This window comes from Cyrtonyx montezumae, unplaced genomic scaffold (genome assembly GCF_038088225.1).
Source record: "Cyrtonyx montezumae isolate F1298 unplaced genomic scaffold, pur_monq_1.0 scaffold_41, whole genome shotgun sequence".
In the NCBI taxonomy this organism is placed as follows: domain Eukaryota; kingdom Metazoa; phylum Chordata; class Aves; order Galliformes; family Odontophoridae; genus Cyrtonyx; species Cyrtonyx montezumae.
The window spans coordinates 1,941,879-2,230,236 of record NW_027072047.1 but is presented as its reverse complement, the minus strand read 5'-3'; the positions used below and the strand labels follow the sequence as shown (position 1 = coordinate 2,230,236).

Sequence of the window (288,358 nt, the reverse complement as noted above, 5' to 3'; positions counted from 1 at the left end):
TAAAATTGAACAACTGAGAGAGAAATGAAGTTTCCAAACCAAAAGCTGTGGGCAGGGGAAGCACACGTGCTGAACCTCCACGGCAGCCCAGAGCAACGCGCCCAGGCAGAGCGCCGCCTGCATCCGGTGCGGAGCTCCGCCCCTCTGCTGCTCCCACAGCGTTAACTCCTTCACTGCTGCGTGATGCTCTGGTGTGGAATACCGGCATCAAAACCACAAAACCACAACATTCCACCCCTTATTCCACATCATCACATCATGCTTAACAACATCTATACAGAACCAAAACAGTAATAACATAAATTACATACAAACATATGTATATACATATATGTATATATACATGGAATTAAAGACTGCAGTCCCCCAGCATCAAATTCCCTCGTGGGACACACTGGACGTCCCCATTTTTATCCATCACCCACCCAGGTCCCTGCGCAAAAACAGTTCCACGGAGGGGTTTGCCCTTCCCAGAGGCTGGAAGGACCCACACCGCTTTTCCCAACATGCTCCTCACATGTACCACAGGGACCTTATCTCCCTCTATGGTCTGTAGGGAGCTGGACTGTGTAGGACCCTCTCGGTTGACTGATCCCCTAGTGTTGACCAGCCAGGTGGCTTCTGCCAGATGCTTCTCCCAGTGCTTGAATGTCCCACCACCCATTGCTCTCAACGTGGTTTTTAACAACCCGTTGTAGCGCTCGATCTTACCAGCAGCTGGTGCATGGTAGGGGATATGGCAGATCCATTCAATGTCGTGTTCTCTGGCCCAGATATCCACAAGAGAATTTTTGAAATGAATCCAATTATCGGATTCAATTCTTTCTGGAGTGCCATGTTGCCATAGGACTCGTTTCTCAAGCCCTAAGATGGTGTTTCGGGCGGTAGCATGGGGTACTGCGTTTGTCTCAAGCCACCCAGTGGTCGCCTCCACCATGGTGAGCACATAATGCTTACCACTGCAAGTTCGTGGCAAGGTGATATAATCAACCTGCCACGCCTCCCCATATTTATACTTTTCCCATCGCCCTTCCTGCCAGAGAGGTTTCATCCTCTTGGCCTGTTTAATTATGGCACATGTGTCACAGTCATGGATAACCTGTGCAACGGCATCCATAGTTAAGTCCACCCCTCGGTCTCTAGCCCACTTATAGGTCGCATCCCTTCCTTGATGGCCAGAGGCCTCATGGGCTCACCAAGCTAAAAATAGCTCTCCTTTGTTCTGCCAGTCCAAGTCTATCTGAGACACCTCTATTGGTTACCTGCAGTGACGGGAGCAATTTCGTTGGTGGCTGATCTCTGCTGTAGTTCTCTCACCCGTGCTCACAGTGCAGGAGTGGGTTTTTTATGCCACTTCCTCATGTCCTCTCCGTTTTCTCGTAAGAAGCTCCACATGGCCACACGTGACATGATGTTACTGTTGTCATTTGCTTGAGCAGAGAGGTGGTTGCCTTTGGTGGCCGAGACTTTCATCAGTTTCATCAATTGCTTCATCAGATTCTTTGGGTCATGCTCGTTTTCATCAGGTGTTTCCAATACTGACACAGGTTCATCCCTATTAATCAGTAAAGACAGTTCCTCCAGTATAGTTTTCTGTGTCTTCTTCATCTCACCTATTTCTTCTGCTACTGCTGACACAGCTGCAATGGAAGCACGTGATGGCAGAAACTGTTGTTCAAAGTTTTGGAGTGTAATAATCAATTCATAAACTGGGAGTCTTCTGTCTTAGCCCTGGTATCTATGGAACATTGCTACCAGCGTACTCGTGTACCTTTCTGGTGCTGTTTTTGAGAGCTTACGATATACATCAGGTGTACACCTTACTTTCTGAGGATCACAGTCCTAGTGTGGATTATTAGGGATGAAACTGGGATCATACAGCATCTCTACTATGGCTGTTTCTCTCAGAAATTGGATGCCTTTCTCCACAGTATTCCATCTTTCCACCTTAGACTCCAGATCGTCTTTGTAAGGGTATCTATCCTTTACAGCCACTAGTACTTGTTCCCAGAGGGTAGCGACTCCATTCAGACATCTGCCAATTCCTCTGTCGATAGCTGGGTCTCAGGCAATGCTTGCCAGTTGGCGGGCTTCACTGCCATCTAGGGACATGCTGCTGGCACCGCTGTCCCAACACCGCAGCAACCAGGTGACAATAGATTCACCCAAGCGCCGTACAAACTCCTTTCTCGAACCTTGTATTTCAGTCATCTTTAGGGGCCGACAAATAGTGGTAACAGTGATTTCTTCATCATCACTGTCCTCTCCATGTCTCTCACTTTTCTTAGTGGCCTTTCTAGGTGGTGGTGGTGGTGCTGAGGAGGGTCCCTCACCTGGATCTTCCTCTTCTTTCTCTGCTTCTTCTTCTTTCTGTTCTAGGCGCGAGGACGGCCGTGTCCATTTCTGGCCTTCCACAGGGGCAACCGACACTGATGCCGGTGCTTCCTGTGATTGGTCAGGTCTAACTTCGAGGTTTTCACTTTTGCTTTGGACCTTGGTTTGGAACCATTTCTCTCCAGAATATCACTTATAGCTCGATAAGCACAAGCCAGACCCCAAACAATACATTCCTTCTCAGATCTTCCTGAGTCCCATGACTCCTTACCTAAACACTCACTGAATTTCTCAGGGTCCCACAGGTGCTCAAGATCAAATTCGCATAACACCGGGGATCCCCACGCTTCTAATTTCTTTCCTAATTTTTTCCACCTTCCCTGCCATTCAACACTCTCTGGTTTTGAGGAAAGCTTCCTCCATATGATATAAATTACTGTTGCTGAGAGTGCATTCAGAAAAACAGATAACACAGTTGCCAGGCTGGCATCCTGAATATAGGTAAAGACCTGAAAAGAGTACCTGAAAACCAATCCAAATGCCGTATAACCTGTCACGTTAGCCAGGGTGTTTAGGCAGGAGATATGTAACCCCCTCAGCACACTAAAGTAGCTGTATGCACACATTACTCCGGTGCTGAACATGAGGAGCTTAAGAAGACACCAGCATGCTCTAAGGTACATGAAAACCCTTAGTCCACTTAGCACCAGTTTTACAATGGAGTACAAATACTGCTCTGCCCACGTACTCCACCAATAATTGTCACGGTGTTATCCGTGACAGTGACCCAAGGGAAACTGAGAAGGGACAGAGAATGGGAAAGGAAAAAAAAACTACACCGTCAGTGGCCATGCGGCCACCCGAGCAGAGCCATGCGCTCCGGGGGGAGGGGAAAACAGTGGGAAGAGATGGGTCTACAAAGAAAACAAACAAACAAACAAGCAAAAAAAACAACGGCACGATCTGAGAAGGAACGGTAACTTTACTAAATCTAATAAAATTGAACAATTGAGAGAGACAAAGTTTCCAACCCAAAACTGAGAGCTTACGTTAGGGAAGAACTGCAAGGGAAGCACACGTGCTGAATCTCTGCAGCAGCCCAGAGCGCCGCCTGCATCCGGTGCGGAGCTCCACCCCTCTGCTGCTCCCACAGCATTAACTCCTTCACTGCTGCGTGATGCTCTGATGTGGAATACCGGCATCAACACCACAAAACCACAACAAGGTGAAAAAAGCCAGATTTTAGGTGGACAGCAATACCAACAAAGTAGGCAGTGCTGTAGAGCAACAGCTCAAGCTCTTACATGCATGCTGGTAGAGCCCTTAAACACTGGCTAGTACATGGGCACAAAGCAGGTGAGATCAGGCTGCTCCCATTCAGCACTCCATGCAACAAAATGGTTAATTTAAATGAACCTTGCCACTTGCTAATATGCTTGCATAAAGCAATGAAACAGACTAAATATGCTATCAGCTTCCACTGGAATTCAATGGAATTGGAGCAGAGTTCCATTAATTTCTTAGAAAACCCTCTCCTTGTTACATAAAGAAACCTAACTGAAGATCTTTATGATGCAGCATTCCCTGTAGTTCAATCATCCTGTAATTAGGTCCTGCAGGACCTGTTGCACAGCATCTTGTCCTCAGCTACAGGAACAAGAGGATGTTAAATTAGTTGAACTGCCAGTTGGAATTGGTAAAGCAATTCCTGCTTAGAAAGCATCTGTTTTTTCCTAGAAAGGCACTGATGAAGAAGTCCTAGGAAGCTCAGCATATGTGTCCCTGGCTGAGATACACCAGATTCAGCTTCAAGGCATGAGCTGCACAGCTGTGTAAGTGATCCTGTGTAAGTAATCCTTTGTCTAGGATAATCACTTTTCTTCTTCAGAAACAGCAATAAGGCAGAATCACACCAAGGTGGCAACAAATTTTCCAGTATCTCGCTAACCTTCAGCCTGTTCAGGAAGAGGATGCAGAAAATGTGAATGTGTGTACCTGCTATTGCTTCCCAGTAATGTCAAGAATCTGCCCAAAGAGGACATACCATGGCTGTACCTCTCCTACATCTGAGTAATTTGGCCTCAGGTCAGCTAAAAGAGGTTACAGCTCCACACCTTCACTATGAGCCTGCAACAGAAGCAATTAAGAGTTTGAAACTAATTACCTTCAAGTATCTTACATGACAATGCATTCTGTAAATAGCTCTTGAATTGCTTCATTAAAGTTTTTAATGCACATTCCGCATAGGTAATGTTAGAGCATTTAATCTTTACCTCCTTACTCCTAAGAAAAGTGGACTATGAATTAATGCCATTATTTATTTGACCCACCCACTTCACATATTCCTCCATCTTAATTCTCATTTCTAGTCTCTCTAAAATAAAATGTACCCGTAACAAATGATGTTTTGAATACAACGATTTAAAAAATAAAATCATGGACAGTTTGAAGAGGTCTGGAAGAAAAATAGCAAATGCTCTGTGTCACCCATCTCTGAAAGAAATGGAGTGGTGTCCATTCACTTTAATCTACATCTGCCTCCCATTTCTCAAGGAGCCATTTAATAAGGATAAATATAATAAGTAAATAAATATAAGCAATGAGTTGGCCCTCCAGGCCAGTGTTTGAGTGCAGTAATTACCTGGTATTTCATAATAAGGGCTGTTCCTGAGGTAACATGCACATTCTTATTAAACACAAGAGGGAGGAAGATACGTATTTAAAGTTAATTTCAGAAAGCATTATCAATACGGTACTAATCTTATTCTACATGCCTTCTGCCAGTTGGGTGTGTGTTTCATTAAGCTGGATGTGATTTTATAGCTCATTCTGAAGCAGCAGTGTTGTGGAGAGTTTGCGTTGCTGTGTTTTGGTTTTAAGAACTGCATCAGTGTAAAATCTTAAGTGTATCTGGTCCTGCAGATATCTGTGTTTGCCAGTAAAGCACTGATGAGCTAATATTTGTACTAACTGGAAAAACGGGATGGATCAATATCTTACATGATCCAAGAGAGACCAATTTTAAGAGAAAACTGAACTGTGATTGTTCAAGTGTTAGAGGATCAGAAATAAGTATCCGTTCACTATCACGCTACAGGGACAGCAGCACACTGCATGGAGTTTCTTTACAAGCACTTCATAGCAAACTGTCACAGATAGATCTGCTGGGCCCAAAACTGAAGCAATTCACTCCGATTTTTCCATGACTTCAGCAGATAGAAATGCAAAATTGAGTTTCTAAAGCACAAGGAGAATTCCAACAGAGCTGTGTGTCTGACCTTCATGCCCTCAGGCTGTAAAGGAGAACCAAGTGAAAGAAAATGTAGTTCTGTGAATCAAGATCGTGCTGCCCTGGGTTTTTCCACTACACCAGGCTGATGCTGCCCTGATGCACCTTGGTAGAGGCTCTGTGGAACTGGCTCCTCATTCCTACGGGCTGATGTTCCTTCAGCCCCACGATCCCCTTGCCCTGAATCTTGACTGAAGGAACTGCTCCCTGTTTCTGTCTCCTTCATGCAACCTTCAGCCTTTGAGGCTCCCAGTCTTGTCTCATCCAGACTCGGATTGCTGCCTCCTGGCTCCAGCTGGACATAACAGTTTCGGCACTAAGGTAGGCAAGGTAACAGCAGCAATAAAAGCAACCTAAACCTAGTACTAAAGTAAAGGAACTGACCATTCAGTTTCCTCTACTGGCCGTGTCTGCTTGACAATAAACACTTCGCCCTCACTGCTGTAAATGATCATGCACTTGAATGACCTCATGCAAAGAATTCCTGCTACCTACACAACTCATCCACAACTCAGGTGAACTCAAGCTCTGACCTAAACTGCATCGAACTGAAAATCTCACTGACTTCAGTGAACTTGGCATCCAAATCCACAGTACGATACCACATGGAAAAATTTAGTCTGAACTGAGAATGGAAAGCTCATCACTAACCCACAAAACTGTTTGCTGCAATGCACTAAGACAGACTCCTTGAACTGCACTGCTGTAAGACACAGGTACCACTTTTTTATAAAACAAATTGAATTGTTCAAATAAAGGTTTTAGACAGACAGACAACCACACATGACCAATTGCGCATCAAGTTCTCTACCAAGCATTGCTCTTCCTGGCAGCATGAACTATTTTATTACTTTTTATCAGGCTGTAAAAATGTTTGTGAACATCATCTGAGGGAGAGAATTCTAGTTTGGGAACCAACAGTTCAATGCCTCATGAAAACAGTAGAAGCACACCTCAAAATCTGAAAAGACTCTACTTTTCTAAACTAAATGTCTTCAATCTACCTAACTTCCACAAGTTATTATTTGCCTTTTAAAGCCTCTGTATGACAACAGTTCCTCTGCTCAACCTTGAAACATTATTTTTGCTTCTTACCTGCTTAAGAGAGGTAACCCTAGAATCTTGGAAAATACACAGATTTTGCATACTATTAATTGTTTTATTTTTATAAGACCCACCATTGTTTCAAGCACATCTAATATTTGCAAGATGCCACCTTAGCCATAATTTAGAAGTCAATTTCATAGCTCCCTTCCCTACAAGCAGTAGCATGGGAAAGTTGTTCAGTTCCACTTCTGCCCACCTGTCAGTTGTTTTCATTTAATTGGAAAAGCTCTGGGATGCAACAAGAACCCCCAGCTGTCTTTCTGCTGACCTGAGGACACAGCATTTCCACGTTTCACTTTCAGTCAACTTTAGCATGTTATCTCACATCTAGCTGCTTTCAGTAAAAATTTCACCTTGTTCAACTCAGCTGGCTTGCTGACTGAACCTGCAAGTAAGAGCAGAGCAATGACTTCACCTTGCAGTAAGTACACCTTTAAAATGAAATGTGGGTTGGTACTCGCTGGACCAATAAATCAAGACTCTTCTCTGATTTTAACAGCTAATGAGTTTTCAAGACAGAGGAGATGGTGAAAGCTAAAAATAAGAACCTGGATCAGAGGAGATAACTTGGAAGAAATACTGGAATATCTGTCATTCTTTCCATCCCGAAGAAACTTCAGTAATGGGTGAACAAGTTTACAATTAAGAGCTTCTGGATTTTACTGAAAAGAACTATGTAGAGAATGACAAAAATAATCAGCAAAAGAGACAGATGAAATACAAGTAAGAATAAAGAATAATAATGATGGAACTTACATTAATTATCTGCAAAAGCACAACTGCATTAAAAAAATAAACAACAAACCAACGTAACTTCGTATTTTAGGCTTAGCTCACATTTTTGTAATTAAATATTCATTTACCTTTCCATGCTCTTTCCTCATGTGGGAGATGTAAACGTCTCTCTGAGTGAAGAACCTATCACAATCCCAACATGTCCAGCCACGACTCGTGACTTTTTTAGGCTCTCCTTTCTTTATAGGAGAAGGAGACTTCTTCTCTAACTTTTCTGTTCCGTTGATGGATTTTGTGTCCTCTTTGTTGTGACTGGATGAGTTCTGATTTGTAGGTTTCGTACTCAGCGGTAAATTTATCCCCAGGTTTGGTGGCCCTTCAACACTTTTCAAAGTTCCGTGCATTGACTACAACAAAATACATTTAAAAAGGTAAACAATTAACACAGGTGTATGCAATTGTACTGACAAAATGCTGAATAACCTCTGAATCAAAAGTGTTTATCTACTTCTTTGTCATTATCAGATCACATTTGTAACTTAAAAAACAATGATGAAATAAAAGTCGTGTCTAGCATGAGCAGAAACTAGCTAATAACACTGACTGACTCCAGACATACCTAAAGAGCAGTTCACCAATAAAATGAGTCTGTGAAGGTTAAGTTGCTGTTGAACAGGGAGAAAAAGGGTTCAAGAAGTGAATTAGGTTAAATTTAGTTTCTTGCTTTACTTACCCAGCATAGTTAATTAACATCCTCATTTCAAACTATGTGTCTAAAGAGAGATTTCCAAGAAGGCAGGGTTTTACTGATAAGTTTTCTTTTGGATGATCAGTAAATAAGACAAGAAAAGGTAACTCTGGAAAGATCAGGCTATTGTGCTTTTTAGGATATATTAATATTTTATGTTAAGCCTGTGCTAAGCTCTGTCTCACTGCTTGCTCGGGTTCTGAGGGCTTAGGGCTACAGTGCTAACAGTCCTTGGAACCAAGGGTACGCAGGGCTGGAAGGGACAGCTAAGAGGTGCTTGACAAGCTGCTCAGCACTTTGCAGCTCTCATGAAGTGACCCTCGCTCAACCAATTCATTCCAGAATCTAGCCCAGTAGCTAGACCCACTAGCAAGGGTTCCTTCCCATCCCACAGGCTGGCCATTTACAATGGCAGCTCTCCAATACATTTTACATACTGCATGTATGCATTATAATTGCATTATAACTACCCTCGGTGATGTATCTGGCCACCCTAAACATGCAGGCAACTTCAGAAACAAAAAGCAACTATCATCTTCTTGATTTTGAGACTCTAAGAATACCCATATGCTACTCCAGTCTAACACTTCAGTACTGAGCTCTTCTGAGGTCCTTGAGACTGCCTCCTGGTTCAACTGCAAATGTCAACCTGACCTGCAGAACATATTCTTCTACTGAACAGCTGCTTGGAAAGGAAAGCCAGCACTTTTTAAAGCTGAAACATTATTAAATAGCCAACTCCACTGAACTGACTGACAGGTGCTGAGAGCAAAGACAAACTGTGCAGTAAATGAAGAGGTTGCCTGGAGTATCCTATTGCATGAGAACACGGAGGATGAGCCTGGGGTAGGAAGGAAGGCATGTCCTGCAGCTTCAGGATTCTTGTAATTAAATATTCATTTAACTCTACTCAGATGAAGACTGATCTGGAGATTCTGTCCCAGCGTTAACTTGTGAGCGTGTAAGATGTTGGTGCTCAACTTTCTATGTTTTAAATACAATACCTGAAAATTAACTCATTAATTCAAAACAAAACAAAACCAAAACCAAACAAACAAAAAAACAAAAAAAGCACTAAGGCATAACATTGCGTCACAGTAGCTGCTGCACATATCATCAGCAGAACCGAGCATTTTACACCTCCAGTCCAGACCTCTGCTCCCTGTTCTCATCAGCTCATAGACATTTTCTTCTCATGAGCCATTAGCGGAAAACAAGATACACATTTTGCCAACAATAAACATTCCCATCAGCAGAAATTATTTTAGATTTTTTTGGTAGCTTTAGGTAACCTCATTCAGAGCTTCTTTCTGTCTCCTTTTCCGTTCTATTTTCATGCACATGGTCTCTGCCTTACTTCATGTCTACTTTATGGCTTAGGTCTAGCCATACCAAGAGCAGCTGTGCTGAGCTCTGCTCCTGTCCAGCAGTCTTCCCCTCTCTGTATTCTTTTCTGCTTTTATCTGTACCCTGTTTCTTTCTTTCTCTTTCCTCCTTAAGTCTCAGCTGCTGTCCCTACTACTGTACACACCTCCTAAATGTGAAAGTGTAAGCCACTCTGAATAAAAGCAGTAGTACTGTCACTGAATGCCTATGTTCTAATGCTCTAGATTTGTTCTGAGAAAGGTCTGAATCATTTATAATGAAACATGCTAAAAGTATACTGCTCATCAGTTCAAATTCTGGCACAGAAAACTGTAGCCAGAAGAGTTATAAATCCCCAAATCTTAAGTAAAAGAGTAATTTTACAGTGAGATCTGAGCAGTCGCAGCCCATAGGAACAGTTCCTGGCTCTGACTATAGTCGGATCATGCGGTAACATAACATAATGGTTTTCAGATCTTATAGAAAAAAGTATGTGCAGAGGTAATGGTGCTTCTCTGGGATAAGACAAAGACGATTCTTACAGTAAACCCTAACTGGCTCAGAATCAAAGAAAACATAGTCACTGTATTTCTGAACAGCTTGGTCAGCCCTTCCCTATCTCCAGCTCAAGCTGAAAACTGGCTTTAAGACCAACTATTTCTCCAAGACTTCTGACCTTGTTTTCCTTACAATGTCAGTGATTTCTGGGGGTTAAAGGTACCACAGTTGAAGCTAAAACACAAAGTGATAGTTTTAGTAGACAAGAAAGATGTCTTACTTTCCACTTCAGCAGCTATCAGGCACCACATCCTGCAATAAGCTATAAGAAACTTCAGCACTGCCAATAGCTTATTTAAAATGTACAGCTAACAGCTTAGAGCCAGGGGGCTGCTGATTCCTAATAAAACGGTTTGAAGGATGACAGTAAATCATCTTGAGTAAATTATTTCATGCAGTTATAGGGATATTGATAAGAAAATCCATTTAAAGTTCATTTTTGCTTCCTGAAAGTGTTCGTGTGTGTATGTCAGTGCGTGTGCATGCACAGACACACATAGTCTACATCTCTTCAAGAAACAGTGGTTCCCACCAGTGAGTTCTGAACATCAGAGACTTGGCTTTGTCATTTACTCAGCATTCTCAGCTACCAACAACTGGAAAAACTCTTCAGTACTCTAAATAAGGCTCAACAGTAGCTAGGACTGGACCAGCTTACTTCAGTAGCCCCGTTATAATTCTGATAAAATGACATACTGAATGCAACGCACTGAGATATTCCTGCAATATCAAAATCAACATCCACAGAGAAAAACCAAGTAAGTGGTTACAGTGCAGCTGCTGAAATGGAAGACTTTAGCATTTGTGATTTGTTAATTCGCAGATCACTCTTGGAACTGTTAACATTTCTTTCAGCAGCCTTCTTGGAACTGTGAGCCTTTCGACAGTATTTTCTCAAATGATATATTGCATGACAAATAGCATCTAAGAATAAAACAAGAGATGCCTACACACCTTGATATGATCCATCATAAGCTGTTTCTGTGCATACAGAAGAGAACAGTCTGGACACTTGAAAACAGACACCTTCTGGTTTTCAATGTGCTGATCAAAGTGGCGATAGAGCAAAGGTTGTAGAGTAAACACAGTGTCACACATAGAGCATTTATATATTATTCTAAAAACAGAAGTACAATAAACAGTGTCAGTCATGTTGATGATCTACCCACAAGAATCATAATGTTAACTTTTTTTTTCTCAGCAGAGACAAGATCTGACACGTTTAAGCAATCATTTCACACTGCCTGAAAAAAGGTAAGTGGCAACTCATTCAAAACAACCTCCAAAGTCAAAGTAAAGCAGCAGCAGAAAAATAGAAGAAAAAATTAAAATCCATTAAGCCAGAAAACAACAGCATATGCCAGTTACATCAACTCCTGTTTAAGATACTCTGAAATTAAGACATCTTCAGTTCCTGAACTCATGCAATAACTGGAGGATAAAGAATATACCTCTTTCAGGTTGCAGAGGCAATGGATTTTCAGGGAATCACTGATTTGACCATAACCAGTAAAGTACTCCAAGATAAACTTATTTTTACCTCTTTATATGGCTTTGAGGTCCTAAATGCTATGTCTGGAACCTGTTAATGCTCTGAAACTGAAACTTCCCAGGGTGACAGTTCCCTGGTTCACCATTACCAGCTGTTAGGAACCCACCCATGAAAGCAATGCACAGACACCACCAAAACCGCAGCTTCCTCTGTCAAGGCATATCAGTTTTTTATTTTGAAAATGAATGGAAGAAAAGTAACCCAGAAATTTGCCATTGATGGTCAGATGAGTAAGAAACACAATCCACTGGCCATCCATAGTGGCACTTCCAAGATACTGCAGAGGAGCTGAGCACAAGGATGGCTGCAGCCTTCCCACCCCACCAGCCTGACACAGATCTCTGTCCTAGAGAATGACTTTCCATTAAGAAGACACCAACCACAAACCTTGTTAGCACACTACATTTCCTTATTACCCACATAAATTACCCAAAGTCCTTTCTATTTCCTCCCAAGCAGTTTTCTCCAACAGCACACTGTCCAAAGGAGCTCTAAAGACCACTCTGCACTGCATTATGAGATGACAAGAACAAGGACATGGCTTCAAAGTCCAACCTGTTCAGTGAGACCAGATATCTAAAATAATGAAAAACACTACATGAACATATGAAGAAATTATTTCTGCACTCTATCAAGCATTCTCTTTCTCGTGGCCGTGTTTTTCTTTCTCTGCTTCTCACATGTGCCAAGAGACCGTTATTATATCTGTTATTTGCACTGCATCCCCTCAGGACCTGTACTGCGTTGCTTTCTGCAGTGACCCTTTGCAGCACAGCAGCACTGTCAGCTGCACCTGCCCTGACTGCTGGGCACAAATGCTCCTCAGGCATCATTTCAGTTTGCCATACTCCTCCTGATGTCTACTCCTCAGAATTCTGCCTGCTTAGATAAGTCCTGCAAGAAAGGCGTTACAGTGCTTGCCAGAAATAGGGGATGCTTCTTGATGTTAAGTGGAAAGGAAAAGAAAACAACAAACAGATTTTTAAAATGCTGTTTCACCTCACATACCTCATATCCATGTAAATGCCACACAGCCTACTAACAGATTTAACTGAGATCCCAAGAGACCACTTCTGGGAAGCGGATGGATCACTGCCCAGCAGATCGGCTGCCATGAATGCAAGAGGAGAAGGCTGTCCAGGCACAGTGCCATTGCAGCCACAGCACTCTGCAGGAGGCACTGCTGGAGCTCTAAGAGCCAAAGCACTCATTGTTCGGTGGATCCCCTCCCTTGGCTGCCGCACACAGCTGCTGAGCATCCATGCACACTCTACCCCAGCACAGCAGCTCAGGGTAACCTGAGGCAGTGCTTTTTCTGCTAGCTGCAGAGAGTACTGCAGTTCTGTAGGGTGAACACACAGCACTGGTACCAACTGCACATATTCCCTAACTCTGGGGTGTCGGACACTTTTCTTCTGCCCCCTAAGGCCTGTCTTATAATGCTGTCTGCATCTCTGCTGGCAATGTCAGAGCTGACTGCTCAGTAACCTGCAAACACCAGAGGCATCCTGAGCTGCTGCTGCATAGCCCTGAACAACCACTGCCCTGAGCCATGCAGCACTCACTGACACAGCAGCTGTCCATCTGCTATACATGATATGGCATGTCTGACAACTTGCCACTTTCAGTAAAATACAGTACTTGTGGAATAATACACTTTGTACCACGAGTACAGTATATATTCATAATCTCGCTATGTAAGCAAGAGTTCTTCCAATATTCAAAAAGAGATCAGCCATGGAAAACACCTGAATGCTGCTCGCAGTCTACTGGAGAAGTAAAATCACATATAAGCTTTGGTTGCACATGAAAGCATCTCGGGGATGCTACAGGAGAGAGCTGACAAGGCTAAAGGTTGAAAGCCATTCACTGCTCCATATTAAAATGATCTCATTTCAACCATTTGAGATTCACTGCAGACAGACTTAAAATATATGTCTATATGTAACAAAAAGGCATATTCATCAAATGTGGATGTATTTCTTCTAAAACAACACATAGCACTACAAATAAAAACAGAATTTGTGCTACAAACGCTGACGCTTGGCCAAGAACTATCCTCAGGAACCAATTAAAGAAAATAAATTCACTTTTCAGTTGATAGTGAGCAGCGCAAATACCTTTAGTTAATCCTGAGGAAAACCACAATAGATGAGACAGACCTCGTTAAGGCTGGGCAGTATCAATGCAGGCATCCTGAGCCCCTGTAGTGACACTGCACTCCTACACACCTGTGAGGATGGAGCATAGAACTACAGACACTGCAGGGATTGGGAAAGCCCTACACCACCGTGATAAAACTGGATGATTTCATGAACCCATCTCTTACACGTGGAAAGGAAATGAATTCAAAATACTTAATTCACCAGGTTTATGAGCTCGGCAGATCCGAGCAAAGGTCAGAAAACCTTCTGGACTTTTCACTAGGGGAATATCTCACACTGCTGGCGGCCTCAGTCCTTCCATGCTCTCTAATGAATATCAAGGGAACCCGAACCAAGTTCCAGGTTAAGTGTTGGTGCTTCAGAGCCTCTCATAGGATACTCCCTTGAGTTAAAACAAGGCCACTTGTGCAGGTTCCTCAATTTAGTGTCAGATGCAGAAATTTTGTTGCTATTTTGCCAAATAAATAAAATATCGCCTTCTCATAGGCAAGGAGAAGAAGAGGCAAGAAGTATTTCTGTTAAATCTAATTCTTACAATGTGTGATGCACTGTTTCTCACACCTGCCTTCTATTTTCCTGAGCCTACTGGTTGTGATAAGGCTCTGCAGTGCTCACAGTGCACTCTGTGCTCCTCAGAGAAACAGAATGGAGTTACATAGTGGGGCATTCACTCTCAGCACCACACTCATACCAGCACAGCAGGAAGGCAGAAAGAAAGGCTGTGACTGAAAGCACAGGGCTGAGATGTCTGAAGTTCACATGTGCTGCACATGCAGCTCTCACCAACTGAACATCCAACAACTGAGATCTGAATCTCACTTCCTCATTATGCCCCTTGATGCCTTCAGTAAAGCACTCGCTGATGTGATGTGCAACCTTTCCAGCTGCAGGACAGAAACTGTTTGTCCTTAATGTAAAAAACAGAGCCTATATATCAGAAAAAGCTTACACAGTACAGCTCAGTGATAATATTTTTATTCTGAACTGGTGGGCAGCCCTGCGCAAGGGGCATAGCCAGCAGCTCTCACTTAGCCTGGGCTTGACAGAAAGCCACAGTGGAGCTAGAATCCAGTGCCTACAGCTTGCACGAAGCACTGTGCAGCCCAAGGAAAGCACTGCCCAGCCAGCAGCAGTGCCTGCCCCAAGGAACCCTGCAGCTCTGCTGCCCAGAGGTCCCCGCACCAACACACCCCAACTTCCCAAGCTCTGCAGGCACCAAAGGAACCAACCTTCTGAATTCATCTACCAGACCGCCGTCTGTAAGTGTGATAGAAAAAAAGTACACACTCACTTTTTCTGAACTTTTCAACCAGATGTTATGAAAATCACTGCAGAAGTGCTGATGAGCCTCAGCAGCTCTCCTTGGAATCACACTTTCTTAGCTTGGCGTAAAAACACAGATAAGCAAACTAAAAACCAAGGATCATCAACACACCAGCAGGATGTCTGAAATACTTCTGCAGTTCAGAGAAGGATCACAGCATGGTTGGGTTGGAAGAGGCCACACAGCCCTCCCAGACGTGTGCTGGCTGCCCCCACAGCTCAGGCTGCCCATGGCGCTAGGCACAAGCAGGGATGTGGCACCACAGCTCTGGGCAGTGCTGAGGCCTCACTGCCCTCTGGGTAAAGAATTTCCTCCTTACATCTGACCTAACTCTGCTCTCTTTTACTTTCCTGTACTGCTGTGCTTAAAGAACTGACACTGCCATTGTAAATGGAAATTTAACTTTTGCCAAAATCCTAGCTAAAAACTTAGAAATATATATCACAAGAACACAACACATTACCAAATGGATGACAAACTGTCGGTTGTATGGTACTTAATACTGTAAGCACAGGACAGAATGCAATATCACAAGTTATTAAAATGCAGGCAAGTACAGTAAAAGATTAATTTCGCTTACTTTGGTTCGCCTATCTTGATACCCGGGTGTTGTGTATAGGCATGGGAATGTGTGCTGGGAGCAGATTTAAATGCCATGGGACAGATAGGACATTTGTAAAAGACTTCACAATGAGAACCTTGAATGTGAGACTTGAGTGCCGCCACATCAGAGTATACAACATTGCAATGCACGCAGCTGCAAAAAGAGTGGAGAAGAGTCAGTTCAGCCTAGCAAAAAGCAGTACTGCACAACACGGAATCATCACTGGTTTTCAAGCAAGTGGGAGAGGTAAGCATATATATTACACAACCAGGTAATACTGCAATATTCTGTCAATTTAAAAGTATAAACGACAGAGTAGGAATCAATGCAAGCAGAGATTTGCATATTAAAAATGAGAAAAAAAGAAATTTGCCGAATTTAACTTTGTAAATCTAAGAGATACGAATTCAGAACATTTTATGGGATTACAACAGGACAGACAGAAGGGTGAACAGAGAAATATTCCATGATTGTAAAAAGAATGCTTAAAACCTCTGTCAATTGATAACATTTTTTTCTCTTTTCACATGCAGTAGACTGTGCAAGGTACACCGCTACCACCAGAATGGAAAACCAGTAAGCAAAACATTCATACCGTTCCTCTTGTTTAGATTTAATGAAGACATAATGGTAATGATTTTCTGAACTGGTAATTCAATCAACTCTTGGATTAAAAAAAAAAAAAAAAAGTAAATTTAAGTTCAGGGCAACTGAACTGAATCTCAGCAATCACAACAACACATCAGATTGGCATTCTGAAACTGTTTTTCAAAAACATACTTTTGCAATGTCGAAAATTTGTGACCTTTCCGCATCTATTCTAAAATAAAATGATTAAAAAACGAAATTAAAATTAGCACACAAGCATTTCTACACACAGTGGCTCCTTTTAGTTTCATGCACCTCATGCACTAAGTGCTACCCAGTAAGTATACAAGAATATGCTGCAATAAACTGCGACAACACCATCTCTCAAACCAACCAATTTCTCACTGACTGTTATTTTGCAGTAAGGGTTTTACAGTTTAAACCTAGAAGACTGACAAAGTAATAATTTTTGCACCTATCATGCATGATTTCTGTGAAAACATCACATAATTTTCCGACAGTTTTGGTGATAGCAATAAAGCAGGAAATAGCAAAAAACTGCACTCAATTGTTTTTCTTTTCAAATGTCTCACCCTTTGAATGTTATGAAATATCACTCTTTCTTTTTTAAGCACTTGGTACACCTTCCTTATGACTTCAGTTTGCCTCTCTTTGGGCTCCACTTCCCTGGGCATTTTCTAAAGTGAATGGCCTTCATCTTTCCCAGTCTGTCAGCTCTGCTCTGCTCACCCAGATGAACCATCCTTTGTGGCCCTCTCTTCACAGTGAGTCCTCACTGCCCCACTGCCTGCTGCAGTGTCCCTCAGCAGCACTGGGTCCTGTCCAATCCCTCCATGCCCCATTGTCTGGCTGTTACTCTCTAGGGATGCAAATAAACAGTCCTCAGCATCTTCTACTGTATGGCAAAGTAGCTCCTAAGGCCCAAACCTTCCTTTCCTGGAGTGCTGTGCCACCTTTGATCTCTGCCTGTAAGGATGCAGCTCGGCTTAGGGCTGAGATGCTCAGCTGCTTCATAGGTCCTTTGGAAATGCAGGACAGGCTGTGCTTCCCAATGAAAGGTCCCAGTGGCAAGGAGTGCAGCAAGGAAGGCCTTACACTATCCTGGGTACTGCTTCTCCTCACCTGGACATTTTTGGTTTACTGTCCTCAAAGAAAGCAATTCTGACTTAGTGCGACATGAAATGTTAACGGTAAATCTCGAGAAGCTCATTAACGCTGTCATGATTCACCAGGAAGGACTTAATGATTTCCTGGTGCTGCTGATGCAGGCCAGCCGTCCCTCAAGACAATGCCAAGGGAAAGAGCAGAAGAGTAGAGGAGAGTAAGAAGTATGTAATAAAAAAGACTGCTGTGCTTGGGAGACGAGAACAAAGAAATCAAAGAAACATGAGGAGCTGAGAGCCACATCAGGCCATGGATTCAGACTGAGGGATGACTGCTGCAGCAGCTGGCCTGATGCAGGAAAAAGGCTTCCTTCCCAAGTGGGGATGCCTGAGGACTGTGGGTTGCTCCATCCCTCGCTGCGCTGCCTGCTAGCCAGCCAGGAACCTTCCAAGATAACACAGCTCTCAAACCTTTCAGAAACTCAGTACTTCCACAAAATGCCTCTGGTCCCTGAGTTGCCATCACAGGAGAACAAAAGAATAGAAGGAAAACCGAAGAGTAATGAGGAGGAACCAGAAGAGCAGGCTGCTGGGGTGAGAAAGGTAATCTTCAAGTGGTGTAAAGCAGAGGAATCTTCCCTTCCCAAAGCAAGTAGATTAAAAGGGACTTGACAAAGCTGTTTCTAGCTATGCTACCAGGCAGGTGCACTATGCCCATTCAGAGCCTGACAATAAATTCTGGCAGAAAATAAGAAAATGATTATTCTACCAGAAAGAACAGCCTAAAATTCAATGTTCTGAAAAAAAAAAAAGAAAAAAAAAAGAAGGCCATTATGAACCTGAAATTAAGAAAATACATCTGAATTTTCCAGACCTTAGAAACTGTGAAGGCCTGAATCTGACATTTTATGGCTGGATGAGATTAGCTAATATTCCGATTTAATAACGTACAAGAGCGGATGCTCAAAACAAAGCTGAATTCTAATGCAGTATTTACTCAAAAATTTGTAGTACTAATAGAATTGTTGCCATGACAACCTTAAACCCATGAAGCTCTATTCTACAAACAATGCTTATGAAAATGGAAAATTACTTTTGAAAACATAAATTACATATAAATTGACAACAAAAGTAATCATAATACTGACCGAAAACCAACTCTTCGAGTATAATGCAGGCAGTTCTTAGTGACATGAGTCTGGAAGTGGACAGATCTGCAGATTGCTCCACATTCAGGACACGTGTATGGAGATTTATGCTGATGAATTCTCTGGTGTGATGCAAAACTGCACTGGTTAGGAAGCAGCATCTGGCAGATATTGCATGTCTTCTAAACAATAAACCAAAATAGATGAAACAAAAGGTTGGGTTCAGCTATACAGAATTTCTCATGTCAAACACTGTAATACAAATAAAAGGTTAAATGTTATGACTGTGATGTGAGCTAAAAGAAGTAGGCAAGGTCTAAATTCAGATTCTACTGACTAACCTCACAGGGCCGATGTTATCCCTACTGGCACTAGATACACGGGCATTCTGGGACAGATTCTGACGTAACAAAGCTCTTTCATTCACCACTGACCAAAGATGATGTATGTTAATTTATTTAAATTTAATTTAGGTGCCTCAGGAGGTTGCCTTCCAAGTGCAAGGGGTCTAAGTGAACTTTGGGAAACAAACGTGATAGTTTTAACCACGGGGAATTAAAACAAATGAACAAACAACAAAACACACAGGGAAAAAATAAAACAAACAAAACAAACAAACACCACCAAGTCCATTATCCCCATTTTCTTTGATCCCTTCTCCCAATGAATTCTACTGGGAATAACCTCAATATCTAAAAGTACTGTCAGTCACAAAGTCTGTAGATAATTTCAAAGTGCATTTCTCAGGCTAAACTCCAGCATCTGCACTGTCAAATATCTAACTATAGTCCATCTAGAACTACAGGCATCTAACACATTTACGCAGTCTTTGTAAGGGCAGTTTTTCTAAGTGCAGGAGTTACTTCCAACCCTAAGTCTTTTCTTGTACTTAGTTACACATAAGTAATTTTTTACAAAAGTCTTCAACGATGCGATGCACTTTGTGCCGCTCCTGGGATAAAGTGCAAACGATGCAGTGGAGCTGTCAACAGGGTTCACTTCTGCTCACAGCTGCTTTCCATCCCTGGAGGGCACAAAGAACAGAACCTGTAAATCCAGTGGTGAAACCGTTCCACTTACAGCAATATTCTCTGATCACTAAGCAGTGGCTGACAGTCTGTACGGAGCAATGCTTCTGCTTAATTCTTATCAGGGATGTTGCTCCACTGACTCCAACAGAAACTCCAGCAGAACAATGAATTTAACCTCCTAAGGCCTTACTCTGTAAGGCGTTTTAAATTAGTATGACTTGGGAATTATGACTTTCACCATGGAATTAATTAAGATTTAAAAGCAAAACTAAGACTCCTTCATGACACGGGTACTTTTGAACAGGAGCTCAGCATATTGCTAGCAGCATTATCTGTAAGAGTCTTGCAGATGGATGTGTACGTTTCTCAAGATTATAGACAAGATCTCCAGAGTTGTATTAAAAATGACTTGCTAACCTACAGATAAATGTATCTTCAAATAATTAAGAAAATCCTTCTCCTCACATTAAAACCGTTACTTACTGGGCTTCACCAAGAGTCACCCCCTTCTTCCAATTCAGGCCACTTTCCTTTAAGGCTCTTAGAAATGTTAAGAGTCAGTGCACACAGCAGCAGCATCAAGGCTACTGCTGTAGACTATAGAGGAAATACTACAGTGCTGCAAACACATTTCATGAAATTCTCTCCTACTAGTATTGGCGACTTTGCTAGCACATAAAAATCACTTGCTCTCTTTCACTCAACAAGGCAGATCCTAACTGCAATGACTAAAGAGCAATAGCTGTTCAAGTTATTTGTTTTTATACCAAATAGAACCCTGTTCATTACTGAGCTCTAAAGTAATTTCTTAATTGCTTCATATATTGACAATATTACTGATAATCTAAGAACAAGAGTATTTTTGTTCTGGGACCTGCAAACTCTTCCTTTTTTTTTCTTTTTCATTTAAATGCCTTTTTTTGAGGCTGCATACAATAGTTGTGAATTATTTTTTAAGCATCAACTTTAGGGAGAAATGTTAACATGAAATACCTGGGGGTCACACACTCTGAAGTGGATGTGTTCTTCTGTATGGTTCACTTTACTCTGATAACTGCACAGTGTGTCTGAACACAGACTCCAACCAAAGACAGTTCTTAAATGACCCGATGAGAGAAAGATGGCAAAATGCACAACTTTAAAACAGAGGAAGTTAATCAAAGAAAATCTACTGTTCTTTAAATTCAGGTTGAATATCAGCACTGCTACCAGCCTAAATTACTAGATACCCTCGCAGAAAGCTTTGTCTGAGATGGATGATCTGCAGCCATCTTGCACCATTCACTCTGATTAGAACCTCCACAACATGGGAAGGCTGAAATGGTGCTCAAACACAAGCAGATATCCACTGTAACTGCAGTGTTTGTCCTCAGCAGAGCAACAGACAGAGTCTGAGCCAGTCTCCTGTCTTCCAACACTGCACAGAACTGCTCTGGGATGCCAACTTCATCTTCAGCTCAGGCTCACAGGTGCCCAAAACCTGACTACGTTTGGCTTACCACGTGTCTGCTGCATTTACTGCGATTCAGTACCATTCCTAATAAGCGGCAACGTGATGCTGGAGAGCCTGGAGCGTTATATTAAGTAAGAAAACAGCATAGAAGAGCTTCTTAAAATAGAGGCCTTTCATAGTCCTCCCAAAACACTATGAAAAGAAATCTGGATGCTATGCTACTTCACAGATATTCAACAACCATCCCCTAAATAAGGGTGTCCCAGACTCTGATTCTGCTAGCAGCAGTCTGCAAGATCCAGTAATACAGGCCAACACAAAATGCAGGCAGCACTATCCGTTAGGGCTACTGGTTTGCTAGTCTGAAAAGCACCATGAAATTTTTAATTGAAACTGATTAGAGTAGAAGAATCTACTGTGAAATTCTGAAATTCACTTTTGCTTACTGTTTTATTCTGGGCTTAAGGTGGCATTAAATTCCAGTTCTCTCACTCCAACCCACATAAAAAGAAACAAAACAACAGAGTCTCTGAAAACCATCACCTGCCTGCCTTTGAAGTCAAAGTTTCAGAAAAAAAAAAAAGTTAAAAGAAAAAATTGTAGAGGTGGAAAATAAAGGTAGACAAGAACTATGAGTATGAAGACAAACTGGCTATTCAGCACCCACAAGAACAACACATAGCTGTGAATAAGATGAGTATCAAACATGAACTAGCCCAGGCTTGCTGCTTTGTCACCCTGGTAAGCTGGTGAGGGCTTTGCTCAGCCATGAAACACATCACTGAGTGCTCTCATTTTTCTTAACAGGACTGCTAACAGAACTGAGGGATTACAGAAAGGTAGCAATGTTACAGGGAACATTATTTAACTTTTAAGGATGTTTTACTACTTTTTTATTCAAAAATAAACATACCGCCTTTATAACAAGAGTTGAAAAAGAAGTAACAGCTCCTTCCTATTTATACCCATGTAACACATACAACAGCGTGCAATTTCTGTTTCAAGAGTAGGTGGGCACTAAGAACACATCGATGAGCTGTAAAATCCAAGTATTTTTACCTTCCTTCCTTCCCAAGTGAAAATACATTATCTAGCTTTCCTGTTTCCTTCTGCTGAAACAATCACCCTTTCACAACAAAAACTCAGCGCCAAGCATGAAGAAAACAAGAAATCAGAGCATTTCTTTTTCAAGTTTTTAGAGGGGTAATGTATCACGGAGACATACTAACTTTTGTCATAAACCTATACAAAGACTTTCTTCAGCAAGCACTACTCTTGCAGATGTGTATGCCAGCTGAGGAGGGGATGAAAAGAGTTCTCACTAAAGTGGCCCTTCAGCTGAATGGCTTCCATGATGTATCTGTACACCTACACCACACAGCATGCAGCAAAACACAACTTAAATAAATGTAATGAAAACTGCTGATCGATATATCAAAATGACTAAGAAAAATATAGATAGTTCAACCAACTCTTAAAACTATGTTTATTAGAGGTGTTCTTTTAAAATGGAATGACATGAAAAGTGCTTTTTCCTTCTGAAATCTGGAAATCCACTACTAAGCAGGAATTAAGGCCTTGTTCATACCTCAGTCCTCTTAAGACAGTGAGTTTCCAACAAAGAGATACAAGCACACCGGTGGGCAATGCTATCTCCTGTACCTTCATGAGCCTTCCTCTGCTCCTCTGCAGCAATGGGGCAAAAAACATGGGGAAGAGGCAGCAAGAAAGGACAACGGTGTTTGTACAAAAATGGATCCCTGACTGTACCAAAACAGGCCCCACAGAAAGCAAGTACAGAGCTCTTTATTATTTAAACTTTGTTGCTCTTTTTTCCACGTTATTCTTGCCTCATCTTCCCAGCCTATTTCCACTGGATTTGTTGGTCTGACCCATTTGGTTTGTTATGCTTCTGCACTGCCTTAATTCCTTGTTTGTGTAGTACCAAGCACTACAGGGGTTTCCCAAGGTTTACTGGATCTTAATACACATCAAATGATAGTTTATGGACCTATGATGGAGAAAAATATTGACATGCACCAGCAGGGTAGTTACCTTCCTAACCTAAGGACTTATCCTACACACTGCTATGAGATCCCAAGAATGTTCCTGGCTTGATGGGTCAGAGCAGGGACAGAGCTCTTTACTGATGTCCAGCAACAAGCTGCTGCATCAAGTTTAACTGAATGCTTTGAAACAAAACAGAATCCCTTTTAATTGGCACACCATCATTTAATTAATGATCGGAATTCTTACAGGGTTATAAAATACATTGCACACTGATTAATAGTTTTATTGAATGATGTGTTTCTTTCACATCAGGCCACATATAAACCACTTTAAAGTTCTTTGCTAATGTAAGTTTAACTCAATAGCAATTGCAAGAGGAAATGAAAGTCAACACAGCAAGACACGTATGCTACTGAATACCACTATCCGGTTAAAAAAGACCTGAAAACAACAACATGCATATCCTTTATGCAGAATCAATTACTAGCTGTTTCTCCCTGTAGGTAACAGGGAATGCCAGACTCACTGCTATTGCTACATGAAAATAATAAAAAACAAGGAGAAATAAAGAATGAATCACTTAAAAACTACTACTCAGATTAAATAGGTGTGCTGCTAATGAGGGTGCCAATTAAGTGGATTCCACAGGACAATCTCATTTCAAAGCACAGCAATAATCATTTAAAAAAATCTCAGAGACCATTATGAATTTCAGTGTTATAATACTCAGCTGCAACAAAGCTTATGCTAAATTTCAGTGAAAATACACACTGGATCAGACTTCAGGGCCTAAAAAACTCTACAAAAACTCCTTATTTTAAAATGTCGACATTCACTATAAAACTGCTTGCAAGTTTTTTGTTGTTTTAGTTTGCATTTTTAATCATGGAGGTTCAGATAATTAACACCTAAATGAAAGAAAAGCATTTCCAAAGTCTCCTAGGCTTATAGGCGAAACATGGGAATTTAAACACATGATACTCTACTTGTCCACTTGTGTCTGCAGCCTGCTGGAAATGTGTAGCAAGCGATGTCTCATCTTGGAAAACTTCACTGCACTCCAAACACTTTAGACCATGCCTACAGAGTTTTGATGGATCTTCGTCTAGCGGCATGGCTGGAACGATGGGGGTACTTGCTGGGGCTGATATGACTGTTCCCGTGATGCCAGACTGTATCTTAGTTACAGTGTGTGAACCAGCTCCTACTGGGCTCTGAAGCACAGGTGTAGCAGTATTGCTTGAAGGAGATGCTATCATCTGATCTGCTGGGACTGGTTTTAAAATCAGGTGCGAACACTGCATTACAACTCCTTTTTCCTTGTGTCCACGAGCATGGGAAAGAAGACTACATTTGTTGTAGAAAACTAAATTCTTTGTACAGTGATTACAAGTCACTTCAATTCTTACGCTCCTCCTGTCATAATGCTGGGTCAGGCTCTTCTCAAGAGCAAAGGAGTCACCACACTCCAAACATTTGTAACCCCGTGTCGGCAACATTATTCCAGCACTGGCAGGGGGACTAAGGTTGGGGATGTAAACTGGGACAGGGTTGACGCTACTCAGCACCTTATTGAACGCTTCCACTACAGAACTCTGTAGAGATGACACCACCTGGACTCGAGACACCTTTTTAGAAGGCTGTGAGGTTGCTGCAGAAATTATTGCCTGCTTTATTTGTTGCTGAGGTTTCGTTAGCACTTGTCGGAGTTCAGAGGTGGTTTGAGCACCCTGAGGCAGAAGATTAAGGTTGGCGAGATGGACCGTCTTTGGCACAAGTTTAGCACTGGCAAGGCTTGATGCTGGCACCACAACAGTCTGCTGCTGTATCGCATTGGCAGCTTTTATAATGGCGCTACTGGCACTCTGCACGGAAGCAGCAGATATTACAGTGGCTTTCACTGTAGTATTGTTAGCAAGCTTCAAATTAATAACTTGTGAACCTGCTGTTTTAACTGCTGAAACTGGGAGGAAGGCAGTAGCCACAGGTTTAATAGTGACCTGCTTTGGTGCGAGTTCTGCAGATGCAACTGCATTGCTAACGACTGCAGACTGGAGAGGAGCTCTAGGAGGAGAGGAGAGAACAGCAGAAGAAGTTGGTGAGGACAGGAGGGATGTCATGGATGTTACCATAGAAGCAGTCTGCTCAGTTTTTTTACTCGAGTCTAAGTCAACTTCTGGCAACACTCTAGTAACAGTTCTCTTGATCTCCCCAGAGGAAGTCTTGATGGTTTTTATGCGAACTTTAGGAATTGCTGGTGTGGACCCTGCAGGAGAAGATGGAGATCCTTTGCTACTGTTTTCGCTTGATACACTTCTGGGACTGTCAGAAGGTTTAACAGATGGCTTTTTAGCACCATCAATAAGACTCTGAGACTCAGGTGATTTTTCAATAGCCCGGGGACTCTCACTCATATCTTTTGGTAAAGGAGAAGACTCTCCTGAATTAGACTGTAAATCCTTACTGGTATCTGTAGCTGCCTTTTTAGCACTCAGTGCTGCAATTGCAGCAATGCACGAAGAAAGCTTTGCTGATGACTTTGCTTTGGACTGTGAAATGCTCGCAAGAGTCATTTCACTTTTTTCAGTACCCAGCTTTCCATCAAGTAATCTGTTGTCAAGAAGCTTCTCTGAACTGTCTTTCAGCAATTTGTCTTCTGCTTTGCGAGCTTTGAAAGGCTCATAGATACTTAAATTCACAGAGTTTGCCTCCATCTCTCGCTTGGCAACTTTATTTTTATCTATACTACTTGAAATTGTGATACCAGATTTAATCAAATTCTCTCCCCCAAGTGCCTTTAGTTTGTCATATTCCTGCTGAGAAACAGAACCCGTCAGGATATTTGTTCTGAAATTTACACACATCTCTTCTTTGTCTGGAGGGTCATCTACCTCAATTTTTTCATCATCATCAAATTCTTCAGCACTTGAAATTGGGCTAAACTGGTTGAAAGCCGAATCCTTCAGTGTTGTCTCAGACACTGACCCATCATCTTTAAATGACTTCCCTTCATCTTTACTGTAACTGTCAAGAGCTGAGGACGTTAGGAAGCCGTTATGCAAGCCATTGCCTGTGGAATGGTGGCCATCCTTGTCTACTCCTTCAGAAGAATCAATAGTACGTACATTTTTCACAATGACACTCACACCAACATCAGATGACGTTGGCGTATGAGAATCTTCATCTGTGTGTGCATTCTGTTTTATCTGGCTTTCATGGTCATCATGTCCAGATTCAATAGCTGCTTTTGGGTCAACCATGTCTGGTATGTCAAAGGCTGCAAGAAGATCGTCAAAATCCGGGGTCTTCATATCCCCCATGGTCATGTATTTGATTGTAGGCAAATCTGTAAAACAAGCAGAAGATCCTCATCTCAGTACTTTAAGCTCTAATAGCACACTCTTAAACAAATAAGCACATGCTCTCACATGCCATGCAAGAAAGTTTAATTTCACTTCTCAAGTCATATTTTCAGAGATTACGTATTACAAATAGTATCCTAGTACAGGTATGCAATGTACAGTTGAATTACAACACCAAGAGCTACAGTAATCCATCAAATTCATAGACTGCATCCTAGTAATTTTATTCCTGGTACAGACCTTCTCATCAAATCACTTTATTCCAGATCACCCTCCTACACTTTCTGCTACCCTCTCCCACCCACACCATGACAACAGCAAGATGCTTCTCTCAGAAAAACACAAGGAATCTGTATATCCTCCTAAGTTTAGATTTTCCTTGGTATTTGCACAGTCAACCCGATAAGCCTTCTTGAAGACAGTAAAACAAATATGTTTCTACTAGCAGTTCAAGACTATTGCCTTGTTTTCTGAAAATTAAACCACTTCATCTGAATTATGGAATATTTGTTCCCCCATGTCCACTGTGTTTTTTCAGCAGCTCCAACGAAGGATCTGCTGTATCTATGCTACCCCTAACAGATGTCTCACCTACATTAAAGACCTTGCATTCTACAACCTCTATTGCAATATATTCCAGTCATTCACCATTTTCACAATTTTGTGTCCCTCACTGCCTAACCTGAATGTCTCCTGATGCAACCTGAATGAACTACATGCAGTTCTATTCACCTACCCTTTCGACAACGGCCCTTATGCTAATACCGTTATCTCCCTTCAGTCTTATTTTTAAGCTGTCTTTAGTTCAGCTTATATCTTTGACCAGATCTTTAGTTTTATTTCTTCTCCTCACAGGTTTCCAGATCCCATTCCTTCCATTTACCGCTGGCCTCTAATATTTTTGTTTTTTTTCTTCCTATTCCAATGTGCAGTAGATAACTCAAAACTGAACCCTTATAAATGCTGTGTAAAAAGGAAAAAATAATACTTTTGAGCATACTTTCAGATTATAAATCCCACCATGGTGTTGGCCCTTTTCTACGCACTTCAAGAATATGCAAAATTGTGCACCATGAACCACCTGCATCTAAGAAATCAGATCTAAGAAATCAGTTATGGAAAGCACAGTCTGCCATTTTCTTTTATAACTATGCACAGGTATAATCTGCACTGTTATGACAGAGCTGTCTTTAATACACTTCAATTGTTTGGTACTTATCATGCAAAATTCAGCATTCAATCTGAAAAAGTGTTTAACCAAATCAGCGTTAATGTTAAGAGGACACCCAGTTAGGCCACATCCCACCTGCCCTTCTGCCTTTGAATCAGCACTGAAAGACAGAAAAACATTCCTTTAATACAGCTCAATACGCTACCTCCAGCACTGATTAGCATTGGCCATCAGTGTGTGATTAAACCACAGCAGTGCCTCTGAGTTCAAGCTAAGTCCGGTAAGTGAGAAGCTACTAGACTATATTCCATTGCAAATGGTCTGCTGGAACCCACTTGCCAATAGAGATGTATCCCAACAACTTCAGCAGATCATCTTCTACTCTTCCTGGTTTATCTTGGGATAATTTTTGGAGAGAAACTACCTGCAGGCTGGTAAAATCCAGCTGTAACAACACCAAGAACCATTAGCCAAAAGGCAGATGCTAGCGTTAAATGTGCATTTTTATGCCTATCGTTATCAAGATGGACAGAACTCTAACTGTTCTGCATACAGATGTGGTTTATTTGGAAGGCGTAATTTCTCCACTTGAAATCTGTTAAGATTTGTCTATGCATCAATGCTGGTCAACAGGAAGCCATTATGGACTCTGAGGAAGGCTACTGAGGAAAATCTGTCAAGGAAAAGACAAGAATCTGGAATACATGCTGCCACTTCATTTGCTACCTAAAATAAATACAACATAGTTTACATGATCTGTTGAATGGTTATGCTGCTTTGTCTATCTTACTAAGCCCTTTTAATTATATCAAGTTCTGTGGAGATTATTTCTTTATTTGATTTTTAGAAAATATGGCTGTATTATCGCAATTAATGAATCTACCTTCCTTAATTAACTCAGAATTTCTTTACTTACTGGAAAACACATAAAAGAGTATCATGGTAAATGCTCATTATTAAGATTTCACTTTTGTAACTCAAATAATAGAATCACAGATTCACCAAGGTTGGAAAAGACCTAAAAGATCATCCAGTTCAATCATTCACCTATCACCAACAGCTCTAAAACAGCTCACTAAACCACGTCCCTCAACACAACATCCAAATCCTATTTATGGTTACAAACTGTATTTATTGGACATAAGATTGCTTCACAGCGCTGGTAATCCTGCTGTTATTATTTAATTTTAAAATTTAACAATACAGCAAATTTCTGTCCCTCTCCATTTAAAACTCATAATGGCGATAACTGAGGAAAGCAGTCAGTACAGCTCAGCTCTCTTCCAGCATCACCAGAAGCTAACTCATAGCATTCAGTACATAACACAGCCACCTTCAGCAGCCACCTTCCTATATCAAAGATTATTCTGATTATCATATTTATCTACAATGCTGGTGACTGGGACTTTAGCCTAACCTCTGCCCAGAGGATTTCCAAGTCCTGTGAGAAGGACACAGTGACAAAGGCAGCTACCTAATAACTGTAACGTGTCACCAGCACTATGAGAGATAGTATTGGCTGTGGTGTAGACATGACTGGATTTTTAATTCACTTCTGGACCTGTATTAACAAGAAAAGCAAAATACTGCAGAAAATTCAACAAATATACAAAATGAGAACTTCGTGAACACAATAAACCTCCTGTAAGCAAGAATCACAACCTCAGAAAATACAGAGCTGGCCAAGATGATCATTCACTTCACGTGAGCAAGGGCATTAACAGAAAGAAAACTGAAACTGAAACCCCTTCCAGAATGCCTTAATTGTTTAATAAAGTATGATAATGGAAAAAATTCCTCCCTGCACTGATATCTCCATGGTGTGAGTCAGCCTGAAGGTGCAGTCCTGACCACTTTGTACCTGGGACAAAACACTACTTGGTTTAAAAACGGCTGATGTGTCTGTGCAGCACTGTGCCATCAGCCCTACCAGCAGTGCATTCCAGGTCAGTTACATTAAGCTGAATTTAGGAGTGACTTGTGAAGAAAAGAACTGCCAGACAGGTGTAGCCCACAGTCCAGCAAAGCAGACAAGAACAGAAGACCACCTAGAACTACCAGACTGGTGTTCAGCCCTTGTTTCCAACCAGATGCATAACTTGTGCATAAACGAAGCACAAATTAAGGAAACACACTGAATGCACTATCGTGAATATAATCTGAAATACAAACATCTAAAGCATCCTTTTACTTGCTCCAGCCATGTCTTATTTGCCATGTAAATAGTCAGAACTGTGGTAATGTAACACATGCAGAGGAACAATGCTGAGCTAAAGCTGATACCTAGACTGATTAAAAAGAGACAGTGGTATTTATGTAATGGTTCACTGTGACTGAATTACAACTTTAATGCTCTGGTTACAAGTTCCTGAGCAGAGATTGCTGGGTTGCAAGCTTTTAACATCCTTTTGTTGTTTACAATAATTGAATACACACATAATATTAACATTACAAAGAAAGTTCTTACAAGAATTAAATGGAAAAGGTTCTTGAGTCCAAAGCCAGAAAGCCTTAACTGACAGCTTTTCATGGTTCAATACACGGCAGTGCTCTCCCACTATGTATCCAACCATGGATGGCTTCTCTGCAGCTACTGAACACACTCAAAAAGAGCTACAAACACCCCTGGTCTGAAACTTCCTCCAAGTGCTGCAGTCATTAACATTTAGTATCGGCTGTGAATTAAGAAAAGGCAACTTTACTTAACCACATATCTTTAAGAGCAGAACTACGTAACAGAGAAGAGACACTCTTGTTCTTTACTAAGAAACTTCCTTGAGGCTAATTCCTAAAAGGAAAAGTATCCCCGAAGAATGTAGAGGTCTTCAGCTTTATGCTAAGATCTTAAATACATCCAGAGAGCACAGTGCACAAAGCCACAGCTATCTCATGCATACACAGACCAACTCCTGCACTTCCTGGAGCACGAGTACAGAGTGCTTTCTTCTACACGGGGCACCTGAACTACTGCTGCTCTTAACAGAGGATCTCACCCATTCTGCAAATCTCTAAAGCAATCCAAATCAAACAAGAAGGGAGAAGAGACCTGGTGTGTCTCACTAAACAAGTAAGCAAAGTCGTAACCTTCATGTTTTATTTCTCTCTTACTTGCTATTGTAGACTAAAGGTGTAACATGGTTGCATAAACTAGTTTCCATCACAATGCCAGGATTCCCAAGCCACATTTCTCCCTTTTTTACCCAAACACCTTCCCATAACCCTTTCTCTTAAAAGACAAAACTCTGCCTTCTACCCAATACTGAAACCAACTGAGGCCTTGGCTCCCACACAAGCTGTTGGCGTGTCCCTGCTCTGTGCCAACACGAAGGCGGCAAGTACTGTGAACAGAACATGAGACAAGTCCCTGACTCCCTAGGGAACTGTGATTTTCCAGGAACTGGAACTTCTTTGAGAACTGCTTTCTTTGAAAAGTAATGAGATTAAAACCCAATGTCACCAAGCGATATAGAAGCCAGTAAAACAAACAAACAAACAAACAAACAAATAAATAAAATCCCATCAGAAGGCTGCCATCAAAATTATCAGTTTTACTGATAATGACTTTCAAGGGTACTTTGCAAATGCAGGTTTTCATAATTAAACAAAGAAACAGCCCAAAATATGCGTAACCGAGCATATATTCCTCAGACCTGACAAACAAAACAGACTGACAATCTGCAAGACCCCACCTCCTCAAACATAGCTGTCTGAAATACTCATTTTTTAATTTCTAAGTGATAGAGGAAAAAATTAACTTCAACACACCAGACTGGCAACTGGAAGCATATTCTACAAAACACACCAGATCGATTACAACTTTAATTAAGCATCCCTAATTCTGGGGGTACATATAAAGAGTCGGTTCTTAGATATGCTGGTTCTGCCCAAGTACCACCTCATTTTTAAATGATGGTGGTCTTTGTAATGCTCCTTTTGCTTCCTGCCTCTCCACGTCACTGTCCATTGATGTTTACCAGGAGAATGTCATAGAAAAGACTGTCACTTCTGACAGAAGATATGAAATACTTTATAAGTTATTTAAAAATTCAAGCATTGCTTTACAGATTATTCAGTGATTGCAGAGAGTAAGGCCAACACAAATTGTACAACCAGAAAGCTACAGTGCAGGTAGGAATGATGCTTCTGGGTTCAGTTTTTTTATGGGCTCTGGTTTTTTGATGGTGGATGACTAGGCTTGTGGTGAGACCCCTAGTGAGCCCAAAGACCTATGGACCAGGCTCTGGGACAGGTAAGAACATCCTTAATTCATGGTTTCCATCTACCTCTTTGGCTTTGCGTGCATCAGCATGTTACTGAAATGCAGGGTCTGAAATAAATTCTGGAGAAGAAACCAAGATAATTTTATTTCTCTGTTCAAAGTGTGCTGTTATGACTGCACACATTTTTCTTTCTTTGGAAATGTACCTCTTGAATAAGGACTTCTATGAGCAGCACAGAGAACATGGACCTGGTGCCAGCCAAAGGAAGACACAGCTTCACTCCGCGTTCTCCCCGTTTGCCTTTTCACTCCAGTTCATCTGATAAGAAATTCCTATGAAGCACTCACTCAGACAATTACGTACAAACAAGAACCCATCTGTGAGAACACTCTACTGTCAGCGAGACAGCAAGCAAGCAGGAGAGGAATGTGATGAGAAATAGTAGCATTCCTGTAAGCCTTATGGGCTTTCATATCCTGGCTGGTAAGATGGAAAAACCACAGAGGCACTCAAAGGTTTTCAAAGGCACTTTCCAGAAAAAGAAGAGAACACATGCAAAGGAGAGCGAGCTTGGGAGCTTCTACTCTACTGCTTCAGATTGATGAGACTATTCTAAAGTACAGCTTTCCTGCAGTGATGCTTTGTGTAGGTGTGAGGAAGGCTCAAATATGAGATGGAGTAAACAGCAACCGGAGAAACACCAGAGCTTAGAAGCAAACAGCTGCTTCTGAAGGATGGCAGGCAGTTTAAGCTTTACTGTAAGGAACTTTAGTCAGGCTCTGTATCCAAGCTGATTCCAGGTCCCAGATACCTTCCCCCTCTGCCAAGGAGGAAAAATGCATACAGAAGAAAACATTTTGTCCTCACTTTCTGAATACGATGCATCCTGTAACTTGGGCTTCAGCACAGCTGCAGATGGGGCACATTACTCTCCACAAGGAAAGCCAAGCTGCCTACAAATTGCTGCTGAAATTAAAAGGTGCTTTTTGGTGTAAACACTCAAATGAGCCGAACCAGTATGAAAATACATATTTTTTATTTCTCTATTGTTATGCCAAGAAATTTCATCATGTAGAGAAAACTTAAGTGATTCAATAAGAATTACAGCAATATCTCCTAAGCCAAGGCACATGTCAGCATGACACACAGCCTGTAAGCAGCTCATTAGTTATGCAACACATAAGAGCAATGACGATGGACTAACATTTTCTATTATTTACTCTGAAAGCTAAGTATCTAAGGAGAGACAAAAGCAATATGCTAGCTCAACCACCAAAACTTTGTCAGGAAATGAAAACCACATCTCAAATCATGACTCAGTGTGGTTTGAAATACTCAGCAGGCAAGTAGGATATGCAAGAGGCCACTTAAACCACAATCAACAGTGCTGATCGTACTCACATACAATACAGGCCTTTTGGCTTATCAAGGTTCCCACGACCTGTTACTGTCACAAAAATCAGACAGATACTTGCCTCCACAAATGTAACTTTCTTTACGGGCTGCTGCTGTGCCAGTCCTTGTTTTTTTAAGCATCTTTTTGAAGTACTGGTATGTTTTACAGTTAGAATTTATAACAAGCACTCTGCTATTTCAACACTATACATGGGAGTCCCCTTACAAAATGAAAATCAGATTTGTCTCCACATACACCCTTAAAGTCAGAGAAACTTGAATTTGCCTTTCTGGGTTTCTATGAGAACTTTTTACCAATTTTATCCCTCTTTTCTCTTAAAAAAAGTTTAGGGAGGGAAGTATTATCAGAATATTTCTAATGCTAAAATGTCTAGATTTTTGCCATTCGATGTAGCCATGTCACCATCAATAGTTTCAGAAGAATTTCATGGTTCATTCCTTACTAGCTCAGAAGTTTCCAACAGACATTTCACTGAATCAGGAAATAAGATTGAACTGCAGTTTCTTGGCCCTAAGCAAGATCAACCACAACAGGATGCTTGGGATCCAGTCAGGTTTTGAGCATCTCTGGAGATGGAGGCTCCAAAACCTCTCAGGGCAACAGGCTCAAGTGTCTGACAACCTTCAACACAGAAAAGTTTAAAACCAGTAACCAGCACTTAGACCAACCCATACTCACAAAGTACAGCCAGTTTCAACATCTAAATGCTCCATCAAATGGAAGCTTATTAAGACACTGCCCACAAATTTTGGACCTGGGGCACAATCCCAGCTCCCATCACCATTAAGTACAACATTTTGGAATTGTGATTTAGGAGGCTGGCACTGCACAGAGCACACTGCTCTCACCTTGTAAAATACAACCATCCAAGTACATGTCCGCTGGTCAAAGACATAACTTTGCTATGGTAGAGTTACTAAATGAAGTTTTTTGGTTTTCAGCAGAAGTTATTTCCACCAGCTTATACAAATGTAGACTTTACCATACAGTAACAAAAACATACCAACAAAAGCAGATGGCACAACTGGGTACATACAACTGCTTTGTTTAGTTTTCTGAGACTAGAACTAGCTACACACAGACAGGTCCTACACAAAACAGATGTAGAAAATATCCACATCCCCTTCCCAAATCCAAGAACAGCTATGCTGTACCAAGCAGAACCCAGCGCCGGCTATATTGAAGTCTCGCTCAGCAGCAACAGAGCTAGTTCAGGCTTCAAGTTCACAAACCAAAGGCATAATCTGTAAATGTAAAATGTGTAACAGGAGAAACTCACATTCAGTGTTTTTTAAAACAAAGTTCTGAAATTTTGAATAGGAGAAAGAAAATGCCTCCACAAACAGGCAGGACCAGTTTACATCCTACTGGATGTCTTCTCATGCAAGCTGAACAATAAAGATGCTTTAAAAAACCCGGATGCCTCAAGGAGGAAAAGAACTAGAACATCAGCCTTTCTCTATCATATCATGCCAAAATTCTGGGCCTTGTAGCTTCCTGAACCTTAGCTTAAAAGATGATTTAATGAAAAGCTGCTAAGCCCCCACATCATTCTTTTGCATGCTATTTTTAAATAGTTTGATTTTGTACTGAGCCAGCACAGCAACATCAGTAATTTGCACGTACAACGAGAAGGTGAACACTGGGATTTCCAACTTAGAAGCACAGAATTATCTAATTCTGGACAGATGCTGAAACTGGAAAATCCTTTGAGACCATCAAGTCCAAACCATCAACCTGACCTTCTGAGTCCTACAGCTAAATCACGTCACTCAATGCAACTCTGAACCACACACTAAATGACACTTGCTTCCTCCCTATTTCCCGTAATTTTTTTAAAGTGGATGGCAATTCTTGCTGGAGAGCAGCATGACGCTGCTCCAGACAGCCTCACTGAGAGCTCCAGGTCAGGCATGGCCTGCAGGGAAATGCCAGCAACACACAGGCCAGTGAGAGGCAAAGCATTTTGGACACACAAACCCAGCAATCTGTGTGCGTGTCTGCATTTTACCACCCATTCTTATTTTGAAGAATAAAAATTAGTTGATTAATTGAAAGGAGACTTGGCACTTGATAAATCATTGTCCTTGTTCTCGGAATCCAACACTCAAGGCAAGCCTCAATGGAAGATGAGCTCATGATTGCTGAGGCAGAGGACCAACCCCCACACGTTCAGCGGCATTTTCTGCAGGGAAGCAGGCCTATGTGCAAAAGCACCCAGTGAAAAGTATCTACAAATCTTCCAGTTCTAAACAAAACAAAAAAAAAAAAAAACAACAATCCAAAACCAACACAAAAACCCGCCAACTCACTAAGAATACTGCAGACTCCAGCATCTATCCAGGTTTCTTATCTTACAGCCCACAAAAAAGCCCAGCAAATTCAGAACTTCCTGTGCTAAAAATAAGAATTCATAGTGCAGAGCTTGTTCAAAAACCCAAATGAAACAGATGCAATGATTTTTGTGGCCATTCAAGTACTTTAAACTTCAGAGCACCTTACTAGTCTGGTTGAGAGGAAAAAAAAAATCCCAAGGTGCTCTCACATTACACACATTTTAGCTGGCCCTTGGAAAAGAGCATGCAGTAACAGCAGCAATAGGTACAATTCCTATCAAGCAAAAAGAACTCACGCTTGTAAAGCATAATTTTGCTACAGATGCATAATCAAATACAGAACCTCTGCATTGGAATTACACAGAAGATGGAAATAGATCAGCTTTAGTGATGTTAGGTATTTTGCTCCACCACACAAGCTACCTACTGCCCTATTGATTCTGAGAAACAATACATTGCAGCTGCAGCAAAACCCACGGAAATACAATTTCAAGCGAAACACTGGCATGCTATTTTCACTTTCCTACAATTAATACCTAAGTACCTTATGCAATCTGTTGCAATCAGAAATAAAAAGGTTCCCCTGTATTTGTCACACTCTGATGCGATGCAGGCGCTCTGCCTATCATCAGCCACCATAAAACTTACCCGAATCCCAGTCTTTCAGGGCTTTCAAGACTGTCTACTTTATTCTGCTGAGCACAGAGGGAAGGACCCTCATTTCACACCAGAACAGAAGGTTTTCACCATTTTGCCTCCATATTTATCTTGATTGCAGATTACCAAAGCAGCTAACGCAGCCAAAACTGGTAGGATTTTTTTTTCTTAAATCATACCGCATAAGATTCTAGAGTTGCTGATTTCCTGTTAAAGGAAGTAACAGTTCTGGCAAAAGAATCCCCAAGGCAAAATGTTCAGTGTTCCAATGTGCAAGCTCTAACAGCCTTTGTTCTTCCCTTTGCTACATTCATTACAGCTTTCTTGCCTCTCCCCCTCTCCCTCTGAATCCTCCAGCTTTCTCCACAAGATGCAAATGCCTGCTCACATCTAAGAACACATTTATTTGTCAGAAAAGAAAATTAACAGAAAACAAAAAAAAAGAACCCTATCCATTACCCACTGCTTCGAGTTAGAAGTGGTCATCGCCCAGAAGCTGAAGCTACTGCTCATCAGGTTTCCTATTCTTATTTCATTACTGCACAAAATTATAATTCATGCAACTAATAATCCGCTGGAGCTCCATCAGACCTCTGAAATGCATCTCTCCTCTTGGCTGCTGCACAATTCTCCCCAGGTTACAGTAGTCTAAGCAACACCATCCTTATTTTGCATGTTTTCCTACGCAGGATATATTAAGCACAGGTTTAACAGCGAAGACCTGAATTCAGAAACAAACATCGGGTTACTCACATACGGCCAAACAAGCAATCTTTGCACAATCAGACAGCAAATTCTGGACGTGCACTGCTGCAACACAGCTCCAACAGCTCGCTGCCATGTGGTCCGCAATTTACGATTGCCACTCAGAGGCCTATCCTTTATCAGCGGCTTGTGAAACGGCGTACACCCGGATGCAAGGCATTGCAAACGAGAACGCCGTATTTGGTGCAGGTATCAGTACGCCTTTACAAACAGCAGCTTTAATCCTATTAAACCTGGAGGTTAATAGTATTTCCTCACCAACACTCACACCGTCGTCTCTCTTGCGAACGTGCCAAGTGTGCCATGGCTCGCCTTTCACACGCGTGCACTACTGCCACAGTCACACTCACACACCCGTCTCACCTTTGTGAACCTTGACCTCTGAAAGATTTTTTTGCCAGCGCTCAGTTACTGCCACAGATGGATCACCTCTGCAAAAGGAAAGGGTTAAAGGCAGCCCCAGTCAATAGGCCTACAAGGAGAAAAAAAAAGGAGAAACAAGTATGCCTTGCAGCATCTTTGCAACGCTTTACACACAATTCCACAATAACACTGCTTCCTTTTGGCCTTTCAGAAAGGCACAGACCCCCACCCCCCACCCCCCAACATCTCCTAAAGAAGAAAACCATAAGACAGTGCCCTGTAAATAACACAGCATGCAAAGCAGCATCCTTCAGTTACAAGCACAGCTACAATTACAAATCATTCAATCCGTTTTATTTAGTTTAGTTTTAAAATAGACTCCACAACCGGTGTCCCACCCTTGCAAAGCAAAAATATTTTAATAAGGGTCATAAATCTCAGCTCTTGCCCACTCCTTAAGCATAAAAAAGGCACAAAAAGCCCAAGTCATCTCAGTTACTGCAAATATGTACATTTACATACAGAACCCTTTAGGACTACGTAGCCACATACCAGTGCTGTGTGTCTAAGTGTGCATTCACATACTGTTAAGGGATGGTATCTTTCTGCAAGCTCCTCTGCTTTTGGCTGCCATGGAGGGAGGAAGCTATCCCACTGTAGCAGCTCAGTGACTGCATTGTGTTCAGGAGCTGATCCGCCTCAAACCAGTTCCAGCCGGTTCTGGTCACCCTACATAAAAGCTATGGCAACCCTGGCGGAGCTGCCAACGCGTCCCTGGGAAGCGCGGCGCTCCGCTCCTCTGTGCGGGGCCGACTGCGCCTCAAGCCCGAGCCCGTCCGCCACCCCGAGCCCCCCGCTGCCCTCCTCTCCTCCCCCACTTACCTCCCACAACCTGGCTGCGAGCCGCGTGCGTGCCTGGCAGCAGCGAACAAAGAGACCGCAATACAAATCCTCGCCTGGTCTCTGTGGCAGCGCCAGGCAAGCTCGGCCGCAGCGCGGGGCCGCCGCCCGACCCGCGGGGAGCGGCGTCACCTCTTGCCCTCGTGCCCACGGCCGTGGGGCGGCCGCGCGGGGTCAGCTCTCGCCCGCCCTCCCATCCCAGCGCTCCCACGTGTGGGGGGAGCAGGGGGGCCGGCGCCGTGCGGAGCGGAGCGGAGCAGGCCGCGCTCCGCAGGGCCGAGAGGAGGCGAACCCTCAACCGCATGCAACCTCCGCCCCCGCGCGCACACACCTGCTGCGGCCCGGGCCCGGCCGGGCTCAGGCGGGCACGGCCGCGCTCCGAGCCGCCCCGGCCGCCCGCCCGCCGCGGGGCCCGGCCACGAGACGGCGGAGCATAATGGCAGCGGCTCTGCGGGGCTGCGGGAGGCGGCGGCGGCGAGGGGCGGAGGGGGGGGGAGGGCCGCGGCTCGCACGGATCGGGGAGACGCTCCGTGCGATTCCCTGCGGAGCGGCTCTGGGAGCGAGCCGGGGGCGTGGGGGGGGGACGCGCGGACACTGCGCTCCGCCGGGAATCGGGGACGGGATGCGGAGGGGAAGGCGATGCCGGGTGGGTCGAGGCCTCGCAGCGTTAGGGACGGGGCAGGCTCCGGCGTGCGGCCTGGCTCTGCCCGACGCGCCGAGCTGTGGCGGCGCGGCCCTCCCGAGCGCCGATGGGGAACGGCGCGGCCCCGCGGCCGCTCGCTGACTGACAGCGCTCAGCCCCTCCGGGCTGCGGGCATCGCGTCGTTTCCAGCGGGTGTTTCTTCTTGGATCCTGGAACCTGAAGCTCCGCTATGAGCAGGCTGCGGCTAAGCAGCTCGCTGCTCAGCTTGTACAGACAGATCCCGACATGGAGAGGATGCAGCCATGATGGGCAGGCTGCTGCTGTGCTCTGTCAGCCTGAACACAGAGAAGTTCCTTCACATGTTGTTGTGGAACTGTCTACGCTCCATCTTACTGCCACTTCAGCATCTTCATCACTGACCTCGATGAGGGGATGGAGGCCACCCTCAGCAGTTTGCTGATTGTACGAAGCTGGCAGGAATGGCTGACATGCTGCAAGGCTGTGCTGCCAGTCGGCGGAACCTGGACAGGCTGGAGAGCTGGGCAGAGAGGAACCTGATGACGATGAATAAGAGCAAGTGTAGAGCCTTGTACCTAGGGAGGAATAACTGCACGCACCAGTACGAGTTTTGGGATGAGCTGCTGTAGTGGAGCTCTGATGAGAGGCACCTGTGTGTCGTGTGGATGACAGGTTGGCCATGAGCAGTGTGCCCTGGTGGCCAAGAAGGACAATGGGATCCTTGGGTGCGTTAAGGAGAGTGTGGCCAGAAGGTCAAGGGAGGTGATCCTCCCCCTCTACTCTGCTCTGGCAAGGAGTATTGTGTCCAGTTCTGGGCTCCCTGGTACAAAAAGACAGGGATCTCCTGGAAAGAGTCCAGCAGAGGGCCACAAGAGAGTGAAATACCTCCTGCATGAGGAAAGGCTGAGAGACCTGGGTCTGTTCAGCCTTGAGAAAATAAGACTCAGAGAGGATCTGATCCACATCTATAAATATCTAAGGAGTGGGAGGCAAAGGGATGAGGCCAGACTCTTCTCAGCAGTGTGTGGTGATAGGACGAGGGGAAATAGCCACAAACTGAAGCATAGGAAGTTCCACACAAATGTGCATGGGAACTTCTTCACAGTGCAGTGACGGAGCACTGGAACTGCACACAGAGGTGGTGGAGTCTCCTTTTCTGGAGATGTCCAAGACCCACCTGGATGCCTACCTGTGCAAACTGGGCTGGGAGCTGCTTGGCAGGGAGCTGGACTCAGTGATCTCTGGAGGTCCCTTCCAACCCCTACAGTCCTGTGATGCTGTGATTTTGGTCATATGTGGTTGTACACATTTGCTGTATAGCACCCGTACTGAATTAATGATGCAGGTTTTTACACACAATACCCAGCAGGAACACGCTGCATGGGGGCTGCATTGCCACCACCTGCATTCGTTTGCAGCCTCTGCCAAAAGCCCCACACATACAGTACTGACTGCAGCAGCTGCTGAGTCCAAGGGGTCTGCAGTGTTTGAATGCATTAAAGACAAATGGATTTGCACTGCACTGGCATCTAGCAGGGGCCCCTATCCCACAGTACCCAGGGCTTGTCCTGCGGCTGCCCCTGGGAACCAGGCTGCTGGGCCTCCAACACTCAATTTTTCCCCTGGTTAACCATGAAACCTGGTTAACCATGAAGCTGCTGTCTGTTGTGCTGGGTGTATGAGGTTTGCTGCCATAGCAGTGTCTGTGGCTGCTGCTGCTGCTGCTTTTGCATCACAGCTTACACGTGACATAGAGGTCCCTGTGCCTTTAGGACATATTTGGTTTTTTCTCCTGACCACATGTTTCTGTAATCCCTGTGGAAGAAAACAGCTGTTCACCCCAAAAATTTAACTCAAATAGTAAAGTGAAGAGAATTGGAAGTACTGTTTATGAGTGGAGCTGTGCAGACCGCCCTTCTGCAGTAGCTTTTTCCTTCAGACACAAAGAATGTGAGACTGCTGCAGTGCAGCTGTCCCTGCAACGTCACTGCTGCTCAGTGAGGCCCCAGCCGGTTCTCAGCACATTCCGTCCCTCGGGGCTGCAGCTGTGTGTGGGTCACTGCTGTGAGCTCTCCTTCCTGCCCCAGCTGCTGGGTCTGCGCAGGACAGCCCCAGGCAGGTGATGGATGGGGAGAGGTTTGGATCCTATAACCTCCAAACTTGTGCCTGGAAGATCCCACCTGAATGGTTCCTTCCCCTCGCCCTGTTCCCATGGCTGTGGCTGCAGGCAGCAGGAGCAGCCAGCACACAGCAGCACCGCTGTTCTGCACTGGTGGGTGTGCAGACAGAGCACAGGCTCCATTTGCCATCCCTGCAGATGTGATGCCATACCGTCCTTTGAACCTACGGGGGAAGAAATTACCATTTCCTGACATTATTCCACTTGTGATGCTGCAGTGAACGCTGATTGCTTCTTAATTATTTAACTTTGTAAAGACGCTGGGGCTCTGGAAATCTACTACTGCAAAACCTGCTGTGTTATTTCCATTTCCTGTATTGGAATCAGTTTTAATTTTATCAAATACAAGTAGCTTCAAACAAAGCTTTTGCTCACCGCAGCTGTGCTGGGTCGAAAGATGATTTCGTAGGTGAATTTACACAATCAGAAATGAATTTGTGTTTAATTTTTTACATCAGAATAAATGAAGATGAAGGAAATCTAAGGGTAAAGGGAGCAGGGCAGTCCCAGTCCCAGGTTTTCCCTGCCACCAGCCCCAATCCTCCACCTGCATCACCAGCTAATTACATAAAGGGACCACATGCAAATGACACAATGCAAGGCTAATGGGTTTTCCTGAGAGCACCTGTTAGTTCGGTCTACACCTTCCAGCGCTGGGCCTGAAACCCCTCTGTCAGCATTCTCCTCAGGCATCAACCACCTGCGTGATTAACATCCCGATAACGAAGCTCATCAGCGGAGGACATTGAAAAATGTCTGTTGTGTTCCCTCAACGTGCCATATGTACGGGGGTTTTACTTCCCTTCTGATATTTATTCAAGTACACGAGGATTATTTCTGAATTATTCATCATACAATATCTGATTAGGCTGTGGCTCTGCAGGCTCCCACTGCTTAATGAATGAGCCATTAGCCCTTCACAGATGGTGCCATCAGCAGCTACTGGAGTGCTGTGTACTCACCTGCAAGGAGCAGAGCGCCTGTGCTGCTCCATGCCCTCCTCAGGAGAAGCTTTTGCTCTGCCCTTTCTGATGCTGCATGCACCTTCTCTCAAAGCTGAAATCCTCTGTGCCGGACAAGAAGGAGAGAGAGTAATTTTGCAACACTTTCTGTTTTAAACCAACCAAAGGTGTGTCAGAACAGCAAAGCCTGCAGCCATCACCTGGGCGTGGGTAAAGGAATGCTGTGGGTTTGCAGAGTGTCACTGCAGGATGGCATGAACAGCTCAGAGAGTTTCTTGCACCGCCAGCAGCGAGCGCGGGGCATGCCATGCAGCACGGCTCCTTGGCTTGAGCAGTGCTTGCTGTCCTGGCCATGGCTGCCCCAGCAGTGCCGAATGCACACGGCCAGGGGAGGGAGTGGGGGTGGTTCTGTGCCTGGTGAGCATCGTGCACCCCACAGCACCCAACCACAAGCAGAGTGAAACGCATCTGTGGTAGGGGAACGTGTCTGCCCCTGTATCATGTCCCCATGAGTCATGTTGCACCTCTCTCTTGCTGTGTCAGGCCCTGTATTCACATCCCTCTCGTCGGGCATAACGGGGCAGAAGATGCAGACAACCCAAACGCCAGGGGAGGAGATGAGCTGGCACAGGTCCTGCCCTGAGGGCTTCAACACCCAGGGTGCCCACGCTCCTCACTTTATCGGCCTGCTCTGCCCCAGACCAGCACCCCATCCTTTGTACAGAGGGCAGGTGGTGGGGCCCTGCTTGGTTTCGCACAAAGGAACAGACGGACGCAGTTATTGCAGTTATCTCACTGCAGGGGCCCCAGGTGATGGTGTGACCCCGAGGGACACTGAGGGCCATCAGCGAAGCACAACAGCCAATACTGCTGCTGGGGCATTCATCGCTGTCACTGTGACAATGCTCGGTCCAACCACACCTGCCATGAGATTGTGCTTAATGTCAGCCTGTGCAGGGAGATTAGGAGCAGGACGTGGGCCTGCACACATTGTCTGCAGGGCCAATCCTCTGCTGCAGGTCCACAGCAGCCTTTGTCCTCTCTCCTGTCAGAAGAGTCCATGCGGCCGCCATTCCCCAGCACTGCCAGGGCCTTCACCCAGCGCTGCCTCCTCACCCTCAGGTGTCCTCTTGGGGCCTGGCCCCTAAAAAAACCTCAAAGACTGAATAGCTTATACATAAAGCAATCTCTCCAGGCTTCCTTCATGGCAAGAAGTGCCATTTGCTCTGTCTGAGCTATTGCACTATGTTCTTGTACAGCATTACCCACAGCGTTTCTGCATCAGCAGAAGAAACAACAGCCAGCATCACGGGCAGGAGCTGGATGAGGAGCCCCATGCACAGGCAGCCAGGCTCATGCAGTGCAGTCAGCCTGACTCTGGAAATTGGGATGACAAGGGGTTTGGGGAGGGCAGAACCCATGGATGGCATCAGCACATTAACAGCAAAGCAAAGGAGGCCGGAGCCATACAACCCTTCTGTCTCTGCCTGCAGAAAGCCACTTGCATCCACACTCAGCATGGGACAAAGAGAAGTGGCAGGAGTTGGTTGCAGAAAGTCTCTTTTACATGAGACAGGATTCAAACCTGTTCTTCTGTTCGTATCACTCCTCTCCCTCAAAGGTGCCAAGACAGGCTGAGCTGTCTCAGGAGCAGGCTGGTAGATCCCAAGACAAGGAGAGGATGGCCCCAGCAGCAGGAGACAGGGTAAAGGGAACAGAATGTAACAGAGGCAGAGCCAGAGCTGCCCAGGATCCCATCCCTGAGCTGAGCCTCACACTCGTGTTCTGGGGATGCACAAAGCGGAGCACCTGTGCCATGGTGTGGGACTACAGTGTCCCAGCTCTGGGGAGAGGAGCCCGAAGCTCACAGCAGAGTGGGGCTGAAGCCGTCTGTGTGAGGTGAGGAGACAGCAGTGCATGGTGGCTGTGAGGCCCACTGCACAACCGCTCGCCCTAAAGGAAGAGAAAATAACCTCACACCCTTACTGTTACCCATCTGTCCACCAAAGATGGGTGAGGATTATTCTGCTGGTGAGTTACTGAATTGTGGTAACAATAGAGCGGTGAACAGCAAAACCTGAGTTAAGCCCTGCGTGGTCTGTCAGCCCAACAAGTTCATGCGCCTCGGTGTAATCTCTGCAAGCAGAGAAATTGGTCGGACCCCTGCTGAAAGCCTTTCTCTACCACCCTTCTGTGGGAACAGTACAAATAATTACACAGGCCTGGTGTGCAAGGAATGGCTTAGCTTCAGATAAGGCAAAAATCTGCATTTTGTACCACATGCATGAGAATAATAATCCCAGCAGCAAAGTCAACTGCCTGGAGCTCTCCAAAAATGTCCATCTTACATAAATAAAATCAATTCCAGTTTGTGATACGTTGGAATTCTAATTATCCCTTTTGTGCCTTATATCCCCCGTAGCTCAGACACCTTCAAATCTAGGAGGCAGATGGAGTTTAACAGGAAATATGACATCAACAGATGCCACTACCTGGCTATCTTTGTTCAGTCTGGGAATAAATTGCGGGGTAAGGTATGAAAGCATGTTTTCTTATAGGGCCGCCATCTGCTAACTTGAGAAGTCGCTGTCACTGATGACTCAGTAGCATTTGTATTTGCAGAAGTCTACTAATGTAATTCTCGAGATAGCTGTTATATATTAACTTCACTAACACAACTGACTAGCACTGAGATAACTGCAGTAAGAAAATATTGCAATAAGAAAAACTAATGAGTCTAAAAGGAAAATTACTTGGAACAGAATTAATTGAGAAAGGGCAATTACTTCTAGCAGCAATCTTCGGAAAAACAATCTGATTTTTTCTCCTTTTCTATACAATTCTGTTTAGAAAGAAAAACATTTTTTGCTTGACAATAGATACTGCTTTGCAGTTTTGGAAGCAGCCCTCACAAAACAAACAACTTAATAAAGGCATTTGGTCCTAAGAAAGGGAAAAGGAGGGCTGCTTGCGGCCGCACTGAGGTGTGGGTATGGCTGGTGGTGACAGCAGAGGGCAGAGCCCACACGGCATTACTGCTGCATGCCTTCTCACTGAGAATTGCCTCCCAGAGCCTCACGTTTAATCTTTTCAGATACTTGGAGTAAAACATTGCCCAGTTTTGGGGATCTTAAGGGCAAGTTCATATAGTTCCACGGTTCACAACCGCTGTCACTGCTGGTTTGCAGTAAAATCAGTGTTTCCAATGGCTGTCACCCGATATTCTGGGGCACATGCAGTAACGTGGAATGGCAGCATGAACACACCCTGGTCCTCCAAGCCTGGCGTATCTCTGGCCTTTTCAGCAACACAAGTGATGCTGGTACCTTCAACATCACTCAGCAATTTGGATTCCTGCTGAGCACTAGGGGACAATAACAACAGCTCAGTTTTAAATATTTAATAGGACACAGAAAGGATTTCTTTTCAATTTAGTTTAACACCAATTGCCAGTGCTTTGGGTATTACCTGTCAGGACAAGCAGTGCCTCAGGGAGCAGTATGCAGCTCTGTAACTCAGCCTTTGTGGTCTTCCTGCAGGTTCCCATGCCTGAACTCTTCTGCACAGCCCCTTCTTCCCAGTGCAGTGACGGAGCAGTGGCACAGCTGCACAGAGAGGTGGTGGAGTCTCCTTCTCTGCAGATGTCCAAGACCCGCCTGGACGCCTACCTGTGCAACCTGGGCTGGGAGCTGCTTTGGCAGGGGGGTTGGCCTCGATGATCTCTGGAGGTGCCTTCCAACCCCTACAGTTCTGTCGTTCTGTGATTCTCCTTTAGCTGTTTGACAGAGCCAAAGCTATGCTGCATCGATCAGCTCTGCATCACAGAGAACTCCAGCTCTGCTCTCCTCACCCTGCTGCTGTACAGCAGCCATGTCCCCAGGAGAGGCAGCACAGCACCATCTCTGCACAGGGTACTGCTAACTGAGAGGCTCTAAGCAGCTTTTTTCTAGACAGCATCGCCAACAACAGTGAAAGCAACTGCTCACCTTCTTGCAGCCAATACACTGATAGCACACAACTGAGTGCAGCCCTGATCCCACTCAAGGACACACACCCACCTCCAAGCACATCACTGTATGGTGCACAGAGAGGAGCAGTGAGTTCAGGTGTGCTGCCACAAGCACAAGCCCGAGGCCACAGTCCCAACCCAAGCTGCACAGCTCTGTGCCTGCTTTTCAGGACTCTGCAGGAGATAGAAAAAAGATTATTTTTTTAATTGTCAGAAATCTTCACTCCTTACACAACAGCCACATCTCCCCTGCAAGATCTTAGCAGTGATTATTCATCCTAGAGTGCATGGCTGGCTGCGTACACAGAGTGCAGGGCTCAACCAGAAGTACTGCTTCATGTTTCTTAGACACACTGCAAAGAGGACCCCCTCATCTCTGAGGGCAAAGTAGAGGGGGAGGATCACCTCTCTCGTCCTGCTGGCCACTCTTCTTAATGCATCCCAGGATCCTGTTGTCCTTCTTGGCAGTGCTAACTCAGTGCTATGGATTCAGAAACAAGAGTGAGCAGCCTGCTTTCATACACCATGTCAGAGGAAAGTGTGTTTCAATACGTTGGGGGCTGCTGTGTTGTGACTGGGATTATGGCAGTGAAGATGGTACGACAGAAATGTCTTCTGCAGTAGTGTACAATGAGAGCTGTTCCTCTGCTGCCAAACCCATCTTGCCTTCAAAAACCAAATCAGAAATGTAACTGCCATGTAGTGTGCAGATAGCTACTGTTCTGTGCCTGTCAGGACAGGTAAGTGGCTTGGCATGAAGCGCAGCTATTTTCTGATCAAATGAACCCATTACTTCAATTACAGCCAGGCATGACAATCTAGTGAGTATTTCATTAAACTGCCTAATGTGTGCAGTGATGAAATAAAGCCTCACCACCAAGCTACGTCATCAGAGAGCCCAGGAAACATGTCTGGGTTGTTTGATCTCATGCTGTCCTGCACTGCGGAGACTTTCCACCCTAATTTCAAGTTACTTTGAAAAACAAAAGCAACTGAAGTTATTTATATCTGAAAAAGCGGATGAGGCAGCCCTGGTCTTTTACTCCTGCCCCTGCTGCAACACCTCTGAGTGATGGAGGGACACAGGGGGTATTGCTGTGGCAGTGCACAAACCATGGGCTCATGCTCTCAGTGAAGGGAAAAGTTCTTATCAGCTGCTAAAATAAGCCTGGTATGACTAAATTGCAGCAGTGATGCCTTAGAAATTTAATAAGCACTCAGTTTTTGTAACATGAGTGTGTTCTTACTCCATTCCTAGACAACTGCAATTACTGCAACTACCTAGAAACAAACAAACAAAAACGAAAGTAAAGAAACAAGCAGATTCCCAACCCCCTCCCACACCTGGCACCCTAAGCATATCCCCAGCAGGTAGGAAACACTCCGCAGGTCCCAATGTAGCACTCCTAACAATGAGCAGATCTCAGTGAATCGGGATTCTGAGTGAGGAGGGAGGAACCAAGCCAAGTATTTCCCCGATGGCTGTGAAACGGCATCAGGATGAGTGCAGCCCTGAGGCTGAATGGATGTCAGAGCTGCCGAAGTATTAATTAGCTGACACGAAGACAAAACAGTTGATGCGTAAACAAAAGCAGCACCTACACACTGCAAAACTTGCCGTGGCAGGGGAGCGTCATGCAGTGCAGATGTCTTTTATGGCCAAAATGAGACAATTTAAAGATGCTGATGCACTAATTTTTCTGAGGTGGTAGCTAGTAGGTCTCTGTCAACATCTTCACAGTTTTACAGCTCTGTCCCGAAGGAGAAACACTCTGCCCTGCAGAACTCACACAATGTGAGGAAGAGGGAAAAAAAAGCAGATGGACAGAGAACGGTGCTCTGCTGCTTGCAGCAATGCTGCTGAGCCCTGGCACAGCGTGGTGTGCCAGCACTGCCTCCTGCAGTCACAGCCCCCACGGGGCTCCAACACTGAACCACAGACATTAATTTTGGAGAGCACCCTTCACCGAGCTCTCCTGCCCCTGCTTCTCTCAGGTGATGGAAGCAGAAGTTTGGAGCTTCAGTAACAACGGCTTCTTGCACTTGAATTAGTTTCTCTTGGCGCAGAGTTGGGCGGGGAAAACAGAAAAAGAGCATCGGCCTTTCCAAAGAGCATCAACTTTCCCTTTGCTACATACCTGAGGCTGGCTCGCACCCTTTCGGCCCGAGTGCATCCTAAGTGTGGTGACACCACAAGGAAATGCCTTTCAATCACCACTCCCCTCTTGAGGGCTCCAATGATAAGAGATCTCCCCTGCAGACCACAGCCACATGCTGAGCTTTGTCAGACAGCTCGCAGAGATCTCCTTCCCATCCCTACGGTGACTTCTATTTACAGTCTTCTAGCAGTTACATGGCAAGCTCTGTAGGCACCACTTGCTTCCTGCACAGGGGCACGGGGCAGCACCAGATCACACAGTGGCTTTAATAGTTGGATAGTAGGAGCTTTATTCCTTGTGTTTGGGCATGCTGGAATCACCACCTTGGGCCCTCTGCTTAGACTTCTCCTTTAACCCTGCTCCAAGCAGTATGAATTCTTTCAGCCTGGAAAACAACTAACAGGTTGTTTGGTTTCTGTTTGCTTGTTTCAATCACCAGAAGAAAGCAATGGCTTCTGTCCAGGAATGCAATTCCTGTTAACTTCAGCCTGAAGAACCCCAAAGCTCTCATTGCTCTCACCCATTCATTTTTACCTCTCAGCACATTTTGCTGTTTGATGACTTATGCAATACTTTGCTTGCTAGGAACTGGCACTTTGTCACCTCACATTTAGTGTTCTTCCAGACAGGAAAAGACCACCCTTCCAGAGATGCCATCAGCAAAAATCTCATGGGACACGGTGCACCATGGTATGAGTGTGTGACTTTCTCTCCCTCTGGCTATTTATAAACTAGAAACCTAAGACAAAAGAAATTACATTTGTTAGCTCAGTTCCTCTCCCCATCCTTATTTTTGTTTTCCTTGCACAGCCTGACATCATCTGCAGGACACTGGACACCTGACCAGAGAGAACACAGAATGCACAACAGTTGATGATGAGCTAGATCCAAAAGACTGAAGTGTGGGTGACCGATCCTAACACATACATGAGGAAGAAAAGAAACTAAAGCTTGAAGGAGACAGTTCTTCACACCAGAATATCAAAACACCACACTTTCACTTCTGTAAAAGCTCTGCCTTTGTTTACTCTGTGTGTCATCTCATACATTCAGCAGGAGGTTGTTCTAACACAAAACCTTGTCCTAACACAGTACATAAAAAAAGCCCCTGGATAATAAACAACTGAGTCCAAAGGGAAAAATATTATTTATCATTTTGGGGCTAATAATTTTTTTTTTTAAATCACATTAAACCATAGAGAAAATAGAAATTCATTTTCCTTCTTAAGTCTGTCACCATGTTTTTCCTCTGACAGCTAGGCACAGTTTTTTGTTTTATTTGCACAGAACAAATATTTCCTCTCTAAAAATGGACTACTTATTTACAAAGCAGTCATTTACACTAGATCTTATAACTCCAGTGGGTACTGGAGAAGCAGCAGCTGGGAAGATCCAAGGCTCTACTATCAAGAGAAACTCTGGCAGCAGAACCCAGCTTCTATTCTAACAGACACAGGAAGGTTCCTCCCAGGGACTCCAGACTGTCTGTGTTCTTTACCTTCTTGACTGCTGGATTGTGGAATAGGAATCTGAGGAGTTTTGTTTTTTTTTCTCCCCATATTTCAAACCTTTAATGATGGGACAAAACCCCCAGATTATGCCTTTTCATTCCTAAATCTATCAGTCCAGTTTTGTTTCCTTGGATCTGGAAAATTTTCCCTGAGAGCAATACGAACCAACCCAAGTCACAGCCTCATCCCCAGTACCAACTCTACACTCCCCAGTCCCTTTATCCCCAAGTCTCCAAAATCCAGAAGATAAATAAGCAGCACAGAGGATCTCCTGCTCAGAACGGACAAGAATATCTTTGTTGAAGACATCACAGCTACTGCTGCTTCGATAACCTGAGGCTGTTGGACAGCAGGAATTCGAGTTCAACAGTATCATCAGTGGTCTCTACTGGTACGTTACTCTTTTCTGCAGGGAATGAGTAATTCTGTACTTCTTGTCTTGAAGCTAACATTCTTGAGGTCCCATTGCAAGAACATGCCTCCAGTTGTATAGTGCTGCCTGGACAAGTACAGTTTGGATGGTAAGCCCCTGGACAGGAATTTGCTTGGCAACGACTAGGGAAGTAGTATTTAGTTACCACGGGACTTGATTCTGCTTGACTACAAAAAAGATTATTAGCCACACAACAGGTCTGGAGACAGTTGTTTTTGAATCCATGATGGAGGCCTAATTTAGCAATGAGGGGCTTCCCAATATTAACTTCTTTTCTTTCATCCATTGTATCTTCTATTCCTGGATACTCATAGTGCAAGCAAACAGTGAAGATCAAGTGTTCCTACAAAAAATAAAAGAAGAGGAAAAAAGGTTATACTTCTTCCCCAGATAAACAAGACAGGAAACATTTTGAGAGGCACAGCCTACTACAGCAGAAGACTAACCTCTTTTAGGAGCTGAAGCCATAATGTATTAGGCAAGCCTGGTAATCACATCAGCTAATAGTGAAAGGTGGAGGCCCCAGACTGGTGCTGTTAATATCATTAAGAACTCAGTGGGACTGCAAAAATCCCACTCATATAAAACTCTTTCTGCAAACTCTTCCACCCACAGAAACTGTGAGACATACTCAGAGATCTCCTACCCACTTTTCTTAGTCTTTTTAATACTGTTATCCTCATTTTCCTCTTTGACCCACATGAAAGGCATCAGCTGCTGCTGTCATACAACACTGTTTTCATTGTTCTAAGGGCTAATCACCAGAGTTACAAAGGAGCCATACATTCAGTTTCCCTATATTGCTTCAAATTCCACTAACAACTCAGGTGAACCGAATTAATCTGCTCCTGCATGGGACATGCAAGTAGGATTTCTGAGTCATGTTGGAGTCTGGGTGCCAGAGACATCAAGCAAGCGAGCTATTCTCATTTTCCATGGCTGCGGGCAAGCACAGCAGCAAAACAACCTCCCCTCCTGCCCCCTCCAAACACTTCTGAGAACAGAGTAAAATTACCTTTCTGTCCTCTTTACTGCCTAACAACACCTCAGAATTTTACTGTGGACCTCCTCATTTGATTAATACTTGCTCATCTGCAAGTTTTTATTTCTAGAAGCAATTTTATTACACCACCTGCCAAAAGCACTTGAGATGCCAAGCAATGTTCAGCTAAGATATTCATGATGCAAAGATACAGAAATAAACTTAATGATGGCTACCATAAGCTGAAGTGACAGCCTTTCAAAATCTACATGTCCAAGAGTACAGCTTGGAATCAAAGTATGTAACATTTTCATCTCCTTCTAAAGACACTGTGAGATGCTGCTGTGTTTCAGGTCACATTCTTACTGTACCTCTCCATAATGTGCATGAGATGATGTTCACAAAAATAACCACCTTGTCAAAGCTCAGTGTACACCTAGAAAACACGAAGTGGCTTGCACAATGCTATCGGGTCTGCATATACACTGATTCCCTTCTATTTTACTGCTAAGATACTGAAGTCCCTAAGATGTTGCTATTAATCATCTTTCCTTTTAAGAACCTAGGATTTAAATGTGATAATAAATTCTGTACATCTCCAGAACATGTTTCTTATCATGCAAACAACACACAGCAATTTCAGCAGAACTGCAAAGTAACACAATTAATTTATCCTATCGTAAGGAACAATTTATACTAACCTTCAGCTTTTGCAGGGAACTTAGCCTGGTGTAGAGGCAGTGTTTGGGAAGGTCCTTCAATACTAAATAGCTTCCAGTTTCCTCAGGAGTTCCTTTGTTGGCCTCCTTAGGATCCACATCCAGGTCCTATTACAAGAAAGAGATGAGAACTCAGATGAAGGTACAGAATTTGCAGACAATTAAGCAGTAAGGACTAAAGTGGTTTGGTTTTTTGTTTGCTTTTGTTTTTAATAAAAGTAAGCACTTACACCTCAAAAGGAAATAAAACACCAATACTGGATTACTTGCAAAAGCTGCTGAAACTGCTGTTAGTCACACAAATCACCTGTCTAGGTTAGTCTCCCTCTGCTGACAATTCATTTGGACTCTGCTGCAGCACTGTAACACCAATCCTGTGGGCTATGGAGCTGTGTATTTATCATGCACATTAATAATGAAATACTTGAATTAAAAGAGTCTTGTTTTACAAATATCAAAAGGATTTTCTGCTCCTAAGGAACGTTCAGTTTCACTCTTATCCTCTGCCTTACTACAAAGAGATAAGTGACTCTGATGGGACCAGGAAGATCACTCAGGTGCAAATAACTGAAAAAATAAATTCTAGGAAGTCCTGTACTGTAAAACAGATGTGCCCTACATCCAAAAAAGAGCTACTTTCGTTAAATAGAACCACTTAATACTAAACAAAGCCTCCTTTTCTTCTCACTGAAGGTCACACAGCCACATTTTCATGTGTTTTTGTATATGTACAGACACCCTCAGGACAGCATATGGTTTTAATAACTTAGAATCATTTTATTACAAAAGGTGCATTTTATAGAGACAGTTTTCAGCTTCGGTGGAGGGAGATGTTTGAATCACCCAAGCAAGCACTTACGAGAGCGAAGTCTGTAACGTAGGCTCTGCAAACGACTATTTCAGGAGGTTTCTTTACTATTCGTGTGTAGATGATCATGACATTGGAGAACTCGGCTGCAAACCCCAGCTGAATCTGAACGCCACATCTGAATTCAAGATACATGCTTTCTGGAAGCTCTGCAACAAAATAACACATTATATTCTCAATAAAATTACAGATATTTTTATTTATTATTCTTTTTTTTTAATATTACAAAATTTTCTAAGTTATAGATACCCCCTTCCTCCTGCATTCCCTCTACTTATCACTCACATCATTATACTGAAGCAGCTCTTAGAAGCTAAGCAAGCAGCAGCTGTTTGCTAGGTGCACTATCAGAAAGAAACAGACACTGCCATAGAGAACTGAGTTTTCAAGTTACGCTATACAGGTTTCATTGTAATCTTTGTGCAACTAGCAAGGAAAAACAAAGCTATGGCACAGCTTAAGGACCTGAGGATTTGTTTTTATATATATTCTATCAAACTAGGAAAGTCAGTACAGTATCCTGTATACATAAGGCACAGCTGTAAGAAAGTCTGAATGTGACAGCAGTACACATTCCAAATTAACAACACAAGTTTCCAAAATCTGAGAGCACTAATGAAAATTAAGATATGAGTGTGCATTTCTTCAATTTCTATTCTGAACTGCAGCTTAGGGAAAAGAGACAACTGAGGACATACATTCCCTTATTTCTGAAGGAGCCATTTATTTCAAGTGATCCAACACTCTAAAACACAATTCCTATGATTCAAGCAGTTTCTCCTAAAGGTAGATCATACTGTACCATGAGCTTTGGCCCACTGTAGGTTCCTTGCCATGGACTCTGCAGAAGATATGGTTTGCTGAATGGGATCAGATAATGCCCTTTTCTCAGACAAACTGCTGCGGATCTCCAAAGCTTGCTTGCCTTTGGTGAGGTGACATTTGCCCATATCTGAGAACAAGATATAATATTTCTCTCAAAATTGCTGCTGCTGAAATTTTATCTAAATTAACTGCACCACTGCAGTGTTGCGTAGCTGTTATGATAGTGTGAGAACTTCCATGCTGTTTCAGAAGTTTTCATTTCTCAGTTTTTCATTTGTAAGGTGTTGTGGGTTAACCCCAGCAAGTAGCTAAGCACCACACAGCCCCTATATCCTCAGCGACACAGGACAAGGAAGGGTAGAGGAAAAGGAAGAAAATTTGAGAGTCAGGATTAAAAATATGTTTAATAGAGAAAGGAGAAGTGGAAAAAGGAAGAAAAACAAAACAAGTGAAAAAAAGGCACTCAGTCATCACCACCCCTGGGTAGACCAACACTCAGCCAGCTCTTGAGAAAAAGACAGCTAATCTTCCTAAAGATCTTTGTATTCCCAAGCATGATTGTGTATGGTATTGTGGAGTATCTCTGGCTAGCTTGGGTCATCTGCCTGGTTGTGCTCCCTTCCAACTTCTCACACACCTCCAAATCTAATCACTGTCAGGCAGAACTAGAAACAAAAGGCCTTGATGCTGTGCACTGTTCAGCACGTACATACAGAACTTCTAATGTCAGCAATCCTTTGGAACTTTTCTACTACATGCACACCAGTGTACCCACTATCTGCTGATATCTGCTGACACTCACAGCCACTGTCCTGTTGCCAGATGTAATACTCCTTCACACTGCCAAACACACACTCACAAGCTGACTGAAACAACCAAGGCAGACACTCTTCTTATGATGACGTAGAACTCTCAAGCAGCTGGAGCACTACACGCTGTGCCTGTATTTTGCTATTTGTGTATGCTTTCAGATCTGTTACAAACTTCCAATTCCATTTAATTGGGAAATATCTGCCTTCTGTATTATCTCTCTCCTTACCTCCTGTCACACTGTTAGGACAGACTTCCACTCCGTTCAACAGAACCTGCCTTCACCTCTCCCCTGTGAGGGATCAATCCTTCTCTCCACTCTGAGTTCAAGAATGAGGTAAGTAACAGGTCACAAGTCAGGATATCTACAGCACGTGACATTAACCTGACAGTACAGTACAGGCTATGCAGTAAGAGACACAACATTTAGGAAAAATGGGTGCAGGCAGAATTGTGTGTCATATTCTAATGCAAAAGGAGCGAGCACAAATTAAAAGAAAAAAAACACAACAAAGGAATCACAAAGAATGCCAGCGCACTTAAGAAAACCCAAAAGCAATGCCAAAAACTATGACAGAAGTTTGAGGGTGAGGAGTTAAGTATAGGTATTTGTTCACTGTACAATTTGTAAGCTTTTTATCCCTGCTGAAGTACTCACTGGTCTGTGGCCATTACAAAATGTAAGTGGGTGCCTGTTCTACACTTTAATTCTGAGGTTCACAATAGGAGAACGTGGGATAAAAATCAGAGAGCACGTTTATGTTTCAATGGGTGGATTATGGGTTTCTTCTTTCCCCTAAAAACATTAAAAGTCAGAGTATCCCTAGACATAAGAAAGATGCAGGAAAGTAAAAATATTGGCATCTGATTCAAAACAATGACTTTCAGGACTCATTGTGGTAGTCTGGCAAATCTGAGCCTAAATGCAGCAGCTAGTGAGCAACCAACAGGAAAAGCATTACTGGTGTTGTTCTCACAGATATATTCACAGCTCCATGCAGAAGACTCTGAACAAAGAATCTAGAAAGCAGAATATAGAATTGATTTGTCACCATATTAAAGAAGCTCAAATCCCTGTATAATATAATGATCTTTGGTAGCACTTCAGTTGCTTGATAAAGCCATTATTCTAACAAAATGAAACATGAAATAGCTTAAAGAAGAGCAACACATCTGCCATGAGAAGAATCATAGTTTGAACAAAGTTTTCAGTAAGACAGGATAAGATGGTTTGTGCAGTAAGCTGCAATTCACCTTCAGCAACCTCATCAAGCAGCACTGTGATCTTCTTGTCTTCCAGCAGACGCTCCTTCAAGAACTTCATGAAAATCCCATTGGCCAATCCTGACTGCTGAATTTCAAAAGCTTCTGCTCCTTGGCAGCTGAAATCACCGAATGAGACAATGAAAAATACAACTACTGCAGCAGCTTTATGATTAAGATCAACACAAGGACAAAAGGAGTAAAATTACATTTGGGAATGGGGAAAGAAACCCTCTCACTTGAAAACCATCTTGTGTCTAAGGAGAACTTGCTCTTCATTTTCATCTGCAAACAACCCATCCTGGGAAGATTTCACTCATAACCACATCACAGACCAAAGGTGATAGAGAACTGTTTGAGTGAAAAGCTTAAATTTCTAGGAGACTTCACTAAAGCTCTTGACTTTTTCTGTTCAATTGTTTTTGCACATGACTTGAAAACTAATAAGAAAGGTAATACAGATGTTTGTATGAGTAACCTCTTCCAATAGTTTTAATCCAAGTGTAACTGTTCTTTATATCTAGAAGGGAAGCAAGAAAAGCACGGGACAATATGCATGCTACTCTTTCAAAACCTCTCTGATGATATTCCATAACTTTAACTAAATGCTACTTAGAAGAGATTCTTACATTTTTACAAGCAGAAATGTAACTGTCCAGCAGTTTCAGTTTTGCTGAATGCAGTTTTCTCACTGGAATTACCTTATACCTGAATGAGAACAATAAATATGGGGATGCAAACCCACATCAGACTGTGGAATGATTTGTAGAATTAAGTGAAAGTCTGAGGATACCAATATAAATTACCGGTCTCTTAATACAATAGTCATTAATTTGCATAAAAGATTAGCTATACAGTCACAATAGCCTCCTTCTGACTTCAAATTCGCTGTGGCACAGCAGAGGAAAAACTTCCTTACGTGGCATATCCAAAAACAATGTTGGCGGTAACCTTCAGAGCATCTAAGATGAGCACTGTATCATCGTATTCATTTCTGCAATAAAATACACACACACACAAAAAAAGGAATGATCTGAGAATTAACACAATAGTAACCAACACTGCGGTTGTTCAAAATATTACAACAGTACAGTTCAGAAACAGTACCCCTTTTCTCCTATAATTTGGGAATGAATCCTGACAGCTAATGACAAAAATCAGGACCATGAACATTTTTCATAAAGACAGTGTAAAGAGGCATCACCCATCAGCAAGACGAGGGCAGGATGCATTAAGCAGTATCAAGTTTAGCTACGATCTTTCAAAAAACAGCATTTTATATATCATTTTACGTTACAAACAAAACTACACTTATTCCCTTTTTTAGAAATACATCTGTAGAGCTAATGAGAGGCTTATGTAGCAGATTTTCACGCTTCACAGCAGACTGTGAATCTGAACTGGGTCACTGGCATTTCATCAGCAGGGAAGTTTAGAGGCGCTACAAACATTAAAGCACTAGCAATCTTCAATTATGAAACATCCCACAGAGATCAATTTTCAGAAGTGCTGACTGAAAAGCTAATTTCAAGTGTAAGTTTACTGGGGCATAGAATTCTCTTGACATGTTTGGTTTGGAAAAAAAAGGAAGAAAAACTATTAGTTGATATTTAAATCCTAAAATAAAGATAAAACATTCTAGCACAAGAAACATGCCTCTCGAGAGTCCTAAAATAACTACTCCACTTGAGGCCTTCTGTCCAATTAACAGAATCACAGAATGGCTTGGGATGGAAGGGGACTCCAAATATCATCAAGTCCCAGCCACATGCTTTTGGTCGTGGATTCTCCTTCCTTCCTATGATGATAAAGGTTAATGACACAGGGGGAAGAGGGCATTTTTCTTCTTTAAGATACCTAATTCCATTTTTATTTAGTAACTGCTGACACAAAAAAAAATTAAACTACAGTGGAAAGAAAGGAAAAAAATAATTTCATTCACATCAAGAGGCAAGAATCTACACAATGGAAATGGAATCTCTAATCACCAGCTTCTGGTATCAGTCCAAGGCCAAAGGCAAAGTAATCTCTTGACTTCAAAAGGGCTCAGGTGCAGGCTGTGACTTTTCAGAACAATGAATGATCAAAAGCAGTGATTAAAGACTCCTCTCCAGCTCAAAGCCCAGTGTTCCCTCAAGATCATCATACCTTTTCCGACACATATCCAATAGGAACACATTGAGTCCCGTCTCTTTTTCCTGCATTAGTTTGAGGATGTTCTGTACACACAGACAGTTTGCAGATCGGTATGGATTTGGAGCATCAATAGGAACCATGAAACTGTTTCCATAGTTTTCATAGCCATGGCCAGCATAGTACAGCAAACCTGAGACAGCAAATCAGAAGTGGCTGAGAACTCCAGCTCAAGAGTACACCGGAATATTCTCATCAATCTTAACACAGTCATAACCTTCATGCTCTGTCCCCACATAAAGTGTCTGTGGAAGCTTGAGATCCTTCAAGCTACTTTAAGTAGTGTTTCTGGTACTGATACGCTTCTGTTAAGGCAGGAAAGAAGTGAAGGAGAGGAAGAAAAAAAAAAAAGGGCAAAGTCAACTTCACAACTTCACAGTATGCAGACAATAATTAAAGTATCTGCACTCATGAAACAGAATCAATTATAAATTTATATCAAGTCACACACCAAGACAGCTAAATACTCAAGTGCTTCAAGTAGAGTTATGACCTCTAACAGAAATAATGTTATCTGCTATATATAACTCTCAGATAGACACGAGGAACTGTGCCAACTGTAAACAGCTTCTCCACATGTGCAACTACAAAGCTATGAATAAGAATTAGTGCACACAGAGAAAGATAACCCTGAAGAGTTCAGCTGTTCTTTTTTTTTTTTTTCAATTCTGTAAAAGATGATGTCCCTTTTAAAACATTTTTTTTTTTAAATCTCAGTATTACCGTTGCCAATTTTTAAGATTAAATTAATTGGGAAAAAAAAACAACAACAAAGAATAAACCAATAGAAAAACACCTCTCTTACACTATAACAGCATTTTGCACATTTTCAGTAGGGGCAGTGACAAAAAAGGCTTATTTAGTGGGGAAAGAAAATATTATTCCATGATGACATTTGGTATGATTCCAAAGTACATCAGTGTTACTGCACTACCAACAGCTCATTTTTAGTCGATGACATTCTCTCTCTTTACAGTTGCTAGTAAAAAAATTCTTTGTGCACTTACCTAAACACAACAAAATACCCTATGTGTTAACTTACTAAGATGACTGCAAGTCTACGGTAGCTTAAGATTTACAATCTTCAAAAAGCATACAATAATGCTACACAGAGAATTTATCAGAGAACTGAAGAAAAGCTTTTCTTAATTCTGAAAATGGGACTACAATCTGGGGCTCAGATTTTACATATATGAACTAAAATGTCAAATACTAATGCTGCATCAACTTGTAGTAAGATTAGAGAATCTCAGCATTAACAGTGTCTTCTGCCAACTATTACCAGAAGCTTGAAGATTTGAAAGAATTCTCCTATGGTCTGCTCCCAGTGCTTCTTTTGCTTAATAATGGCAAGTTTTATTTTCTAAGGCTTTTTATTTACCTATAGAAAGTAGTCCATGGGTCAGAGCTTCAACTAATGTACAGCGCTACAGCTGAACCCATGTCAGCAGAAACAGCACTTTAACTGGAGTCATGGTCTTCTTATGCCTCTATTCTTACTAAAAGCAGCAATAAAACTTAATATCCAGTAAAAACAAGCTCTGCCCTAACATACTAAAAATATTCATGAGCCTGTGCAGATAGAAATGCTACATGCTTTCCTCTGCCATTACAGGTAGCTACAGCAAAAGAAAGTACTTGTGTCATGCAGCCCTGTTCATTCTGTAAAGGAACACCATCAGAAAACTCTATCCCTTCAAACTGAGCCTTAGGTTCTCTTCTACTTGTAAGCTCTCAAGTCATTAGCAACTATGCCAAGACCTTGCTAACTGCTCCATTCAGTCAGCAGTGCTCAATTTCTTTTTATGGGAAACATACATAGTCAAGATAAACAGTCAGCAAGTGCATACAAGGTAAGCTCCAGGGCTAGGGGCTTCACTTCAAAAGCCTTGCGGTTATTCATCTTGCAGGATCTTGGAAAATGACAACAGCTTACTTCAATTAGAAGGTAAACATCTAAAAAGCAAAGAATTTTAAGTGTGTAACTAAAATCTAAACAAATGATAAAGGTGTTACTAGATTATTTACACCATTCTTAATGATTTGTTTCAGAAGAGTTAAAAATGAAGTGCCAAGGGCGTCATTCTGGGTCAGATCTGAAGCAAAGGGAAACTCCTAAATTTCACTTCCACAGAATTTGGATCTTGACCTTGAGGTAATCCTCAAGACTACATAACTGAGTGTAAGTTAAGTACATAATCAGACTGACTGAAAGAGATCTCACTTTTCACAAGGCTGGGCTGATGAAACTATGTTAAGGCAGAAAGAGGCAGAAAAAAAATGAAGACAACACCTTTGAAGTCCTTTAAGTTTTTCAAGCCCAAATCAAGCCCAAATTAATGAGTTAGAACTATGTTAAACCAGAATACCTGCTCACACTCCCACTGCCCTTCACTGGATCACTTTTCTTCCCTTCTCTTTCAATGGAGATATCAACCTGCTTTCTTTTGATGGATCAATCAGTTCAAAAGTGACATCACGGGTATAGAATATTTTAAGACACTATGCAGGAAGCAATGAAGTCCAGGTGCTCACCTGAAAGCATCATTCCTCACAACTGTTACCTTTTTCAGCATTCCCCTGAGATTATGCTAAATGAGGGCAAAACTGAAGTGCATTGTCCTGCCACCAGGACACGCCGCTATAGTGTGAAGGGAAATGACAGTGCACATAAGCCAGCCGCCAGAAAAATGAAATGTCTGGTAAAGGAGAACCATCTCCAGCTCTGTCCAACTGAACGGTTGTAGTTGGACTCAAGACACCTTGTGGGAGCATCAGCCAAAGCTCTGCCACGGAGCACCCACACAGCCACTGCCCCGACTGCTCAGCTCCAACTGCCCTCAGCCTTTTGTCAGTTCTCAGTGACTCTGCATTGCAGCAGTCCTGGCTCCATCCCCATGGGCCCTATGCTAGGAATACGGACACGGGGGGAACAAAGATGAGCACCCAGACCTACAAGACACCTCTATAAAGCACCTCAGATTAATGCCATTTACGTTGCCAGTTTTCAGACAGCTGTCCTCAACGCCATTGGCACAGAGGAGACTGTTTGGTGCTACTCAGACACAAAGTCAGGTAAGCAGGAGTGCCACGACCTTCATCCTGCTGCAGCATGAACTGAACACACAGAGTTACACGCTGCCTTTTTGCTGTAGGAGAAGCAGTGGAAGGGCAGGAACATAATTTGTCAGTGCATTTCCTCAGTGAATATAAATATTCCAGAAATAACTACTTTTCTTTTCATCCACAAGTAGCTGGTTGCATTGAACTTTTTTTGCTAAGTACCTGCAACAGTTAATACGTTGAGCACAAGATCATAAATAAATCTTTGCACACATAAACATAGTTGGAGGGCCTCATTAGACACTTGGGCACAACAATTTTAAGTAGGCTCAGGTTCCTCAGACGTCAGCATTTAAGTGGTACCAGCAGCGTTTTTTTTTTGTTTGAAGAAAAAAGTCAAACTATTTTTAGCCTGTGAAACACACAGGTCTATGCCTTTATCCCTTGTGGAACAGAACACTAATTGCATGTCACATTTAACACAACGTAAACTAAAACACGAGAGGAGACCATCACCATCACGTTGTTTACAAGTCCTGCTCTCAAGGAGCAATGTCTGAAATGCCACTTTCCTGGCAGTAAGCAGCAATTACACAATGTCACATTAGGCATCAGAAGTATGTGTAACAAGGACTAAACAGCAGTTGCTGCTATGCCTCCGTTTGGAGCTATGCCCACTGAAAATGCAATAAATCATTATCTATTTGTGACTGGCTGCATCTTTTATATGCTTTTAAGACATTAATAGACACTATCCAGAAAGAATAAAGCGACCATTTAAATTGAAGTACCTACTGCCAAACATTACTGGAAGAATGCTCTACATTCCTTTTTGAAATATCAGCTTGGAAAAAATTCAAAAATGACTTGTAAGAGCTTTCGTATCGTGCTGGTGAGAAACTCGTTCGCGTCTTTCAGTACTTTACCTTCTCAGTGTATGTCAGCGACTAGAGAAAACAAGTGAAAAGATGCAAGAACCTATAAACTTACACAGGTAGACGAGCACGTGAACAAACCAGAGAACAAACCAAGAAAACGACTAACAGAAAGTCCACTGAACCTTACTGCCATAATTAGTCTTCACGTCATGCGAGTTTTGGCTCTGAGATAAATGCCCAAATGTCAGATCAGCCAGTTTTCCACAGAGCATCAGGTAACACACCATTTAAAAAGTCAGAAATAATCTGACCTTGTGTTCTAAGAAAGAATTGAACATTTTCTTGGCTGAACATTACTACAGAAAATCCTACAATTTAAACGACCATTGGGTGAGCTTCCTGATCTCTGTTCTAAAGGACTTTAGCAGCCATTTACGCAGTCAGCTTTCAAAAAAATAATGGCTAAGACAGAGGGAGTCAGCAGCAAGCTCCTCAAAGCAAAATAACATTATTTTTAGTTTTATTTTTTTAACTCTCCAAGTGAGGCCCATTCTTGGCCTTTTCCACCTGAGACAAAGGTGTTTTGCTCAGTGGATCAATTCCATCATACGCTCCCAGAGCCAGTCACCAGGTTCTGTTTCTCAAAGTCAAGAGAAATAAACTTTCTTGCTAAAGAAAAACCTTCTTCTACTTGCTTTTGAAGAAGAAATTCAGGTTAGCAGAGCTTTTTCATGCCCTGTCAAAGACTTAACAAAAAAATCTATGATTGTCAGGCCATTATCATGCCATCTGAAAGGAACTGCAATTCTAAACAACAATTTCTACTTAACCTGAACACTTGGCAGAAAAAGAAGAGAGCAAGAGATGCTTTCCCTCCCCACCCTCTCTACCCCAACACACCTGGTATCAGAATGCAGCTTACTGTCAAGGCAGAGAAAAGCACACCTCTTCCTCTGTTCTTTAAAGATCTTGTGAGCGAGGACTAAGAGCATAGCAGCCCCTCCCAAAGAGCTTCAGAAGGATGGAAATCCATAAGGAAAGAGTTTTCTGCAGACATCATGTAGAAAGACAGGAAATGAACAGAAGAGTTCCGAAAGTAAGCTCAGAACATACTGCATGCTCTACTTAAGTTTGCTCCCCATCTTCCCAAGGCAAAAGGAGTCTGAGTATAACAAATGGGTGGGTTAACCTTAATGGAAAAAGCAACTTGCAGACACAGGAGAGCAGGAAGGAAGACAGAGAAAACACATAAAAAGGTGTTTCAGAGGTGTCTTGAGAGTACCATGGACTACATTAGTATATTATAATTACACATTTGCAAGTACTCTTCTATGAGATCTTTGCCCTAACACTCTAATAATAGAAGTCACAACAGACAACTCTTGCTTAAAAGATTACTAAAGCAGTACTAGTGACTTACTATAACATGCACTTTCTGCACAGCATATCATCAAATAAGCTCAGCAGATGCAGCAGCAGTTAGCAGATAAACACAACAGTAGTTTTAGGTGTGGTTAAAGTTAAAAGATCAAAGATTTAATCTTTCCAATAATAGAGTAACAATAATGTTTTTAACCAAAATCAAAGGAAATGCTTGTGTTTAGCATGTAAGTAGAGTGTGAACAGTTATGCACAATGAAGCTTGTTTTGTTATTGTTACAGATTTGGAACTGGCAGAAGTAGACACCTAACGTTTGCGTACTTGACATCACAAAATTGAAGTACAGGTTCTCACCGTATACCCCTCTGTCTAGTAGAAGTAAAAATTCATCCACTGCATTTCGCATCTCAGACTCAGTAAGATCCAGCAAGGAAACAACTTTGAAGTCCAGCTGTCTTAGCAAATTGGTCAATTCATAGACATCCACCATTGGGGCCTTGAGTTGGGGGTGATTCCAGTAGCTCATATTTCCTATTAACAGAGCTACCTTGTCTGTTGCTGTAAAAAAAAAAAAAAAAAAGAAAAAAAAGAAAAACAGTAAAACTGGAGCGCATTTATTTTATTCTCTGGGTTCAACACCTTTAAATTTAATTTCTTCCAAAGTGAAAATAACATCTAGTCGCATTTGAGGTACAGTATTTTTTGAAAGTCATCCTGTGTCAGCAATACAGCCAAACTCATGCCCAGCCAAAAACCAAACAAACATTCCAGCGTGTTCTGACAGCCTACACATCTGAGCTGCGACACATCGAAGACTGGGCCATCTGTCAAGACATGGGTCGAGTCACTAAGGCTGTATGACATTGCTTTCATGTTTCATGACAGCCCAGTTACTGAAGCCCCTCCTACAAGAATATGATGAACACGAACGTTTTTGTGGCAAGTTGCTAAAGCTATGACTACTTATACTTCCCAACCTTCAAAATAAATTTTGTGTTTCTCAAAAAAACAAAAACAAAACCACAAAAGAAAACACCACACCCAAAAAAGACCACTTTCAGATCTCCATCTCCTGTATTTGCATCTCTCTAAAATATCCTATATGTTAGTGTTCTATTTACTTAAACAGAAACTTTAAGCTTTACTTAGGTCAAACATCAGTCCTTTTTCTGTTTGTTAATGCTTGTCTAAGGTCCTTCCTTTGATTTTAGTAAAGTCAGAAGCACTAGAAGGGCAGGTTTTCTAAATCATTTGAAAAAGGTGACTAGGCAGCAGGGAGCACTTACACTCCCTCTCACACTACTAAGAGTGAAGTTTGTGGCACAGACCTGCAGCCTTTCCACCAGTTTAGCGCCAACAAGACAACATGCCTGGTCACAGTCAAGTCTACCATGCAAAGTTCAGAATGGGAATAAAAACCCAGCAGGTATACTTCAAATCACACATCTGCTATCCATCTACCTCAACGAGCTGCAGCTCAAGGTCTCTGTGCACAGCTAGAGCTGAGCCTGAAGGGACAGCATAGCTTTAGTAGGCAGACTACCATCATCAAAATGCCACTATCTCCAAGTGCTGAAGCATTCAAAGAAATGGTGTAACTTGTTAAGGTCACAGACAAAGGATTTTAACGGTAACCTGAAACTGACCAGAAGTTGTACACACTCCACCAAGTTGCCAAAAAAACTGGTGCTCCCATCATGGCTTACTACTGAAAGAGCAACTAAGCATTACAAAGGGCTACAACACATACAGACATCTCCCCCCTCACAGTTATCTCTCAAGTTATTTCACAAGCAATGGCAAAAACCACAACCACAAAAGCACTTACCAAAAGGTCTGTCACTGAATTGTTCTTGTAGGTCTGCTTGAAAGAGATTACAACAGATCATCAGTAGTAGAGTCACAGCTGTCAGCATCAGCAAATGAACTGCACGTTCCAACAACACTCCGCCTCTTCTGCTTTGCTTACTAAGTAACTCCTTCAGTATTTTCTCTTATTTACCTGATATCGTCCAGCTAGTCTAGCAGGCCACGAATAGCTAGTTCTCTACGTTGAAAGATAATAGATACTTAGGGAATAATTTTGACTCTTACACCATGAATCAGCACTTTTAGTAACATCCAGAACGGTTCATCCTCTCCCAGCGAAATGCAGAAATGAAAGATAGGGGAATGCTTTGTAGGGACGACAATTCAATATATGAAAACTTGTTTATTTTGTATGTCACCAAGGGATGGGAAGGCCCAATGCCTCACATGTATCATGTGTCATGGCATGTATTGTAATAATGCTACTGATTGAACTTTTAGTGACTAACTTCGGGCTAAAGTAAACTTTGATGCCTAACCCAGGAAACTATGTGATTTGAAATTTTAAGGACAACTGTTGCAGGGGTAATCCCTCACAGAGTACTAATCCAGACCTATGTTTCTATAATAAATATCAAACAAGCTTCAAGTCACATTATCTCACACCAGTGTACACGAAGAGTCCATCAAAGTCACTGACAAGAAAACAAAAGAAACCCTTCTGTATTTGCAGAAGTAAACACAGTAAGTATGCAAACAGTGTAAAAGAGAGGATTTGTGTGACTCTGTAGAGCTAATAGCAACCCTTTGGTTCACTGCATCTTCAAGTTAGTATACTGAAACAAGAAAGTAGTACTGCTCTTAACAGGGTAAGAGCAGTGCCACTATTAAATCTCCAGTTGTAAATAAATCTCCAGTTGTAAATACATCCAAGTAATGTAAACTAAGCATTATGACCGTCAGGCTTCAGCAATTGTGACCTGTAACATGAAATGAAGATGTGAAATTAAAGTGTTTCAAACAAATCACCTACCTGTTTTTTGAAGATCACTTAGCTCTTCTGTGGAGACATACACCAATAAAATTAAGTTCAAACAAGTAGGAAAATAAATACGTATTTAATTAATATATATATAATTGTCATGTCATTATGTACAGAAATTATGTACAGAAGCCAAAAGCTAGAAAAAAAAACCTCAAATACTTTCGGCTTCACATTTCTGTAAATCTAACTTTTGTATATTTATTCCACATGCACAAAAGAGAACTACACTAACCACATATACAAGACACAGCACTGCAATATAGGAAAAACAAAAGGAGAAATATACCATGCCTCAGTCCCACAGGCATGCAAGCAGCTTTAATGAATAAGGAACAAGAAAGACATCAGAATCACTCACATGAAAAAGAGATTTGAGGACTGCTAAAAAAGCAACATCCTGAACAAGAAGACTTTCTTCATAAAGCCATATGTATTCAGGGGGGTATAATTTACAGATACAATTTTCAAACACTTTAAACTACCACAGGTTTCAGTTAACTACTTTCAGAATACTGGAAACTACAGAAAAGCTAAGTGTTTTATGTGAGGCCCCTCAGAGCACGCCTGCTCCATGCAGTGGAGCACAAGGCAGGTCTCTCAACCAGCAAAAGCAGGCGCATAAGCCTAGGTAAACTGAAGTGAAAAAAAGCAATGGTTTTAATGTAACCTAGTAGCAGAACGAACCTGCATCCAAAAAAACCCTAGTTTGGGTTCAGATCCCAGCACTTCTAGTGATTATATTCTGCTTCAAGGGCTGGTTGAATTGGAGTGAGCAAGAAGGACACAGCATAGCATCCACAATTTCCTGCAGACACTTTCCCAACCCAGAAAGGATGTTAAGGCTTGAGGAGATTACCGGTTATAGAAGCTGATCTGTGGAAGTGGCTGATACTGAAATTTGTGCTACTTGTACCCTGTAGAACACAGTACCCTCACAATGTCAAACCTTCAGCAAAGGGGCTAAAGTGTACACTGGCTGCTGTTAAAAGTTTGAGCAAGAAAGGTTACACAGCACTTTGATTCCGAGAAAACGAAGAGCAGACAGGCACGTATAGTGCCTTGACAATGCAATTGATTTTTTCACTGTTGACAGAGAAGCCTGGGGTAGGGTGCTGCTGCAAGCAGCCTTACATCTTTCCATATCATTCCCCCACTGTGTAAATTGTACAGACTTAAAAGAGATTCTCAATAATCAAATGACAGCATAGCAGAGAAGCAGAGCAAAGAAACAAACCTAATAAAGTTGCTGGAAAAACATCTTACAGACACAGAGTTGACCAGAATGAGCTCTATCCAACTCTTTAAGGTCATTCAGACTCCTAAACATTCCTAAATTTTCTTGCAGGGATGTTGCTTCCTGAGCCCAGACAAAGAAATCTCACAAAGATCAAACTCAGTACATAAAAACAGCGTAGCATTCAACACTGAATACTACAGAAGAAAGTAGCTAGATATCAAGTCAAAAAAGAGAAAGCACATGCAGAAGGAAATGTCCCATCACTGTTTTAAAGCACAGTGAAGTTCATAACCCATGCATGCTTTTCAGCAACACACAACAATCCATCATCCCCATCATTAGTTTTTTAAAAGTGATTCACAACTAAAGAATTACTTTACCTTCTGTGCACTCCACTGCCATAGCTTTCCTTCCTTGTGTTTTAAGGGAGGGGAAGGGGGAGAATTGGAAGACAATTTCTCTCAGTTATGAGAGTTAGAACACAAAGTGGAAGACAAAATTCACTTCCAATCTGGCTCAGTTTACAGCAGTATAAATCTTTCATCATTGGCTATGATATTTATAGTAATTGTTAATACAATTCTGGAGCACTATAATATTTCTCAACAAGAACTTTTCATATGAATAGTAATATTCTCAGATAAAACTGGAAGCTATACAGATATTTTCCTGTTTAGTTTACTGCAAATACCTGCTCACGCACTAATCAGTGTTACACCCATTTATTCCACTTGCTATGAATAATCTCACCTGCCCTGATAGCTGAAGAACTCCACCTAACAGTTCGTATCACTAACAAGATCTTAATGAAACCTCAAGGTTTAAGCTGTTGATCAGCTGTCAAAAAACATGAAGATGAAGAAATGAGCTCTCCATCTGTTGATAAGCCATATTCCTAGTAGCAATGCCGTAAAGTGTTAGCCATGTCTACGTTAGCTACCACAAAAACCCAAAACACTTCACAATTCACAGAGCTATAAAACTGCCTTTGCTGCCAGCAAGCACAGCAATTTTAAAAAACAGATAAACTAAAAACACAGACAGCTAAATGCTTGGCTTAATACTACAAGTCTGAGAAATAAATTCTAATATTAGGGAAGAAACAGATAAATCAGCTGATCTACATTCCATACCTATAATGACTTCTATCTTCTCACTGTCTTGGTCTTCCTGGTCATTGAATACACGGCACCAGTATGTTCCCCCATGTTCCACGTCCACACAAGATACCTATGTGAGCACAATAAAAGTCATCCCACCAGCCCCCAGAAGAATGTGTATCAGTTTCATTTAAAACCACCCCCCTCCAAAAAAAAAAAAAAAAAAAAAAGCCCCACTAAAAATTAAAAGCAAAGCCTAAACAAATCCAACAGCTGCTGATACTCTGATACCCTTTATTCTACATTAAGTGTTCTAGAAATGCTTTCAAGAATTGAAGAAAGAACAAAAATCTGCCCAACAAGCTTGAGACGTGATATGTACTAAAAATAATTGATCTTACAGAGAGCTTTAGAGTTGGGGATAGGATGAGATGCTTTTAACTTTTACTGGTACTTAATCTTTGTGTTATGTCAATAACCCACAATATACCGTAACTGTAGATTTCCACTCCATGACTACCATCTCAAACAGATTCAGGATTATAATTCTGCACCCTGGAGCCTCAGAATAGCACTGGCTCTTGAGTAACAGAGCAAGAGAGCTGTACACTTGTATACATGTTATAAAGGCCATGAAGAAGTTATTTTCTTCATGGAAGTATTAAGTGGTAAGCTAAAGGTGGCAGTATATTAATCTCCCAAGGATGGTACTGTGAGGTAACTTACCATGTAGACATTTTTGCTCCCATTTGCCAAGGGGAATCCATTTCTGAACCACTGGTATTGAGGAATTGGGTTTCCAACAGCTCCACATTCTAACACCAAAGCATCTCCCACAGTCAGGTTTTGTGGCTGAGGCTGAATACAAATGCACAGCTTCTTTTCAGGCAAACCAATTAAGCTCCCTTCAAAAAATAAAGAAAAAAATGAGGGGAAAGAAAGAGAGATAAATAATGTATGGGCACATCTCTCTGAAAGTAGAACAGTCTGTTCTAACAGCAATGAAATTAATTTACTTGTCTGCCAGGAGTATGCTAATAATGAATCACGACTGCATTCCCATTTTTCAGCTGAAAAATAAAACAGGAATGCACAAAAAACACACCTCAGAAGCTCCTACACATCATTTATTCCTGCAAGTAGTATTACAAATGCACACAGCTGCAAAACAAAAAAATACTATAGAAAGGATTCAGAGAAAAGAGCAAATATAAAGGTGGCTGCCAAGGGACAGAGTGAGGATGTGTGCAGGTGTGCACACAGGAAGGAGAATTTCATTACACAGTTTTGTTTGCTTCACTGTAGAGAAGTCAATGTAAAAATCTCGTAATTAGAACAAAATTAGAGGGAAAGTTTAATGATAGGAAATTCTGTTCAGACAGCAGAAGTGTAAAAAAGCCAAACAACTTTTTTCATGAGTAGCGTATGTACTTAAAGGCAGAGAAAGTTCCCCCTTTTCAGCTAGAGCACTAATAATGCAGAAAGCAAAATTTCCCATTTCTAGAAAGGTGGAAAAAAAACCAAAAACCTCTTTATTAACTGATATCTGTAACATGAACAGCAACAGATTCAAATCAGGGGCTCCTGGTTTCAGTAACTACAACAGCTATCCTATTACTCGAGGGTTAAAAGTCAAGCCTCCTTGCTGGCCAACTGAGGGGAGAATAGGACTGTGGGCAGAAAGCATTTTGTGATAATTGCCAGGATAATCAGCTGCCAAGCACAAACACTGTTTTTAAACGATAACACCTACAACATTTTGATTCTAATTACACTGTCATGCACATCCTGCAAAGGCAGCCAGTAAACAAAAAAAAGGCTGCCATAAAATTTAATATAAACCACATAATCATAGAAAACATTTTCATCTAGTCCATTAACTGTATCTTGTCTGATATATGCAGATATGCACTTGTTGGAGATCCTGTGGTCTATCTACTTAACTCATTTCAGTGTTCAATTACAAGGCACATATGCCTGTCATGAGAAAGTATTTTCCAGTGTCTAGACAAACTGTCCTGCTGAAATATAGACACTTTACTTCATGCCTATGACTTTAAGACAGCCCATTCCTCTTTGCAGCTACTTTGTAGATAGAAATGTTTTGAAGACATTTTCTGCTTGGCATCAGCATTCCATCCACAGATTTCAAAGAACACTGAAATAGCTTTTCATCCTCTCCTGGAAGATCACTTCTCTTTGTTTTCTGACACCTTTATATGCAGGATGCAAGTGGGAAACACCACTGACTTGTGACACAACACAACACAGGCAGTCTTCACAGTGAAGATATGTGCAGAAATCAGCTGCACTCTTTAGCTGTTTTTCTCACTCACATTTAGGCCAGGCTATTTAAATAAATAATTTAGTTTAGTTTTTTGTCTGTTTTAAAAGATAGACTTAGCACACAATCTGTCCTTATTTAAAATTACTGACTCTTCTATAAAAAATATACAAAAAGCAAACCCACACATAACCAAAAACAAGAGAACACCATTTCAACAACCTCAAAACCTCAGAAGTTAGTGCACAGTATTAACAAACTAAGAAGCAGATTTCTAAGATTTACTTTATGGTCACAGGTTCATAGAATGCTTGGTATTGGAAGGGACCTCAAAGAGCACCTTGTTCCAACCCCCTTAATGCCAACAGGGTTGCCAACCTCTAAATCAAGCACTAGATCAGCCAATTAACAATAAACTCCAGTACTGGCTAGATACTGTTAAGTGGACAGCTATATAATCCCACTGGTTTTCTGCTATTTCTCCATCCTTTCCACTCTTCTTCCACTTCCATCCTTTCATTATATATGCTACAGATGGACATTATCCCATCAGTGAAGTAAACCTATCTTTAAGCCAGTGCCATGATCCATAAGGACTTACACAGGCGCATCTGAATAACTATGACTTTTTTAATGCAGCTTTTTAATGCATTCACTTAACCCACAGAGATGCAATTCACACCAAAGAGATCCAGTGTAACTCACGTGTTAAAAAGCTTTAAAGGTGCAATTTTCACGGAAGTTTCCCACTGTAAATAAAAAGCTCCTGCCACTCACCATAAGCTGTACCCTGGAGATCACAGACTTCCAGTCGTGCCCACCGACTGAAAGTAAATGAAGATTCACTGTTCACTCGACAGATGTAAAAGCCAGCATCATTCACTTTCACTGGATTCAGAACCAGTTCTGGAGAATTACCATAGGGAACCTGAGTGAGACACATGAACCAAGAAATACTTAAACTCAGATTAAGGTATCTAAACCAGGATCAAACATCAGAATATTTATTCTGTCCATAACACCAGCTTCAATTACTTCGTTTATGATTTTTGGATAAGAAAGTTTTGTTCCACATATTTAGTAGCTTAGAGATGGATTTTCTTCCAGGAATGAATCATATGCGTCTATTTTAGACAGCTGAGATTTTAAGCTGGCTGAAAAAAATCTTCCTGAAATTAAGTCATTGTAGGAAGACAACCAGACAAGAAACATGGGCAAAAGCACTACCACTTGAACTTCATAGACAATGCATCACATACATTCCAGTACTTCACTGAAGAAGTCTGTAACACCACCGAGTTCAGGTCTTCAATTGCTCAGTTTTATGGACCAGTTTTCATCTGTCAAAAACAATGGTGATCGGTATTCCTTTCAGCATGGAAGTTTCTGAGTAGCTTGTGTGAAATTTCATGGCAGACTTAGACAAGTGAACTTAGTATTCAAGATTAGCATCCAAGGATAGAGTGCTTTGAACACACTGAACTACCTTACTATTTTAGCATATTGATAGGATCATCATGTAGCAGCTATTCAACTTCTATTTTTATTAGTAGATGAAGAAAAACTTTATTTAACTGAGAGCAATTGCTTTCAAATACATTTTGGAGATAAATTCCATTTCAACAGTAGGAGTATCACAGATTTGCCTGGGGATTTGCCACTTACTGATTTCCATCAGATAAAAAAAAAATATATATATATACTATTTACATATATATTCTCTTATTGACTATTACCTCTTTTTCCTGCTTGAACCATTGATAATGTACAAATGGGTGTCCTGTTGCCCAACAACACAGCTTGACAACCTGGCCACAGAGCACTGCTTGGGAATCTGGCTGTACAACAATCTTTATGCCTTTAAAAGAGAATTTACATGTAGGAATGTAATTAAGAAATACAACTGAAAATTCAAATTTACATTTAAATTGTCCTCTAAGCAAAGAAAGTTTCAGCCACTAAATATACTTGAAAATAATCTGGGTTTTCTGTGTGTATATATAGCTTCATTTAGTCAAATAACTTTAAGACATTCATAATTGTATTTCATTACACAAATCTGTGCTTGAACCACAGAATTGCAGGGGTTAGAAGGGATTTCTGGGGAACAGTCCCACCCACACCAAAGTGTTCTAACTTCAGGAAACCTCATTATCTCCTGCTCCCTACACACTAAAGCGAACAGCACTTTCAGCGTCATCATGTATTCTTCCTGGGAAAGGTAATCCCACAGTGCACATTTTGGAGCTTTGCTCACTTCAGATAATTTAAACTGCTAAGCTTTAGCTACGAGAGCAGCACAGCCCGAGGGAGGGTTCAAAACAGTAAGAGCTGGTTGAACTACAACATAACACATTTTTCAACTATTGCTCATGCAACTTATTAGACAACATCAGCTTCCTTTATGGCTTTTGCTCCTGTAGAGTACAGGGCGGGGGTTTTCTTTTTACCAATGTGCAAGGTAAAATTTTCCACTTCAGATTTTAACTGCCAGGAAATAGTGTGAGTGAAATTCTGATAGCAGTCTGATATGATCCAGTTGTTTTCTTAACCTAGACCAGAACAGAGATCTAATTACAGCACAACCCCCACAACAGATCTGCTGTTATAACCAAGGTCATAGGAAGAAGAAGGGCGAGGGGGGAGAAAAAAAAAAAGGCATCTGCAGAACAGAAAGTTTAACCTCATGATGCTGACAAAGAACGTGTGTGCCTCTGGGCAAGGAGTTCAGCAGTGCTGGGGTGACAACGCTTCAGTTTAATAATTTTTTTTCCTTATTATGGATGGTGCATGCACACAACAAATACAGTGGGACCATAAGTAATAAGCACATGCTAGTGATGAGTTGCTGCAACACTGGTTATAGGAAAACATAGAAACAGTGAATGACACAAAACCACTTCAGTACTGTCTGAAATTAAGAATCACATACAAAATAGGCATTCATACTAGATTTCATTTTGTTTAGAGTTGGTCTCTCTCCCTGTTGTGGGAGAAAGCAGGTTCCTTCATTAGCATTTAATGGATGTGCTCTGCAGAAGCTGAAAGCATAGCCTGGTACAGCAGCAGCATTCCAGTTTACTGGGCGAATAATCTTTCAGAATAATGTGCAGTAAACAGAAACTGCATGCAAAAATAGCTCCTAAGAGATCACAAACATCCCAGTTCAGGACTGTAATCCCCTCCTTGCCTTCTTACTGCGCCACGCCAGGAATATTCGTTGCTTCCCCCCTCTCTCCTATTTAGCAGTTTAGTTGCACATCAGAATTTTGCCCTTACAGAAAGTGCTTGAGGAATAAGATTTGATCAACAGGTTAAAGCTTAAGCAGAAACACATGCGATCAACAGACTGAAACTATTATGGCGTATGGAAATTGCATGGTCTTAGTCTAGCCGGGAAGTGGGCTCTGTTAGCTTCTTTCATATACAACCTGATTCTGAAATGGGCTACTCCAGCCTAGGTACAGGATTTGAAACTTCCTTGCCTATCTTCTCCTGAAAATACTTCTCCACAGCCTAGCTCTGAAAATTGATACTTCCTCTGCTGTTTTTCTGAGTTAAAGGGAACATTTTAACATTGGTGATTGTGATGCTCAAAGCTACCTAAACAAGGCAAACAGAAAGTTTATAATGCCAATTCAAGGGACAGAAGATTTGCACTTCTATTTGTTATAATCTCTCCTGATTTGCATCATCGACATCTCTTGAAAAAATAGTTCAGAAAAACAAATCTGGAAGATAAGCATTATGTACTCCTTGGAGGTGTTACAACCAAGTTCTAAGAAAACTGACTCATAACTTCTTCGGTGTTTCATCTATTTTCCTGCCATTCATCCAGTATTACATAGCTACTTCCCGTGAACACTAAAAATGTAATGCTTAAAAAGAAAAGCCTCTGACTCAATTTTCTGAATGATAAAAAAGATAAACAGACCCTCGTTTAATTTTCCTTGGGCTACGAGAAGCTCAAGTCCCACCCTCAGTGATGGCAAACTGACTATACCTTGCAACATGCAGTGTAAATCAAGTACTCCGAACATTAAGTATAATCCAGCTGTTATGTTCTTAGTTCAGGTGTTAGTAAGCATTTTCAATCATTTCTGGAAACTCTGCCTCAGTTACCCGCACTCAGACTGGAGTTACTACACCTCTGCAGTGAGAGGTCAGTTTGGAGAGGAAAAGTATTTCTTTGTTCTCCTTTCAATCACCACAGCACGCAAAGATGAGGCATTAATATCACAAATTGCACATTATTCCTTTTCCCTTCTGAGACTGGGGAAAAAAAATATCTCTGAATTGCATTAATTTCCCACAAGTTTAGAAATCAAGTAAGGGAAAGGGACAGAGATGACCCAAGGAATAGGATGCTTTCTCATTATCAAAAATAGGTTCAAAAGTTATTACAATTTTGCATTTTAAGAGGAAGAACATCTTCTAGAGTTAATACAAGGCAGCAGATAAGTCTGTAAACTTGGAGAGATTAAGAAATAAGTTCTGGGTCTTGGCTGTGAGAGTCCATGACTCTTTGAGGACCCTTTATAGCTGCAAAACAATGTCTCAGCTTATGACAATACATCTGTGCCATAAAAGCGCTGACAGATCAGCATTAAAACAGCATGCTCAAAAGCTCATAAATACTTGGGTCTTTAATTGCATAAACTAAGTTGCTAGAAAATGGTCTAAAAACCAGTACGACAGCCACAAAGGTCTTTATTAAACAATCCTATCCTAAAGCAATGTTCAAGATTCGTTTGGTTTACTAGAACAAATGAGCAGTTATGAACATGCACTTAGATTTCAATTGTATCACACCCTGAATATTTAAGCAAAGTCACTGCAACTGTTAAGGGCTATTACTTCTTTTTGAATAAAAAAAAGTATTTGAATTAAACTCTCTTCATTCAAATACCTTTCTCTTTGCTTTCTCCTCATTACAACTTCTCTTTCTCTCTCTCAAAGTTACCCATCCCTCCCTAAAGCAGGCACAGTTCATTCCATCATGCCTTATAGAGATTAACTTACAGCCAAGACAGACGGTCTCTGCCTTTCAAAGAGGTTTTGGCAAAAGTCTCCTTATTGGTTTGCTCTCCATACAAGGTACTTTAGCTATCTGTGTAGTAACAGCCAGAATATGACATGACAGACAGCTACACAAAGATCTGCGAACTCAACCGTGGAGAGATTACAGGTCAAGCAAGCACAATGTTTTGGCTCACTGCAAGCACAGTTTATTACAAACCTGAGTCAGTAATATTCTTTGCTTTTAGTTCTCCTCCATCAACTACCACATACTACTGCTGCACATCCCCACAGACAAACTCTTGCCTCTTAGGAGCACAAACAACCAGTGAGATGACACCAACTCCCCTCCTCCCTGCCAAGCCTACTCTGGTATAGTTTAGGTGTGCAAAATTATCATGTAGCACAATCTCAAAGCAGTTGCCTTAAAACTGGATGAAACGGCAACAAAGCACTGCTATAGTTGATCTGAAAAATTCCATCGCTGTTTTAATGATAATTCTCAGTTCATGACTTCTTTCCTCATGCTATCCAAAGAAAAGGACAGCTATCAGTATGTCAGACAGCTTCCTAGTCTCACCCTCATTCACAGAGTCACAGAACTGTAGAGACTGCAAGTGACCTCCAGAGATCAGCCCTGCCAAGCAGGCTCCCTCCAGCAGGCTGCACAGGTAGGTGTCCAGGCAGACCTTGAATATCTCCAGATAACAAGAATCCACAGCGTCCCTGAGCAGCCTGCTCCTGTGCTCCATCACATCACTGTGAAGAAGTTCCTTGACATATTGGTGTGGAACTTCCTGTACTCCTCTTTATGGCCACTTCCCCTCATCCTGTCCCTGCAGACCACTGAAAAGAGTTTGCCCATGTCCTTTTGATTCTCACACTTACGACAATATTTATAAATATTAATAAAATCCCCTGAGTCTTATTTTCTCAAGGTTGAACAGACCCAGGTCTCTCAGCCTTTCCTCATGCAGGAGGTGTTCCATGCCCTTTATCATCTTCGTAGCCTTCTGTTGGACTCTTTCCAGGAGATCCCTGTCTTTTTCATACCAGGGAGCCCAGAACTGGACACAATACTCCAGGTGAGGCCTCACCAGGGCAGAGTGGAGGGGGAGGATCACCCCCTTTGACCTGCTGTCCATGCTCTTCTTAATGCACCCCAGGATCCCATTGTCCTTGGCCACCAGGGCACTGCTCATGGCTAACCTGTCATTCACCAGGACACCCAGGTCCTCCTCCTCAGAACTCCTCTCCAGCAGATCATCCCCCAGCCTGTACTGATACCTGCAGTTATACATCCCCAGGTGCAAGACTCTACACTTGCATATTCCTACTCCTCATTTTCAAGAGAACCTTTTATAACTTCCTAGTGATTTAATTTCACCATATCCTGAAGGGTGACATAAAAAAGGGGCACAGACTTGAATCAGAGCAAGAAGTATCTGGTCTGCATTCCTACTGTGCATGTCCTTGCATTGCCCACACTTCTAAATTTTCATGAAGAAGCAAGCTAAATGTGATAGACAGTGGAAAGTAATCTCTTTACTACTTTGTTTCGCTGTCCAAGTAGCAAGCTGGAATGGATTCAAGGTGCACTAGAACTGGTGCTAATTGAACCCTTCCCTTTCAATTATGGTAAGCTATGAAACAGTTCACAAAACCTGCAGCCTGAACAAATGGCTGGCAAAGCTACTGGTCTTTCAAACCCAACTACTTCTGTTCCATAAATATCTCCCAAAGGCAGAGCTGAATACAGAACACAAGTTAGCAGAGAGAACCACAGCACCTGTCATATCCATGCAGCCAAGTCCAAGTCTACAACAATACTGCATTAAGCCTGCTTATCTACTTGACCTACTTTTAATCTCAGCATCATAAACTAATATCAGCTGCCAGAATTCAAATGCTGAAGGTGCTTTTACTGTAAAAATGAATACTTCAGTATTGCCAGTGCAAAACGCATTGTTGCAGTGGAAGCATAAACCAGAGCTGACCTGAATAGCTGAGACACTGGAGAGCCTCTGTGTGCTCCAAGGCCTGCAAGAACTCCACCAGCTCCACTACTGTGCAACCCCTATCACCCAGCAGCTTCAAGAGGCTCCAGCTTGGGCTTCCTTCTGGCTCCAGCACTTTGAGGGAACACTGTTCTAGATCCAGAGGGCTGCAAAACAAAACAACATAAGGCACAGTGTAGAATTTAATACTCTTTCTGATGAAACAGAGCTGAGATAAAAAATCAGTTGTAGATTAAAAAAGAAAAAATATAGAGAGAAGGGAATATCTTCACTGATTTGAACATATTCACAGTATTTCCTTCAAGTTTCAGGAGTCCAGACAATATAAACCAGAGCTTTCACAGACAGAAATTAGTATTAATGAGCTGCAAGCTATAGAAACAAGAGATACTTGAACCAAGGAATTCCTTCCAAGGGTACTGAGAAATCTAATTTTCACATTTCAGTGTCTCAGTAGAAAAACAAGCACAGCACCTTTCATTCTCACCTCCCTGGTCCAGGAGCAGGAAGGACTGAGCTGACAAGCCCAAGGAAGGCTGAGATGCTCAGAGCAACAGTCAGCATCAACTGCTGCAGCCACCTAACAGTTCCAGTGCGTTTATCTCCAGGTACAAACTTTCACACTTCTAAGCTTCAGCTTTAAGACCTCATGTGCTATCAATCACAACAGATTAAAGTAACACAGACAGCAAGGGTGTGGGCAGCACTGCGGATCCATCTCACAGAGCTGCAGGCAAGGTGCTTATACTGACCACATAGAATAGCACTGTACCTCAGTGGATAACACAGGTAAATATCTACAGCCGGAGCCCTACAAAGGACCTCAGACTCTGCTTCCCTGCGTTAACCAGCCCCGCCGTCAGAGGGGACACAGCACGCCCTGTTACTGCTCTGGCAGCGCCTTTCCTTGCGGACAACGCTCCCTGGGCGAGAACCGGAGAAGGCACAGAAAGAAAAGTGAGCAGAAAGTACAGAAAGCGACTTATGAAGGAGAAGACGACTGCGTTCAGACGGCGGGCCCAGCAGGGCCGGCCGCACGGCTGCACGCCTCCTCGGCCAACGAGGCCCCGGGACGGCGCCAGGCCCGCACCCAACCCATCCCAACCACCCTCACCTCAGCCGGACGCGGCCTCGGTTCCCTGCGCGCTGCGCCAGCTCCCGCCAGCCCTTGCCGGGCGCCGCGCGGTCCAGCAGCTCGCTCAGCCTCCGCAGCAGCGGCTCCGCTAGGCGGCTGACGGGCAGGGAGCCCGGCGGGCTGCGCGGCGGCTCCGACATCCCCTCCGCTATCGCCCCGCCGCCGCCAGCCACGGCACGCCCGGGGCGGTGCTCCCGCCCGGAAGGACGCGGCCGGCGCAGCCGCGCGGGGGCTCCGCGGGCGGAGCGGAGTGGTGCGGCGCCTGCGGTCGGGGCTGCAGCCGGGCTGGGGTTGGGGTGCATGGGGGAGCGCTCTGCGGCCCTGCGCGGCTCGAGGGGAATCCGCGTACCGAGGTCCCTTCCGAACCAAGCTGTTTGTGGTGCCATGTGACCTGCCCGTGCTGCTGCTGGTATGTGCCCGTGTGGCACCCTTGGGCTGGGAGCTGGCTCGCTCTGCCTGCTGCCCAGCCTGAGCCAGGACGCTGCTGAGGGGCAGGTGACTGCAAGCGTCTGCTGTGGGCATCAGGCGCTCAGCATCTCTGAAGACCAAGCTGTGCAGTTACGCATGGAGGAACTGCACTAAGTGGTGTTGTCTTGTAGGGTCAACCAAGTGTTTCTCCCAAATTAGATGCAAAAAACACTATGTATACTGCACAGATATAGGTAGGATAGTGGATTTGGCTCCCTGATGATGATGTGTGCCACACCTGCCTCCCACCCACCCTGGGCCACACGCTGTTCTTGCTGTGCATCTCTGCACGGTGACAAGCAGTATAATGATCTCAGCTGGAAGTCAGTCCCAAATCCTCACTGCTCATTTATTTGGGGATTATTTTGACGATTAGACCATGAAATAACAAAATAAATCACAGATGTCCATGCTGCTCTCTGGAGGAGGGTGGCTGTATGTGCTCTGGATTTTGCTGAACAGTTTTCTGGCCAGCACTCTCAATCTGTAGAGCACCAGGAGGGAAAAGTGTTCAGCAGTTGTGTTCAGCACTCATCATTTCAGCTGTGCTTTCAGCAAAACAGTCAGGAAAGAACATGGCACTGAACTAGTTGTTCAGATATTTGTGCACTCCTTCAGCTCAGAGCCCTGTGAGAAGTTCCTATGCATTCCTCATTTATGAGCATTGGCTTCTCGGCATGGGGTCACTTTTTTTACTTCACAGTTCATTTACGTATGCATTAGATAATCCTTGTCTTTGAGAAACGTGAATTGTTAGGTGATTTTTTGGCGTGTTTTAAAAGTTCAGTGTTCACTTTGGCTCCCTCAGCCTATCTGCTGGGGATAGTTGTTCAGATTTTCTCAGTATTTGGCAGAATATTTGTTTGCTCAGCCTCAAGCAGGTCAGAGATTTCAGCCGTGCTTAGCAAAGCAGTTAAGTACTCTGAAGCATGTGCTTTAAAAGAGCCCAGGGCCTTATTGTGAAAACCTGAGTCCAGCACTTCCTCCCTCCCAGGGCCGTGAGGAAATGCTGGTCGCCCTCTGTGAAGCAGGATCTGCCCTCCTCGCTGCCAGCTCGCGCTCTGCCTCTGGCAGAGGTTTTCCCAGGAAGAGCCATCTGCTATGTGTAATGAAATAGTCTCTCCTAAAAGACAAACTGCAGTGATCAGACTCACTATGCTAAGGTCACGCTAGCAAAGCAACACTGAAGCTTTCGTCTAGCTTCTCAGCTCGGCAACGAAATGATTGAACTAAATGTATTTTATCTTGTAGTGCAGTGTCAAACCGCAGACCAGGTCCACTGCTAAGACCCGAAGAGAGCGCACAAGAGTAAGTACATGTTTGTGGTTTGAGAGGTCAGATTGCTTGTAGTTTTAGAATAACTTGGCTACTTATTTTCCCCAGTGTGCAAATAGAAAAAATATTGGAGAAAATAGAAAACTGATAATAAAAGATAAATTAGTGAAGAGCAAGTTACTTTTCTTCTTAATGTTCTACACAAAAACAGTGATTTAGTATGAGTTCATTTGGTTGGTTTGTTTTGCAACACTTGGTTTTGATAACGTTTGATAACATGTTGCATGTAAAATTCTGCTAAATGTTTCTGAAATTACATTCTCGTGATATTTACATTAAGTTTCAGCAAGAAACTTAATGTAAATTTCTTGCACGAGGCAACTTCCTTCTCTGAAGAAGATGTAAGAGGTGCCAGGCATCCAGAAATGCACATTTCATTCTTTCTGAATATGTACTGCATGGCCTACTACTTGCTAGTTAAGAATTTCTTCCATTCCTCGAAAAAAACTGGTCACTTAGTAGCATGCACAAATTGCTCATGCTGGCAGTGTCAGATGCTTGACAAACGTTAAAAATAGATTAAGACAGATCAGTGTTAAGAGCTGTGCTGTGATTGCTTTTTTTAATTACTCTATATTAAGCTCTTCGTTAGGCAAACACAGAGTAGTTGCTTGCTCTTCTTATGTTTTGCCAAGGAATTATAGCTGTGGTGTTTTCCTTATACTGTGGTGCTGTTTTCAATAGGTAGTGCTCTATTGTAAGAAGTTTTCAAAACATCTCTGATGTCAGAAGTTAAGGAAGCATGCTATATCACAGTGTATTTGCCAAGGGCACATTTCGCAGGCGCCTGTTTTCTGAACAGCCAAAACTTCACTAATGTTTTTCTCATCCAGTGCTTGTTAATACAATAGGTATGCAATAATTGGTTTGGATTGTGCTGTATTTTGCTAGTTTGATTTCCGACATTGTAGGCGTTTTGACAGGCATACTGCTCTAAATATTTGATTTAATCACAGTGTCTTGAAGTATTTTTAAAAGGATAGTATAATTATAGTTGTTATTTGTATTTCAGCATTAGAGATTAATTCAGAACTGAGTCAGAATTTCAGTACTATGAGATACAGAAACAGAGAACACAGTTGTTGTAAACCCTTGTGTGCATGGTTCTCACTATTACTCCACTGAATATTAGACTCAGCAGTGAGCAAACAGCTCTGCAAATGCTTACCATGCTAATATGCCAAGTTATAATTAAATTTTAGAATTGTGGATTTTGTCACCTTGGTAATTTTAACTTTTGAAAGGTAGAAACATTGAAGCATGTGGGCATGACTACAGCATTCTTGGAAAGGAACAAATTTTTTGGAACATGTTTTTATAGCTGTGTTGCTAAAGCACTTTGGAAAGCTTCTGTCACCCAAGGGAAGGGAAGAGCAGATCAGGAATTTCACATGGAATTTCGTTCCATCAGTACTCATGGGTGCACTGAAAAATGCCTCAGAAGCATGCTGACATTAGTGAAACTTTTAAAAGAAAACTTTTGATGAAATATACACTGTATGAAAATTTTTTTTAAAATAACTTGAGAATAATATTTAAATAGTGAAAAACATGCATGGCAAACTTTTTGGGAAAAGGAAGTTTCCAAAAATTCAACTTTCCAAAGAAAGTTTCATAAATATAAACGCAGTGGGTGGACTTTACTACAGAAAATGTAATACCCCATGAAAAAAAAAAATCTAAATTGGAATCTAATGTTTGTTTCTACTGTAGATCTTTTCTTCAGCAGGAAAATTGTGTTATGTTTTCTTTTGTCTCATGAGGAGAAAAATGCTACATTTAGAGGATTTTGTACGAGGAGAAAATCCTCTTTTGAGAGACAGTTTGGATGGGGAAGAGAAAAACCGCACGTATTCCTAAATGCACAAGGTTTGTCAGTCTGGGAACACAAGTGGATGGAATTTGGGGTTTTAGAGGAATGTTACAGCTGTGCAAACTGCATGCAGACTCTTTGCAAGTAAGTTAAGACACATTTAATGAAACTTTCCAGGGAGAATATAGAGTGAGTTATTGTAGAATTGTAGAACCACCAAGGTTGGAAAAGACCTCCAAAACCATCCAGTGCAACCATCTGTATACTACCAATATTTCCTACTAAACCATGTCCCCCAGTACTACATCTTAATGTTCCTTTAACGCCTCCACGAACGGTGACTCCACCACCTCCCTGGGCAGTCTGTTCCAGTGCCTGACTACTCTTTCAGAGAAGAAATTTCTCCTAAGGTCCAACCTGCATCTCCCCTGGAGCAACATGAAGCCTTTCCCTCTCATTCTATTGCTGGTTACACAGGAGAAGAGACCGACCCCCTCTCACCACAACCTCCTTTAGGGTAATTGTAAAGAGCGATGAGGTCTCCCCTGAGCCTTCTCTTCTCCAGATTAAAATATCCCAGTTTTTCTCAGCTGTTCCTCATAAGACTTGTGCTCCAGGCCCTACAGAGCATTGTTGCTATTCTCCCCCTGGACACAGTTCAGGACCTCAGTGTCTTTCTTGTAGCAAGGGGCATTAACCTTGAAACATGTTTACATTTGAGGAAAAGCCTTGGATTTCACAGATGGGTGGATGGCAGCTTGGATACTGTACTTGTGGTGCCATAGTTGTGGAAAGGACATGTGAGGTTTGACAGATTAGGCCTGTGCTGTCTTTCTGCAAACCAAGATTTGCAGTGATAAAATAGCAATCAACCCAAGAGTCATGGTCATAAAAGTGCAAGCTTTATAAATAGTGGCATTTCATTTTATGTTGCTTTTGCAACTGCATTTTATTTGCTATATTGCAAGGTATTGCTGTAACTGTTTATGTTATTCCTCTATTTATTTATTTATTTTTGCTTACTCATCCTAAGAATCTCCATGACAATGGTATATGGCTTTTCATGCCTATTCTTTAAACTCTTCAGTCCAATTTACTGACACTCCTTTGTGTCCCGCATGTTTGTTCTGTGCCTGAGCAAAGCAGGACCGATGCTGTGTCCTCCTTCCTTTTATGAAATCCTACTGTCCACACCAAATAGATTACTGATTGAATCTGTGTAGCATATGACCACTTCTACTCATCATAAAGGAAGGTTCTGTGGTTATTGGTGGGATTTTTTTTTTAATTTTTTACATATATACCTTATTTGAAGTCAGGTTATACTAGCCAGGTTTCTTTGTGGTAAGCTATCTGCCAAGAGAACACATTTAGAAAGGAATATATGCATATGTGTATAGTATGTCATGGACAAGGAGCTGCTGGAGCATGAAGTTTAAATGAATAGTCTAGGGGATTGTTTTTCAAATGAAAAAGTTCAGATCCCAGGCTTTAGCCTCCAGAGTGGAGGTAATATTAGAAAACTGATAGCATTTGGGGAATTTGTTCTTTCAGCCCAAGTATCTCAGGATGAACAGCAAAGCAGATAAGATACTGACTTTCTAAACATGATCTGTCTGATACAGAAGTGTTAACAGAATAGGCATGCATATATTGACATCTTCCTCACATACAGATACATAAACAGGGGAAAGATTATACTTCCTGTATGTTCTTGTATTTCTGTGTGCTCATTTAGGATTCTGTAGTTTTGTTTTCCAGTCAGTGATGACATTCAGCTTACCGAAAAAGCCAAACAAAACAAAAAATCAATAAAGATCTCAATCCTGGTAAGGGAGAAGCTCCCTCCGCTCTTCACAACTTCTGTCAGCCCCAGCTGTGAAACATGTAATTTAAATCTGTCTGATTTAAATTAGTGTTTGTAACATTAATAGAAATAAGAACATTAAAAGTCATATCCAGCACATTTGGCTGGAATTCTGCAATTATTTCATTCTTACATTTCATGTATGGAGCTCTGAATTAATCTGTGAAGTTGTGTAGCATTAACACTCATTCATCAGAAATATTGCTACCAGCAAGAGCAAAGAAGTGATCTGTACCCAGCTCTGATGAGGCCACACCTCAATTACTGTGTTCAGTTTTGAGTCCCTCACTACAAGAAGGACTTTGAGGCCCTGGAGTGTGTTCAGAGAAGGGCAGCAGAGCTGTGAAGGTTCTGGAGCACAAGTGTTACGGTGAGTGGCTAAGGGAACGGGGATTATTTAGCCTGGGGAAGAGGAGGCTCAGGAGAAATCTCATCACTCTCTACAATTACCTGAAAGGAGGTTGTGGTGGGGTGGTGGTCTGCCTTTTACTCCATGTAATTAGTGATAGGACTAGAGAGAATGGCCTCAAGTTGCACAAGGAGAGGTTGGACATCAGGAAAATATTCTCCAAGAGAGTGGTCACGAGCTGGAATGGGCTGCCTGGGGAGGTGGTGGAGTAACTCTCTCTGGAGGTGTTCAAGGAATGTTTAGATGTTGTACTGAAAGACATGGTTTAGTAGGAAATAACTCATGGTTGGTATATGGTTGCACTGGATGATCTTGGAGGTCTTTTCCAACCTTGATGGTTCTATGATTCTGTTGTTTATATTTTCATAAGAGTGCATAAGATTGCCACTCCTGGGAAGTGCACCTGCATGTCAAATCTCCTCATCGTCCGGTTGCCAGGTCTCTGTTTTTACACAGAACTTAAGAAAAAAGGGTAGCATCACGGTGGAAAAAAAGTTAAAAAAGTGAGAACTTGAGAATTTCAGAGAATTATTGAGAAGATCTGTGCAGAAGTCTTTCCTTGAAATCAGCACAGGAAGTCTTGAAGAGCACAAATCTGTTCTGAATTGCACTTCCTGAATTGCTGGACTAAATCTGATGTGTCTGAGAGAGTTTCCACTTCACCTGTCATCAAGCTGTGCTCAAATACTTCATCGGGACTGAGATCAGTCATGAGCTGTGGCTTGAAAAGCATGTAGTTCGCGAAAATAGAAATGAATATACCTCTAGTTTCCTTTTGATTTTAGTGCTTTTGCTTTTCGTCACTTCAGGGTTTCTCCTTTTAGTGGTGGCCAGTGGTTTAATGTTTTATTTTTCTGGAAACTGAAAACTAAGATTCTCATAGATATGACTGATTCACAGAGCCTTCAAAAATGGGATTATTGATTAACAAAGGAGTGCAGACTAAAAAAATGAGTAGGAAATAATGATTAAACTACAAATTTCATATTAGTCATGACAAGGGACAGTAAAAAAACTACATGCCTGTTGCAGTTGGACTTGCACATCTGTAGGCTTGTGTACAGAAATGCAATCAAAGATTGACCAGTTAAATGAGGGGGGTTAACCAGATGTTGTGAGGCCCAGCATGTGTGGACACTGGCAGCTAATTTACAAAAGATACAATTTATGGAGGTTACAAGCACTCACTATTTATTTATCTAACCACTTTTATTGAATTATCAGGTATCCCAGACCCAGTGTCAACCTGGAATATGAAAGCCAAAATACCAGCTGGGGGAGGAATATTTCTTATCAAGAGATAATTGAGGGTTGTCAGTTCCATTCCTTCCATATGTTGAGTTAAGATAACCCTGCGTGGGCCAGGACAGGTTCTTCTTTCTCAGTCCTTTGTGCTGAGTGGGCGTGAAGCTGTGCATGTGTAGGATGCACACAGCTGTACTCACGTGGAGATTTTGATGTACCTAGGCAATGCTTTTGTTGTCAAAGCATGTTTGCATTGGTCATTAAACTGTGGTACCGTGTGAGATACAGACACCGACCACGTGCCCATTGTGCATATGCAGAATGGTCCCTGGCACAAGAACTGGTGTCCTGTGATAAGAGGGGAGGCAATCTGTGGGCATGGGCAGGTGCTGCAGGCATGGCACAGGCAGGTGCACCTGAGTGATAGGATGCAGTGAGTGTGGGCAGTCACTGAGAATAGATTACATGGAGAACAGGTGGAAAACAAGGAAAAACAAAAACAAAAAACTTCAGAGAGATATCAGCAGGAGTTTTTTTTCCATTGTCTCCAGAAGCAATGAACACAAAGACACAAATTCTCATAAATTTATAACACCCATGATCTTTCTGTAAAAATACCCCTGTGAATGTAGAACTGCTCTAAAAGGATGAAATCCCTTTTGCTAATAATGAAATAAAGTAAGAAAAAACTGTGATAGAGGAAAGGAAAACTAGCCTCTACTGTTTAACTAGATACATGTATATTTTTATCACTTATAAAACTTTGCCAACATTTGAGCAAAGCCTACAGTTCCTTAGGGAGTCATGAGCAGGAGCTTTGTGTCCAAGACCATCTGCAAAATTCCTGAAAATGAACAGCAGTTAAAACACCGTTTTTCTCATATTAAAAGGTAATTTTCCCAAGATATGCTTGTCTCAATTGGAATAAAAAATCAAATAATAAAAATTAAAGTTTCAAAACGAGATTCAAATTGGAACAAAAGTTGATGGCTTAATGAAAATTAGATTGAAAAATTCATTTTTTAGAATTTTAAATTGGAATTTCATACCAAGTTTTCCCTTTAAATGAGTTATTAAAAAACAGTATGAATTGTAACACAGCATCAATTTTAAATGAAAAAACTTGTTTTTTGTGTGTGAAAAATGTAGTTGAATTTGTTTTAGTATGTTTTCATTAGGGAAATGTTGACCGACTGTTTTAGTCATTTTGATGCTTTTTACCAGTCATTCTTTTGTGTAATGTATTACTTTATGGCCTGTTACTGACAGATTTCCATCAGTCCTGTGTTTGCCCGAAGTCCTGTCCATCCACATTTTGTATTTCTCAAGCTGCTATTTCCATGTTGATGCTTGAATTTCCTTACCCTGATTCTTAGGACAGTATGCTCAGTAGCATCCTGACCAAGATGCAGAGAAATACACCTAGAATCTCCAGGTTGCCAGGCAGAGGCAACTGCCCTGTGCAAGGTTCACCCATTTGTTGTATGCTTCCTTTCTCTGGGAGATTGCAGGTGGTTGTAAAGCACTATGTAAGGCATGATCTGCATGAGGTGGAGACAACTCTGATGGGTGGAGGAAGGGGAAAGGGAAAGCCAACTTGTCCAGGTATAACCTCTACTTTTCTCTGTAACGGAAAGACAATGGCAACTCATTAGAAAATCAAAACAGAATCACAGAACTGTAGGGGTTGGAAGGGACCTCTAGAGATCATCTAGTCCAACCCCTCTGCCAAAGCAGTTCCCAGCCCAGGCTGCACAGGTAGGCATCCAAGCAGGTCTTGGATGTCTGCAGAGAAGAAGACTCCATCCACCACCTCTCTGTGCAGCTCCAGAGCTCTGTCACTGCACTGTGAAGAAGTTCCTGTGAAAAGAACATTTGTGCAGAAATTCCTATGCTTCATTTTGTGGCCATTTCCCCTAATCCTATCACCACACACTGCTGAGAAGAGTCCAGCCTCGTCCCTTTGCCTCCTGCTCCTTAGATACTTATAGACGTGGATCAGATCCCCTCTAAGTCTTCTTTCTCAAGGCTTAACAGACCCAGCTCTCTCAGCTTTTCCTCATGCAGGAGGTGTTCCACATCCTTTATCATCTTAGTAGCCCTCCATTGGATCTTTCCAGGAGATCCCTGTCTTTTTCGTACCAGGGAGCCCAGAACTGGACACAATACTCCAGGTGAGGCCTTACCAGGGCAGAGTGGAGGGGGAGGATCACCTTCCTTGACCTGCTGGCCACGCTGTTCTTAATGCATCCCAGGATCCCATTGGCCTTCTTTAAGCCAGTGAGGAAACGAGAGCTTTCTTTCCATTTGCTTCTCAGACCTTAATTTCCCCTCCAAAGCTCTGCTTCACTGCTCTCCTCTCATTATCATGTACCTGACTCAGCAGGTAGTGTCACTGGTGTCCAGAACAAGCCCTGAATTGAGCAACCAAAGCACCCTTATGCCTTGACTACTTTCTTGCCTTTCTATCAGAGCTTCAAAGCCTAGTTGATGAGGATTTGAGCTTATTTTCAGGTCATTAGCTAATTGCTGATGGTAAACTGTCATGATCTCCTGTTTTTCTTTCCTTGGTGAATTTTGTTTTGTTTTTTCTGTGACAAGTTTTCTTGAAGAGCAGAGAGAGTATCATACTAACAGCTCTTTTTACAGTTTCTGTCTAAATTCAGTAATTGAAGAGTTATATCTAATGTCTTCTATTTTCTCTCCAAATTAAAAAAGAAAAATAAATAATGTTTTCATCTTCAGTGAAAAGCATAATTTATGGCCATTTTCCTCGTGGAATATTATTTTACTTTAATTTCCATTGTTGGATCTGACAAAATGCACAGCAATCTAATATAATTTTCAAATCAATAAATCTGACAGCTCTTTTTCCCTCTTAATGTCAAAATGCAGCTGAACTAAGATAACGATAATTGTGTAGTACAATTGCTTTGGTAAAAAGTATTCATGAGTCAATCCACATTAAAAATTGTTGCCAAGGCTCTTTTCATCTGGGAAAATTACTTTTAAAATAATTTATACCCTCCAAAAAAAAAAAAAAAAAAAAAAAGAGGAAGGAGGCATCTGGTCTTCAAAAAAGCAAAGATGAACGCAGATTAGAAAGAATGCACCAGGGAACATCAGGCAAATTTGTATTTCAGAGGCGATGCATGTGTGCAGGAGGTTAGTTCATGGCACTGTAATCAAATAGTGATGGAAAGATTAATCCCTACTGCTCCATCTTTTCCTGTTAAATATTTCTCAGAGTTGAAATGGAGAGCAAAATGTGATCAAAGATCAGAGGGGTTGATGATAATGGAATCCAATGCCTTTTTTCTCCAGCCTCTGGCTGCACATGGGCTCTAGACTGATGTTCAAATGCTGGCATGAAGCAAGCGTGGAGTATTGGCCCAGGGCCCAGTCAGCAGGTGCCCACATTATTTGAAACCACCACAATATGCATGGATTGTTTTCTTCTTGCCATCTGAGGCAAGGAGGTCCCTATTGCAATGGATCTTGATCCGGATTGCTTCTTGGGCTCCAAGGTGGCAGTCTGAGAGGCCTGAACCTCAACTGCCTAGCCTGTGATCCCACAGGGATCACCTGAGCCAGCTGCATAGCTTCTCCTCCCTGTCACCCCCTCACCCCCCTCCTTCCTCTCCTTCTCCCCACACTCTTCTCCTTCCCCATCACAGGACACTGTCCCATATCCTTCCCTTTAACCTTCTACTCATCCTGTTTTTCCCCATCTAGGAACTCTCTGGAAAAGATTTATATGTCAGGGTTTCCCTGAAGGGAATGAAAATAAACCCAGCTGCACTATGCTGTTTACAAGAGGCAGATTCCAAGTAAGCCTTGTGAGCACCTTGGTCTTTGGCCATTAACTCCCCTCATGTTTTCTTGCTGACTTTGATGAATGTCTGCAATGAGCTGTGGCATGTTGCATCAGTGAGAGGTAGCAGGAAAGGGCTGGGAAGGAAAGGGAGGATGAGCAGAGGTGTCTTTATGCTGAGTTATCAGACAAGCAGAACAGCAGAGAAGGTTTTCCTGCTGTTCCTTCTATCTTACAAGTTCTGTGACTAAAAACAGGACATTATCTTTCAGAATGTTTAGTTTGGCATCCTGCCTGATATCAAGTGGCTTACTCTGGTGGAGGAATTCCTAGGCTGTGGAAAACACTGCAGTGAACTTCTTGCAGTACACAGAAGCATCTGAAGTATCTAAAATCCTAAGATTTAAAAATACTGAGATCCTAAGATCTTAAAAAATAAAAGGTTGGTTGTTTTTGCAAGAAAAGAGAGATGTTCGCATAATACATTCACATAGTTATCTGTTGGGAGACCTTTGATGTATTTCACTTTGTTTTTACCTAAGTTCTGTTTTGCTGTATCATTTTGCTACTGCACAACTGTGTGAAAGTAAGATTTAATCAGGAAATTGGAGCTGAGCAGCCTCGTTTCATTATTCTCTCACCACAGAAATGGAAACCATCGAACCACAGAATTGCTCTCAGCACAAGTAGCCCAATAAAATATAAGCAGGCTGGATTTTCCAGGTATCACTACAAACACATTTTAGAATTCAGAATCATAGAGTCATATAGATTGGAAAAGACATGCAAGGTCACTGAACCTGACCATCAACCTGACCTAATGAGTCCCATCACTAAATCATACAATTTACTGCAACTTTGAATCACATTCTAAGTGATACTTACTTCCCACCTATTTCTTTTTACACGTCTCTACAGTGCCAGTATGACTATCAGAATAGCAGCTACCTGGTACCTGTAGAAGTCATGCTTGTGTCAATATTTGCATTGGTCTGGATATTTCTGTTAGCATTTAGAATCTAAATGACATGCACTAAAGCATACTTCATACTGCTATGTGCATGTGCTGGCATGCTGAAGGATTTTTCTTCCTAGCACAAATCACTTTGGACAGCTGCAATGTCTCCCCTCTAAGTGGCTCTGCACAGCTAACTGGATTATAGTTACTGCTGTTAACATTTGATCTTGATTTTTATATCATGGTGACTCCTTTTTCTGGAAATACTTGAAACTGTGTGGCAGTTTGCCATCTTTCAGAATGTATGTATACGCATTTTTAAAATCGTTTTAAACTTAAGATCTCTTTTATTTGCAGGTGCACAGAGCAAGATGCTACTCTTAATTGGACAGTATCTGGGAACTGTTTGACAGCTAGACTGACCTTCTATTCAACTCTAGTAGAGTGGAAATGATGTACAAAAATCACAGCTTCCCAGAATTAATTGCTGACCTAAATGACAATGAGGGAGACTTCAGATTAAAATGAGCAGAGTGAGGAACATTTTTCACAACATGAGAGTTATGCCTGTGAGGGCAACTCCATGTTAATTTCAACAAATTCTTCAAACATCAGGTTTTTTTTTTATTACACAAGAAGCTCAAAAGTATTGCTTCCATGGGAAGATTCCCACAAACACTTGCCTAACATGGAAGACAACATGGATGTAAAAAACATATTTGAAACACAGGAAAATACTTGCTGTGTAAGGGATGTATCACAGAACGGCGATGACCTAATTAATTTTAACAGTATGTTGTATGTCAATGCTAGAAAAACAGAGAAAAATTGCAGCAGACAGGTGTGTTCCCACCCTACTGATCTATTCACTGATTGTACGGACAACTGTTGCCTTCGCATGGAAGACTTTGTTTCTGATCAGCCTCTGGCAGATTTCCAGGCATGTGAAAAGCCTGAGCTCTGTAGGTCTCTACCCAGAAATACCCTGTTGAGTGAGCGGGCAGACAGTCCCATCATAAATCTCAGTTATTTTGTAAAAGATGATTCTGAAAATTCTGATAGAGTACTAGAGATTTATCCAAGTATAAGTGATGACTTTTATGATGACGGCCTCGAGTATTTAGAATGTTCTGATCTGCTGACAGTGCGTGAAAATGAAATCTGGGAAAAGAAATTGCAATTTTTATTAGAAAGCGATGATGAAGATGATTTAAAGCTGAGTAAGGATTGTGATGGGTGTGCTTACTTCCTCAGTGAAATGCCATGCCTGTTTCAAGTGTCAGATAACACTACGCCTATGGATACCACCATTGGCCTCTGTGGTCATCACTCAAAATTCAAAGGAGTAAATGTAAGGAGAGACCCCTCTACTTACAGCCAGTCCACTCTGCAGACGGAGATGACTCTAACTGTTGGGCACCACCGAGAGAAAACTACCAGTTTGAAAGACAAAGAGAACTGTAAAGTGCCAGTTGCACCTGCAGCCCTTGAAAATGACTATCTTAAAATGGAAGATAAAAATAATGGAAGCGTCCACTCAGCTGCAGATTTCTCATCCGACAAACCACAGAATGGGGACAATGCACGTGCAATGACAGACTCCTCTACTAGTGGCACAGGTGCTGCTTTGACAAATCTGACTTCAGAAACAGTGACAGAAGGCAATATAGATGCAGATTTGGTGGATGAAAGCTCATTGCCGCCAGAAGAAGGGAGAAGAAATTCGATGGAAGAAAATGCGAGGCATGCTGTCTGTACCTTAACAGAAAGTCTAAGAAGAAACCTTTTAAAGTTGTTGAATCCTAAAGAGCTTTGCAGATATGTAAGTAATATAGGTCAATCTTTTCAGACTACAGCAGAAATTGAATCCAGTGCTTTGTTTCCAAGTCAGGAAGGTATCCTTTCAACACAAATCCGTGAGGAGACAGAAAGCTTGCAAATGGAGACTGGTTTGTGTCATACAGAAGAGGCAGATAAAGGCTCTCACTGGGAACAAAAAAGGACTTCGGGCTTGTCTGAGCAAAATCAGGTGCCATATGAAAACGTCTCACCCAGGGTAAGTAAAGTGTTTATCATTTGCTAGAAAGAGCTGTTCTACTGATTTCAATGGTTTTCATTCCCGTTTGTCACAAAATAATGCAAATTTAAATTACTTTGAAAGATACTATTCATGCACTTCTGAATGACAGCTACGTCTGGGAAGGAAATCTGGTTTTGAAAAAGGCCCAAATAAACCATAAGCTGTTCTAATTATAGAGTGAGACTGATAATAGTAAGAGGCACTAATGGGACTCTGGACAGCTGGATAGGGAAATCTGATATTTTGGCTATCTCACAGGTCTTATCAAAGTAATGTTTCTTTCAGCCAGAAAGTTTCTCACATCTCTTTTGTGAGCAGAGAACAGTTTGATTTACTTTAGCTTATATCCAGAGAATAAAATTGTCTCTGTTTGTGGTGCTGGAAGCTTAAAACAAATCAACAAAGGTTTGCTCTGAATTTATATCAAGTAGGGAAATATAATCTAGAGGATTAATGTTATGGAGATAAATTGAGCTTTGCTTTTTAAGAGTAAAGCAATGAGAGGTTTAAACATTCCAGTGGAATTGTAAAAAGCAATGATGCTTCAGACCCCAAATTGATACTCTCCAAGGATGTACGTATTTTATGCTGTTGGCAGGAAACTGACATAGAAAATCATCACACTGACAGTACTGTACTGAATGATATGATGCTCCACCAACTCTAGTAAGTGGGAGAATTAGATCACGCTTTTTATTTCAGATAGTAAAGTCTGAAGATTTATATTTATGAGCATTAAATCATTTTATATGGTTTATTATTTATTACTCAACTGATTTTAAAGTGCATAGCCAAATGCTCAGGAAAAAAAAGCTATAACAAATAAACACAAGCAGTTTCCAGTTCCTCAAATCTGCCTCATTTATATTCTTTAAGAAATGTCTCTTGGCTGAGAATTAGAAATTTACTGTAGTCTGACCACTTGACTGTCTTAAGGAATCAAAAATCACTAAATTGTTATGCCTGAAAAGCATCCATAAGTTTCTCTGTTTTTGTGGTATATAAAATTCCCATCATGTTTTAGCAATATGTAATATACTTGTGATGGAGATTGAAACTGACCTACTAATTGACCTACTCAGAATTTCCTGATGTTACATGTTGCTGTGGTTTGCATAAAGCATTTTTTCATTTTTTCCCAACAGTACTGTAACTTAAATACCAGAACTAGCAAAGAGCAACTTACACTGGCGTAAGTTCCATGGCCAGGTTTCAGATTGGCTGGTTAAGATTCTTTCTACCTGCAGTCAATAAATTATTTGGGCATCCATGACTAAAACAAGGAACCAAAAAGTCTATCCCATCTAGAATCTACTGTTCATGACACAATAAATAGGTGGGTAGTTTCTCAAAAGATCCATATAGAAAGCCAGGAACACCAGCAGTCTGCTACTGTACCCTAACAAAGGCTAGGGAGAATCAACTTCCAAATGGAGAAACCCTTGCTTTCTGTATTGTGGAGCAACTGCTGTCCTGGGTGACCTCCTTCTCCATTAGATAGATGATGTGGGAAGCTCCTGACTCCTCTCATGTCTTCATGATCTAGTGCCAGGTGAAATTCTGTATTTATTTAATGCTGTAAAGCAGCTTAATAATACATCATAGAAAACAACTGCATAAGCTGTATCATATTACATGAAAGAGAGCCAGGAAGCTTCAAGCCTGCAAAGTTTTCATTTAAGAGGCCATCTCTACCTAGTGTTCAGCCAGCACCTTCAGCACAAGGTACTCATGAATTTCAGAACCTGCATCATGTGGCCTACCTAATGTCAGCGATTTTCATAGAATAATTAAGGTTGGTAAAGACCTTTAAGATCATATAGTCCAACCATCCACCTACCTCCAGTATTTCCCACTAAAACAGGTCCCTTTGTACTACATCTACCCTTTCCTTAAACATCTACAGGGATGCTGACCCTGGGCAACATGTTCCAGAACCTGATCTCTTTTTCTGAGAAGTTCTTAATATGCAGTCAGAACCTCCTTGATGCAACAAGAGTACATTTCCTCTTATCCTCTTTGCTGATACCTGGGAGTAGAGGCCAACACCCACCTTGCAACACCCTTGTCTCAAGGAGCTGGAGCGGGCAATACAGTCTGCCCTGAGCCTCCTCTTCTCCAGATCAAGCAATCCCAGTTCCCTCAGCTGCTCCTTTTATGACTTGTGGTTTAAATCCTAATGGAACTGGGAAGTTCAGAGGGATTCCTTGGCATAAGCAAAATTTTTACTGTCTATGCTGTTAGCTCAGGAAGAACAGTTTGTTGTGTTAGCATATTTATCGTGTATTTTTTTCCTCCTGATTATATCCTCTGTTCGTCCTGCCAGGGATTCTCTTTTGCCCATTATTCTGTTCTCTCTCAAGTCAGAACAGCTTGTTCTCATAAAATTGGAGTTGAAACTCAGTTTGATCATCCTTACGTAAATTTACATCACTTCTAGATATTTCTAAATTTCATTACAGCAAAGCTGGAAAGAAGGACTGGCACAAATCATCCCTGTAATTGGGTAGTTTGGCAGTGAGCAAGAGGATTTTGTCAGATTTTGGGGAAACCAAGACTGCAAGAATTGCATAGGCCAGTGAAACTGTCTGCTGTGCAACTGGCAACCATCTGCTGCTTTGTGTGATATCTTAGAAGCTGCCATGTGTGATGGAAAACTGCAGTTCTGAGTATTTTGTTGAAGGGGCACTGCTAAGCTTAGGGAGTGCAGAAATGCAGTTGAGCATTGTGCTCCAGCGCTGTCATGAAGGAGGGGATGTGTGCTGGGAGCAGCAAGCAGAAATGTGGGAATAAGTAAGGGAAGGAAGGAACTGGGTTATCCGTCACAAGAACAAAAGGAAATTGAAAGGGTGTCTACATCTGAGAGAGGAATCTGTTCACAAGGAATCAGACTGAAATCCAGCACATGGTTTCATGGATGCCAGTAAACAGCTGTCAAATAGGAACAGGTTTAATGGCAAGTAGTGAATACAAAGGGGTGAGGACTTAGGCCCCTGTACATGTCAGGGTCCTGTAAGGAAGATGGAGGGGGACTTTATCAGGTAATGTAGTGATAGAATGAGAGGTAACAGATTTAAACTAAAAAGAGGAGATTTATGAAGGCGGTGAGGCCCTGGAACAGATTGCTCTGAGAAGCTGTTGAGTGCCTATCCCTAGTGGTGCTCTTGGCCTGGCTGGATGGGGCCCTGGGCACTCTGATCTGATGGGGGACAAGCTACAATGCATAAACTGTAGATGCTGACAAATATAAAAACATAATCAACAACAACAACAAAATAAATAGGAGCATTTCAATTCAGGACTCAAGTTCGGGTCTGTGTCAAGCAGCAATACTAATTTTTAATTCCATCATGTTTCTTCTTTCTTTCTTTTTTGTAGAATCAAGGCGACAGTCTTAAAATCTGTGCCCAAAATTGTGATAGACAATGTATGGAGCCTGAAACAGAAAAGGAAAGAATCTTCATGACTTGCAAGAGTGTGGGAGTCACCCATTCAGCTTCACAAGCACTCTGTACTGAGAAGACATTACAAAATGCAAATTTACAGACCTATTCTCAGCATGATGTTCCTTGTGATAAGGGAGAAAGTTGTCACCAACAAGTCTTCTGGGAACAAGGATTGGGTATTAATAGTAGTGAAAACAAACGTAAAAATGACACTTCATCTTTTCCTTTATGGGATACAGACTCTGTTCCTGATAAACAAGAATGTTTATGTGCTGTTCTGTCTTCTGCAAAGCTGTGTGATGAGCCAAGGGAGAGAGGGCAAAGGTATGATTTTGACTCACATGACAGCAATGACACAGATACTCTCTGCAGTATATCATGTGATGCATCTCTGTTTGAAGCTAATCCCCAGTCAGTTCTGGAATCTGGAGAATCTGGGTGCAAAGGAGATGCCGATTTAGCTGCAGTGCATGACAAACTGTGGAAACTTTTTCATGAAGATGACTCAGACTGTCAAATCCCATTTGAAAACTGTGGAATCACAAGTTTAGAAATGAGGCCCACAGATACCAGAGTCACAGAACTGAACCTTGTGCAAGAGACCTGTTCTGATCATCCTTTGCCTCAAAATGTGACGGAACAGCAGGAACCTGTTACACAAGCACCTACTAGAAAAAGAACAGAGAAAGAAGTCTGCAGTGTTCCTAATACCCTACTGAAAACAGATGTAGCAGGTAATAGTGTATCTGGTGGAAACATTTTCCTTAAGCAAGCAGATGGTACGTGTCTAAGTTCTAGCAGTGAAAATAAAGCAGAAACACTATCTGTTTGTGCTTCAAAAGATGTCTTAAACACAGAGGGGTGCTTGGAGCAGAAGCCTAATCAAACAGAAATTGGCAGTGATGGATGCATTCGAATGACCATTTCTTGGAAAGGAAAGCTTACTGTTAAGAATGCTTTCCAAACACGTGATGTGGAATCTCCTCAAGTATTAAAAAGTGCTCAGAGTAGTAACTTAGCAAGTGACAATGAAAATTCAACTTATGTGTTAGATAAGTCACACTGGACAACTGGACAATTACTTCATATGGAGCAGAACATACCATTGGTAAATAAGATTCTGACTAAGAGCACAGATGAAGATGAGTGTCATTTTAAAGACTGCTATCCAGCAAGAAATAATCTGACGTATTTCCCTGAAAGGAAATCTGTTCTTGACAGTAATTTCTCTGGTGAAAATACCCACCAATTTACACATGGAAAACACGCTTCCGTTAACGCCATACATAAAAGTTGTGAAGATGATTTGCATGAGAAGAGAGATCACTCAGACTTGAATGCACAAAATAGCACTAATTCTGGCAGTCATCATCTTTTGAATAATTATGACTGTCAAGATGTTTCAATTGTTTCTAATACACAGAAGTACAGTTACCTAATGAATTTGCCCGATTTAATTAAGACTCCTGAAAACATAACGTGTAAGAATCTACCTCACAATACATACCAACTGATGGAATTACAAAAACAAGAAGTAGTATTCACTCCCTCTTCTGAGAATCCCTTTTTAACAGATCCCTTTGTAGAAGTGCCCAAATATGAACCAAGTAAAACAGGAAGAGAACAGGGAGGCATTTGCTTAGGTGATGAACAAAGGGCTGAAACTTCCTGCAGCTTTGGAGTTAGAGACATTTCAGAGAGTCAGTCTGCAGCTTCCCCTCCCAACATGTCAGAACAACAGGTGTTTTTTCTTGGTGACACCTTTAAGTCTGATGAAGAGTTAAAACCAGATTCTTCAAATAATTACACACATGCCTCTGGGAATGTAACATCGGCATCATTTAGTACCCCACTGCCAAGAACAGTAGAAAATGAGTACAGCAGCATAGCAGATGATGATTCCAGAGATGTCAGTAATCAGATGGATATCCAACAAATAACCGTAGGAGAAACATCACAATTCTTCCTTCCTGTAAACCAGTCAAAGGGCTCTTGTAACAGTGTATCAGCAATGGTTTCTTCTGGTGAAGGAAGTCAACCACAAGCAGAATGCACACAAATTGCTGTCAAAGTAGATGAAAAATCGAGTAGGTTGGAAACTTTCTGCAAAGCATTGCAGGATGAGTTTCATAAAGTACCTGAAGCAAACAAGGAGAGAGCAGTCCTGTGTGAAAATAAACAAAAGATTCAAAGAACTACTGAGGTCAACCCAGATGATGCTGAAATGAAGTTTCCTTTGAACACTTCAATTAGCTCAAATGCTCAGAGACAGATTAGCAATAAAATCACTAAGCAGTCTTCTCCTGACTGGATCTCTTCCAGTAAGCTAACTGAGTTTGACTGTTCAGTTGAGCCTACTCATTGTCATAAAGATGGAGAAGTCATGACATCAGAGACTGCAGTAAGTGGTTTAGTTGGCTTGCCACCAGCTGATCTGAGGGGTAACCTCTATTTTCAAAGGCAACCTACTTCCAGTAGTACGCAGCCATACTCTTTAGCGTTGAGCACATATGATCCATTCCCTGTTGGTGCAAAAATGGTGGGGAGTCAAGAAAGGTCAAAGTCTGACCAGACCTCACCAACTGTTGCTGAGCTTGAGCCTGTCAAATGTAAACAGCACATAGCAAGGGGTGGGAATGTAGCTACTGAAGCAAAGAAGAAACTACCTCCAGCAACACTATCAAAGAAGCCCCGACTGGCAGAGAGAGGAAATGTCAGCAAAGATCCTAGCTGTGTTAAAAGTGAGGCCAACATGATCTACAAAGAAAACAAAAAAGAGCAAAGGAAGCTAATTTTAAAAAAGGATAGCAAAGGTAAGAGAAAACTGATTTTTGTTTCTGTCCATTCCTATCATTCATACTTCAATGGGAAGTTCATAATGGTTAAGTGCTCTGCAAGTCAAGATCACATCAATCAAAAGTGCCCTGTCCTCACTGATGATAATTTCCTGTTGTGATAACTTAAGTACTTGTATCCATGTACCACAGAGCTGATACCTCCCTAGAATCCTTTTCCTACCTGTAAAATACTTTTTTTATCCTTTTTGAATTCGCTACTTCTTTTTTTTGTCTCCTCAAGTCAGTTTTTAGGGGTAGGTAGCATAGTGGTGGCACATAACGGTACAGTACAGCAGCTGCTAACCCAGTACTAGCACGTCATTATGTTCCTATGGGCAGCGTTCCCAGTTATGCTCCTACATGGTAGCTCCCAAATGCAATTATGCTATCTTGGTTACCAAATGGTTTTATTGCTAGCAAAGTATTATTGTTACTAGCAGAGTGCCACTGATAAACAATGTTTTGCAGTTCTATCTGAAGAATGATGGCAGGTTCTGCATTCCTTTTCACTACTATTGCTCAAAAATGACACTGATGAAATTAGCATTTTTAAACTGACATAAAAAAACCCAAAACACAGAACTGAAATGAGAATAAGGTTGCTTATCAGGGCCTCTAGGATACTGCTAATGGATAAAACAAAATGCAGATGGGAGCAGCAGTGTAACAGCTAGACAGATTATGCATTTGTGGTTTCTATGGATACTTTGCAAGGATCAAGGTCTTACTTTCACCTTTTAATGTTGCCTTTTATATCCTGAAATAATTTTAAAGATCAGAGCAAGACTGAACAGGGACTCGAGGTAAGCTGAAAAACTGTGAAGCTTTTCAGAGTACTAATTACAGTGCAGTCTGATCAGACTTCAGTTGCACTTTAAAAAGCAACTTTATTCAGAGATGTGTCCTTTGCAAGTGTGTTTATCTACAAGAAATGACTGTGAAAGGGAATGATGGGAGATGAGATACAGTGAGCAAGAAAAAAGGCTAGACATGGTGGGAATTTGCTATAGGGAGGTCTGCTATACACCTGCTGGCCCAAAAGGGATAACTGAGAGCACAGAGCTCTATCAGAAATTACCAGAGAACCTAGTGTATGGGAGAAGCAGAGATACATTCCTTCAAAGTATAACAAGGAAATAGCAAGTACTGAAAAGTACTGAGAAAAGCCTAGCTTTACTTGCTGTCTGAACCTGGATTTGAAGAATGTTTTAAACATACAGATTTTCATTGTAGATCTGAGTTTTCTGCTTCTGATCTACCGCAGTCCAGGCTGAAATCAGTGTGTGTTTATACTTGAGAGCATTTGCATAGACTTTTTCCCAGTGCTATGGGGAGGTTGGTATGGTTAGCATGGTATTCTCTTTTGCATTATTTTCACCTCCAGGAGAGATTGCTTTGTGTCCAGGGCAGGAAAACTGGAGCCTTTCATTCTATTTCCAGTGCTGTCACATACTCTCTGCGCCATTTCAGACCTGATTCATCAAGGTTCTTAGGCCTAAGGACTTAAGTGGTTACAAGGCAAACATAGCAGTGAATCCCAGGTGCCTGACCCCTTGGGTCGGATTCAGCATTCCTTGGGCATTAGAAGGGGAAAGTTAGGCCACTGGCATGGGATTCCTGAGAGAGAAGTGTCATGCCAGCTCATTCAGTGTACAGCAGAATTAACACGGTAGGAAACACGACACCCAGCATGTTGCATCCCTTTCGTCTGGCAGGGATGTCTCACTTGAGTGCAGAGATGTGTCATGATCCCCAAACCTCTCCCTAAGCATATGTCCATTCCCTCTCATAATAAAAGTAAGCAGAACCCATTTCTTAACTTCTTTTCTCAAGGCAAAGGGTGACTCTCCCCACTTCTCTCAGGCTTTGTGACCGGCACCATTGCCCAGGCCACATCACATAGGCCCCAGCCTCAGCTGGCACTGTGAGCCCTGGGTTCCCACTGCCAGAGCTGGCCCGTGAGCCAGCAATGTGCCTGAGTGAGGAACTGGGCCATCAGCACCTTCCCTGAGCTGGGCAGGATGCTCTCCATCTGGAAACTCCATAAGCCATTGGTTTTCTCTGCACAATGGTCCATCGTTAGAAAAAGTACCAAGTTCCATAACTGCAAGACTTGCTCTAATGGCAGCACTAAGGCCATTGCCAAGTGCCCTTGCTATTGGTAGAGCCAATATCTAACCACTGATTGTAAGTTCCTCCTTCTAGCTGTGTTTAAAGGAAATGGGACCATCACTGCACTTTACAATAAAACCCTCTCCTGTCAGATTGCATTAGGTGTGTTCCAAGAACCTCCTGCAGACTGGGCACCTCATGGAAACTGGATTCATCTCTCTTAAAGGCTTTGAGTGGGTTAAAAAATGCACCAGTAACAAGTATTCATCTAGTGTGAATTCTAATGGTGTAACCCTGCTGTATGCTGGACCCTTGTGGTGTCTCTTGTACTAATAAAAAAGTGAAAATGCATTCTGAGTAAGCAGTAAAACGTCCATATTTTAAAGCCTTGGGTTTCTGTATCGTAAAAAAAAAAAAAAAAAAAAAAGTGATCATTTTCCAGTATTGTTGGATTCATGATATTAGCATGTAAAAAACATTCTGGAGTTCTCTTTAAAATGCCAAAACACTCTCATAATCTTCCAGTCCTAAACTATGACTCTTCTATTTCAAGCTCCCAAGCTGCTGAAGAAAATCCAAGCAGAGTTGTTCCCTGACCGCTCTGGAAATATTAAGCTGTGCTGTCAGTTTGGAGATATTCATGGAGACTCCACCATTACATGGACTAAGGACTCCAAGTTACTAGCTCAACTACAGAGAAGGTAAGTGGATGTTTCTGTCAGGCTGATAGTGTCTGAATAGCTATTGTGAAAATACTATATTTTCTAGTGTTTAAATGTGTTATCAGCATCACTATGATTGTTGAAAAAAAATAAATTAAACAGAGTCATTAAAAAGTGTATCTTCACACAGTGCATTAATTTGTTCTAGTTTGCATTCCATCACTCGTAATTCCTCTCAGCTCATTCATAACCAGTCTCATCGAACTTTCAAGTGCAGCAAAGGACCATATGAAGTTTCAGTCTCAGCACCCAGGCCAAGCGATATAAACACGCCTGGTTAATGTGGCAGGCTGGCAGTCCTTGTGTGTTGGAAATGAATTGCTGAAACAACTAACATGCAGTGTAGAGCCTGAAGTGATCACTCCTTTGAACTTTATATTCTGTATCAAATGGAGCTTGAAGCTGATTGGACTAAAGTTGGAGATGTATTTCAGGAAAATGATCTCTTCCATCAACCCAGACAGTTAATCTGACACCAAATGACTAGAGGCAGTGCAATCAGAAGGGTGGAAAATAAGAGCTTCTTAAGGTCTTTATCAGGATCTTTTCCAGCTTATCCTAAAACTACATTTTTGTGAAATATATTATTTTCTTCCACAATGCAGTAATTTTTTTTTTGTAAAACATAGCTCTTAAAATCTGTTTATGTTTCAAAAAATCAAAACTAACATTACTCAAGGCAAAAAAAAAAGAAAAGATATTTCCATCAGAAGGCTTGATTATGCAAAATCTAGGATTTTTATAGTCTGCTAAGATGCTATTTTAAGCGGAGAGAAAACGTAAAGTTGTAAGACTTCCCATGTCATTCTGATGCATGTCATTTTATCTACACTGATTTTGATTATTGTATTATCATATTTATTATGGATATTACCATATAGTATTATCTGCTAAGTAATTTTGCTGCATTTTAATGAAGAAAGAGTGCAGTGATAAGAAATGTATTGGTTTTGCATTGATAAATAATACATGTGATAAAAATTCACAAGAGACTGCTAGTTACCATTTTTATTTCAAAATGTTCAGTAGAGTTCTGTGAAAGTTACTTGGTGTAGGGAACCTGCTTTGGCAGGGGGGTTGGACTCGATGATCTCTTGAGGTCCCTTCCAACCCCTATGATTCTATGAAAGTCTCCATTTAATCAAAGCTGAAATCCAACTAGTAGTTCTGATAATTTTGTTTGAACCCAAGCACTGCTTGTTCCATTGGAGATATATACAAATCTTCATAAATACATTGTCTGGATCATGTACATCTTAACTTTTTCTTCCAATAGTAGGTAATAGCAAGAAATTGTACAACAAATCTTTAAAATTTTATTACCTGTTAATACATTGAAAAATGTCTTGAAAAATACATATTGATAGTGACATTAATATATGCTGAGTTGGTTCATTTAAAAACTAGTGTTGGGTAAAATTAGTTCTTCACTGTTCCAAAGTATCATGAAATTTCATGCTGGCAAAATACCAGCAAAACTGTTTATGCCTTCATTAATTCACTTCACAAAAGCTTTAAAACATGGTAGCCAGGTCTTCATAATCCCTGGGTGGATTATTTGTGTTTGCTGAGAAGAAATTCCATGGACTTCCAATGTGGTCCATTTGAAGATCTTTATGGTTTAAAAGGAAAGCATTTCACTAGACACAGCACTGTTTCAGTGCAGTTTTATTGCTTTCAGAGTGAGCTCGCATCTGTAAGTACTGCAACTGCATGCCCATTGCACGCCTGCCAATAACATCTGGTTGTGGTCCATTATTGAAGTTCCATACACAGATGTCAGGCAGCAAATGTTTACCTTGAAAAATCAAAGCGAGAGAGTGGGAAATACTGAGTGAGGAATTACAAAGATGGAATGAGGTGGGACACAGAAGAAAAGAGAATACAAAGCAAAGAAGTGGGAAAAATTGCGGGAAATTTGTAAATGCAGGGAAAGCAGACTAGGTATTTCTAAAACTGACACTAGCTGAGAACAAAAAAACCCAAAAAATTGTTAAGCACATTGGATCCAAAGTGCAGCAGGGTAATAAATACATGCTTAATTAAACATCTTCTTAACTAACCCAGATTGAATTCAGTCAGCAAGATTTAATACTCATTTCTGCACAAGATATAGAATCATAGAATCACAGAATCACAAGGTTGGAAACAACCTACAAGATCATCCAGTCCAACTGTCCTCCCAAAACCATTGCTACCACAAGCAATAAACCATATCTCGCAGCTCCTCATCTAGACACCTCTTGAACACTGCCAGGGATGGTGACTCCACCACCTCCCTGTACAAGCCATCACAGTTCCTGGCCACTTACTGAAAAAAGTTTTTCCTTATACCTAACCTAAACCTGCTCTGGTACAACTTGTGGCCATTTCCTCAGGTCCGGTTTGTTGCCTGGGAGAAGAGGCCAAACCCCTCCTCATCACAACCCTTCAGGAAGCTGTAGAGTGTAATGAGGTCTCCTCTGAGCCTCCTCTTCTCCAGACTAAACAACCCCAGCTCCCTCAGTTGCTCCTTGTATGACTTGTGCTCCAGACCCCTCACCATTTTTGTTGCCCTTCTTTGGACACATTCCAGGGCTTCGATATCTTTCTTGTAGTGAATATTGATGCATATGCTGAAACTTGATCACACAGTCAGTTAAACCAAAACTTTGATGACTTGTACAAAGCCAAGATCAGGCTTGGATTTTAGTCAGCACCATCTATATTGCTTCCAGTCACATCAGTTCTCCCTCTCACTGCTGAGTGTTTCCAATATTCCGATGCAGAAGCTTCTGAATATTGTATATATCATCAGGAAGATGTCCTTTTTATTTTCTTGTGGCACTACCATGCTTTATATATGCCATGATATGGGAATATTAGAATGCCTTTTGGTGTGATTTAGTTCTTTGAATGCAGATTCAGTTGAGCTATGTTTCTCTCAGTATATAGTAGGAAAATCTCTTTAGAAACACTTAATAGAATTAATGCTTCTAAGAGAGTGAAATAAAATATTTTATCTACTTGCACCTGATTTGAATAATTCTTTGCAGTCATAGACAGAAATTCCAGAGGCAGATGCATGAAAATATCTTTCAGAAATATTCACATGAAAAATTAACATATTCTGTTCTAGTGCCCAGGATGACTCTCCTGTCTCTTTGGCAATAGCAAAAGCCAGTAACAAAGACCAAGGAATGTATTATTGCTGCTTGAATAACATATATGGAAAGGTGACTGCTGAGTTTAATCTGACTTCTGAAGGTAAATGCCAGTTTATAGTTCATTTAGTAATAATGACGATGGCAGTTTCCATTCATATTTTTTGAAAATCTCTTCCTTTGTTTCCTTGCAGTCTTGGAACATCTCTCAAATTTTCAGAATTTCGAAGGTAAGTATACACATTTGGTAGATTGTGTGTTTAAATCTTTGTTCCTTCTTATTTCCAAATATAAAAAAGGACGAACAAATATAACAAAAATAATGAGTAGCATTTTCATCCAAGATGTGTAGGCTTTTGATTTTGTTGTACAAACTGTTCTCAAATCTTTTTACCACTCAGTTGAACTGTGTTTAAGTAATATTATCTAGGAGGTTACTAAGTAACTAGGAAGCTGCATTGTCTCAGTGGATTTGGCCGCAGATATAATGATAGAATGAGCTCTGAGGAAAATTTCTGACTCTGAACCCTCTGAATAAGGAAATGGGTAGACATGCTTAGATGGTTACAGTGAACTGTAGTTAGTTAGTAAAATGGCTAGAGTGCAGTAGTGTAATCACTTTCAGTTGAGTCACCTAGTTTGCACTACATCATAATTCTGGTTTTTCTCTCTCACCCATTTGTAGGACTGTATTGTAATTCAGGTTGGAAGGAAACCCAGAGGGTCATCTGCTCAAAGCAGTTAGCTATGGGGTGAGACCCAGACTGCTTACGGCTTCATCCAATGAGTTCTTACTATTTTGGGGAATTATGTGATTACAGCTGTTTAGACCTCGGTCTTGAATTCTTTTGAGGAAAGTGCATTTTTGAAGGTACAGAGCCCTGTGTAAATTGGAAAGCCTGTGCATAATATTGTCCAGGTGAAAGTCCATTGGAAATTTGAGGAATACTTGGAATTCAGACATGTAGTTGGATTTTAAGTTTCTTTACATCATAGAGATGCAAAGCTTTGGGCTTCAGCTGTAGTATATGATCTCTTTAAATTTTCAGGCTTAAATGGAATGATCAAAACACCTCTCAGATTTCACTGGTCTGCAGACACACCACCTGTGACATTTTAACAGTTATCCCACGGTAAACTATGGAAAGCACAAGTTTTTGCTAAAAATCTTTCCTTTTTTTTTGTATTCAACTTTGCTGTATCATCAAGAATACATTCCACTTGAATTCATGGGAGTTTTGCTGATGAAATACCTTCATATAGGGTATAGATATATATATATATCCTTCATATAGGATATAGTGCAGGGGGTTGGAGTACATACCATGGCAAACTGTTCAGTTGAACTTGACTGTCTGTGTAATTTGTCACTAATGTCATGCACCAGCACTTCACATTTAGTAAACAGTGAAACAGCAATGCATTATGGGACACAATACAGAGTACACAGAGACAGAGATGCACACAGCATACTGAAAGCTGTTCTGGCAGAAAAGCTGTTTGAACTCTGCAAGTTACTTGCTGTGTAACTTTACTCCAAGAAAGAGGCAGGCATTATGATTTGGAATGCTTTCCCCATATGTTGTCTTGTGTTTAATCACACTTGACATATGTCTTGCTGTGCTGCAGCTAAAAATAGGCAGTGCATTGTAAATTGGTTTATCATTCCTGAACATACTGTACTAGTGAAAAAGTTCTTTCAGCCAATTGTCTGGGTTTTTTGTTTGTCTTTTTTTTTTTTTAGTTTTTCTTGAAGAATAAAATGAAACATCTAGTTCCTTGTTAAAATAAAGACAGGACTTCTCATGTAGCAAAACTGCTTCTTAAAGGAAGGGGGACCCAGGCCCATAATAATGCAAGTGGGGCCATGTATTCTGTCTACTCAAATCTCTGTGGAGAAAAACATTCATCCTCCCATGCCTACCCCCTTCCCTGTGACTGCAGAAAGATGTGCAGAACAAAGTGGTATTGTGTTTTAGGTGTGGAAGAAATTGAATTCATGCAACTCATGTTCAGAGAAGATTTCATCAGTGACAGTTATTTTGGTGGGAACCTGCATGGAATATTAGCTACAGAAGAGCTTCACTTTGGTGAAGGCATGCACCGGAAAGCTTTCCGAAGTAAAGTGATGCAAGGCCTTGTGCCAGTTTTCAGTCCTGGCCACCCTTGTGTTCTCAAAGTGCACAATGCTATCACATATGGGACCAAAAGTAAGGATGATCTAGTTCAAAGGAACTACAAACTAGCGCTGCAGGTAAGGTTTCCCAGCCCTTGCATGTGAAAATTGTGGAGAAAAGCTGTCTGGGAAGTATTCAAACAGCTGACCTGTCAAATGTTTTCCATAATATTCTTTAGGAGTGCTACGTACAAAATACTGCAAGAGAGTATGCGAAGATATATGCAGCTGAAGCTGAACCTTTGGAAGGTTTTGGAGAAGCACCAGAGTGAGTACCATATAAATATGGATAGATTTTATGTCTTAACCAAGCAGCAGCTAAGTGCCACACACCATTTGTTTACTCCCAGTGTGAAGGGGGAGAGTGAACTGGGAAAAAAAAGCAGAACTTGTAGATTACTAAGATGAAAAAGAGGAAGAGAAATAATAGCAATGATAATTATATGTGCTCTTATATTATATATATATATATACACACACACACACATATATATATCTATGTACAAAATAGTGGTGTACTAAATTGCTCACCATCTACCAACCAGTCCCTAGACAGACCCTGAGCAGTGTCTGTCCAATGCCCAACTCCCCTCAGGTTTTTTTGTTGGTTTTTTTTTTACATCATGTGATTTGTAATCCTTTTGTCCAGTTTAGGTCAGCTGTCCTAATTCCGTGTCCCCCCAGTCCCTCACTGTCAGGACAGTATGAGAAGATGAAAGATCCTTGTCTCTGTGCAACAGTGCTCAGACACAGCAAAAACATCAGTGTGTTATCAACAGCGTTTTCCTCCCAAAGCCAAAACATAGTATCATACCAGGCAGTATGAGAAAAAACAACTCTGTCCTAGCTGAAACCAGGACAATTGACCTGTGTGTTCCACACCTGCCCACTGTCTGCTGAGTGTGATTTCTAAAGAAGAAAGAGAATAGTTTCTTTTATATCAGGGATTTTTAATTTCCCCAATAAGTGTAAATCAGTCTAACCACTCAGTATGTACTCATTCTGCCGCTAAGGCTGGGAGATGACACACTGACAATTTGGCAATAGATCTCATCTGAAGGATTTGCTGTTCCAGTCTCAAGATACTACGTAGGGTTGAGTTTGCAATGGATGGTTGAAATTCCATCTGCCTTGCTTCTACGTTCTTGACAGCAGACTAAATCTCCATCTCCTTTTAGACGATACAAGATTTGCTTATGTGCACTATTTTACTGAAAAAAAATGTAGAGCTGTGTTCTCAGCAGTGTCCATAAAAAATTCAAGTTGATTGGCCTGAAGGTCCTATCCACAGACAATATATAAAACATTTGAATGCTCTGACTCAAACTGCAGTCAAGGTTAGTGTGTGGTTTAGTACCTCAGCATATCTTCCTCTCTTTACTTATTAGCAGAATTCATATTTTCATCGTCCACAGCGGCAGCCATTTCAAATAGCTCCAGACGGGAACAGGAAGGCTGGACCAATTCCATCTGGGTACTTCATGTGCAGTGTGCATGCACAACATGGCTGCATTATTTTCTTTGTAGCTCTTAAATTAAACTGTCAGGGTGGTGAAGTGGCAGTGGGATAGGTCAGGAAAGAAAACAACAGACCAGAATAAAAAATGAAGTTGTTATATAAGGATTATAAAGGAAACTATATTCTCAGAACTATGTTTCACAGGTTTTTTGTTTTTCTGTAATTATGCAGTAAAGCATGAGCAAATGCATTGTCACTGCAACTGCAACTGCTTCTACTCAGATACGAAGGTTTCTCCAAAAAGATTATTTCAACTCTACATAAAAAGCAACTTCTAGAAAGGTTCCTTACAGCGTTAGAAAAGTTGTCAAGATAGCCCTGAAATCTTTCAGGGAAGACATTTGCACTAATCAGCCTTCATTTGGAGACATAATGTTCTTTATAAAATTTCTGTTCAAGAAATTTCTGTAGGTGTGGGATATAATTTTAATTTGAGAGAGAGAGCAGGTATTCTACAAAAACTAGAAGTCTGGTGTAAATAGTAGGCGTGTGAAGGGTTCAGATCTGGTTGCTTTGTTCTAAATAATTGGCTAGAAGACAGCAGGAGGGGAAAGAGGTAATCTGCATTTTGCTTTTCTGTTCTTCTCAAAATGTCAAGGCTTGATCCTCTTTTTCTAGCCAACCCTTGTCAAAGCAGAATTGTTTTTAAAGGAATATTTTATAAGGAAAACAGAGCAAAAGAAAAATCATCTCTATTCTCCAGAGTTGTCTTTACAGTTACAGCTTTAACCTATCCATGCACAATCAGCTATAATAGAAAACTGAGAAAGAACAGAGAAAGCAGTACCCTATAATAATCAGTGGACTGGCATCTAGGCACTTATAAAGGGTCAGGAAGGAAAAGAGAGATTCTGTGGTCTTAAGGTTCCTTAAGACTTAAGTGGAGTTCTACTAACACTTCAATTATCCCTTGATCTATTCCTTTCCTTTCAGTGTTCAATAATACTAAACTACTCAGAGCCTTCTGTGCTTGACTGTGGATTGGGACTAGAATCACAGAATAATAGAATCATTCAGGTTGGAAAAGACCCCAAAGATCATTGAGTCCAACCATGACCTAACCATACTACCCTCACTCTAACAACCCTCTGCTAAATCATGGCCCTGAGCACCACATCCAAACTGTTATAAACACATCTAGGGATAGTGACTCCACCACCTGCCTACAGAACCTATTCCAGTGCTGAACAGCCCTTTCTGTCAAGAACTGTTTCCTGATATCCAACCTAAACTTACCCTGGTGCAACTTAAGGCCATTTCCCCTCATCCTGTTACTGTCATCAGTGAGAAGAGCTGAGAAGAGCCCAACCCCACTCTCTCTGTAAGCACCTTTCAGATATTGGAAGACTTATACAGAAGTACTGTTTTCATATGGTCCTGTGACCCATGATTGATCCTTTTAGGTCTCCTTTCAGTGTATATAGAGCACCTCCCTGCATTCATAACCCTAACATTTTCACAACCTAGTAAAAGTGTGTCTGGAAGTAACTACTACCCCTTTGGCAACGCTGCTCTATGAGATAAGACTGTAAGAAACCAAGTAATTGGAAACATTTTTTGGTAAAACTAATGACAGACGATTCTCCTTAAAGACCCCCAGATTCACCCCTACTGTGGGCTGATTTCCCCCTACCAGATCAGTATGCTCAGGATCCCATTTAGGTTGGCCTTGAATCCCTCCAGAGATGGAGTTCCCACACTCCTGGGAATCAGTGCCAGGGATCACTGCCCGCTGAGTAAAGAATTTACACCTAGGAACTGACCTAAATGTCCCCTCCTTTTGTTTAAAATTATTCCTCCTTGTTCTATCACTATCTGTCTCCTACTTATAAGCTCCTTTTAAATACTGGAAGGCCACAATGATGTCTCCCTAGAGCCTCCTCTTCTAGAAGTTAAACAAGCCCAACTCTCTCAACCATTCTTCATAGGAAAGGTGTTCCAGTCCTCTGAACATTGTCATTGTCCTCCACTGGACCCACTCCAACAGCTCTGTATCCTTCTTTTGCTGGGGACACCTGGCCTGGACACAGTACTCCAAATATGGCCTCACAAGGGCAGAATAGAGAGGGACAATCCCCTTTCCTGCCTGCTGCCTCCCCTCTGTTGATGCAGCCCATGATACTGTTGGCCTTTCAGGCTGCAAGTGTGCACTGCTGGCTCATGTACAGCATTTTGCTTATCAGGACCCCAAAGTCCTTCTCCACAGTGCTGATCTTGAGTTATTCTCCTGCTCATATCTGGGATAGCCAAGTGCAGCACCTTGGTCTTGGCCTTGTTGAACCTTTTTTTGTTTGTGTGGACCCACTTCTCAAGCTTGTCACACCACTGAGCTTGGTGCCATCAGCAAACTTGCAAGGGATACACTTGGTCCCACTATCTATATCATTAATAAAGATGTTGAAAAACACCAGTCCTAAGATGGACCCCAGGGGACAACACTCATCAGTCCCTCCACCTGCACACAGAGCCACTGACCACAGCCTCTGGCTGTGACCATTCAACCAATTCCTTATCTACTGGACAGTCCACGCTTCAAATCTATCCAGTTTAGATATGAATATTGTCAAGCTCTCTCCTGTCTTGGTTTAAACTTGGCAGTTATTCCTTCACTCTCTAAGATCACTGGCTAATTTTCTTATGTCTTGATGTTTCAGTGACTGAGCTCAGTGTATTTTATTCTCCTTGATTTCAGGATCATTCCTATTTTTCTTGTTCATCGTCCTGCTAATAACATCCCCTATGCAACAGTGGAGGAGGAGCTGGTTGGGGAATTTGTGAAATACTCTGTCAAGGATGGCAAGGAGATCAATTTCCTGAGGAGAGACTCAGAGGCTGGCCAGAAGTGTTGCACCTTCCAGCACTGGGTGTATGAGAAAACCAATGGGAACTTGCTTGTCACTGACCTGCAAGGTGAGTTGTCTGAGCAGGACAATCAAATGATTATAGTCACAGTCAAACTGCATAGCTGCCAAATTTCCAGGGACCTACTTCTGAGTGATGTTATTCCTGACATTCTGTGGCTCCTTCAGTAACCATGTAATGGGCAAAGCCTTCTCCTGATGGGCCTATCACTGGTGATACAATCAGGGCATCTCTGCATGTAGGTGGGGACACTGAGCTGACTTTGCTTGGGAGACTCAGAAATACACTACAGGGTTACCTTACATGGGTTGTATGCATAAGCAGTATTCCTATGTTCTTGTCATTCATCTTGTGTACAATTGACAAATATGGTTTTTTTTGTTTGTTTTTGTTTTTTTTTTGCTATTCAGAGTATATGTAAGTCTTGAGCCTGTTCATTTGGCAACTCTGGACCATGCCAATAATGTGCATTTTATTGCTCAGCCTCCTGTGCAGGGATCTCTTACACTCTTAAATCAAATACATTAAGGAATTACGAAAAAGTCTTAAGTACTGTAACCTTCCACAGCCCTTATTATCCTAGTTTGTGCATAATTGGAGACGTATGCCACTCTGTTAATTCTCTCTCCCTTGTCATGTTGCAATTTGAATCATTTAGTAGCAAGAGGCTGGAAGCAGTGCTCAAATCTGAATCTGCTATGCAAATAGAAAAGTCTCATACCTGGAATTTTCAATGAATCTGTTGCCACAGTAAAAAGATAGAGTTGTGTGTGAGCTCAGAGGCATCACAGCAATGCAATCACATAAAAAGAACTACAAGATATGGAAACCATCCCTTGAGTATAAAAATAAAGTGATATTCAAAATGTTTTATTATTCTTAAAACTCTAGTTTAAATTATTGTAGTGCCTAGGAGAAAAATTAATAAATGGGAACATTGGATGTATTTTTACCAAGATCTTTTTCAGTACCATGTAGGCACTGAGATTTCCTTTTTGCAAGAGCTTTTGGGAAAGTAAATGGAGAAGTAATACAAATATGGATTTTTCAGACAGTTCAAATAATATGCGCTCTTTTCATATAGCATCTCTTGCAGGTCAGAATAAAGGACACAAGAGAGAGAGCTAGGATACTTTCTTTTCTAGCTTTTTAGAGCACTGTACTTATCTGTGTGTGTGTTACCCTAGAGAACAGGGAGAAATCACACGCATGAATTCCCTACTGTGGTAGCAGCAGCAAACGTGTATTGTGCAGAACTGTGACATTTATTGAATCAGCAGAGAAAGTTAATTTTAACATAGCTTATATTCCTGTGAAAAACAGTTTGGAGAAGGAAAAAAATTCTTATACTCTTATTAAAGAGTTGTCTTTCCACACATCCTTTCAGTAGATCAGAACACTCAGTATGAGTCATTTGGTTTGTTATGCCATCTCCCAGATGTTAATGAAATGCTTTTAGGATTAAAGATTTCAGGTTTTAATAACATCCTACCGGTGCACTCTTTCTTCTATTTAAATACTTACTGTTGGCTCCTCACTCAGGTCCTGACTAGGCTTATAAAAACAGACTCCTTCAAAAAAAGGAATGGGGGACTTAATGCAGCCCTTATTCTGAGGCTGTACTCAACACAACATGAACATATGCATTTGAAACAGAGAAAGGCAGGCCCTTACTCAAGGACAACAAAGAAAGGTGGAATCTTAAACCTTTTCCCATACTGTTTAATGTGAGAAGGCAGGAAAATCAGGAATATCTAGACAAGATGGCCCTTTAAATAATTGAAAGGGGAACGAAAAAAAATAGTCTAAAGGAAGCAAAACAGCAGAAATGGTATCTGAACCCTTTGCAAGATTATTGCAACAAAGGACAACATACCTGCTGTTGATGAAAAGAAACTGAAAAGAAACAGCCTTGCTCTCTGGCCATCTTGTCAGCTGAGTATTTGGCAGCATTTTTTCAGGCATAGCAATAGAGATTTATAGGAGTATTCTCCAACAAAAAACATCATTTTATTGTACTGTAAAAATGCGCACTACAGAACTGGATTCTGCCTATAAACAAGTCAACAAAGGGACTTATTAAGGGAAAAAATGAGGTTTCAGGAACACTGAGGGATAAAGGGATTTTGGTTCTTACTCAGAAAGTAAAATCAAGACTGGCTGACCAAGTTGATCAGCGAAGCAGATGAGGTATTCTTACTGATAAACATAGTGGCACAAGCTTACAAAGCACCAAAACTACAACCATAAGCATAGTCACCCCATGGTATGTGCACAAGGAAAGATCTTGGGTATTTCTTAAAGTACACTCATGAAAGTGTATCCCTCCCTGCCAGTGACTGTCCAGCACAGGAAACATATTATGCTCTCTTTACCACTTTGCTGTCTGCAAATTACTGTAATGAGATTGACATTTAAAAATACCTAGTGATACAGAACATAAATATCCTATTTTTAATTGTTGCATTCAAAATGTTGAAAAAAAAAAAAGGTGACAAATACTTAAAGCAATAATATGGAATCAGTAAAGAATATTGAAGGCTTCTATATCTGTCTCTCTTGACTCTGAAAATATTCCTAGAAATTCTAGTGTAATGCTAGCTTTCTGTTTCCTTGATGTCTTGTAGGTGTAGGAATGAAATTAACTGACGTTGGCATAGCAACACTGGCCAAAGGGTGAGTGAAAATTTCCTTCTCAACAGCATGGTTTTGCTTTAAGCATTAAACTCTTCACAGTGTGAATATTTTGCAAGAAAGTGCAGTGGAATTTATCCTTGCTTTAACTTTGGAATAAAGAAATCCTTGTCTGATGTTTTTAACACCTTTTTGTTCAGGTTTATGGGAATTCTTCTATCAGGGAAACATAGCTGTTTTATTCTAAAGGGATGAATCTACACTGTAGATTGACCTTGGGTTTTGCTCTATGACTCCCTTAAAATAGGCTTATTCACAGTGTTTTTCAGGTGGCTTACAAAGAGGCTACTTTGCACATCAGCTGGAGGACTGAAAAAAGCAGGGCCAACAATGGCTCCAGACGGGGTTACAGTGGAAGGCTTGGTGTTAGTGCTCTCCAGGGCTTCTGACCATAGAGGAAATAGCTCTGAATCCAGTATGCTCTCAGAGACACAGCTCCAGTTGGGCTTGCAACAAGCACCTGACCCAGCCAATGCAAATACAAATTCTTAAATACATCCCATCCTACTACTGGATTCTGCTGCCAATAGCTCAGGTGACTCTTCTTCCCTTTAACTCTTTCACGGGAAAAAGAGAGGAAATCTAACACTGGACTGGAGGTTCTAGGGAAGGAGATACCCTAAGCAGGCTCAAGGTTTGTACTGTCCTTTTTCACAAGAAATTTAAAGGGATGATAGTGGGATTACATGAAGGAACTCAGCTAAAATCCCCCTTACAGCTAGCAAAATTGCCAAAGCTTTAGAATTCATATTTCCAAGAGAAGCTTTTATAAAGGGTTGGGTTTTTTTTTCTTTTTTTCTCAGTTTGGAATTCTTCAGGGAAGTTTTTCTGCCTTTAGCAGAACAGAACAGAATATCCTGAGTTGCAAGGTACTCAAAATGATTATCGACTCCATATTAGGCAGTGACATTAACTTTTCTTGAGCCTATTCTATATAACTATTCTTGTCAGCTGCATGGGTGGAAGGAAGATGTCTGTTTAGCTTTGTATATATGCTTATCTGATGAAAAGAGGAAGTGTGTTAAGAGATTTGATGGTATCTCTTGCCCTTCTCTCTCAAAGGCAGCAGTTCTGAACTGTAACAAAAGATCTTTTCATAACACATAAGGAGACTCATTTCAGAGTATTTTTACAATGGCTTCAGACGTTTTGGGAAAATTTAAGCACAGGTATAATGATATAGGCTTTCAGTGTTCTAATATTTTTCTGCTTCTGATTGTATCACAGTACCACTGATAGAAGTAGGCAGTGAAGGCAGCCATTCAGATCAGCTGTCTGCTGAAAAGGGAAAGTAAGTGAGGGGTAGAAGGTAACCAAACAGCCCTGGTCGAATCTCTGTCATCTGCACAGCTGCACAGCTGCTTGAAATGCCAGGTCAGGGGCTGCTCGTCCCAGTACAGAGCACAGCAACATTTATCACTGTGCAGCAAGAATTGTCACCACTATCTTTCCCATTCCTAAGTCACAACAAGCGTCTGCACAAGTTTGCCTGCCTCCTAAAGCTTGCCCGTTCCCCTAATCTCCTTCTTGGGAGAAGATAAAGAGTATAGAAAAACACTCCAGTTGCTATTTTTTTATTCAGAGGTCTACTTTTCACTTGAAACATGTTATGTTGTGTCTTTCCATTGATAAGGTGACATCCAGGGATTTAATGCATCACCTAATGATTTTCTTTGTGTTATTTTTGAATTCATTATGAAATATTCCTTGACTCAAGCCTTTATTCATAGTGGCTACAAAATTTTTCATTAGAAAAATATACTTCCACTATGAATTTCTGTAAGCACTTTTTTTCTATTGACAATATATTATTCTTCCCCATGCACACACAGACCTTCTCCCTGTTGCACATACTGCAGACTACAACAGCTCAAATGGTTTGAATTTAGCTTACAAGTCCTGCCAAGTTATAACAGGACTGCAGTCGGTATGCCTGTGCAGAACAAATGACGCAGTCTGGAAGCACACAAGGAAAGATGTATGGAAGCAGTGACTAACAAACAACAGACAGCTGGGAGATCTCAACTGCAAACCTTTGGTTTCACCTCTCTAGTTTTAATGTGGTCTGCAACAAGAGCTGGAGCTGTTTGGAGGCTGCAGAGCCAAGCTAGGCTTGATGGTGACTCTCAGCTTCCCTCTTCTGCCACTTCTCATTAACCAGTTTTCTTCACATCTTAATGGCCAGTTTGAATAATTGTGAGTTAGTGTTTCTCAAAGCAGTATGAGTGGAAGAGACTTGCTTAGTATTTTCGAGTTGCTTATCTGTCAGCAGTCTTACTCTGTCTCCCCTGTGCTGAAAATGAGTCTTGAAATCCAATTTGGCTTTGTTTTTCTCTTTGTTGCTACAGATACAAAGGATTTAAAGGCAACTGCTCTATTTCCTTCATTGAGCAGTTCAGAGCCCTCCACCAGTGCAATAAGTACTGTGAGATGCTGGGCCTAAAATCCCTTCGATCCACTCATCAAAAGCAGAGGAAACCAACATCCATGAAAAGCAAAACTCTACCAAACTCACCAACTATTAAGAAAAGAGTGTCCAAGAAAGCAAGAGAACCTAGAGACTTTACATCTTCAGAGAACTGAGTAGTGCTGTCCAATCATGTGAAAACTCTTCTTGGGGATATGTAGTAGTGCTAAGCCAATGTTCTTACAGGAGAATAACGTTAGTCTTCCGGCTGAGGATACTGTTATGAAGTCATCCTGATGCCAGCAACAAAGAAAGGAGATGATTCTTTGATGTAGATACCAGAGACTTAACATGAGAGCGAGGTTTTGAAGATAAACTAAGCCACCTGCCTGGATTATTTTACAACTGTTCTATGCATTGGTATCTGTATATTTTGAGTCTTGAATGTACCACGAGTCTCTGGAGAACATCTTCCTGTCTGTTTGTGCGTGTCTGTGAACCTGTGATTCGGCTGCATTGTAAACAACAAAATGTTTAAGATGCCATCTAGTAAAAATTTTGCACAGTATTGTTGTTCAGGCTGCTTTGGGAAAGTTGTTTTCTCTCCTAGATCTTTGCATGTTGTAGTATAACAAGTACTATTTTTGTAATAATATTTTTTTTCCCACTTATGCATCTTTCAATACAAGAAAAAGCTATTCATGACTGGACATTTGGTTTTCTCTCCCACAAGAAGATAGGTAGGATCTTTAAGGTTCTCACAGTGTGAGACTATACCTAAACTTCTCACACCTTCTCATCAGCTTAAAAATGGGCAGTGTGTGTGATTCTCCATAGAATTCCATGCTTCCCAAGAAAGCTTCCTTGTCTCTACAGTTATCCCTGTGGCAAAATAGTGCTGCTCAGAGTCTGCACGTTGCCAAGCAGCTAGGATCTGAAATAAGAGGAAATCCATCTCCAGATGGAGGGTATTTCAATACCTTGCAACATACAGAATAAGTCAAAAGCCTTTTCTGTGTAGTGTAGAGTTGTTTTTAAAGGAACATGAGAGGTATCTTGGGACAGTATACATCTTGGGACTGCTTTAAGAGTTTTGATTTATCTATTATACCATTTATCCAGCATACTGACCAAAGGTATGCCTTCAGATTTGGCAGATTTGCTGCCAAAAGATGGAACTATGCTTGTAGCTGCAGCAAGTCTCCTGGATGTTGCCAGTTGAAAACCCAACCTCCAGCCCTGAACACCCAGAATACAAACACTGAAAACATCAGACTTCTTATCCCTGTGTGATTACTAAGTAACAGGTGGTTCAAGGAACCCAACATTTGAGTGGAAGTTTGGAGAGCAAGAAAGATCAGTGCTGAGGAAGATAAAAGCAGTTCTGGGCTATGTTCTGTTTTATATTGATGAGCAGTGGGTGGTGTCAAGTAGGCAACAAACTGCTGGGGACTAATTAACACTAGGAAAAGAAACTTCTCTGACTGCAGTTTAGATGTAAACATCTACGGTTGTTGTCCTCCTGAGATATTACGCTTGAAGTGAAGCTACACATGCAATTACACTGAAATAATTATACATCAATAGCTGCAAAAAATAGATAACAACACTTACCTCAGGTTAAAGCCAGCTTAAATTTTAAAGCCTTGCTCTATTGTGGTTCTCAAAGGTCATTGCTCTTAAGTGTCTCTGATGTAGAGCACTGTCTTTGCCTTTTTTTTTTTTTTTCTGTTTCACAAAATCACAGAATTCTGGGGGTTGGAAAGGACCTCAAGATACCATTGTACCTCTCTGGACAGCCTGTTCTCTGTCACTCTGACAGTAAGGGATTTCTTCCTTGTATTAGTATAGAACTCCCTGTTCCATATTTCTGCCCATTGCCCCTTGTTATACTGTTGCTTGCCATTTACTTGACCCTTCACTTTAGATATTTTTAAACAGTTATGAGATCCCCTCTCAGCCATGTCTTCTCCAGGCTGAACAGCCCCAGGTCTCTCAGCCTTTTCTCATAAGGAAGATGCACAGTTGCCCTGTGCTTCACTCCGGCTAGGAGATCCCTGTCTTTTAAACCAAGGGGCCCAGAACTGAACACAGTATTCTAGTTGTGACCTCACTAGGGCAGAGTAGAGGGGGAGGATTGCCTCTCTTGACCTGCTGGCCACATTCTTTTTAGTGCACCACAAAGTACCACTGGCTTTCTTGGCCTCAAGGTCGCACTGCTGGCTCACACTGCTGTTCCCTTGTTGCCCCATCCTATTTCATGCTTGCTTTGCTGTCTGCTCTGCCCTCCAGTCTGTCTTGTTTGTCTTGCAAGTTGGACATCTGTGGCAGGAGCATCTTGTTATGCTGGTTCCACTTAACAATTCCTTACTGACATTTCTGAGTCACAGTATGAACAGTTCAGGTAGTCCTACAGTGACAAGGGGCAAACTCCAGCATGCACATGAGAATTCGGTGGGAAATAGTGCTTGATAGACAGCTGTCTGCCTGACTTTCTATGTCAGATCCATGAGGGGAAAAAAAGAATGTTAATAATTGCTGTCCTTTGTAGACTGATAATTAGACACTCTACCCACCTTACTCCGGCTGTTGCAGAATACACAAATATATCCCTTTATCATGTATCACTGAGCATTTGAAAAAACTGTTTGAAAAAGAATTAAAGCTGGGAATCTGTTCTCAATTTCATGCAAAGATCTGGACCATGACCATGACGGCTGGTTTATTTATGTCTGAATGGCAAAGGAAAGACTGCCCTGATAGAACTACGATCTTACCTTGGTGTACCTGTGTTACCAATATGCATCAGCTGGATCTGCACAAAATTACAAGCAAAATTACTATCAGTAGGATAAACAATATTCTCATTGTGCTTTAGGCTTATCTGCTTACTGAGTTGAATGCGAAAAAGAGCTAGCTGTTTCACACAGCCTTTAAATCTGAACCAGATTCTGCTTTTTTCCTTTTACACAAAGAAACCAAAGTACTGTTTGGTATGAAAGTCCAATAAAATTGTTTTCTAAGCCAAGCAAAGCAGAAAGCAGAACCTGTTTTACAAGTGTACCTTTATAGGTTAAATCTCGTCACTAGCAGTTGCATTACTATATGTATAGGGATTACATGCACACAGAATGGATAAATTACACTGTGTCCTGATTCTGATTTTAAAACATTTTGCTCTTCATAGAACAGTACTGGAGTTTATAATGAAGAGTTAGTGCTTTATGATTTAAATTCTGTTGTATAAATGTTGATAAAACATGCAAGAATGGAGCACCTACAAAGCTTCTACCGGTTGTCTCTTCTTGAAAAACAGTTAATTGCATGAATGTCATGTAGGCAGTGATGTTTTAGAGATATGTGTTTCTATAGATAAACTGATAATTTCACCTGATCTTTCCCAGTTTGAAGCAGATCAAAAATAGCCAAGCTCCAAAGGAGATATTTTCAACACCAAATGGATATTGGAGCATAGATCCATGTCTGCAAAACACTAGGCATGTCAGCTGATCTTTTTGCAGAAGGTGTGTGATACACTTAGTACCTTATCACCCACTGGAAATTGTCTGCTTCAGTTCCTTCTGAAATTGAACTTTGAGATATTTGAACATTCCTTCCCAATGGTCACAAGGGTTCAAAGGCAGCAAGTTTCAATTGCAGGATTTGTGCCTAGTAATTTCTTGGATGTATGTATCGCTGCAGCCCTTTGTTGTGTAGTCTTAGCCCTTATTCACACATCAGCTTCATAAATTGCTTGGCCCCAGGTCTCCGGGGGATGCAGTTTTGGAAGGCAGCTGTGTCATTTCAAATCTTGTGCCTTGAATTCTTACCCACTTGATGCAGATGCAGAATTGGAAGACACCATTAGAAAAGACAGTGTGTTTCCCACTCCATTCCTTATAAACCATGTAGTAATAGAAAATTGCATACAATTTGTAGCGGGGGAGTTTTTCGGAATAACTCCTGCAGCTCGATCTCACATAATCTAACAGTGAACTGTAGGAATGCATCTACATTATGTCTTCATTTTTTTTCTCTCTTAAAGAAAGTTCAGTGTATCTAATACTTGTGTGTGGGTGTTGTAAAAATCATGTTGCTCTGCAATAAAAGGCTCAGTGGTGGGTTTTTTGTTTTTGTTTTTGTTTTAATTTCAAGACCATAGTATTAACAATAGGGAGAGAGGATCAATCTGTACTGCTATCCTACCGCAGAATACTAGGGGAAGGTTTTGAACTGTTTGCACACATCAGTGTTTGATTAAACACTTTAAGTGGATTTTCTTAGTAATATTAAAAGTGGAACCTTGGGAACCTGTACTGCCATCCCAACAGTGAAGTACCAGTGGTGGTGTCTGATATTTTGCATTAAGCTGTGGTGTCACTGCAAATTGTAGAGCTAGCCCAAAATGACAGACTTAATCTACTGCCCTTTCTGTTGACGTGATATGGATAATGTTCTTAGGCAAATAACAGATGAGGTTCACTGAGTGGGAGAAGAGAAAGAACATAAAATGTTCTTCAAGAAAAACTGCAATATCAGTAATCAGGAGAAGGGCGAGCAAGACTGGCACGAGCTCCCTAGAGTCTGCAGGCATAATGAGGGTGGGAAGAGATTGTCTTCATTTCCTTCTCAATCATAAGACAAGTTGCTGCTGTGAAAATGTTACCCAGAGGGTTGTGCAGACAAGGTCACTTCTACTTTCCTTTGTCAGAGCCAGAGAAAGGAGAGGGAGGTTCTGCTCTCTTGACCTCCCCAAACTCACGCGCACAAATATTGTTGCAGCTAGCAGGTAATTGCCTGCAAAGGCCTTGTGAAAAATCAGCCATAGCTATCATCAGCTCTGCTGATTTCGTTACGATTCTGCCATAAAATTTTGTGGGTGTGAAATTACTGTGATTTTGTGAGTCCTGGACAGCAGAATACTGGCTCTGAGGGCCATTTTTTTGCTGCTGGATTCTAGCTATGTCAATGGATGATGGAGGCTGTTTTGTAGCAGTGACAGAACAATGTACCTCGTTAGTATTAATGCCCAGTGGTCTAACAAATTATCTGTTCTGTGTTTGTGACGGATGTTTTGGTGTGGCCCACTGTGTTCTATTCTTCACCTCCTCCTTTCAGAGAACAACTTTATGCTAGGTGGCACTCCAGCCCATACCTTGTTTTTGGCAAAGAACCCTTTTGTATGTCTAAAATCTCATTTATTGCACAGTCTGTGTTGTTGCCCTGAACTCACAGTAGGATATGCTATTGGTCTTGTGGCAGTGGTGCAAACAGAATCAGATGGTAAGAGCTGCATGACTGCTCTAGCCAGATTTGTATGTAGCACAGATTGTTTATACCTGCAGTTTTCTTATTTCACAGGCCCTTAGCAGGTGGTGTAACAGGGATGGACTTGTCAGCAGAAAGCCTTCATGGCATACATCAAAAAGCTATCAGTGCTTCTACAGAAGTGTATTTGAATGGACATACTCTGTGATGCAGGAAACCCCAGAAGAGAGGAATAAAACCAGAATATTTCTGTCAATTCATGCTTAATTTAGTAGCCAAAATTACAATGTATTGTTCCTGACAGTAAAACTGCACCAGGGAAAAAACCAACAGGCACAATACAGACTGAAAGTGTGTTGTCATGCAAGTGGGATAACAGTGCATAGGCATCATCTACCACAATGATGAAAAAAAATGGAGAAAGTGGGGAAGTGCACTAACAAACCTGCATTTTTATGGATGCTTGCGCAGCTGAAGGCAGTTGGGACAATGAAACTGAAACAAGAAAACATAGGAGAAAAATTTAGACATTTAAAAATGTTGTAAGAAGTGGCAGAACCAACTACATTGAAGAACTCCTTGAGAACAGCCTTGTGGAGGACCTGGGGGTCGTGATGGATGAAAAACTGGACATGATCCAGCAGTGTGTGCTTGCAGCCCAGAAGGCCAACAGTATCCTGGGCTGCTCCAACAAAGGGGTGGCCAACAGAGGCAGGGAGGTGATAGTCTCCCTCTACTCTGCCCTTCTGAGGCCCCATATGGAGTTCTGGGTCCAAACCCTGGATCCCAGGACATGGAGGATGTGAAGCTGTTGGAGTGGGTCCAGAGGAGACCATGAAGATGATGAAAGGGCTGGAGCACCTCCCTGTGAAGAGAGGCTGAGGGAGTTGGGCTTTTTTAGCTTAGAGAAGGCTCCAGAGAGACCTCATTGTGGCTTTTCAATACTTGAAGGGAGCTCATAAAGCAGGAGGGGGATCAAGTTTTATGTGATTTAAAAATAGGGCAAGGGGAATGCCTTTAAACTAAAAAATGGAGATTTAGGTGAGATCTTAGGAAGAAATCTTTCTTCTGATAAAGATGTGCCCTTTAGCAGCAATCCAGCATTTAAGAATGGCTACCAAGATCAGTTATTAGGGGCATTAGGAAACAAGTTTCAGGATTCAATAACAACGTGGCTCCCCACACAAATGAAGCTTTCCCTTCCTTACCTGTCCATGAGAGCCAAAGAGTGCAGGTAAGTCACATCAGCTGGTGATGCCAGCTCTTTTCTAATGAGGCCTGTTTTACAAGTTTTCTTTTTTACATCTTCCACTTGTATTTCAGCTCCAGAGTAACTCAGAAGAGCCATGTCTTTCTTTCAGACGCTGACAGAAATGGATAAGTGTTCTTTGCTTTGTGTACCAAAAACCATAGTTACTACCAGTGGTAGTTCTGCAAGGCCCCAAAGCAATACATATATATTTTTTTTTCAAAAGGGTGAGTGCAACAAGCACTGTTCCTCTGTGAAGAGCAGATGTTGTCTGAAGTGGTGAAAATTCTTCTGAAGATACCAAGAACACAATTTACCTGGAGTAGGGAAGTCGCTTTGGCAGGGAGTTGGACTCAATGATCTTTTGAGGTCCCTTCCAACCCCTATGAGTCTATGATTCTATGATTCTATGAATTGAATTTTACTACATAGTACTGTAGTTCTTCCATTAGTTTTCAGCAGTATTCATTGCCAGTGACTTCTCCACAGTGATAACTCACGGGGAGGAAACAATGTTCAGGGAATACAATTAAATAACCTATTGAAGATGTTGTGTGTAATGAAATTGTCTGCAAATAGAAACACAGAATGGTCTATGAAGGAGACCCTTGTCTTCCAGCAGCACTCTGAGCAATACTGAAGCACGGCCATAGGAAGCATCCTCTTTATTATGTATGCCTCATTACTCAGCACTAGAAGTGCTGGTGAACCATGAACACACTGAATAAAGGTTACAACTCCCCTTGCAAATTATCAGAAAGCAGTATTCTGTGAGCCTAAATCTTGGATTATTCAATGGGATTTAGGCTTCCCAGTGCAGCGCTGTTGCCAGGCCTTCATAATTTGTTTGGAAGTTCCCACTGCTGACTCCTGTTCTTCACAAGAGTTTTCAGAAGGATTTCCACAAGGAAATTGTGAGCCTCCGCAAACTCAAATTGTAGTATAGCATTGTAAAAGAGAAGGGAACAAAGCTGAAAGCATTTGAAACCTGAGTAGATTATGTTCCCAGTTAGATGTAATAGCTTTCTGTCAGAATTTTGAAAGGCGCTCTGTTTAAAAATCAAAATAATCTCAACCAATTATTGTTTGAAACATACGCATTTTACTTCGGTGCAAAAATAAGAACCAGGGTTTGACTTCATCAGGTAATCAACTTCAGTACTCTACAGTTATGGTCAATCCAACAGGAAGAGGAAAATCTCAGGACAACCTTGTTTTCCAGAGACAATCATGGCTGCACTGACTCCAATGAAATCAACATTCCTGACACTGGTGTTACGATTCCTTTAGATGATGTTCTGCAGTGCGAATCTGGAGAGACACATGGCAGATCATGTTTTTCCCATGTGCTATTGTGGGTTCACTTACAAAAGAAAGAGTCATCCTGACATGAAGAAGCTTATTTATTCCTCAGTACTGTGAGTAAACGTATTGTTATAATTCACATACTTTTCTGACTTGATGTCTTATCTGCTAGTAGCTATTTAGTGTGATAATGGCGTTTGATAGATTGGACACAAACACCATTGTCACACTCCACAGCTCTGGCAGCAGACTTAGTCCATGGAAGAAGTAATAGGCACACACGCAGACTTCACCATGGAGACTTCAAAGATCTGCAAAACACAGAGAAAGACAATGTATGCACACTTAATATGTAGTACCTCAGTGTTCTCAGCAATGAGGACATGAGAAATAGGACTCAGCATTTTCATGTTGAGTAGCTGCAGTCGTCTAAAAGATAAGTAGCTTTAAGTGTGCATTTATAGGCAAAGGAAATGGACAAGTGCCTCGAGAAAATCATCAGTTTGGTCTTAAGAGATTTTCGAGAGGGAGATGAATCATTCTCTGCAGGGACTGGTGCCTTTCTTACTGACGGAGTCAACTCAGAAAAAGTGCTTTACTGTCATAGAGCTTTGTTAGTTCAGATGATCAAGATCCTAAAGACTCTGTTTGTTTTCCATTTCGTTTTTAAAGCCAGCTCGCTTAGAGGACAGCAAGGTGGTCTTTGCTTCTCCCCCTCATTCAGATCCAGCACTGAAGTATGCAGTGTAACTAAGATGCACAACTGCTGTTTGTTTGACAGGACAGAGTGCTTTTCCCCATTGAATCTGCAAGTCACATAACATTTCTGTGTATCCCAAGAAAGCATATTTAAAACAGACAAATCACAACTGTAGAAGAGCATATTCACAAACACTGATCTAAGAGTGCAAATAGCTGAGTGTCACCTTGTGCACAGTGATTTGCTAAACCAACTCAGCTGTGTGTCATTAGCACATCTGAATATTGCAAGACGGAAGAGAGAAAGAGAAGCACAGGAAAGAGAGATTATAAAATAGAGCCTGGGTAGCCCTTGTATCTTGCTGCTCTCTGTATCCATTTTCTCTCCGGTCTATGAAGGGTGTCACCTAGCGTGATCCTCTTTGCAGGAACGTTCTGGTTATTAACTGGAGGAAACAGTGACCTATGCAGATGGAAAGGAGCTTTGTGAACATGCAAGCTAGGTAGTGAATGTACATTACCAGCAATTACAAAATATTATTAATTGCTAACAGTAATTAACTGTTAACTTCAAGAAAAGGAAGAGAATCAAAGTGGACTTCCTGTACTCCTCTAGAATTGGTTAAAAAAATATTAAAGGAAAACAGAGTAAGTTAAATATTAATTTTCAATTTTGCATGAATTTGGGCATTTGCATGAATTTGTGGAGTGAGGCAGTGGTTTCTGGTAGCTGCATAAAGCTCAAACCTACAAACTCAGAAAAGAATGCTGTGTGAAGTGGTGAGAAGCACAGAGAGGCGATGGGGCTGTGTTTTTGTGCCAGCAGAGGAAAACAGAACATATTGCTGTAATGCAAATCCACCTCATTCTTTAATGCTTAGTGAATGCATTCACACGTCTGACAGATCTGAAGCATTTGCTGCCCATATGTAAGAAAACTCTTCTAATAGACTTCTGGATCAGGTATTATTTTAGGGAAAACAAACAAACAAACCCAAAACTGTCCAAGTAAAGGAGAGTGGACTTCTCAGATACTCCTAGAGCTCATGCCCGGGGCTTAGCCTTCCTAATAGTATCATTTTTTATCTTTTTACCCAACTCACTCCCCTGATGCTGTGTCATTCTCGCACAGTAACAGCTGTAGCACCTCTGCTTTATTCCCAGTCCTATGTTAGCACTCCCATCACGCCTTCCATCTGAGAAACAAAAGGAAGAGGTACATGCCTCTATCACTGACTCTTCTATAAAATCTAAATATTTGACAGAACTGGGTCATATTGTCTGAATGCAGTACAGCTATGGAGGGAAATCACATTTCTTTCCTCATCCAGAGCAAGTGGTCATGGTTCTAAATTTCAGATTCTGGAAGAATTGGGAGAGGCATTCCCTAGCATGAATCAGGGCATGCTGAAGTCAGTGAGAAGTGAAGGTCTGTGTGTCTCAAAAGAAGAGATTGCGTATAGGCATCTACCACCAAGTCCACTGAAGCATTGGAGCTGGTGGGGAGGAGGATGTGGCTCTGAAGGAAAAGGATCAGCACAAGAACCTGCTCTCCAGATGACACAGATTGAGTGCTACCGCAGAAACAGCAGCCCTGGTTTGAGAAAGTAAAATGGAGTGCAACATCAAATAGTAAGGTTAATGGCCCAGGGCTTCCAAATGCTGATTTCCATATGCAAATCTTCAGGTAGGGAAGCTTAGCTTGCTCCATTCTACAGCAACCACCTGCACGCTCCACACAGTGTAACAAGTACTTTTTCTTTAATCCTAACCTTTGGATGCATCTTTATGTTGTGATTATCTTTTTTGTTTCTCATTGTTTTTTGTTTTCTTTTTTTTCCTGGAAACTTTCTCATAAATGCAATCTAGTTCAGTCTGAGTGGATATGCCCATGCAGACTGACAGTCTGCAGAGCCCTGGACCAGTTGAACCACTGATTTACAAATGCATTTAATCAAACCTGTGAGTAAACGTGACTTGGCAGCAGGAGCTGAGTTCTGAGCGACCTGTGGCTGACAAATAGCAAAGCTATGAACAGTTGTGAGCTGCTTACCATGTCAGATTGCTTTGGTTTTCAAACATGATTGTTACAACTACTCTGCTATCCCCACCTCTGTCAAGGAATTTCACCAGTAGGTGCTTGAGCAGGCCTGAAGCCTTCCCAAGTGCTTCTCACCTTGAGCTGACTTTGAGTCTGTATGTGCAGTGGGGGAAATGCATACAGAGTGGCGGGGCAGATTTGCAGACCCACCCACAGGTCGCACCACCAGGAAATCACTGCTACAAAGGAGCCTCGTCCAAAGGAGGGAAACAGATCTGCACCACATCCTGCGCATCAGAATGGGAGTTCATTGAATTAATGATGGGAAATGCACAGTTGCACTCAGAACACTCGATATCCAGTCTGGATGCTGCTTGCATCTGCATACTTGAGGTCCATGAGGGTATTTTTAATGAATGTGTCTCTGCTTTTTCTCAAAGCTTTCCAGTCAAAAGTGAGACTGTCACAGGCACATCCAGAGCCAACAGCAGCAGGGCCCTGGCAGAGGGCTTTGCTGTGAAATATAGATGACAGCCAGATAAATAATGACACTGCAGCAGGCAGCTTCATAGTTCCACAGCTACATGGAAACAGGAATACTTCCAAGAACAAAAGGTAGTGAAAGAAAGAAACAGTGCAGCTTTTAGTACTTCAGTGGAGCAAGAAAACACAAAGCAACAAGGGATCTGCAGGTCAGTACAGGGAGGAAGCAGAAAATACACACAGTCAGAAAAAATTGTACTTTTTGCTTCTCTTCTGTTACCAGAATGTTCCAGTCAAGAAGATATTTGAAAACAACAGAATTTATAAAGAAGTAACTGAGTGTGGACCACAAAATTTGTTCTCATACCTTCAGGCTTGGAAGCATCCCTGAATGCCCAGTGAAGTCTGGCCACATTTACTACCAGCTGTATTTCCTTCCTAAGACACCCTAATCCTTTTAATAGAATGTGAGCTGAGATCACCATGTGCATGACATTAAATCCTGCTAAATTACACAGGCCATTTGCAGGCACTTTGTTATTCCAAAGTGCTTCTTATTCAAAAGTCACTTGCACTATTTTCTTTTTGTTAGTCCATTTTAATATTCCTTTTCATCACGTGAATCAAGCACGGGAAGGTACTTACCATCACAGACAATTGCCAAGGGGTCCGGTGTTGTGCCACTGGGATCTGTCAGACCTAAGATGCTGCTGTGTGACATTTTGCTGAATATCACTGTGCCCGGATAGCTGGAGAACCTGGTTTCCTTTTACGAGTTCATAGCAGTGGTCAGCTGTTCAAGGCCTCTGTTTCCAAGGGACACCTTTGCCTCACCCTTTATGGGATCCCGAGGTTTTAAAGTAAACAATTTGTTCTCTTTCTGATAAGTCATATTAAAATATTGATCTGGGGGGAGGGAGATGGCTCTCACTGCACAGAGCCGGGCTCACCTTTATTCAAATGGAGTAAAGAAGAGTAAAGAAGAGGGTAAAAAGACACTGAAAGTTCAATTTTCTCTCCCTTCAAAGAGGTCACATGTAGGTAGGGACAAGTGAAAAAGATCACTTTCTTTGTCAAGGATGCTTGTTAACAGTGAGATGGAGAAGGTTTGCTAGGACTTTATATTAATAACTTCTAGCAAGAGTGACTTCATCAGTTCCTTAGATCATAGTGCTAATCTTACTCTTCACTGCTGGAACATACCAATTGATTTATGCATTTGTTTTGATTTACTATGTTTTCTGAACAGGAATGTTCATAACACTCAAGGGACCTGATACATTTTTAATGTGGGTTTCCTTTTCCAGCATTCATATGACATGGGGAAAAGCCTGACTTCAGATTAGAACAGTAACAGCAAAGTCATTATTTATACACAGGTTCCAGGACCACATCCAGATAATGAACAGCCAGACCACTGCATAAACCTCCACATTTAAGGTGTGGTAAATTGCATGTTTTTGGTGTAGGCTACTGTGGGATCTGAACCTGAGAGCTCTCTAAAGGTAAATTAAGGTCCCACTTTCAGTACAGTAAATTTCCTGAGAGTTAACTAGCTTGTACTTCACTGTTAATTTTGATTGATATGCTTCTATTCCACTAGAATATAAATATTTTGTAGCAGATTTAGGGAAAACTGATGATAAAAAAAAAAAAGAATTTTCACTGTAAGTAAAATAAGAAAATGAGAATTTTCACATAAGCAAAGAATCAGGTTATCTGACTTGCTGAGGACAGATATGTCCATTTGGCAGATGAAAAACACAGGAAAATCAAACATGGAAGAAATTCTTTATCTTGCATTCTTCTTGCATTCCAGCTTTGGTATCAATAGACCTCAAATGGAGCACACATACATTTTCTGTCCTTCTTAATGGTGCCTTACCTTAACACTGCCAGAATAAGATTAAACTACCCAGTGCACATAAACTGCAAGAATCGGAGCTCTCCTATCATGAGCTTAACAGATTCAAACACATAATATGTCTTTTTTCCTTTCAGTGGACTGTAAGTTTGTCATACGAAGCACTGTCTCCTACTGTTTCCTAAAATGCTGCCTAATCAGTCTCAGATACACGAATAACACAATTAATAATGGCAGAAGGCGTGGACTGAGTGTTCAGTGCCATGAGGGACCTACATTTAGAGGCTTTTGGGAGACTTACCACTGCATTTATAATTCAAGAGTATTTTTTTCCGTCATAAAAAGCTGCAGAGTGTATCATTACTGGTGATACCACAACACATTTTTCTAACCTTAGCTGTAAAGGCAGTGTTGTTACCTAATGCATATGATATGACTGCATTGCTGTACCATTTCCAATTTTGATAAAGATTTTAATTAACTTGAAACACAAGTGAGTAAGCAGAACAGGTGACAGAAAAGTGAAGAATGAGTGAGACCAGAAAAGAAAGCGCATGCTTCATCCTCCGTGCTATGTGTTGAGGTGTTGGAGAAAGGTACTGAGTTAAGGGTGTTGCAAGAATGCAATCCTAGATTGCTTGTTTTTAGTGAAAACAATCTCATCGGGGACACATACAGAGAAGATGGAATTAACAGTAGTAACAGCAGCAGTAGTAGTAGCGGTAGTTCATGGTTTGCTTAAATAGTAGAACAGGATATGAGGAAAATACTTATTTAAAAATTACTGGTCTAATTGTACCAAAATCCCATGTGCAAACAACACATGTCGTTCTGACAATACAGGGATGCATCTACACCAGGTGTCTGTCAACACGCTTATTGAAAACGAGACAGAAAGAACTCCTTAACGAAAAATGAAACAAAAAGCCACCATGTTCTCCAAAGACAGCAGAGAACACCAAGCACAGAAACAGTTTAACAAACAGTAAAGGAACTGAAGTTTGGATCTTCAATACATTAATTATGAAATTCTTCAGTGAAGCAAAGCATTTTTGTCAAAGAGGGGTTAAATATGCTGTTCACAGCACAAAAATCTCATCGGTGTATTGGGAGAATTCTTCCATTTGGTTTAAAAATGATACAGGACTACAAGGGTTTGTGAGTGGCATAATCTCCTTGGCAGAGTAAGGCCGCTTTGCAGCTAATTCTGAGCAAAATCTCATTACAGTTTCAGCAAAGCTCATTCTGAAAGCCTACTTGAAAGGGCTTAAAGGGCACAATTACTTTGTCTACCTGGAATGGATATTTTAAAGCATGCTTTAGCTCAAACTGGACATGTTCAAATAAGGGTTCCTATACATGTCCTGAAAGGGGCTTCCCTGAGTCAGTTTTTCTTCTTTTTATTCAATGCTCAAAATCAGAATAGTATAAAGTTTCCATGAGAAAAAAAAAATAGCAAAGAGAAGGACCATGCTGTGCATGAAGAATAGGTGTGGAGAGCAGTGTGGGAAGAGCTTTCTCTTCCGTGCTGGGATGGCCAAACCCCTCATGCTATCCATCTAACTTGCCAAAAGCCTCAAGTCAAAGCCAGCCGCAGTGCTGAGTGAGATGGGCATCTGGGGCTTCAGCGTGGAAGGGACTCAGTGAGAAAGATATTGACCTGAAAAATGTGATGCTGTAAAATACAGAGATGTAAAAGGGAACAACAGAAACACCAGTCCAAGGAGACTCCCATTCTGTTCCTGTGGAAAAGATATGTAGAAATTCTCTTTCCTCAGATTCCAGACTCAGAACCTAACTGCTGCAGTGTCCATCATTCACATATGAGAATCTGAGCTGTATCTTTATGGATTTTCACATCAGTTCTATCTTTAATGAGCACAGAATCAATGCTCTCAGTTTTATGCTGACGTAGAGTTGGCTAATTCATCTGTAGAAAATTTCACCAGCTTCCAGCCATGGGCATAGCTTGGCTTAAAACTTTCAGACTAATCAGAGTTAAAGTTTTACATCAGGTGCTTTGATGTTGAAAACTGACATGTACTGAACGATGCCTCTGAGCCTTTGCTATAAGCTATTCACTTCAGCAAAGCTATGATGAGCATGCTGTCATTTTCGGATATGGCTACAGGAATTCTTGGTTTAAAATCGAGTAAAAATGGTATTTATTTATCTTTCTATCTGAAATTCTTACAGTATTCAAAGGGCAACAAACTTCATGAATATTTAAGGATGTACATTTTACTAGCATCGCTGCTAAGTATAACAGACCAAAGTGAAATACATGGACTACTAAGGCAACTTATATCAGAGCAGTGAAAATGATGTGACTCTTCTTACTCAATGGTAAGGGTTAAAGATTACCTACTCTGGTCATTCTGACTACTAGAAAGAGAAAGATTAACTCAAAGCAGTATGAAGTAGAGCAAAGGTATTTAACCTGGAAGCCATGATCTTTCCTGATTATTTCTTGGTCTCAGTAAACGAAATTGATTTGAATTTCCCAATCATCAAATTTATTACATCAGTTGTAGATCATCCTGGCATTCCCCATTAAATTCACCACCTGCCAGGTCAGACACTGATATGTAAGGCTAAGGATTATCTTCAGGTCAAAGGTGTAAATTCTGAAGAACCATGTACCATCCACAAAATTTGTATGCTTCCCCAGCAGAATGGCTGTGGATAGAACTAAAATAATTTGTGTGTGCAAATCCTCTCTCCCTCCCTGGATGGTCCCAGTGGTCCATAAACCTCCTTCTCTACACACCACCAGCTGCAAGCTCCTAACTTATATCTTTTCTGAACTTGGTATAGGTTCATTGTCCTGCTGTACAATGATTTCTTTTGGTCTTGTGGTCATTAAGAGCATAGAATTTAGTCAAAGTGCCTTGAGGTCTTCCCACTCTCTCTACCACCCCTCTCTTGTCCACAGTTTCAACTCTCTCCACAGCACATTAGGAACTGACATATTGGACGTGTTGGATGCAGAAAGTTTAATCTTAGATCTGTAAGTACGAGATAATTATTTCAGAACTACAGTTCTGAGTCATTTACAAGTCCAAATCCCAGGAGTATTTAATCTTCAGGATTTCACAGAATAAGCCAAACTTTTGCTCAGCAAAAGAGGCCAATGCCACCTATGTAAGAAAGAGGGAAAGAAACAATGATACAATAGACAACAAATACTAATGGCTGAAAACGCTTAACACATGCCACTTCCTCTGCACCTGTTATTTGCTCTTACTTTTCCATGAGTGGTGAAATATATTCTGGGTGTGAACAGTCACAGTGTGCTGTGCTTCAGGTGAAACGTTTTTTGCTAATACATTTTAAAAAGAATGTGGTGTAGGCTTTGACATAATTTTCTTTATTTCTAACTTTCAATGAAGAACAATTTCAGGCTTAGAAACTGGCTAAAAAATCATGAGGGCAATGATTTTGCATTTCTGTGCTGAAAAGATGAAGAATTATTTTGTTGTCCGTTCAGCCATGCTGCAGCCAAATGATGATGGGAAGAAGGAGCTGGGCTGCACCAGGACTGCATTGAACCAAGGGGTAGCCAGGCAAAGGATACTGAGATACAGCTTAGGAGTTGCTTTTTCCTCTCTTATTTATTCATTTCTATCTGTCCTAATTAGCAGAAGCAATGCTATACTATCGACCCTTGGAAGACAAAAAGTCGTCTAATTTTTTGGCAAAATCAAAAAGTCTTATTATTTCACATGAAAATTGCAGACAACTCACTAGCTAAATGCAAACATTCCACAGACATCACATTTAGTCTTATTGTGTAATATTGATCCTTCAGGTTACAAACTCATTTACTGTCCTGTTCAGCATGAAGTTGAGCTTCACGTGGCTTTTTTAGGCCTAGATGCCATAGCTCTGCTGAATCACACAGAATCACAGAACTGTAGTGGTTGGAAGGGACCTCCAGAGATCATTGAGTCCAACCCCCTGCCAAAGCAGCTCCCAGCCCAGGTCGCACAGGTAGGCATCCAGGTGGGTCTCGGATGTCTCTGGGGAAGGAGACTCTACCACCTCTCTGGGCAACCTGTTCCTGAGCTGAAACAGTTATCACAAAGTCCTGATTTCAAGACCACAGAAAAATAATCCATTGTACTTTTTGCTAGTCTGTCTCTTTGGGCAGCTGCATTTTCATTAGAGTACGACTGTAAGGGGAGGGTACAAGAGTTCTGGGTGCATCTGATTATGATTGCTCAGACTAATGCAGGTGATGGCAGCCAAACATAGTGACTTCTCTTTGTGTGCTAAGAGATTTCTACCAGGAAAAGAGAAAGAGGACTAAAGCAAGTCCTGTAAAAAAGGTTGAAGAGTTCTTTCAAAAAGACATGATGGTTGCTTTAGTAACGGGTGAATGCTGTGGGAAGGATTTTCTTTAAGAAGGAAAAAGTCAGTTTTCAGTCTGAATCCTCAGGCTGTTGAAAATGGATTTAGGATTTATACAGCTGTTGAGACAAAGGGAAAATGATTTTCTTCTGTATTAGAAGGTGTAGAAGGCTCAAGGATCTTTCTAGAAGCCTCAGTCCTTGGATTCAAGGTGGATAGGTCTTCACAACTATCAGTGTTAAATGGAGAAGATTATGTCCTGCACTGGGTACTAGATTTGCTGGAACATCCCAACACCAGACTCCTTGAGTCTGCTCTCTGGACTGACTCTGGTTGAGGAAGCTTGCAATTGATGAAGCAGGAAAGATATGTTCTAGGTTTCGATTGTGATGTGATCTCTCACTGGTGTCAGTACTCAGCAATTACAATTACAAGAGATATTGTTCCATTCCCTTGTATCAGATTCAATAGCTGTTTATAGAATGGACATACATAGACAGTAGAAAATGAGCTGATTTGAGGCAAATCACCAGAAAACTTGATTCCTTCATCTTAATGCCTGGAAATTTACTTAAAATTGCTGAGGGTGGAAAAATAAGTAAGTGTGCTATTAAGTGAGCCAGAGTTGGTCCTGCATTGCCTGAGCAGGTGAGATAGGCTGGATACTGCCCTTTATGCATTTTCTGTTGTTAGTTCATAGGTTCATAGGTTCATAAGGTTGGAAAGGACCTACAAGATCATCTAGTCCAACCATCATAGTATTGGAGGGAGGCTTTCCTGGCAAGGATATTCAGGGCAGAATAGTGCAACTTCCTTGAGATCAGCTCATGGCAATCTGTGTTTGCAGACCACTGACAGAGCAGCATGGCATGGAGTTCCCAAAGCACTCGGCTGAGGTGTAATTCCAAAGGCAGTGCTGATCAACAAGGCTTATGCATTCATGTTCCAGTAGTGCAGAAGGTCCAGGAGGTCTAGGCTTTGCTAAGGACCCATTTGGCATTGATGACATCATTTGCAGCATGTGCACTGGTAAAAGTACTTCACTGTTCTTGAAACAGGAATATTGACCTAGAGCCTCGGTAGTTGAAACAAGAGGTGATCACCTCCGCTGTTTGTGAGTCCTCCTTGACTGGAAATCTCTTCCCAAAGTGTTAGAGGACAGCTGTAGGGTGTCAGACCTCTAATGCAGGCATTGCCTGTGTGAAAGCAATCTGGCTTGTGGTGAAGCTGAGGAAGGAGCTGGATTCAGATGAATTTTGCAGAGGAGCTCTTACAGTCTGTACAGTGTTTTGAAGACCACTCTGAACCAGATGACTGAGTTCGTCACCCTCTGACATGGATTAAGAACAAATAACAGACGTGTCCTGCTATGCTACAGCTAATGGAACTTGCCTGGTAGGACAGCATTTGTGCTAGGTCTGCTGACAGCTTTGCAGAGCTTGTGTTCTGTACAAGGCTCTAAAGTAACTTGTAGAGAAGTGTGCACTCAGTACACTGTGGAGTGCGCTGTGTCCTCTGCAATGCGAGGACTGGCACTGTTAGAAATGCCCACAAACCAATTGTTTGGAAGAACTACATCTGGAGAGCAGAAAACTTGGCATTTCAGGTGCTGAAACAGAGAGAGGGAGATGATATAATTGAAGCACTGCATGATGTAAGGTGTGGACCAGTTATGTTGCACCCAGCACCTGATTGTATGTCAGATCTTTTATTGAGTGATGTGTTTAAATCTCAAAAGTGAAGCTTGTTGTATATAATTTCCAAGGATGTACATGAATGAAACACCAGAATATTTCCTGGTGACTGATCAGCCCTCTGGAAGGGGCTGACCATGGAGGTGTGTCACCATCCTTGGAGGTATTCAAGTAACATACGGGGATTCTGCTAAGGGACATGATTTAGTGGGGAAGTATTGGTGGTAGGTGGATGGTTGGACTGGATGATAGCGGAAGTCCTTTCCAACCTTGGTGATTCTCTGATTCGACGATCTGTCCTGGGTTTAAATGGGTTTCATAAGGGCAGATTACATTAGTATTGGGTTCTCAGGAAATGATGGCTCTTTTCTGCCCTATGGACCACATTTAACCACTTCCTGTTACGCTGCAGTGGATGGCAGCCTATGGTAATGCTTCTTGATATCTAGCATAGGTCCTCTGTAGAGCCCTACAGCACCAGAGTCCAAAAAACAGCACCTCTTTAAAAAATTATTTTTTACTCTTTTAGTGGGTGTGCTTTTGCTGTTGTTTGACAACATCATACCCTGTCCCACACTGGAAATATTTGCCATGAAAACAAAAACATGCAGTATCGTGGCCTTCCTTGTGTGTTTTCACATACACCATTGATCTGCTGTGTGCAAACGTAGGCTTGTTTTTGGGAGAGACAGCTTGATGTAAAAAGGGAAGGGTTTCTCACCTCTTCTTGGTGTGGGAGTGTGGTGGGTACACTGAGTGTGTGCACTCTTGTAGAAGACACCAGCTTGATTTAAAGCTATTGGGAATTAAGGGCAGATAGTGGGAATTGGATGCCTTTCCTGTCGCACAGCGTTTCATATGGCCAGAACTTTAAATTGATTGTTATAACTGCACTGGTATCCCAGCTCATACAACACTGTGATCAGAATATGCTTGAAAGACAAATGAATTTGTAACTACTTCCTTTTTTTTTTTCCCCCGTGTGCTTCATTTCTTAATATCTCATTCCTTTGGTATCAGTGGTCAAAAGGGAACTGAGTTTTACCAGCAAACTAGTTTTTAAACTGATGGAGGTAGGGGAGTGGAGAAGAAAAATGGTCTGCAATAAATGTCCACTTGAAATATCTACATATTGAAAAGAAAATATATGTATTTTGAAACTCAACTTAGTTACAGTAATCTTTTCTTAAAACAGAATTATTTTATAGTTGTTTGTATAGAGATTGTATTTCATATCTGCAGCACAGCCCCACAATGCAGTACGACACTGCTCCTTGGCTGAGGTACTGATCCCATCTTGCTTTTGTTTCTTGGAACAAAATGCATGCATCTAAGCTACAGTTTTCTTTAAGTTGTAAACCTTTCGAAGCACACTGAATCTTAGAGGACTCACTGTGAGCAGAAGCAGCTTGAATTTTTTGACTTTTATTTTAAAAGCTAAAACTTTCGACTGGTGCAAAATGCAAGAACAAGTTTCACTCTCTTGTTATTTTCCTGTTGTACTGGAAATCAATTCAACACATGCAACTGTTGTTTTAGTAATAACAATAGATTGAACTTTTGAAAATAGAAGATAGATAGATTTGAGTTTATATAAAGACCGAGTAGTTAGCCTTGTGTTGAATGGGAGTTTGGAACTCTGCAATTTGCAGTAATTTCAGTGCTCACTTTCATGGCTTATTCAGGGATTCAGAGATTGAGAATCAGTCTGCAAGCAGAAAGACTATATTTTTGATTCTATACTTGCAGAGTACATTTTGTATGAAATGAAACTTGCAACTCACCTGCTGTTCCTAGAATACTCTTCAAAACTTGCTTTTCTTCTGAGGAAGTTTATTACGACTGGAAGCGAACAACCATGCCACACGTGCAAAGCCTAGTTTTATCCCCAGTGCAGAGCAGGTTATTTCCTCCTGACCTTAGCTGATGTTTTTTTCAGCTTACTTTCAGGCAGTATCCTCTGCAGCTGTCTTTAAACTGCATGGCACTGTACAAAGGTGGCACATGTAGCTGCTCTGCCAAAAGAATCGACTCTGTGCTGCTTCAGGGTCAGAATGGACCCTTTCTCTGGAGTTTGTTAAAGATTACTCAGTCTGAAATGTATCAAGAGCAAGACTTCTCTTTCATTTGATCATTACTGCGAGTGTTACATCTGCAAGACTTAGCTCTGGTCTGTTGTTTACTCGTGTGAGATGCCTCCATCTCACAGTGGCATTTGATGATGTCTGTCCTCTAGAAAACCTCAGTGCAGCTTCAGAGCCCGTGAGGTACTCAGTTGCAGGGGTTATGTCATCCTGTTTTGCCTGTTGCATTTTATGGGCACTGCACTGTTTTTTGTGCCTCTTAAATGAAATTGCTTCTAACTGCAGTGCTTGGACTCGCCGCAGGCTGACAAGGCGCTGAGCACTTTGCTATGCACTAATGCAACATGGTCCATCAGTGCAGGGGGAAACGCATATTGCAATGCTGTGAAATGTGCCTTCTGGTGGGGAAAATAGCACAACTGAATTAAACTACAGCATTCTCATGGATATCTTGTTTAAGCCATTTCACATATGCAAACTTGGGAATGTTAAATATTAATCGTTCTTATCGGCCCTCTGTAAGCAGCAAGTCAGAGCCTTGTTTTAACTCTGGGTAAATGAACAAATGAACTAGGCTGATTTGTGAAGCTAAGTGATGTATGTAGCAAGATTCAGTATGTTTCACAATTCTTAAATGCTAGTGGAACATGAAGGTCTCCTTTAATTTAGGGCTGGTGAGTAACTCAGCCAGACACAAGTAAAATGCTTGTGCACAAGCTACCCTGGCTGCGTGTTGGCACGTTAGGTGTATCACACATACATAGTACACTAAGTAAGGAGAAGATGGGATTGTGTCAGTGTGATCTTGAGAATACAAACTCTGATGAGAATTGCACTGAAAAATTCAAGCAGAGGGTGTTATCTCTGATAACCACGTGTAATTTCCTTCTGAATAAACAATGAGAAAATAGCATTGCTCTAAGAGCTGATAAGATTAGTGAGGAATAGCTGCACTGAGATCGCATGATCTAACAATTCTTCATCTTGGAAGGGATGCCAGCATCTGTTGAACAACAAAACTGTTGAATGTTTTGAGTTGGAAAGGACCCTTAAAGGCCACATGGTCCCACTCCCTGCAGTGCACAGGGACACCCAGAGCTCCACCAGGAGCTCACAGCCCAGTCCAGCCTGACCTCAGACGTCTGTAGGGACGGGGCACCACCACCTCCCTGAGCAGCCTGTGCCAGTGCCTCACCACCCTTAGTGTAAACCTTAAATCCATCTACATCTCCCCTCTTTTAGTCTGAAAACACTTATCCTATCACAACAGACCTTGCTAAAGAGTCTATCCTCTTCTTTCTTGCCTGGAAGGCCAACTATAGCCTAGGCTGCACTGATAGAGGGGTGGCCAGCAGGGAGATGGAGGTGATTGTCCTCCTCTACTCTGCACTTCTAAGGCCCCATCCAAAGTACTGAATCCAGGCCAGGGGCCCCCAGCAGAGGAAGGATGTGCAGCTGGGAGAGTGGGTCCAGAGGAAACCACAAAGATGATCAAAGGGCTGGAGCACCTCCCCTGTGAAGAAAGGCTGAGGGAGTTGGACTTTTTCAGCCTGGGGAAGAGAAGGGAGACCTCCCTGCTGCCCTCCAGTACTTTGGGAGACCTTATAAGCAGGAGAGGAACTGCCTTTTTACATAGTATAATAGTGATAGGACAAAAGGGAACAGGTTGCTCAGAGAAGCCGTGTGTGTCCCATCTCTGTGTTGTGGTTTTGTGGTGTTGATGCCGGTACTCCACACCAGAGCATCACGCAGCAGTGAAGGAGTTAACGCTGTGGGAGCAGCAGAGGGGCGGAGCTCCGCACCGGATGCAGGCGGCGCTCTGCCTGGGCGCGTTGCTCTGGGCTGCCGCGGAGGTTCAGCACGTGTGCTTCCCCTGCCATTCCTCCTTAACGTAAGCTCACGGCTTTGGGTTTGGAAACTTCATTCCTCTCTCAATTGTTCAATTTTATTTGATTTAGTAAAGTTACCGTTCCTTCTCAGATCGTGCCGTTGTTTTTGTAGACCCATCTCTTCCCGCTGTTTCCCCTCCCCCGGAGCGCGGCTCTGCTCGGGCGGCCGCGTGGCCACTGACGCAGTTTTGTTTTGTTTTTTTTTTCTTTTTCTCTTCTCTCTTCTCTCTCTCTCTTCGGTTTTCCCTTGGCTCACTGTCACAGATAACACCGTGACATTCTGGAAATGCCCAGGGCCATAGGTGGGACCCTGGAAAGCCTAAGCTGTTGGGAGCAGCCTGCCCAAAACAGGGGGTTGAAACTTGGTGGTCTTTAAGGTCCCCTTCAAATCAAGCCATTTTGATTTTTACAGCCCCTGTAGATACTGAAGGCTGCTTTCACCCCCCCCCCCCCCCCCACCCCCCAGAGCCTTCTGCATGCTGCACAACCCCAGCTCTCAGCCTGTTCTCTTAGCATGGGTGTTCCATCCCTGGGATCATTTCTGTGGCCCTCTTCTGGATGTGCTCTAAGAGGTTTACCTCTCACCTCTCTTAAGGGCTCCACATCTGCACGCAGCACCCCAGGTGAGGTATCACAGCACAGAGGAGAGGGCAGGATCACAGAATCACAGAGTTGCAGGGGTTGGAAGGGACCTCTAGAGATCATGCATGCCCCTTGCTAAAGCAGATCCCCTACAGCTGACTGCACAGGTAGGCATCCAGGTGGGTCACTCTCTTGCCCTGCTGGCCATGCTTCCTCTGATGCAGCCCAAGGTAATTTTGGCTTTCTGGGATGCTGCTGGCTGATGTCCAATGGCCACCCACCAGTGCTCTTTTTGTCAGGGCTGTGCTCCATCCTTACATCCCCCAGCTTGTACTGATAGCGGATTAGGGATTGCCATGACCCCGGTGCACACCTTGCACTTGGCTCTGTAGAACCTTGTGCAGTTCCTGTGGGTGCACAGCTCAGATGTCTAGGTCTCTCTGAATGGCAGAAGGACAGGAACATTGAACACTGAACATGGAACATACAACACAGAACATAAAAGAGCACAAGTTGAAAGGATCCTCACGTTCCCCTGCTGTGGGCTGCCCCCACCCCAGCTCAGGCTGTCCAGGGCCCATCCACAGCTTTGGGCACCTCCAGGGATGGAGCACCACAGCTCTGGGCAGCAGTGCCCTTGGGCACCCAGAGGTGTGAAATGCTTTGTGTACTTGGTTTTGTGGTGTGTGGTGGAATATAATCCATGAGAGAAGTTTGGGAGTGTGGGGATGAACTCTGGTACCCAAAGAAGTTGGAATGTTCTCTTTTTGTAAGGAAAAAAACCTGTGCACCTCAAATCAGAGGGATGTCATGCAGGGACGTTAAATCTCCTTGTTAGATGGTTATTTTTACTATTTGGATTTGGATTTGCAAGGCATGTGACAAACTCTTGAAGAACTGGGGCTGGTGTGAGATGAAGGGGAAATTCTTCATATAACCTATTCTCCTCCTATAGGAGAGAAAACGGAGGTGGTCGTCAGTTTTGGCTCCACAGATCTATAGGAGTCTTCCAGCGTACTTTATAACATCATTGCAAAATGATTCAGGATTTTGCCACATCCCTGGTTTGAGGTTTTGGATGCTTTTGGCCCTACCTTGTTCTGCCAACAGCAGCCAGCAGCCAAGGACAAGCAGACCATCTGGCAGGGACCAGTGGGGCTGAGCACTGACCGTGTGGCCATCACACCCCTGCCCCTGTGTGTGGATAGCTCAAACACAGCTATTTAAACAGATGGCTGTGGCACAGATAAAAGGTGGTATGGAGGTGTGTGTGTATGTGTTGACCCTTAGCGGCCCCAGAAAAAGGCATTTTCTTGTCAGTGGCTGTCCAAGTGGAAAGCCTGATCACTTATTTCTGTAGGTTAATTTTAAGGATATGCAGCAGTCAGTCTAGATTTCTGTTAAATATCACACATGCTGTTTTTGGATGTTAAGTCTTGAAATATTCTGATTTTCTAAGGTCATTCTCATTTGTGCTTGTCGGAGGAAATACCTCTGTCTCCCTGAAGACTGTATTTGTTTCCCGTGCAACTATGGCTTGATGTGAACTGCAGCTTACACTAGCAGTCCTCCCAGCGATGCCTTTACACCTGAGCCCTGAATTTTCCAGTTCGTACTCACCTGGTGAAGCCAAACTGCCCACATAGAGATGAAATTGTGATTTTGACTGCATACTTTTTTCAAGCCAAAACCACAGTCTGGTCTGAGATGAGGAAATGCTTCCGAAACTTCTGTTCACATAATGACTAAATAATGTGTGCTTATTATTATTAAATATCTGCATGCTTGACTAGGAAGGAGAGCTGCTCAAAAAACTTGGCAATTTTCTTGTGATTTTTCACAGAAATAATTCACTGGAATATAGGAAGTGAGTGGGATGGTAGAAGACAGAGTCTGCTCTGGGAGGAAGGAGATGGCTGGATTAGCACGAAATGTTAACCTCCAGCTATTTCAAAGTGGTGTTATTTTTTTTCTTTTTTCTTTTTTGCTTTGTGTAAAGAAACCTTTAAACCTAAAGATACGTTCTGCATTGGCGTACTGAAAGACCTACAGCATCTGTCCGCTGCATGAGACTAATATTTGTCTGCTATCGATCTGGTGTCCATCTCTGTTACTCTTTAACTTCAGGCCAAGGTTCAGAGTTTTGCTTTTAGTTTAAAAACTGAATTCAAGAGGAGGTCACATCCTCTGCCTAATCCAGAAGTGACAGGATAAACACAGAGTGACCTGGAGGGCAGCTCAGTACCCCGTTCTGAAAGCCTCATAGGCATGTCACATGCCTGTGTCCACCCACACTGCAGTTCATAGCCTGAAAAGGTGACAAAATGGGGCAAGTAATTAGTCCAAATTAGCAGAACAAGCAGGTGCCCCAGGTTTTTCCCACCAGTTTTTGCGCATAGCAAAAATGAATTTGTGGTTATAACCTGTGCACTTGTCTGCACTAGCATGATCTGGCAAGGTGAGATAGTACTGTGCTGCTGGAAACCACAGAACAAGTGTTGCCTTCATATCTTTGCTATTTGCAAACTTTACTGTGCCTTTGCCTTGGCATTGTTACTAGCATTTGTTTAAGGCTGTTACTTTGCTGTGTAAATATATGGTACAGAGAAATTTTTCATGGCCCAGTGTGAGTGCACCCAGGTCAAGCTCACTGTATTCAAGTCCAAAGGAAAATTTCAATTCAGTCTTTGCCCAGGCTCAATCTGGGCAAAGATTAAATCTGATGTTTCATGGTTAACCTGATTGCACTCCAGGTTAATATATATCCTGTCCTATGGGATGTTTAGAGAGCCTTATTTTAGGGACCTAGCTCAGTGACAGGCTTCTGCAATGGCAGTGGCAGTGGAGGTGTTCCTCTGAAGGCTGATTAGGGGCAATGGAGTACACAGAGGCTATCAAGAGGAGCTGTGTCTTCTGGGTGTCAGTGGGGAACCTAGCTGTGTTTCACTCGTAGCCACTTATCAGACACCATGCATCATGTAGGAACTTCTTTGCGAAGTCCTCAGCTTGCTGTCTGATCACAGTACAGCAAAGCAAAGTGCATCACTGAATGTCCCAACATGCCAACCTCCTCATCTGCCTCCTGTTCGGCTCTTGTAACCCTCAGAGCTGGATAACTGCATACCCCAGTGGTCTGAACTTAGATAGTGGAAAACTCAGCTACAAGAAAGGTGGCTATCATCTTCCACTGTCCTTTCATGGAGCACCTTACTGACAATGGCAGACTGCCTCCTCCAGCATCCTTGTAGTGGGGCTTAGGAAGTGTGGGGGAGATGGGTGTACAGTGAGGTGGATTGAGAACTGTGGACTGGCAGAGCTCAGAGGTCAGTGGTGCAGTCCGGTTGGAGGCTGTCAATAGCATTGTTCTCCAGTGCTCCAGGTCAGTGTTGGGTCCGGTCCTGACCAGCATCTTCATCAGGAGCTCATCACTGTCCCCAGAGTGCAGGAGGTAAATGGATGGGGCCAGGCTCTTTTCAGTGGTGCGTACAGTGACAGGACAAGGGGCAACAGGTACAAACTGCAACACAGGAAGTTTCATATGACTGCAGTGTGTGTTTGCAGCCTGGAAAGCCAATGGTATCCTGGGTTCCATTGGCACAGGGGTGGACAGCAGGGCCAGGGAGGGGATTGTCCACCTCTGTTCTGCCCTCATGAATGCTCACATGGAGTACTGTGTCCATGCCTGGGGCCTCCAACAAAAGAGGGATGTGGAGCTCTTGCAATGGGTTCAGAGGAGGGCTGTGAAGACGACCCAAGGGCTGGAACTCCTCTCCTATGAAGACAAACTGAAGGAGCTGGCCTTGTTCAGCTGCGGGGAGACCTCATTGTGGCCTTCCTAGGTTTAAAAGGAGCTTATGAACATGAGGGAAATCAACTTTTTACATGGGTAGTGGGAAGGACCCCCACCATAATGGTGTGGGGTAGTGGTCGGCTGCAGTACAGGCAGTGCTGAACAGTGGTGGGACATGCCTGCTCTACACCATGACTGCAAGTTTTCACAGCTTGTTTGCTGTAAGGCTCTGCATGAGCCAAGAAGTAATGGCTCAGGAAGTAATAAATTGCCATTTATTAGCATGGGGCTAGATAGAAGGTTTTAAATTTGAGTCGTTTTGTGGTGAATGAGCCAAAGTGTGCTTAGTGTACACCAAGCTGGGGTAGTAAAGTAAGGCTGTGTGCAGTGGAAGGACTGGGCTGAGCAGTTCCCTTCAGCTTATTTTACATGTAGCGACGCTCATTTGCAATGTGAATCTGTATTATTTCTGGACTTCAAGAGGAGGAGAGGTTCACTTTGAGGTGAGGGGAGTTGCCATGCTCCAAATTGGCACCTGTCAAGGTGAAACGAGGCTTTGTGTGCTAACAGCGTAGCTCATGAGGACAGCAAGTACGGGCTGGCTTCCCCTTACAGTCAACTGGGCAGTTAGGACCAATTTTGCCAATGAAGTGTTGAACAAACCCATTTCTTGAACAAAAGTGACCTCTTCCGTGATGTGAGAGGTGCTGTGGGAGCCGTGACTGCTGTTTTTTTGGGCACGAGAGGCACAAATGGCACTTTTTAGCTATTTGCATTAAGCACTAGGAGCAAAAACAGCACACATTTCAGCATGAGCTGCACGAGGCTGAGGGCACTGCACACTGGGCTTCAGAAAGGCCTACTCTGACACAGCGCATTAGAAATAATTAAGCTAAGTCATCTCCAGTTTGCATACAGAAGAAAAAAGCGATCTCAAAAACATATTTCCCTTTCAGTCTGATGTCACTGTTGAACTCCAGACAGCAATCAGCAGCTACTGTCTGAAAGGACTTTACAGGAAGCATTAAGGGAATATGTGGGGAGAGAAGGGACCAAAGCATGATGACAACTCTGAAATAACGATTCCTGCTCCCATCTCTGCACTCACATCTCCATGCACTGCTGCTGGGCCACAGCCTCCACCTCTGCGTGAGAATGGATTTCAGTTCTGCCAATAAATCTTAGGAGGGCTTTTAGGTACATGGCATTGGGCATTAGTGTGTATAGGTCAGTGCAGACGCCCAGATTTACCCCGTCCTCTCCATCTTCTCCCCACTAAATCATCAGTATGGTGTTTGTTTACCTACTCGGATGCACTTATTTCTCTCGTTCAAGGGTTTATGCTCATAAAATGTAAAAGGTTAGAAAGGAACATCCAAAAATTGTTAAGTCTGGTGCTGGACTACATCTTCATGCACCCGTTAGCTCCTCAAACCCTTTTGCTGACATGCACACAGCATTTGCTGAATGTTATTAGCAGCAAGCCTTCATTTCAGCAGCCTTTGCCCTAGCTCTGGGTATGTCTGTGGTGTGGCTGCTCCGTGCCAGCAGCAGGCGGTGCCTGCGGTGCTCTGGGCAGAGTGCTGACTGCTTTGCCATGCTGTACCACCTTGTTTTGTAAAGCAGAGGGTGGGCTCCTTGGGAAAAGCCCTGCACATAGGGTACGACCTACCCCGCCTCATATGCAGCCATACCCTCACACCTACTGCAGGAGTACTGTAACCATTTAAGTTCAGTGGATCAAATACAAATCTTTCACTTTTAATCCATCACACAAAGAGATGCAACTCAAGACATTATAGCTTAGGCATGCAACATGTCATAGGTAACAAAACTGATTAGATAGATAGCAGTGTATATTAAATAAATCTTTGTGATTAAGTAAAAAATAAATCACAAAAACAATTGCTGAGGAACATGTCTGCAGGCTCAGCTCTAGAGCTGGTTTTTTTTTGTTGTTTTTTTTTCTCTTTTATACATCATCAGCAGCCAAACTCACAATTGATAGATATTGCACCAGAAAGACATGTGCAGTGAGAAGGAACATAATCACATTAATGTTTATGATAAAAAAAACAAAACAAAAACAGATATGACTTCAATGTGTTACATAAAGTGCCTTTAGAGTTGGTGCAGTTAGAAACAAAAAATATCGTGTTTAGATATCATTAGCAAATGCATACAAATAGGAGACAAAACAGATCTGTTTTTCCATAGTGCCAAATCACACAGTGCCAGGTTTCTTTCAGAATGCCTCCATTGCACACAGTAAAGAGGAAAGGACAACAAAAGAACCACTATACAAAGATAATGAGAGGGTTAAGCATATTTTCCTAAATGATTAATGCCAACCCTACCCCAGAATGTTCTTCAGTACATGTAAATATTACCAAGGAGTAATGAGGCAATTTCTTTATTGAACATGAGATTTGGCATGCTATGTTATGGTTCTCTCTTGACTCGTAACAACTATTACTTATACAAAAATGCAACATAGATTCCATACCTCTTCTGGATACAGAAAAATATTTATGTGCACTTGATATAGATAGCCAATACAGAGAAAAATTCCAACATAGCTGTCTCCTATTTTCCTAATGGTTTGGGAGCACAAGGCTCAAAATGAGCTTGAAAAAAATGACACTGGCATCAAGTCTGGTACGAAATTAAGAAAAATGCACTTTTTTTTTCCCCCAAATACATGAAATTTAATTATAATGAAATATAATCTAAAAATGTCTAAATCAATTAAAAAGTAAACATGAGCTGTAATACTATCCCTGTAAAATGATTAATTCCATTCACTGTCATTAGAAATTATGTAAAATTTTTATTAAGGGCTCAGCCTACAGAGGCACAACATAAATACAGTAAGTCCTGCTGAAATGTAGTCAAGAGTACATATTAATCCTTGGTAACTGGCTGTGGAAACATCAAAAAAGCAATCCCCATATTGTAGTTCAAGATTCTGCATTTAGGCCACCGCACTGTCCAAGAGTTTCCTCCAGGAACCAGCGCTGCGCAACGGTTCTGCCACGGTCACTCAGAGTCCATTGTGGAAGTGTGGACACGCAGCAGAACACGCTGAAACGTGGGAAGAAGTGCCCTAATCCACTCCTTCGAATCCTTGAGCATTTTCAACTGCCATAAGTAGCTTCTCTCGCAGGTCATCGAAGGATTCATAAAGAGGTAAGTCTAAGCGATTAAAGCTGAAATTCAGAAGGAAAAGAAATGTGTAATTACTCAATTTTTTTTAAATGCTGTTTTTTTTGTTGCTGTTTTTTATTTCAAAGAAATAGAAAAGGCTGAATAACTTGGGTGTGAGACAGGAGTACATATCCAACTGGAAAAACAGGGGCAGTCTGGATGGTGCACTGTGCAAACCTAACCACTGTTTTCTGTGGGTACCACCTTAGGCCAACCTAGCCTCTACCCATAAGAGTTTTCAGAAATTACTAGCTGTCTTCTGAAAATTTGAGGTAAAAAGCTGTTACATAAAACATAGAAAATAAATGCATGGACCTGCATGAGGATGAGCTCTGGGTACACGTGCAGCCAGCAATGCGTGTCTGCCAGCTCACATTTCTCATGTTTCTGTGTGTGTGTGCCTGCATGCCCAGTCTGTGCACTGATTTTCCATCTATTAAATAACATTTTCTGTTCCTTTTAGGACGCAAACATAGTGTGACATGCACACCAGACCCATCTGCACTCAAACAAACTCATGCACAGATGTGCCAGACAGACAAGCTCCAGACTTACCATGTGTGAGCTCTGGGCAGTTTATCAGGAGTTCCCCATTGCTCTATTGTAAACAGCTGAGGACCATTTGAACCTGGTTGAAAAAAAACCAAAAAACCCCTCAGTTACCGGGCTCTAAAGAAACTGCCTTAATTGTATTAAAAATTGCACGTTTACCCTAATTCCAACTTTCATTTTCAACTGGTACAAAATACTTTGTACAAACACCCTTAAGTCAAATCTTACATTAAAGCAAATAGAGATGCGGTTATATATAATTTCCAAATGCAGTTAACTTACTAAATTCACCAAGCTACACTTTGGTTAGAGCACGTACAATGTGAAAGAGGTACGCTTGCCTGGTAACACTGAAAAAAATAACCACATTTGGATAGACCTCCAATCTCCTCTTCTCCATGTGCCATGAGCTTTACTGTTGCCCACAGCTGACATTTTCTCGGAGAGATTTGACCCTTACTGTTCAAGGAGAACATCTACAGAACACCCACCAAGAACAAAACTTGGCTTCTCTTCCAAGTGCCCCCCAGTTTTTTTGGCACCCAGTGGGAGAAGTTTTATCTGAGAGTGAAGGTTGGCCATGCCTGTATTTTAGCAGCCTGCAGTGTGTGATCTGGGGGCAGGAAGCTTACCATAAAGTTCAGCAAATCCGTTCATAGGCACTCGTGATGTCCCCGTAACAAACTGCAGTAACCGAATGCGTTTTTCTGCATCCATCAGTAAAACAGCCTGTTGAGAAACAGACAGGGTCACTTCACATGGCTGAAGATGTCATTGTTAAAATAAGCAAAACAGAATCTATTTGTGTGACACGGTAAGAAATAGATACCTAACTTGGAAGGATGGCATGCCACGTTTTCTCTGGTTAAACAAGAATTCTTTTCTGATTGTAACAAAGAAGTGACAAAGCCCAGGCAGCAGCCAGGAGCTACAACTACCATAGATTCATAGATTCATAGATACATTAGGTTGGAAAGGACCTACAAGATCATCTAGTCCAACCATCCTCCTATCACCATCCCTATCCACTAAACTATCTGTATGAGGTGATTCACACTATTTTCAACTTTCAAGTGCATATACTGAGCTGTAAGATTCCTGTATTTTTATGAAAAAAAAAAGACATTATGTCAAAGGGGAAAACAGTTTTCCTAGTTTTCCTGCAAACATACACTTCTCATAGAGGTACTGTACTTCAGAAAGACTACAAAACTCTTGAATAAAACCAGACAGAGAGACTTTGTCAAACTTGGATCATTCCTATATAGACTGCAGTATGACAGCTGTCATTTCCAACATACAACAACGTGTTTTTCAGTAGTTTTTGTGAAGAAAAAGGATTTCATAACTGACTCCACAACATGCAAGGGGATCTTTGACTTCTAGGAATACTCAGAGAAACCAAGTGCACTAAAAACGTTACCTTCCAGAACCACTGGATCACGGGATGATTTGGGCAGTAGCCATTTTTGTAGATGGTGTGTTGTCTCCAGTCATTAACGTCAACATCGCCAAGGCCACACATCAGTAACTATATGGAAATAATTGATGTGATGTTAAGACAGTACTGGTAATAAGCTGCATGCTTCATCAGGAAAACCACCTCTCCCTCTGTTGTCTCACCTCTCGAACAGCTACTGTGGTACAAGTACATACAGAAAGTGATACTGAGCTTCTCTTCAGGAGAATTCTCAGAGGAACTCACATTACTGGAGAAACACTATGCAGTACGAAGTATGTATGCTTCAAGCATTTTGCTGAACACATGACCCGTATATGTCATTAATTCAGCATGCTACTTGCATTCTTTACAAATGCATGTACTAAACCACCTCAATGAGTAACAGATACTTTTTTGTGCTTTTACCTGATCATCAGATTTATTAATCTGGGGGAAAAAATCCTAATTTCCCATAGCAAGCAAAGAATCTTTGTCTCCAAATTCCATGATGATGTAATTAATTGAGAATGTGATGATCTCTGCAATGAGCATTACTGATGTGTCATCTCTGGACATCAAATGAACTCACCTCTAGTTCATTTTCATCAAAGATTTTGATCAGATCAATAGGAAGAAGTTCTGTGAATCCCTAAAAAAAAGCAAAATCAGCAAATGATGTATAATTATAGTTTTATTTAATATAATTTTAGCCTTAAGGGAAAGCTGTTGGGTAAGTAAGTGATGGAGGGCAAAGGCAGATTTGGAAAATGAAATATACAGTTCCTGAAGTATTATGAATCTCTAATTTAAAAACTGCTATTTCAAGCTCAAATAATGTCAACTTGAATGAGAATTATCTTAAGAGAGTAACAGAACCTGTGTGGTCACACACAGCTTCCCACTCCTGTAACCAGGTCCTGATGTATGTGTACATAATTTGGGTTAAAAAAAAATAAAAAGGACATAGAAGAGAACCTTACCTCCAAGAAAGCATTCATTTGTTTTTGAACTCTGTTTACAAACCTCCACTGGATGACCAGGCTATAGGAGATAAAGAAAAACATAAAACACATTCATTAGAAGACTGATAAACAACACTAACAATATCAGCTTCTCATTTACAACTTTATCTATCTCTCAATCATACTCTTACGTTACATAAGCTGATTTGCTTTTTATTAAGTTAGGCAGCCTACAAATTCATTAGTGTGGTTTCTTTCAAAGTCAGGTTGTAGTCTAGACCCTGGACAATGTACTTACTGTTAGAATAAGTAATGAGACTGTTTTGTTTTTTCTAAATTTCAGAGCTAAGTAACTAACAATTCCCAATCAGGCCTACAGAAATTTAAGGATAGTTGTAATTACAGTCAACAGCCTGCCCAAAAATAAGTACATAAATACATCCTACAGTATCAAGGGAAACAACCTGTATTTCATTGCTAACCACCTATGGCATAAATACCTTACAGGTTCTCGAATAACACTCCAGGAATCCAATCCATTTCCTACAGAAGCAGCTTTTGTGCCTAATTTGCATGAATACAGCAACCATCATGCTTTCTCATCTTTCAGGAAGCACTACTTAAAAATGTCAGTAAGCATAGTTTGATGTTATTGCTCTACATTTTAGTTTGAAATGAATATGAAGTGCTTGCTGGAATTTGTCTGGTTTCTGACCGTGCTGACAGTACTCAAGTTGTGGAAGCAGTGTGTATTAATTAGAAGGGAGAGGTGGGAGGTGGTCCCTCCAGAGAGCAGCTTTGGCTCGTGTTCACTTTGGTCTTTCGAGCCATGCTTTGGACAAACACACTTTCTCTGGATGGGGTTTTGGTAAAAATGGACTGTTCATTTAATCTCCTTTGCTTTTATTCTTACACTGGATGATAATTTGGAACAGTGTTTTCAAAGAAGGCCTTTCAGCAGTGCATACTGCTCGTATGGCGGTCACTAAAAAATTCCCAGTATGATTTTCTCATACTGCTTACAATAATTAAATAGCTACCAATTGAAAATCTGTGATGTTAATTCTTTATCTGTTTCTTTTTTGCAATAAACATTACGTGCAAACAATGCAAACAAAACACCAGTCAGCAACTCTTCAGCAAGTTTCTACATAACCCATAAACACTACACCAGAAGAATGCATCATTTGGGTGTTACATTAAGATTCAGAAGCAAAGCTAAAATTATATTTGTGACTACAGCTGCAGTTTTTTTTTTCCTCTTATTTCTTTCCTTATGCACCAACTAGAACAGTTCTATCACACCGTAACTCTTGGGAGAAGTGTTGGAAGAAATTAAACCACATCAAACATTTAGAAATGAGAGTACATAACCAAAAGTATCAACTGTGAAGTTATAAAAATACTACCATTAAGAGTTTATCTAGAATTATCTAGTTGGAGCTATAATTTAGTTCTTTGTTTTGGCCTGCACTTTTTCAAAGAGCTCTTCGTTATTGCTTTACTACATGGAGACAATGGAGATAAAAACTGCTTAGGACATCTTATATTTTGCATCTGTAAACTGACATGCCTAAAAAACTAAGCTGTGGACGTGTAAATATATGCTGTACAGTCAAACTAAGATCAAAAAAAGAATTACAAAAATGGAAACTCCTTATGGTTCTACTATTACCATCACTTCACTGTAACACCACACTGCAAATGAGGTGAACAAACAAGTACACAGTATTCCTCTTAAGGGAGTACTTAAACATGTGCAGAGTTCCTGAACCCTTCCTGGAATATAAAAGCCAGGAAGCAAATGTGACCTTGGTAACGTCATGTCCTATTTTTATTCTTTTCTCTAGTTTACTGTTCAGACCTGCACTCATTCTTCATCTGCATTCTGTGATAGCAGTTCACAAGGAAAAAAAGGCAGCCCAGGGTGGAAATTCACTACTGAGATCTACAAAGCAGAGGCAGTTACCAAGGCAGATCATGAAATCGAGCCAGATTCATATCCCGCTTTAACATGGTAATTCTTGTATCCAAGAAATGCCATTTCTTTTCATCAGTTTTGGAGGGTGCTCAGAATGAGTAATTTAGATCAATGTCTGCAATCATGTGGGGCAATTCCATACCTCCTTGAATACTCCTTATGCTGACAAATTAAGAAAATACTGTTCCCTATTATATGACATAGGCTACTGTAGTTGGTGTAATTCAATGAACAGTGAAGGTTAAAATTCAGACTTTCTAGGAATTTAGTGTAAAAAAACTATGTTAACAAATGGATTTCCTTTTAAAAAGATTTCTGACAATTCTTTGTTCCATCATAATTGCAGGGGGGTAAATTCCAAAGCATTACCACTTGAGTGTTGTTACACTTAGGTTAAATTCTAAAAATATATACGTACTCAATGTATTCCCTTTTGTTTTCATTTGTTACCATGATTTCTGACCCATTTGGCTTCAGGTCGACTTGATACGTCTGTATTTTAAAGAAAAAATAAAATACAACAAGGCGTTATTTCAGGACACATTTGTCATGAAATCCATCACCCCTAAGCAGCATTTTGCAAGCGGTACTAGGAAATGATTACTCTGTAATAGCTAATGAGACACCAAAATATTTCATGTTTAATGATGACATAATTAGAAAGAAATTATTCTGTGGTCACTCTTACGAATAAATTATTTTCCCACTTCTATTCATTAACAGCAGGTAAAACTGAGTAAAGAAAACACATCTTCCCATTTTCCTAAGACAGAAAAATGCCCTCTAATTCTTCCAAGTATTGGAAAGAAATTATTGGCCCTGCTGGGGCAGGGGGGATGGAAAGCCCTCCCATCCCAGGCTGTGAGTCTGTGATTAAGACCTCTGAACTTAGAAGAAAGAGAGACATGCTCATCCTCTACTTTTTTGAAGGATGCTTTTCATCCTCTGTATCTTGAAAATACCTTCCGGGTATTTCTTACTCACTTGTAAGCATCAGCAAAATCCTATTCTTAGGTATTAGGTAGGGCAAGGTAATAACAGGATAGAATATTAGATTTCTCTTGTTTTTCCTTTAATTCAAGAAAGATTCTGATGATAACAGTATAACCAAACACAGAAGCTTTCTGCAATGCAAATCTTTCCCTCTTACATATTGAACATCTATGTGGAAACAGTACAGTCTCCCAACCAAGTTCCCTTGAGTACTTTTGTAAGAGTTTCAGCATTAGTAGTGATGCCTGAGGCAAAACAAGCACCAAGTGAGCAGAGTCACCATCTCTGAAGGTGTTTAAGAAACATGTAGATGCTGTACTGATGAGGGACATGGTTTAGTGGGAAATATTAGTGGTAGGTGGACGGTTGGACTGGATGATCTTAGAGGTCTTTTCCATCCTTGGTGATTCTATGACTCTATGACTTTCATGAGACCCCAGAGTTCTGGCAGCAGCAAGTAGAAAATGCAGAAGTAGACAACTCAGTCATTATTTGCCATGTTTTACAACTTCTGAATTGTTGGGAAACATTAGAAGCATTTAAGTGGATGAGATATTCCAGTCTCTAGCCATCTAGCTTACTCTGCAGTACAGCAGATCCTACCCTTATACAACTGAGCTTTGGGCTTTTCTGTGATAAAATCTGCCATGCAGTTCATAGGTTCATAAGGTTGGAAAGGACCTACAAGATCATCTAGTCCAACCATCCTCCTATCACTATCCCTACCCAATGAACTACTAAATCAAATCCCTTAGCACCTCATCTAAACGCTTCTTGAACAGCACTAGGGATGGTGCCTCAACCACCTCCCTAGGCAGGCCATTCCAGTGCCTGACCACTCTTTCAGAGAAAAAATGTTTCCTCAGGTCTAATCTAAATCTTCCCCGGCGCAACTTGTGGCCATTCCCTCTCGTCCTGTCACTATTTATCAGGGAGAAGAGGACCACCCCCTCCTCACCACAACCCCCCTTCAGGAAGTGGTAGAGTGCACTAAGGTCTCCTCTGAGCCTCCTCTTCTCCAGACTAAACAATCCCAGCTCCCTCATAAGACTTGTGCTCCAGACCCCTCACCAGTTTTGTTGCCCTTCTCTGAACACGCTCCAGGGCCTCAATGTCCTTCTTGAGTTCTGCACCTCATGAGCAGTATGATGGAAACAAGATTATACCTGCTGCTATAACTGTCTGTAGCTCACTGAGTTGGCTAAGTTGAAACAGGAGAACCAAGAGGACTTAAAATTCCATCATTGTTACTGCTTCTCAAACGGGATCAAAACATTATTAGTTTGTATCAAAGACAGTTATCTACAGACTGTGAATCTTTGCAAAACAGGCATGCGTCCTTTTGTTGTATCATATGCCTAAACTATGGACTGTAAAAGGGTACTTCGCTGATCATCATTCTACCTCTTATCTTGTTCTTTGAGAACTTCTTCAGCTATAGAACTTCACACAGTCCCAGGCTGAGACTGCTTTCTAATAAGGATTCTGTAACACTTCTATTAGCTTCAAATACTGCTTTTCAGAAAGGCATTGTATTGCTCACTGGAAAGAATATAATTTCCTTCTTCAGCATCTCCAGACATAATAGTTCAGGAAGAAAGAGAAGTTAATATTCAAAGTCTGCGTGGACTGATCATTAACATGTAGCAGTCCCAATTGAGTTCACAAACTTGAGATATTGCTCAGAATTAATTACTTTTTGGCAATAACCAGTAACATGGAATTATAGACTTTTGGGTTAACTTTTACGTACCTGTCCAAAGTTTTCCTCATCTATGCAAAACATGAGATCCAGCTCAGTAGGGTCATTTTCCAGAATCCACTTCAAAGAGTTGTAGTATTCACTGTCCTACAGGAGATTAAAATTAAACAAGGTTTGAATATAAAAACATTAACAAGATAAAGGCTTCCAAATCTAGAAACCCAGGGGGTTGCAGAGAACTTGGAATCTGTTTATTTTTACAGCTGCTGTGAAGGAGGGTATGACAGATTGCTGTATTCCTGTTTTTAAGAAGGTAGATTTTTAGATTTGTGTAAGTTCCCTTAATTGCTTTGTAACTGTGTTATTGTGCAATAAATTTATTGTACTTTTATATTCGGTACATACATATATGGCAATATGTAGCTGCTGGTCAGAGAATATCTTTGTGATGAAGCTGTTATTTTCAACACAATTTATATACCGCTTCATTACATTGACAATATTATTATACAGTAACTGATTACATTGTTATTATTAAACTTGTTAAACTAAATACATTTTTATTGAAGTTGTTGAAATTTCCTGAATGGGTTGCATCTTTGTTATATATTGCTTCACAATTAAAGACTGACCAAAGAAAGAGGGGAGAGAAAGGTGAAGGGAAACAAATTAATTAGCTATCATGATCTTCCCCAAAGGAAAAATCCTCAACTGATAGATAAAAAGATAAAGGTTAAATGTCCTTACCACTGACTCCATATCTTTCAAAGTTATTGGCTTCCCCAACATCATCTTGTAAAAAGGTCTGATGAAGAATCCTAAAACAGAGAGGAAAAGTGTTACCTCCACTATTCTGTGTTTTCACCACATGTAAGGACAGACTGCCCTAAGACGCACCACCACCCATCTTCTCATGGCACCTGTAGTGAAGAAATATCCCACGAGTAACTGTGCTGTAACTGCTCAGGTTAACAGCAGGTTTCATCTTTAATTCAGACACAGAAAGTCATTTCTTTAGTCACAAGAATTGTGCCACCGTAAATAGCATCAGTTCAGTGGTAAAAAGGCACAAAAGATGGGGCACCGAGTTGAAAGTTCTCCACTTGTCACTCTTCTCTCAAAAGACATGCTAGAAAACAGGACCATGCTTTTCCTCTGCTGTTGTAATGCACTTCCTCTAACTAAAATATAGTCAGTTTATATGACTTCTTGCTTGGCTATTCCTAAAGCTCAGCAATAATTTTATTTAATCATTAAATCAATGAGTAACAATCTTATAAAACATGTATACTGCGGCTGGCACCCATGCAACTGTTTTGGCTTCAGCTGTTATGTATGGAAATGCCTCATACAAATACAGTGGTCATCCCTTAGGGTACAGACTATTTAGAAATTGAGATTCTCTGGGATTAACGAAAGTGGAGAAGGAAGCAAAGCTTTATGAGATATGTGTTGGTTGAGCAAGATGCCAACATTGTGACAAAAATCTCCTTTCAAAGCAGGAATATAATTTCCAAAGCTTCCAGTCCAGCACTTTCTCTCTATTTCCAGATATACTACACTGTGAAACACATGAATTATTGCAGTGATTTATTTAACAAAAGCTGCAGTAGCATAGCCACACAGTGTGGTAACTCACCATCCAACAGCTTCCCATGATACACTGCCAGGCCAGCCACTCGTCCAATGAACGTGAAGTACGAAAGATGATCTTCATTGCACAGACCTGAATTAGGATTAATCTGAAGCGTGTAGTTGTCCCTTTTTTGAAGAAAGCAGGAAAAAAATCTAAATCATCCCATCTTTAATAAACAGATATTTAGATATGTTAATAAATAACTTGAGTTCAGGGCCTTTTCTTGTCTATTCTCCATAATGCTTTAACAATCTTAACAATGATCTGATTAAGGTTGCTAATAAACTGCTTGTGGGGTAACCAGAATTGATTTTAAATTCATCTTTTCCATTTGCATGTACAGTGGAAAGCTCAGGGAAATACTGCTTCCAGACACACTGGTTCTAATCAATCCAGTGTGAATGTTTATGATTTAACATTTTCATGTGAACTTCACATGAAAATAATGTTATTTTTGAAGTAACCACAGCAGCCTATATTATAGAAGTGGAAATATTATTTCAAAACAAACAACCCAGTAAACTGTGAACCCAGAGGCATTCTAAGCTAGCCTGTATTCCTGTAAGCTGTGCTTCCCTCCAAAATCAGAACATGTTTTTTTCTAAGACACAAATGTGAGAAAACTCTCATTGTACAGCCTTTGTTCATCTACTATGGCACTCATTCAACACTCATTAAAGATACGAGTGAGTATGACACTGACATGAAAACAAAAGAACTGCTGCAGTGAAGAAATCCATCCTTCCTGGGGTTAAGCACACAGCATGGAATTACACAGGCAGACTGAAAAGGAATATGCTTTAAGCAGGAGACTCGACTCTCTCATTTAAATAAATGAACCACTCAGGGGTTTTAAAATTGGACATAAATGCATTTGAACTCATGCAGGACCAGTGCTGTATACCTACTGAAATGTAAACGAGAAGCTGTTTTGTGAGCTAATTACAGAGGAGCAGTACAATTCTGGAAGGCAGGTGTTTTACAGTGTGCTGGGAGGGAACAAAAAGTCTTTTGTCTGCATCGCTCCTCTCACTACTCTCGCCTCAGAAATGGCACTTGTATTGCTGCAAGCAAGGCAACATGGAACACTGCCCTAATGATGAGAATGTTTTATGCAATTTCAATAGCACACTGAAAGGTTCTTAGAAAAGGAAATAAGAAATGGTAGCACAGATTCGACTGGCGAGTATGCACAGCCATATGTCATGGAAGATGCTCTAACTACTGCCAAATATAATCTCCCTGCTTATGCAAAACCTAATGTATAATGCTTGCAAATGGAAACATTTTAATGGACACTTACGTTGCTGAATATTCGAAAAGACCATAATATGGGTTGAACATCTCCTTGGACAAGAGAAAAAACCATTCTCTGGCCACACCTCCGTAGTCAAGTCCTTTTTCTGACTCAAATTCAATCCAGAGCCTGGCCTTCAGTACATCAGGTCTTTTCACAGACATGATTCTTCTGTAGGACTCCTCAAAAATATTATTTCTGTGTAGCTTCATCTCAAATCTGTTTGGTATATCAGCCTGCATGAAAGGAGAGTTCTAGTTACTTATTAGTCCAAATAAATGATCTTCAGGGAATTCTGGACTACAGGTTAAAAACTAAAAGACAGATTCAACATCTGAGTGTGTCAAGTTTCTCCTTACACTTGTTTTTCAATGCTTTCTAAGTCTATAGGTTGATAGATTACAGTGAACTGGGAACATTCCAGTCCCAGGGTTCAGAAATTTCTATGGTACTTAATAAAACACTGAAAACAACAAGAAATAAGACAACAAAAAAGAGAAAATTACCAGTCCAACTGTGTTGTATTTAAACGGCATGACAGCTTCAAGGCCAGGCTGGATGGGGCTGAGGGCAACCTAGTCTGGTGGGAGATGTACCTGCCTACAGCAGTGGGTTAGAAACTAGATGATCTTAAAGGTCCTTACCACCCCAAACCATTCTGTGACTCTTTGATAACAAACACAATGCTTCATGTTGCCCTTTCATTCGGATTCCTGTAAAGGCCAGAACTGTTCCACCACACATAAAACAGAACTGAACTGCCACAGAATAAACAAAACAGAACAGGACTGACAAAATATGTTAGAATTTCTGTGTGAAAAACAAGAGCACTAGCAGTCATTATGATTTAGCCCAGAAATTCAGAAAAGGCAGAACAGAATGGTAAAGTACTTGAAAACAGAGGCACAGACTGGGTGAACAGAGATGTGCAACGGTTACAGGCAGGTACAGTTTTCCCAGTAAGACTGACTTGCGAATGTTTTAAGAGGTTTGCTTTTTCCTAACAAGTGTTTATTGTGTCCACTCAGTCATTGGTCAGGATCAGGTTGCACACTGGAGGAACTACCAACAAACAGGTAAAGGCACTGGCAAGTCCCACTGTGTCAGAGCTGTCTATCATTAGTCCCTGCCATGTGTGGGCTAACACTTAATGCTCCCTGAAATTAAAACAGTTACTTTTACAGAGCAGCATCACCAGAAACCTGCGTTCTCCAGCTTTGTTCTTCAAAATCACCACTGAAGACGAAGGAGAAATATCACTCCTGAAGCCAACTTTCAATACAAAGGCTTGTAAACTAACATACCAATTAGTCTCAGTTACAGTGCACTGACATTTCCTTCCTCTCTCATCACTTTGGATTTATGTTCATACAGGAAAATTTAAGTCTTAAAGATTTTTTTTAAAGATTTGCTTTTGTTGAGAAATCCATCGATCAAATTCAGTTTTCTTCATTTTGTTGGTTCCTACTTAACTCCTTTAAAGGACTATGGCAACCAAGAACCATTGGCAAATGTGTAATGGCAAGAAACACCATTCTGTATCTACGCTGAGGATACCTTGCTTCTTCTCCTGAGACATAATGTAACTGACTTCAACACAAAGCAGCATGGTTATACTCACGGGTTTCTTCAACTTCTTCCGGAAATAGTCATATTTCTGTTTGAACTCCCTAGAATATGGAACTGCCTACAGAGACAGAATTGTAAATACAGATTATTCCAGTCATTGCTTTACTTTATATTTTACTTTACTTTATATTTAAACAAATAAGATATAACTTTCTAGACATGTTATCTTAATATGTAACCCAGTAGGTCATTAAAAAAACACACTACGCATGAAGTGAAGAACACAAAATCTAATTTCTCAGTGTTTGAAGTAAGATGTATCAAAAATTTTACCCATATTTTCAGTTTATCTCCTCAGTCTCTTTTTAATCTTACTTTATGAACAGAAAAGAACAAAACATTTTTTTTTGATACTGAGAAAAGAAACTAGAATGCAATACTGTAATCCATGTGTTTCCTTAGGGAACAATAAAGGAACAATAAGCATGTCATATGGTATATTTTTCACTTTTAAGAGTGAATGGATATGGATTTACACAGCTGAAAGTGCTGAAGATTATGAGGCGTTACACAAAAACAAAATTCAAAGGATTTTGAGAATGCCCTTGTGAACAAGTTGAGAGGCTCCAGGCAGAGCTATGAAATGAACCATAAGATGCAGGACACAGTGTATGCCCACAAAGCAATGAATGTCCATGGACAGAAATTCTCCTTTCAGCCTTCTGTGAGTTAATCCCATTCTTAGAGAGGAATAAAACTACTTTGGTGAACTCCTTATAACAAAAATATATGCCTTAATAATGTCTTTGATTCTGAGCTGAAAGCATTCCATAATGAAATTAATATTCTTTTTGAGTCAGGTACAAGCCATTGTGTAATGCTTACTTGAAAGTAAAAGCTGATTCATTTTTCCTAAGGTTGATATTCCAAAAACAGTTTATATGAAAGAACTTTAATAACTCTTCAATTTGATATGCCCAATTATTGTGTTTATTACATTCCAAATCCACAGAGAAGTCACAGCTGTACCATGTTAAGTGGAAACGGCTTTTAATTCTTCAGAAATAAAAAAAAATGAGTGATGTAATGTAATGTCTGAGCTCAATGAAACTGCACTGACAGTGATGACATAGATAAAGGGCACGTATGAATACTTCTATACACATTCTCAAAACCTTACAGTCTAGATTTCATCTGAGAGCACTGGTACAAAACTCCCAAGATCTTTTGAACAAAGAGTCAGAGCAGATGCCCTTCATACACAGCTTTGAACCAAAATATATGACTTGAACACAGTTCAGAACCTAGCAAAGAAAGTTTCTGGTTACAGGAAGAGAACAGAATGAAATGAGAACCCATAAGCTTCCACACATCACAGTGTGAAACCCAACTCAGAGTACTTAGCTATGCAGTTTCAGAATGGATGGAGCTCTGCTTAGAAATAGCACAGCAATACAGAAGTTAAAATCAGTAACATAAAGCAGTCCCTATCCTTCTGAAGAAAGGATATCCTTCTATCCTCCTCCTTGCTGAAACAGAAGGATTCCAATATCTACTGTGACAAACCATTCAAGAATGTTTCCTAGACACTTGGAGGCAGAAGCCAAAATCATATGCTAATGGTTTCAAGGTAGGAAACATACTGTAATGTATGAAAAGTGCCCTATCTCAGTAGCCATGAGTAGGAAAGACTTCAAGAACCACAAACTTTGAACCTACTGCCTCAGCTGCGAATGGTTTGCATAGCATACCAGTGACAAATGATACAGTGACTCCTCGTAAACCCTGTTCTGCTTTGGCTCACTGGCAGCAGGCTGGAAATGTCTCCAGTGCACCCCAGTTTATGTAAAACAAAATGTCAGACACCGAGTGTGAGCAGTTCTAGGGCACCTTGCCAGGATGGCACAGGACAGCAGTACCCCTGTCCTTGGAAGCTCACAAAGTGCTCAGCTGAGTCTCTCATGCCCCTCAGGACAAAGCAAACCAAGGTTGGTCCTGCTCTGTTCACCAAGCACAGTCTGAATCCACCTGCCCAGAGAAGTGTGAGTGCCCCATCCCTGGAGGCTATGGATAGTGCCCTGGGTGCCCTGAGCTGGTGGGGGTACTCAGCCCACAGCAAGGGGGTTGGAACTGGATGGGCTCTGACATCCCTCCCAGTCCAACCAGGCTGTGATTCTGTGATCTGAAAAACAAGCATGAACTGTTGCTTATTTACAACTGCCACCTCCACCAAATATACATGAGTCACAGCATTTCATGTGAAAAGAACCACAGCAGTACTTACAGGGCCAGTAATTGCTGGGTTCTGCAGTCTGGGGTCTTCCCACTGGGTAATTTTATTATCTGTAAATAACAAAATAAATTATATAATTACTGCTCTGCTACCACACTGTGAATTTATGTGTTTCTTTTTCCCTACAAATGTTTTCCCTACTGTTTCCACAGCTTAGTATTTCAGGGTTAGAAAGTACTGCACTCACCCATCTCCATCAAAATCCCATCACACAGTTTAGTTGAAAAGACTCATTCAAAAATGCAAAAGTATAGAATAATCCAGTGTAATTACACTGCCTTCATTTCAACACCTGTAGTAGTAAACATGTTCTACTTGAAAATGATCTTGGATTCAACTCACACTAGAAACACACAGATTTCATGCCTGAGGGGAAAAGAACCCAAACACTTTGTCAAATGGTAGATGAAGTTTACTTATTCGACGCTCTGCATGAAGAGGGCCAAGGTTTAAGAATTTTAAGGCAGTCTGAATTTAAATTTGGAGGTGAAGGGATAACATCTCTTTGGAAAAGAAAAATCCTAGACATTGGTTTTAATGAAAAGGATATAACATCATTAAGTACACAGTTAGGGTGTAAGAAAAAATTCAGTTTTGACAAAGTAGATTATGGCAGTAAGGTAACAGAATTCAGTTCTTTTCATCTACAGCTTTCAAGAGCACCAGCAGCATTGTATGGTCATACAGTGAGGTTATACAGGACCACGGTGAAACTCTCCCTGCCTCCAGACAGCTGTTCCTCACAAGATTCTGAACACAACAGAATCACAACAGAATGATGATGTTGCAACAAGACAATGCTCCAAAAACCAAACTAAATGCCATCTCCAGTGGCAAGGATTAAGTCAGATTTCCTGCACTGGACGGGTAATAATAATACATCTCTTAGGTACACGCTTTGATTTATACACTGCACGTTAAAGGAGTAGTAGGGTTTTAGATTCTGCAATTCTAAGCTTGGGAATAAAAACACTAAGCTTCAAGAAAACTGTTTTTAAGTATACTACAGGTAAAAGCAAAGAGCCAAGCCCACTTATTTTAAAATAGCACAGGCATTTTCCATGCTCCTACAGTTGGAAAAGACCCCTAAGTTTTGAGGACTCCAAGTTATTTTTAAAATGGACTGGGTTTTGTAAGCTGGCACTGGCTAGAAGTTATTAAAAGAAAATTCAAAACCATCACAAGCACACTTCAGCAAGTTTGATTTCATATTAAATTACTGTTTTATTTTCCTTTACACTTTAAGTCTGTTTAGTGCTCGTGGCAATTATGGAGGAAGGCTGTCAGACCAACAGCTCCAGGAACCACATGCACTGCACAGCTCACTGCCTGATGCAGTCTGACTCCTGGGCTGGCCCCTTTCACCTGCTGCTTCTTGGCCAGACACATTACCTTCTGCAACCTTTACTGCTTTTATACAGATTCATTTTTTATACCTACTGACAAGTGCAAATGATAGTGGTTAATTTCTGTGGCATCAAAGGCAGAACTGGAGATGACTTAAAGAGAGTTTGCCCGTTCTCTCTTACTGCTCTAGCATATGTTTAAGAACTTGCGGTGTCACTGATCAATCACTGCCTAAGCAGTTTTTCAGAATATTACAGCAATAGGGTCTTCATATTACACTCTTCCATGGCTTCAATGTCCATACAATGAGAAGAGCCCAACTTGACCCATCCAAGCTGGAACTCTGGCTCAAGACTCCCTGTTTTACTGTATTATCCACAGTAGATCTGGACATCAAATTAACTCTTCTGCAGCACATTTTAAGAAATCTACCATCTCTCTTGATTCTTCACACAAACACAATACTCTCTCTCTTTCCTCACAAATCAGGCCTTTGGGCTTTGAAGGATTTCCTCTATTACTTTGGTTCCTTATGAAACAATTCACTATCTCCTTAAAGTTTGGGACTCTGTGCTTTATCATTACAGAAATTGCAGTGTTGATGAGGCCAGGAGGATTAACTCTGCTCTTATTTAAGATGCTCCTGCTGATACACCTCAGGATGAATTAACTCACATTCACTTGATATTTTTCGTGTCCTTTTCAAAACAAGTTCTGCTAATTATTCCTATTCTGAATAGTACCTTGCAATTATAAAACATGTTCACACTGCACCTACACCTCACCAGAATCATTCTGATTCCTAATCCTACTCCAATGAGCTCCTCTTGCCTCTCTAATGTTGCTCTTTTCTACTGATCTATTGAGTACATTCCCTCCAATTCATTTATCAGTATGCTGAAGAATTGGGGCACCCACTTAACACATCCATCCTTCCCTCAGTGAACCGCTACCAACTACACTGAACTTGGTTGCAAAGCCTTTGTGTTGTTCTTCATGATACCTTCTAAGATGTAGAACCTGTTTTCCTAGACAGCTTCTAAGAAATGAGAACAGTTTACAATCAAAATCTGAAATGTATCATATTTTCAGACCACTAGGTACCTAATAGTACCTAAATTATCTTTTTCATGCTTTGTTTTCTTAGTTCGTGGAATGCTTCATATCAGCTTGTGTTGCCCCACAGCATGGTTTCTTCTGTGCTGGCTGCACTGAATTTTATTACAGTTTTCCTCAGGGATGAGGAAAATGTATAATAAACCGGACAAGAGTATCAGATAATTATGCCTATTACCAATTAGAAAACATATCTGGGGAGCCAGAACATTAATAGCAGTACAAATGTTGAAAGTTATCTGATTCAGCTGTGTTCTAGTAACTAAACTGAGTACATTTGTTGCATCTTAACTAACTACTGTAGCAGAGAATGATGGGTAATTTATCACAGTGCTGGACTCCTGAGACTTGCATACCCATCCAGAGGAAGCCCAGTTGCACCACACAGCTGATTTCAGCATACGTTCTCAAGTTACCCATGAAACAGTTAAAACCATGGAGCTCTGCCACAGACCTAACATTAGGGACAAATGCCACTGCACTTCCTTACTGATACTGTGGAAAGAAATGCTACAGTGATTGCTAAAGCAAACTTGCTGAACACTGATAAACTGCAGTCTGCAGTCATCTGCTAAGCACTGAGCACAGCTTTATCACAACTGAGCTGCAACATGCCCACTGTAACGCCCCTGGCATCGCCCCTGCTTCTGGAGTCCCCTGATAGTAATACGGTGCTCACAATGAGACTAAAAGGCTATCTGTTAGAAGCAAACAGCACTGTCCACAAAAACAAAACCCAAAAAACAACCCAAAACAAAACTAACCCTGAAGCAAACAACTTTTATTGCAAAATTCTGCAGAAAAGCTAAAAAAAATTCAGATAGGGAGCAGAGAGAGGACTCAGATGCAAACACATCTATTTTTATAAACACAAAATTCTTTGAGGGAATGTATACCATCAGCACTCCATTTTTAGTTACTAAAGAACTCTGCAAAGCTGGGGATGTTCAGCAGATATACATGTATCTGAAACCTCAAAGATTTATCCTGTGACCCTTCCATGGCAGCAGTTTGGCATAACTTGCCAGATTTGTTTCCAAACATCTGTTGGTAGGAACAATTAAAAGTTACAGAAGATACAAAAAATGCTTCAGTGTTGATGTTTGGAAGAGGCTAATCTTGTTCTTTGTGGGGGTACCATTTCTGGTTTTTTTTTTTTTTTTTTTTTTTTTTTATTGGACATTATGTAAGCCATTTACAGGCAGTAATGGTTTAATAATGATTTAATGACACAACTACAGGTATGCTAGGATGTAACGCTACTGAAAGAGAAATATAATTCTGTCAAATACACATAACTGTTGAAGGTTTTTGTTCTCTTAGTTTTGCGTAGCAAATAGGCACTCTTCCAATTGTTTTGTGTTACCTGTTTCTGTGAAGGTCGACCTGTCAGCAGAAATACCCCATTAGAAAGACCAGCTTAAGTCTTCAGAAAAAAAACCACAAAAAAAACCTTCTCTGTGCTGCTTTGTTTTCATATGACAAAAACTAAAACAGTTGTTCTGAGGTGCAGTAATAAGACAAATCTACGCTGAAAAATCTCTTCTGCAGGAACTTTATTAACAGAAGAACTGAATAGAGATCAATGGGCTGGGTGCAATATAACATGCTGTAAATAGGAAATTAGATCAGAATCAGCGCTGCCACAAGACCTTCTCAGACGAGAAGAGAGAGAGTATTATCAGTGTTAATTTACCTACTGCCTGTATGTGGAGTTGTGGCCAGATGATCTTATCTCATTTTATTTTCTATTCCTAGTGTATATTTTAATTTATTGAAGTGCAAATAAGCCATGGGATCATCAACAACAACAACAAAGAGTCCAAAATATCAACAAGAACAAAAGAAACCACAAAGAAGAAATGTTAATGCTTCACAAGTCAGAGAGGGACAAAGCTTGATGAGCCAATTATAAGCAAGCTTTCAGTGAATATACAGTACCGTAGGAGGGCACTAAGTCTCTGGTATCAATGTCTCCACATATCAACACCTGGCTTCCTAAATGAAGAGTAAAATTATAAAGCTTTCACTTCGATATTTATTACCTCCCTTTGTCTAATTGCTGCAGTACCTGAGTGCTTACTTACTATGGTCTATATAAAATGTTCTTCCATCCAAATGTATTCTTTCCTCCCAACCAGGCTAGAAAAAGGAAAGAAAAAAAACAACAGAAAATAAGTGAAACACCACCACTCTCATACAGCGTAAAGCAATACATTATTCATGCCAACTTAAGTTGTCTGAAAGGTGCTCGTCAGGTAGAAAACACAGAAACAGGTGTGCATGCCAAGGACAAAAATCTGGCAAGATTCAAAGCATTCATTGTTTATGCAAGTGATTATATCCAACACAGTAAGTATTTTTTAAGGCTTTGAAGTGGAAATTTCTTGAACTGGAGTTCACACCCACTTCCTACTGCAAGAAAATGAACTCAAAGAATAGGTTGCCTGTCATTTGTTAGGTGCATGAGTTTCTCCTTTTCTTCCTGAAACACCTGTGGGTTATTTACTGTAAATATTAAGAGTGGGACAAGGATGTCTCACCTAGAGTTCAATTCTTGCTTTTTTCTCCATTCCCTTTTCTTGTCTTCCAAATGATTTTAGTATCAAAAGGAGAACACATAGCCACTGCTAGTACATGCATTACTGTCTGATCTAGTACTCACTCTACCTACAAGCTGTTCGCCAGCTTCAGCCTTCCACTAAACACAGATTATTTCATTTCTGTCTTTTTAAAATTACTTTTCTTCAACTCTGCAGCCATCACACTGGGAAGAGACTGTTTACCAGCGAGTGCATTGATAGGATAACGGTAATGGCTTTAAACTAAAAGAGGGCAGAGTTAGGTCAGATGTGAGGAGGAAACTCTCTACCCAGAGGGTGGTGAGGCCCCAGCACTGCCCAGAGCTGTGCTGTCCCATCACTGGAGGTGCCTGAGGCCATGGATGGGCCCTGGGCAGCCTGAGCGGGGGAGGCAGACAGCCCAAGGTAGGGGTAGGGGGGCTGTGAGCCCCCTTCTAGCCCAACCATTCCATGCTTCTAGCCTCAGCCAAGAATGTCTTTTTTAATCTGTCATTAACTATGCATTATCAATAATGAATGTCAAGCTACTTTCATCTCATAGTACCTTTTTACCTCTTGGAATTAACATGCTAGGTTACTCTTTTTCAGTGCCTCCTATCTAACAAACTTGTTGTTGGAGAAAAGCTATGAAAAACAGTTACTTCCATAGTTGTTTTCCTACAGGCTCCACTACTGCTGTATTCCAATCAGAAAATTCATTGTAATAACATGCTCAAGTGAATATAGTCCTTAATCTAATCTGTACTTTGCGATATGGCCCTGACAAGTTGCCTACCTTGATTTAGATTCAAGGCATAACTTTTTTTAACCAAGACCAGGACAGGGAGATGTTTGGATGTTTCAGAGGATGTCTGTGCCCCTCATGTGAGGCAAACTTTTTTGCCCAGAAGCAGTGCTCACTCTGGTCTGCTGACAGAGTGATTCTTCCCTGTAAACTGCAACCCAGCTCAATGCAAAAACTCACTATTCAATCAGTGCAAAATTGAAATGATTTAATATGCCACATATGGTGCAATGGGAGGGCCACCTTTCCTAAAGGTATAAGTGTCTGCAGACATCATGTCTGCAATACCTGCTGAGACTGCTGGTGACAACTAGTGTTTTACTGTCACTGTGGTTTCCAGAGCTGCAAATGCAATTTCAGTGGTAGTTTTCCAAAACATAACACTGTTAACGTGTGCAGCTTAGAAAAAATGCCAACTTTCATAGGGTATCCTCTGACATAAAGATATAGCTACTGAAAAAGCTTTGTTTGATATGTGTAAGTAACTACTATGCAATGGTTTACCAATATGACAACAAAGCCTTTGAAGCTAATACAATTGTTTTCCCTGCAGAATATGGAAGTTTCAATCAAAATTCAGAACTGATTTAGATTTCTGAATGCCAGTGAATACTGGTACAGTAACAAAGTTCACTTTGAGCAATGTGCTGCTTTTTTTTCTTACAGAGGTTAATTATCAGCTAGTTAACCATCAGTTATCTAAAATCACATGTTCAGAGATATAAACAAGGTAAGTTTTTTCAAAGCTCCAGCTTCAGATAAACAAAGAAATGTTTAATGGCTTCAGAAATACTATGGACTAGCTGCAGAGCCTGACTCATTCCCTGATGAGAATTGTTCTGTTGTTACAAACATTCCTTTAGGATCTCCATAAAAGTGATGAGAGCATACAGTATGCATATGCATACAATATAAGACTGCAACAAAAGATCAGTGCTTACAAGATAGCAGGAATATACACAAATACATGCACACTGTCACTTACAGGAAGAGGACCCAAATCATTGGGATTCAAAGAAGCCTTTGTTCTCAGATGCACTGGAAATTTCAGTCGTGGATCTTCCTATAACAGATACATGGAACCACAAATCCAACATCTGCATATGAAGTCATACCCAGAAGTAGCTGGAAAAGCCATCTTCCTACCTTAAAATTATTGTTTAACTTCTATGTTTCTGAGAATAAAATGCAAAACCCAAACATATCAAGTAATAAAACATTTCACATTTGGACTTGCCACATACTTAATATGTGTTATTAATATATTTATATTAAGTTAAAAATATAAATAATAATTTTATATTACATTGCAACAGCTTTTTTTTTTTTTTATGTTAAGAGGCAGTGTGGGTAAGACCCTGATTCTATTAAGGGTGTTCTTTTAAGAGCCCTTTTCTTATGAAAGCATGCATTCCTCTAAGTGCCGTTTAGGGTCACCTGTACATTTCTGGCTCTCAAAACTTCAAGAAGTTAAGACATCATATCACAAAAAGGTTGGACAGTGATGTAAATGGGCTTCTTACATTTTTACAAATCCACGGATACCACATTAGTGAACAAGAAATACAAAAAAGAGGCAAGTAAAACAGGTCACAGAAGATAAAATTTGGAGGGACACTGACTGAGATTTCTACACATAACCTACCCACATGCATCTGGGAACATGATTAAGAGTCAGCATTAGAAATATTTCCTGTAAAATAGTTGCTACTGGGAATCTGAATAACATCTAAACAATTTAAGTTCCATGCATATTTAAATAGTGACATGAAATGCTGAGTTGGCTTTGACCTTTTTTCCTAGTTTAATTTTTTCCCCCACTTACTGATTGAAAATGTAGAATGAATTGAAAAACAGACCCCCACAACATTAAACAAATAACAAACAGGATTCTGTTCAGCAAAGATGAACATACGTTATATTAACAGAAAAGAAATTCAAGAATTTAGAGTCGTATGTTTGGGTCGTGGTTAGACTCATTGATCTTTGGGGTCTTTTCCAACCTGAGTGATTCTATGATTCTATGAATTACACACAGTCTCAACCTAAACATCAGTCCGAATCTCCATCACACTGTATGCCAGTAAAACCCAAATTTGAGGGATTGAAAAGATAATACTTATATGCAATGGTTTGCCAAGCATAAAGAGATCACACACAAAAGACAAAATGCTTCTGTATGGTACATGATACATAAATCCACCAAAAGCTATTTTCAGTGGATATGTACAAATAAGTCTCCTTTCTCTGAGTGTAGCAATGGCACCACTACAGCCTCTGTATGAAATCTGCTGTTTCAGACATGTGGCAACTGTATATCATGGCGTGGAGAATTCAGTCTCACTTCATTCAGCTTTATGAAACTTCAGACTGACAAATCCCTCAATTGGAACTTGAATCTTAAATACAAGACCAATGCCAAAGCAAAATAGAGGGTCAACAGCCTGGAAAACAGAGCAGTAAAGATAAAAAACATGTGAAGTTTGTTATCTAAAATTCTTCTTACCCAGGTAGTAGTTTTAGTATTGTGATCAATGAAGAAGGGCCTGCCGTTGGGTGCTATCCGCATCTCCCAGCCAGGAGGGAGGAAGCTCTGTGCAACTTTGTGCTGTGGTTTAGGAGAGTTGTAGGGTGAGGGCTGCGGAGACTGTGGGTTGGAAAGGGTGTCCTTCACGGCTCTGCGCACAGGGGAGTCCTTCATGCCCTGAGGAAATGGACGATACAAGGATTTGCCAAATGACACTTAATAAAGGATACAGAATACAACAGCAAGCAGTTTTTCATTCCAGATGCAATTCATACTAGAATTAAGTGCTAGCATTGATTTCCTTGAATGCAGTAAGTCCTCAGTAATCAGCTACTCCCCATCACTCACTAAAGTTTTGCTTTGAAGGGCATGGAGTTCTATCATTTCCCTGTGCAATGGTAACGTCCGCTTGATTACATATTTTTCTGAAGCTGGTCTGTACACGTCAACGTTTCATTTTAAAAAGGAAAAAATACAAGCATTGCTTTGTATTCAACGGTGCAATATATGTTATTTTTACACAGGAGAATATCCTAAATGTGAAGTGACATTACCCACTTCTTAATGGATCGCCCAGCTTCAGAAAGAACATTTACACATGGCCTTAAAACAAGTTCATAAAATAAATACAGGTTCAGACTTCTTCTGTCAGCTTGAAATTATGGATTTTCAACAATTTGTCCTGGGGAAAAGGCACATAAATTATATACCATATTGAAAGAAAAGGAATATAAAACTTAATCAGTATCTCAATTCCAAGAATTCTCAGTCAGTTGCAGGGATTATTTTAAAAGTTATCACCATCAAAATAAGCTTTTCAGCTGAAGAAATATTTCTCATTTTATACAACTCTGGCACTCGAGTGACAACAGCCCATGTTTCAGAAATGCACAGTTTAAGTCATAGCTGACCAAATCACACTACCATGTGTAAGACAGACGATTCATTCACATTATTCAATGATCAAAGTTAAGCAACACTACTGCATGAAGTAAAGATTTAGACAGAAAACTCTCAAAAGAAAACAGCAATATATTATGTTAAAATTAACAGCAAGGGTGTTACAACAATAACAGTGCTATGTTGTGTAACTAAAGGGGAACTAAAAAGTTATAAAAGTAACCAAGAGAGAAGTCAGATACAAGAGTTCTGTCTTGCTAACCATGTTTCTCACCTCAAGTGGAGCAGACAAGGTGACTGTGGGTGAACTCAGGCTGCGGGGTCGTCTGATCTGGGGTTCACTAAGATGGTTGTTGCTGTTTGCTGCTGATCCAACCATGCCATCTTCTGCAAGCTATTTCAGATGCAGAAAAGTTAGCCAGTCATCAAGATCACAAATAATCCAAAGTCAGGGCAAAAATGATGTAAATATTTACTATTATAGTAGTAAGTAATGTGTCAAGCATGTTATTTAATTTTAATCCATTGGAAGGATACATAATATATGGCATTATTAATTAAGCAAAATAACTTTCAAATTAAAATCTAAATACACATTTGCCTTTATTAATTAGTGCCTGGTACCTCTCTGAAAACACCTTCCCTTGCAGCATCAACATAAACTGTAATAAAGTTAAGAGAAGCATCAACAAAAAAAATCCCAATTGTATTTTTCAATGATTATCCTGTATTGTCATGACAATACTTAGCTTTCTTTTTTTTAATTCAGAGTTCTAACAAGCTGCTTCCACTGCAATTACACATAACAGATGTTAAATGTATGCAATCTAAACAGAGCAACGTCTCCATACCTGCATGATGGGCCGTGTCCAGGTTGTGGTTCGATTGTTGTGATTGACATAGTAAGTACGGCCCTTGGCATCCTTTCTTTCTTCCCAGCCTGAAGGCAAGCCCGGCGTGGTGTGGACATAGGCCACTGAAGGCTGTTCAATAAGAAATTACCATATAGTTATTTTTTTATTAGCTTGACAATTAACATCTGTTCTTTGAAAAGAACATGTTTGATGTACATCATTCTAAAAACTATCAAACACATGGAAAATGTGGCCTGGGAAATCATAATCTCTTCTTCAAATTCCTCTAGGTCACATCACAGTTTCTCACAATACATCTTTTGATTCACCTTTGCACAGACTCAGGCCTCTTGTTCGAAAATCAGTTCAGCTTATATCCCCTCAAACTTTTTAATAGGTTTGTTATGTATAACGACAAAAAGAAATCTTGCATTTTAATCATTTTCTCTTAAAGCTGATTTTTCCCTTTATATTAGCATGGATAAGTAAGAATGGAAGTGACTGCATTTTCCAGTCAAGATCTCTCTAGTTCTGACCTCATCTCGACCTGACCTTGACTTGATTGCAGCAAACTGCTGTAGGCTTAAGAAGTGAAATCCGAACATCTTGTTAGTTACAAACATTTGTATTCAGGGTTAGGTGTCCTAAAGACACAGGATACACTCAAAAACGGAGCCAAAACTTTAGAAAGAAAAGAGTGTGCTTTTCGAATTTTAAAAAGTTGCACAACAAAGACATTGTTGTAAAGAAAACATACAGACAATGGGGCAAAAGGCAGCAATTGTCATTTGGCAAATTATGTCACACAATAATTATGCTACAAGAGATGCTGTCTTCTGTTGTTTCTGTGGGGAGCAAAATATTCACTAATTTAAACAAGTGGACATTTGTTTCTGGAACACACAGAGTAAAAAAACAGCGTACAACAGCAGCAAAGCCCGTGGAGGACAAATAGCCTAGAAAGAAATTCTAATACTGAACCTGTCTGCATTTGAAAGTGCATCTCAGAAAGGGAAGATGCCCAGGGAGCCAGATAACAATTCCAGACTCATTATTCATGTGCTTAAGCTCTGTCACTCTCTAGTTTGGGACTTCTTCCCTCTGAAGATATCACTTGGCTGTATTGCCTGTATGTTCTGCAGGACAGCATTCTTTCTCTTTAATTAAGTATCTCGTCAAGGACTTGGCAGGTGCAAGGTGCTGTTCAATATCTGCACCTTGCTATTTGGATCAAAATGCATTTATGTACTCGGTTCAATCAACTGATTAATCATATTAAAATCAGAATTTTATAATGCTAGACATCGCTCTGCCTTCTTCAGCAAAGCTGCCTTCATGGCGGAAGAATGGTGAAATCTAAGCGTCCTCATCACATGTTGCAACAGAAGTGTTGAACTTCACTGTTTTATCATCTGTGCATAGTTTCCTTCCTCATCAGTCACACTCCCTCTTCTGGAGCCCTAGTTTAACCACTGCAGACATGGGGATTTGTCTTTGTCTAGCACAGTGACAACACCCACAATTTACAGTGAACAAAGGTGACTGTTGTGGGATTTTGACTATTTTACCCACGCCTAAAAGAAGGCTTCTGTTTCAGATCTATTTCATGCACAAAGAACCTGAGTGCGGGCAGGAGTTCAGCAACACAGGCAAAGTACTCTGGTAATGATAAAACTACTGAATTTATCTTTTCACATGCTGTAGGGAACCTGCTTTAGCACTCGGTCTGGTATTGATGATCTCCAAAGGTCCCTTCCAATCCTTATCACTCTGATCCTGCAAAAACTCAGTCCCACATAGAATTAACACACACATGTCTCTGAGCTCTTAAATTCCCACTGCGAATGTGAACTGAAATTTGTGAGAGCTTTTGGAGAACACTTGAAAGGTAAAGCAGCTGGGGAGGAAAACAGAGCAGGTTAGAGCAAAAAACTGCTGCGGAAGAAGTCTTAAAATTATCAAGCTCTCTTGCAGAAAAAGGATGCTGGAATATGAGGCAGTGTACGTTATTAGGGGATGGAAGATGTTCAAAGAAGACCATTCACATTTTTTTGCATGATATTTAAATAGAATCAAGGGAAGAATTTGTCAATTACCGAATACCTCCACGTTTTGACTTACAATGCAGACTTACAAGACCATAAGAAGTATTTCACCACAACTAAGGCAGCTTGGATAACCACCTCTCTGTTTCCCCAGGCTCTTAGCTTCATTCACCATACTAACCACAAAGCAAAAAAAACAACAAAAACTCTTTCAGTGTCTTATAAACAGTGGTTTGTGTGGTATGATCATTCTATTTAAAAATATTAATACAGTGGAAACTACTCCTTAGAGATTAAAAATGTGAGTGACACTGCACAGCAGGACATGGTAACTCCTTAGGTCTCCGAAGACTCTCAATAAATTCTTTTTCTGTGCTATACATTCTTTGCTCCAGCAAAGTGATTTACAGTAATCTTTGTTCCTGCTTTGAATTCTTCAGAGCTCTTCCCAGGACTCTTGCTTAAATCAGTAAGTTTGCTTTTTAATAGAGGAGTATAGTTGACACAATGAGCTGAGAGCCATCAGATGATCAATGGAAAGAAGTTAGAAAAGAAAATGAATGGGTTAGAAAGTTGATGTGCTAGATTAGGAAACAGAAAAAAGAAAACTGATAAGAAAGCTAAGTAATATCCTCTGAAACAAACTCCAATTTACTAATTTCCCATGAAGTCAAATGTTGAAAAGCGCTATTTTCCCACTTGTTTCAGTTCACATAGCTGATGGACAGTGAAAAGGACACTGCCTTTCCCAAGACCATTCTAACAGTTGCCAAGCTATTAATTGGTGGTCAATAAGGACATAGTAATTGGTTTGAATACAGTCCACAGACCGAGTTTTAATTAAAAATTAGATAATTAAGGTAACTGATAGGCTGGGTTGTAATAATACACCTTCTATTCACGTTATGATGCCATAGTGCAAACGATCAGCTTTGAATGACTCGGTGCTGGGAGTATAGAGAAATGCCAGAAAGATGCTCTAGCTTTGTCACCTGATCTTCCCTTTATCAGACTATCAAAACAACTCCAGCTGCCTTTCTCCTTCCTGGTCACTGGGATAATGAAATCAACTATGGGATCTGTAAAACAGGAAGCTTGCCCTTCAGTCTCCCTGCCATACAGTAGATACCAGAGTAAAAGATATTCTACCACACAGAATAGAAATGTGGGGGATTTACCAAGAGGCTTATTTGTCAGCCTCAGTCCAATAATGGGAATTAGAGGAATTCTGAAGGCAAACTGAGCTGACCCAGAAACTTCAGTATTGACAAATTCTATGTCTACTTTTTTTATGTTGCTGAAGTGCAAAAAAAAAAAAGTGGCAACCTTCGAAGAACATGTATCTAGACTTAAGTGCAAGAATTCAAATATAAGTCCTGAGCAGTTTGTGGATTTGGGTTTCAGAGTATAGATGCATGCTGAAGATAGCAAGGGGTAAGGTCCCATTAGTTAAGCTGCAATAAACTCACATTTAAACAATGAAAAAAGCATACATATATATATATGGTATATATATATCCCATATATTAAATATGGGATAGGGAAGTTGAAGTCAGCTTTAGCAGAATTATCCAAAAATATTAATATTTTGTTTTAAGAAGTATAATCAACACAAGATCATATGTCAACAAAAAAAAAAAAAATCAAGCAGGATTTGCAAGAACAAAAAAAAATTACGATCTGCAGGAACAAAACAGAAGTATGCTCCTCTGACTATGAAAAACAGGTAAATACAAATGTCAGTTATCATGTCGCCGCTCTGCAAAAAAATGTTAATTACTGTACAAGACCTCAATCGATCCACATTTAATTTAGAGATAGCGTTGGATAAAAATATTACCGTTGGTTCCTCACCACCTGTGACAGTTGAAGAACGAGCTCTCCTAGATGGGCCACTCGGCTGTTAAATGATAATTAATGTTACAGATAAGTATACTTGGTAATGAAGGACATACTTTACTCTTACATCTTTAAGAATAAGGAATCATCTACAATCTCAAATGTATTAAAAGAGAGAATTACACTGAGATAATTTTTAAGATAATGTATTAAAAAAAATAAGCCATCAATTACAGATCACAAGTTAGAACTTCATAGAGAAATCACCAAAGGAACTAATGTGAAGAGTTCTGGTATACAATACTGTATGAGCAGTGTTAAGGATGATATTGCTAAAGATGACAAGGCCAATCACTCTAAGTGTAAATGTGATTAATTTAGAAACAAAACAGATACATTCTGATTATCAAAGAGTGCACAGAAATAGTTAAACCTAAAATATGGAAATGGCATTTCAAATTTTCATTAAGGATTAATACAGTTAAAACCAGCACAATTTAGAAAGAAAGTATGGATTTAGTTGCTAGAAGATAATTAATCATTAGTTCAATAAAGATTAAGATCAAGAAACATCCCTGTAATAGAGCAATGATTTCAGTTCTTCAGCTAAATAAATGAATGTTCTGCAATAGTAATCTGAAAGATGGATCATGACAAGGCCCATTATGGCTGCATGAGGTAAAGAAACTCATACTCCATGAGGCAATATTAAATTAAAAAGCAGAGGACCTCTGGATCAGACTTTAAGTGCCAGTTTCATCTAGTATGGAGAGAAGACAGTTAAAGCATAATTGTACTGCAAACCACACCACTGTTCAGCCAGAGAAGGAAGTAAATACTCCAGAAGCACTCTTTTGAACAATAGCCATTGCATGCAACTACAAGCAGCAAATGTAGAAACATTAAACATCTAGAACACACAGATAAATCAGAACAAAGAGAAAGGTACTATGAATACAGTAAATGCCTACCCAATGAAAACAAAAAGAAACAAAGGAGAGACATCGGCTTTAATAATGAACTTATCATTAACTCCCTACTTAATATTTCCATGGTAAATTTGTGCAATCTTTTTTTGTATGTGGATTGATAAGTAACACATTTCTAATAAAAACTGTGAAAAATAAAATAATAATAATCCTAGAAGATGCTCTCTAGAAAAATAACATTTTAAAGTATATTATATTATTTTGGAATAAATATATTATAAAAGAAAATAAAAGTTGTCTCCTGAGAGCTTGCCACCTTCACTATCCTCATACTGAGGTTGTGGGGCAAAATATGCAGAACTATGAATAGGAGTGAAAGAGTGCATTGTCACAGTGTGAAGAAGAATCTTTCTCTTTGTGTCTTTCTCTGTCTCAAGAAGCTGCTTAAATAAAAGCACAGAAGAAGCCGCTTGCTTCAATGACTTCGATGAAGAAATTACAACACATGCAATAATGTTTGATTCTCTTCTAGAAGGAATGTACCAAAAAGGCTTCTTTCAAGTGCAGCTGGCTAAAAGAACAACCCTCTTTAATGTTATACTTCAAAATTCTAAGTAAAATCAATTTACAGGGCTAAAAGACACCTGATTGCAGAGTCCTGTGGTTGCTACAGTTCCAGGCACACACAGTGCTACTGCACTCTCCCACTCTACCTGAAAACACTCCTAGAAGGTTTTCTCTCTCTCCTTGATATATCAAGTGTTTAGAAAACTACATTTCCGTGTTAGATAACTGAAGTCAGACTCAGGTGCAAAACTTTTTTTTCCCTTATGGAATTCCTCATTGTACTTCGTGATCTGACATTTGGTTTTCACAATGATTTGGGATAGTCACATGACTGTGCTGGTAACTAAATCAGATCTGCCTAGAACTGATGTAGGAAAAGATACCATTCAGAATCAGATGATGTTCAAATATGAAGAAATAAATAAAAGTTAGCTTTCATTTACCAGAGATAGTTGAGACTGTTCAGCGACCGTATCTGTTACACTGCAAGATCTCAATCTTGAGGAAGGATCTCTTTGCTGGAAAAAAAATAAGAAAGTGTCTTTAAGTCAAGGTATATTAAAATAAAGGGGTTTTATTCAGTGATTTTACTTTTCTCACATTTAATCCATACCACCACCAAAATATATATGTAGTGCCTGTTTTAGCACTTGTATAGGAACCTGGCTAGCGGGGAAAAGCTGAAATTCTCAGAGCTCCATTACAGACTGCTGCCATATAGCCATGTTCCAGAAACTAAACTGAGAAAACTAAAGTGACTGGATATATGTTTTGCACTTGCCTTCGGTGTCCAAGTTACATTAACCTCATCTAAGAGAAAAGGATAGGGCATCATCCCATTTGGGAAAACACACAGGAAAATTAAAAGACATAGAATCAGCAGTAGAGAGAAAGATTAACTCAGGATGTAACAGGAAATGAAAACACTGTGGAACTTCTGAAAACTATTTTCAAGTATTTTTGGAAGACACCTTTGAAAATTTAGTGGGAGAACAAGCAGTGTAAGGAAAACATACAACTTCTGGCTGAACACTGTCAATATAGTCCTTGGAAAATCAAGGATTAGACAAACATTAACATCAAACATTAGAGCTACTGAGTTTCCACATACAGCTTACTGCACTACGTAACCCTGGTATTTGTTCCCTGCATGTGGGCACAACAGGATGCCAATACCACAAAGGATGACTATGTGGTTCTGGTGCTGATGACATCCTGAGTCCATGGTGGGAAAGCAGTATGCCCTGCAGAATCTTCACTAGGAGCTTCGCTGAGATCAAAGTACCTCTAGTTTTAGCCTACAGCCTGTAGATCTTAAGCAGGTTCATGCAAATCCAGTCTTGATTTGGGCTTAGGAAAAATCCTGGGTCAAGAGATGTCAAGCAGACGTATCTTGTGTTTAGCTGGCAGTGCCAAACCCCTCCTACCACCTTGCTCAATCCAAATGATGCTCTTGGATGTCTCTTTACTATGCTTATCAACCTCAGAACCAGGCAGATTTACAAGCCCAGGAGAAGCTCTGCTCATTCACATGGAAGCAGCTCAGAGTTAAGCACTGGATCAGGCCAGTGAGCTCTCACAGAGGCCAGAGCTGTGGGAGCAGACTTCACAGACACAGGCTGCCCTGACAGATCCTCTAGGGCTATGCACTGAACTGTGCTGACCCACTCAGTCTCCATGTGCAGACAAAGTAATTTCACAGCTGTTTCATTTCACTCCTTTCAGCATCTCAACACCCTCTTCAATGGGTAGTGTAACACAGACACTAATAGCTCTGACAATTTCTTATTTTGCTAGTGTGGTCTCATTAAAATTTGTATTCCAGAGATAAGTAAGATGTTACTTAATGGTTCACAAAAGAGCTAGTTTGTACAGAAATATAATTACTGAATTATTTTAATTAAGATAATTTTGTAGCTACACCACTTACTACTTTCTAGGTACAATAAATTCAGGCCCTGTGAAGTGAAGTTCTACTGAAACCTGCAGTTATCTACAGAAGCATACTTTGTGCAGATGGCTGGCAATCAGAGCTATGATTTGCTGAACTAACCTCTATACAAAATTCAAGTCATTGTTTATATTGCATAGTTGTGAAATTGCACCTAATCAAGACTATTTGATCAGAAAAAGAGTAAGTGTGATTACTTGTCAGCTGAATTGTGAGGTACCTTAATTGCACACACCAAGGAAATGATTAAAACTCAACACAATGTTCTGTTTAATATTTACTGTTGTTTTTTTTCAATAAAAGAGACTTAAGACATTTCCACAATTGGAAGTACAGTATCCTTACTTTTTGTGGTATCGTAAGAGTGTCACACTAATAGGTAAACACACACCCATAGAAATTGCATTTTGTTCTCACCTCAAGTAACCTGCTGTGGTTCTCCAGACAAGTTATCAATAAATCCACAGAGCATTTCACTGTAACTACTTCCCTTCAATTCTAATCTTTTGTTAGTCTTGTAACAGTTAACCCAGTAAACCATGAGGGGTTTGTAAAATTCTAATACGAGACATCCTTCAGCATAAATATGCAGAGGTAAACACCAAGCTTTTGAAAAATCAGCACATAATAAAATGGATTATGTTTGGAGCAGCATTGTCTTTTCACTTTCCTTAGGAAAGTCCTAGATTGATATTCTCTAGTATTTTCTTTCACTAAAGGTATAAGAGCAGCTCTATGTTCTATGGTGAAATTGAGCTGAGTTTTTTTTTCAAGATGCTTTTAACAGCATATTCAGTTTTTCCAAAGACCAGCAATGACTACTCATCCACATGAACAATCCAGGAATATGGCTAATGAGAATCACAGTAGGAAAGATATATACAGGAGCAGTGTGTCACATACAATCAAAGAACTCAGCTGTTCCCCATTAGAATCAGGAGTGATCTGAAGTCTTCTGCTCAGTTCCTCAGATAGCTCCTGAGGACTGGTACGGGATATAGGAGATGCAGGAGGTGGTGGCAATGACAAGCTTAAGGAATCCCCACTTGCACTCGCCTCCTCTGAAATGGCTTCCCAAGGCTGGCAAAAGAAAAGAAATCACTTTAACTGTTTAAAGTCAAACCAAGCCTCCCTTTCCCCTGTGCATTCCAGCTAACCACCTCATTGTGGCAAACACAGGTGTGACTGTCAGCACTAATATTTAGAGAAATAAACTAACCCCTAGAATATATGAACATCTATTCTTCTCAGTACAAATCAGTCGATGGGAAAAGATAGTTTTCTTGTTGTCTTCAAAACAGACTTAAAGTGGTGATGAAATGAGGCTTTATGATTCAACACAGAAAATGATGCAAAGACACGTAAAAATCAAATCTCATTAAGTAAATGCTATTGGAAATTTTATTCAAAATTCAGCCTTGCACACTTACTACAAACTTATAAAAAAAACCTGACAATTTTAATTTAGAATGGAATGTGTAACACTATTCATAAGAATCTGTAAATCAACCATTAACAGATGATGAGTGCAAAAATAACCTCAGCACTCTATTTGCAGCTCTGCATACCATTCAGTAAACCAACACTTTCGTGAAGAACTTTACCTGTGACTCAAACAATAAACATTCCTCAAGGCTGAATGAGATCAGAGCTTTACAAAAAAGTAGAAGTCTATTTTTATTTTAACAGTCTATTTTTTTCTATTTTCTATTTTTATTTTTTCCTCTTTTCCATCTAAATCAAGACATCAAAGAGAAGTCAAACGAACGGCAGTTCCATTTGGTACATTTCACTTCTTAGAAACTTGTCTCATTATTCAAAGCAGAATACTGACAGTGCTTCATCTACTCAGAGATAACAAGCAGCGCTTGCAATTACAAATGTTGTAGCATTTACAAGGTATTTAATATTGTGCATACACTATCAGCCACCTGCAAAAGCATGTGTACATGAAAGTACAACTATCGAGGTTTCTTATTGTATCTCTGGTATACTATTCAGGTGATTTCCTTTAAACCATGCAAAACCATTATTGTTCATGGTGTGTAGTAATTAGCTTACAAAATGGGAAACACTTGGGCCTGAGGTTAGTTAAATTCTCAAAGGGTGGTAATGCACTGGAATAGGTTGCCCAGAGAGGTTGTGGATGCCTCATCCCTGGAGGCATTGAAGGCAAGGCTGGGTGTGGCTCTGGGCAGCCTGCTCTAGTGGTTGGCGACCTTACCCACAGCAAGGGGTTTAAGCTAGATGACCTTTGAGGTCCTTTTCAACCCAGCCCACTCTGTGATTCTATGAAAAGCAAGACCTTCATGTACCTCAGGAATGTCTCCAGTCTCCATAGGTTCTGGTTCCAAATCCTCACTAATGTGTCTTCGAGAACGAAACCGCCTATGGGCTGCTTCATGGTTTATTTGTCTGATATTGTTATCTGAATCAGAGCCCACATCACTGCATAGTTGGGAAAAGAAGTGAAGCAGGAAAGAATGAGAAACAATAAATGTTAAACTCATTAATGCTTTTGATTATAATACAACATACATTACTCCTGCACATGTCAGGCTTCATAAACATGAGGCAACTTAATCCTTTAATCCAAATAAAATAAAACCAGAAGCATTTCATGAATGTCACATAAGACTAGACATTAACACACTTTATACATCAGAGTTGTTAAACCAGAAAAAGTTCCCACTCTAACATGTTAACCCCTTATAACTTATCCTTTCCCATGATGACCAGAATCATTCCTGAAACAGAGATTTCACTTCTGCCCCTCTCTTTATGCCAACTATTGCTTTTCTTTTTGCAACAGCCAAAACTATCATGAGCTTTTACAGGCTGCAACCACTAGTTCAGCTCACACCAGCAGTGGTTGTAATGGAAAATAACCCAAATTCTCTTAATAGTGTCCCTTCCTGGCTTGTGCAACTTCCCCCTGTGCACATCTCTGCATCTCTGTGACTGTACTCAGTGGGCACAGGAGGTTGTTAAAAGGCAGTATTCCATTTAAACCTCTCCTTCAGTATGAGGGACTGTAGAATTTAAAGAAAATTACGGTCAGAAAACATTTATTTGGGAAAACATTTTAGTAGAGCACATTTCAACAGCCTACAAGACAAATTACTCAGCTGACAGACTGCAATATTTTATCGTAATGAATCAATTAGTATCTGAGTTACTAGCTTCAAACTGAGAGGCCAGCACTGCCTATTCTACTACCCCATGAGACCTTCCACTCTTAGTGGTTTCATAAATTTACAAAATCAGAATCATTTAGTTTGGAAAAGATGTCTAAGATCATCAGGTCCCACCATTAAAACGTCACAGTCAATCCTACCACTAAACTATGCACTTAAGTGCAACATTTGCACCTCTTCTAAATACCTCCAGGTATGGTGCTTCAACTACTTTCCTGGCCAGACTCCTTCGATGCCTCAGAACCTGTTCTGATAAGAAATGTTTCCTAATACCCAACCTGAATTTTCTAGCAACATGAGGCCATCAACTCTCGTCCCATCATTGCTACCTGGGAGAAGAGGCCAGCCACCACTCACCACAATCTCCTTTCAGGAGTTGTAGAGAGCAGTGCAGCCTCCCCTGAGCCTTCTCTGCTCCAGACTGATCCATCCCATTCCCACATCTGAGAAAAAGTAAAAGCTGCTTAATAAATAACATTTAAAAAAAATAGTTCAAAACCTGCTCAACAAAACCCAATTAAATTCTTAGATAAACACATCAGATAAAAAGAATGAACAGTTAAATATAGAAACACACACACAATTCAACTGTGATTATGAACATTCAATAAAGAGCAAACAGCGCTTGTAATAAGCAACACTAGGAGAATAGCAGCTATTTCAGTACAACATTTTCAGTTAAACACTGCTACAGTGTTGTAAACCTAATTAAAGGCAACCTAAGGCTTAAACAGGAGCTTCACATTAGCACGAGCACAGATAGACAATGAAGTCTATTTACTGAACAGAAAAATAGTATCTCCTCAAAATCAACCAATTTAACTTAATTAAATCTTAAAAGACCTGAAGTGCTTGTGCTTGCATTTTATAAAAACAGTCTATCAGTACTCTTTACAGAAGAAAATAATCTGTTCTTCTTCTACCCATAAACATGAAAACGGACTACAACATCACTTACATTAGACTTGGTCGGTGCCATTGTGTAGTTCTGTTGTTGTGGTTGACATAGTAAGTCCGCCCCAGGTTGTCAACCTTTTCTTCCCATCCAGGAGGCAGTGGAGGAGGTGGTAACTCCTCCTGACGCTGAGAAGCCGAGTCATTGGAATCAACCACGTCCCATCCATGCTTAGGAATGAGAGTAAAAAAGATTTTAGAGCTCAAGTTAAAGAGAAGTTATATCAGCATTGCTTACAGTGGTGGAGATAGGTGCAGATTCCTGGTTTGTTTGTTTTTTCCCAAAGAGAAATAAGCAATAACTTAAATCTAAACCACAGAGAAACAGAAGAAACTTCATGATTACAGTGTGTGCTTCATTTCAGTGATAAACAATCTAAAATTCTACCAGTCTATTAAGACATGGATTCCCAAAAATATTTGGGTGGGTATTCCTCCTGGTAGCCAGATGCAGATTTCCAGTCATGAAGCCAAAGAGAACCAACTGCTAACTTTTGAACTCAGGCTGTGCCCGTTTCCTCGTGAAGGATAATAATTGTTTTCCGTTTCACTTTTCCACTCTCCTAAAGCATACAGAAACTTCTGTTCACCATCTCTGTTCCATCTTTCTGCCAAACTCATCTGCTATTTGACAAAAGGTCTGAAAGTGGTTGACAGCAGCAAAAAACTCCCAAGGAACTATGTAAAACCAGAAACACAGGCAGATGCCCTTATCACTCAAACATACCTTTTCTGGGAAAGATTAAAAAGCAAGCAAACAAAACAACCAAAAACTAATTATTACTTCTAAATGTACAAGATAGCTTTAAGTATCCCACTGCAACCACACTATATATTATGCCTGTTTCAGAAGCATACCCCAAAAGATTTTAATATGTAAATCCACCTGAATTCAAACCAAAATCTAATTGCCATTGGGTATCCTTTCTAGGTAAATACTGTAATTCAATTACAGATAAGAAAATTCGTTCACTGCTGCTGTTCAGAAATTAAAGTTAGAAGTCTTTTGTTAAATGAAACATAAAAGCTTTTCATTACCACTGATTTACTAGAAATGCTGTTTCTGAAGGAGACTGCCAGGGCCTTGTGGCATTACCTTATGCACTTGAGTCAGGAGAATCTTACTCATGGGGGTAACAGAAATTTATTTTCAACAGAAAAACAGACAATAAATAATATTCAGAAACAGAGACTTGTGGGTAAAGAAAGCATCACTGTATGTATGCTGCTGAAAATTTCTTTCTATACGAGTTCCTTTATTCTTGATAACACATACTTTCCAGACTAGTTTTATTTAAAAAATGCTAATAAACTCAAGTCTGTTATTTAGGCAGCAATTATGAGACATATTATATACACAAAAGAATCCATTCACAAAAGAATTTAATAACTGTAAGTACACTGGAACCTTTTACGGCCTTATTACTTCAAATACCACAGAAAAAATCAGATTATGTTTAAAATATGGTAATTTCTTTGAAATTCACAGTAGAAATTACTGTTTATTTTATACAAACAATAAATGTTTGATTGTGACATATATATACATACATAAACTTCTCAGATTCCTATGCAAATTGTATTATATGTACACACATACACAGACATATAAAATGCGCATTTATGAACACACATACACACTTTTTGGTACATGAATAGAGAGAAAAAAAACTGTGTTATGTATCTATAAAGTGCTGAAGGTGATGAACCTGAGGTGTTGCTCTATTATGTGCAGATCAGTGACACCTCAGCTGCCTCTGTACCAGGACTTGGGCACATCCTGAGAAGCAACTTCCAGAGAACAAATGTATGGCTTGGGATGACAGCCCTCCTTCTCAAGTTACAGATGACTGCTGCCCGTTATTAGTAATTAAAGCAAACTTGGGCTAACATCTACTCTGTCAGCTCTAATTGCAGTAATTCTTAAAATGGATGATGGCTGATAAGAGTGCTGGGAAGTCTTTAAACCCGCTGTGCCCGCATGTGCAGTGTTCTCTGTAAAGCTGGTGCTGCCAAGAAAATAAAGAAAAATGTTCCAAGAGCTAACTTGGACACGCTTCTGAGGAAGATGTACTTAGATATTAAAAACAGACCATCACGTTTATGTCAAATATGAATTACATGGAGAGACTTTCCAAATTCTTATGCTTTCTTGGCACGACTTATACAGCTTTGAGAATGTTCACGAAAATGAAAAAAATACACCATAACTGAATCAGGGAGACTTCAGAATTCACCGTGCCACCTGAAATATCCTGAGATACTTGAAATAGTAGAGAAAATATCATCTTATGGTTTTGAAAACATGAGAGGGGAAGAATATATTGATACTAACAACATTATTTTATCTTTAAAAACCATACCTTTTTCTATGATTATATCTGAATCTCTAATTACTTATGTACCTTCAGATGTATAAAAGCGACAAAAAGAAGACATTGGCTAGTGATCTCTTGATTAAGCGTCTTACCTCAGACTCTTCCCTTTGATCGCTGTTTTCTTCCTCTTGGCCACCATTTTTAGGCATGTAAGCCATCTTCAGTCTCAAGAAACCCTTTACACGAGACTTGTGACTAGAAGACATGGAGTTACATTTAATTCAATAACTCTTCCACAGTTGCAAATAATAAACCTTGTGGTATGAAATGTTTTTAAATAAAAGTACAAATCCTCACCTTCTTGGTCTGAGAAGGAAATCCTTAAATGTGTATGGCCTTTCCATAGTTGGGTCTTCAGTCTACAGGTAAGTAAGAAAATGATAATTTAAAGGGCTTGTCCACAAGCACTGAAGTACATGAAGAACATTCATATTGCAGATAGATGAAATGGAAATGCTAGAGAAGATTCTACAGTGTAAGTTAGCCTTGGTGGGGGGTTAATATACAGCTGCACAAGAGGTCCACTAGATGTCAGTGTGAATACCAGCAACGTGCTGAACCCAGTCTCACTAGTGTATGGAAACGCGCACAATTCAGTGAGACCTGGAAGAACCCGCAAAGCAAAGACCTTCCAACTTTCTGAAGCCACCCAACAGCACTGTCACAGAAGGATGCATCCACCTCAAGGAGTCTGTTTTATGCACATTAGAAAACTACTAAATAAAATGCAGTTCAGCTGGCTTTCGTTTCTCATTTAAAAGCTGTTAAGACTGAAAAACAGTAAAGAGGTTGAAATTCTTGATAAGGCAGATCGGTAACGTTATCAGGTTGACAGGTTACACTGTCTGATTTACATTCAACAACAAGTTTCACAAAGCTTTCAATCTTAAAAGCTTTCTATGACATAAGACACTCAGATTTGTTACACCTGCCAAGTCTGTGAGACGAGGACCATTACTGCTACAAAAGTAGACATTTAGAAATGAGAAGGCAAATATGATAGGCGGAAATCCATACACAGATTAAATCCCCCGATTTATGGGATATGTTAATAACTGTGTGACTGGGGCTGAAAAATTGGAAGTATGGCCTGTGTTACACTGAAGAAGTAAGCACGTGCTCCAATGAAGACCACATTACCACAAAATTTTCTTAATTACAAAAAATCACAGCATATCTGCAAAGCCCTTTCAAGCCCCATCCTCATAAACAGGAATACTACTTGTGCGCAACTCCTTTACTAAACTTTCATAGACACAGGATAACCTATCTCCCAGGTATGATTTATGAAAAGCTTTATTGACTGTCATAGAATCATAGAATCAGCAAGGTTGGAGCAGACCGACAAGATCAGTCCAACTGTGTCACTTCAAAGTCAATAAGCACTTCAACCATGTGCTACTTCAAAGTCAATAAATGGTAAATTGAGAATGAATTCTAACTCGTTATCACAGATTTTACATCAAATACCACAAAGATTTGTTTTTCACAAAACAAACTCATCCTGCAAGGCATTTCCTGCATTAAGTTTCCACTTAATCTGTGTGAGACAGACCTCCCATTTTCTCAGTGAGATAGGAGATTTTAATCAAATCAACAGCAGTATAAAGCACGCATGATTATGAACTATTGTTTTTTGTACTCTCATCTGTATTCAATGTACATTAAGTAATAGCTGTGCATGTACTTTAACAAAATTTTGCTGAGAATGGTTAGATACAGGATTTTGCCAAACAAATCCACAGCTGAACATTTGCTAGTAAATATATCACGATCTCTCATTTTTAGTGTACTGGAAGGATTAATGAGGAAACACTGATTAAAATATAAAGACACAGAGGATGTTTCCCTGAGAAGAAAGTGGTTTCTGGAGCAAAAGGAGTTATCTACAAACATGCAGAGCAGGGATTTCGTAGGGGGAGCACATTCACTTTCTAGTGAGCCTCAATGGAAAGAAGTGGGGAGTACGACACTACAATTTTCTCTCGTTTTAGCGCACTGAATTTATTCTACAGTGAAACAAAGTACCTCAGCCAGGAAATTCTGATTTATCAGTTTCTGCATAAAGACAGTAGGAGATTAAAAATGATTTGGAAGAGTAAGTTTAGCATTCTGCTGTTCAAATATGAGGTAGAGACATGCACCCTCACAGGGCAGCTAAGACCCCAGAGAGAGGACAGTAAAGTTTCCCATATATAGGAAAAGTCGTTCTTCTATACAGTGTGGAAGGAAAAAAACTGCTGATTTCTCAAGGCAGTTCACAGAAAGTGTGTGACATGCCTATAGCTCTCCCAACTTTGGATGATTTGTAATAACTAATATTCACTAACAAAAGAACTGTAAAATGTTAACTGACTGTGCAAAATAGGCACGTGGTAATGCTGCCCTCATCAACTTACACTTCAGAGCACATTTCCTGATAAATACCCACTATCACAATCTAAATCATCCTAATGTTCATTTATTTGTTTTTTTCACTACAGCATCCCCACAGAGTCTCCAACCCAGCACTGTCTTCAGCCTTTTCAGCATATGTCAACCCGAGGAAAACAACAGAAACAGATGTGAGGACCCACCTATTGACAGCAGTAGCACAGACCTCTCCCCCTGACTTTTTCAGTACTGGCACTGAAAGTTTGCATGCACTGCAGTCAGTCATAATTTTATTATCATCTTTATTGGACTAAGATCACATTAAGGAAACTACTGAGTAGTTTCTGAATGTTGAGCACCCTTCTGTGAGCACATTATAGAAAAAGCGCATTTATAAAAACAAGACTATGGAGTATTACTCTTATCCCATAGCCTTAACCATGCATTATTTAGACAGATGAATGGGACCAAAAAACGTTTTTATTTTCTTCAGCATTTTAACATTTCTGGGAGAAATGGAGCTTGCTTTGCTGAGGGAGAATACAACCATTTCAACTATAAAGGAAAAGTACGAAAAGGAAAAAGCCAGAGGTTTCAACGGATAACTGTCTGTGGAAAGCTGAGATGCAACCAGCCTATTGGCCATATGTCATTCATCAACTGACTCAGGCCAGACAAGGATTTTAAGAAAGAATCAGGATGAGAAATGGATGAAAAGAGAAACCCCGATTCTGACAACTTCAATGGGTGCTAGAGAATCACTGTCTCGCTAGACTACTCTGCATGGTGGGGCTTTATTTTCATGCAATTTTTCTTTCAGCTCCTATGGCTCTACTGGGAATATTAGCTTTAAGTAGAATTTATTTCCATAAATTTTCATAACATGAGTTTTTCACTGCTGGAGGTGACAGAAAAGAGCACAAAGACAAAAGCACTGCTTACCGGAAGGTGGCTAAGAGGCACATCCACCTGACCCAGGAAGTCGTCTCTTGTCTGTTAAAGAAAAGAAAAAGCAGAAAATAAGCAATTCTACTCATAAGGTCCTTTTTACACAGAGAAGTAAAAAGTAATGAACAGCGATCCAGTCACAGCGAAGCAGGAATAGATACAGTTTGGTACTTATCAGCCACTACAATTCAGATGTTTTAACAGAACACTTTGACACTTCAAAATGGCTTTTTTGTCCACAGCATGTGAGTTGAGTGCTGATGAAATTCTAGTGCTTCCTTTAATGACCTATGCATAATTCAAAATACAAAACGATAATCCACTCTGTGCATGAATTATAGGCTGATTACACATTTAAAGAACAGGGTGACATAGTGGTTCAGCATGTGCTTATGTGGAGGCTTTGTTATTTTTTCACCTTTAGTTTAAGGAGAATTCATTTCTAATGGGGAAGGGATGGGGAACCTGATGTCCAAACAGTGAACCCACAGTTGCAAGAGTTGTAAACAGCTTTCCCTCAACTAAGAGTTTATCATTTTACCAAAGAGAAACCAGACAGTAGAATTCATTGGCTACCCAGCCTTTCCAGCACCCAGTGACACCTGTTGATGCCTGGACTGGATGGCACACTGGGCCAAACCATCCATCCAGCCTACCACCTTACACAGCACAAACATTCACACAGCAATTCTCAGAGCACTTCTGGCAATGTGCTTGCAGGGATAGAAGAAAAGGAACATGTCGAGAGAGCAGAGGGGGACAAAGAGGATAACAAAGAAGATGACACTCAATAAATCCTAGAAAGAAACAGTGGTCAACAGTTTTCTCACCAAACAGTAAGATCTCATCAATACATTCAGTGACAGTGGATGTACCAACTCCAGCAGAAAATATCTGCGTCCTGGCTGCATTGCCATTTGTTTATAAGCTGTGTGCTGCTCAGGCATTGCCTTTCTCACTTAGGGACATCTCAGAACTGACACAACACTGAAAAGTTCTTATTATTAGCAGTTTCCAGTGCTGTGCACTCAGGCATAAATAAAAAATTATTTCCTTTAAGACCAGTTTATCTTAAAGCTAGAATTAAACCACGTCTTTGCTTCCCTACACTTACCTCTGTTTTCATACCTCACCTAAAAATCATGACCGCCAGCAGCTCAATCTAAATATGTCTGCTGAATATGACATTTCCAAAGGAATAAAATTTTGGCAACAGATACGCCATCCAGCAATTAAAGAGCATAAGTGCATTTGCTTTGCCAATCACTGAGCTGGACTTATATTTGGTATTCATTAATCTTCTAAGATATTGATTTTCAAAATAAAGCATCTTGCATTAATCAAAAATCAACTGTCTGTCAGGGAAGACAAATTCTGGCAGATCCCGTTAATGACACCAGATATCAGCCCCAGCAAATTCCAGAGAACCTGTGTTTATTTATATCCACACTATGCACAGGATTCCAGGAAGTGCATGCTGCTGCTCTGAAGCCAAGTTTACATATTCCTCATAGCAGAGCATTAAGTTTAATATTAAAATCCATATTTTATATGATAACATAATAAGAGCGTTGTTTCTACTACAAAGATAGCACAGCCCTCTGATCCCCAGAGACAGACATGCATCTGTGCAATACACTCCTACAGCAGTGCAAAAGAGCACCTGTACTAAGGAGCCAAATATAAATAAAAACAGCAAACAGGCTTTTAACTATGGAACTATGACTATTAATTCACTAATTGACTGCTGGAAAAACCTGGTGGCATGCATCACTTTTGGATAACCAACACGCTTCTCACTTAACACTGGCAAATACCAAGTACCTTCCACCTCCCTTCAGTGGGACTGCTCCAGTGTCAACTACTCAGAAACACACACACACACACCTATTCCTACATCTGTTTATGCAGTTTTTCATTCAAGAAAAACAAAGCTCACACGCATGGAAAACTTGCAGGCTAGTTACTGCTCCTCTGCTTTGGGGTAGACGTTCCTGCAGCTGCAGCAGCACTGCACCCAGCACACTGACTGTGCAGGTGGTGCCAAGGCTTCAGCTCCTCCTGCTGTCCTGCAAGATGGGATGGGGGCAGGGGGAGCTGGGGGGGGGACAGAATCAGGGCAGCTGATCTAAATCGAAAGGATATTCCATACCATATGATGCCATTAGAAAAAACTATATAACTGAGTGGAGTTGGTTGGGGGAGGGGTTGCTGCTGAGAGGTGGGCTGGGCATTAGTTAGCAGATGGTCAGCAACTGCATTCTGTATCACTTGTTTCATAATACAGGCTCGCCTGGCCTGCTCCAAAAGTGACACCTCCTATGTTATCATCCTGAACCACAATATCAGACGGTGGATGTTGGTGGTAGGGCAGCAGAGGTTGAACCTTTCCACCAAAATTCCCCTATATTCCCTTACAACAGAAGGAAGCAGAGGGGCAGACTGAAAAAATGGTGAGTGTTCTTGAAAGTTTTACTTTTATTTGGCACTCCACATTGCAAGCCAACAAGTATTCACCGTTATCACTTCTCATTTGTAATTAATGGAGGACCAGAGACCCACTTTAGATTAAAGATACCTGAAAGTAACAGAAAAACCCATGACTACTGGAGTCAGTAAATCGGTATTATTTTTTAAAAGCCATATTTAATTTATTTGTTTCAAAGAGAATGTAAAATCTCACTACTCTAGACTCTGCCCTATTTTCCCTCTGGTTCTCTCATAACGAAAAGCAATCGCTTCTGTTCTGGTGGAGGGCAGAAGTACAGCATCTATTTAGGAAAAACAAATCTGTCCAACTGTTCCCCTTAGTTATGCAACCACCTTGCAGAAAAGTAATGCTAATGCAAGAGTCCTTTCATTTCTCTTTGGTGTGCTTGCAGACAACTGACTGGCATATCGGGCATTCTGCACACTACATTTTCTTGAATGCATGTGAGCTGCCCCCATTACATCAGCACAGTCATCAAATCCCAAGTGCAGACACAAATCTCAGATGTCCAGCCAATTAGAACAGGAAAGAGGATGCTTCACCTTATTAGTGCTTATTAGTGATCACTGAATGATCACCAAATGTGAACACTATTGCTGAGAGAGATGTCTAAAAACTCCCTGAGCTCCAGCAGCTCAGGGTTGTGTCTTTTGCCCTGGAAGTTTGCTAAGTGTAACTGTTTATAGCCAGCTGAGGAGGTACAGCAAGCAGGCAGGAACTGGAGCTGAAGGGCAAGGATGCTGGGAAAGCTCATAAGCAGATTTCCACCAAATGTTCATACGTGAAACTGAGCTGCCCATTGCCTCAAGCCTGGGAATGTGCAACACCTGCGTGTGACTAGAGTGATCTCAACTGTGTGGGAAATCCAAGCAGTGGGCAGAGATGGGGAAGGCAGCACTGCTTTACGCAGAGCTCACAGACAGCTCCCAGGTGTCCCACAGAGCACAGAGGTGTTTTGGTTCTCCAGCCAAATTCCAGAAGGGGGAGAAGCACTCTTCCCACCTATTGTTCCTGTGGCATTTTCAGTTCATTGCAATGTTCCTATCTTCCTGACCTCAATATTGTTGTGTACTGTTTCTGAGCACAGTTAAACCAATGCCACATTCCAGCCCAGATTCTGACCAATTTCCGAGCTGGGCGACACAAACTCTACAGTAACTTTCACCATTTTAAATAAATGCAGCTTCTGCCTGAAGTTAAATGCCTGAAGTCCACAGTTTTCTCAAACTGCAAAATCTCTGCCCCTTGTTTCAGTGCATTAGTAGGGGCCTAAATTCAGAGGGCCTGATGGACAGTGCAGAATGATGGCAGAAACAGTCTGATGAGTTTCAGAGCCCACCTTATTTCTTTATATTCTGGTCTAAATAAATGAAAGCTGTATCACTTCCAATCTTCTCAAATCACTGAAACACTGGAGTGCGACAGCTCATGTAACAAGGATGGCAGAGTGAAGGACACTCGTGAGCATTCAGTAAGTGTGGGCACAGCAGCGGCACACAGATACCCGTGCTGACAGTGATGTGATGGACACACTCCCAAGGCCAGGTGGGTGTCCTGATGGACAACAGGTTGGCCACGAACCAGCAGTGTGCCCTTGTGGGACCCTCATAGGGCCAGAGCTAACATGGGGTGCATTAAAAAGAGCATTACCAGCAAGCCCTGGTGAGGTCACGTCTGTAGCACTGGGTCCAGTCTGGGGCTTTCCAGTTCAAAAAGACAAGGTTAGAAGGAGTACAGTGGAGGGCCACAGAGATGATTAAGGAGCATCTCCCATACGAGGAAAGGCTGAGTAACCTGGGTCTGTTCAGTCTGGGGAAAAGAAGACTTAGGGCGGGATAAATTATTCCTGATAAACGTTTACAAATACCTGAAGGGAGGTGGGAGGCAAATGGATGAGGACAGGCTCTTGTCAGTGGTGTGCAGCAATAGGACAAGGAGTAATGGCCTAAAACTTGAACGTAGGAATTTCTGTACTAACACATGGAAGGATTCCTTCATTGTAAGGGTGATGAAACAGGTTGACCAGAGAGATTGTGGAGACTCCTTCTACGGAGATATTGAAGACCTGGCTGGATGCCGACCCATGTGACCTATTGTAGCATACTGGTTTAGGGGGTTGGACTTGGTGATCTCTTGAGGTCTCTTCCAAACTCTGGGATTCTGTGATGAGAAAGGCTGAGGGCACTGAACTGACATGAGACCACACTCCCTCAGCTGTGTTTCACTGCATATGCACAGGTTGGACAAGAAGCCAAAACTAAGTGTGTGTGTGCAGTTCTGCACCATACACATCAGCCTTATCATGGCTGCACCAGAGGCACAGGAAGGGAAGGCCTATATGCTACAAGCGGATGTGTATATCAAAAACCAAAATGTGCTGTCCTTGGTGAAGGGCCAGGGGGTCAAAACCCCATCTTCTTTTGCATAGTTTCCCATCTTTCTCCAGGCTGAACACCAGGAGCTGCTGGTGCTGGGGATCCACATAGCCCCACAGGACAGTGCCAGTCAGCCAAACAGGGCCAGAGTGTACTTACAGCTACAGGAAAACGTCAGTGCTGTCAGCCCTAGCTGCAAAGCACAATCAGCACGCCAGGATACATCATCCCCTCAAGGTGCAGGAGTGCATGTGGCTCTGGGGAGATACAATAGAGCTTTACACTGATGTGTTCTAGAAGTCAGAAGCCGGCAGTACAGTTTAAGCTAGGAGAAACTAGCAAAATAACCAGACCAGGCAAAGAAAAACCTAATAACACGAAGGAAGAGTTTCCACCATTGAGCAAATTCAGTTGCCAAATCACTATAAAGCAAAGTGTAAAACTGAGCAAGCATTAAATTTGTGTATACATTACTTAGGCACTGCACTCGAGATACAATACAGCACCACTGCTCAGTGCCAGAGAAGCCATTCCCAGGCTTTAAGTGTGCTCTCACATAGCACTAAATCTGCACAGCACGGGCAGAGTGGTTGTGCATATCAAATAGGAAAAAGCAAACCAAGAGCAGAAAATGCCCACTAGCTTCAAGTTGCATTGTTGCAACATGAAGACCATGCTTTTCACATACAGAAGTAACTCATGCATTATTCCTGGCTTTTAAGACAGCGCCTTACCTTGAATGTATGGGGTTAAAAATTATTAGAAGTAATCATAAACAACTGTTTCTGAAACAACTAGAATTTCTCTCTGCTTTTAGAAGGTTGGATTTTTAATTCCTTTCCAAATACTGACAAAATAGATGGACACTCAGAAATGTAGTGCTCTTAAAAGCGTAACCAACAGAGAGCAGCAGTTGCAGCAGCTCTTGCTAATTGCTTTCAGATTTGGAAAGGCATCGCACTGTAAGATGTTTTTCTCATTAGCAAAGCTGTCCTCGTAGGGAGGTGCTTCAGCAGCAAACCAGAGGCACCCCACTTCCAGCCCCTGCGCATGCCTATACATTATTCACATCCTCTGCAGATTTCACCTATCAAAAATTAAAGACATTTCAGTAATTCTTCCTATAAAGGAAAGTGTTTCAGAAAAAGCGTATTATGCTGCAGAATTGTTCTGTTGTCGAGTGCACTATTTCTCCACAAAAGTTTGAGTTAGAGCTGGAACTCACTGCCTAACAGTGACATGAAGTTGGTCTAGCCTTTGTGTCCACCTGCAAGGCACACAGCCACACAACACAGGACATGTCCTGGTGGCCATCAGTTTTCCTACTGCAAACCAGTTTCAAAGCAAAGGTACAGCAAAAAACAACACAACTTCACTTAATTTCCTAAACACTTATTTTGTCATTCATTTGTGCAGTAATAAATTAACATTTACTGTCCCTCTAAAGGCCTTCCCAGAAGCTTCATAAAGCACGTACTTAGAATTTAGTTTTCATGTTTTTTTACTGCAAATTCAGCTGTTGTGGTGACGCATTAATCTGAGCAATGCCTTTAAACTAAGGATTAGGATTTTCAGGAGGAATTATTCAGGAACAGTACATTGGAACACCAGGTAAAGCAGGCACACTGATGGGAGCCAGTAGGTTTGCATGCAATGTTCTGCACGCAGTAATAGCACCCCACGGAATACTGCTGCACATCCAAATGAGCCTGTTCTCATTCAGCTGTATCTATCACATTAAGACTTTGTTACTGAAGCCCTGTGGTACCGTTTTCATCCATTACGCATAGTTAACGACAAGTCACTGCACAGTGGTTCCCAGGATATTGCATGCACTTGTACAGGCCTCCTCATGGCTACATCTTATCTCGGACAAGATAAGAGTGCTAACAGCCAGGCAGAGGCCCTTCTCTGCTCTTCGCATAAAAGCACTCTGAGCTGTTTCAGAGAGGAGGCAGCAGTGCTCCAGAGCAGTTGCAGCTGAGTGTGAAAAGTCAGTTTCCCAGTAAGCACAGACAACCGTGACAACCAGATCCTTACAGAAATGGATTAAGTACGCCACAGTACATAAGCATAAATGATTTAAATTCTAAAATATTTGTATTCTGCTCCTGCTGCTTTTTTAGACCCACTCAAAAGCGTTGGGCAATTATGCCACAACTTGCTGCATTCCTGAAACGTGAGCAACATCCCTGAAAAGCTCAGGACAATAGCAGGGAGAAGGCAGCGAGTTAAAGGTTTATTCCCTTAATTACAACCACACAGCTTCTCTGTTGGGTCCCAGCTGTATCCAAACGTGGGCACATGGAAGCGCTGCATCCCAGCACGGTTCTCAGCAACAAATGGCACCCAGGACACCGCGGGAGGGAGCTGAGTGCCAAGGAGAGCCTGCAGCATGCCTCAGGTGTGAGAGGGCTGGGATCAGGAAGAGAGTCAGTGTGCGTGGGGGGAAGTACAGACAGAGAGCCTACCACAAATGGAATGCCTGAACAGTTCTGTTCCATAAAAAGAGAGGGGACAAATGAAAACACAACAGCAAACACTCAAACGTGCTGCAGGAATTGGTTCTGTTCACCCTGCTGGGATGCCTCAGCTCACACAGATCATTCTCCATATTAAATCTCACTTAACTTTGTTTTTGAAAGGTGACCGATTGGGATATTTCAAAATATAGTTATGAAATTGACATAGAACCATGACTTTTTGCAGTGGGTATCAAGAACCTTTGTTAGCTGTGCTCTCACAACTTACCTTAACAGAGCTGAATGTGTAGAACACAGGAAACAAACGCACACTCTCAGCATCTTCCATTTGGAAGATGACTTAAAATGGCGAGATCAGGGCTACTGGACAATGTCACTCCCCCTACATCTATGAGCATCTGCTGGTAAACAGCTGCTCCTCATTAAAAAGATTTATGGTTTTTGTTAAGTAACAGACATACGTGCATAAATATGCCAGGAACAGACACACAAACGCCTCCAAGATAGGAACAACAAAACCATGGGGAAGGTGTCCTAGCTGCCTTCCACTGTGCTGTCCATAAGCACTCTAGCAACTCTACAAACATTTACTGAGTGACCCAATACTTCTTGCCCTCCATGCCCTACGTCTGTGGTCCTCTTGAAATGAAGTGTGCCTTGGTAATGGCGCAGGAAGTGGAGGCAAAAGCGTTTTTTACATTGTGCTTTCATAAGACTGCACAGGATTCACCAGGGAATCACTGCCTCATGTCTAACAGAGAATGCCTTATTCAAATTGTATACTCTCGTATACTAAAAGGTACTGAACCTAGGAAACAGACATATTCAATGTGGAAAGACTTTAGATGGAAAGATACTTGGTAAATCAGAGAGCAACATCCAGCTGGGCAAACAGCAGGAGGACTGTGACAAGAAGATTATGGTGACCCCAAAGCAGAAGGAGCTGCACTTCATTGCTGGGACTTTCTCTGAGGCTCAAAGTTCTGCATGTGCTCAAACCCTTTTTGCAGCACCACCTGCCTGCACAGAGCAGCACACATTCCATGGTCAGTGCAGCTTCCAAGCAATGCCATGGGGAAGTGATGGAAAAAGGACTCGTAAACCAGCTTCATCCCTACCAGCCACGCTTTCTCCTTTCAGAATCACTCACTGTGAAGGACAGCACAGGTAACACTCAGAAACAAGCAGCTCACAGAACTACGATGAATGGACTGCTGAAAGACAGCGCACCTACTAATGATGGCAGTGGGTGAGGGGTGCATAGAAGACTGCAAATGAAAACAATAGAAAAGAGCTGACACACTCTTTGTTAGTATTGCCTTGTGATGCAGACACTGTGAGCTGCGCAAAAGACCCAGACCTGGTTCTTTCCCTTCCAGCACTGCTTGGATTTCCCCTTCACTCCCTTCCAGTCATGCCCAACCACCATCCAGAGCTCCTCCACCACAAAGCCCGATTACCAAGGAGACCAAGGAAGAGAAACTGGGGAAGCAACAGGAGGCGAAGCAGTGAGACAACAGCAGCGCAATCACTGCAATCAGGCTGGCATTTAGTCAGGCGAAGTTGTTCAAAGCAACTCAGTAAGTTCTTTTAACAACCTGATCTGAGCAGCGCTTGTGTTCAAGAAGGCACGCACTTGGCAGTATCCAAAGCAATACTTGTGCTTTAATGATTTTCCTAATGTTTAGAAAAAAATGAAACAGACAAATACTTCGTAAGAATGCTAAACGCCACCTATACTTGACACAGGGGCACTTTGTATCTGCTATCTGTTAGGACACTGAGCAGAAGCTGCCATTCTCTGGCCAGAGAGAAGATGAAGAAATGCTCTGTTCCAAGGCACAGAACACTGATTAATGGACAGTTAATGTGGGTTGGCTTCATCAGTTCTTTAAAGGAATGAGCAATGCGCAAAGACACATGTTCAACTACCTCTTCTCCTGCCAAGACAAAGAACCTCAAGAACATAAGACCAGCTAAAACTTAGAGATTAGAAACAACACCTTCGTTAGTATCGAAAAGGAGAGCCAAGGTTCCATTCGGCTTGCTGGTTTCTTGTATTTTCAGTTCGGAAACACACGCCCATGGCTCCAGAAAGAACTTGGGCAGGAGCCACTTCCTCACTGGGACTCTGTGTTGCAGAGCATGGTGCCCTGGTTTGGAACCATGGTTTACGACTCCTCAGAAGTGACCTTTAGGGGAGCTGACATAAACCAAATCTGTGTTATTTCCCTGGCTCATGTGTTATGTCAGGAGATCAGAAACACACTATTTTTAACTACTTCGTTTGTTCAACGATTTTACTCTGTAACTTCCACATGGTAGAACACAGGAAACTATGAAAATTCAACTTAGAATACTGACAATTCAAAATTAATTAATTCCTTACAAAAATAAAATAATAATAATAAAAAAAGACAGTTACGGGTTCACATTACTCAGTTTTTGGGAGGTCTTTATGGGAGAACATTATTCATTTAAATGGCAGCCAAACAGAGTGCGATGCAATTTCTCAGGGTAAAGAAAAAGGACCACAGGTAAAAACACTGATGTTCGTTTCACACACTGTGCTAGTTTTCTAATCAGATACCAATCTCCTTGGTTTGTACCCTGCATGGAGAGTGGATGCAAATGTAGTTATTTTGGCTTATAACAAAAGAAACCAACACGAGCAGCACTGCGCACCATCGTCAGTGTTCTGTCCAACACCACTCAGGATCCTGAGCACTGTTCACTTTTCTTTAGCAAGAGGTATGGGGGCTGCGTATGATGGTCTACTGACTGAAGTAGGTGTAAATAAGTAAATAAGTGAAGCAGCAAGCACTTTAAGCTGTTCTCAGAGAGCGGGTCACCCTGCAGCTCTCAGAGACGTGTTGTGCAAACCCTGCTCACAGACCTGGGATGCCAAAACAGGAGGAAGCCTCTGTTCTCCTACACTACACTGTAGACACCAGTTAAACTGTCTTCTCCATTTCCATATGCCCTCTGCTGTGTGCTAGAGGAAGTGTCCGATGTACAACCACACAGCTTTCCCTGTCCTGATACCAAATAAAGAACACGTTAAACAAACACTGAAATAATGACAGTTTTCTAGTATCTGGATAAATTATGGGGGATGCTTAAATTAAAAAGATACTTGCTCCTACTGTGCCATAATCCCTCATTAATTTAATGGGAAGCTAAAATATCATACATTTCTTTCTGGGGATATGGCCTGCAAATATGGGCAATTAACTGATTCAAGGGCACAGCATTCATAAGTCTATGCAGAGACAAGCAGCAAATTCTCCATACAAACCCTTCTCCACCCCAATTGTTTCTATTTCTCTTTATAAGAAAGTAAGTATGAGAATCCTGGCCTAACGCCTTGCTAGCTTTCTGAAATAGAACCATGTCAAGGCTTCCTGGGGTGTGGCAAAGGCAAGGCATTGTGCACATGGAGCTCTTCTTCTCGATTCTCCCATTGGCTATAAAGTAAGCAAGATTTGCTTTCACTTGAGATGTTCTCATTAATGTGGCTGAGGAATATTAGAAAACAAGAGACATCAGAAAAAAACCACATCAGCTTCCCACATCCAAGTGGTTACCTAAGGTTTCTCAATACTCAAGTTACCTACAAAGAACAAAAAAATTCTATTTCTCTTGTGTAGCTAAGATTCAGTGTTCTAATACAGAGAACTGAAAATGGGCAATGGGCTCCAAGCAACATCACAAGTACACTGATTTCTGAAAACCCCTTTTGTTTCAGCTCCAAGCACCAAACAGTAGCTGCTATTTTGCACTTCAAAATGCATGCACTACCTAAAGCTTTCAGAAATTGTTAGTGTACAGCCTCACTTCAAAGGAAGGGTTCTTTGAAACTGATGCAATTTCTTTTTTTTTTTTTTAATGCCAAGAATTTGACTCACAAAAGCGTATCCTGGACCCAGATTACATCCAAAATGAAAATCAATGTTTTAAACTCCATTTTCATTAAAATTCCAAACCCTGCTAATATTTACTTGCTCTTTTTCAGTGCTGTATATTGAGAGATGAAAGCTGTGACAGAGTAGGTGCCAACTTCCATTTGCTGATATCCAGAATCTAAATATTCATCCTACAATGCCTGTCTTTGAGGTTCTTAAGGAACTGTAGTATCATTCATCGTGGGATCAGGAAAAAAAATAACATATTTTGTATATAAATCAATGCACCCAGAGGTCAACTTCATCACATCTCCATCAGCAGCGGTTACCGAACCCTTCAGTGTTTGGTATCACAGAGAAGCATTCTCAGACAGTTTGTTTTCCACACCCAGCAGGCTGCTCCATGCTTTGGGGTGGGCTGTGCCAGCCCCCCACTGCCCACCACCTCTTCTGCCCCTCCATATCCTTTCTAAATGGCTCCTTGCTGCTTTGCCTGGAGCAGGACCAGGGCTGGAATTACCATTCTGCAATCAGTTGGGGATTTCATCCCCACTTTAGCAGGTACACATTTATATGCATATTTATTTATGTGTATTTTTATCTTACAACTTGTGTTAGTGTCAAACAGAAAACGAAATACAACTCCCTTGTACATACTTCTACTCATTTGTTGTAGAACACATGAAAACCAGTTGCACTAGAAACAAACTGACCAGTATAGGGAGGACATTGGTTCTAACACCTACACAGATCTCAGATCCCTGCACAGTATAATCTGTTGCAGAATGATGCCTGATGAAGTCCTGACATAGGAAATCAGAAAATACAAAAGCTGTCAAATGAAGTCAGTGCATCAGCAAAGACCAACGTGGCAGCACCAGGCTGCTGTGGATTCAAACACTCTTTGGGTTTTCAGTGTTTGTGAAGGGGCCCAAGCTTTGTGCTAGTGAACGGTGGCACCACATCCTCCCATCACAGCTGGAGCTGTCTTGAAGACGACAGCAGACCATGGCATGGGTCTGAGAAAAACCAAAGCCTAATACTGCAAACAGCACAGATCATATTCTGGCAAAAAGCTCCTGTATCCCCATTTGTCCATGCTACAATACACATGGAGAAATCCATTAATTTCATCTATCACACTTAATTTTCACAAATTACAAATATTGTCTACCTCTGGACAAAAACACAGCGTCTGTCAGACACTACTACAGACCTGCAAGGCCAGAAATTCACCACACACAGTGCTCTTGCTGCTCTTGAGAGAGAAATACATAGACACGAAGGAATGCCTTCTACTAAAATCTCCTTTGTTGCAAAACCCACGTGTACCAGCAAGTGGTATTTGAGCAGGTACATGACATGGATGCAACATTAATGCAACTAACCCGCGTCTGAGGACATCTCAGTGTTCACCAACTCCTTAAGAAGACTGACTTGTTAAAAGGTCACAGCACATCTTGTGAAGCTTCTGAACTGGAAGAGAAATGCTGGTGATCTGCGTTAAGGAAGCAACAAGAGCTCCTAGCAGTGATTTTGGGCTTGAGCATACTCGCACTTTTGTTGTCACTATTTGTTTTTTAACTCAGAAATACATAGAAAATAGCAATAATGCGAATCTTGAAGTTCATGCATCCCAAAAGAGTTTCTGCCCAGCATTCAAAACATGTACTACAGACTACTAAATTCTGAAAAGCTGCTCAGGAATAAACACACTGCTGCAAAAGTGCAAGCTGCATCACCCAATACTCCGCAATCACTCCCAGCAAGCATCGCTCACTTGTGTTTATAATAAATTCAGTGCGCTGGCAAGCTGTCTCTGATAGGGTTTCTAAAAATAATGAGGTGTTGGTAACACAGGCACTCCGCAGCCCCACTTCCTGATCCTCAGACAGAGCCACGTGTAAGGGGTTCTGCTCCAATAACAGAGTTCTGCTCCATTTATACTGAATCTGAAACAAATACATGTATTCTGGTAACACTACGCCACGCTTGAAGCAGATTTAAACTAAATGGTTGGGATATTTGTAACCTAAAGACTTTACAATGCAGATGTACTAAAATATAACGATATCACGGGTAGAATGCACAAAACTTAAGCTGTGGGGTGTGTGTCAACGTCCAGGATATGCACAGAATGTAGTGGGTGTAATTCTTGGCTTTAATGATGCTTTGAATTTTATTTAGAAGCATGAAAATATTTAAAATAACTGATTTAATATAATCTCTTCAGATAACATTGCTGTTCACGTATGTGGGTATGTGCATTTTACTTACAGGGTATGACGCAGAAATAAATTAACAACAGCTCACAGCAGAACATTTTTCAGACAAAAGCAATCATGAGCCACTGTAAACACCAGCTTTGCAAACTGACTCCTTGTGGGTGACAAGGCCTCTGACCGCCTTTCACTGCTTGAAGAATATCTCTAATACTGAAACAGCTTCTTTTTTTTTTAATAGAAGCATTTCAAATACATGCCCCAGAACACTGTTTCCAGCTAACTGATGAACACTGAACACGATGCTGACCATGCAGGCTGCTGTTGCCTTGCCTCCGTTTGTCACAAACACGGATGCTGCTGCTCTGTGCAACTGCAAACTCTTTCAGCAATAGGGTCAAGAATACCAGCACAGACACTGCTGCTCTCCTTCAGCCAAACACAGCCATCCCACACCTCCCCGCCCTCTTGCCCAACACACCAGCATGCCATCTCCTGGGGTTATTCCTCAAAACTAAGGCTGAAAGGTGAAGCTCTGACTGCAGCAAACTAAAAACCAGTCCTAAAAGCAGCACAGCACACATTTATGTGACCTGATTGGAAGCAGATTTCCCTCTGCCTTCTGATCCCAGAGCACTGTACACATTGGTCCTGCCATGCTGCAAGGCAGAGGACAGCAACACCACTTTGGGAATGACAATGCTGAGGTCTTCAGTCTCAGGATTTGCTTCCACCCAGCTGGATGTGTGCAGCAGCACAGGATTTGAAGGGAAGGAAGGTGAATTTCTTTTCCTTTGTGTTTGTTCATTCTTTCTGGCAACAGAAAGCTGCATAGTCATACTGGCGGTTTTATTAACATCTTCTTTCCCGCACAAAACTGCTACTAATGCCATCCTCTCAAATGAAAAAAAAAAAAAAGAAAACAGGTAAAAACACCAGGTTTTAGATGGATGTACACAACAACACACTTTACAGCGAGGTTTAATCTAGAAACAAGGACGACAGGGTAAATGCGGGTTTAAGACAGTCTGTGAATTAGAACAGACACAAAACGTGTACATTACTGAACTCTATTGCTTTTCTCAAGCAGCAGAACAGTGCAAAAAGCAGTTAACACCATATCAGTTTTATTACGGGTGGTTTTCTGTGCCTGGTGCCCTGGCTGGCACCTAGAGCATTAAGACTGTGTCAGCATTTCCATTGTAAATTGCGGGCCTTATAAACTGAGCTTTACAGAGATCACTGCGTACTGGAACTCAGCATACAACTTTCCATGTAGGAGCAAATAATTTATGACTGCTATGAAACCAAAGGTAGTGTTATTTCCAGCTCCATAGTGCAAGATATTTTTTTTCCTTGTCTCTTTACAGAAAAATACCAAAAGATACAGCCTGCAGCAAAAAAAAAAAAAAAAAACAAAAAACAAACCCCCCCCCCAAAAAAAAACCACCCAACAACAACAACAACAAAAACGTTAATGAAATCCAGAACAGTTTTCCAGGCACCTCTGGGGATGGGTAAAGACAGTACAGTCAATTCCTGACTCTTTGGAAACATGATGAAAGTAAATACACAGTATAGACACCCTACATGAGCAAGGTACTTGCAGTGGACTTCCCAAAGCTACATAGGATATCATAGAACCTGTGACCACTGAGGAACAGCATCCTTACCCCTACCTGCAGCTGCCAACAGCATCCTCCATCTGCACAGCACAAGAGACACTGCAGCCATTGGCACTCCTGGTGCAGAGCTTCATAGCACCATTCATTTGAACTGGTGTAAGCACCTAGCAAACTAAGGGCAGCATTACTTCTGTTCTAGAATTGCCTGTTAGGATCTAAATAGTAGGCCCTGAAGGAGGTCACCAGAGCTGGACAAGTGCCATATGAAGGACGGAACTGCTAAGTGCAGCACCAGAAGGCAGAGCAGCCTTTGAGGAGTGCAGCACGTCCCACACCATCCACTCACTGCAGTCAGCGTGCAGCTGAGCTGTGCTGGTTCAGGTGTCCATGAAGGGACACTCAGACAAAAACACTTATTTCTGACACACCTTTCACCTTTCTGTGTCAGAAAAAAAGTCAAACTCCTCACTATGCAACTAGTACAACAGAGAACAGCAGGTACACAGTTAATGATGTGACTTTTCTTGGTGTCTGCCGTGTGGAACCATGTGGCACTCAGTAGTTGCTGCGAAGGGGCAGACAGCCCAGGGACACACAGCAGGTGTGGGGCAGCCATATGTCAGCGTGGCACAGGAAGCCATGTGGTGCTGGGTGCTCCCCATGTCTCACACACTGGTGACACTGGGTGGGAACAGGGCAGCAGAGGAGCAGTGGTAGCTAATGTTAGGAATAGGATGAGTCCCATTTTTATCTACTCATCTTTTGGCTTCTCAGGCATTCAGAATTGGCTTAGAAATTGCAAGACATGTAACCAAGCCACCAAACTGAAAGCACTGCTGTGTCTTATGCCTACTCAGGTCCCAAGAAGTATCAGCCTGGGGCTAGTTAAGGATGACAAACCTTACACTGCACACTGAACACTGTGTCAATTGCAACACTAAAAGGAAAACTAGGATTTCCCTCCTCCAGGGACTGGGGTACCACTGGATTCTGAAACAGAACTTCCTGAATGGTTCCCTGAACGAGGGAGTGGGAGGTAGAAATCCCAATTTAACTTTATTTTGTTCTTAAACATCCCCGCCAGCTTTTCTTGTGAGGATCAGCAACACATAACCCATTTGCTGTCCCAACACCATCTCAGGAAAGAGACTTTCTAGACATTACCATAAAGACATGGAAGGATTTGTTATAGATCAGTTTACATACAAAAGAAAGAAAAATGCAGCCCAGAAGCGGCTTTCATCCTAACCCACACGTCTCATGGTTAGCAAATCCCTTAGTAAAATACATAATCTTTGTTCCTGCTCTGCCTTTCATTGTCACAAAACAGCATGGACTGCCAGACAGGGCTGGTACAGCTCCTCCAGCTCTCGAGTGGAACTATCATGGCCCAAAGGGATCCTGAAATTTGAAGTAACGGAAAGCAAAACCACGTGGGAAGTGGCGCCTACAGATGGGGCCAGACACAAATCCATCAACCCTGACGGACTGTAAGTGACACCTTTAATTCACTGTCTTTCATACCATGCAGCAAAGGCTTGGCTAGCTAAGTGGTTCAGAATTTTCTTCCTTAAATATCACCCACAAGGCAATGATACACAGGAGCAGAATTACTGCAGCAGTCACTAAAAACTGTCCTGAAAGAGACATAATTCCAGAGCCTGACTACAGAATTAGTACTAAAGCTAAAATGCACAAAGCTTGTCCTCATTAACTAGTCTCTATTTTATATTTGAACTTTCTGTTCCACTGAATAAAGATTGTATTTCACCCATCTGATTCTGGGTCAAGTAAAAACATCCCAAGACTTCCACATCACAGACTACAAGCACGTGGAGCACTGCATGGCGACAGCTTCTAACCAAAAATAGGGAATAATAAATACAAGCTCATAAAAAGTTAATTGGTATTCTTCTCATTCCCCCTTTACTCAACAGTATATGATACTGGACATCACAATCACATCACAAACACATTTCTGACAAACTGCTGTCAACACATGCCTCTAATGGGTCAGCTATTTGTAGTTTGATGGGAAATCCATACACGCTTCTGTAAGTTCTTATAGATGGGGTATTAATTTGAAGTACGACTATGGCAGAAATATTGTTGTAGGGCTTCAATGAAAAAAATGACACCCCAAGCGCTGAGCTCTTCTATTCCTTCTTCCATCTGTTTCTATTCCTACACAGAACAGAAGTTTTACCTTTGTACAGACTATACATCATCATATGCTATCCTAGTAACATAGCTGAACACCAGCAAATCATCCCTCTTCGATTGGTGGTTCATGGACATGCATCCCCCCAGGACAAACTGGAGATGAGTAACTGCAGTGTGATCGGTCAGAGAGATCACACTCACAACTCTTCTGCTGGGATAGAACAGACAATGGTACTGACACATCAAACTTGAGCAGCAGCAGCATCTGATGGGGTGGGTCGCTACGTTCCTTTGCAAAACTTTGCCATCTCTGAATTATTTTCCAATTCACAGAAGCACTATGATAAGAAGTTAGTCGCAGGCACTTACACCAAGCTGTCATCATGGCACGTAACGAAAGTGGTGAGGGGGGCAGCACAATGAAGAGAAGCTCACAGCCCCTCTCCAGAGGAAACAACCGTCAAAAGCCATTGTGCACCGTCGTAATATAACAGGGCATTAAAGCACGTTATTATGTAAGATTTGAGTTTTTCCTCAACAGCAGCAGCAGCGCAGTCGCTTAACTGTCAGCTGCTAACTGCTGGTTTCACAGAAGGGCTCCTGCAACCCGGCCCCCCACGCAGGAGCCACCTCTGCTCTGCCTATGAAAACTGTTCCTGATGGGCGTAGGCCTCACCATGGCCACAGCAGAAGCTCTGCCCCAGTGCAGGCAGAGGCCTCATCTGAGAGTGGCTTCCTTGAAACACTGCAATTCCCCATTGACATCCAGGCCATCAACAAGTTGTGAAAGGTGAACAAAGTGAACGACAAAGGGCAGAACAGCGCAGGAAGTGATGTTTATTGCCTTTGGGAGAGCACTCTGCACTCACAACAAAGTTCATTCCAACATTATTTTTAAGGAAGGAAGGAAGATATGCGCCGACTTGTGAAATGCGGGCTGGCAGAGCCAGGAGTTGCCTGTGCTACTTGCCAGCTGAACATAGCTCAGCTCTACCACAACATCAAGCACTTTCCATTTCTCAGTAACAACAAAGATGCCTTTGTCCAGTCCCAAACAGTCATCCAATACATGGGATTTCAGAAGGGTTCCCTACAGACAAAGATAGGCACTCACAGATCCCAAGCTACACACAATGTGTTCACTCTATGCCACAGGATACAGGCACACAGCATGGAAAGTATCATAGCAGTCTAAGGAGTCTGCAAGCACGCTTCCAAAAGAAAGATGTTCACAACTGGGCACAGGTGCATCTCTTAATATTCTCTAACAACTTATAAAATGCATCCTGCTTGCCCCAAACCACAGCAAACAGCAGATACTTGAACGGCCATAACCACTCGGGAGCAGCAGGACTGCTGACGTGTGCATGAGTGCTTCATTGCAGATAAATACGGCGGCAGCAGCTGCTGCCTGCAGCCCCAGGCCCAGGATCAACCATGTACACACAGAGATGTTAAACTGGAGGGGTCCCAATCTGATACCCTCACAGCTCTAAAGCACGGCAGTGTAACAGGGCACAAGCTGCAGGCATGGCCCTCTTCAGCACATTGATGTGCTGATCAGCAATGGCACACAATGAAGGATGGTTTATAAGCAGACAAACCACAGCAGGCTTTCAGCAGGACTCCTTCACTGCCCTCACTTCCACAGGACCTGCCAACCAGCTGCCTGTACCCGCATTTTAGCTGGTCTTGCTAGAAATATGAGAAACATCACAGCAAGTTTTACACTGCCATTAATTTGTTGTTTTTTCTTTTTTTTCCTTAAATTTGATTTTTTGCGCTAAGAAACACACTTGCTCTCAGTCTGAGTGCTTCTGCGACTGACATGGTTCAGGAATGGCCAAATTGATTTCATGTGGTAATTAAAATCAAGAGCGTGAAGGAACAAATTTCTTAATTCTCTTCTGGAAACACTGAAGCACATCTTTGGTATGAGACTCACTACCAGAAAAGTGACTCTGGGTTCTGTCCCCTTTAGGAACAGGAGGACAGCTGCAGGGGCACAGGGTGAAGCCATGGGCCCACCTCCACCAGCTGTCCAAACCAAAGACACGCTTGCACTGGGGTCTGCCCTACTGCACTGACTGATACAGCTGGCTATAGTGGTCCTCCAGGAACTGCTAGTACCCAGCGATCAGTAGGAAAGCACAACCAGGCATACATTTTCAGTGCTAGCTAAAACACAATGGAACACCATGTAGTGCACGAATGAAATTCAAATGGAGGAGAAAAAACAGTGAAGATTCTGCACTCCGGACTTTGCTGCTAGAATGTTCTAGGACAGCAGGAAAGACACTGTGCGCTACTTACTGAACTGCTAGCTGACAGAAAATGAAGCAAAACTGTACTTCTTTGTTAAAGAGATTTCTTTTCATTGCTTATTTTTATTAACACTTTGGTGTATTTTGTGATTTTCTATGCATAATAACAACGAAAGAGCTCAAAAGAAGATTACACCAGAATGGCTCGGAGATGCCAGCTTTTCGACAAGAAAGCTGCAGAGTCATCATATGGCCTTGCTGCAGCGAGCAGCTGTCTCTCCGTACTGCATTTCACTGAACAAAAGCGCAGCAGAATGAGAACACATGCAGTAAAGACCCAAATCTCTCCCAGTGAATCTGTTTTCACAGCTGGAGACAGAGTGCTCGCTATTCTATATACAGCATCACTGAGCTCAGGAACTCAAGTGGGCAGTGTTAAATTGCACAGTAAAGCAATTTAAGCAAATGACTAATCTAAACCCTTCAGTTTCATTCCTGATTTGGTCTTTTAAAAATGGCTTAAAAACATGAAACTTCAGACTTCATTTGTTAGAACAAAGAAGAACCAGAAAGATGAATCTCGCCACACAGAAGTAAAGCCAAAGCAAACAGAACTGACAGCACAGTTCCCTAAGTCGTGACAAGCTGCTGGTATAGCAGTTTGATCAGGACTTGTGGCACACAAAAAACAGGATGATAGTTCTTAGTTTAGAGAAGGACAAAAGCAAGAAAAAAAATAAAAATAGCCCCTCTTTTTTTCCCCCTCACTTCTTGGTACTTTACCTGTTATACCATTATCTTAATCAGAATTACCATGAGATTTCTACAGCCTTAGCTCCTAATGCATTACGATGCACATTTTTAAAGTCACAGAGGTACACACGCGCATTATCCTTAGATGTTATCAGAGTATTTGTTTTGAGACAACAAAGCGAACGAAGAATTCCTCACGCAACAAGGTTTCAGCCACCAAAATTAACACGATCCTTTGATTTGCCATTTGATTGTTCTGTTATTGAAGAATCTGATGTAACATTGAACCAAGCAATGCGTGACGTTAGGATCTCAAAATATTACACTGCACATAATCACAACCGAGAGCAAAGTTAAGGCAGATGAGAAACAGAGATTGTTGCTGGCTGGCACCAGAGAAACACCGAACATTCTAGCACTAACAAGGGAGCCCTCCCGTTGCCTCAGGTTTAAAAGCCTTTGCACAGCAATATTTGGTTGTTCTGTTGTTAGCAGAGCACACTCAGCATCGTACTCACCGCAGAGCTGGCTGTCGTAGGTCCAGGGGTGCCACGACACTCTTTACCAACAACTGGACTTTGTTCCTCAGGATTACGGGTGACAAGGATTCGGAAGTGCTGCTGCCTTGTGTTTTGATCTGGTCTGATTTTAAACAGGCATCCCTTCCCTTGAGGAATCTTCTCTACTGAACTGCTTCTGGATATTTCTGACCCGCTCCTGCTGTTTCCATGCAGTTCTGAAGTCAGTGCATCACCTGTGGGGCTGATTTCCTCCGGCCGTGGCTGGACAGGGTAGGAAGCGCTCCTCTCTAGCTGTATGCGTGGGTACCTGACCAATCTGTCCCCCTTTGTCCCAGTAAAGCCGAAGTTATACTCGCCACCTGTACCACTTGCCTGAGGTTGCTGTAACTGGAGAACAAAGAACTTTTTCCCCGAATTTGCTGACATGTCTGGCACATGTTGCAGGGACCAGCGCCGGGGCTCAGGGGTGGGAGCATTATTTTGAGCCTCAGAACCAAAGGGCAACAGAGTAACCTGAGGCACATCGGTGCTCGAAGCACGATGCTGAATCCTCACGCCACTGATGTTCAAACCTGAAGCTGCTTCCTTTGCCTCGTTCTCATGGGCAGTGGACACAGCATTGTCACTCTGGTTATTAGGAGGAATAGTGCGGAATATCCTACGGTTACAGCGAACAGTTCCATTCATCTGCTGCCCCAACTCATCCATCTGCCTGGGTGGAGAATCCTCAGCGGTCACTTCTGGGCTGCTCTGAGAGGATGAATGGTTTTCAATGGGGGACACATAATGCTCCCTAACATCCGAGACTTTACACAGTGGGGTCTCCTCGGGGGTCTCCGGGGTCACGCACTCATCTGCAGCCTTGCGCTGGAGGGAGATCTGCATCGAGGAGCTTCTTGTGGGACGTGTGTTGATGCTGTTCAGCAGCTGGGGAATAAACATGGAGGTGCTCCTTTTTAAGGAGCCCACTTCTTGGAAGTCGCTGCCACTGCCATAATCTGCTCCGTGTCGGGAGAAAGCGTGAGGACTGCTTCTTCTCGGCAAAGTGTGGAATGCCATGAAAAAGTCATCTTCTCTATCCTGGTCGAGGATCTCGGATTCAGGGGCTGTGTTGCTTCGCCCAGAGCCAAAATGAAACCGCAGCCGATGGGCCATGGTTTTACAGAGAGAAGAAAAGGAGAGGGAGAACGGCAACAATTCAGGCACTGCCAGAAGTTAAAAACCAAAGACATAAACTCCAAGAAAAAGTGTCCCATCTGCCAAACTGTTAGCACTGCAGCACTGATAGCGACAGATAGCAGAAATAGCCCAAGTGGCAAGCAGCATTCCAGGCATGATTGGGTAAGAGCAATCAGCGCTCCTACACACTGTGACATGGGGTAGGATGGTGGCAATCACGTGGCCCGGTTCCCCCTCTCCAATCTAAGCCAGTGGGGGTTCTGTTGTTTTTTTTTAATGCCAGAGAGAGCCTGAAACAGCACCTTCCCAGCTGCTCCTTTTCCATCAGAGCACAGCTGACCGAGGCAGTGAGCACACTCGGCGCCGCTATAAATCTAAATCATATCGTACCCACACGGCACATTCACACAAGGCACACGGAAAGTTAACTGCAACAGAAACGCCGCGGTTCAGTGTTAGAAGGGTAAGTCAGCGCCACATGCAAATAAGAAACAATACTTCAAGCTCAACTTTTAGGCGTGTGCTACAGCACGAGGCTATCATGGCAGAACATGAGTAAATATAGCACCATTACGCTTTCAATTTTAACTGCACTCACAGCATGGTTAAGTAACGAGCTCCTTGCCTTTAAAAAGCCACAAGTTTCACATTGTCCCTAGGAGCGCAACACAGCCTACGCTGCCCCTTGCAGTCCCTTTTAATCAGTAAAAATTACAGCAAACTAAGCAACTGTATGCACGGCAGAGATCTCTCACGCAATAAAAACAGCAGAAATGTGCAAAATGTCAGGAGACAAAGTCTCTTTTTCAGTTTTACCAGGCAGTAAAGACGAGTGAAAACCAGAGACGGGTGTTGCATTGCCGTTTGGTACAGATTTGTCTTAAACAGCACACAGAAACTCTGCCCATTACTGGCCAGCCTCCAGTGGGAAAGTTAGCAGTACTACCACGGGCGTGATCGCAGGCACGGAATACAGTTACACTCTGAGAGCCAAGAGACCTCAGAAGCAGAACAGACGGACAGGATACGTCCAACTGCAGAACAAACTCCCTAAATATGCTCCACCGCAATGCAGGAAATTGACGGCTGGGGGATCCTCACAGCTGAAGGGTGCCCGCCATCGCACTGGTTCGCACATGCTGAGGAAGAACCTGGTTAGCTAAAAAGCACATCTCGGAGAAGAGACAGTGTAGGATCAGCTCAATGCACAGACATCTGTTCCTTAAGAGAACTCAGAGAAGCTCTGTCAACAAACTGTCGGTGGCAGGTCAGTGCTCCGTCTAGATGTTTAAACCTCTGCTTGCACGCAGCTTGCTTTCAAAAGACAGAAACTGACCAATCAAAGAGAAATGGAAGCTTCCAACGATGCAACTGCCAAGAGACAGCACAATCCCCTATTGTTTTAAGTGGACCAGGAGCCAACAAGAAGAAAAACATGACTAGCGTCTACACAGACACGGTGCTGTGGAAACTGCCTTGTGCAAGCACAGGTGCTGATTTTATCTGATTTTTCAGGTAAACCATTATCCACAATCTCTTTTTGCTCTGCAGATGAAGATGCATCGTACATCCTCTGCTCTGATGGGGGGACAGAAGGGAAAGGACACACTGCAGACAGGAATTGCTCTGATTATTTTCTTCACATTCCTAAATTAAGTTTTTTTTTGTGGGGTAAAAAGCATGTGTTGACAACAAGTATTTTGCGTGAAAGCTATCACTCAATAAAGACAATGCAATGGAGATGTGCCACTATGAACCCCCATATGAACCTCCTTGGCCTGAGGTTCAGAACACCTTCAGGAAGGAAAGCAACAGCTCCTCATCTCCAGGTTACAGCCCGCAGAAGCAGGGACACAGGAAGAACAACCAGAAAATGGATCAACGACACAGCAACACTGAAATTGTCAGTATAAGGCCAGTGCCACAGAAAGAAGACCTATAAATCTCAAAAGATGTATCAGAAAAGAGTACACTTTCAATTCTCAGCCATCAATACACAGTCAAGTTGTAGTTTTTTTTCTGCACTGTCACCTCTTTACTGACACAGCAGACATCCCCGTGCGTGCCACTGCCCTCTGCAGGCAGAATGAAATCTCTTCCATGAGCTTCTGCTCCATCCGCCGCACCAGCACAAATTTACCCCAACCATCCTTACAGCTGCAGGCAAACCACACAGGAATCACAGAATGGCTTATGTTGGAGGGGATCTTGAGGATCATCCCCCACTCCCTCCCTCCCTCCCCCCCCCCTCCCCTCCACCATGTGCTGGTTGCCAGCCATCCAATCAGGCTGCCCAGGACCCTATTCGGCCTGGCCCTGAACACCTCCAGGGATGGGGCATCCACAACATCTCATATTTCTGGAGATCAGTATTTCTATACTGTATGGTTTCGTCTGGAATAAAAAGATCCTCACAATACTGGTCTAACTTTCACAAGGCAAGCAGGTTCAGTAGATAGTGTACTGCCCCGAAACAAGAAATCTAAGGCCTCATCTCACAAGCAGAAAAACGGTGCTCAATTTTTCAGCAGAGAAAAAAAAATGTCATCCACCCAATGTGCCATCACACAGGTCCATGTAAATCAGTGTATGCAGAATGACAGTGTCACCCTTTTGACTTGTCTGTGTGAAAAACATAATCAGTTCATCATTAAGAGCAATATGCAGTAGGATTTGAGAAGACTTACCATCTCAACAACAAAGGTTACATCAGACAAGTGAAGTTCAGGGCTAAAAGCCCTAGAAATATGTTGGACACCACCAGGGGCATAACTGAACACAAAACGCAGAGCATTACTTTGCTGCTAATTAAAATTTTCAAGTACCCAGCAGAGCTCTGGTTACCACATCTCAGAAAGGATTAAGTGTTAAAAGATACTGGAAAGAGATGCTCAAGTGAAGCAGCTGCTTTACGTACAACTAACAAGGCTGGGATTGCTTTTCAGCTCACACTGGAGAAGCCGCAGGAAGGGTATGATATGTATGATGTTCCACCAACAGAACATTTAGCTTAAGGAGGACTGTTTTGGTCTGAAGCAGCAGAGTACTTCTGTGTTTAATGTTCCACTAGCTCATAAAACAGACGCTCTGTTTGCTTCAATCTCTGTAAACATTTTTTATGCTTCAGTCACGTAAACGACAGAAAACATACACCTTTAAGATGTGCTGTTTCCATCAGCTGCTTTGCACAACTCTGGGACCAGTGAAACGAACACAGCAGGTACTCACCAATCTGTTCTCATCAAACACTTCAAACAGGAGGCGATGATTGGTTGGGTTTACCTAGGAGAAAATCCAAATAATATTATTTTAGCTTCATTCGCTCAATTAGAACAACAAATGGGCATAAGTTTATACAATGATTATATCAAGGCAAACAGAAAAGAACTAATAGGTTTATATAAATCCTTTGCTTCAACTAATTGGGAGAACGTGAACACACAAGCCCAGGCTGGACAGAACACCAGAGCTCAGACTTCTGTGTTCTGCACCTGGAAAACTCAACTAGAATGTAGGGAGCAAAAGCGTTAATGCATTTCTTTCATAATTTAACCATCATCTCTCTTTCAGCCTACCTATCTGTCACTGTTTCTGGCCCATTTATCAACCACGGCTGATACCCCATGATCACATGCCTGGGGAGAACCCAATGGAAGGCAGAGAACCTCCTCTGCTCACATTTGGCATTCTTGCCTAACACTTCTTTACACAGCTGTATCTCCAGAAAATAATCTACTTGGAAGTAAATTTAAGCAAGGAGACAACTTTTCCAGAAAAACTTCATGTGCCAGGTTACTATGTCCACCTGCTTAATTAAGCTGCCTAGGGAGGGGTTGAGTCACCATTCCTGGAAGTGCTCAAGGAATGTGAGGGACATCGTTTAGTGGGAAGATATTGGTGGTAGGAGGACGGTTGGGCTGCGTGATCTTGAAGGTCTTTTCCAACCTTGGTGATTCTATGATTTTAAGGAAATTTAGGCAAAATATTCCACAGTGAACTGATTACTCTGTGGGAGTGGCAAAGGAACTCTCAGTCCTGAAAAACATCAGAGAACTCTGTCACACGAAGAAATGTGCATTACTTTAACATTCACACTGATTTTTAGGATTTTCCAGATGTCTTAACAGAGCTCCCATGAAGCATATTTGTAATTTAAGCAACACAAATTGTTGTCAGTTTTATATATTTTCTTTCCCCAGAAAAACTTCACAATGAAGAACAAAATCTTGAAGACTGTCAGTAAAAACGATAACCATAAGTAAGTTTTCTTATACTTAACTTCAAAGCTTTTCACTTTGTCCCTTACAGTTTGTCTCACAGTACAGCATGCTGTGAGACCAGGATCTACCAGGATGGGCTTATGGAGGCACGGTCATTCATTCTAAGCCCTGGACAGAAATTGTAAGCTGTCCTTACATACGATAACAGTGTAAAACTTCCTGACACTTTTTCCTGTGCCACCATCTCAATGGCCACCTCTGTGCTTTGTCCCAGGAGCACTGGGAAAGGCATGGGGCCAGGAAAGTGAACTTAGAGCCTGCAGACTGCATAGCTCAAAGAAACAGGTACAGCTTATATTATACAAATAATAAAAAATATTTATCTAAATACTAATTTAGAGATTTAGATGTGTACTAACCAGATACTAAACCTTGAAAAGCTAGTTGGCACACATGTAAAAATAAAAACATATTCCATCTGAACCTCAAAAAAAGCATTTACAACAACTACATCGGTGGGAACTATTTGAATATTCCTATTAGCAAGAGAGATGAGCGCTAAGGCTATAAACAGTGCATGATGGGGCACTCATTTTTAGCAGCCTACAATGACAACGTCTGTTCTCAAGCAGCTGTTTAAGATTATATTTTAAAACCACTGAAATTTTACCTAACCTACTTCTGTGAAAGCTGCAGCTGCAGTAAAATAAAGTCATTCTTCCTCAGAAAATATTTTCAGCAACTGAGTTATAGCCACTCTCATCTCTGTTATGTGGGTTTTGATGATCACTGTCTTAAATCCCCTTTTACCACTCTCAGATATTAGAAGTTATCATTTTTCTTCTGAAAAGTCACCTACGAAGTGGAGTGGTACCACTCAGCTTTCGGGGAAACTTACCTTCATTTTAGAATTATTTGCAAAAGACAGAAATTAAATACAAGAAAAAGGCACCTTTTGCATTTTTTGTCAAGGAATGCAAAGGTCAAGAGAAACCACTTTTTCAATCTTCCTTCCCTATATTTGTATTTCTTTTTATTTTTTTTCTTGACATAACAGCTTAAATTTCATATGGTTCTCGGAAATGCTTCTGATTATTTGCCACTAAATTAACATCTTAAGACCACAGGAAGCATTAGGATGAGCATTTTTTTTAAATCAAAACACATAAAGAATGAATAAAAAAATCTTACAAAATACCATGTGATTATTTGTACATTATAGTGATTGCAATTAAAGGGAAACTTACTCTAAAATAAAATTCTTCATTCCATTTTGGATTTAGTGTCTATAAAAGAAAATAACATATTAGGATGTTACAATATCTGCAGGTGTGCAATTTCATAGCCATCACAACGCGCATGCAAGTGACAGTTCTTGGTTTTATTTTTATTTTTTTTAGAAAACACCAGGGTTAAAAAAAAAAACACAAGCATTTCTCAACAAAATAGCACCAACACTGCTGTCAAATGATTTAGAACTGCTCTACTAAATAAACCAAATGTGGGAAGGGATTTGAGTCAGATGAACTGAAAATAGATGGTAAGGAGGAATGAATCACAGTCACGGAATGGGACCCCAGAACCCTCCAGCCTCTCCCTGCTGTGTGCTGGCTGACCCCAGCTCAGGCTGCCCAGGGCCCATCCATGGCCTTGGGCACCTCCAGCAATGATGCATCATAGCTCTGGGCAGTGCTGGGGCCTCACCACCCTCTAGGTAAATAATTCCTTCCTTACATCTGATCTGCCCCTGCCCTCTTCTAGTTCAGTCATTCTGCGAGTTTAATGCTGTTCTGCGAGTAAAAGACAAATCAACTGGAAGCCACAGAAACAAAACCTGAAGACATTTCATTCTCCAGATTTACTTACTATGCTTTTTTAAAGACAAGGTCAACGTTAGGACTGTGGAGATAAGGACAGTCTTACAGTGTAGATTAAAAAGGAAAATGAACAAAAGCAGAGGTACTTTCCTCTGAACAGACACCATACTCTTCCTAATCTCCCAAAAGTTCACAGAGGATTATAATTTCACTTTAATAATCCAAATAACATACAGAACAAACTGTGTTCCATTTGCAACCTGAGGGGAGCTCCAGCATAAAATCATAAACTGACAAAAAATTCAAAGTAGGAACATTAATAATTGTCGCACTTCAAATTCAGATGAGCTGAAAATCATGCTGTTCTGTTGAAAACAAAAAGGTTCTGTTTTCCTGATGAACCTTTCCCCTGCTCTCTCACACAGCAGAACTTCACCAGAAGAGCTGCTGCAGTGAAGTGGCTCTAACGCACCACAGCATTGCTAACGCAGAGAGGACAATCCTAGCTGTTCATCCAGAACTCCTTAGCACAGATGCAGTACATTTACCCAGGACACTGAGCTCACTGCTCAGCACTTCCCATAGAGTGGTCCTATGCACGCCCGTGGTCGCAGCGCTGACAGCTGACAGCCTCCCCTCCCCTTTGAGCCTGGGCTGAATCTCAAGCCACGGTACATGCAACTAACAATCCATGAATTCAAAGTCTGAGACTCAAAAACTATCTGTGAGAAAAATTGACATAAATAAATAATTTTTTAAATGAAAAAAAGACCAGTGATAAGCAGGATGGGGTAATGGACAGAGAGCAGCTTTCTGCTTTTTTTGCCATAAAGAGCACTAAAGCAATGTTCGCTAAAGCAATAAATAAAAGAAATATTATGTTTTAAATATTTGCATTCATTCCCTGCGGTTGTTCTTGGCAAGAAAGACTCCTCATCTAATCTGGCAACCAGATTTAAGGGCACTACTGCTAATCAATAACACATTAATTCTGAATACTGCTTACCCACAATTACCAATTTCAGGAAATAATTATGTATTAGGCAGCACAATTTTTAGTAAACAAACAGGTGGCTGCTAGAAATTGCTTCCACCTTCACTAACCCAACAATTGATAGGTTGAGTCAGAAAGTACAAGTGCTAGAATCACAGCTGAGGAGAAAAACATTTGTACAGAAAGCCTCCAGAAATAAATGGGTGAATAACTGCTTCATAAAGGATATTAGCAGGGAAACAACAACAAGAAGACTCACCAGCAAAGAGCTACGTCCTAAAAAGGGCAAGTACTGCAGAGATAAAGGACTGCCAGGAGTCAAGCTGAGTTAGATCTTCCACGGGATATTAGGACAAACACAAGGAGGGTTTTTCAACCATATAAATATACAGCAAACTAGGAGAGAAGAGATGCTACTAAGCAATTAAGTTTTAAGAAGAGACCAAATGATTTTAGACAGAGGAAATTATGCGTCAGTTTACGGTAAAGGCAGAAGAGCTAACTGGGATCTGCACAAAAGTATCTGCTGCAACAACCAAAGCTGAAGAGAAGCCTTCAAAGCTCAGTGCAGCCAGATTGAGGGAACCAAACAGTCACCTTCCAGAAGAAGTGACACAAGAAGTCACAGGACCAGGGACAAAAAAGTAAAGTCATACAGAGCACACTACAGGGCTGTGAGGCCACAAATGGCAAACTATTATCCTACTTCAAAAAAAGCAAAAGAGTGTTTCCAGTATTCTGTCCAAACAAAGCTCCAAATGAAGCAAGACTTTTCTCAGGTGTCACAGTTGGAGTAACTGAACATGTGGAGGGAAGTAAATCTAAACAGAACTCCTCAGAAATACAACACTGCCAGATCATTCTGAACATTTTCTCTTGATATCTTAATTTTTGCAGAGTGAGGGAGCAGCGTCGGTTGAATCCTGGTTGGCACAAGGGTAGGTCCAGCATCGCAGACCTGGAGAATGAAAAGGGAAGTGCACCCTTCTGCCTTCATGTCAGCTCTCCTGCAGGGCAGGACGCGGCCACAGAAACTCACTCCCTACACAATAGGAGGCAAAAATGGGTAGAAAACTAAGAATGAGGTGAAGGGCAAGATAGCGTCACGTTAACAGACGAGTTACAGACTTGGAGGTCATCAGCAGCATCTTTCAGAATCACTCCTGGGTATGATTTTCCTCAATATTTTTAACTCTAAATGTAAACATAGCACGATGTTTGCTGTTGATGAAATAAACACAGATGCTGTGAGTTGCACAGGAAGAGAACTGCTCAGGGAGCAGGCAACTTGAGATGAAATTCAGCAACTCAAAACAAACAACTGACAAGAAGTTTCCCCAAGATGAGTTCACGTTACTACTACGGAAATGACTGACAAAGCACAGGCTATGACGGTTACAAAGAACCATGAACAAAGGCAGATGCAATCCCAGGAGCACCCTCAGCTCACCCCCAACCCTCTGCAGCACACAAGCAGCGCCCTTCTCTCCTTCCTAGGGAGCACTGATACCCACAAGCTCACCATTGCTCTTGGCACAACCAACGCAGTGCTCTCACATCCTTACCACATCTTGTACTTAGGGTGGTCTTCTCAACAGCTTTCCTATTCTCCTGCCCATTGCACGTTCCCAAAACTGGTAGTTATCACTTCAGCAATAAGGTTACAATCTTATTTCCAATCTAGTATTCTCATTCTGACCACTCAAGACTCTCTAGATCCATCGCCCTTCAGACATGTGGGAGCCAAATATGCCATCTCTTGAGTACTCATGTTTTTACACCAGCAACACCCAGCCAAATAAAGGCAATGCTATTCTAGTGAGAAAAAAAAAAAATATATATATATATATAAATAGATATAAGGCAACCTGCCTTGGCTTTAACAACCAAAGAATAAACACATTGCTCCTGCATGGAACCAGGAATGTATTAAAACTCTGGATGCGATCTCCATCTTTTCGTAAGAAGAAAGAAGAAAAAATGAATTATCACTCCTGTCACAACACCCACTCTCACACATACTCTTCACAGCTTTGCTGCAAAGGCTCACTCTCCAAAGCCAAAGGATCCCTGCACCTCTGCACCCCTTCCTGCATCCCCTCCATGACCGTAACAGTCCTACCCCTGTGAGTCACACAATAGCTGAGGCTGGAAAAAAACTCTGGAGTTCAGACAGACCACCACCCTTACGTTGAAATTTATCTCACTGGAGGGAAAGCTGAAAGAGGAGAATCTCCCTCCCACCTACAAGCATCTGCCAGTTACCAGAAGCTACCATACTGTTATAAGAAAACAACAAACCACAGCATGGACTGGACTGCTCCAATTCTTCTGACTTCCACCCAGTTCTCTGCAGAACAAACAGGTGGTTCAGCAGCAGCTAGTCAGGTCTCAGCCAGTATCACTACTGCTCCAAAATCTCTGCAGAGGTCGAAGTCTGAAGACGAGAAGAAACCTTCACCCGCACCCGTTTATCCTTTTCATCTAACCTTTGCAATGTAATAAAGATTTTTTGGTACACAGACACAGGTGTACTGATGTAAGAGTTTCTCGTGAACTAAGCTGTTTTGTAGTAAACAGTCAATCTTGCACTTCGGCATGAACACGAGGGTTAATACCATATCGCAAGTAAAACAGTCAGGTGTTACACAGCCTGAAAGTGACCTAAGCATTTTCCATCGGTACACCTCCAAGAACAGAGTTAATTCTGCACAAGCATGTCCCAGGAAACGACAAGACAGCAGGCACATGCTACCAAAATGAGATAAGAATATGGCAAGAAAACTTCCCACATTAGTATACAGAAGTGGCAATAAAACTTAGAACTATTAATGGGGGAAAAAATAAAGGCACAGTCCACACGGAAAAAGTTACACTTCTCTCAATTTTCTATGTCCAAAACTTTAAAGAAAACAAAGCTAGACAGGCTATGAAGGAAGTATTTTAAAAAGTTATTATGAAACAACGGTTAAACTGGAAGCTTGAAAGCTTTTGCTTTCCAACATGACGTATCCCCCGAGCCCTGCAAAAGCTCTACCTTAACCTTCCATGGGATGCAGAATCTTCCTCAGTATTCTGCTTTGCAATTATGACTTAAATTGAATCACAGTCCGTTCCAAATGTCTTTATAAAAACGCAAGTCACTGTTTTCCTCTTGCTTTCCACAGGGGTTGTGACTTTATTCCTCTCTCCCATTATTACCATTACACTTTATATACAAAAAACAAACTAACAAACAAACAAAAAGCTTTCTAGAAGTTTAGGGCATTTCTGTTTCTGGGTAATGAAACTAAAGAAGCAAAGAAAAAATTCAGTGCATTTTCAGTACATTTCCAAGCATCTCTTACCATCATCTGTCATATGGTTATTTTAAAACCCCGTGCAAATATTTGAAAATCTGAAATATTGGAAGAGAATGTTTGAAGAACAGAGTTTTTGCCAGAAGTTGCATAAATGATGATTAGAGCACCTTGGTTCCTCCTCTCAAATGCTTTTCATGAAAGTATGACTTCAGTGAAAGAAATAGGAATGATGCAAATGAGAGTCAGTAAACAAAGCTTTAGAGAGTGTTTGGTATTGAGTTTTTTTTTGCATTTCAGTCAGATTACACTTACTTAACAAGCATGAGCTAATTTTCTCATTTTGTTGTGAATGAAGAGTGCATTAAGTTTAGATAAATGTACGTAACAACTTAAATAAGAGTTGTATTATATTATAGAAGCTTGATTTGATATTCTGAACATTTCCAAAACAAAAGAAGAAAAGTATACACATACCTTTTTAATAGTTTTTGTCTGCACCAGGGCAAGTTCTCTGTTCTCATCTGCTACATACAAGGAAAGTTTCACATAGGGGTCACTGCAAAAGAAGATGACTGTCAGTGGGAAAATACTTTTACAGCCAAATCTAACTTCAGTATAAACATTTGAGTATAAATTTGACACTTAGCTGGATAACAGTAACTAAGCACCTTAATGGAAGTGTTTTTACTGAAACATCTCAGAGAAGTGCTCAAAGTGCTCCGCAGGCACCTTTCATCTTTCAGCTGTGCCACAGAAGGAGCTTGCCATCAACCTCCCCCTGGGGCCCATCACTATCACTGCACTGCAAGTTTCTGCCTCTCCAGCCCATGCTGCATAAGGTCTATCAGCAGGGGAACAGCAGCCACCAGTAAGGACAGCAGCACGAGCTGAAGGTCTGCTAGTTCCCACCTAGCCTTGGTAGAAGCACACTACCGTCGTAGAAGTCCAAGCTTTAAAGGACTTCACAAGATCTGAAGAAGTGACTCCTGTATGCTGCACCAGCCTGAAGCACACCAGTGCTGTGTCCACACTGCTCAGGAATAACACAGCCACATAACCCTTCCTTTATGGAATATGCCATCGTGTTAGAAGGCCCAGCTGGGAGAAAAGCACCCTGCAGAACAGAGGAACTGCATGCAGGTACAACGCCAAACTGAAGCTGGAGTGGTGCCTCTGCCTGACACAAGGAAATGAGCAAGAGTATGAGCAGGACACCAAGCTGCTCCCACGCTGTTCCCCCTTCCAGATCAGGAGCCAGCAGGACACAATCTGAAGTTTATGTGGAGGAGACGAACAGCATACATTGAGGTTATCAGCTCACACATACACAGCTGCAGAGACTCTCAAATACTGTTGTAACAGTTTGTAAAATTAAAAAAGCAATGTTGGGACAGTTATTACTAAAGAATAATCAGAAATTGAGTGTTCATTACACTACGTGCTCAATTTACTTGCAAAATAAAATAATGTGGTAGGGTGAAATTAATGTAAGAATAAACAAGGTGTCACGCTGGATTGATTATCGCGTCTGTTAAGGCACATAACTGCATCTACTTACACTGCAATTAAATTAATCATTAAGCACCAAGGTCTGAAAGAAAACAAAGAATCATAGTGATTACCAAGAAATGCTAATGCCACTCTGAATTGCTTAACATATTGTTCTGCCAATATTTACTGGCAAAATTGCCATACTGTATGGAGTGATGGAAAGCAGGCATTCATCATAGCAAATCATTCTCTTGATTTCCTGCTTTGAGAGATCAGAGCTAATACAGTTCAGCCAAATAACTCAACTTCTACTGGAAACCTGGCAGCAATGGTCAGGTTTGCATGTTACAGACTGCGCTGTCAATGAACTGTAGATCGGGGAGTGATGCAAGAAAAGCATCACCTCCATTAACAGTTCACAAATGCATTCTCATCTCCAAAAACTAAACTGGAGGAGTAAACACATTCACTCCTTCAGAGCTGAAGAGTAAGAAAACTATCTGAACAGCATTGTGAACACCCTCTGGAGGAATACCTACTGAAAACCAAGACATCTGCTCTTCGGAAAAAAAATAATCTACAGATTGTGAATAAAACAAAGTTCCACCAAAATAAAAACAAGGCATAGACTGCGTGGGGAAAAAGAAATGTTTAAGTCTTCTTCCTATATTGTCCTTACTATTATCATAATGCTTAAACAAAGCCAACTTGAACAATGAAAAATTACTGCTCCTAGGAATATAACAGGACTTCAGAAGAAATTACAGGATTGACTGAAGAAGTATCTGTCATAAGGAATCCAGCTTCAGTGGAACAAAGAGCCCAGTACTGTCTGCAGGCATAGCCACGGGAATTGCAGTCCTGAATGGGGGAAAACTTCACCCAGCATGAAAGACGTCAGAGTGATTAAAGTGCCAATGTCCCTCTCTTTAAAGGAAACTATTTTTGTGATGATTTCTGATGACTGCTGGCACAATGAGCATTTCAGGAGATAAACCATTATGGATGGACATCTCTAGTCCTCTCTGCCTTGCTCCTTGTGCTGCATGCAATTTGTTTAAGTTCTAGCACTATTGCTGGTGATGATGGGGAGGTGGAAGAGGTTAGAGCACTGTAAAAGAATATGCTTATAATTGAGACCTTGTTTACCTCAGACTGAAAAACAAGACATAGATAAAACAGATTCAGTCAAAGCCCAACATGGTGTACCCAGCTTCTTTCCAACTAAGTTCACTTTGCTTTACAATGCCAGATTATCCATCAGGTCTGGATGGTAGATGAATGTGCCCCAACAGTGCCCTTCCAGGAGACACATGGCAATGCTGAAGGCACTATGTGTCAGTTATTTATGTGCCACTGCACAAAGCAGTGCACTACCAGCTCTGAGTTGAGCAGTCTTCACTGCAACAGTTTACCAGGAGCACTTTACACACCAGCAGGCAGCATGGACAGAAGGCAGCTCATGGTATTCTAAGGTAGCTCCCATGACCTGAATTAAGCCAGCTCAAGCAGCTGAACACACAACAAAAGCACATTAGTTACTGTTTCCCAAACATCTGTACTTCTCCACAGGGACATGGCAATGCTTTTTGGCAAAAGAATTCTCAACAAAAGACTAAGATACACTTGCATAGATGTACGGTCCTACGGTTAATACCCAAGCACAAGTATTAGCACTTGCTGATCCCAGAGTCTATTATCTAAAAAATCCATGCAAATGGGCTACTCCTGTGGCCTCCAACCAATGCTGGAAGATCTCTGCACTTCAGTGTACTGCAGCAGAAGCTGAAATTAACAAAGCTCTTGCCCCAGCTGTAAACTTTCACATCACACTGTATGCACAGCTCCTTAGTTTAGATCATCTCGTACGCAGAAATGCTATAAGGCAAAAAATGAATACTTAAAAAGTATACGGGTGCACAATGAACTACCTAAATTTTCTTTTAATTAATACATTGGACAAAAAAAAAAAAAAAAAAGAAGATGAATAGTCTGAGTCGTCATACTGCAACTTGTCCCTTAATTCAGTAGATACAGCCCTTTTTTTGTCCTTCTCCCACTTTTGGTGCCACTCCCCAGTTCCCAAACACTGGTAATTACATTTGGCTCCTCTGCACTGCGTGCTTCAGCAAGCCAACCCCACAACATTGCAATCATTCTTCTGCAAACTTCTCAGGTAACGTGACAGAGATTGCAAGTCATAAATACAGTTAAGCAATTCTTCATGTTGCAGTTACATCAACTCTTGTTGACTCGAATATATCTAATATCGAACTTCTTGCATTTGGAAGTCTATAAATAAATCAAACAGTTAAAACTTGTTACTTAGGTCTGGCTCAGATTGCAGTTTGGCCCCATTTATCTGAAACGACAGCAGAACTAGAGCTCTGTTAGCAGAGCAAGGACATGAACGCAGTCCTATCGGAGTCAACATTAATCTTACCAAAAGGGTTACAGAAAACTAGAGAAGACCTGCCAGAAACCTGTGCCTGTGTAACGTCCAAGTAAAACCCATAAAGTGATTTATATTTTAACTTGCCTCTTCATCTCAAATCACCCAATTCCATTTCTTAAAATTAAATTCCATTGAAAAATGATCAATATTTTAGATATTTGGCCAACAAACTACGTTTGCATCCCTGTGTCCAAGAAAAGTATTTACTTCTCAGCTATTTGTTTTATCAAGTTTCTGATAATTCTACATTCGTTTCAAAGCTAAATCATTCCTAGTAAGCATGCATTCCATTCAGTCAAAATGGGAAGGAAGAAAACCATTTCACCACCTCAAAGTGTTCTTCTCCCTTCTTGGAGAGCTGATGAAACAACAGCGAGCAAAGAGGCAAAGAAATCAAAGAACAGGAAAACAAGGAGAAAAGTATATCCACAGTTATTAATATAATTGCAGCAATGAAACAAAATATAAAAAGAATCACTGAGAAAAGACAAAATGTCAAAGTTGCCACAGGAGCAAAAACTGAAGAAACTTTACAATGGCAAAGTGTACTCTGTACAGTCCCACCTAATAGCAAATATTCCATGTGATATTCTAGATGAGTATCACCTTTGCAAAACCATAACTGTTACTGACACACAAGATTTATTAGACAACAACATGAAGATCTGTAAACTGTTTAAGGAAAATCTATACAAGGACAAATATAGAATCTGATCTGTTCACAGGTACTGTGAAAAGCATCAGCAAATTGGAATGAAATATACATGGAGACAAGGAAATACCAGACTTCTGCGTAACTGCTGTATTTGTAGAAGCGTTAAGGAGAGGCAGTCCTGATTATCTGGATCACAGGAGACACAAAAACGAGTCACCTGCTGAGGAAAAACAACTGTGTGGATTACAGGGAAGTCCTGTGCACAGAAAGCAAACTCGAAGCAGTCTGAAGTTGTACAGGCCAGATAATGTAACCCTGAAATGGATAGATTCGAAGGGACCTTTAAAGGTCCCTTCCAACTCTAAGGATTTTATGATGGGGGGGTAGGAGGCGGGGAGGCAGGGGATTAAAAAAAATAAAGTAAACAAGTCCTTTAGGTTATGCAGATGACATCACACATCTGACAGGTACATTTGAGTTAATAACAGCTCCAAAATTTGCTTCAAAAACTTCCTGTAGGAGTAATTTTCAGAAGAAGTACAGGGTTTGCACTGGACAGAAGGTAAGAGGCTCAAGGAATAAACACGGCAACGTCACAGTGTAAAACTTAGTCTGCACGGATTTTTATTTAAACCAGTATCAGTGTTAAAAGGCAATCTTAATGAAGTCAGCTACATGACAAATGGAAGAAAATCATGAACTTTGGGAAATCCGTTGAAAGCTGTTAGTGTTGTTAGCATCGAAATGAAAATTTATAGTGGTGCTCGGGTAGCGTTTCTGTAAAGACTGAGAGTGAACACATGAAATGGAACAGAAGCCTGAGGACACTGCAGATGGCAGCTCCTACAGCCAGCCCCTCCTGATTTGACATGGCCAGCTTTCAAATGGAAGGATTGCAGCACTAGGGACACCAACAAAGAAAGATGACAGATCCACACTGAAAGCCACACAATGCGAGCAAGGTCACCACAAGCAAGAGGCTGCCCATTAACGAAACGGCTGATTATAACCGTTGGGCATAATGAACCTGCATTTACCGGAACAAAGAGTGATGCTGCAATACGCTGTCTATAAGGGTGTATCTTAACGAAAGAGAAGCTGTTTTCATAAAGAAGATTAAGGGGGAGGGGAAGAAGTATGTGCAAGTTTATTTCACCTGCTATAGGACTCCTTCCCAAGTAGTGATGTAGAGATGATATCAACAGCGAACCTCAGTTACACTCCTAATAAAACGCAGCAACAGCAAAAGGCAAAGGAATCGCCAGGTGCAGGGAAGATGTCTGGCATGGATACACTTACAGGCAGAAAAGTACAGTCTCAGTGCTTTGAATTTCTTGTACGATGCCATCACCCATGAAAACCAGAAGCCAGCAGATACACCCAGTACGTGCTGTTAGGCATACAAGGATCTAAGTAGGATTTTGAAGTCATAATTATGTACAAAAAAAGAAACAAGCTCAGTCACAATGTTACTAGTGACTAGAGATGAATGGGAGTTGATTTCTTAATCGCTTATCCATAATATTCCTCTTTACAGAACTCCCCAAACTGTTAGAAACAATCCATCTTAACATGATTTGCCTAAACCTAAGGAAACTGTCAATACCTGCCCAGATTAGCAGCACTTTGCAGCTGGTAACAGCTCTTTGGAGAATAAACTGGTACCCTAAGATAATTAACCGTAAGCAGAGTTATGCTAATCATAATCACAAGGCACAGCAAAGTGAGTTTGTCAGAACAAGAGGCATAAAATCTTTGAGGTCTTAAATGCTTTTCCTGACCTTCTAAAAATCGCTCACACATTTGGCATTACCCATTTGTCATCTTTTCACCAACTCTCATTGTCTGGCTTTTTCTTCAGTCTCAGACAAGTGTAGATTTATAATGATCATCTCTCATTACAATTCCAGCTTGAAAAGGCACAACCAAAAAGAGGACAGCTAAAAGCACTGACCAACAGCCCCTACACACAGCATTATTTCAGGGTATTGTAATACTGGTGCCTATGACCAGTTTCTTATTCCTTTTCTTAGCCTGCATTCACATTTAGCATTTGTTCATGCTTTCAGCTTTGAAAGCAGGTCTCAAAGAACCCTTTGCTAGCAGTCCAATTTGTTATTTCTTTATTCTAAGCCCCAGAAGGGGGTGGAGAGCACAGGCATACATGAAAGAACAATGAAACTACAGAGCCCTGCGCTGCTCTATTTTTACTGAAAAACATGAAAACGCCTCCCCAAGTATAACATTTAGTATCACTTGTTATGCAAGTGCATGCCAAGCTTCTCACATGGAGGCAAACTTCAGCTTTCAAAACAGCTGCAATCCTGCAGAGGAATCAAGTCCTGAACAAGCTGATGATTTAGCTTCTCTAGGAAACAAGTGTTCCCCTTGTGCTACCTTTTTCCCACCTCTGTTGCTCATACATGTAAGGAACTAATTATCAGCCCATGTAATTGTGTCTAGAGAAATACGAATACCTTGAAACATGAAAGTAGGAAAGGCTTATTTCTTTTTTCCTTGAAAACACATCCACATTCCTACCTTTCTAAGGTCATAATAGACAATCTATACTGGCCATCTATCAAAGCTCATCCCACTCTTTCTCCCAATCACTGAGGTCCACCAAACCTACCTGTTCTCTCTCTCTCCAGAGCCCAGCGATGGGAGGATATAGCAAAATCCTTCCTGAGACACTGAGCCTTGCAGGCAGAATCCTTCATCTCCCTTTGCAGGAAGAAGGAAGCACTCACCATGCACCCTCCACCACAGCAGCTGGCTGTGGCTGAAGCTCCAAAGCACCTTTGCTGTTGGCAGGACAGCTGCTGCCACATCTGCTTCCCACAAATGGCACTTGGCCATACAGTAATGCCGGACATTAGCTCTATAACTGAACTAAACCTCGGCCACATCTGGAGGGAGGAGCATAAGCAGAGTGTGTTTGGAACAGCTGATGTCCAACACAGTTGCACCACCACTGGAGATCACAGCATTCGCTATACTCATCCCTTCCTTACATGGAACAAGGGAACCAAACCAGTCTGCCACCTTCCAGGCACAACGGATAGAAGACAGGAGAAACAAAACACACAGGTATGATGGGAGGGACACCAGCACAATTAGACCTGCAAGAACTCACCTGTCAGGTTCTTTCGTTTTTCTTTTTGTATGCACATCTGTTGCCCCAGTCCCAGAAGAGGCTGTTATTTATTCTCACCAGGGCTTTGTAAACAGTAGAAAATGCAAGCACTGGCACAAAAACATAATTCCAGTTACTCAACAGAAAGAAAACTGAGTACTCCATGTCATACCAAGATTTGTGCCTTGAAAGCACCACATCCCAATCCATAAGTCGTGCTTGCTGGGCAGACAGCACCAGCTCAGGATGTGGCTGATGGCCACCACATTTCTCCAGATCTGCTCCTCTAACCTGGCAGGGAGGATTATCTGAGAGTTTCCTTGAGGATGGGCTCAATATTTCAAAAGCTTTACCATACAAAACTGTCATGCTAACAACCATGAGCATGATCTACTCCAAAGACCTTGAGATACAAATGCTACAGGTGCAGAACTGGATCCACAGTGGTACCAGAATGAGCTCAACCCACAGCAGCTCAGCATTTTGCACGAAGTCACTGGCTCTGAGAGGACATTCAGGTCAACTTTTTGTAGACTGCAGTCAGTACATTCTACTATGAACATGCTTTCACAGCCAGTAAACCTTCAAAAATAATTTACAAATTCAGATCAGTAAAATGCAGTCTTTAAAGCTACTCCCCTCAGTGAGTCACCACGAAACTCTGGGAGCCAGGTGAGCAGCCTTCAGCCTCAACGCCAATTGCTGATTGCATCTGGCAGGAGGAAGTTCCTGGAAAAACGCTTTGCAGATTCATGTAAGCACACTTAGAGACAACACTGTGCACACACATAGGACAGCAAGAAGTAATCTTCAAACATCTCTACCTTTTGCATGGTGATTTTGAGATTCAGACATGATAAAGTTCAAAATCCACATTATCAAGTGAGGTTAGGAGAGGAATTAAATACTTCTAGCAAATTTACATGAAGAGCAGTAAAAACTGAATGTCATATAAAGTAATGTCTTGTAGAATTTCCGTCACTTTCATTCCATTAACCATTTTCCCCAATGAATTTTTCTGTTCCTCCCGCTGCAAGCAGTGAAGATACAGAAAATTACTACAGAAAATGTTTCCATGCATGTCATCTGCTCTTTTATTAAGGATGAGCTTTTTCTTTCTAGAAGAGAAATAAGGTAGATTTTTTTCTCACAGTCATGCAGAAGGTTCTCGTACTGTGACTAGAGCAAAGCCAGAAGTGATACCTGCACTACAACAAGGGGAGGTCTGTTTTCAGGAAGAAGATAAATCCTTACCTTACACTTCACCAAAAAGCCAAACTTGCAATCCACTGTGTGTAAGAAAAAATTTCACCTCTCTGTACTAAGTCCCAGAGCCATTTCACAGGCTCCCAGTTTGTTATAATTTATTTTCTTTCTCCAAAGGAAGGCTTACACCTCAGCTGGCACTACAAGGCATTCAGCAGGGCTGCCCTCGAAGAGCTGCCAGAGATAATGGTGACTCACATCACAGACAGCTGCAAAGAAGTGCCCGTGGGTGAAAAAGGGAGTTAAAAATCATATAGCTAACTCCACCTACAGTGCCTCCACCTTCCTTGGATCCTATTTTAAAATGCAGCATTCTAGTAACAAGATTTCACTTTTTCCTGTACTGAAAAATTCCCAGAGCATGCAAGCTCAGTTTTCTAAACATCATAAGAAAAATATATATACATATATACACACTTCTCACCTCATACCAAGAATGGAAGTGCAAACGTGTATTTTTCCCCCATCTTCCTTGAGGCCATTTTTTGTGTCCATAAACCAAAGGTTAACAAATGCTGTAAAGGAGATCCTGCATACATCAGTCTCAATCTGAATTCCTCCTGTGCCATTACACACCAAGAAAATAACTCACAAAGTTTAAACATCCATTAGAAAAAAAAAAAAAAAGCAAAACCACGAGAAACTCCCCTCAGTGACACCTGAATTTTGAAAAACAAAGATTCCCGAGGAATTCCAGGCAACATCTGCACCAATGGATGCTGCACTCTGTGTCACTGTGGAATGGCCTGAACTTAAAGAAGTTAATCAGAGCTGCAAAGACTGCTATTTTGGTCAGGTCTTCTGCTGAAAACAGCAAAGATTGGTGTAAGCACAACTGAGTCCTCTTGGAACAATGAAGGCTTAAAATGTCCCTGAAACCACAAACATGGCACATGTGAGTGATGCTTGGCCAGAGAAGGAACTGCAGGTGTGAATGTCATCTCACGTAAACCCAAATGCAAACTGTCATCTCAGAAGGGAAAGCCCAGCCCTGTAGTAGCATGGCTGCTGACATGGGAAAACGCATTAAATTCACTAGTGGAGATCACTGCAAAGACCAATCTGTCAACAACCTCAAACGCAAAAACAAAAATTCTCAGATTTAACATAACAAAAGGAAACTCAGGACTGTCTGTCAGTATGGGGTTTACTGGGAAATCAGGAGCTGATTATCTTTCATCTATAAATATTCAGTGAGCCGTTTTCTGCAGCAAGTCATGGGGAAAGGAAGTAACACCCTCACAGCAAAGAGGAAGGCAGGTGCCGAGGAAGGGCTCTTCCCAGCAATCCTATCCCTTTCCCATAAGAAGCCTTTACCAGAACAAACAGGTCTTGCTGGTTAATGCTCTTATTTCAGCACCAATCAAACCCACTACAGTGTTCGGAAAATGTCACCATAGGTTAAAGAGTGCTAAGGGACAAGAAAGAAAAATACACTGCTGGAAAGCAGTTGTGCAGGGCTTATTTCCTGCAGATGGAAACAGAGTGAAGCACTGAGCTCAGGACTGACAGAAGCTGGTGAGTTTCAAAAAGAGGCTTGCTAGTCTCTTTTGTTAACATGCACATTTACGAATCCGTAGTTGTCGTGGATTACAGTGCCACATGAAGCAGCTAAATAAAGGGCCACCCAATGTAATTTATCATTAGAAATTTAAATGAGGGTGCCTAATGATGCTTATTTCTACTGGGACACCTTCCAACGCTGAGGTCTTAAAACGTGTCCCTGAAACCACAAACATCACGCAACAGGGAACACAGCAAGAGAGGCAACTACTGCTCTCTGTTATCCTCCATGCAAACAAAACAAACCACAGGGAAGGCAGTAGATGAAACACAACACCTCTGAAGCGATGCCACCAGAGGCCCAGTAGTTGAAGATCCTGCCCTCAGCAATTTCAGAAAAGCACACATCGTCACAGGACTCAGAGTGAATCTCTAACCAGAAATGGATGCTTTAGCAGTATCAGCTTGAGTCAGAACCAGTCACATAACCAGTTTTTACAGAATCAAGTCAAGTGCAAAACACAGGCAAGGTAAAGGAACCAACAGATCCAGCAGCTTTACTGGCACCCGTGGCTCTTTGCATTGCCTCAGACACACCTGTACAGCTAACTGTGCCTGCTCCTTGTCACCCACATCACCCTCCGGCACTCCCAGTGCTGAGCAGCACGTGTTGGTGCATGTGGAATTTCACAGAAATGAGCAATGTGCTCACAGATCCTCCACTCCTCAGACAGATCCAGTGCTCTCCCCTTCAGCCCACTCCCAGCTGACATCAGACAGTTTTTGGTTAAGAAAAGAAATTAAGAGATTGTAGAAGCTAGTCCTCTTTCCTTCCATAGCATCAGTCTCTATGCAGGATAGCACCCATGAGAAGAACGGCACTGAAGTTGCTGATCGGACTGGACTCACTGTTCCTCAGTGTAAAACAAAACACTGTTTTCTATAGGGTCATGGTATAAACCAAACTTTATACATGAAAGCATATAAAACATACCAGACAACCAATGGAGGTGAATTACAAACAAATAGAAGATGTCAAATGTATTATAAAGGAATGTTTAGATGTTGCATTGAGGGATGTGGTTTGGAGAGAACTGCTGGCGATAGATAGATAGTTGGATGATCTTGGAGGTCTTTTTCCACCTTGGTGATTCTGTGATTCTGTACTGAATATCAGGACAAATGACAGTGTAACACAGCAGTGAATCAAAAATCAGTTCCTTACACTGCACAACACAACACATTTTAAATCCTGACTTTGCAACACAGACACAGAGGATGTACACAGAGATATAAGCTAAGAATTCACAAAATAAATGGCAATCCTATTTTAGTTAAATTCTGAGGTGTCATGGTTTTATGATTTTTGGTACTGGTATTCCACATCATAACATCATGTAGTGCATTTAGAGTTAAAGAGTTAATGCTCCAGCTCCGTGGATCATCGATAGTTCCAGGTATGCCTGTCTCAGAAGAGAAGAAGAACTCCATTCCCCAGAGGACTTTGCGATGCTTTGCGTTCTTACGTGTTTACGCTCAGAGGGAAAGATAAAAACTGTCTGCAGTCACGGGACGCTCTCTTCCCTTCGGGACCGAGCTCGGCAGTGGGTGTTTGTTGCAGCCGTCCGCCTTCAGCGTTAGCGTAAGGCCTTCGGTTTATCGGACACTCTCTCTCTTGCTCATTTTATTTGATTCATTTGCCTCAGTTCCAATTATATTGTATTATATTGTGTTATTTTCCTTTCTGATATCTTATTTAGTAAATTAGCTTTCCTCCTCAGATCGCTGCCGTTGTTTTGTTCCTGGGCCCATCTCCCTTCTCCTTTTTCCCTTTTCCCCCTTCCCCTTCCCCGGGGTGTGGGCCTGTGGGTCCCCTGCCTCAATTGTCACGGTACCGGGTCGAACTGTCCCGCAAACCGGTGACAATTTTGGCGCCCAACGTGGGGCACGACTAGCTACCTTAGCTGGGCAGAGACATACTTTTAGAGTGAATCTCTGTCTTTTGTTCGGAAGCTTATCTGTACTGCAGGTCCTGTACGGCAAAACACGACCTTGAAGTCCAGGCGTACTGCCAGTTCTCCTGGAATATTTGTAAACTTTTCGGGTGCTGCCAGCTTGTTTGAGTAAAAGAGAAAAAAAAAAAAAAATTTTTTTACTGTTTCTGTTAAAACTGCCCTTACAGGGATTGTATTTCATTGCTTTTTCCCTTTTAATGCTCAAAACGTACTGGAACTTGGTTAAGCTTGCCAGTCTGATCTATGGAGCCTGGTCCCTATATGACAAACTAAAAGCAGTGATGGTGGCATCTACCAGATACCTGGGCACCCCGGCTGATGTAACAAACGATACCATGTTAACAAACCAAACAATATTTGAATGGGTGTCCAGTTTCTCCTCTCAGTTCCTTATGAATTTTCAAGATTACAGCTTAGGGACTATGTTAGCATTTGGGATATTAGTCCTCCTGAATGTACTCTCTGTAATAGGATTTTACATTGCATGGAGGAAGCTTTTCCCAGAAACAGAGAATGCTGAATGGCAGGGAAAGTGGAGAGTTTTAGGAAAGAAATTAGAAGCATGGGGACCCCCGGTGCCATGGGATTTTACTCCTGAGCACTTACAGGATCCTGAGGAGCTAGGCCTGTATCTGAGTAATGGGTGTTGCGGCTCAGAAAGATCTGAGGTGGAACAGCTTATCTGGGGCTTGGCTTATGCTTACCGAGGCATATATACTGTGCTGGAGAGAGAGTGTGTCCAAACTGAGGCTCAGACCAAAGAGGAAAACCTCCCAGGCACATCTGACCATCCAGAGAAAGCACCGGTATCAAAGTCAGTTGCCCCGGTGGAAGGCCAGAAATGGAAACGTGTGTCCTCACGCCTAGAACGCAAAGAAGAGGTGGCGAAAGAAGAGGAAGATCCAGGCGAGGGGGGGTCCTCAACACCACCACCACCAAGAAAGGCAACAAAGAAAAGTGAGAGGCATGGACATAGTGATGATGAGGATGATGAGAGAGTCAAAATTACCACGTTTCGTCGACCCATGAAAATGTCTGAGATCCAAGGCTCAAGAAAGGAGTTTATTCGACGTCCAGATGAGAGTATTGTCACTTGGTTGCTTCGGTGTTGGGACAACGGGGCCAACAGCGTGTCCCTCGACAGTAATGAAGCTCGCCAACTAGGAAACATTGCTCGTGACCCAGCTGTCGACAGAGGGATCAGCAGGTATATGGATGGAATCGCCAGCCTCTGGCAACGAATGTTAGTAGCTGTGAGGGAAAGATATCCCTACAAGAGTGACCTGGCACCTAAAGTGAAAAGATGGAAAACTATTGAGGAAGGCATCCAGTATTTGAGAGAAACGGCTGTGGCGGAAATGCTGTATGATCCCACGTTTGATCCTGAAGATCGGGACCACGATCCAGAGAAAGTAAGGAGTACACCCGAAATATGTCAGAAGCTTTCAAAAACAGCACCAGAAAGGTACGCCGGTACACTAGTGACAACATTCAACAGATATGAGGACCAAGACAGAAAACCCCCAGTTTTTGAACTGATTCTTACACTTCAAAACTTTGAACAAAAATTTCCGCCATCACACGCTTCCATTTCAGCCATATCAAGGTTAGAAGTACAGATGGAAGACGTGTTAGAGAAAGTATCCCGACTGATTGATAGGGTTGAAAAGATTGCAGCTTTCAGAAGCAAACGCCGTCCTGCTCGAGCAAATGACAGCACTAGCTTCATGTCACGCGCGGCTCTGTGGAGTTACTTACGTGAAAATGGAGAAGATATGAAGGAATGGCATCAAAAACCCACCCCTGCACTGCGAGCACGGGTGAGAGAATTACAACACAGACCAACGACCAGTGAAGTTGTTCCTGTCACTACAGGTAACCAATAGAGGGGCCCTGCCCTCAGCCAGAGGAGGGAGAGGGATAATAGAGTGTATTGGACTGTGTGGATTCGGTGGCCTGGCACATCAGAACCACAAAAATATGAGGCACTGGTGGATACTGGTGCACAGTGTACTCTAATGCCTTCAAGTTATAAAGGGACAGAACTGATCTATATCTCTGGAGTGACTGGGGGCTCTCAGGAATTGTCTGTGTTGGAGGCAGAAATAAGCCTCACTGGTAAAGACTGGCAGAAGCATCCCATAGTGACTGGACAGGGGGCTCCATGCATACTCGGTATAGACTATCTCAGAAGGGGGCACTTTAAGGATCCCAAGGGGTACCGATGGGCTTTTGGAATAGCTGCCGTGGACACAGACAACATTAAGCAGCTATCTGTTTTACCTGGCCTGTCAGAAGATCCGTCTGTTGTGGGGTTGCTCCAAGTGGAGGAGCAACAGGTACCAATTGCTATAAAAACAGTCCACAGACGGCAGTACCGCACCAACAGGGATTCCTTGCTCCCCATTCATAATTTGATCCGTCAGCTAGAGAGACAGGGAGTGATCAGCAAAACTCACTCACCGTTTAACAGCCCCATATGGCCGGTGCGTAAAGCCAGTGGAGAATGGAGGCTGACGGTAGATTACCGTGGCCTGAATGAAGTCACACCCCCACTGAGTGCTGCTGTACCGGACATGTTACAACTCCAGTACGAACTGGAGTCAAAAGCAGCCAAGTGGTATGCCACCATTGACATTGCTAATGCCTTCTTTTCAATTCCTCTGGCCACAGAATGCAGGCCACAGTTTGCCTTCACCTGGAGGGGCGTTCAGTACACCTGGAACCGTTTGCCCCAGGGGTGGAAGCACAGTCCAACCATTTGCCATGGGTTGATCCAAACTGCATTGGAGCAGGGTGGTGCTCCTGAGCATCTGCAGTACATTGATGACATTGTTGTATGGGGCAATACAGCAGAGGAAGTCTTTGAGAAAGGAGAGCAGATTATCCAAATTCTCCTACGAGCTGGCTTTGCTATCAAGCGAAGCAAAGTGAAAGGGCCTGCACAGGAAATTCAGTTCCTAGGTATAAAGTGGCAAGATGGACGTCGTCACATCCCAACAGATGTGATTGACAAAATTACTGCCATGTCTCCACCCACCAGTAAGACAGAAACCCAAGCTTTTCTGGGTGTAGTGGGCTTTTGGAGAATGCATGTTCCAAACTACAGTCTCATTGTGAGCCCTCTCTATCGGGTGACGCGGAAGAAGAATGATTTTGTGTGGGGTCCTGAGCAGCAGCAGGCTTTTGAACAAATTAAGCAGGAGATAGCCCGTGCCGTGGCCCTGGGGCCAGTGCGGATGGGACAGGATGTAAAGAACATCCTCTACACTGCTGCTGGAAAGGAAGGTCCCACTTGGAGTTTGTGGCAAAGAGCTCCTGGAGAGACTCGAGGCCGACCCCTTGGATTCTGGAGTCGGGCATACAGGGGGTCTGAGGAGCGCTACACTCCAACTGAGAAGGAGATCTTAGCCGCGTACGAGGGGGTTCGAGCTGCTTCCGAAGTAATAGGTACTGAAACGCAGCTTCTCCTGGCACCTCGACTGCCAGTGCTGAGCTGGATGTTCAAAGGAACAGCTCCCTCTACCCATCATGCTACTGATGCCACTTGGAGTAAGTGGACTGCACTGATTACACAGCGAGCTCGGATGGGGAACCTCAACCGTCCAGGAATCCTGGAGGTGATCATGGACTGGCCTGAAGGTAAAACGTTTGGAACAACGCCAGCTGAGGAGGTGTCACGTGCTAAAGAAGCCCCACCATATAATGAACTACCAGACAATGAAAAGAGATATGCCCTGTTCACAGATGGATCGTGTCGCATTGTGGGTAAGCACCGCAGATGGAAATCTGCTGTGTGGAGCCCCACACGACGAGTTGCAGAGGCCGCTGAAGGAGAAGGAGAATCAAGTCAATTTGCAGAGGTAAAGGCTGTCCAGCTGGCCTTTGATATTGCTGAACGAGAGAGGTGGCCAGTGCTTTATCTTTACACTGACTCATGGATGGTGGCAAATGCTTTATGGGGGTGGTTACAGCAGTGGGAACAAAATGGTTGGCAACGGAGAGGTAAACCTATTTGGGCTGCTGAACTGTGGAAAAACATTGCTGCCCGAATAAAGAATATGGTTGTAAAGGTGCGCCATGTAGATGCTCATGTTCCTAAGAGCCGGGCAACTGAAGAGCAGCAAAATAACCATCAGGTAGACCGAGCTGCCAAAGTTAAGGTGGCGCAAGTAGACTTGGACTGGCAACACAAAAGTGAATTATTTCTAGCTCGGTGGGCCCATGAGACCTCGGGCCATCAAGGAAGAGATGCAACATATAAGTGGGCTAGAGACCGAGGGGTGGACTTAACTATGGATGTTATTGCACAGGTTATCCATGACTGTGACACATGCGCCGCAATTAAACAGGCCAAGAGGATGAAACCTCTTTGGGAGGAAGGGCGATGGCAAAAGTATAAATATGGGGAGGCATGGCAGGTTGATTATATCACCTTACCACGATCTCGCAGTGGTAAGCGTTATGTGCTCACTATGGTGGAGGCAACTACTGGGTGGCTTGAAACATACGCAGTACCCCATGCTACCGCCCGGAACACCATCTTAGGGCTCGAGAAACAAGTCCTATGGCGGCATGGCACTCCAGAGAGAATTGAGTCAGATAATGGAACTCATTTCAAAAATTCTCTTGTAAATACTTGGGCCAAAGATCATGGCATCGAGTGGATTTATCATATCCCCTATCATGCACCAGCTTCTGGTAAAATTGAAAGGTACAATGGGTTGTTAAAAACAATGTTGAAAGCAATGGGTGGTGGAACATTTAAGCACTGGGAGAAGAATTTGTCAGAAGCCACCTGGTTGGTCAACACCAGAGGATCCATCAATCGCGATGGTCCTGCCCAATCCAGCTCTCTACCTACTGTAGAAGGAGATAAGGTTCCTGTAGTACATGTGAAGAACATGTTGGGAAAAGCGGTTTGGGTTCTTCCAGCTTCTGGAGAGGGCAAACCTCTCCGTGGAACTGTTTTTGCTCAGGGACCTGGGTCTACCTGGTGGGTGATGCAGAAGAATGGGGATGTTCAATGTGTACCACAGGGGAATTTGATGTGGGGAGAGCGCCCTCAGTAATTCTATTACTATGTATATATGTATATATGTATATATATGTGTTGTATGTGTTTGTATTTAATGCTTGTTAATCACTGTTTCTTTATGTATATATATATATATATTAAGCATGACGTAATGATGTTGAATAAGGGGTGGAATGTCATGGTTTTATGATTTTTGGTACTGGTATTCCACATCATAACATCATGTAGTGCATTTAGAGTTAAAGAGTTAATGCTCCAGCTCCGTGGATCATCGATAGTTCCAGGTATGCCTGTCTCAGAAGAGAAGAAGAACTCCATTCCCCAGAGGACTTTGCGATGCTTTGCGTTCTTACGTGTTTACGCTCAGAGGGAAAGATAAAAACTGTCTGCAGTCACGGGACGCTCTCTTCCCTTCGGGACCGAGCTCGGCAGTGGGTGTTTGTTGCAGCCGTCCGCCTTCAGCGTTAGCGTAAGGCCTTCGGTTTATCGGACACTCTCTCTCTTGCTCATTTTATTTGATTCATTTGCCTCAGTTCCAATTATATTGTATTATATTGTGTTATTTTCCTTTCTGATATCTTATTTAGTAAATTAGCTTTCCTCCTCAGATCGCTGCCGTTGTTTTGTTCCTGGGCCCATCTCCCTTCTCCTTTTTCCCTTTTCCCCCTTCCCCTTCCCCGGGGTGTGGGCCTGTGGGTCCCCTGCCTCAATTGTCACGGTACCGGGTCGAACTGTCCCGCAAACCGGTGACATGAGGACAGCAGCAGAGGTAAACTGTCTTGCAGTTTATGCCAGGTGCAGAACAAAAGCATCTCCATTAAGAGACATGAAACACTGGCCTCTGCAACAGGAGGGGAACCTGGCAACAAGGGCTGAGTTTCATGAATTCAATTCTCCAATTATTCCTGTGCCAACACCTGTACAAAAAATGCAGGTTACTTTATCTCCTCAGAGAAAGCAACTTGCCTCTGTAGCTTCCAGTGAGCAGCAGACACTGCTGCCCCACAGGTTGAGCAACGACAAGCATCCGTCATTGCCTTGCTGGGGCTGGCCAACCTCGACCACATCTGCCACAGATATGTGAATGGCACACACATTAATCAAGGCCACAAACTTTTATTAAAGCCACTGGTAGACAGAAAACCAAAACTGTTCATTTTTTCTGTAAGAACTGTTGTTGGTTTTGTTGTTGTTGTTTCTTTTTTACCCTCCCTTCCTTTTCTCACTACAGATGCATGGCTCACTCCTTTATTTCTCCTTGAAAGACCTGAATTCATTATTTTTCCTGCATAGTTGATGATTCAAACAGCAGTGATCGTCAGGGCCAGTGTGCACTCCTGGCCACTGCCACTGTCTGGCACAACCATCAAACTGTGAAGAATGGGGCTGTACAATGTCAAAAAGGCTTCCATCCACGTGGAGTCACACCACGTGCTTCCTGTCGAGAAATAAACCTCCATTACTCCTCTAAGAAATGTCACATTACTCCCCATGCAGCTGCAGGAGATAAAAGTGAACTGCTGGCTGCTGGGGCAGCCGCTTCCCAGGGGTCTCGCTGCCATGCATGAGATGCAGAGTGCTTGAACAGAACTCACCCCTCACCTGAGGAAAGGCAGCTTTTTCTCCTGGTGCAAACAGCCACAAATTAATGACAGCATTAGTTTGCCATCTACAAGATAGACTCTGAGACTGCAGTTTAATTAATTTTCCTTTCAGACTGCAGTTCTGTTAAATTGCTTTCTACATACAGAGCGGACAGCAACCATAAGTTGCCAAAAGTTCCCAGAAACCAATATTTGTGCATGCCAAGGGAAATTAATTAAAAAGGAATTACTACTGAACAATGGAGTACAACACTGACTGCTATGCCAGTGGAGTGAAGTACATCACAGGCAGCAGCACGAAGTGATGGCTGCCCCTGAACCACATCTCTGCCCAGCCATGTCAGGAGAGGTCCCCCAACCACTGCTGCTTTTACTATACCCACACCATCTATTTCAGTAAGAAGAGACATCTGTACAACGCAGTCTGGCCCTTCTCCCCCACCCCACCATAAGGATGCAGGAGGATGCCCACATGGATACAGCTGTAATGGCTGCACCTTTGTCGGCTGCATGTGGCCATGGTTACTCCACCCCAGCCATGTGTTTTACCCATGTTCAGCCTTGTTCTGGAGATAGAACAATTAATTTCCTCACAGGCTGCTCTCAGGCTCCAATTTCCATGGTATCACAGTATTTCACAGGCACTAATCCCACCTTCCACAATGCCCATGGAAACCGAGGGCTGGTATTTTTCCACTCTGACAGTTCACTAACCCAGACACTGAAAAGAAGGAGGGGTAAAAAAAACCACAAAAAACTGGTCATTTTCTGGGCTTCTCCCTCCAGCCTTGGTGCTCACAGGTCTTCTCCTTGCACTTTTCACTTCTCCATCACACCTCCCAGGCCCACTGACCGCCTCAGCCCTTGGAGCTGGTGGCACTGGCATGGCTGCTCACTACACAGCCTCTGCAGCCTCACTGCCTGTGCATCAAGACATGCTCGAAATCCAGCTTTTGAACACCATGTAGCATCCCACAGCATTGTGTGATTATGTTAACAATGATTTGCAGATTGATGTAAGCACTTTCTGCGCTCTGAGCTGTGCAGACATGAACTACAGTTCGTGTCCACTCTGGCATTTGGCAGATAACAATGCACCAACTTGGAGTTGAACGACTCTCAACACAGAGCTGCTTTCTGTTCTGTCTGCCACACACAGTTCTCTGCTGGTTATAGAACTGGCTCAGCACATGCCCAGGAAGACTGTGGCAGTCTACAACTCAAGCCAGCACACCTGGGCCCGCAGCATCCAGCACTATGTACAGATGGTTTTCCCCATGTTCAGTCAGAAATTCCCTTGTTTCAATTCATGCCCTTGTCTCAAGTCACCTCTGCGCATCACCAACAACATTCTGGCCCTATCATCTTCCTGACAGCCCCCGCTCCAAATACTCACACACAGTGATAAGACAACCCCTTCTCTTCTCCAGGCAGTTCATGCCCAGTTGCCCCAGTCCTTCCCCCCATGAGATGCTCCAGGCCCTCAAGCATTCCAGCAGCCCTCCGCTGGACTCTCTCCAGGTTTCTTTTGTACTGGGGCACAGGACTCCAGACGTGACCTCCCCAGCTGGAGGACCACCTCCCTCAACCTGCTGGCAATGCCCCTCCTAACGCACCCCAGGGGCCCCCCACTAGCCTTCTAGAACACCTGGGCTGCTGGCTCATGCCAACCTGTTGGCCAACAGGACACCCAGGTCCTTCTCCATGAGCTCCGTTATACCAACAGCATGTTCCAGGCAGGTGTCACCACATCCCAGCATGATCTGCTGGTGCTGTCAGTTCTGTGCTGCTCCCAAGCCTGCTCCTGCCATGAGTGGTTGCAGAGGCACCAGTCAGAGCCAGCCACTTTCAGCAAGCCACGAATTGGCTGGAACAGCTTGTGGGGGCAAATGCACATGGATGGTCAACTGAAGCAACAATCCTCATTACAGGAAGCAACCTCTTCAGTTGGAATTGCATCAGTGGCACTCAAAACTCCCATTCTCCATGGCTGCATTATGAAGGCAGTTCTAGGATGAATAAGCAAAACACTGAAATGCACATTGCACTTTTAGTAACAGAAACATACTCTACAGAAATACGCTTAATGGCAGTATTTCACATACAAGAGCTAGAGAAAAGACTAGATTGAACTGAAAACTATGCCTTATTTTAGAGTTAAGAAATTTGCCATGAATCATCACAGGAGATTAAGTTCTTAGCTACAAAGATGGTTATTTGTCATAAGACTGCGTATATGAAGATAGATTTGAGAAGAGCTCATGCGTACAGGGCTTCGTGGTTGCCTGTCAAAGCTCTGCAGCTACATCTGTAAAAGAGAAGGCAGCTGCTTTCAAATAAGGGAAAGAGACTGCAGAAGTTTATTATTAAAAAAAAATAAAAATCACACCATGAGCATCAATCAAAATTCACCGAGAGGGTGAGCTCAGCTTTGTTCATGCGTGCTATTACTCATTGCTGCATGAGGTTCTGATAAGATTCACCATCACACTTTCCAACTGCAAGAAGGGCCCAGGGAAGCCTGAAATGCAGGGCTAAGATAAGTAATTTCCACCACACAACAGCTTCACAGCCTACAGTTCTCTGCTCAGTAAATAGACATCTCCTTGGGCATACGACTAATTGATGCAATTAAAAAGCGTGATCTCCTAAAATTATTCACTTTCCAATCCTGGTCACAGAATTCAACGTCATCTCTCAAACACAGGATTCTTAAGTAATCCCAAACTATCTGGTCTGGAGGCTAATCAAACCCAAACATAACGCTGGATCACCACACTCTTATCAAAACCTGCATGCTGACGAATAAACCAACCTAGTTTCAGACTGACTGACAACAGATACCATGAATAAGTATCCCACACAATTTGAGACATCTCCAAGGAAAGAAGTTTGAAATCAATTTATAGATAGTGTGTGTATTTGATTTCCTAATTTAAAATAACCAAAACACACAGCAATACCAAAAATGAGTGAAATTCAGGGTAGGCAGAGGAAATGTCTTCCCACCCCTCTACATGCTTTTATCAAATGGAAGGAAAAGGATGATTTTATATGTTTTGAAATAAACTTTGAGGATGGGGTCACCCAGTTTAAACAAAAATCGCTACCAACAGACTTCCTTGGAAAGGTCCACAATTAGGAGCACTTAAACGACAGTAGCAGTCTCCCTCTCAATCAAGGAAACTGGATTCGTAAGAGAAAACACAGTAGATAGAAAAAGTACTAACAAAAGTATAATTTTCATTACCCCATTAGAATCAGCTCTTGAAAACCAACTAACCCTGGTCTCAAGTTTCTATTTCAAAACAGAAGTTTGGAGAAATTCAATCTGGACTGAAATCAAAACCTTGTCAAACAAAAGAAAGTTCCTGAAACCCTTCCATATGCTGTAATGCACCAGCCTGTGCTCATTTCTTTGGTAATGTATTTAAGTACAGATAGATGTTAAATGTTACTAGAAAGTGAAGCAACACTTCGTTACATCAGTGGCTTGAGTAAATAAGTTTAACTGCATTATGCTATTCATTATCTGTTTCCAGATCAATTCATTCATTCATCTTCGACTGAAACAGAAAATCATATATATATGTATTCACATAGTTTCAGAGCAGCACTTTTCATATATCAGCTTCAAGTCACCATACACAGGAGCCCAAACCTGCAGTCCTGTTACCATTTGGAAAAGTAACAACATAACAGAGAAGCCCAACTTAGCTCCCTCTCCCAGCATTATCCACTCTTGCTACGCAACTGAAAACATAGTGATAAGTTTCCTGATAGCTATTACTGAATTAAATTCTAATTTATCTATTTATGGAAAAACAGTTCAATAATATATTTACTTCTCAGAACAAGAACAGCATCTTGCTTTCATGTGTCCCAGAAAGATAGAGAAGCCATTTATTAAGAAACATAACAGGCATCTAAGCTAGTTTGATCATCAGTATGGCAGGAAAAAGCAAGGATACCGTGTGTGCTTTTTTCCATGCTTTTGCCACCCCCTCTCCTTAGGATACACCATGAGGGCAATGCACGGGCACGCGCTCACTGTGTTTCTAATACGTCTACAAAAAAGGGAACTGAAAGCTCTGTCTGCTGCCCTGTCCTTAACGCACCCGATGATGATTTCATGGTGAAGCCCTAAGAAAGACAGACTGCTTCTTGGCAGCATGTCCAAATTAAAACTCCTGGCTGAGAGAGCACTTCACTTCCCCTTGCCCTGACTGAAATGCTATCTACAGAGCATGTAATAGCACACGATTGCTCTGGGGAAAAAAGAAAAAAAAAGAAGAAAAAAAAGATTTAAAGCTAGAGAAGTGTCAGCTGGGCATCCACACAAGCAACCACTACTCACATTCAATGGCATCATGGTTGCTTGAGCTAAAGGCAGTCTGTGCCCATAACACATCCAAAGCAGCAAGCCCTATCCTTCGGGAGCTGTGCACAGGAGCAAGCAAGGGGCTGGCTGCACCCTGGCACCCAGCAGCCTGGGGGCAGGAACAGAGCAGTGAGCAGGCTCGGTTCCCTAGTTAAACTTCCACCAAAAATCAATTAACAGGGCTAATCCACAATTCATGGCCTCCAACACGAGTAGGGAGGAAGCCTGGTGGAGGCTTTTCCTGTCTCAGGTAGCGCTGGCCAGCATGAAATAATGATTTGTGTTCAGGATCATTAAGATATTATTTTAAAAACTCTTTCAAAGGCGGAGCTCACTGCCAAGATGCAGTTGCACCCTGTTGTTTATCCTTACAAGGATTAACGGGGATAAAGGAAACTTCCTCTACAAAGTCATCACGACTGAAATGCACCTTCTGCAAATCTTACACCCTCTCTAAGGTTTCCCATAATGGAAACACACAGGGAAAGCAACTCTGTTCTTTAACTCACAGTCAATGACAAAGACATGGAGAATCTGCTATATTTTAGTGCACACCAGGTCAGCACAACCCTACAGGCTGCACAACTGTGGAGAACACTTAGAAACCAGCTCCAATTCACCAGCAGCAGTGCACCCTTGTACCCACAGCCGTGGTCTTCCTGTCCTCCATGCTGCAGCCAGGTGATGCCCTGTACCTGCGAGCTAGTGAGCAGCTTTATTCATATTCATTTTCAAATCAACGACCTCCCTGAGCCTCCCTGCAGGACACACAGTGCTCTTGTGCATCGAATGCCTCTTGTGCATTCGATGATACTCAATAGTGACAACTGCCTTAAAAAAAAGAATTGGTTTACAAATAGCCACGTGCAGTAATTCAGCTTTTATTTGTGTGTACATAGGTAGCCAGTAGTCCCAACAGACTTGAGTAGCAATTCCTGCACTTGAAATTTAATGCCACTTCTGCTAATCAGTGCTGGCATCAAAAGGCTCTGTGGGGAAACATCTTCCACTCACCTGCATGTGGAAACAGCCTAAGGTGCAGAACTGGTAGTGGAAAATAAGTTCTCTACCCCCACCAATTATTTGTAAATAGCACAGAAATCCTTGCAGGGAAGCTCAGGCATGTTGACAAACGGTAACCACTTCTCCGTGCACCAAGAGCCCACAGTAAGCTTAATGAAAGTGAGGTGAAAACACCTCACACAATGAATCTTTGTGGAAGTTACTGGGTTACACACGTAATCTCTTAAAACTGTGTGCTAGAGAACAGCCACCTAATGACAACACGTCCAAGGAAAGGATCACCGTCTCCTTCCATATATCTCATTCAATATTTCGTGCGATGGACGCACCACAATGACTACATCTGTACCTGCTCCAAGATGCAGCCATTGTCAGAGGCTCTTGCAGAACTGAGTGGAAAATAACCACTGAAAAAGGTTATTAAAAATGATTGTTTATGTTTATTTAACAAGCCTTAAAAAATTGGAATTAGTAATGTTTTTATTGAACAGCGCCAATGCTCTTAATGAGTTCCTGTATCTATAGTTTACTTCCCTCCAGCACACATTTCTGCTGTAGATAGTGAGAAAATAGCCATATTTGTTTGCAGAGCAACTTAATTTGCCACCTGCAAACGAAGAGTGTTCTAACATGGTTCACACCAGAGCTGTCGCTTTCCCACTCCACAACAAACAACCAAAATACCGCAGAATAAAACCTCTTCGCTTTCCTCAAGTGCTTTGCCTCCCTCACGTGCTGCTCCTTTAACACTCACTGCCCCAGCACTCCCTCAAGGTACAAAGCTGGGTATCATTAGGAGCTGTGTGACCAAACATCATCACTTCTGCTGGCAAAACCAAGTGCCAGTCCCCTTGAAAATGACCAAAAGATTGCTTTTCAACTGCATCAACAGGCAGTGCTCATTGGCTGCTGTAGTTCTGCACTTTTTATCGCCAGCACTGACTGTACACACTGACCTGGTTGCTCCAGTTCACTGGTAGCACTGAAGCTTTAGGAAAAATGCTTCTGGCAACTTCCCCATTTTTGACACAGTCACACTGGTCAGTCATCAGTCACTCAGACCTATTCCACTTAATGATTTCATGTAATGAGTACTAGAGGAAGAAAAAGCGGAAGCTGTCCGTTAAGCTTAAGTCCGTTAAGTACTTAAGACCAGAAGGGTTTTTCCTATTAAGATTTTGTCTGTTTTTCCCTTTTAAGATCAGTTTCGGGTGAACTGGGAGGCTGTAACAGATACCAGGCAGGTGGAAAAGGCTGTAACAGATACCAGGCAGGTGGAAAAAAGCCAATCACAACAGAGTGGCTGAATACAGGCAGTCACTTTGTCAATAAGTGAGAAACAGTTTAAATGTGAATGCGTGTTTGCAATGTCTCCAACCACAAACTAATGTGCAGAGCACGACGGAAATTGTTTATGCTACCAACATTAGACCATATCCTCAAGCAAGCAACATTGGACTACAATACAACAGCTGTTGAAATACCCAGGGTATTCTGACAGACACGATGCATTGAAATGGATAAAACACTTCGGACTGAAAGTCCATCTTCTGCAGAGACCCTCCCGGTAGAGGTTACAGGTAAGAGGTAAAAGCTGAGCGCATTCTCTGGTGCCCTCTGCTGCCAGTTACCAAAACGACACCAAAAACACACCAGCCTGCTCCTCCATGCCTCCTCGCTCCATCCCCACGCGGGGACCCAACCACGACCAAGCCCACGCAGGAGCTTTGCCCCGTGACACAAACCCACTGCCCCAATCCCACCAGCACACCCATGCACCCCACGGGGCTCGCACTCGGCATCCAAATGCTCCCACCTCTCACTCACTCCGATGAGGCTGAACTGCCGTTTCTAATAGTCAGGATTCTACAAGTGGAAGCACCCATTCTCCACTTTCATTTCTTTTTGACAAGAGCTGGGGTCTCTCCTGGGGGATCCCCAAAGCTGCCAGACGTGGAGCTGGGGGGGGCACACAGGGACCCTCCCGGGGCCCTCCCCACCTAGCCAGGATGCAGTTCTACCAGCATTACTGCAGTTATTATTTAACCGCGCTCAACCTGGCGCGCAGAGATGGGCAGAGCGCTGACGCAGCATGAACTTGCTGTGCTGTCCAAATGCATTTCCGCAGGGTGAGCCTGCATGCACCGCTGCTCTCCTTCACGCGTTGGGTCCCTGTTCATTTTGCCTCACTAATGGTTGTAACTGCAGCACTGAGGACTAACGCTGCCATGCACTTCCTGTCTTGCTTCAACGACTCAACACAAATGTCAGCACGCTGATGGGACAGCTGCTATCTGGTGGGGAACGGACTGACATCTGCAACTACAAAGCACAAGAAGAACCATTCTGTGCCCACATACCCAGGCATCCTTGGGCTTGGGTGAGACCGACTGACAGCCTTCTGAAACGGTCAGTACCGGTGGACCAGGACGCTTCACAAGGAGCTCATGCTGATATTTTTTAAGCTCTGTGGTCTCATTAAAAAGAAAATTCTAAAAAGGTAAAAGAACTGCATAAAACTGCGTGTTTTGACACCGACTTTCAAAACCATCGTATTTTTTAAATTTTAACTTGAGCTAAGCAGTGTCGTCTATGAAAAGTTTTGTAATAAACACTTCATGACACTTTGAGCATAAAACAAAGGGCACCTTATTCCCAAAATTGCAAATATTAAGAGTTTTTAAGACTTCCAATTGTAGACACAAACTCTGTTCTTCATGAGAGAAACAAAATCTGTTTGTCAGGTTCTACTTGAGCTTTGTGTTGTGGCAAAATCAAATTATGAAATTTCAATCACTATACACAGAGCAAACAAACATGGAACCTGATTCCTTCTGCTGGGTTACACCACCTCCTAGGGCAGAACATAAAGAAGACTAAGCCCAATCCTTTACGCTTTAGCCTGCTTTTCACACATATTGCAATGAATGTAATAATTTTCCTATTATTTAGCAGTTTATTAGAGCTCTGCTTAGCAACTGAAGCATTCTTCCTGCTTTCAGTAGATGGCAGACAGCAGCCTCAGACTATTAGCTCCACAGATGCCATCTCTGAATGTCCACCTACACACTCCCAACGAATAAGAATTCTGTACAGTTTTGTCTGGGGTTGAAAAAGAGAAGTGACCAGATCTGATTTCAGTTAACTAACAATGGTGCTGCCTTCATCCAGGACAGCCTCACCACATGGTGCTTCATCATCAGACTCAACTTCTGAGTTTTTCATCCTTTGGAATGCAAAGGAGCAAGTTGGTCCACATTTGCTGGGGCTCTCCACTGGCTTCGTTCCATTCCCTCCGCTCTGTAAATATCACCTTCGTTTCCACCGCACTACAAACACTTGCAGTTTGTCATTGGTATCGAGTTGTCATTTAGAATGTGTTGCCTACAAACTCTTCCCCGCTCCCTGACCCACACCAGTCTTTAACAGCCAGAGTGATTCAACATTCAGCAGTGCTGAGTCACTCATCATTAAGAGAAGTAAGGACAGCGGTGACAGGAGCTCAGCACAGTTGCACCCCAGTGCCCAACGGAGCCCTCACAGGAGTTCACAACATTGAGACAGTCTTATTTGATGCTTATTCCTGCTGAAGTACCACAGCACACGGAGACGTTCCAGTGAAACCCAACTTGAATTGCTCAGTGACCCACTGAAACTTAGAAAGTGAGAAAAATAAACAGCTGCATTGTACATGGAGCGATGGTACAGAATGTGCATACTGCTTGGTGAGCAAAGACTTACACTGACCAGATGCACTGCACAAAAGTCTAGTGGAAGATTTGCACTGCCTTGAAAACCACATTTCTCAGTGCATTAAACCATCCTTTTTTTTTTTTTTTCTTTCCCCAGATAGAGAAAGGGAAGAGAAATGCAGTATGAGCTCTATCCTGCCTGAGCAACTGCCACCTGGACGAGCAGCTTTGCTGAATTTGGTCCTTTGGAAGGTTTGCCAAACAGAGCTCTCCAGTTTTGGTTTGCCATACAGAGCTCTCCTCCACAAACGCCTTGAGCAGCACACGTGCAGTCTGCACTCAGGCACATACGCCCTTTAGCACAACTACAATGCTCCGTAACTACCTCCACAACTCTGGACAATTAAACTGGTAAGATTTTTGACTAACGGTTGATATCGAAAACCACTTCGTAAGCCCTCTTCAAAATGTAACAGCTTGGGTTCTTCCTATTCTTACACATAGCATGCCATTTCGGAGAAAACCCAAGACGTTGGCTCCGTCCCCTACTAAGCCGCGTGTCGGAGCGGCCACCAGAGGGGGCAGCGCCGGGTGCAGCCGGGCAGCGCTGCAGGAGCAGGGCTAGCACCAGCCAGGTTAGCTAAGGAAAGCTTGGGTTAATTCCTGAGGGCAACTCACTGCAGCTGATTTGTCGGTCTCCTCTGGTGGACGAGAAACAACAGACAAAACAGGCTCCTTTTAATGTTCAACCCAACGGAGAACACGTGTTGGGTCTTTCAGGGGTGAAGCTTTTCCATGAGCTAATGCAGCACACTGTGGCTACAACTGAACTAGAATTAGAGACACTGAGCATGACAGAATAGCTGGAAGGCAAAATCTGCTGTCTTTGTCATGCACAAGGCACAATCATAGCTGTGGGCTCTACTTCCACTGCCAATCTGCAGTAACAGAAGACGTATGAACCTAAGAATTCATCCTGGTTTCAAGCAGCCTTCCTCCCAGCAGGAGGAAGAAAAGAGACACCAGAAACCTGGAGCCTGACCGACACAGAACTGACACAGCTGAGTGACATCACTGCCTTCAGACACCGGAGATGGGAAGGGAGAGCAGGACCACTCCTGGCCTGTGCCTTGCAGACACGAGCAGAAACAAAGCACAGAGCCAGAGGGATCCACTCTGAGCTACTGCAGTGCAGCTGGAACGTTCTGCATTTTATCTGAGAAGCACTTCACCTTTCTCCACTTCCCGACAGCTGCATTTCTCACTTACCTCATGATTCAGAAGGCAGCAGCAACTAACTAATTCAAACAGACACTTCTACACAATGCTTTTGCTTCCCAAAGCTGTTTGTTTGATAGGAGTATCTGCTGGTGTCCTACTGCATACCACCAAAAATCACCTGAAAACATTTTCTTCTCATTCATACGCGTGCATTCATCTCATTGGTTGTGCAGGCATTTGTGTGTGCATGCAGAAACTGCACACAGAAAGCATGCCAGGACTGTGCTGAATAACCCAACAGCCACTACAGTGTTGCATTTTTTATTTACTTCGGAATGGATGAATTTCAATCTTAAAAAGCTACTGAAGATACACAGTATGCAGTGATAAAGTAATACCTCTCTTTTTTTCAGTGTGGTTTAAAGATACTGCAAGAGGGTAATTGATGAGTAAATCAGGCAGAATGCTGCTGGTTGCAGCTTGAGGCAGATTTATTCCATCAGTCAATACAGATCTCAACACAGCGGCACCAGGGGCTGCCCTCTGGGCCCTCAAGTTGTCCATAAACATATAAGCAGAAAAGGCCTACCTCACTGCCTGTAATTAACGGCATTCCTTTCCCACAATTTTGGGACACAATGAATCAAAACCTCAGCTCACACTGGAAGTACCTTCAGGAAAAGAAATGTACTCATCCACTGCAGCAGGCTGCTCAGCAAATGAGTCCAAGCCACCAGGCAAGAGCTTCCACCCAGAGTTCAGCAGTACAGGAACACATACAGGATTCAGGAGAGGAATATTCTGCACAGTCCTCCACGCTCTAATTGCATTTATGTACAGTGACCTGCGGAGAGTGGCCTTGATCATGACAGCACTCATGGCATCCTTGCAGAGTGCAAGTAAAAAGAAAACAATAATTTATTCAGTATGTTCTGCAATTAAGATTAATTACTTTATAATTTGTATTACTTAATTGCACAAGAACACAAATACTATCAGAAGTTAGAGTTAATGTTTAAGAAGTTTAGAGAGGGGATGTCAGGTGGTGAATCTTTGTGCCAGCTCACCAAAGAACAATGCAATGTAGTATTTCCCTGAGTTAAGCATGCAAGACATACTAAATCCTCAAAATGTCAGTTTATAGTTGCTGCCATCCTCGATGCACTGCGATGACCGTGTCAGGCAATGCTGCAGGGCAGAACATGCAGGTTGTACACCAACCCGCCTCCATCCATACCAACCACCAGTGCCATCGGAGCAACCCCAGCTGCAGACAGAGCTCACCACACCGAACCCTCACCTCAGGGTACTAACAGCTGCTACTGCACCCAACGGTACACCACATCCTGAATGATCTGCCAGTTTGTACTGACAGTTTCTGAACTCTCGTAAACCATTATTTACTATGAAAATGATTTCATAAGCCAAGAAGAGCCTCAAAGAAGAAAAACCAGAAGTACCTGGTTTGTTATTGTTGCTGCCTTCAGAAGAAGGCTGAGTTTCACCAGTGCTCTGTGCTGTAAAACTTCCTTTGGATTTAATCGGGCAAGAAATGGCCTTTGCACCCAGTGAGGCTGGAGCTGCTGTTCTCTAGTGGTACAACTATAAGGAAAAGCAGCTTGCCTCACTTTCAGCTAGGACAGAGCTGTTTTTCTCCACAGTGCCTGGTACGAAGCTATGTTTTGGTTTTAAGAGAAAGACACTGTTGATAACACACCAGTGTTTTAGCAGTGGCTGAGCACTGCTGTGTAGAGCCTAGGCTGTTTCAGTCTCCTCAGCTTCTCCTATTGTCCTGCCAGTAAGGGACCTGGGGGGGGGCACAAGGGGACTGAAGCAAGACAGCTAATCTAGAATAGCCAAAGGGATATTTCATACTACACAATATCATATGGAAGGGAAGTTTGAAAGGTGTTGGGAGTGGGGGCTCATCAGAACACAATGCACATTTGCAGCTGTGTGTCATGGTTTTGTGGTTTTTGTTGTGTTGTTGATATTCCACATCATGACATCATGTAGTGTATTGGGAGTTGAAGACAACAACACAACACAACAACACAACAAACAACACAACAACAAAACCCACAAAACCATGACAGTGGGATACCTCACCATCCTCCCCAGTGCCCAGCACTGTCTGACACAGCTGCTGAGGCATCACTGGCTGCTATCCTGTACCTGTGCTTTCCCAAAAGGTAATGTTAGGGCTCTTTCATTGCTTGACACAGTCACCTGGCCCACTGTCTAAGAAGAACATTGCAAAGATCCGGATTTGTTAAGTTTGTTATCTCATACATGGAAAGAGACCAAAAAACCCAAAGCCATGCTTAATCCTAACCCAGGATGTGCCCATAGACAGAAACACACGCAGCAGTCCTCATGTTTCATACTGGAGTATACCACAACTGTAGTGCACACTTGAGTTGAAGGCCTCAGGCTGCTGTGTCTCTCAGCACTGACAACTTCCCTCTGAAACAGCAGTGACAGCACAGTCCCCTAAGTCAGCCCAGTCCCAGATGCACTGCAGGGCATTTTCCTACATCCTCTAGGGCTTTGTCTTTCCCAGTGCAAGGCCCATTTACCCTCACTGCGTCCCTCAGTTATTTCATTCTGAGCCAACTAACAGCAGTCCCAGCAATCCAGCACATCACGCTCACCACGTCAGGTTACTTCCTTCTACCTCGGAGACCTGTGTGCTGAAAGCCACACCACCACCAAGCTCCTTCAAGCTGCTGTTTGTTGCTTGTAAGAACTGCATATTGGAAATAACAACGTATGGGTGCTGACATCAGTAGAAGGAAGGAAGCATATGGAGAGAGAGCACTGGGTATGGCAATTTCTTAGGGATCTTGAACACATTCCTACACAGGGAAGAACCATGTGGTGCAGTGTGTCTTGTAAGCTTTCTGCACCCTCTTACTCAGTTCAGATGCTGTGTACCTTTCTGCTGCTCTCCCACCGTGAGAAGTTAACCACTCCCTCCTCAATTCCTGCCCAACCTAGGATGGCACTGGTCCTGCACTACACATTTCTGGCAGTGGCGTTGGAATGAAGCTCACAGTAAAGATGCAATCAGCATAAAATTTTAATATCTCTGCAAGGTAAGCAAGGCTATTAAAATGAACAGAAAAATCAAATGGAAACTTTAGCCAAATAAGAAAGTATTCTGACAGCCTGACAGGGCAGCAATACAAGCACCTTCTAAGCTTATCGTTATGATGCTGTTAGTTTTACTTCTACAAAAGAACTGCTTTAAAGTTAGAAACATTCCCAGCTTCTGTTTTAAACTCTCAGCTTTGGGGAAGTCCTCCCGGCTTGAGACTGAGGCCCCCACGACAGATCTTTGCACATATTTCACACACTTTTAAGGTTTTGCATACTGAAAGATTTGTTTTTTTTTCCCTGTCTGTACAAACTATCCACTATCTGTACAAACGTTAGTTCTCTTGAATACGACACCTTAAATATTGACAAAAGTTCTGGGAGGAGATGATACAGTGTGAGAGATTCAGCTGTGAAGTTCCCAGTGTGTCCTTCAGTGAACGGACCACTGAGAAGATTCCCACTTCCCTCAGATTACTTCTGTGGACTTGCCACCACACTTTAACCTTTGTGTAAATTTGCCTTTAATGAGCTGACTGGTTATGCCAGACACTGGCTTTGCTTTTTTCCAAAGAAGCAATGAAATTTAAAGCTCTGAGAACAATGCAGAAAAGTTCCAGCCAATTAAACATATCAAGTTAATAAAAAAAATCAGAATAGTATGTCTAGGTCAACCCAGCACACTGCTAACAGGAGTGCTTTGGTCTGCACTGCAAACACGTATTCTGAGGACAGCTATGCATGTGCCAGCACTCTGCTTGTGGTCAGAACACAGAACAGCACATTTAGGAGAATGAAATTGAAAAAAAAAAAAAAAAAAGACAAAGTTTTGTCTTAGCATGTTCTGCACACAAATACCAGAGGAACATCTGCTGTAAATTTCACCCCAAAAAATTAAAGTTGATTTAACTTGCTGATTACATTCAGTTTTAAGCTAGATATGCAAGCTAATGAACAATCTGTGAGCATCACTCAAGAAATACAAGAGAATCCATAGGGAGGCTTGTGTATACATTCAGAAATTAGAGTAATTTCAGTAAGAGCTAAATTGGATACCAATAGTTTCAAACTGATTAAAAATGTTTGTAAGTAGACTGCAGCGTCCGCAGTTAACGAACTCTCTCACAGTTGGGCTTGAGACAGCAAGAATGCCAAAAGCCTCAATTAACCTCCAGAAAATAAACACAATGTTTTCTGGACACTTCTGGCTTCAGAACCAGTGCCTCACAATGATTTTCTGATTCGACTCTTGAAATCTTTATTTGCCCAACAAGCGAGACTGGGAGAAAACCTATTCCTAAATCTATGACTAATTATTTAAAAACAGAAGACCTGAAAATACAAAGTAACCATATAAAGGGTATATGGAAAACACAGTTTTCTTGTGTGACAGCTGTTATTTTGGCCTAAAGTCACCACTTCAGTCTGTTTGCTCTATATTTTAGCCTGCAGATGAACAAAAAGTAATGACAGGAAGAATGCTTTATGCACCCCAAAAACTTAATCCCAGCCCTTAAGTGCCAAGTCACAGAATCACAGAATTGCAGGGGTTGGAAGGGACCTCCAGAGATCATCGAGACCAACTCCCATCCAGAGCTCAGGATGATTTAAGACAACTGGAAATAAAGCCCAGACACACCACCACCTAAGAGAAAAGCCCCAGGTCTTCAGAGTTCTTCCTGAATTCTCTCCCACATCAGCACTTAGCATGAGCCTTCTCAAAAGTCATCCTATGACCAAGAGAAAGTGCACTCATTGCCTCACTCCTTTCAGAGGTACCATCCTTAAGCACTGCAGCAGCAGCTGCAAGTCCAAAAAACTCAGTGTCTGTCCAGTCACCATTAGAGAAATTCACAGAGCTTCCTCCCAGTCAGACAGAGGGAGTTGGTGGCCTTCAGCCTTTTCTGCATTATGGGGGCAGGCAGCTGACAGTAATGTAAACACTGCAAACACTGCTCTAGTGTGAGTACTCTTTCACATGCTCACAGAACCAGGGAACTGAGCTGGTGGCTTCCAGGGGCAGAAGTGACTGTGAGCAGTCATCCACCACTGTGACTGCCAGCTGTCCTGCCAGCACATGCTGAGTAACTTGCACTGGTTGTAAGCAAGTAGCAGGAGCTCTCATCATACTTACTAACAATCAGATAAAAAGTTTCTCTGCCCTGCTAAGTTTACTCTGTTCAAAGGCATTAAATACTCCATGTAGAACACTCACCTGGCGCCGAAGATGTCTTTTTTCGCGAGATCAATTCCAGACACCACTTTCACCCTGAGGATACGAGACTCCTCCTGGTAAAGAAAAGAGAAAGAAGGTTTAATACTTATCCTGTTATGGACTGTGAAGATCACTAGTTCACAGCAAGTTATCTTGTGAATGAATTAATAGCCTTCAGATAGCAGGAGTCTTTGTTAGGTGGAAACAACCCTCCCAGAAAGAGACACACACCATATCTGTCCAAGAATAGCAAACATGAGGAGCTTCCAGCTGCAGCAGTTGTTAAGAAAATAACAGCAGACACCAGTAATAACTTAGTAGTAATAACAGTATAGCAATATTAACCCCCCCCCCAAAAAAAGCACTGCTTATCAAAGCATCTTCAGTTTCAAACTCTAAGTGATCCCTATTCTAAATCTGAACTGTTCAATTCAGTACATTCACTCATTCTGCTCAGATTCTCAATCTGCCACTTTAGAAACAAGGGAAAATATTTGTAAGCATTACATTCAGCAATGCAAATAAAACCCTAGATATCTCTTCCAGAGGGGATAAAAAAACATACAAGAATAAATCCTCAGAATTCAATGGTTTGAACCTGTCCCACCCCCTCGGTAACAGTGTTCAAAAACCAGTTTCAGTGGCAAGTGGTGGATTCAGCAGACACACATCAGACACTGCACTGCCAACAGACGTGGATGTGTTCTAGGATAGATGATGTCCCAGTGGGCATGGCCTTGGTTTGTGCCCTTGAGATGCTCAGCTCCCGACGAGCATCAGGATCAACAGTATTTTCCTTCTCCCTCTTCAATCTGTTTGCTTTTGTTACCTGAAGGCCACCGAAATTCAATCTGGAAGGGGTTCTACAGAAACAGGTTCTGCAGTCGCCTGTATCAGTTACGCTTTTTTCTCCTGATAAGTGCTCCAGAACTGCGAGACATGGGATTCAATTACAGTAATTTGAGACTCCGTTCCTTGAAGGCCGTTTGGGAAACAACAATGCTTCCCCACAGGTTCCTCCTGGCACGGCCATTCTACACCTGCCCTGTTTGCTGCAGGGAGCCAATGGCAGCCATGGGGCTGTGAGCCCTGCTGAGATGTCAGTGATCATCAGAAGGTTGGAGCACCTCGAACCATCCAAAGAGCCAACGTCTCACTGGGCAGGTGAACAGGCAGTGTGTAGAAAAGAGTGTTTGATGGAGCTATACTGAATTTAATGTACTTCTTCATGTTTTTAACTACTCTTTCCTTCAATCTGTTAATGTCAGTATTTACCCCTGAATTACAGGACATACTTGACCTTCAAGAGCACTTTTAATAGACTAAAGACAAACTGGGATCAAGAACATTCCTTTGTTAAGAGGAAGAAGTTAGAAAAGCTGTCTGAACCACATAGTTCTGACGCCAAGGAGAAACAAAGGATAAGAAGCTGTAATAGTAAACGAAGAGGGACCAGCAGAAGGGTTTCTAACAGCAACTACATCACAACTGCTCCTCACACTTCCACAGCGTCATCAACTCCACTGCAATGTACCTTATTTCTGCATTAACACTGCCTCACTGCACTACTTGAATGAAAAGCAAACCAGGAGGAAGGACAAATGCTGGAGGACCTCTGCTGCAGGTTCTGTGAGACACAGCATGAGGTCCTCCAGACAACCCAAACACATTCTCAAAACTGCATTTTAAGTCACACTTCATCCTTTAAATGAAACACAGTGAAAGATACAGCCCTGTTCCCTGTCTGCATATGTGCTCTCAACCCATAACCCTGCATTTTACTAAGCAGGAAAACTGTTTTTGCAAGTAAGCGTTCAAACTTCCATATGCGTGAAATAAACATAGCACTTTAATTATATTAAAACCATCTCCATTAGTAATAAGGCCCCATCTACCTACACTCAAAGTCTTGCCTTCTGTCAGCAAGGTACCTTCATTAACCCCACTGCATGAGCAAGGTACATGAAAGGCAAAACACATTTTTCTCTGTGTGCCCCTTCTTCTACTCCTATCCCCTGTATGCTGTGTCCTGGTAGAGGGAGGAGTTAAACATTCACAGCAACAGAGCATGTCCATAACAATTAGATAAAGGATTGCTTAGCTAGGCGCAGTGGGAGACCTGGAACAGATCACACCTGACACAGGTTTCTGCTCACCCTCCTCTGGAAGGCTCTACAGGAAAAATAGATTTTTCTCCTTTGGTTGCTTTCCTGAACACCCAGGGGACTGCAGGACATCTTCACTGAACACTGGAAATGTCTGAGACAGAGGTGTAGGATGCAAACTCCAAACACAGTGCCCCCTTCTCAGCTTGGAGTCATGGCTAATCTTTAGCTAAGGAGCACCTAGGCTCATTACTGCTGGGCGAGCACTGTTTACACACACACAGATTTCAGTGGGAGGTGCTGACCCGACCGCTCTCCCTCAGTTCACTCCATTGCCACCCAGGCATTTCTGCACTCAGGTCAGTATGCACAACCAGCGCAGCCCACAAGCAGTGTCTCGGACCATCTGCATCACCTGACAATACTCAGAATACTCATAAAATGCTGACCTGCCTTTTGTTTTCATTCCAAATACCTAGATTTCCAGGGAAGTTGTCACGTAGAAGCACAGAAAATATCTCAGCTGAGTTACATGTCATCTGAATTCAACCTCCAGACTAAATAAAATATAGGCAGCACAAAGCACTCATGTATAGGCACATTGGTACCCAGCCAGATGTGCTCTGTGAGGGCCGGTCTGTGTCTAGTGTACAGAAAAAATCATAGATCATTAAGTCTGGAAATGACCCCAAGATCCCCAAGTCCAACTCTAACCCATTCCACCATGCCCACTGACTATTATCCCTAAATAGAACCACAGAATCATTAAGGATGGACAAGTCCAGCCCTGTCTCCCTCCCACCACACCCCCAAGTGCCACATCTACAACGTTCTTGAACACCTCCAGGCACAGTGGCCCCATTACTCTCTGTGCAGCCTGTGCCAGTGCATCACCACTCTTGGGAGAAGAAATTGTTCCTGGCATCCAACCTGAATCTCTCCTGATGCAACTTGAGGCCGTTACCTCCCATCCTAGCACAGAACCTGGCACAGAGAGGGACAAGGGAGCACACTTGGAGGGGTAAGGAGAAGAAATACCTTCTGGGAGCTATAGGTCTTAGTGGATCATACACACTAGAGTGTGGGTGCAGTGAGGGTGGTGGATATCCAGAGGAACACATAGTTCAGGTCCTGGTTTCAAACTGAGTGAATGAAGAAGACCAAGTAAACAGAGCTTATCTGAAAAGATCTACATGCAAAAGCTTGTCTACATTTTCCAACTACAACTGCAATCAGTGCTAACAAAATATATCCAGTGAAATAGAATAATAAAACATACTGATCCTGCTCATTAATCTCAGCCCACTGAGAACAATCAGCCTTCAGAATAACTTCTGTATGAAGAGCATCGGCAGCCTCCAGTGCGATCAGACAGATGGAGAAGGCATGAAAAGCGCAGGAACTCAGGGATGGTTTGGGGAAGGTCAGCAGTTTGTTACACAACATTACATAGAACTCTCGAAGCATCTATACCAGAAAGCGTTGAGTTTGAAAAACTAAGCAAAAAGGCCTGATTTTCTACATAAAATCATCAAAACACACCCCTGAACATACAGAATTCTGGAAGCTTGAACAAAAGAAGACAATTTTTTCTGTTGGACCTATATAAGCCACTTAACTGCACAGTACTTATCTTAAAAAGCCAAAGAGATGCAATGCCACAAGACAATACTGTAATCATAGCAGTTCTCTGCAGATAAGCAGCTGCAGGTCCCGCAGGGGCATGCCATGGAGGAGAAAGAAGATCTGCACCTGTCCGAACATCACTGATATCAATCCAGTAGTAAAGTACTATTTAGTGGCAGCAAAATATTCCAACTGAAAGAATTCTGTGAGCCACTCATCACCTCGTACACTTCCATAGCAGTGTCCCCCAGCACAAGGTCCCTTTTTTGGTGGCTCCAACATCCCTGGACCAGCAAGGAGGGGACATGGGGCCCAGCAACGTTACACAAAGTGCTATGGAAGCAGTACCTGGTCCACAGGTACAGCCACCCCAATTACCCAAACAAGTCCAGATCTGGTGCTTTGGGAGCCTCTCACTTCACCCTGTCAGCGTAGCTCTGCTTGGAAGACACTGGGAGCAGCCAGAGCCACACTTTCATGGTCACACACAGGAACACGGGAACACCTGAAACCTTCAATGCCTGGCTCCCTATGCTAAGGTTGGGAGCTTTAAGCTCTCATTTTGCACTCAATAACACGCAGAGTGGCCTTGGATATTATCACTGCAGTGATCAACCTGCCATGCCCATCTTTACACCACTTGCAATGCTCCTGCTGGGTGGCTGTACAAAGGGCCCTACCTCCTCTGGTGGAGCACACCCTGAGTAATCTGCACCTGTGGGGGAAGCGCTGGGCTCACCCTGCAGCACATCCTTCCCCACCACACTGTGGGACCACTGCTGGCAGCTTGGCAGGACATGCTCCTGCTCTCCATGTCTCACTGTCAGTCATACCCACGCTCCCTACCCTCAGCTCTCACCTCAGTCCCACAGCTGCTGTGGTGGGGATGGATGCTACAGGGTGTTTGGTCAAGCATTATACTGAGTTCCACTGCTAGCCATAATCACCCTCACTTCTGCTTTGTTCAATGATTAACACAGAGTTTATGTCTTCCTGCCTCCCTAAAGATGTCAGAGGTTACATACTTTCTTCCAGTACTGTGGGACAACCTTACGGGGGCAACATTCTGCCACCTGCAGCTCAGGCTGCCTTTCTGGAGATGGTAGCTGGGTGGGGGGAACCAATATTGGACTCAGTGCAAGAAAGCCCAGAGCCAAGTGTGCAGCAAAACAACACCAACAGCAAGTGTACCCTGAGCACCTACAGTGAGGGAATGCAGCATACAGGAACACTGCAGACCTGTGAGAGTCTGCACATATACTTATCCAGATACATTTATACATATGATTCCCATTTTAAAATCTGCGTTTCAATGAACAGCACATTTCCTCCCTCCAGGTGCTGTGAAAAGCAAAACCATTTGTAAGACCTATTACAGCAGTCACATAAATATTCAAGCAGCCTTCCATCCCTCAGGATGCTGGAAATGGAGGCACAATACCATGCCCCTCATGTTCTCCCTCCCCCTCAAGGTGCAGCTTTGCTCCATGCAGTGGGAAGGGATGACCTGATGCACACAGCGTAGCCATACTGCCCACGGCTGCCCAAAAGACACATTCCTGAACACAGACAGACAGCAGTGCAGCCTGATAGAAGGAGGAAGTCAACTTCCCATAGGACAAAAATTCCCGCGACACGTTCATAACGTGCATTAAAAGAATAGCACTGAGATGAGTGTGGAATGCATGGAGAGCCCGGATCAATGTAAACCAGGACTGGAACAATGCCCACTGAGTGAAGAGGAGCAGCGATGCACCGCACCGAGCACTCCACACGCTCTTCCGAACCACCCCTGAAACGCTGACCAAACCATCAGTGAAACCAAACCCCAGCCAGAGCCCTCAACAACAACGCATCCAGCTCCCTGTGATGCCACCACTGCTCACTCTGCAGCCCCAGGCACGGCCCCCAGCTGAGGCACTGTGCAGGTGCCCACCCGGCTCCACGCACCCAGCCGCACTTACCGGACGTGCTGGCGGTGCAGGTGAGTGCAGGCCCAGCCCGCGTCCCTGTGCCGCAGCGCCGATCAGTACGCGGAAGCTACACCGGTGGAGGCCATAAATTCTCGTCACTGAGGCAACGAGGTGAAAGGACAGCAAACTAGTGTTTCATCTGGGGAACGCGTACCGTGAAATGCTGGCTGTTCCCCACCCCCCCACCCCCCTTGTAGAAGAGGCAATTTTGATTTCTAGCAGAGATAGGAGGCGGCGAGGTAAATTTCCACTGAGCGGAAAGAATGGAACCAGAGCACCAAAGCTCCCTCTCACCAGAACCAGCCAAGAAGAGTGTGGGACAAAGCTGAGTCTATCATGAACCCCAATGTGATTCCCGTACAGCCTCACTGACACAGGGGTCTGCGTGGGGCAGCTGGGTCCGCAGCTCTTGCTCTGATCTCACTGCAGCAGTGAGCACAGGTGCAGTACAATGCCTGCACCTTTGCTCTGCTCAGCACAGGGCACACGGGTGCAGGGCAGCAGACCCCAGCACAAACCAAAGCCCTGTTCAGCAGCTCAACATGGGGAGCTCCTCCTGCTCTGTGTTTGGTATGGAGACAAACGCTCCCTACTGTCCCTTCAAACCCATGGCATGTAGCAACTTATTTCAAAGCAGATTGACACGTTTTGTCTAACACTGATCTCAGAATAGCAGAAATGTGAGCTGGAAGCATGGGGAGGAAAGGAGAACAGCTGGGAGCCTAGGAGCAGTTAGGGTCAGGGAATGGTTGCACTGTGTCACAGTGTAACCACAGCCCTATAGAGCTACACTGAAAGGCCTGGGTTGCCCCATGCCACTAGGAGGATGCAGGGCCAGGTTTTGCTCAGCACAGCATGGATGTGTCCCAGAAGCAGCAGGGATGAAGCAAACAGCAGTGAGCACTGCAGGAACAGCAGAGCATGGGAACCTGCAGCTTACACAACACAACTATCTGATGTTTTGTAATAACACTGCCTACTCCAAGGCCTCAGCACTTGGAGGCAAGGTGTTCAAGTTTTCCCCAGCTGGACCCCACATCCAGCACCACAGAGGTGGGCTCAGACCCCTACCTCCCAGCCAGCCCAACCCTGGAGAGAGGGGTTTGGGACAAAGCACTGAGCTCACCAAAACCTGTTTACTGCATATTTTTAGCACATCAAAAGGAAAACAAGATGAGGAAGGCAAGCTCCAGGTGAACTGTGTTCTATTTTTACAAAAAGCAGTAGATATTTTTACTCCTTGCAGTCAGATGTGCTTGAGCAGTTTCAGCCAGCGCGCCAAACCAGGTCACCTGGGGTCTGCAGCAGTGCCGAAATGGATGCAGAAGCTTTGTCAGGAATGGCCGAGCTGTGCTGCAGCTCCAGCCCTGTTCTCTTACCTCACACTCAGAGCTGCTTATACCACTCACCAAGTGGCAGCACTGCTTTCTGCACACGGTGACTGACAGGGCTCTAGAAGACCCGTGCATGCTGTGCTGATGTCTCCCAGACTCAGCAGTGCCAGCAAAGAGAAAATGAACAGCCACCCGCTGTAGCCCTGTGCTTTTTAATTGCCACAGAGGCAATCAGATCCCCTGCCCCCAGCTGGGTACAGACCTGCAGTTCCACCACCCACTCCTCCATTTCCACAGGCATATGCTGAGCACTGGCTCTGACTATCCCAACTACACCTACAGCAACTGCCCAAAAACTTGTAATAGCAAAACCTGCCACAGAAAGCACCATTTTGGTGGTATTTTCTCTTGGTGGGGGAGGGGACACAGAAATTCAGTTGATTCTTTAGAACTCAAAGCTTTTATTTAACAAATATCTAAGTTTCTGGCATGCAAAACAAACAAACACACACAAAAAGAACCAAAAAGCAAGAAAAAAAACAATAGTGCTTTTACAAGTGAGATGATCACATTACACTGCCTGACCCTCATAAAAGCTTTGCCAACCATGGGGAGTGAAACAAGGCCAGCGGTGTTATCTTCAGATATTCATTATCCCTCAGTCAATGTCTGGACAGATCTATTACCTTCGAGCACACAGAAGAGAGCAGTACTTCAGAACTTAGAAGAGAAATACAAAAACCCAAATGTCCAACAGTAACAAAGAATGGCTCCAATTCCCAGTTAAAAACTTGTAGCAAGATGTCACAGGTTCATGCATGAGAGCTTTCACAGCATCTTCTCTAGCAGTAGAGCTACTTTTCACTAAGCCAATCTCAGACTGGATTTCTTTTTTCCCCCGACTTCTTCAGGTGGTGCTATTTGGTATGATGAAACTCTGGAGCAGCTCACAATTGAAACTATTTTCAAGTGAAACATTCCAAGCAGCACTTAAAACAACTGTGATTAGAAAACAAGGCAGAGGGCAGAGCAGGTCTGAAGCAACTGTGCTAAGCACTGCACAGGCAGGAAAACATTAAGCTCAGATTTTATTTGTAGGCAATAACACGCATATGACTTCAAGGAGATCTATACTAGCATGAGGGACAAAGAGCAACCAGCATGTGCACGGCAGAAGGGTGCTGAGAAGGGCCAGCTCCTGCTGCCTGCCTGGCTGCTCTGCCAGCACCATGCCCTGCAGCACCTCCCAGCACCATCCTCACCTTCCCAGGCAGGAATTCCCCTGGGTTCTGCTGTTAGGCCCAAACATTCACAGTACCATCACACAGCAGACCTCAGGCTCTCTTTCACTGAGGGGAAACCAACATGCAGCAGCACCGGGATGGCTTCAGAGCTGCTTCTCTGCACTCATTTTCTGATTGTCCCACAAAGGCTGTTTAGACCCAATGTCACATGAGGGCAGGCTCTGGAGAAGAGTGGCACACTCACACACAACGTGGAGTGAAGGTTCTCCAGGAAGCCCACCACCACCTGCAGGAAGTATTCCCTGCTGCATTCTTACCAACACAGTTACAGAAACCCATCCAGAAGCACAGCAGCTCCAGAAGAATATTCTCACTGCAATTACTGGCATGTAACGCTGCACTGCTTTGTCTTGCTCATCACTGGGTTGAGAAGGTATGCAACTGTAATGCAAAATTGAAATCACAGGATTCACCCAATGGCAGTTCCAACCTCAGAGCCCTCATGGCTGTGTCCCAGCCTGGTGAATCCCAGCAGACTCACACTTGCCAGAATGCCAGCCGTCAAGGAGAAAGGAGTTAAACATATAACTAACAATGAGTTGCATTTGTCTGCTTCAACATTTGTTCCTCAAACCTCATGAAGGATCTCAGAAAAATGAGAAATTCCCTGCAGGAGATAGCAGCAAGATGGACCTATACAAATCCCCATGCGCATATGGCCCATACCTGTACCCAGCTTACAGCATGCCTGTTTCACATCCTGAAAGCTTAAATTTATGTTCGGGTGACCACTGCAACTGTTTCTGTTCTATGCAAATATTCTGAAAATCATTTATTTAAAGCAAGTTTTATGAAAATTTGAGTATCTGGACCATAGGTATATGGACCATAAACAGGCAGCTTTATCGCCACTGCATTGTTTAATGACAGGACAAGCATTCAATAAAAATGTAATTCCACTGATAAACCGTAATTGGAGGCTCATTTCTAACCCAGATAACGCTGGTGATGTGTTTAACTGTACGTGCCCACAAAGCCAAGCTGCAGCACGATGGCTGTGTCACGTGGAGTGCAGCACCAGGCACTGCCTGGGCAGGCTGTGCTGAGAAAGAAAGACAATAAAGGCCACACCATGCGGCAATAAAATACCCGTGAGGCTGTCAAAGCCTCGCTGCCCCTGAAAGGAGAGATTTTTACTGCAGCGCTTCCATCTTGGAAAATACTTTATCAAGCACATTTCCAGAAGAGTTGTGAGAAGGCATTAGTCACCGTGAGGATCTGCGGTTCTGAGGACTCAATGCTGCTTTAGCAGCCCAGACATCTTATCTCGGCTCCAGCTATGCAGACATTAAAACCACTGTTTTCAAAGACTTCTGCGGCGAAGCACTAGAAAATACTGCTGATTAAATGCATGCGCTCGACTGAAGTCCGCATACAGTTTGCATCAAGAGGAAGGCTCTTGTAAGCAAGCAATAAAAAAGAAAATGTAAAGACACAGAGCTCCAAGCTTAAATAAATAAAAAGATTTTTTCTCTTCTGCTCAAACCTAAAACCAAATGTGACTGTAATGTCAATAATTATGCCTTCCAATTACAAAGTACTAATGCTGGATTGTGACACCTACTGCAATTCATGCACATGCATCCCACCGTGGCAATGCTAAGAACAGAGAGAACAATGCCATAGAAAATTAGTGCTCAACTAACAATGTGGTAAATTCAGTTATAGGTAATGCGATGTAATCTGATTCATCACGGTTTGAGCCATACAAGGACGAGCAGGGATGTTATAAAGCAAAGCACAGAGCTAACAAATCCTCGGAGCTACCCAAAAGCCATTTTGGAAAGATGAGTGAACTTTGCTGGCACTAAACTTCATTCTACAATTTCAGCACTCAGTGCATTCATTTACTACAAAAAGACTTTGTCTGAAGCTTTGTTCACAGCAAGCCTGATCAACTGTGATAGCAGAAAGGATGAAATAAGGGCTGTGGTTCTAGAACTTCAGTGGGACCTGGGTTCATGCTGCTCATGGAGTATTCCTTCGGTGCTCTGTGACTGCAGTGCCCAGGCACACCAAGAATGCTTACATTTTACTTGTTCCTAAACTCCTCTCTATTGAAACAACAGCACCGTAACATGATTCTACCATGCACCTCATTTTATTTTTTACCATGCACCTCATTTTATTTTTGTTTTTAAGATTTTACGCAAGCTTTGATGGTCTGGAGGTCTTGCTCCTCTGGAAGCTGTATACACCTTCTGCTACTTGAGTAAGTCAGTCTTGTGGCAAAAGTAATGACCATGTGAATTTGAGACCTATGAAGAACTGAGAAGACAACTTCTGCTGAATATAAATGTCAGCAAATGAGCAATAACATGTGCCTCTCAACAAGCACAGCCTGAATCCACACTGCTCACACCTCACACCGTTCTCTCGCCTTTAACTTTACAGTTACATTATCTGATTCCCATTCAGTCTCTGCATCAATATCAGAACACAAGAAATAACAATTATGAGTTTGCTGGGGTTTTTAAAAACATTCTGATAGGGGGGAAAAAAAGTAGTTCTGCATTTCATGTTGACCACAGCTTGTCCCAAATGCAGTGGATTTACATAACAGCACCAGGCTTTAAGGTCTTGCTCATCCAATCTTGGCATAACTCACACAAATGTTTTTTGTTCATCACAGGCTGCATCCACTAGAGTGGTTCCAAATACTGTTCCTTAAGAAAGCTTTCCATCTAAAAGATCTTAAAAAGGCAAGAATTTTTTGGGGAAAAAAACCAAATTTCAAAGTAAGCTGCAAGTGACCCCAGTGGTTCACGTCTCAGCTGTTTCTTTTTGTCTTTTTAAACAAACACACCAAAATTTCTTTTCAAAAGCTAAACAATACACATGGAAGGACTGTCTGATGCAACCTGCTTCATTTGCATCTCATTTGCATAGCAGGAGCAGCCTACTTAAAGCATCCCTACATCGCTCCAGAAGTAATGCCTCCTATTGGTTTCCAGAGGAACTGTGACAGCTATCAAGAGTACAGTAACACTACTTAATAAAGCAAAGTCTCAGCTACAAAATACTATTTTTTTCAGCACAGCTGGCACCAATAGCTGCAAATTTTCACCAGCGATGAACCAGAGCTGGAATGCTGTGCTCACACAAATCTGCACCTGCAGAACATCGGAGGTGTTACTTTTGGAGCAGCCCTACTGACAGAGGGATGGGACTGCATGGGCCACACAGAGCCCAATCTGGGGACATCCAGGCCTGGATCCAGCTGCTCCTGTCACCTCACCATCAGCTGCTGCTTTCTGGAGCACAGCTAAAAGGAAGCAGGCTTCACTTTGACCAGAAAGCAGGAACGCTTATTTTCACAGATTCCATTTTCCAGCACAGTTTGTTTCCCTGCATGAATCACCCTATTACCCAACAAGAAACGAAATTAGATCTTTCAGCTCTCAGCTGAAGTTAATAATTAACGTCACTGTGAGAGTTACGAGTCTTCCCCGGTGAAGGAACTCCTTCCAACACATCCACACTGCTGCTGCCAGCCAGCCCAGCAGCCTGGCCCCCAGCCTGTCCACTGTCAATCCCCTGTTGTGGGCCCTGTTTCTGGCACCAGGCTGTATCCTGCAGCAGTACTGCAGTGTGTTCTTAAGGCACATGTGGCTGCACGTGCTGCTCCCTGAAGATTTTGAGGCACAGGGATGAATTACTGCAGTGGTGGTCTCTGTGTTGATTAGCAGAAGAGAAACCAGCCCATAAGCCGTGCTGATGGGGGGATGCACTCCCACCATAAGAGCACAATGCTCTGGTATCCTGGTTTTGCTTTACTGCTTCCAAGGTGCTTGCACCACAGCTGAGAGGAGCACAGGCTGAAGCCACTGCCCATGAGATGCAGCCTTCTCCCAGCACTCAGCTGCAAAGGGGCAGGAAACAAAGCCAGCCCCTGGCTGAGGGGCACAGTGCACCCTGCAGAGCTCACAGCTCTGCTCTGTCATCATCCCTGGTGCTCTGTGCTCCTCTGAATGCTTTAAGCACCAGCTTTCTCCTCAGGCCATTATAAAAATGCACTTCTTGGCACCAGAGCCTACAGGGATGGAAATACAGGGTGCCTCCAAAGAGCACTCACTGCAGCAGGATGACAGGAGGGATCTGATGCCAGCTCTGAGCTGCACGCTGCTTCAGCTTCTTCACTTCTGGGACCTGTATCATGCAAACAGGTGGAGCTACACGCTTGGTTGTGACCCCTTCTGAACACCAGAGCACAGACCCACAACCTGTGAGAAGGCACAGACATGCAGTTTGCAGTCAGACAGTGTGCCACTCTACTCAGAATTACTCATTCTCCCCAGAAGACATATTCTGAAGATGTACAATATCCACATTGTAGGAGCTTTAAGAAGACCAAGAGCTGGGTGCTGCCCTTTGGGCACAACAGCCCCATGTGTTGCTACAGGCTTGGGGCAGAGAGGCTGGGTCTATGGTTGGACTTGGAGATCTTAGAGGTACTATCTCAAATCTTAATGATTCTATGACTTGGAGACCATCTTCACATGCACCATCCACTTACTCATCACAGTCTGGTAAGGAACAGAATATAAATTTTGGCAAAGTGCAGAGCATGACCAGTCCTGCTCATCCAACAGAAGGTGCTGCCCTCCCAATAGCTCTTCCCCCTCTCATCCCACTCATCTCCTTCTCTTTGAGAGGAGCCCTCATAGTTCAAAACTAGAGCATCACTAAAGGAATGAGAGAACTGTGTAGTTTTTAATGCAGAAGTAATTGATTGGGTTGGAAAGGGAGCAATCACAGGCTCTCCTGATGCATGTCCCAGAAGGAAGCAGATGGTTCCCTTCTTCCATGTGCACACCTATACAGAATCACAGAATGGTTTGAGTTGGAAGAGATCTTAAAAGACCACCTGGTCCCACTCCCTGAAATGCATAGGGACACACACAGCTCCACCAGGTGCACAGAGACCCTTCAGCCTGACCTCAGGTGTCTGCATGGACAGGACACCACCACCTCTCTGGAAACCTGTGCCAGGAACAACCTCAGGATCAGCTGGAGATGTGGATAAAATTCAGATAACATGCAGAATCTGCTATACTAAAACCACATTAACACAAACATGACCAGTACAGGAGAATAAATTTAAGTAATTTAGCAGAGAGATTATTTCCCATGTGAATTTAAGACATGTTTCAGGAGAAAGAAAAGCATTTACCACCTTTCTTACATAAAGGACGTAAGATCAATGCTCAAAAACAATGGTAATCCTATGGCTAGCAAACCTATGGGCTTTTATAACACATGCATTATTTCTGCCTGGCAACAGCACACCTGTAAAACAGCTAAGTGGTTTAACTGGGGAGCAGCGTTTGCATGTTTGTTTTTAATACTGCAGAGCTGTGTCAGCATTCATTAGACTATATGCTACCTACAGTAGGTGAGCAACATCCAGATCCATGTCTCCCTTTCTGCATGCAATCTGGTGAGCAGTGTCCTTGCTCCTGAGGCACCCAGAACCACCCTGCAGCCATATCTGCATCGCAGAAATGCTGTTAATAGCCTTTAATGAGATACACTCATCTTTCTGACATAAATAACAGGATTGTTACAGGACAGAGCTCAGAGATTAGCTCAGCCACTTGTTCCTAAAACGGTACTTGATACTGACTAGACTGAGAAACACTCGTTAAAATATTCAACACTCATTATCCAAAACAAAGGATGGACTTTGTGTTCTGCCAGGCATTCTGGATGCAGAACGTAGCTCAATGCACAGAACAAAGGGCACATTCAGAATCCATGTATTGCAAGAGATGTGTAATAAGGTCAGTCATTCATCATATCAGAGCAGGACCTTGTCCCAGAGAAGCACAGATGCATGTTCTTGGAAGAACCAGAAAAAAAGATGGGAACAGAGGGCACAGCGATTCAAGATTTCTTCACCAAGTTACAAACCAAGTGAACAGCTTCCACCCTGTTTGCCATGGTCTCTCTGGTGCCGAGAGGCCCAGAACTGGGCATGGCACTTTAAGTGTAGAAGGGAAGGATCCTTTCTCTAGACCTGCTGGCATCAACATCTCAAAGGACTTTCAACAAAGATAACAAGAGAAAATTGAGCATTTTACCTTGTGCAGGCCACTCAAGAATGAGTCTGATAGGTGTATATGTGAACACAATACAGAGGACAAATGAAAACACCTCATAATGAAAGGAACTTCAGAAAATTATCCTTTCCCCAAGAGATCACATTGACTTTCAAACCCCTACACAGGTATCAACAAATTACAAACAAACAGAAAGCTTTCATTAAAAAACAACATAACACTGACTTAGATGCAGTGGATTCTAAGTGACCAAGCTGAAATAGGTTGGATTAAGCAAACTGCAGTTACAGTCAAAAGGGTGCCTGCCTTCACCACCATGCATTCTCAGCACCTCCCAGCATCTGACCTCCCTCTCCTGCATCCACAAAAGCTCATCAGCAGGCACCTGACAGAAAATGTGCCCAATAAAGGAGACTTGACTGTACACCAGCTAAATCCATGGAGCTAATTGAGTTTGCTGCTCGTGGTCACTGCACCTATGGATGGGAAGGGCTCAGGTCAGACCAATCAACTGAAGCTTGAAGAGACTGTTGTAGCTTCATACTTCTGTTTCCTGAAAGAAAGCTGTACTACACACTCCTGCTGTGCACCAACTGAAAGCTTTGCTGAATACAAACTGAATATAAACAGGTGGGCTTCACTGGTTCAAAAACTCCTGTGACCATCTGATCTCTGTTCAACCTGGATCTGTTGTCCAACACATGCTGTGGGGAACAGGAACAGACACAACCCTAGGCATGGAGAAGTGTATAGCACTTCTAGTGTATGGCCAGTTTCACCAAGGAAGGCTCAGCTGCAAGAAGAGCCTGATGGTCACTGGCATACAGACACAAACCACCAAACGAAAGCTCTGTGAACCAGGGGTAATTCACAGATATGTGTTCTCTGTTCCACTTTGCAAAAAAAGAACAACTTGATAGCTGGTTAAGCTGATGAACTCAAAGTGATGCTGCAGGGAACAGCACAGCTACGAGCTGGAGAAAACACCACTGAAGAGGAAAGGCACAAGTCCCTCCCAGGGAGCAAGAAATCAACATGGGATGGGAAAGTGACTAACACAGAAAAAAGGCCCAACAGGCAGGCTGCCAAAGATGCAAGGTAGTAAATAAGAGTGAGATATTAGCATTAATCACTAAGCTTGCAACCTTTTGCAACAACCTTGTCTCGTTTCATTTTAATTATCTCTAAGAAAGAAGCACGGCAGCTTTGTAGCCCAGTAGTTTTCCAACTAGCTCACATTCTACTCCAACAGCAGCACGGCCAAAACCAATCAACCAACTCTAAATCACAGAACAGCTGGAATAAAGGGAAGACTCTCACCAGCAGTGTTCCCAAAAAACACTCCTTGAATGAAAAGGGTGTGACTTTGGCATGCTGTTTGTTTGCGAAATACTCTTCAACAGCATTCTGACACTGGTGCCCCTCAGGTCCTTTCACAGCTATTTCCCAAGGAACCGCAGAGGTCTGGAGAAATCTTGAGGGGCCATCACCTCCAAGATGATGTGCAACATGCATTGGCCTTGTTTTCTGACACAGCTGTGACTGGAGCTCAGAAAGGCAAAGGGAAGAGGTCAAACCTTTCTTTTCACTGCTGCTGCTGGAAAGTCCTTCACCCACACCTTCTCCATAAGGCAGACCACAGAGAATCACAGACTGCATCCATCAAATATGCAAAGCTGAAAGGGACCACCAAGTCCAGCTTGCACACACAACATCACCAAACCCAGCATCCAACAGTAGTGCCCCAACTTCTCAACCTCCAGCAGCTCGGGACCATGCCCACTGTGTCGGAGAGCTTTCTGCATGCCCACCACGCTCTGGGGCAGTGCCATTTCCTAACCTCCACCTGCCTGCCCCTGCTGCAGCCACACCAGTCCATGTGTACTCTCTCAGACTGCTGGTCAGCCCCACTGTTCTACTGGCATGCAAAACCTACTCCCGAATGAACTACTATTTTCTAAATATTTCTGCATCCATCAGCTGTAAAGTTCCATCTTCCAAAAGTGAAGTCAGAACATTGAAAAAAATAAAATAAAATAAAATAAAATAAAATAAAATAAAATAAAATAAAATAAAATAAAATAAAATAAAATAAAATAAAATAAAATAAAATAAAATAAAATAAAATAAAATAAAATAAGATAAAATAAAATAAAATACACACTTTGCTCTGTGCTTTCATACACCTCTTTTGACACAGCTTTCAGGTATTTAAAGCATTTACGTAATATAAAGGGGAAAAAAAGAACAAGAAAAAACCTCTCAAGGAAAAAATACTTTCCTCAAGTGATTGCCTACTGCAGCTCATGCCCTGCATCCACTTACCAATAAGCATGTCTTTCCATTTGACTAGAAATCTCAATTTCTCTAGCAGAGTAATCTCTATGTCAATAAAACAACCTTCAGGCTACATAGGACCGGAGGCTGAGGTGACATTAATGGCCTGTTCAGTGGTGGTGAGGGGCTTACAGCTTTTCTGAAAAGAGCAATGAATGCTGCCTCTGTCTAAAATATAAAGAGAAAAGACCGTAACCAGAGATCAGGCACCAAACCTAAAAGTTAAGAAAACATTTTCATGCATCAAACCTTAACAGTAAAGGCCAGATAAGCATCAAGCGTTTCCTCATAACCTGGCATTAAATAACTACAAGTTCCTTGTTTATCTTAAATATGTAATTGTCATTAACTCTTTTGCTCTACAGAAACCTTTTCTTCCCTCAATAAAAAGAATCAGAATCTTTTTATTATTATTTCTTCATTAAGAATCTCAGCAGATTCTTACTGCCCTTGTTTCTCAATGTACCAAGCAATAAAGTCCCTGACAGCCTCGATCCAGAAGTCTTAACAAACACATGCCTCCTACAGGATCACTGGAATCACAAAGGTTTAGAAGGAATACCTCAACATAATCAGGAGGACCACAGCTCTACAAGGCTGGCATTGCAGCAGCTCGCTCCAGGCCCCCAGCCCAGCTCTACAAACTGCAACGCAGCCCCTGCAGCCCTCAACCCACTCAGGGATATGGAAATTCGTCTTCAGGTGGAACCCTCCTTGTTCGCCAGTGATGTTTCTCCTCCCAGAGGGGACAACGTGGATGGTTGCTGGGGTGCCAGGGGCTCCCACTCTGCCTTCTCCTCCTGCCCACAGGGCAACCTCTCCCCATGCCATGCTCTCCTTCCTGCAGCCACCCTGACCTCCGTGGCACTGTCTGCCCAGAGCGCAGGTGTGAAAGGGGAGCACAGGGCTTCAGACACATGTGCCAGCCATGGGTTTGGTGACAGGGAGCAAGAGGACCTCATTAAGCTTAGAGCTCATTAATCACCAGGTATAAAGCACTGCTGTTGTTTGCTTCCACTGTTCCATATCACTCTGCAGCACCTCCTGCTCTCCACAGCACAGGATTGGCTGTTTCTGCTGGTTGCATGCCCAGCGGGAAGGAGAGGCAACTGCCAGAATGCAGGGACAAGATCAGGAAACCCAGCAGGAAGAAATAAAAGCATTTCTACATGGAAAAGAGAAAAAAAAAAAAAAAAGGGCTGTTGCTAGGCAAGCGCATCACTTATGTGAATGTCAAAGGAGGAAAATTCAGGAAGTGCAGACAAGACCTGTAGGTGGCTTTTCCACATATGGGCCCTGGATTTCCAGAGACATCAAGGAAGAAAACACAACAGCAGCTCTCAGCCACTGCATGGTGCCCTCACCCCCACCAGTGACCACACTGTTGTCTCCAAGGGGCTCTGAGTGCTGGGGAAGCACTGGGTTTTTCCCCAGTGTGGCTCTCAGATGCACCCCATCTGGGGACAGAGCCCACAGCTCCGTACACATCTCCATGGCCATTCCAGTCCTCCCAATCCCCAACATCACAGGGAGTTCTGCTGTCAGAGGGCACCCTGGAAAGCAAAACCAGCCCGGGACACACATGGGAAATTGCCTGACTCTGGTGGGAGCAGCCTCAGGTCAGACCCCAGCACAACACAGTCAGCAGTGCATCAGCCCCAACCCCACCACTGGGATCACCCTCCAGCTGCAGCAGTGCCTCAGCTCTCTATATCATCAGGATAACACTGGGATTCCATCACAATGCTGAGTATTGCATGCCAAAACCAGACAGTGCTAAAATGCAAGTTTCCACAGCAACGCCAGCAACGACACATGGGGCCTTTGTCACACATTCCTGTGCTATCACATCCTATCAGCAGATGCATTTCAGCTTACACTGCTGCACATGGCTGAGGACCTTTGTTTCATTTTCCAAATGCTGTAAACACGGTGTTTGAAGCACACATCCTAAGCTACCAAAAATCAAATGTGATAGCAATGTTTGGGGAGACTGGTTAAAGGTTACAGCCCTCGAACTTCCCTGTGTGGGTTTTCTGCACCCAGTCACAGCTTAGCCTCTTGTGCAAGCCTTGGCAATCCCAAACAAAGCCTGTGTCACTTGTAGGGATGGACGCGCTGCAGCAAGCAGCACCTGGTTGATGAGCTGCTCACCATAACCAAGAGGTGGAAATGGGCTCACATCAGTTATGTGCACAGTTACATCCAACCATCTCCTGCCGCAGGAAATGCAGTGTGAGTGTGGCTATGGTGCTCAGAACAGAGCTGGCCAGGACCAAAATAACATCACAGCACACAGGAAGAACACAGCAGAACAACGGTACACTTATGCTGTCAGCAGGACAAGAGAATAATGCAGGTTTCTGCTAGATCTGCTCAAGCAGGTGAAGAGGCATTTCCTTTTTAAATATTGTCATTTAAATCAATCAGAATGCAATGATGTGAAATCACTACTGAGGTCCGCATGAAGCACCAGCTCTAACAACAGATCTGGACACATTCTACGGGAAAAAGGTACATTTCTCTCATATGTGGTCAAAAGATAACAGAAGAGTTCCACAAAAGTTGAAAAAAATATTAAACTACATATTTTACTTTCTTAATTCTAAGGAATTTGTGGATACTTGTTAGAAGTCAGTTCTGAGTAACCCACGGCTCTGAAAGATTCCAAGAGAGATCTCTCGGAATCTTGCCTTAAGAGAATTGCACCCATCAGGTGACAAATGGCCCTCCTTGCTAATTAACACCTGCTTAGTTAAGGCTTTTTCACTGTTCTTTGTCTTTTAAGCCCCAATAGAAACCAGCAAAACAAACCCAGGCCTCCACAGCAGCACTTCACACCGACCTGCACCTGGACTTCACATCCACCCACCCATCCAGGCTGCCCCTGCCCCAAGCCCCAGACCCAGGCCAGGTCCCAGAACTACTCAGCCCTATGCTGATGGTAGACCTTCATCCCAGCCTTACTGGTGGCCCAGCTGAGCCCCTTCCTCCTGCCTAGCTCGTGCATCAAAACAGTGCCATCGAGCAGCTGAGTTCCCGAGGTAATGTGTGTGCCCCAGTGTTACAGGGCCACGTGGGCCATACAGACTAGGAACCAAACAAGTCCAGCCAAAGCCCCCGCAGATCTACTGTGCAGATGGTCACCCGACCAAGGAGATGCTACCTTACATTTGTATTTGGAGCTATTACCGACGGAGAAGAACATGCAAATCCATGATCATTTGGTTACACAACACAAAGCCATCTCCTAACCCGTGGGATAAAGGCAGCGAGGCACACAGGAGCCTTACACAACGGAAAAAAACAACACTCTGAAAAGCTGCTGCACTACCTCATCAGCTCTGGAAACTTCAGTTACCTCATGTAAATTGGACTGGAGGTCTCTGCTGCTCAAAGCACGGTCAGCGCTGACCTCAGAGCTCACTGTTCTTGGCCCATGTGGGTCGTGGGAGGATCCAGCCATCACTGAGCTGTACTGCACGCTGAGGAACAGATGCACAAAAACATATGTGGCAGGTAGAACACTGAGCATTTCTTTGATAAGTTGAAAGAAGAAAAACAGCTGCACAAAGTGCACGCGCAGTTCTTACTCATCAAGACTTTGGTGAAGCTACAGTGACACAGCACAGGAAGACTTCTAGTCAAACAGCAGGTCTCCAGTCAGCACCAGAAGGAAGGAGAGAAGCACCGTGGCATTCTCAACCTGCTAATGCCCTGATAACGACTGGGCTGGGCTCATACCAAGTCTCTTACCAACCATGACGGTTAGAAGAGGATTAGCTCCAGAGCTGCAAGCAAAAGCCAGCACCAGACCTAGCCAGGGAACTGACAACGTGCTGATGGAGGAGACCGTAAGGTTCAGAAGCAGGGAGGTGTTACTGCTGTAGAACTGAGGAAGTAAGATACATCAGACTACCTAATAGGCCTGCACTCAGCAACTGCAGGTGAATCACCATTAGGGATATCACCAGGACACAGATGTGTCATCGTACTGTTCAGACCAACCTGCCCTGCAGGGGGAAACAAAATCGCAAAGCTCCCTCCCACCAACATCAGCAGCAACATGTCTCCTCAGGCCAGAGCGCCGGGAGCTGGCGTTACTCACCCATGGCTCCAGATCAGCTTCCATGGGAACCTGCTGCATGGTGTCTGCTATTTCCCACCCGACTTCAAGAATAAAACTTTGCTCTAAAGACACTGGAAATGAGGAATAAAACATCACATGGTTGGTCATGACCAGGCGTAACCGGAACAAAACTAATAGGTGGTAATGATGAGAAGCAAAGCCTTCTACCTCCACAACCCCTACTGCTGATGCTTGAGGTTAACTATATTTGTAAACGTCAAACATGGTATAGTTCCCTACTCAGAAATGCAGTGTACTGTAAGCTGCTGCTTGCCGCTTCAAAAGCAGCAATTCTGCCACTTTGTTTAAAGGCTGAGCCACCATCAGCAGAATGCAGAGGCGCGGGTCTGTCCATGCTGTGCCTTCCTTCAACCTCTACCATTACCACAAACTCACAAAACCTTCACGTCTTCACTCAGGGAGCAGTTTGTCCATTTACCACTTCCAGAAGGTGACTGATGAGCTGTCTTCAGACAAAGCAAGCACAGATTTCATCAGGGTCATGACTCCAGACAGAGCCTTGGGTTCAGCAGACCCACAGCACCAACCTGGTCACACACTAACACTAAACTGCTGATGTCTGACCCCCCCCATGCCTGCACACACTCTCCTCCACCACTCCTCTGACTCCACATCTCCAGCAGCTACAGTCTTGAGCCCAGCTAGAAGATGGGCAGCTGACTGCAAACAGCAATGCGTACTGACTCACACAGGGCCTGAGGCAAAAAGAAAACAGGAACTCCCTTCCAACAGTGGAAATGCATTAGACTGGTGTCTTTTTACTAAACTGAATGCATCTGGGGGCTACTTAGCTGACCCTCATGCAAGGGGAGCTATTAATTTCAAGGTCTTGTTTGAATTCCATGCAGAAACAGATTGCAGTTTCCCCAAAGGTAACAAACAGTCCAGAAGGTGAGCTTGCCTTCCCAATGCAGATGCACGCTGGACATGGCCACGTTCAGGCTGGGGCCCTGGACAAGCACAGCACAAGAACTGGCTCCTCACACAGCCACCACTTTTCCAACCCTTCTCCTCCAGGCCACAGCCATCCTGTTTCTTCCCTTCAGGCACACCTCGTGCTCCTCTAACTACAGAAGGAACACTCCCTCTTTCCCCAGGCCAGTTTGCTGATTAAGAGGACAAAGAAGCAGATCAGAACCTCTTACAGGATCAGCCAGTTCAACTTCATTTCCACCCATTTCCTGTCTCAACATGGACAGTCACCTTGCCTCCACCAAGGCCTTTCCCCAGTGGGAAACTGTCATTTCTAACTGTCATGGTTTTATGATTTTTGGTACTGGTATTCCACATCATAACATCATGTAGTGCATTTAGAGTTAAAGAGTTAATGCTCCAGCTCCGTGGATCATCGATAGTTCCAGGTATACCTGTCTCAGAGGAGAAGAACTCCATTCCCCAGAGGACTTTGCGATGCTTTGCGTTCTTACGTGTTTACGCTCAGAGGGAAAGATAAAAACTGTCTGCGGTCACGGGACACTCTCTTTCCTTTGGGATGGACTCAGCAGTGGGTGCTCACTGCCATCCGCCTTCAGCATTAGCATGAGGCCTTTGGTTTATCAGACACTCTCTCTTGCTCATTTTATTTGATTTATTAGCTTTAATTCCAATTATATTGTATTATATTGTGTAATTTTGTTTTCTGATATCTTATTTAGTAAATTAGCTTTCCTCCTCAGATCGTTGCCGCTGTTTTGTTTCTAGGCCCATCTCCCTTTTCCCCTTCCCCTTTCCTGGGGCGTGGGTGCGTGGGTGCGTGGGTCCCCCACACCAATCGTCACAGAACCGGGCTGAACCTACCCGTAAATTGTTGACACTAACATCTTCAGACTTCACCATTTGGCAGTTGTGTTAGGCCTCAGAAGCATTAAAAAGAATGAGCAGCACATCTGAGCAATGTTTGGCAATGTACCAGACTAGATCTGAGATGACAATCTTCTTGACCCTACCAGGCCACACATCCAAATCTTTGCCAGAAGTACAATAGCTGGGTAACGACAGCAGATCCCCACATGGCAGTACTGGACAGATCCGGGCATGCTTCATGGAAAACTGCATGGCAGCACCCAGAACCCACCTGCTGCCACCTTCCAAAGTCCCACTGCAACTCACTGCAATGAGTCTGAGAGCTCTTCCAGAACAGCAACGGAACTGCTGTTTACAGTTAGAGGTTGGCTACTATAGAGCTGATTTTAACTCTGTAGATCAGTGAGATATAACAAAGTACATACACAAGTGTAAGAAGAGGAATAATGAAAAGTACACCCCTTACTTCATAGAAAGTATACACCAACCAAAGATAGACCTGGCCCAGAGAAGATTTCCTACACTGAAAGGAAATGCCAAGAATAAGAGAAAGGCAATGCCAAAATGCAGCTACCTCCTAGCTTCTATGCCCTGAGAGCTCAGGAGCTTGTCAGGGAGAGGAACGCTTTACCTCTGGACTCAAAACCGAGGCAACAGGCAATCTGTTTGCAACGGGGAATTCAGCTTCACCCTGCTGTTTTGGTTTGACTGGTGCAGGCTGATTTTCAGAATCAAGATCTGATGACTGCAAGACCTCAGCTACCATGATATGACAACAAACCATCTTATAAGCTGGCTATGAGGAGGTGTGAAGACAACTTATAAGTTCCACCAATAATATTCCTTCTTGGAAAAAAACAGTTATCTCAGCATTTATTCAAACAGACAAAAAATAGTTTTAAGTGAAATGCTTCTGGTTCGGCAAAAGAAAATAAACAATTTTTCACACAGCAATGGAAAAGGCAGGGAATAAATGCAGTACTGAAAATGTGAAGAAACATCCCTACTCTGATTTCTGAATGATAAAAAAGTGAAATATTTTTATTTCAAAAGCTGACAACAGCTAATGCAAGTGACTCCTACCGCAGCATCAGGTGGAGTGCGAGGCAGCTGCCCTCGCCTCTGCTCAGTGGAGCTGGCAAATAGATGGGAGAGACCTGCAAGCAGAGCACAAAAGCAAAACCTCTAGCTCTCCTTCCCAGACGCATCCCACGACACTGATTCCTCACTGCCCATTTATCTTCCACATCATTTCATTACTGGGAAATAAAATGACGCTTCTTCCTCTGGAAAACTTCATCACAGCAGCAGAAGAACATGGCAAGGAGCACACCACGGTGATGGCCGTATGCGCACTGTCCCAGGTCCTTGGGTCAGTCCCATGGGGAAGGGGCCAGCAGCTGAGCTGCACCAGCCACGCCAGGCAACCAGGAACCACCCAGGCCTCCTGCTGGAGCTTCCCCATCACTCCCACCTCCCCAAAGCCCTGCCTGCGATGCGGCATGATAACCTACAGAAAGGCATTCAAAAACGTGTAAGACTTGGAACAGTTTCCTACTGAAAACAAACACAAAGGCGCAAATTATGTTAGCATGCTTCCAGCCTCGAGCCAGGATTATTCAGCACTGAAAACCATCACAGGAGATGACAGCACACTTCTGCATCACTCTGTAGAGTTCTGTTACTCTGCAGCAGACTAACTATATTAGAAATAGAAAACCTATCCCTATGTTGGCACGACACCAACTAAACAATACCAATCCAAGAAGTCAGACTCAAAAACGAGGAATCATAGCATAACTGCTGAGCAAAGCTCATTCATGGTTTCATCCCTGCCCGTGTTCTCAGAACTGTGGAGATTTCTTTCAATTAAACAAGGTTCCTAATTCCTGGAAATCGGTGTTCTGACAAATATCCACATCCTGCCAGTGCATGGGAATTCGGGTTGAAAGAACAGAGGGAGGAAAAATGCACCACAACCAACACACAGCGCTTGTTTCATGATCCAAGCATGACTCCATGAGACAGATTTTATAACGCATTTTTGTTTAAGTGCTTTTAAGTGCAGTTGCACTCCAGGCCTGTACAACTTAACCAAGTCTCTTATTCTATAGCAAACTACCAGGAGTCTGCTGCTCTTCTGTGCAAAATGCTCTTTCATTAGTTTTTCTTCCTTCTTCATGGGAGGGGACAGGAGGAGAGCAGGCAGCAGGGGACAGGAACTTGGCTGTTATTCATAAGAACCCCACACTGGAAAGAGCAGGCACAGCAGTGGGATAAGCACTGAAAACTGCAGTCCTGAACCCTGTGGAAGGTGAACTGCTCACCGATTTTGGTAGCGAAATGGCAGCAGCTCACACACCGCGTGCACCAGCAGTAAAACCGCATTCCTGAAAGCGCTGGACCTGCCATCCGCATTCTTACCGAGCTTATCTGAAAATAACCCAGTGTTTACAAGATTGCACTCAATTTCTTTCAAAGAGGGACAGAGCTGCCGAGGAGCATTTCTTCCAGTGCTACAGAGAAAAAAAAACACCTTGTTCAATGTAATTAAAATTTAAGAGGAAGTAGCAATGAAAGCAAAAGGTGAAGACCTCCGTGAACAAGACGGACACTCGCTCTGCTCACTGACACTGGGTGAGTTTGCAGGACTGAACAGATCAAGCCACTGCTGCACTGATACTGCATCTGATTTTAATTGAGCCAAGCAGTTAGCAGTGATCCAACCCCACCACTGCTCAAAGGCTGGAGACTGAAGCTCTCAGAAAAGCCTCAGTTCTTATGCCGCAGAGTTTAATTAACCAAGAGGTCTTGGCCCCATATAATCCTCCAGGATAATGAAAAGGGCCCTGTTTAGGCTGACGCAGCTGGAATCAGACTTAACCCTGCTACTTAACTACCAAGGGGTGCATCCACTCATCACAGCACCAGCACACAGCTGCTCCACACAGCCCCATGGCAGATGCTCACTTTGGCTTCACATACAAATGGATGAGGACAGTGGCACCAAGCCCTGTGCCTCACACGGCCTCTGGGATCATACAGCACCCATGGAGATGGTCTGTTCAGCACATGAAGCTGCATTTGGCCTTAAGAGGATGAATATTACACCCCATCACACCTCTCATCACTGGAAGATGCGATTCCAACACAATACCCGGCTCTTTTGTCCCACACCATCCTAGGATGCTACCTCTCTTCCCTCATCGCGGCACTGGCACCGCGACCGGCTCTATTTCCAATACAAAGAGGAGCCCGTCCGCTGTCTGTCAACCACAGCTCGGGTCGGGCTGTGTGCGTAAGCCCGAGCAGCCGCCCCGGGAGCGGGGTCCCCCGTCTCCCATCAGCAGCCTCGAGCATTGCTACGCCGTGCTGACATTCAGCACCACACAGTGCCCTCCAACGGCCGGCCCGCAGCACCAGCCTCCGGGCCGGGGTCAGTCCTCACCCTTCTGGACCGGGGACCGGGGCAGGGAGAACCGCAGCCGATCCGTTTTGCTATTGCGCCGCTGCTGGTAGGCGGGCAGGGCCTTTCATTTGGGGAATGCTTCCTTGCCTGTGCTTCCTAATCGTCATTTCAAGCTCTACGTGCTGGGAATGCAATGCACTTTGAATCTGTGCAACCAATTCCAGGCGGAGGCGAGGGAGGGGGGTGGGGGGGCGGTGGGGTGGTTCTGCTTTTCCACTTCAAATGTAAATGCAAAAAGTTACTACTGATAACTGCTGATTACCAGGAGCCAATGTCACTGGCTGTGCCCAAAGAGGCCCCTCCTCGCTCTCATGGAAAAGATCTGTTCACCAACAGAGCAGCTCAGAAGGACAGGGACCACCAGGGACACAGCAATGCTGAGCACACACTGCCTCAGATCTTATTCAGCCCATGGAGGACATGGATGCTGCAACTCCTCGCCACGCTCATTTCAAGAGACCCCTGGGGACGCTGTCCCACAGCAGCAAAGCCACTCAGAACACAGTGGGTGTGTGGCACACTGAGCTCCAGAGCACTGGGGCCACTGCTCACCCCACAGCCAGGCTGGGCTCTGCCGGCATCTCCACAGAGCATCTTTCCAAGTCACAGGAGTCAAATGGAACTTGTAAGCATAAGAACATCGGAGCTGCAGAGAGCAGTCAGTAGGAATGCCTTTGCTCCTACTGTAGGATATGTAAAGGCAAAGGCAGGAGACAAGGTACTGTTTCCTTTCACACATGCACAAGTTGCCATGAGAAAGTATACCTTCCTCGGGGACCTTTTTTTAAGGATGTGTTGTTTATTCAACTACATTTTCAACTAGATTTCTTCTCCAAAGAGCAGTGCTGCACTGGCACAGGTCGCCCAGGGAGGGGTGGAGTCCCCATCCCTGGAGGTGTCCAGGGTCTGTGGGAACGTGGTCAGCTTGCACGGAGGGGTGAGCAGTGCTTGAAGGTCTTCTGCAGCCCTAACGATGCCAGGAGCTCAATGGTCCTGATGCACTCAGCGGCTCAGGACCTCACAACGCAGTGCTAGGAGCTGGGACAACAGCTGATGCCTCTGTGCACCAGCATCACTGTGAAGTACTCACTTTTCCTAACAGTGAATACTGGGGACAGGTAGTCCGGAATTTATCAACAAAGCAGTCCCAGTATTTATAAACAAACTGCACAAAGCGCAAAGTATAGAAGAGAACTACAAGCTGTATTTCAGACTGAGCTATACATGAAGAAAAAACGAACGTCTCTGCACACAGTATGACCCGTCGAGGCAAGCAAACAGATTTTGCTTTTTGAAACAGATGAGCCCAGATGGGCAGTCCAAGTACACACGTGTGGCTCGGCTGCTCTGCAGGTACCTACAAGAGCTTCTCCCCCAGGGCTCTGTGTCCCAGCGATGGCTCAGCTGGGCTGCACGGCACAGCCTCTGCTCCCTGTGTGTTCCCTCACCCTTCTCCCTCCTTCACCTATTTCCCTCTGTGGCCTCTTGTGCTTTTACATTACCGCTGCCCTACTCTGCCCACCATCACCACCACCTTCAGCAGTGCAGAGAACCAACTCTCGCTGCACGGTTGCACCGCTGCGACGGGACATCACGGCACGTGCCGAGGAGGCAGCCAGGGACCAGCACATCCTCATCCACCCATCTGGGACACCGCGGTTCCGTTCCCAACGCTGCGACAGAGTCCCACAGCCCGGCACCCCGCGTTCTCCTCTCGCTGCCTTCGCACCCCACACCACGCGGCAACCACAAATCGCACCGCTCCCCCACGAAACGCCCAGCCCCCCTCCGCCGCGGAGCTGAGAAGCTCCCGTCCAGGGCACGCCGCATCCAAGCCGCCATCCCGACCGCCGCCCCCCGCGGCCATCGACGTTCGGCGCAGCGCCGGCGGAGCGGCGCCCGCAGCGGCGGACTCGCGGTGCCCCGGCCCCGCAGCAGCCCCGCGCTCAGCCCGCTCGGGCCGCGGTGCCGCTCCCGACGCCACCGGGTTCCGCAGGGGGAGCGGTGACGCGGATCGCCCGTGTCCTGTCGGCTCAGAGCCGCCGGCATTCAGCGCGAGGTCGAACGCTCGCGCCGGATACGGGGCACGCTTTGTTCGCTCGCCTTCAGCCCGGCAGCGGCGGAGCCGGGCTGGGGAGATGCCCCGGTCGCAGAGCCCCGGAGTCCCCGGGTGCGGATGGGGCCCCCGCGGGAGCGCGCACCGGCACGGCACGGCCCGGCCCCGCCAGGTGCCGCACGGCACGGCTCCGCGGGGCGAGCGGCGGCGGTCCCCAGCACCACGCACCGCCCCGGGGCAGGGCGGCACCGCTCCGGCCGCTCCTGGAGCCGTCCGCATCGACCCTCGACCTTCGCCCGCGGATCGCGACTGGTTGGAGGGGAAGGGGGGGGGGAAGATCCCCATATCCTCCCCTGTGGATGGGAACGATGTCCCCCCGGTCCGGTCCGGTCCAGTCCGGTCCGACCCACCTCCTCCTCCGCCAGCCCGTACACCGGCTCCACCGCCGCGGTCGCCATGGAGCCTCCGAGCGGGCGTCCCGCGGGAACCGCTCCGCGCTGGGGTTCAGCGGGGGATCGCTGCCCCGGCCCAGGTATGCAGTCCTCTTCTTCCTCCTCCTCCTCCTCCTCCTCCTCCTGCTGCTGCTGCAGCTGCTGCTACTGCCGCGTCCGAGCGCCGGGAAAGGGTCCGGGGGCGGCGCCGGGACCGCCCGCGCTGCCGCGAGGCCGGGACTGGGCTGGGCTGGGCTGGGGCTCACTGCAGCCGCGCGAACGCCGTCCGCCCCGCGCCGGGGAGCCCCGGCGGCGGCCCACGGGGGCGGGGAAAGGGCCGCGCAGCCCCAATGGGGAAGGCGATCGTCGGGGGCGGAAAAGCCCCGCGTCAGCCCGGCCCCGGCCGCCCTGCCTCCGGCGGCGGAGGAGGCGCGAGCGCCGCACAAAGCGCGCGCCGCCGCCCCCGCCCCTCCCACGCGCCGCCGCGGACACGGGTGGAGGAGACGCAGCGCCCCCCTGCGGCAGCGGGGAGCGGGGAGGGACGGGCGGACGGGGTCCTGGTGCCACGCGCGGAGCTCTCGGTCACGGCCCCGTGGGGGGTGGGGGGGGGCGGTGCGTGGCTCTGCGGCGCTGCCGGCGGCGGGGAAGGGTCCACGGGGTTAAACAAAGAGAGGGATCGTTACTGAGGGCTGAGCGGGCGGAGCGCGATGTCGCCGTGGGGTGAGCGCTTCCCCTCCCTCGTCCGCCCCGCCGCTGCCGTGCCGTGGATGGGCCGTGTGTGCCCGTGCGCTCCGCGTTCGCTTTGTTTGGCTTTTGTGACCCACCGTGGGATCGGCAAGCGCTGCTCACGCGTCTCTCAAGCCGTGATTGTCGCACACCTTTTTTGTTTTTACACCACTTCCGAGAGTGTTCTTGGAAGAATCAAAACGTTCTGGGCACTTGGAACTGCCTTACGACCGAGCAGAAGCGAGGTATGCTTCGGCTCCAAATTACTTCCTTATTGGATTTCTACTCCTTCCTTAATTGTCCCTAGGCCCCATCCAGCCCGGCCCCGCCTGCCGCTGCTCCCACCCTTATCATCCATCTGTTATCTCTTGGCGAGGTACACTGTTAATGTTATGTGAACACCACTCTTGTACCATTTATTCTTTTGTAGGGCAGCAGTTCCCGCTGTGTTTGTACGGACATACACAGTGCATTAATAACGCCTCAGCAAGACGGTGAAACATGGCCGTCCCTGGGCCACACACCTGAACACGGCTGTCCCTGTGTCACACACCCCACCATGGCCATCCTTGTGTCTCACACCCCAACTTGGCCATCACACCGTTCCATCAGTCAGATGCACAACCTCAGCACTTCTCCCCCATGGACTCCTCTGTGTGATCCTGAATGAGGGATCTCTATCAGCACAGCAGATCCTGAGCACTCAGCCCCACACCGACAGTGATGTCACACCTGGAATGGGATCACCCATCTGTACTCATGGAGGTGGAGTGCATCATTTCAGTGCTGTATTTGGAGCAGCAGACGGCCCTGTGGGGATGTAACTCATCTGTAACAGCCACGTCCAAAGTCTCCAGGTGCAGCTCGGATGATTTATAGCGGCCTTGTTATGTAATGAAGGCTGTTCATTATTTAAAATTCTCAGAGTAAAAATAGATTGGGTGTACATTATGGATGGCGGTTCCCAGCTGAAGATGCAGCTTGGTGTGACGGGTGATGGCAGTGCTGCGGGATGTGCCTGCTCAGAATTAATCCCCAAACAACTTGCACACGTGTCTGTAGGAAAAAAGAACACCTTTTCTGCTTCCCTGCATGTCTGTGGGCAATGGAAGCCACAAAACTGACTGAGCCACTCTGCTTTGGGGTGACGGAGAGGGGAAATATGATAGGCCTCTTCTACTAAGGATTGATTTCCCCATGTGTCATGAAATTCATGACAGGCTGGAAAAAAGGAAAATGGAAAAAGGGAAAAGAAAATGGAAAAGAGGAAAATGGAAAAAGGAAAAGGGGAAAAGTAAGAAAAAAAGAAGAATATAGAAAAAAAAAGAAAATGGGAAAAAATAGAAGAAAGGAAAAAGGGAAAAGAAAAATAAAATGGAAAAAAGGGGAAATGAGAAAAAGAAAGAAAGAAAGAAAGAGAAAGAAAGAAAGAAAGAAAGAAAGAAAGAAAGAAAGAAAGAAAGAAAGAAAGAAAGAAAGAAAGAAAGAAAGAAAGAAAGAAAGAAAGAAAGAAAGAGAAAGAAAGAAAGAAAGAAAGAAAGAAAGAAAGAAAGAAAGAAAGAAAGAAAGAAAGAAAGAAAGAAAGAAAGAAGAAAGAAAGAAAGAAAGAAAGAAAAAAGAATGAAAGAAAGAAAGAAAGAAAGAAAGAAAGAAAGAAAGAAAGAAGAAAGAGAAAGAGAGAAAGAAAGAAAGAAAGAAAGAAAGAAAGAAAGAAAGAAAGAAAGAAAGAAAGAAAGAAAGAAAGAAAGAAAGAAAGAAAGAAAGAAAGAAAGAAAGAAAGAAAGAAAGAAAGAAAGAAAGAAAGAAAGAAAAAGAAAGAAAGAAAGAAAGAAAGAAAGAAAAAGAAAGAAAGAAAGAAAGAAAGAGGAAAAAAAGGAGATAAAATAGAGCTTGAAGCATCTGCTGGGCCCTGGGCTGCACTTCACGCTCTGCCCTACCACCCCAGCCCCAGTGGTGGATATATTGTTTGTATGCCACCACCATCCCAACAGGATGGGCTCCTCCGAGTGCAAAGCAGTGGACAAAACTTTTCAGTTTGCATCTCTTCAAAGCACATGTGTCCTCCAGCTGCAGGGATGGGGAGGAGGCAGCTCTTCCAGGGCACGTAGCTGGGTCTGGAGCTCCCACCTGCTCCCACACACACCTGTACAGCCACCAGGTATGGACAGAAGGAGATGTCAACTGCTGTACACAAATTTGAGCTTTTTGTTGACAGAATTATTCCCCTGCCTAGTTTTGGAAGGAGAATCTCTACCGAACCATGACTACCTCTCAAAGTTGTACAAACCTTTGGCATACGTGGTGTTATCTGGCGAGATTCTTGTTCGTTAAGGGGCGTGCACCCTCCTTGCTCGGTGCTGGCATTCTGCTGGCAGTGTGGTCTGCAGACAACAGGAATTGCCGTGCTCTCACCCCGCTGTGGCTGCCTCTGCCGTATTCTTAGCAATGGGTGTGTCACTGCTTTGACGGGGCACAGGGACAAGCTCCTCATGTGTAGTGCTTTCCTTGGAAGAAAGGGGCCACTGCAAACAGAGATAATGCAGCTAAGTGTGGCAGGAAGCCTTACACCTCAATGGCTGTGTGATAAGCCCAGATGTCACCAAGGGAAAGCAGCAGCCACGTTGCCAACGTTTTGCTCAGGTGCCAACGCATAGCATAGCAAAATTAGAGCCAGCGAAGCTTCTACTTTGTGCCCAGTGTATCCTGCAGACCCTGCTGAAGGTACCAAATCCCAAACAGGTATTTAAATCTCTTCCACGTGCAGAGGATTACAGAGGAGTGGGACGCACGTGAGGTGCTCACTGAGCACAGAAGGCAGCCGCTCCCTGTCGTGCTCCCCATTTTTCCCACTCATCTCCACCATTCCATTTCCT

At 42.6% G+C, this 288,358-nt stretch overlaps 4 protein-coding genes and 1 long non-coding RNA gene across 15 annotated transcripts in view; 2 read left to right on the top strand and 3 right to left on the bottom strand.

Annotated features, from left to right (window-relative positions):
- The window catches only part of ZNF532 (zinc finger protein 532), a 44,614-nt gene extending 6,166 nt beyond the window's left edge, over positions 1 to 38,448 (bottom strand). Inside the window, exons 1-7 of one of the 2 annotated variants that reach the window (XM_065747117.1) lie at positions 38,309 to 38,448; positions 37,427 to 37,535; positions 24,122 to 26,481; positions 18,642 to 18,823; positions 15,758 to 15,934; positions 11,091 to 11,253; positions 7,594 to 7,872 (exon numbers count right to left, since the gene is read on the bottom strand). In XM_065747117.1, the coding sequence (XP_065603189.1) occupies positions 7,594 to 7,872; positions 11,091 to 11,253; positions 15,758 to 15,934; positions 18,642 to 18,823; positions 24,122 to 26,461 (3,141 nt within the window). In that variant the 5' untranslated portion in view covers positions 26,462 to 26,481; positions 37,427 to 37,535; positions 38,309 to 38,448. Of the gene's footprint in view, positions 1 to 7,593; positions 7,873 to 11,090; positions 11,254 to 15,757; positions 15,935 to 18,641; positions 18,824 to 24,121; positions 26,482 to 37,426; positions 37,536 to 37,978; positions 38,055 to 38,308 lie in introns of those variants that run through there. The other variant, XM_065747118.1, reaches the window with a different exon arrangement.
- Positions 38,449 to 48,423: 9,975 nt separating this feature from the next.
- Positions 48,424 to 79,039, bottom strand: MALT1 (MALT1 paracaspase). 6 transcript variants are annotated; one of them, XM_065747074.1, is made up of 17 exons: positions 78,849 to 79,039; positions 77,714 to 77,880; positions 72,434 to 72,555; positions 71,475 to 71,625; positions 69,140 to 69,318; positions 68,447 to 68,543; positions 67,694 to 67,726; positions 66,065 to 66,091; positions 65,051 to 65,086; positions 63,577 to 63,780; positions 57,856 to 58,033; positions 56,627 to 56,701; positions 55,699 to 55,826; positions 53,612 to 53,761; positions 52,801 to 52,958; positions 51,924 to 52,049; positions 48,424 to 50,583 (listed from the first exon to the last, which is right to left on the bottom strand). In XM_065747074.1, exons 1-17 carry the CDS (start codon positions 79,007 to 79,009, stop codon positions 50,122 to 50,124), a joined length of 2,454 nt encoding a protein of 817 aa, XP_065603146.1. In that variant the 5' UTR covers positions 79,010 to 79,039; the 3' UTR covers positions 48,424 to 50,121. The 6 variants fall into 6 exon arrangements, with proteins under 6 accessions (XP_065603146.1, XP_065603148.1, XP_065603151.1 ...); XM_065747076.1 differs by having other exon boundaries at positions 65,051 to 65,083; XM_065747079.1 differs by lacking the exon at positions 56,627 to 56,701.
- Positions 79,040 to 91,148: 12,109 nt separating this feature from the next.
- ALPK2 (alpha kinase 2) lies at positions 91,149 to 117,656 on the top strand. Its single transcript, XM_065747068.1, has 10 exons — positions 91,149 to 92,834; positions 96,237 to 99,117; positions 101,807 to 101,954; positions 105,094 to 105,221; positions 105,313 to 105,348; positions 107,098 to 107,372; positions 107,474 to 107,562; positions 111,506 to 111,723; positions 114,303 to 114,351; positions 116,718 to 117,656. The coding sequence occupies exons 1-10, from the start codon at positions 91,362 to 91,364 to the stop codon at positions 116,950 to 116,952; spliced, it is 5,532 nt and encodes a 1,843-aa protein (XP_065603140.1). The 5' UTR covers positions 91,149 to 91,361; the 3' UTR covers positions 116,953 to 117,656.
- A 29,102-nt stretch (positions 117,657 to 146,758) lies between these two features.
- On the bottom strand, positions 146,759 to 284,889 carry NEDD4L (NEDD4 like E3 ubiquitin protein ligase). 5 transcript variants are annotated; one of them, XM_065747097.1, is made up of 32 exons: positions 284,739 to 284,889; positions 256,110 to 256,183; positions 221,790 to 221,871; positions 216,450 to 216,488; positions 214,211 to 214,264; positions 188,996 to 189,046; positions 185,978 to 186,039; positions 185,773 to 185,875; positions 183,307 to 183,473; positions 181,467 to 181,599; positions 180,055 to 180,231; positions 177,644 to 177,718; positions 175,706 to 175,765; positions 171,818 to 171,949; positions 171,241 to 171,360; positions 170,046 to 170,243; positions 168,525 to 168,602; positions 166,261 to 166,315; positions 166,115 to 166,171; positions 161,702 to 161,760; positions 159,470 to 159,535; positions 157,855 to 158,084; positions 156,555 to 156,676; positions 155,663 to 155,733; positions 154,967 to 155,062; positions 152,639 to 152,712; positions 150,258 to 150,318; positions 149,867 to 149,926; positions 149,260 to 149,367; positions 148,469 to 148,565; positions 147,840 to 147,912; positions 146,759 to 147,286 (listed from the first exon to the last, which is right to left on the bottom strand). In XM_065747097.1, the coding sequence occupies exons 1-32, from the start codon at positions 284,784 to 284,786 to the stop codon at positions 147,184 to 147,186; spliced, it is 2,985 nt and encodes a 994-aa protein (XP_065603169.1). In that variant the 5' UTR covers positions 284,787 to 284,889; the 3' UTR covers positions 146,759 to 147,183. The 5 variants fall into 5 exon arrangements, with proteins under 5 accessions (XP_065603169.1, XP_065603170.1, XP_065603171.1 ...); XM_065747098.1 differs by lacking the exon at positions 166,115 to 166,171; XM_065747099.1 differs by lacking the exons at positions 166,115 to 166,171; positions 175,706 to 175,765.
- Positions 147,181 to 147,855, top strand: LOC136055367 (uncharacterized). Its single transcript, XR_010622848.1, has 3 exons — positions 147,181 to 147,266; positions 147,371 to 147,556; positions 147,748 to 147,855. It is a non-coding gene; the product is annotated as an uncharacterized LOC136055367 (long non-coding RNA).
- Positions 284,890 to 288,358: the final 3,469 nt, after the last annotated feature.

Bases quoted from the DNA above. Each gene is read 5' to 3' on its own strand.
- MALT1 (XM_065747074.1), bottom strand. From the start codon at position 79,009: ATGTCGGAGCCGCCGCGCAGCCCGCCGGGCTCCCTGCCCGTCAGCCGC. The intron at 65,087-66,064 runs GTAGGTGATTTG...ATCTCTTTCAAG, and splicing joins AAGTGATCTTCAAAAAACAG to CAGACCTACAAGAACAATTC. The intron at 55,827-56,626 runs GTAAGGAAGTTT...CGGTGATTTCAG, and splicing joins ATTGTTTTTGGATATGCCAC to CTGCCAAGGAGCAGAAGCTT.
- ALPK2 (XM_065747068.1), top strand. From the start codon at position 91,362: ATGTTAATTTCAACAAATTCTTCAAACATCAGGTTTTTTTTTTATTAC. The intron at 99,118-101,806 runs GTAAGAGAAAAC...TTCTATTTCAAG, and splicing joins TTTAAAAAAGGATAGCAAAG to CTCCCAAGCTGCTGAAGAAA. The intron at 105,222-105,312 runs GTAAATGCCAGT...GTTTCCTTGCAG, and splicing joins GTTTAATCTGACTTCTGAAG to TCTTGGAACATCTCTCAAAT.
- NEDD4L (XM_065747095.1), bottom strand. From the start codon at position 210,958: ATGGCCCATCGGCTGCGGTTTCATTTTGGCTCTGGGCGAAGCAACACA. The intron at 183,474-185,772 runs GTAAGACGCTTA...CTCATTCCTAAG, and splicing joins ATCAAAGGGAAGAGTCTGAG to CATGGATGGGACGTGGTTGA. The intron at 170,244-171,240 runs GTGAGAAACATG...CCATTTCCTCAG, and splicing joins CCTTGTCTGCTCCACTTGAG to GGCATGAAGGACTCCCCTGT.